The 281,368-nt window shown below is 49.5% G+C and overlaps 49 protein-coding genes across 49 annotated transcripts; 28 read left to right on the top strand and 21 right to left on the bottom strand.

The window, feature by feature from the left end:
* Positions 1 to 122,865: 122,865 nt before the first annotated feature.
* On the top strand, positions 122,866 to 124,091 carry CLAFUR5_01199 (Guanine nucleotide-binding protein alpha-2 subunit; the record flags this gene model as incomplete). Its single annotated transcript, XM_047900347.1, has 4 exons — positions 122,866 to 123,177; positions 123,229 to 123,386; positions 123,436 to 123,694; positions 123,744 to 124,091. 4 exons carry the CDS (start codon positions 122,866 to 122,868, stop codon positions 124,089 to 124,091), a joined length of 1,077 nt encoding a protein of 358 aa, XP_047755442.1.
* A 749-nt stretch (positions 124,092 to 124,840) lies between these two features.
* Positions 124,841 to 126,334, top strand: CLAFUR5_01198 (uncharacterized protein; the record flags this gene model as incomplete). Its single annotated transcript, XM_047900346.1, has 1 exon — positions 124,841 to 126,334. The coding sequence occupies one exon, from the start codon at positions 124,841 to 124,843 to the stop codon at positions 126,332 to 126,334; it is 1,494 nt and encodes a 497-aa protein (XP_047755443.1).
* Positions 126,335 to 127,210: 876 nt separating this feature from the next.
* On the top strand, positions 127,211 to 128,133 carry CLAFUR5_01197 (uncharacterized protein; the record flags this gene model as incomplete). The annotated part of the gene is made up of 3 exons (XM_047900345.1): positions 127,211 to 127,723; positions 127,773 to 127,894; positions 127,950 to 128,133. The coding sequence occupies 3 exons, from the start codon at positions 127,211 to 127,213 to the stop codon at positions 128,131 to 128,133; spliced, it is 819 nt and encodes a 272-aa protein (XP_047755434.1).
* A 219-nt stretch (positions 128,134 to 128,352) lies between these two features.
* Positions 128,353 to 129,669, bottom strand: CLAFUR5_01196 (Zinc transporter; the record flags this gene model as incomplete). The annotated part of the gene is made up of 2 exons (XM_047900344.1): positions 128,353 to 129,468; positions 129,529 to 129,669. 2 exons carry the CDS (start codon positions 129,667 to 129,669, stop codon positions 128,353 to 128,355), a joined length of 1,257 nt encoding a protein of 418 aa, XP_047755435.1.
* A 269-nt stretch (positions 129,670 to 129,938) lies between these two features.
* CLAFUR5_01195 (Nucleolar protein 16) lies at positions 129,939 to 130,670 on the top strand (the record flags this gene model as incomplete). Its single annotated transcript, XM_047900343.1, has 1 exon — positions 129,939 to 130,670. One exon carries the CDS (start codon positions 129,939 to 129,941, stop codon positions 130,668 to 130,670), a length of 732 nt encoding a protein of 243 aa, XP_047755436.1.
* A 334-nt stretch (positions 130,671 to 131,004) lies between these two features.
* Positions 131,005 to 134,709, bottom strand: CLAFUR5_01194 (uncharacterized protein; the record flags this gene model as incomplete). The annotated part of the gene is made up of 2 exons (XM_047900342.1): positions 131,005 to 134,371; positions 134,423 to 134,709. The coding sequence occupies 2 exons, from the start codon at positions 134,707 to 134,709 to the stop codon at positions 131,005 to 131,007; spliced, it is 3,654 nt and encodes a 1,217-aa protein (XP_047755437.1).
* Positions 134,710 to 135,805: 1,096 nt separating this feature from the next.
* CLAFUR5_01193 (uncharacterized protein) lies at positions 135,806 to 136,379 on the top strand (the record flags this gene model as incomplete). The annotated part of the gene is made up of 3 exons (XM_047900341.1): positions 135,806 to 135,856; positions 135,913 to 136,049; positions 136,109 to 136,379. 3 exons carry the CDS (start codon positions 135,806 to 135,808, stop codon positions 136,377 to 136,379), a joined length of 459 nt encoding a protein of 152 aa, XP_047755438.1.
* A 1,074-nt stretch (positions 136,380 to 137,453) lies between these two features.
* CLAFUR5_01192 (2-oxoisovalerate dehydrogenase subunit beta, mitochondrial) lies at positions 137,454 to 138,644 on the bottom strand (the record flags this gene model as incomplete). The annotated part of the gene is made up of 1 exon (XM_047900340.1): positions 137,454 to 138,644. One exon carries the CDS (start codon positions 138,642 to 138,644, stop codon positions 137,454 to 137,456), a length of 1,191 nt encoding a protein of 396 aa, XP_047755439.1.
* A 256-nt stretch (positions 138,645 to 138,900) lies between these two features.
* Positions 138,901 to 142,388, bottom strand: CLAFUR5_01191 (putative importin subunit beta-4; the record flags this gene model as incomplete). Its single annotated transcript, XM_047900339.1, has 2 exons — positions 138,901 to 139,813; positions 139,993 to 142,388. 2 exons carry the CDS (start codon positions 142,386 to 142,388, stop codon positions 138,901 to 138,903), a joined length of 3,309 nt encoding a protein of 1,102 aa, XP_047755440.1.
* A 240-nt stretch (positions 142,389 to 142,628) lies between these two features.
* Positions 142,629 to 144,641, bottom strand: CLAFUR5_01190 (Major facilitator superfamily multidrug transporter mfsB; the record flags this gene model as incomplete). The annotated part of the gene is made up of 1 exon (XM_047900338.1): positions 142,629 to 144,641. The coding sequence occupies one exon, from the start codon at positions 144,639 to 144,641 to the stop codon at positions 142,629 to 142,631; it is 2,013 nt and encodes a 670-aa protein (XP_047755441.1).
* A 559-nt stretch (positions 144,642 to 145,200) lies between these two features.
* On the bottom strand, positions 145,201 to 146,984 carry CLAFUR5_01189 (T-complex protein 1 subunit epsilon; the record flags this gene model as incomplete). The annotated part of the gene is made up of 3 exons (XM_047900337.1): positions 145,201 to 146,822; positions 146,891 to 146,908; positions 146,966 to 146,984. The coding sequence occupies 3 exons, from the start codon at positions 146,982 to 146,984 to the stop codon at positions 145,201 to 145,203; spliced, it is 1,659 nt and encodes a 552-aa protein (XP_047756634.1).
* A 506-nt stretch (positions 146,985 to 147,490) lies between these two features.
* On the top strand, positions 147,491 to 148,334 carry CLAFUR5_01188 (Chromobox 5; the record flags this gene model as incomplete). The annotated part of the gene is made up of 4 exons (XM_047900336.1): positions 147,491 to 147,497; positions 147,555 to 147,795; positions 147,850 to 148,230; positions 148,292 to 148,334. The coding sequence occupies 4 exons, from the start codon at positions 147,491 to 147,493 to the stop codon at positions 148,332 to 148,334; spliced, it is 672 nt and encodes a 223-aa protein (XP_047756633.1).
* A 2,561-nt stretch (positions 148,335 to 150,895) lies between these two features.
* On the top strand, positions 150,896 to 152,110 carry CLAFUR5_01187 (uncharacterized protein; the record flags this gene model as incomplete). Its single annotated transcript, XM_047900335.1, has 2 exons — positions 150,896 to 151,465; positions 151,520 to 152,110. 2 exons carry the CDS (start codon positions 150,896 to 150,898, stop codon positions 152,108 to 152,110), a joined length of 1,161 nt encoding a protein of 386 aa, XP_047756632.1.
* Positions 152,111 to 153,182: 1,072 nt separating this feature from the next.
* On the bottom strand, positions 153,183 to 154,868 carry CLAFUR5_01186 (uncharacterized protein; the record flags this gene model as incomplete). Its single annotated transcript, XM_047900334.1, has 1 exon — positions 153,183 to 154,868. The coding sequence occupies one exon, from the start codon at positions 154,866 to 154,868 to the stop codon at positions 153,183 to 153,185; it is 1,686 nt and encodes a 561-aa protein (XP_047756631.1).
* Positions 154,869 to 156,462: 1,594 nt separating this feature from the next.
* Positions 156,463 to 158,295, bottom strand: CLAFUR5_01185 (uncharacterized protein; the record flags this gene model as incomplete). The annotated part of the gene is made up of 4 exons (XM_047900333.1): positions 156,463 to 156,610; positions 156,667 to 156,864; positions 156,920 to 157,375; positions 157,457 to 158,295. 4 exons carry the CDS (start codon positions 158,293 to 158,295, stop codon positions 156,463 to 156,465), a joined length of 1,641 nt encoding a protein of 546 aa, XP_047756630.1.
* Positions 158,296 to 159,760: 1,465 nt separating this feature from the next.
* Positions 159,761 to 161,910, top strand: CLAFUR5_01184 (uncharacterized protein; the record flags this gene model as incomplete). Its single annotated transcript, XM_047900332.1, has 5 exons — positions 159,761 to 160,116; positions 160,342 to 160,765; positions 160,946 to 160,998; positions 161,055 to 161,191; positions 161,318 to 161,910. The coding sequence occupies 5 exons, from the start codon at positions 159,761 to 159,763 to the stop codon at positions 161,908 to 161,910; spliced, it is 1,563 nt and encodes a 520-aa protein (XP_047756629.1).
* Positions 161,911 to 163,003: 1,093 nt separating this feature from the next.
* Positions 163,004 to 163,540, top strand: CLAFUR5_01183 (uncharacterized protein; the record flags this gene model as incomplete). Its single annotated transcript, XM_047900331.1, has 1 exon — positions 163,004 to 163,540. The coding sequence occupies one exon, from the start codon at positions 163,004 to 163,006 to the stop codon at positions 163,538 to 163,540; it is 537 nt and encodes a 178-aa protein (XP_047756628.1).
* Positions 163,541 to 164,294: 754 nt separating this feature from the next.
* On the top strand, positions 164,295 to 166,395 carry CLAFUR5_01182 (uncharacterized protein; the record flags this gene model as incomplete). The annotated part of the gene is made up of 4 exons (XM_047900330.1): positions 164,295 to 165,409; positions 165,484 to 166,100; positions 166,155 to 166,224; positions 166,275 to 166,395. The coding sequence occupies 4 exons, from the start codon at positions 164,295 to 164,297 to the stop codon at positions 166,393 to 166,395; spliced, it is 1,923 nt and encodes a 640-aa protein (XP_047756627.1).
* A 2,311-nt stretch (positions 166,396 to 168,706) lies between these two features.
* CLAFUR5_01181 ([NU+] prion formation protein 1) lies at positions 168,707 to 172,096 on the bottom strand (the record flags this gene model as incomplete). The annotated part of the gene is made up of 1 exon (XM_047900329.1): positions 168,707 to 172,096. One exon carries the CDS (start codon positions 172,094 to 172,096, stop codon positions 168,707 to 168,709), a length of 3,390 nt encoding a protein of 1,129 aa, XP_047756626.1.
* Positions 172,097 to 174,807: 2,711 nt separating this feature from the next.
* CLAFUR5_01180 (Efflux pump terJ) lies at positions 174,808 to 176,521 on the top strand (the record flags this gene model as incomplete). The annotated part of the gene is made up of 6 exons (XM_047900328.1): positions 174,808 to 175,162; positions 175,211 to 175,305; positions 175,334 to 175,545; positions 175,579 to 175,842; positions 175,891 to 176,113; positions 176,162 to 176,521. The coding sequence occupies 6 exons, from the start codon at positions 174,808 to 174,810 to the stop codon at positions 176,519 to 176,521; spliced, it is 1,509 nt and encodes a 502-aa protein (XP_047756625.1).
* Positions 176,522 to 176,661: 140 nt separating this feature from the next.
* Positions 176,662 to 178,521, bottom strand: CLAFUR5_01179 (Transcription factor IIIA; the record flags this gene model as incomplete). Its single annotated transcript, XM_047900327.1, has 1 exon — positions 176,662 to 178,521. The coding sequence occupies one exon, from the start codon at positions 178,519 to 178,521 to the stop codon at positions 176,662 to 176,664; it is 1,860 nt and encodes a 619-aa protein (XP_047757208.1).
* A 333-nt stretch (positions 178,522 to 178,854) lies between these two features.
* Positions 178,855 to 179,550, top strand: CLAFUR5_01178 (DNA-directed RNA polymerases I, II, and III subunit RPABC2; the record flags this gene model as incomplete). Its single annotated transcript, XM_047900326.1, has 4 exons — positions 178,855 to 178,907; positions 178,976 to 179,040; positions 179,117 to 179,342; positions 179,397 to 179,550. The coding sequence occupies 4 exons, from the start codon at positions 178,855 to 178,857 to the stop codon at positions 179,548 to 179,550; spliced, it is 498 nt and encodes a 165-aa protein (XP_047757209.1).
* A 269-nt stretch (positions 179,551 to 179,819) lies between these two features.
* CLAFUR5_01177 (S-formylglutathione hydrolase) lies at positions 179,820 to 180,934 on the top strand (the record flags this gene model as incomplete). The annotated part of the gene is made up of 2 exons (XM_047900325.1): positions 179,820 to 180,092; positions 180,149 to 180,934. 2 exons carry the CDS (start codon positions 179,820 to 179,822, stop codon positions 180,932 to 180,934), a joined length of 1,059 nt encoding a protein of 352 aa, XP_047757212.1.
* A 402-nt stretch (positions 180,935 to 181,336) lies between these two features.
* CLAFUR5_01176 (putative tRNA-splicing endonuclease subunit tsp-1) lies at positions 181,337 to 181,927 on the top strand (the record flags this gene model as incomplete). Its single annotated transcript, XM_047900324.1, has 1 exon — positions 181,337 to 181,927. One exon carries the CDS (start codon positions 181,337 to 181,339, stop codon positions 181,925 to 181,927), a length of 591 nt encoding a protein of 196 aa, XP_047757213.1.
* A 243-nt stretch (positions 181,928 to 182,170) lies between these two features.
* On the bottom strand, positions 182,171 to 185,296 carry CLAFUR5_01175 (uncharacterized protein; the record flags this gene model as incomplete). The annotated part of the gene is made up of 1 exon (XM_047900323.1): positions 182,171 to 185,296. One exon carries the CDS (start codon positions 185,294 to 185,296, stop codon positions 182,171 to 182,173), a length of 3,126 nt encoding a protein of 1,041 aa, XP_047757210.1.
* Positions 185,297 to 186,648: 1,352 nt separating this feature from the next.
* CLAFUR5_01174 (Short-chain dehydrogenase/reductase VdtF) lies at positions 186,649 to 187,608 on the bottom strand (the record flags this gene model as incomplete). Its single annotated transcript, XM_047900322.1, has 2 exons — positions 186,649 to 187,457; positions 187,512 to 187,608. The coding sequence occupies 2 exons, from the start codon at positions 187,606 to 187,608 to the stop codon at positions 186,649 to 186,651; spliced, it is 906 nt and encodes a 301-aa protein (XP_047757211.1).
* A 582-nt stretch (positions 187,609 to 188,190) lies between these two features.
* Positions 188,191 to 193,493, top strand: CLAFUR5_01173 (Dolichyl-diphosphooligosaccharide--protein glycosyltransferase subunit stt3; the record flags this gene model as incomplete). Its single annotated transcript, XM_047900321.1, has 9 exons — positions 188,191 to 188,356; positions 188,416 to 188,496; positions 188,556 to 189,149; positions 189,200 to 190,629; positions 191,458 to 192,024; positions 192,088 to 192,210; positions 192,277 to 192,637; positions 192,750 to 192,796; positions 192,948 to 193,493. The coding sequence occupies 9 exons, from the start codon at positions 188,191 to 188,193 to the stop codon at positions 193,491 to 193,493; spliced, it is 3,915 nt and encodes a 1,304-aa protein (XP_047757216.1).
* A 313-nt stretch (positions 193,494 to 193,806) lies between these two features.
* On the top strand, positions 193,807 to 195,398 carry CLAFUR5_01172 (uncharacterized protein; the record flags this gene model as incomplete). The annotated part of the gene is made up of 3 exons (XM_047900320.1): positions 193,807 to 194,133; positions 194,243 to 194,272; positions 194,391 to 195,398. 3 exons carry the CDS (start codon positions 193,807 to 193,809, stop codon positions 195,396 to 195,398), a joined length of 1,365 nt encoding a protein of 454 aa, XP_047757217.1.
* A 1,920-nt stretch (positions 195,399 to 197,318) lies between these two features.
* Positions 197,319 to 198,415, top strand: CLAFUR5_01171 (Mitochondrial 2-oxodicarboxylate carrier 2; the record flags this gene model as incomplete). The annotated part of the gene is made up of 4 exons (XM_047900319.1): positions 197,319 to 197,428; positions 197,481 to 197,567; positions 197,642 to 197,862; positions 197,919 to 198,415. 4 exons carry the CDS (start codon positions 197,319 to 197,321, stop codon positions 198,413 to 198,415), a joined length of 915 nt encoding a protein of 304 aa, XP_047757214.1.
* Positions 198,416 to 198,771: 356 nt separating this feature from the next.
* CLAFUR5_01170 (Nitrogen permease regulator 3) lies at positions 198,772 to 200,721 on the top strand (the record flags this gene model as incomplete). The annotated part of the gene is made up of 1 exon (XM_047900318.1): positions 198,772 to 200,721. The coding sequence occupies one exon, from the start codon at positions 198,772 to 198,774 to the stop codon at positions 200,719 to 200,721; it is 1,950 nt and encodes a 649-aa protein (XP_047757215.1).
* Positions 200,722 to 201,097: 376 nt separating this feature from the next.
* CLAFUR5_01169 (uncharacterized protein) lies at positions 201,098 to 202,235 on the bottom strand (the record flags this gene model as incomplete). The annotated part of the gene is made up of 2 exons (XM_047900317.1): positions 201,098 to 201,180; positions 201,236 to 202,235. The coding sequence occupies 2 exons, from the start codon at positions 202,233 to 202,235 to the stop codon at positions 201,098 to 201,100; spliced, it is 1,083 nt and encodes a 360-aa protein (XP_047756058.1).
* A 2,139-nt stretch (positions 202,236 to 204,374) lies between these two features.
* CLAFUR5_01168 (Eukaryotic translation initiation factor 3 subunit D) lies at positions 204,375 to 206,189 on the top strand (the record flags this gene model as incomplete). Its single annotated transcript, XM_047900316.1, has 2 exons — positions 204,375 to 205,840; positions 205,892 to 206,189. 2 exons carry the CDS (start codon positions 204,375 to 204,377, stop codon positions 206,187 to 206,189), a joined length of 1,764 nt encoding a protein of 587 aa, XP_047756057.1.
* Positions 206,190 to 207,907: 1,718 nt separating this feature from the next.
* On the top strand, positions 207,908 to 208,678 carry CLAFUR5_01167 (uncharacterized protein; the record flags this gene model as incomplete). Its single annotated transcript, XM_047900315.1, has 1 exon — positions 207,908 to 208,678. The coding sequence occupies one exon, from the start codon at positions 207,908 to 207,910 to the stop codon at positions 208,676 to 208,678; it is 771 nt and encodes a 256-aa protein (XP_047756060.1).
* Positions 208,679 to 209,575: 897 nt separating this feature from the next.
* On the bottom strand, positions 209,576 to 211,564 carry CLAFUR5_01166 (putative HECT-type ubiquitin ligase-interacting protein creD; the record flags this gene model as incomplete). Its single annotated transcript, XM_047900314.1, has 1 exon — positions 209,576 to 211,564. The coding sequence occupies one exon, from the start codon at positions 211,562 to 211,564 to the stop codon at positions 209,576 to 209,578; it is 1,989 nt and encodes a 662-aa protein (XP_047756059.1).
* A 2,674-nt stretch (positions 211,565 to 214,238) lies between these two features.
* On the bottom strand, positions 214,239 to 216,203 carry CLAFUR5_01165 (putative catabolite repression protein creC; the record flags this gene model as incomplete). Its single annotated transcript, XM_047900313.1, has 2 exons — positions 214,239 to 214,282; positions 214,427 to 216,203. Coding segments are annotated over 2 exons (1,821 nt in total), but the record flags the coding sequence as incomplete, so codon positions are not given.
* A 676-nt stretch (positions 216,204 to 216,879) lies between these two features.
* Positions 216,880 to 218,842, top strand: CLAFUR5_01164 (Mitochondrial Rho GTPase 1; the record flags this gene model as incomplete). Its single annotated transcript, XM_047900312.1, has 2 exons — positions 216,880 to 216,889; positions 216,948 to 218,842. The coding sequence occupies 2 exons, from the start codon at positions 216,880 to 216,882 to the stop codon at positions 218,840 to 218,842; spliced, it is 1,905 nt and encodes a 634-aa protein (XP_047756061.1).
* A 153-nt stretch (positions 218,843 to 218,995) lies between these two features.
* On the bottom strand, positions 218,996 to 219,963 carry CLAFUR5_01163 (uncharacterized protein; the record flags this gene model as incomplete). The annotated part of the gene is made up of 3 exons (XM_047900311.1): positions 218,996 to 219,202; positions 219,256 to 219,644; positions 219,744 to 219,963. 3 exons carry the CDS (start codon positions 219,961 to 219,963, stop codon positions 218,996 to 218,998), a joined length of 816 nt encoding a protein of 271 aa, XP_047756063.1.
* A 1,339-nt stretch (positions 219,964 to 221,302) lies between these two features.
* Positions 221,303 to 233,384, top strand: CLAFUR5_01162 (E3 ubiquitin-protein ligase TOM1-like; the record flags this gene model as incomplete). Its single annotated transcript, XM_047900310.1, has 2 exons — positions 221,303 to 233,237; positions 233,290 to 233,384. 2 exons carry the CDS (start codon positions 221,303 to 221,305, stop codon positions 233,382 to 233,384), a joined length of 12,030 nt encoding a protein of 4,009 aa, XP_047756062.1.
* Positions 233,385 to 234,082: 698 nt separating this feature from the next.
* CLAFUR5_01161 (Phosphoinositide 3-phosphatase) lies at positions 234,083 to 237,016 on the top strand (the record flags this gene model as incomplete). Its single annotated transcript, XM_047900309.1, has 1 exon — positions 234,083 to 237,016. One exon carries the CDS (start codon positions 234,083 to 234,085, stop codon positions 237,014 to 237,016), a length of 2,934 nt encoding a protein of 977 aa, XP_047756065.1.
* Positions 237,017 to 237,137: 121 nt separating this feature from the next.
* On the bottom strand, positions 237,138 to 239,036 carry CLAFUR5_01160 (Rhomboid protein 1, mitochondrial; the record flags this gene model as incomplete). Its single annotated transcript, XM_047900308.1, has 1 exon — positions 237,138 to 239,036. One exon carries the CDS (start codon positions 239,034 to 239,036, stop codon positions 237,138 to 237,140), a length of 1,899 nt encoding a protein of 632 aa, XP_047756064.1.
* Positions 239,037 to 239,365: 329 nt separating this feature from the next.
* Positions 239,366 to 239,881, top strand: CLAFUR5_01159 (uncharacterized protein; the record flags this gene model as incomplete). Its single annotated transcript, XM_047900307.1, has 1 exon — positions 239,366 to 239,881. One exon carries the CDS (start codon positions 239,366 to 239,368, stop codon positions 239,879 to 239,881), a length of 516 nt encoding a protein of 171 aa, XP_047756476.1.
* Positions 239,882 to 241,670: 1,789 nt separating this feature from the next.
* On the top strand, positions 241,671 to 243,467 carry CLAFUR5_01158 (Ferric reductase transmembrane component 3; the record flags this gene model as incomplete). Its single annotated transcript, XM_047900306.1, has 1 exon — positions 241,671 to 243,467. The coding sequence occupies one exon, from the start codon at positions 241,671 to 241,673 to the stop codon at positions 243,465 to 243,467; it is 1,797 nt and encodes a 598-aa protein (XP_047757390.1).
* A 210-nt stretch (positions 243,468 to 243,677) lies between these two features.
* Positions 243,678 to 244,481, bottom strand: CLAFUR5_01157 (uncharacterized protein; the record flags this gene model as incomplete). Its single annotated transcript, XM_047900305.1, has 1 exon — positions 243,678 to 244,481. One exon carries the CDS (start codon positions 244,479 to 244,481, stop codon positions 243,678 to 243,680), a length of 804 nt encoding a protein of 267 aa, XP_047756489.1.
* Positions 244,482 to 247,392: 2,911 nt separating this feature from the next.
* CLAFUR5_01156 (Putative inorganic phosphate transporter) lies at positions 247,393 to 249,495 on the top strand (the record flags this gene model as incomplete). Its single annotated transcript, XM_047900304.1, has 3 exons — positions 247,393 to 247,733; positions 247,784 to 248,040; positions 248,096 to 249,495. The coding sequence occupies 3 exons, from the start codon at positions 247,393 to 247,395 to the stop codon at positions 249,493 to 249,495; spliced, it is 1,998 nt and encodes a 665-aa protein (XP_047756490.1).
* Positions 249,496 to 249,805: 310 nt separating this feature from the next.
* On the bottom strand, positions 249,806 to 250,426 carry CLAFUR5_01155 (J-type co-chaperone JAC1, mitochondrial; the record flags this gene model as incomplete). The annotated part of the gene is made up of 1 exon (XM_047900303.1): positions 249,806 to 250,426. One exon carries the CDS (start codon positions 250,424 to 250,426, stop codon positions 249,806 to 249,808), a length of 621 nt encoding a protein of 206 aa, XP_047757310.1.
* A 335-nt stretch (positions 250,427 to 250,761) lies between these two features.
* CLAFUR5_01154 (Cytidine deaminase) lies at positions 250,762 to 251,375 on the bottom strand (the record flags this gene model as incomplete). The annotated part of the gene is made up of 3 exons (XM_047900302.1): positions 250,762 to 250,896; positions 250,954 to 251,198; positions 251,255 to 251,375. The coding sequence occupies 3 exons, from the start codon at positions 251,373 to 251,375 to the stop codon at positions 250,762 to 250,764; spliced, it is 501 nt and encodes a 166-aa protein (XP_047756491.1).
* Positions 251,376 to 251,954: 579 nt separating this feature from the next.
* Positions 251,955 to 252,974, bottom strand: CLAFUR5_01153 (uncharacterized protein; the record flags this gene model as incomplete). Its single annotated transcript, XM_047900301.1, has 1 exon — positions 251,955 to 252,974. The coding sequence occupies one exon, from the start codon at positions 252,972 to 252,974 to the stop codon at positions 251,955 to 251,957; it is 1,020 nt and encodes a 339-aa protein (XP_047757304.1).
* A 754-nt stretch (positions 252,975 to 253,728) lies between these two features.
* CLAFUR5_01152 (60S ribosomal protein L14-A) lies at positions 253,729 to 254,314 on the top strand (the record flags this gene model as incomplete). Its single annotated transcript, XM_047900300.1, has 3 exons — positions 253,729 to 253,854; positions 253,922 to 254,185; positions 254,270 to 254,314. 3 exons carry the CDS (start codon positions 253,729 to 253,731, stop codon positions 254,312 to 254,314), a joined length of 435 nt encoding a protein of 144 aa, XP_047756488.1.
* Positions 254,315 to 254,865: 551 nt separating this feature from the next.
* Positions 254,866 to 255,544, top strand: CLAFUR5_01151 (Nascent polypeptide-associated complex subunit alpha; the record flags this gene model as incomplete). Its single annotated transcript, XM_047900299.1, has 2 exons — positions 254,866 to 255,155; positions 255,217 to 255,544. The coding sequence occupies 2 exons, from the start codon at positions 254,866 to 254,868 to the stop codon at positions 255,542 to 255,544; spliced, it is 618 nt and encodes a 205-aa protein (XP_047757306.1).
* Positions 255,545 to 281,368: the final 25,824 nt, after the last annotated feature.

Below are 281,368 nucleotides of genomic sequence, written 5' to 3'. Positions count from 1 at the left end.
GGTCCTACCTCTAAAACCGTAGTACGTCGATCCTAGTCGGCTAGTATAGAAGCCTATTTTAAGTAGTCTATACTAGAATCCCGTAAGGCTTAACGCTAGTACCTATTCTATTCCTCTTCTTTATAGCGACGCTACTCCTAGCCCTAGAATCCTAGAACACCGCTACGAGCGGCTTCGTAGACGATATAAACATCCTAGCGTAGTCTTCCTCGACTAAGGAGAACTATAGGCTACTAGAAGAGAAGTATAAGATCTACGAGGACTAGGCTAGGAGGCACGGGGCTCGGTTTGCCCTAGAAAAGTACAATCTGATACACTTTACGCGCCGGCTACGGTTCTACAATATACAAGCTTCTATCTAGATATAGGGGCATACGACTAACCCGGTAAATCAGCTTAGGATCCTCGGACTATAGGTAGACCCGGCGCTACGGTAGAGGAAGTACGTATAGGCAATATTACGGAAAGCTAAACAGAATATAGCATTATACTAGAGGCTCACTACGTCTATATAGGGGGCGGACTTCCGGTAGTTACGACTCCTATATACGGCTATTATACGGCTAGTCCTTACCTATAGTAGCTAAGTATAGTCCTTAGGCGAGAGGGCCTACCTATCGAAGGGACTCCTCGCGCCGCTAGCGAAGATCTAAAACTAATGCCTAAGGAAGGTCACCGGGGTATATAAGTCGATACTAACGAGGATACTTAAGTACGAGACCGCTATACCGCCGATCGACCTATATATCTAGGGACTACGGACCTCCTACTTAGGCAAGTCGGTATAGTACCTAGTATAGAAGGTTATCGCTAGTATAGTCGTAAGGGCCCGCGAATTAGTACTAGCGTATAGGGGCATTTGACCCGGAAACGAGCCGAACTACCGGGTAAGGGACGAATAGCTAGTAATATAATAGGAAGGTAAGAAATCGTTTGTAGAGCAACTATAGAAAGAGAGGTAGAATAACTAGGTTGTAGGGTATAGTAGACGCCCTTAGCTAGCGGGACAACCTAAGGAATAGTTAGCTATAAAATCCGCGGTCAAGTACCCCCCGAAGCTTATCTACTACCGCCTTACGAGGGTATAGAGTAGTATAGTAACCTAACTACGAAGCGAACACATCGGCCTCTAGGGGTACCTATTATAGAGGAAGGTTCTAGGATATATAAATACTAGCTACCCCTACGGCTATCGCTCCTAGAACGTACGGCACGTACTCCTCGTCTATCCGAGGTAGTCGCTAGGGAGGGGGGAGTAGATAGCAAAGGCGAGGAACCGGACGATTAGGGCACTTGTTAATAACGCTAAGGACCTACGGCGTATTACGAACTAGATACTAGAGAAGGGCTAGCTAGAATAGTACCGCCTAGTAGGAGTAGTATAGGAAGAGAGGATACGACGTAGCGCGACGAGACCGGCTAGGAGCGGGGGCTAACGGGGTAGTGATATAGACTACGTACGTTTAGAGGGAAAGCTAATCTAGATAAGGAGAAGTTAGGGGCGGGAAGGGTTTTCACCTATTCGGGTTTCCCTTTATATATAATAATAGATATATACCTATATAGGCCGGATAGGGTCCTAGAACAGGGGAATGACAAATCTATCTATTATCGAGATAATAGGAATAATGTGTCGCTCCTTAGTTAAGCGGTATATAACGGTTATAATGTTCTCGTACGTTTATCCGTCGACTACGCTTATTCCCTTCGGTAGTTTAACTACGAAGTTAATAGAGATATCCTCCTAAGCGCTAAATAGTACTAGTAGCGGTATTAATAGCCCTAGGTACTAGATATTAGTGTTCTTGTTCGTACGGTAAGCGCGGTAGGTACGTATATAGCTCTTAATAAATCGTACGATACCTAGCTAGGTATAGTTACGAGCTACTAATTTATACGTCTTCTCGTCCCCTAAGTAACTAGCTACTATATAGTCGTAGAAAGCCTACACGATACGAGTACGTACCGGGATTTCACCTTTATCTAGATTGTCTTCTAACTCCGGAGGAACGAATAGGCTATAACTACTAACGTACTTTACTACCGAGCGGGCTATACTACCGAGCGGGCTACTTTTACTAAGAACTATACCACTTCTATAGATATAGCTATACAACTACTATTATAGCGTATATTATCTTTAAACGAGGCCAAACTGACCTTAGCTATCTAGGCTACGAAACGCGACGCGATAATCACGAATCGACTTACTATAAAGGTATACGACGCGTCTCGAACTATACTAGGATATCGATTGAATAGACGACCTCCTCGGGGTGACTACGAGTCTGAATCGAAGAAGCTTATAGAGCTAGAAGAGAGGGTAATACTTGAGTATATACTCGAGCTAGATCTTAGAGGTTTCTCCCTATTAAAGGCTAGTATACGAGTAATAGCCGATTTATTACTATAAGAGAAGGGTCTTAAGCCCGCTAGTCTCAATTAGATAGATAGGTTTATTAGGCGGTATCGTGAGCTAAAGGTTTGTATAATACGTAGATACGATCGTTAGTAAGCCCTAATAGAAGATCTAGACGTTATTAAGAAGTAGTTCTTACTTATACGTAATATAAAGGAGAAGTATAGCATCCTTAACTAGGACACCTATAACTTCGACGAGATAGGGTTTATAATAGGTATCATTACGTCTTAGAGCGTCGTTACGGATTTAGAAAGGCGTAGTAAAAAGAGGAAGGTCGTTTAATAGGGCAATAAAGAATAGGTCATAGTAATTAAGACTATCTATATAGACGGAATAGCGCTCCTACCCTACGTTATCCTTATAGGTAAACAGCATATTAGTACCTAGTATTAAGACGGTAACTTAGGTCTAGACTAGACAATCGGGCTAATAGAGAACGGCTAGACTAATAATGAGTTTGGTATACGGTAGCTAGAGTATTTCTAGAAGTATACTATAGCTCGTACGACTAGGGTATAGAGACTACTTATTATCGATAGCTACGAGAGCTATAACTCGAAGGTATTCTAGAATCTATATAAGGAATATAAGATCTTGGCCCTATATATACTATCGTACGCCTCGTACTTACTCTAGCTATTAGATGTAGGTTACTATTCGCCTTTAAAGAAGGTATACGGTACTTAGCTCTCGGGCTTAGTACGCTAGCGTATTACTTATATCAATAAAGTAGAGTTCCTACGCGCCTTCCGGGCAGCCTATAACGCTATATTTAGACAGGAGAACATCCTATCGAGCTTTAGAGGCGCTAGTTTAGTTCTATTCAATCTATAGGTAGTGATAGATAAGCTTAATATTAAGCTACGTACGCTAACCCCTCTAGCTCCGGACTCTACCCCTTAGGAGTCGAAGACACTACGAACTACAAAAGAATTCGACTCTTAATTAACACTAGTAACAAACAAAATGCGTGCCCGGGTAGGTTTATCGCTAAACTCGTTATAGGAAGGGGTGTATTAGCTTATAAAAGGGAGTAGAGAGATAGCGTATTAGATAGCTCTTATACGAAGCGAGATTAGTAAGCTACGTAAGTCTAACGAGGCCCTTATATAGCGGAAAGTACGAAAGCGTAAGTATATTTAGTCTAGAGGGTCTCTAACCTTCGATAAGGCGTCGTAATTAATACCTCTAGAGGATACTAGGAGGTAGGAAGTGAGTAGAGAGTCGCTAGATAGTGTTCGGCTAGTACTAAGGCTACGATACTATAAGCGATATAGCGAGTCGGGGTATAACGTACGTACCTATTAAGTAGACTCGCTAGATAGCGAAGAATCTAAAGAGGGATTATCCTCCTAGTAACGATTCTATAGGATGTCGTCGTATTAAGATACCGTCGTAATTAAAGTAGAAGTAGTATAGTTCTTAGTAAAAGTAGCCCGCTCGGTAGTATAGCCCGCTCGGTAGTAAAGTACGTTAAACATATTCTTAATATATATTATGCCTCCGACTAGGACTATATACTAGTTATCGATACGGTAATTCCTTAGTAAGGTATATAGTTCATCTCGTTCTAGCTATTAAACGGCTTCCTTAGCCTCTAGTTACGTATAGAGTCCTCGAATAGCGGTCGTAAGCGGGGTTATAACGTTATTAGTATATACCGATAATACTCTAGTAGACAATAGGTTTAGGATACGATCTAGGCCTAGTAATACCTAATGCTACTATTAGTTTCGTAGGTTATCTAGGTCTCTAGGCTTCGGTAAGTCCTATAAACGTCGGGTTAAGCTATCTAGCTTAGTACCTTAAACTCCTAGCCTATAGACGATCTTAAAGAAGAACTACGAGAGAAACTCGGCCTAGCGAGCTTGTCTACGGTTTAATTACTTCGTACTTATAAACTATTCGAGGTTCTTATAATCGGAGTATATAAGCGTCGGCTTGTCCTTAGATTCCGGGTCTAGTAGATTCTTATAATCGTTAGTACCGTATTCGTTAATAGTTAGCTCCGGTCGCTATTCCTCGAAAGCTTATATAATAGCTAGGAGCTCCTTATCGTAGATGTCGTAGTTATATTACTAGGGACGTACGATATACCTTCTTTATATCCTTAGCCCTCGGTCTTATAAAGCCACTACGACTTCTCCCCTACGACTACCGCTCCGGCCCTCTCTAGGTCCGTAAGAACAAGATTAAGGGACATAATATATTCTATAACTAGTTATCGAGCTATTAACGAAGTCGCCTATTCTACTACTAAAGGTACCTATCTTCGAGGCTATATCCTACTATTAGGGTAGATAGCTTAAAGTTTTCTTCACCCTGTTTCTTTAGCTCTAAACGCCGCGGAGGTGCCTAGCTATATTAGGCAGCTCCTAGGTAATAGTAGCCTAGGCTACGGTACGGACGGCGCCTACGGCTCTATAGGCGAAGCTCCCCTAAGACAACTAGTAGCAACTTATAGAGGACGTAAAAAGTATAGAAACTAACGATCAGCTCCTATACCGGTCTCTATAGGTAATAATCACTTAGCTACGTACGGCGCTTATACTATCGTATTACCGAGGGTAATAAGAAATAAAGACGACGTCCTAGGCAATTAGTAAGGCCACCCGGAATTAACACCCCTATAGCTAGGTATCGGTCGCGGCTTCGAGACTAGGCCCCCGCCTAACGTACAATATAGTTACGATCCGTATTATAGTAAAGGAAGACTAGGCCGAAGTTACGAAGCTATCGAATAAGGAGCTCGCCTAACGAATTAAGTAACTAGGGGTAGTCGTAGTAAACTAATAGTCTAACGGTACTCTATAGATCTATACTAGCTCTACTACTACTAGGAGGCACCTAGAGGTATAGCTATAGTAGGTATCTAAGGTTACGGTATTAGCGAAGGTCTTAACGAAGTAATTTACGATCCTAGTCTACGATATACCTAAGGAGTTCGACCTAACTAACTAAGGTCACCTACGTACTCTCTAAGAGGACAACCCGGTCACTCTTAACTCTCTAATCTAGAAGGCGACTTGGCTCTATAGGAAATGGCTAGAAGGCAAGAAGGCCTCGGCGCTAATAGTATAGCTATAAGACGCGAAAGCGGCGGATCTAGCGATATAACAAGGCCTGATCTAGCAATATTGCCTTAAGATAGTAGAAAAGCACTTTTTACTCTTTCGTGTCCTCTAATACTTCAAATGCTAATAGTATAGATACTAAACCTATACGTGTATAAATAAGTAGGCCTACTCGAACTATATAGATAGATAGATTTGTTATTCCCCTGTTCTAGGACCCTATCCGGCCTATATAGGTATATATCTATTATTATATATAAAGGGAAACCCGAATAGGTGAAAACCCTTCCCGCCCCCGACTACTCCTTATCTAGTTTAGCTTTCCCTCTAAACGTACGTAGTCTATATCACTACCCCGTTAGCCCCCGCTCCTAGCCGGTCTCGTCGCGCTACGTCGTGTCCTCTCTTCCTATACTGCTCCTACTAGGCGGTACTATTCTAGCCAGCCCTTCTCTAGTATCTAGTTCGTAATACGCCGTAGGTCCTTAGCGTTATTAAGAAGTACCCTAATCGTCCGGTTCCTCGCCTTTACTATCCACTCCCCCCTTCCTAGCGACTACCTCGCATAGACGAGGAGTACGTACCGTACGTTCTAGGAGCGATAGCCGTAGGGGTAGCTAGTATTCGTGTATCCTAGAACCTTCCTCTATAATAGGTACCCCTAGAGGCCGATGTGTTCGCTTCGTAGTTAGGTTACTATACTACTCTATACCCTCGTAAGGCGGTAGTAGATAAGCTTCGGGGGGTACTTGACCGCGGATTTTGTAGCTAACTATTCCTTAGGTTGTCCCGCTAGCTAAGGGCGTCTACTATGCCCTACAACCTAGTTGTTCTACCTCTCTTTCTATAGTTACTCTATAAACGATTTCTTACCTTCCTATTATATTGCTAGCTATTCGTCCCTTACCCGGTAGTTCGGCTCGTTTCCGGGTCGAATGCCCCTATACGCTAGTACTAATTCGCGGGCCCTTACGACTATACTAGCGATAACCTTCTATACTAGGTACTGTGCCGACTTACCTAAGTAGGAGGTTCGTAGTCCCTAGATATATAGGTCGATCGGCGGAATAGCGGTCTCGTGCTTAAGCATCCTCGTTAGTGTCGACTTATATACCCCGGTGACCTTCCTTAGGCATTAGTTTTAGATCTTCGCTAGCGGCGCGACGAGTCCCTTCGATAGGCCGGCCCTCTCGCCTAAGGACTACACTTGGCTACTATAGGTAAGGACTGGCCGTATAATAGCCGTATATAGAAGTCGTGACTACCGGAAGTCCGCCCCCTATATAGACGTAGTAAGCCTCTAGTATAATGCTATATTCTGTTTAGCTTTCCGTAATATTACCTATACGTACTTCCTCTACCGTAGCGCCGGGTCTACCTATAGTCCGAGGATCCTAAGCTAATTTGCCGGGTTAGTCGTGTGCCCCTATATCTAGATAGAAGCTTACATATTATAGAACCGTAGCCGGCGCGTAAAGTGTATTAGATTGTACTTTTCTAGGGCAAACCGAGCCCCGTGCCTCCTAGCCTAGTCCTCGTAGATCTTATACTTCTCTTCTAGTAGCCTATAGTTCTCCTTAGTCGAGGAAGACTACGCTAGGATGTTTATATCGTCTACGAAGCCGCTCGTAGCGGTGTTCTAGGATTCTAGGGCTAGGAGTAGCGTCGCTATAAAGAAGAGGAATAGAATAGGTACTAGCGTTAAGCCTTACGGGATTCTAGTATAGACTACTTAAAATAGGCTTCTATACTAGCCGACTAGGATCGACGTGCTATAGTCTTAGAGGTAGGACCGTACGAAGTTAATAAGCTACTTAGGGAGTCCTTTCGACCTTAGGATATAGAGTAGCCGCGGGTATAACACGTAGTCGAAGGCTCCCGATATGTCTAGGCTAAGTAAGGAAGCCACCTTGTCCCTATTCTTATACTAGATGGCCTTTACCTAAGAGGTGATAAGTTCTATCGCGGATAGCGTCGATCGCTATAGGCGCGTACCTATCTAGGTGTCCGGGAGTAGGGAGTATTCCTCTACCGCCTCGGAGAGTCTCGTTATAACTAGCTTCTTAAGCGCCTTCCTAAGAGTGTTAAGGAGCGCAATTGGGCGGTACGACTTTACCTACGTATAGTCTTCCTTCTACGGCTTACGTAGGACTACTGTCGTCGATTGTTTAAAAGCTATCGGGTGGTACCCGGTCTGTAGGTAGGCGTTAAAGATCGCTATAACTGCTAGGGCTAGTTGATCTCTACACTTCTTTAGTAGCTCGTTTAGGATCCTATCCGGCCCCGGGGCTTTCTTCGCCGGCAACTTCCTTAGTATAGCGGCAACTTCTCCCTCGGACACCTCCTATTAGACCGCGATACTAGGGGCTAGGGGAGTAGAGCTATTTATGTCGCTTAGATTAGCCTCGACTAGGGGCGGGAAGAACTTACTAGCTAGTAGACGCGCCTTAGCCTCGGGGCCGCTAACCGGGCCACTAGGCGATTATAGCGCTAGGATAGAGAAGGAGGGGCCCTGTATAGGGTCCTATCGGGCCTATTTCGCTAGCTTCTACATCCTCTCTAGCTTGCCGGAGATTTCTTCTACTATAGCCCTCTAGCCGACTGCTTTCTCCCTTCGTATTATAGCTTTCTTCTATTAGTATGCCTCCCTATATACGTTCTAGGCCTCCTCGCTATAGCTGCTCGTCTATACCCGGCGGGCTCTCCTTACTTCTCTTACTACTATAGTACACTTCGGCGTCTAGTATAGTTTAGACTATATCGTTAGTTAGGTAAGGGGAACGTAAAGTAAGGTCGCTTTTCTTATTTCGTCTATTAACCCTTAGACTACCTCGTCTATCTCGTCTTTACTAATATATTACTACTACGCGATCTAGACTAGCCTCTCGGAGTCATCGAGGTACGCCTAGATATTAGCCTAGTAGGCCTTTCCCTAGTTTAGCTTAGGGGTTCTCGCTAGTATATATTATATCTATATCGTAATAGAGGTCCTGACTAGTATGTAGTCTAACGACGCCTCGAGTTTATGTTCGATCCTATAGTAGGTTACCGTATAGTAGTAGCTATCTAAGATCTAGGAGAGGTCGATCGTGCCTTAGAGTCCCCCTCTCTTCTAGGTGCCTAGGTCCTTCGGGGTATTAAGGGCAATTACGTTGCTCGCTATTAAGTCGAGTACTTCGTCGGCTATAGGGTACGGCTATATAAGGCTTTCCTAGGAAGGGTAGTATATATTAAAGTCTCCTACTACGATGTGGCACCCTTGTCTCTTAAGCGCACTATCTAGGTGTCTATAGACCTCTAGGTCGCGGCTAGACCTCGAGGCTAGCGGTTGTATATATAGGTTGTATATCTAGGTATTACCTACGTAGAGGGAGGTAATATCGCCCCCGCCTTCTTTATCTACGTAGTATACTACCTCCTAGTAGGATTCTAGTATATCCTTACTAATATAGAAGTACGTACGGGGTCTACCGTTGCCTCGTAGGTATATTGTATAGCCTAGTAACTTGTAGGTCGTTAGTCTCTTATAGTACGGGTTAATCTATAGCTCCTAGATTATAAGGACGTAGTAGACGTACGGGTCCGCCTCGTATAGGAAATAGTTCTAGACTATATCCTTACTATAGTTAACGTTATACTAGATAATACTAAGCGTATCGAGGCTAGTTATCGGCATCGACAATCATTTCCTCTATATCGTCCTATGTCCTACTGCCCTATACGTCCTAGTCTACGCCTATCGGCTATATACTAAAGGGGAGCCGGGCCTAGTTAGATTCCCTCGCCGTAGCTAGTAGGGCACGTGGCCTCCCGTACGCCCTAGGTTACGTATCCTTTATATCGTTCTCGGCCCTAGGGCGCTTATACCCGACCGCCGCTAGTTAGTTCCGGTATAGGCTAGCCTTACGGTCGCCGTAGAATCTTAGGGCGACGGTTCTGTTTGTGATTGCCTTGTTTTTCGCTAGTTTCCGCTATAGGCATTCCGTACTATACGATAGGTAGTGCCCCGGACAGTTCGCGTACCGTCTCGTAGTCGATATATAGTCCCTAGACATATAGTCTCCTATATAGTTCTAGTAGGCCTGCTTATTTATATACGTATAGGTTTGGTGTCTATACTGTTAGCATTTAAAGCATTAGAGGACACGAAAGGATAAGGAGTGCTTTTCTACTATCTTAAGGCTATATTGCTAGACTAGGCCTTGTTCTATCGCTAGATCCGCCGCCTTCGCGTCTTATAGCTATACTATTAGCGCCGAGGCCTTCTTACCTTCTAGCCATTTCCTATAGAGCCAAGTCGCCTTCTAGATTAGAGAGTTAAGAGTGACCGGGTTGTTCTCTTAGAGAGCGCGTAGGTGACCCTAGTTAGTTAGGTCAAACTCCTTAGGTATGTCGTAGACTAGGATCGTAAATTGTTTCGTTAAGACCTTCGCTAATGCCGTAACCTTAGATGCCTACTATAGCTATACCTCTAGGTGCCTCCTAGTAGTAGTAGAGCTAGTATAGATCTAAAGAGTGCCGTTAGACTATTAGTTCACTACGACCACCCCTAGTTAGTTAATTCGTTAGGCGAGCTCCTTGTTCGATAGCTTCGTAACTTCGGCCTAGTCTTCCTTTACTATAATACGGATCGTAACTATATCGTACGTTAGGCGGGGGCCTAGTATCGATGCCGCGACCGATACCTAGCTATAGGGGTGTTAATTCCGGGTGGCCTTACTAATCGCCTAGGACGTCGTCCTTATTTCTTATTGCCCTCGGTAATACGATAGTATAAGCGCCGTACGTAGCTAAGTGATTATTACCTATAGAGACCGGTAAGGGAGCTGATCGTTAGTTTCTATACTTTTTACGTCCTCTATAAGTTGCTACTAGTTGTCTTAGGGGGGCTTCGCCTATAGGGCCGTAGGCGCCGTTAGTACTATAGCCTAGGCTACTATTGCCTAGGAGTTACCTAATGTAGCTAGGTACCTCCGCGGCGTTTAGAGCTAAAGAAATAGGGTGAAGAGAGCTTCAAGCTATCTAGATTAAATGAGGTAGAACTCCCTTAGTCCTAGGGGCAGTGGCCTACTTTATATATCGTTAGAATAGCCTTAATAAGAGCTTTCGAATGTGTCTTGTTTTGGCGTAGAGATCGATAAGCGATCCAATCGAGTTAAGGTAGATATATAGTATAAGGTAAAATAGGCTAGATATTAGAACACTCGAACTATATAGGAGACTATATATCTAGGGACTATATATCGGCTACGAGACGGTACGCGAACTGTCCGGGGCACTACCTATCGTATAGCGCGGAATGCCTATAGCGGAAACTAGCGAAAAACAAGGCAATCATAAATAGAATCGTCGCCCTAAGATTCTACGGCGACCGTAAGGCTAGCCTATACCGGAACTAGCTAGCGGCGGTCGGGTATAAGCGCCCTAGGGCCGAGAACGATATAAAGGATACGTAACCTAGGGCGTACGGGAGGCCACGTGCCCTACTAGCTACGGCGAGGGAATCTAACTAGGCCCGGCTCCCCTTTAGTATATAGCCGATAGGCGTAGACTAGGACGTATAAGGTAGTAGGACATAGGACGCTATAGAGGAAATGATTGTCGATGCCGATAACTAGCCTCGATACGCTTAGTATTATCTAGTATAACGTTAACTATAGTAAGGATATAGTCTAGAACTATTTCCTATACGAGGCGGACCCGTACGTCTACTACGTCCTAGTAATCTAGGAGCTATAGATTAACCCGTACTATAAGAGACTAACGACCTATAAGTTACTAGGCTATACGATATACCTACGAGGCGATAGTAGACCCCGTACGTGCTTCAATATTAGCAAGGACATACTAGAATCCGACTAGGAGGTAGTATACTACGTAGACGAAGAAGGCGGGGGCGATATTACCTCCCTCTACGTAGGTAGTACCTAGATACACAACCTATATATATAACCGCTAGCCTCGAGGTCTAGCCGCGACCTAGGGGTCTATAGACACCTAGATAGTACGCTTAAGAGACAAGGTTACTATATCGTAGTAGGAGACTTTAACGTATACTACCCTTCCTAGGAAAGCCTTATATAGCCGTACCCTATAGCCGACGAAGTACTCGACTTGATAGCGAGCAACGTAATTGCCCTTAATACCCCGAAGGACCTAGATACCTAGAAGAGAGGGGGACTCTAAGGCACGATCGACCTCTCCTAGATCTTAGATAGCTACTACTATATAGTAACCTACTATAGGATCGAATATATACTCGAGGCGTCATTAGACTATATACTAGTTAGGACCTCTATTACGATATAGATATAACGTATACTAGCGAGAACCCCTAAGCTAAACTAGGGAAAGGCCTACTAGGCTAATATCTAGGCGTACCTCGATGACTCCGAGAGGCTAGTCTAGATCGCGTAGTAGTAATATATTAGTAAAGACGAGATAGACGAGGTAGTCTAAGGGTTAATAGACGAAATAAGAAAAGCGACCTTACTTTACGTTCCCCTTACCTAACTAACGATATAGTCTAAACTATACTAGACGCCGAAGTGTACTATAGTAGTAAGAGAAGTAAGGAGAGCCCGCCGGGTATAGACGAGTAGCTATAGCGAGGAGGCCTAGAACGTATATAGGGAGGTATACTAATAGAAGAAAGCTATAATACGGAGGGAGAAAGTAGTCGGCTAGAGAGCTATAGTAGAAGAAATCGCCGACAAGCTAGCGAGGATATAGAAGCTAGCGAAATAGGCCCGATAGGACCCTATATAGGGCCCCTCCTTCTCTATCCTAGCGCTATAATCGCCTAGTAGCCCGGTTAGCGACCCCGAGGCCAAGGCGCGTCTACTAGCTAGTAAGTTCTTCCCGCCTCTAGTCGAGGCTAATCTAAGCGACATAAACAGCTCTACTCCCCTAGCCCCTAGTATCGCGGTCTAATAGGAGGTGTCCGAGGGAGAAGTTGCCGCTATACTAAGGAAGTTACCGGCGAAGAAAGCCCCGGGGCCGGATAGGATCCTAAACGAGCTACTAAAGAAGTGTAGAGATCAACTAGCCCTAGTAGTTATAGCGATCTTTAACGCCTGCCTATAGACCGGATACTACCCGATAGCATTTAAACAATCGACGACAGTAGTCCTACGTAAGCCGTAGAAGGAAGACTATACGTAGGTAAAGTCGTACCGCCCAATTGCGCTCCTTAACACTCTTAGGAAGGCGCTTAAGAAGCTAGTTATAACGAGACTCTCCGAGGCGGTAGAGGAATACTCCCTACTCCCGGACACCTAGATAGGTACGCGCCTATAGCGATCGACGCTATCCGCGATTGAACTTATTACCTCTTAGGTAAAGGCTATCTAGTATAAGAATAGGGGCAAGGTGGCTTCCTTACTTAGCCTAGACATATCGGGAGCCTTCGACTACGTGTTATACCCGCGGCTACTCTATATCCTAAGGTCGAAAGGACTCCCTAAGTAGCTTATTAACTTCGTACGGTCCTACCTCTAAGACTATAGCACGTCGATCCTAGTCGGCTAGTATAGAAGCCTATTTTAAGTAGTCTATACTAGAATCCCGTAAGGCTTAACGCTAGTACCTATTCTATTCCTCTTCTTTATAGCGACGCTACTTCTAGCCCTAGAATCCTAGAACACCGCTACAAGCGGCTTCGTAGACGACACAAATATCCTAGCGTAGTCTTCCTCGACTAAGGAGAACTATAGGCTACTAGAAGAGAAGTATAAGATCTACGAAGACTAGGCTAGGAGGTACGGGGCTCAGTTTGCCCTAGAAAAGTACAATCTAATACACTTTACGCGCCGGCTACGGTTCTATAATATATAAGCTTCTATCTAGATATAGGGGTATATAACTAACCCGGTAGATTAGCTTAGGATCCTCGGACTATAGGTAGACCCGGCGCTACGGTAGAGGAAGTACGTATAGGTAACATTACGGAAAGCTAAATAGAATATAGCATTATACTAGAGGCTTACTACGTCTATATAGGGCGCGGACTTCCGGTAGTTACGACTCCTATATACGGCTATTATACGGCTAGTCCTTACCTATAGTAGCTAAGTATAGTCCTTAGGCGAGAGGGCCTACCTATCGAAGGGACTCCTCGCGCCGCTAGCGAAGATCTAAAACTAATGCCTAAGGAAGGTTACCGGGGTATACAAGTCGATACTAATAAGGATACTTAAGTACGAGACCGCTATACCGCCGATCGACCTATACGTCTAGGGACTACGGACCTCCTACTTAGGCAAGTCGGTATAGTACCTAGTATAGAAGGTTATTACTAGTATAGTCGTAAGGGCCCGCGAATTAGTACTAGCGTATAAGGGCATTCGACTCGGAAACGAGCCGAACTACCGGGGAAGAGACGAATAGCTAGTAATATAATAGGAAGGTAAGAAGTTGTTTATAGAGCAACTATAGAAAGAGAGGTGGAACAACTAGGTTATAGGGTATAGTAGACGCCCTTAGCTAGCGGGATAACCTAAGGAATAGTTAGCTACGAAATCCGCGGTCAAGTACCCCCCGAAGCTTATCTACTACCGCCTTATAAGGGTATAGAGTAGTATAGTAACCTAACTACGAAGCGAACACATCGGCCTCTAGGGGTACCTATTATAGAGGAGGGTTCTAGGATATACGAATACTAGCTACCCCTACGGCTATCGCTCCTAGAACGTACGGTACGTACTCCTCGTCTATCCGAGGTAGTCGCTAGGAAGGGGGGAGTAGATAGTAAAGGCGAGAAACCGGACGATTAGGGCACCTCTTAATAACGCTAAGGACCTACGGCGTATTACGAACTAGATACTAGAGAAGGGCTAGCTAGAACAGTACCGCCTAGTAGGAGTAGTATAGGAAGAGAGGGTACGACGTAGCGCGAGAAGACCGGCTAGGAGCGGGGGCTAACGGGGTAGTGATATAGACTACGTACGTTTAGGGGGAAAGCTAATCTAGATAAGGAGTAGTCGGGGGCGGGAAGGGTTTTCACCTATTCGGGTTTCCCTTTGTATATAATAATAGATATATACCTATATAGGCCGGATAGGGTCCTAGAATAGGGGATCAACAAATCTATCTATCTATCTATATTACTAGGGATCTCTCTTCTTAGATATATAAGCGATAGGATATAACATTCCTCGCTCGTTACGTTATAAGAGTACTACTACTATTACGTAATCTAAGGTATCTATCTCTAGAATAGTCTCTCGCCCTAGGTAGAAGTGTTTTAAGGTAGGCGTATCAATAAATACTTACTTTAATGCCTCGAACGCCTATTAATATACTAGAGACTAATTCTATAGGGCATTCTTCCTCGTAAGCTTCGTTATAGGTAAGTAGATCTTACTAAAATCCTTAATAAACCTACGGTAGAAGTTAGTAAACCCTATAAACAATAAGATATCGGTAATATTTACGGATATAGGCTAACTCTTAACGCATTTAATCTCAGCTAGGTCTATCTTAATGCCCTTATTTATAATAATAACACCTAGATACGTAGTCTCGTATCTAAAGAGCTCGTATTTGTTAATATCTAACTAGAGCCCGGCGGTATCTAGCTTTCGTAGAACCTTTAGGATATATTAGACATACTCTTCTCTTGTCTTACTAAAGATAAGTACGTTATTAAGGTAATATAACACGAAGTTATCTAGAAACTCCCTTAGTATATCGTTTATAAATAACTAAAACGTTCCTAGTATATTATATAGTCTAAAGGGTATAACTACGTACTTAAACTACCTATATCTAGTAGTAAAGGCCGTTTTCTACTCGTCTCCTACTATAATACGGATACGATTAAACGTAGCGATAACATCTAGCTTAGTAAACTATTACGCGCTAGTAATACGATCTAATGTCTCTTAAAATAGTGGAATCGAGTAGCGACTCTTCGTCGTAAGCGCGTTTAGAGCTCTATAGTCTACGTATACCCGTAGCCCTCTACCCGGCTTTTTAACTACTAGAATAGGTACTACTACTAGTAACACGCTTCTCTAAATAAAACCTTTCTTAAGTTAGTCGTCGATCTACTTCTTAATCACCTCGTTCTCTCGAATAGAGAAGGAGTATAGTCTTCGAAATAGCGGTGTCTAACTCTTCTTTAGCTTAATCTTATAGTCTACGCTAGGCCGACGCGGTAGGACCTTATCTACTTCCTTACGGCTAAATAGCCTAGCTATTTCCCTAAACTCTACTAGTAACAAAGGGATAGGATCCTAGTCTTTGTCCTTACCGTTTATAAAACGTTAATAGTCGTTAGCTAATATAGTAGAGGCGTTAAGTTACCGCTAGGTATAGTTACTATAGGGCTTCTCCTATCTATCTATATTTTCTTAAGTATTAGTATCTACTAACATCGCCGCGCTACCTCCTAGTACTAGCTTCGCTCTTATACCGAAAGCCTTTAGTATATACGCGGATAGCGGGTCTCGCGCGACTTACTTATTAAGATTTTCTTTCGGGTTAAATATCTATATTATATATACGATATATACGAAGGAGGTCTACGGCCATCTTCTATATTATAGCCTCATCTATATTACGTTCCAAGGTTCAGAGAGACACGATGATAGCGATCGCAGGAAACGACCAGGAGCAGGAGAGTAACGAGTGGAAGGAGGTCTGCAGGAAGGCAGAAACAATGGCAATGGCAGGAGATGGCGAGCACCCAGAAAGAGCACTTAAGGGGATGATTTTGGAGCTCCTTGGAGGGCTAAAGGCACTAAGGAGCCAAACAGGACAGATCATTAACAGGACAGTAGCAGCAGCAGCAAAGAAGAGGACACAGGAAGGCCAGAAACTAAGCCAACCAACCTGGGCAGCAGTTGCATCCCAAAACCCTCCCCCCCAGAAAACAGCTATCAAGGTCTACATTTCCGACCAGCAAGAGCAGAAAGAGATTGAGGGCCTGTCAGGCAAGGAGATCATACAGAAGATTGGGATACAAGGCATCATTGGAGCCAGGAAAGAGAAGGGAGGTGTCCTTAAGCTGTTCACAGCACAGGAGCAAGACAGGAAGAGGCTAGAGACACAGAAGGAGTGGACAGTCAAACTAGGCAAGACGGCTAAGGTCTCACACCAACAAAATATGGTTATTGCCCATGGGATGACCACAAAGTTTGACATTGAAGGAGACCTTAAGAGGCTGCAGGACCAGAACCAGGCTGTATGCCCAGGGCTACAGATCACAAAAGCAGCATGGGTCAACAGAAAGACAAAGGACACAAAGAGAGAGTCTTCTCTAGTACTCTGGATAGGCACTGTAGAACAGGCAAACACCGTGCTTGACAAGGGCATCTTCTGGGAATGCGAAAGAATGGACGCAGAAATCCATAGAAGCGCCCACAGACTACTGCAATGCTTCAAGTGCCAACAGTATGGTCATATCTCTACTAGATGCCCAAGCCAAAAGGACACTTGTTCCCACTGTGCTGGTAGCCACAAAGTACAGAATTGCACAGCCCCAAAGAGTGAAGCCAGATGTGCATGCTGTGGAAAGAAACACCCTTCCTGGTCCCAAGACTGCACAGCTAGGATTGAGGCAAAGAGGAGGGCAAGAGAAGCCAGGATCAACACCCCTATCAGATTCCAGACAGGGACAATCACCCAAGAACCCCTAAGGACTGTCTACAACCCTCTGAAAAGAGGCAGAACAGAAGAGACCACACAGGCCCAAGGCCACCCTGCTATGGGTAGACCAAAATCAATTGTGGTTGCAGGAAGAGACCCGTCACAAAGCAGGCTCAACCTTACCACAATCCCAAATAGCAGCCAGCAGCAGGAAGCACGAGAAGACCAGCAGGAGACCAGCATGGATGAGTCATGATTGAGACACCTAATCTTACCACTATCCAGTACAACGTCAACAAAAGCCAGCACAAGGTCCAGAGAAGCTTTCTCCAAGCACTGGACCCAAAGAAACACCTAGTTATTGCAGTCCAGGAACCTTGGATCAACAGCAAATCTAACAGACCATCTACTGCTAACGACCCAAGGTATCACACACTCCTAGCCAAACAAGGCACCCCTAGAACATGCATGTACATCAGCAAAGAGATGGCAACAGACAGCTGGGAACAAATCCAACAGGAAGGGGGAGACATCACCTCAGTCAGACTCAACACCAACCAAGGCAGCATCCACATCCACAGTGTATACAACCCACCCCCCAGCTCCAGAAGCAGCACCCAGCTGGGCACACTACAACAGCTGCCAGACATCCTGCAGAGTGACTCCCAACACATCGTGCTGGGAGACTTCAACTTGCACCATCCTACATGGGGATCAGACTTTGCACCTGCCCATCACTTCCTAGCTAACAGACTCCTCTCCACTACCCAAAGCAACAACATGCACCTAGTTACCCCAAAGGGCCTAACTACCTGGTCACAGAGAGCAAGCTCAAGCACCATTGACCTGTGCTTTGCATCACATGACCTGCAGCAGAAGGTCACCAGATGCTGGGTTAACCAGGACTTGGAGTCCTCATCAGATCACCTCCCAATTCAGGTGGAGTTTGAAACACAGACACAGCAGGAAGGAGACCTAGAACCTCAGCTGGCCTGGAAGGCAGCCAACTGGGAACAGATCAGACAAGACCTGGAACAGAAGCTAGCTGGACTAGAGACCAGGAGACTGGAAACAGCCTTAGACATAGACCAAGCAGTGGCAGAACTGGTTAGAACAATGCAGGAAACTGCGGCAGCCCACACCAGAGAAAAGAAACAGTCACTGTACCAGAAGCCATTCTGGACAAAGGAATGCTCAGAGAAGGTCAAGGCAGCCAGGCAGGCCAGGAGAGCCCTTACCCAGAGCCACTCCCAGGAAGCATGGGACAGATACAACCAGGCAACCAGAGACAAGAAGGCCCAGATCAAGAGGGACAAGATGCTGGAGTGGAGGTCAACAGTTGGATCCATTACCCAGAATCCTGAGAAGATGTGGAAACTAGCAAAGTGGGCAAGACAACCCACACAGGACAGAAACATGCTGCCCCAGTTTCCAAACATTGAAGACCAGGAAGGAGTAATCCAACACACTCTCCCAGGAAAGGCACAGGCATTGGGGAAACATTTCTTTGGCACACAGGTAGAAGCTGACCTGCAGGATCTGGAGGGCAGTGTGTATCCAACACCACTAGAGCAATCCTGCACAGTGGGAGAGGGAGAGATCAAGAGCATCATTAAGACACTCTCAGGAAACAAGGCCCCAGGACCAGATGGGATTCCAAACTTGTTCATTAAGACATGCAAGGACCAGATCTCCCCTGCACTGTCAAACATCTTTTCACAGTGCATGGCCCAAGGACACTGCCCTAAACACTTCAAGGAGTCACTGACTGTGGTCTTGAGAAAACCACAGAAAGAGGACTACACAAAGCTAAAGGCATACAGACCTATTGCCTTGCTCAACACACTAGGCAAACTCCTGGAAAAGATCATAGCAGAAAGGCTGACAAACCTAGCTGAAGAACATGGAATCCTCCCTGAAGAACAGATGGGAGGCAGGAAACAAAGATCAACACTAACAGCTGTGGAACTTATCACAGAGCAGATCAAGACCCTATGGCACTTTGGGAACAACAAAGCAGCCACACTCCTCTCACTAGACATATCAGGAGCCTTTGACAATGTCTCACACCAGAGGCTGATCCACATCCTAAAACAGAAGGCTATCCCTAACTGGACAGTCCAGTTCATCCAGTCCTTCCTTAGAGGCAGAACCACAAGACTAAGACTGGGCAGATACAAATCTGACAGCATGCCTACAGAGACAGGAATCCCACAGGGATCAACAATGTCTCCAATCCTGTTTCTCCTCTTTATGGCAGACCTGCCAGCAAAGCTAAACTCCAGAAACACATCAGCCTCAGGGTTTGTAGATGACACAAACATCCTAGCCTGGTCAGACAGCACAGAAGAGAACTGCAGAATCTTGCAGAAGAAACACAAGGAATGTGAGGAATGGGCCAGGAAACATGGAGCCAGATTCGCCCCAGAGAAGTATCAACTCGTCCACTTCAGTAGAGCCAGAAACAGACACAATATGCAAGCCCCAATCACTATTCAGGGACACACAACAGAACCCTCAAGTGAATTAAGGGTGCTAGGAATATGGATGGATCCAAAGCTCAGCTGGGGACCACAGGTCAAGAAAGCACAGGCAAGAGCAGACAACAACAGGCAATCAATTGACAGGCTTACAGCCTCCACATGGGGAGCCACATTTGCGAAAGCAAAGGTTATGTACAAGGCCATTGTGAAGCCAGCCATGCTATATGGAGCCCAGATCTGGTCAGCCCAAGACAAGATCCCAAAGAGAATTGCAGATCCCATCAGCAGAGCCCAAGCCTCCTGTCTGAAAAAGGTGCTTGGAGCATACAAGTCAACTCCAACAAGGGTGGTCGAAATGGAGTCTGGCTCCCCACCAGCCAAGCTCTACCTTCAAGGGTTGAGATACCAGTATGCAGGAAAGACGTCTGCATACCCAGCCCAGCTAGTAATCCAGAAGGCAGTCAACAAAATCAGGAGCCAGTGCACAAGAAGGCACAGACAAGCAAGACCCAATCCAGCCCCACAGAAGCAGCAGGACCTGCAGAAGTTCAAAGAACTAACAGAACAGCTGCACCTAGCCCAGCAGGAACAGGACAGAAGGGCTCAAGGGAGAGGATCAGCAGCCAGCCAAGGGAAGAAGCAACAGTCTCTAGCTGAAAGGATGGCAGGACTCCTCTGGAAGACTGAATGGACAAGAACCCCACAGAGGCCAGGAACCCCAAAGGCACTCCAACAGTTTGGTAGCCACAACTACCTACTGTACTCAGACCTGACCAGGTCAGAAGCAAGCATAGCAATACAAATCCGCTCTGAACACATCGGAGTCAGGGCATACCTGCATCAGAGAAAAGTCCCAGGTATCGAAGACAAGAGTTGCCCATGCGGCTACCTGTCCCAGAATGTCGAACATAGACTTCTGGTTTGCAAAGAATGGAGTACAGGGAGAGGTGAATGGAGGGCAAGGGCAAGGAACAGAAACTTCCAAGCCATGATCAGCAATAAGGGAGACCTCCAGAGAATTACAAGGTGGATCATCCACCAAGGATTTTTGGAGCAGTTCTCTCTTACTAGGGAAACAGAGAGATGGATTGAGGAGAGAAAGAAGGAGGAGGAGAGCAGGAAGAGGGGGACAACTCTAGGGTTGCAGACAAGGTAGTCAGAGGCTAACCACCATGACACTAGTGCACCCTAATGGAAGGAAAACTGAGAACTCATAGCAAGGAAGCTATTAGAGAAGGAGAGGAGGTTTTTACCTAGGAATAGGTTTCCTACCTTATGCAGTAACATATATAGACATAAACCCGCATGGGCCGGAGGGCACCACAACGGGTAAATGAATCATCTATCTATCTATATATACTTTATAGCCCTTCCTCCGGCTTATACGCCGAAGTGCTTCTATATTAATAGGCTTGATATCGATCTCCGGCTCAGTCTCGACCTTCAGTTCTTTCTTTATTCGACGCGCTAGGCGCTTAAGTGTTTTAACCCTATCGGCGGGTAGTAGCTAGCGGACGTAATAAGACGGTTTCGGTTTATCGTAGATATCGACGGTATATCGTATTACTACCTTCGTCGTATACGTCTCCTATACTACTATAGGTTTGTCTTTATCCTCTACGTAGGGTTAGACGTAATTAGATAGAGCTTAAGGTCGCGAACTCTCTAGTACTAGTATCTTGGTCTAAAGAACGCTTCTTAGTATAATACCCTTATCGTTAATAGACTATACGTATACTAGTTTAGTTCCGAGTATATAGTTCTATCGATAATATAGTAAGAATAGGGTTATAGTTCCTAGCGTATAGTAGAACGTAGGTTAATGCTCGTAGTACTAGGGACGGCCGAGGACTATATCGTATTCTAGTAATACGTAGTAGCTAGACCTAGTCTCTACGTAGTTACCGATCTAAATCTATACCGTTGTTCTATAAGTAATAAGGTTACTAGTAGGTCGGCTATCTACTAACATTAGCCCTAACGGATTAGGTAGCTATATTATATTAAGGTTGTTCTTATACGTAAAGTCGATATTAAAGTACGTAGAGTTAGTACTATTATTATAAAGGGTTTAAGTAGGGATCTTTCTATTTACTATATATAGTATAACTAGATAAGAAGCTATTACCGGATTATATTTATCTATAGAGTAGTTTATAGCTAGTAGGGAGTATACCGATATACTTAAAACCTTACCTTTCCTAGGAGGCCTATATTTATATTTATACTTTTTCTCGTTTTCTCGTAACTCTAACTCGTACGGTCTACTACGTATTACGCTTACGGAGTAGACTAGGCGTTTCCCGCGCCGCCGGTATTATTAGCGTTACTACTATTACTACCGTTACGGCGGTTATTACTTAGGTTATAGCCTAGCGTAAATAGGCGGTAGGCGACATCTCGAAGGGAGTACTAATCGGTATCGACACGGCGGTAACCTTCTTATTCGTACTTTAAGTACCGATTCTAATCAATATATTCCTAGGCGCGAGTAGTATCTAAAGGTTAGATATACTAAAATGCCTAAGGTCGATTAGCCTACTTAGTCTTAGCGTTCGGGTTAGTATTATTACCGCTACTACCCGAAGCCGTATTCTTCTTATCGTCGTTACCCTTAGTAGTCTTCTTATTACCTTAGGTCTTATTACTATTACCGGTCTTACCGTACTTAAGGTCGAACGCCTTAAACTTATCCTCGTAGTTATATAGCGTAGATACGACTTGCTTAAGGGTTATATTAACTATGTCCTCGTTTATAATACGGTTGTCGTAGCGCGAGTTTAACTTACGGAGTAGGAAGTCCTTCTCGAGTTTCTTTTCCTTCGCGCCGTTATTAAGGTTAACGATATCGGCGTTCTTACGGAAGGATAGGTAGAAGTTACTAAACTTCGCCTTATTACCCTACTATAGACTATTAAGCTTAGTTATAGCATTAGTATAGGCATTACGGGTACCGTAGCGCCGGGCTAGATCTTCTATTATCTTATCTATAGAAGCGTACTAAGTAGTCATACCTTCTATAGACTTAGTAAGACTAGGGATCTTTAAGTCGATATAGGTCTATATACCGTTCTTTAACTAGCTCTAGACGTTCTAAAGGGAGTCCTTTACGGTACGGTACTTAGAGGCTTAGAGCTTAGCTTCGGTAGTACGCTACTACTCTTAGAACTTAATATCGTCGCTCTTTAGATCGAACTTAGTAGGGGCCTTTAGCTCGTTAGAGGACTTAATACTAGTAGTTATATCGGTGTCGTAAGTCGTATATACGGAGATAGAGTTACTATCTAAGTCGGTACTCGGGCGATTCTTCCTACCCTTACGACTACCGTCCTTACGGCTATTCTTACGGCCCTTCTTACCGTCGTCCTCGTCGTCTAATAAGTCCGATAAATCCGGGTCCGACTTCTTCTTATTAGGCTTACCTCTATTTTACCGACGCTCTAGTAACTCTTTAGACTCGGTTCGCTAAGGTAGTAGGTCTTACTTTTCCTTAGACCGGCTACGGTCCTTCTCTTACTTCTTAAGCTTAGTAATACGCTTCTCGGCTACTACGAGCTTAGTCTCGGTCTCTACTAGCTTACTCTCCGCTACCCTATACTACGTACGATATACCTTCTTTATATCTTTAGCCCTCGTAAGCTCGTCTAGGTCGATAATGATAGTATTATCGCGCTTAGCAATCTCCTCCTTTAGTCGCGTAACCTCCTCTTCTAGGGACTGTCTAGTCGCCTATTCCGTGTCAATTATATCCTCGAGTCGGTCTATCTAGTCCTTAGTATCTTACGCCTTACGGAGGTTAATACGGTTAGCTATATCGAGCGTAGTATTAAGCTTATACGTACGTCGGTAATCGGACTCGATATTATAGAGGATCTTATAGATCTACTAGGGATAGTTATTAACCGTCTTCTTGAACTTGTCTATATTTAACCCGTTTAACGAGTCGAAGGCTTCCTAGAAGTTATTAATAGTAACCCTCCTCTTCCTTAGTACCTTAGTACCCTTATCTTCTGTCTTATCCTTAATAAACTCCGCCCTATATAGGTTAGCTAACTTTAGCTTTATCTCGACCTTCTCTTCCTTAATCGCCTTAAGTTAGTTAAATACCTTCTTATACTACTTACGGTACTAGTTATTCTCGTCGAGGAGCTTGTTTACGATATCCTTGTCATGGTCTCCCCACAGAGTGTACAGAAGGTGGGGACAGAAGAGCCTCAGAGTGCTCAGAAGTCGTCAAGAAGTGACAGTCCAGCTTGGTGTGTGAGCGCCAAGAATCACATGCCCGCAACATTCGCTACGGGACCCAGCCCTCCAAATTCACCCCTCTACCAAACCTTGACAGATTCACTTCGGCTCGTGACTGTGTGACTCACGGCACTCCCGCGAGCACCCGCGACTGCGCTGGACCCTGGAAGAAGCACGTGGAAGACTCGGAACGTAGGGCAGGTTGGAATAAGGTTTTGAGCAAAGCTGCTGAGCGCGGCTTCGCACGGGTTAGCCCTGTTGATGCGGGGACACGCACTCGCGAGGGTCGCGTATAAATATCTGGCCTTCCCCAGGCCTCTCTTGCTTTCTTCGTCTTTTGTTTTGTGTAGCAATCATACCATACCCTTTTGCATCTGCACTTCGCACCTGCATTCTCGCTTTCACCCTTGCATCTCACAGGCCAGGCTCTCGCCCTGACATCACAAAAGACCAACAAACCGTCAACCACTCGAGTCATCCTCATGGGTGACCACGCCACCGATGGAGGTGTCAACCTCGACAACCAAGACACTCCATTCCACTTCAGTGAGTGGACTGACATCCCCTTCTCGAACGCCGCTGCCTTCGGTGCCTGGGCAAACGCCAACCCCGACACCGCCTACGCTCTCATCAACCGCACCGTCTCCTCTTTCCGCGAGACCGCCCAGCAGGTCGAGCAAGCAAACAACCAAGCAACATACCTTCAAGGTATTGTGAACACCTTCCAGAACCTCGCCCCGCACGCCGACGACAACCGCCGCCAGCACTTCTCCAAGAAGGTCAACGACCCAGACGAGTTCGACGGCAACAAGAGCAAGTTTGAGGCATTTGAGACACAGCTCACCATCAAGCTGTTGGCTAATGCCGACCACTTTCCGCAAGAGAAGGACAAAGTCACGTACGTCTTCTCCCTCCTTCGGGGAGACGCCGCGGCTCAGGTACAACACTACATCGACAACGCCACGCAGACTATCGGCTGCCCGGACGTCCTCACCTTGATGCAGGACCTCCGTGCTGCCTTTGGTGATCCAGACCGTAGAGCCACCGCCCAGAACGCCATCCACAACCTCCTCCAGAAGAACAAGAGCTTCGCCGAGTACCTCGCGGCCTTCAACCGCGACATCGGGTTCACCGGCTACAACGAAGAGACCAAGAAGAGCACTCTCCGCCGTGGTTTGTCAGCAGAGCTTCTTCGAGCCCTCGAGGACAAGGACGTCGGTGCTATGAGCTTCCGTGAGCTCGTCGAGACCTGCCAGCGCCTCGACTCCAACATGAAACACACCGCCTCTCTCCTCGCTTCCCGTTCTCAAGGTCGTCAGCCTCGTGGTCCCGGAAGCCACTTCGCTGCTCCACTAGGCGCCGCCGCTCCTACGGCTCTCCCTCCCGTCTCTGTAGGTGACGCTATGGATCTCAGCGCTGGTGCCGCCGTCCCTCGAGTCCAGGGCCTCGTCAACGGTAAGCTCACTCCCGAAGAGAAGCTTCGCCGTCGCCAGGCCGGACTCTGCACCTACTGCGGCGGTCCAGGCCACATCGCAGCCAAGTGTCCGCAGCTCGCTGCCCGTAACGCCCGCAACCCGGTTCGCGGCGCTGTCGGCGCTATCGAGCCTGCTCCTGCTGCTCCCGCTGAGCAGGAAAAAGCCTAGGTCTTCCTCATCGACGCGATGAAGACCAAGAACAACGTTTACCGAAAGTGAAGAGAGGAAAGAAGTTGAGGATCAATACAGCACAGCTAGACCTGTACGACGAGACGGGCAAGGACCACGCTTGCAAACCGTTCGTCACGAATGTAAATATCGGCTCAAAGAAACTCTCTTCTTCCAATCTCACTCTCATGGACACTGGCGCACTAGGCGAGTCTTTTATGGACTATAAACTCGCGACCTCTCTCAACCTCGAACCCCAGGAACTGAAGTACCCTCGCACCCTTGAACTCTTTGACGGCACGGAGACTACCACTGGTAAGATTACTCATGTTGTACACACGTCAATCACCCTCGGAGGCAAGCGTATGTCGATCACCAGCTTCCTTACGTCCCTACCGCATCAGAAGTTTATCCTCGGCCTCCCCTGGTTCAGACGACACCGACCTATCATCGACTGGACTTCCCTTACTGTCAGCTTCCCTCCAGAAGTTCCTCCGGCACCTCCGCCTTCTCCGCCGCCTCAGCGCGGTCCTGAGTATACCAAGATCTTCCAGGTGAACGCCGCTGCCTTCACCACTGCTGCTAAGCAGCCCAAAGCTCAAGTCTTCGCCGCCTCTCTCCGCGATATCGACATCGCCCTCGAGAAGCTCGACAAGAAGCGTACACCTACCGACCCTGCTACGAAGGTCCCTCCTTGGGCACACCACATCCTCCACGTATTCGATGCTAAAGCCGCAGACGAGCTACCTCCTCATCGCCCTCACGACCACAAGATTGAGCTAGAAGAAGGTGCAGAGACACCGTTCGGACCGTTATATTCCATGTCCCGAGAAGAGCTTATCGTCCTCAAGAGATACCTCGAAGAGAACCTAAAGAAGGGGTTCATTCGAGCGAGCCGTTCCAGCGCTGGCAGTCCCGTCATGTTCGTCAAGAAGCCCGGCGGTGGTCTACGCTTCTGCGTAGACTACCGAGGCTTGAACGCTGTTACAAAGAAGAACCGCTACCCAATACCGTTGATTCAGGAGACGCTCGAGCGCCTCTCTAAGGCCAAGTACTTCACCAAGCTCGATGTCATCGCTGCGTTCAACAAGTTACGAATGGCAGAAGGACACGAGTATCTCACAGCCTTCCGTACTCGCTACGGGCTGTTCGAGTCGCTCGTTATGCCCTTCGGCGTTTGTAACGGGCCTAGTACCTTCCAGAACTTCATTAACGACATCCTTCAGGAGTTCCTCGATCAGTTCTGCACTGCCTACATCGACGACATCCTAGTCTACAGCGAGACCAAGGAGGAGCACCGCGAGCACGTCTGTAAGGTCCTTCAGAAGCTCGCAGACGCCGGCTTGCAGCTCGACATCGACAAGTGCGAGTTTGAGAAGACCGAAGTCAAGTTCCTTGGTTTGATCATTACCGCAGACGGCATCAAGATGGACCAAGAGAAGATCGACGCTATCGTCGAATGGGATGCTCCTACGAACGTCAAAGAGGTCCAGGGTTTCCTAGGCTTTGCCAACTTCTACCGCCGCTTCATCCACGCATTTTCGGGCGTGGTACGCCCTTTGACAAAGCTCACGCGCAAGGGTGAGAAGTTCGCCTGGACCGACGAATGCCAGGAGGCTTTTGACTTGCTCAAAGCGAAGTTTGTTGAGAACCCGCTTCTACGGCACTTCGATTTCGAACTGGAGACCCGTGTAGAGACCGACGCATCCGACGGCGTGGTGGGCGGTGTCCTGCTACAACGCCGCTCGCCTGAATCCCCCTGGTTACCTGTCGCCTTCCTCTCCAAGAAGATGACCGCCACGGAGTGTAACTACGAGATCTACGACAAGGAGCTTCTCGCCATCGTCAAAGCTTTCGAAGAGTGGCGCCCCGAGCTCGAAGGCTCTGCTATGCCCGTCCAAGTAAGCTCCGACCATAAGAACCTCGTCTACTTTATGAAGAGCAAGCTGCTCAATCGTCGCCAGGCCCGCTGGAGCGAATTCCTCTCCCGGTTCAACTTCGTGATCTCGTACACGCCCGGCAAGGCCAACTCGATGGCCGACGCCCTTACCCGCCGCCCTGGTGACTCTCCAGTTGATCGAAGAGGGGGCCGGCAAATCGCAGGGCAACAAGTCATCAAAGAGCACAACCTCTCTTCCGAGCTTCGAGAGTACCTATCGAATGGCCAGCCTACGCTCGCCGCTTCCTTTGCTACTCTCGTGCTCGCTCCTGCCTACCTTGACGAGAGTGACGATGAATCCGAGCCTGAAGAATACGCCTCGGACGCTGAGGACTTGAACGACGATGAAGAGGGCTCAGTAACGACCGACGGCTCATCCGAATCAGACTTTGAGGGGTTTGATAATGAGGAGCAGCCCGAAGGCATCATGGCACGAGTACGAACAGCGTACGATGCCGACATAGACGCCCAAGAGTTAGTTCAGGCCCTTGAATCTGGCGCGAGGACATTCCCGGGCTTCTCGCTGTCCGAGTGCGAGCTCCAGGAAGGTGTCGTCTACTTCCGTAAGAAGCTTTACGTACCGCAGCCCGAAGGCTCTAATATCCGAGCTGAGATTCTTCAAATCATCCACGACTCCGCCTCTGGGGGTCACCCAGGCGTAGCCAAGACCCACAAGCTCCTCGCTAGGTATTACTGGTGGCCGCATTCCTGGAAGGACGTCCGCCGCTACGTGCTGAACTGCGCTGCTTGCCGAAGAGCCAAAGCTAACCGCCACCGTCCCCACGGTCTCTTGCACCCTCTCCCGGCTCCTGATCGTCCGTGGAAGCACATCACTATGGACTTTATCACCGATCTTCCTCACGGCAAGACCTTCAGCGGCGTGAAAGCAAAGGCCCTTCTAGTGATCGTGGACCGTCACTCCAAGGACCGGTACATGATCCCGTGCTGGAGCATGACCGCAAAGGAGACTGCTCGCTTGTTCTACGAATTCGTCTGGCGCTTTCAAGGCCTCCCGGATAGCATCACCTCTGACAGAGGCACCCAGTTCATCTCGCACTTCTGGAAGCGTCTGTGTGCTATCCTGGGCATCAAGCATAACCTCTCGACCAGTTTTCAGCCACAGACCGACGGCCAGACCGAAATTACGAACGCTATCCTCGAGCAGGTCCTTCGTTGCTTCGTCGACTACCACCAGAAGGATTGGCCTCAGCATATCCCTGCGGTGGAGTTCGCTACTCGTAACTGGGACTCGGAGACTACTGGCTACTCTCCCTTCTATACTACGAGAGGTTACCACCCTCGTACAGGCATGGAACCAGAAGAACCTCTCCCGCCTACCGAAGACGCAAACGAGCAAGCAGCAGACGAGTTCGCTACTATGCTCTCACAGATCCATGAAGAAGTTCACGACGAGATGGTGTACGCACAAGCAATCTACGAGGATCAAGCCAATCGTCGTCGCCAGCCAGCTCCCGACTACCAAGTAGGCGATATGGTCTACCTCAACTCCAAGAACATCAAGACAGACCGCCCCTCCAAGAAGCTGAACTGGAAGAACCTAGGTCCTTTTGAGATCACCGAGCGTATCAGTTCACACGCCTACCGTCTAGCTCTTCCTGCGAACATAAAGATCCACGACGTCTTCCATCCCGTACGCCTTCGGCCGTCGGCTGAGGACCCATTCCCGAACCAAAACCAAGACATGCCAGGTCCTCCCGATGAAGTAGAAGTCGACGAGCCTGTTAACCTACCTTCTGACGACTATGCCGTCCGCAAGATCCGGGGAATCCGCGTAGAGCCCAACGACGTTGAAGGACTACCGCCGATCAAGTATGAAGTCGAATGGCAAGGTTGCCCTGAGTGGGATACCTCATGGGAACCTATCCAACATATCATCTTCAATCGTCAAGCAATCGAAGAATACCACGCCCGCGCAGACGGCCCAGAAGTCAACATCGGCAGGCTCTTCGAATCTGAGCTTTTCGACGGGGCTTACCAATGGTGTATCGACCATGACATCAGGCCTAGGCCTGGTACTGAAGCTGAACATCCTCGATATGTGGAACTACTACGGCTTCGTAGGAACTCAGCTTTGTTCGGGGGGGCTACTGTCATGGTCTCCCCACAGAGTGTACAGAAGGTGGGGACAGAAGAGCCTCAGAGTGCTCAGAAGTCGTCAAGAAGTGACAGTCCAGCTTGGTGTGTGAGCGCCAAGAATCACATGCCCGCAACATTCGCTACGGGACCCAGCCCTCCAAATTCACCCCTCTACCAAACCTTGACAGATTCACTTCGGCTCGTGACTGTGTGACTCACGGCACTCCCGCGAGCACCCGCGACTGCGCTGGACCCTGGAAGAAGCACGTGGAAGACTCGGAACGTAGGGCAGGTTGGAATAAGGTTTTGAGCAAAGCTGCTGAGCGCGGCTTCGCACGGGTTAGCCCTGTTGATGCGGGGACACGCACTCGCGAGGGTCGCGTATAAATATCTGGCCTTCCCCAGGCCTCTCTTGCTTTCTTCGTCTTTTGTTTTGTGTAGCAATCATACCATACCCTTTTGCATCTGCACTTCGCACCTGCATTCTCGCTTTCACCCTTGCATCTCACAGGCCAGGCTCTCGCCCTGACAATCCTCTTTACGTCCTTAAGTCTACGTCGCCGGGTTCGCGCTATCGTTATCGGGCGGATTAGGTAGTAGGGTAAAGGAGGATAATCTATTAAGGGACGCGCGATAAACGCGTCTATTAGTATTCTCTATACTTACGCCTAGTACGCCGGTACCGGTCTATCTCGCTATTATTACTATATTAGCTATAATCTACTTTAAGATACGACTTAGCGAGTACAATACCTAATCTTAGTACTTCCTCGTATACTATTCCGGTTTCTCGAGACGGAAGGCGAGAATTTCATTTATACTATTACTACGGATCGACGGTTTCTATTACGTCCTCGGACGGTTTCTATTACGTCCTCGGTTATTAAGGCCATTCTAACGATATATAAAGCAGGCCACTGCCCCTAGAATTAAGGGAGTTCTACCTTATTTAATCTAGATAGCTTGAAGTTCTCTTCACCCTATTTCTTTAGCTCTAAACGCCGCGGAGGTGCCTAGCTACATTAGGTAACTACTAGGTAATAGTAGCCTAGGCTATAGTACTACCGGCGCCTACGGCTCTATAGGCGAAGCTCCCCTAAGACAACTAATAGCAACTTATAGAGGACGTAAAAAGTATAGAGACTAACGATTAGCTCCTATACCGGTCTCTATAGGTAATAATTACTTAGCTACGTACGGCGCTAGTACTGTCGTATTACCGAGGGTAATAAGAAATAAGGACGACGTCTTAGGCGATTAATAAGGCCACCCGGAATTAACACCCCTATAGCTAGGTATCGGTCGCGGCATCGAGACTAGGCCCCCGCCTAACGTACAATATAGTTACGATCCGTATTATAGTAAAGGAAGACTAGGCCGAAGTTACGAAGCTATCGAATAAGGAGCTCGCCTAACGAATTAAGTAACTAGGGGTAGTCGTAGTAAACTAATAGTCTAACGGTACTCTATAGATCTATACTAGCTCTACTACTACTAGGAGGCACCTAGAGGTATAGCTATAGTAGGTATTTAAGGTTACGGTATTAGCGAAGGTCTTAACGAAGTAATTTACGATCCTAGTCTACGATATACCTAAGGAGTTCGACCTAACTAACTAAGGTCACCTACGTACTCTCTAAGAGGACAACCCGGTCACTCTTAACTCTCTAATCTAGAAGGCGACTTAGCTCTATAGGAAATGGCTAGAAGGTAAGAAGGCCTCGGCGCTAATAGTATAGCTATAAGACGCGAAAGCGGCGGATCTAGCGATAGAACAAGGCCTAATCTAGTAATATAGCCTTAAGACAGTAGAAAAGCACTCCTTATCCTTTCGTGTCCTCTAATACTTTAAATACTAATAGATAGACACTAAACCTATACGTGTATAAACAAGTAGGCCTACTCGAACTATATAGGAGACTATATATCTAGGGACCAGAGACTTACGCAGCTTGCCGAGGACAACCACGTACTCCCAGCAACACAGATGGGGGGAAGAAGCCAGCGATCGACACTAACAGCAATGGAGCTAATTACGGAGCAAATCCAGACCCTCTGGCACTACGGCAGGAACCGAGCGGCGTCCTTACTATCCCTCGACATCGCAGGGGCCTTCGACAACGTCTCACACCAAAGGCTAATACATATCCTACAGCAGAAAGGCATCCCCTAGTGGGCAACGTCGTTCGTCTTCTCCTTTCTCCAGGAACGGACGACATACCTAGTCCTAGGAAGGTACACGTCCGACCCGGTGAAGGCAGAGACTGGAATACCTCAGGGATCTACTCTCTCCCCTATCCTGTTTCTAATATTTATGTCGGATCTAATCCCCCTACTCACCTCTCCGCAAACCTCAGCATCGGGGTTCGTAGACGATACAAACATCCTAGCCTGGTCAGACTCGACAGAAGAGAACTGTCGCCTCCTTGAAGATAGGCACAAGAAATGCGAGGAGTGGGCAAAGAAGCATGGTGCCCGGTTCGCCCCTGAAAAGTACCAACTTATACACTTCAGTAAAGCGAGAACACACCATAATATGAAGGCGGCGGTAAGAATCCAAGGCTACGAGACCAAGCCATCAGCGGAGCTACGAGTACTAGGGATCTGGCTCGACCCGAAGCTAAGCTGGAATGTACAGATTAAGAAAGCCCAGAGTCGAGCGCAAGTCAATGAAGCCTCGATAAAGAGGCTTACGGCATCTATATAGGGAGCAACATTCGACAAGGCAAGAGTAATGTATAAGGCGATCGTCAGACCAGCTATGTTGTACGGGGCACAGATTTGGGGAACAGGAGGCGCAGGCAAGCCGATCCCGAAACGGATAGAGCAACCCCTAAACAGGACATAGGCAGGCAACCTACGTAGGGTACTAGGCGCATACAAGACAACGTCAATAAGCACGGTAGAAATGGAGACAGGAATACCACCAATCGGCCAGTACATCCGGGGAATGAGAATTCAATACGCGGCAAAGACGACAGGTTACCTAGCACAAACCACGATCCAGGAGGCAAAGAATAAGATAGAAAGCCGCTACCGGAGAGGGGCAGGATATAGGACAAGCCAAAAAGAGGATGACCTTACGACCTTTACGGCCGTACAGACAAGCACCGAATGGCTAGCACGAAAGGAGGAGGAGCGTAGGACTCGCCAGGCCGGCGGGAGCAAGGCTAAGACCCAAAACCTAGCGGAACAGATAGCGAGCTGCCTATGGGAGCAGGACTGGAAAAGGAAGCCCCCTAAGACAACAGGCCCGATAGCGCTCCGAGCCTTCCAGAGACACAATTACCAGCTATATAGGGACCTGACAAGGGCCGAAGCAAGCATAGCGATCCAAATCAGGTCCGAACACATTGGATTAAGGGCCTACCTGTTCAGAAGACGCGCACTAGACATATATAGCCCAGCCTGCCAGTGTGGCTACCCATCGCAAAACCCAGAACATATGCTACTACGATGCCCGCAGTGGGCGAGAGGCAGGGGAAATTGGAGGCACCAAGCGGGAAGGAGAGACTACAAGTCAATTATTAGGGACAAAGGCAACATTCGCCGAATCTCTCGGTAGATACTACAGTAGGGATACCTCCAGCAGTTTAGCCTCGCGAGCGAGACGGAGGAGTGGATAGACAAGAGGCGGAAGCGAGGGGGGTTGCAGATAGGGTAGTCATCAGGGCAGGCCCATGACACTAGCGTACCCCTAACAAGGGAAATTTAAGACGACAACGAGGAGGAAAAGACAGGCGGGAAGGAGGAGGGGTTTTCACCAACACGGTTTCCCCTCTATATATACAAAAACAAGATAGCATAGCTGCATAGGCCAAAGGGCACTACAACAGCTTAATGAAATATCTATCTATATATCTAGGGACTATATATCGGCTACGAGACGGTACGCGAACTGTCCGGGGCACTACTTATTATATAGCGCGGAATGCCTATAGCGGAAACTAGCGAAAAACAAGGTAATTATAAACAGAACCGTCGCCCTAAGATTCTACGGCGACCGTAAGGCTAGCCTATACCGGAACTAGCTAGCGGCGGTCGGGTATAAGCGCCCTAGGGCCGCGAATAATATAAAGGATACGTAACCTAGGGCGTACGGGAGGCTACGTACTCTACTAGCTACGGCGAGGGAATCTAACTAGGCCCCGCTCCCCTTTAGTATATAGCCGATAGGCGTAGACTAGGACGTATAAGGTAGTAGGACATAGGACGCTATAGAGGAAATGATTGTCGATACCGATAACTAGCCTCGATACGCTTAGTATTATCTAGTATAACGTTAACTATAGTAAGGACATAGTCTAGAACTATTTCCTATACGAGGCGGACCCGTACGTCTACTACGTCCTAGTAATCTAGGAGCTATAGATTAACCCGTACTATAAGAGACTAACGAGCTACAAGTTACTAGGCTATACGATATACCTACGAGGCGGTAGTAGACCCCGTACGTACTTCTATATTAGTAAGGATATACTAGAATCCGACTAGGAGGTAGTGGCTACGTAGACGAAGAAGGCCGGGGCGATATTACCTCCCTCTACGTAGGTAGTACCTAGATATATAACCTATATATACAACCGCTAGCCTCGAGGTCTAGCCGCGACCTAGGGGTCTATAGACACCTAGATAGTACGCTTAAGAGACAAGGTTACTATATCGTAGTAGGAGACTTTAACGTATACTACCCTTCCTAGGAAAGCCTTATATAGCCGTACCCTATAGCCGACGAAGTACTCGACTTGATAGCGAGCAACGTAATTGCCCTTAATACCCCGAAGGACCTAGATACCTAGAAGAGAGGGGGACTCTAAGGCACGATCGACCTCTCCTAGATCTTAGATAGCTACTACTATACGGTAACCTACTATAGGATCGAATATATACTCGAGGCGTCATTAGACTATATACTAGTTAGGACCTCTATTACGATATAGATATAACGTATACTAGCGAGAACCCCTAAGCTAAACTAGGGAAAGGCCTACTAGGCTAACATCTAGGCGTACCTCGATGACTCCGAGAGGCTAGTCTAGATTGCGTAGTAGCAATACATTAGTAAAGACGAGATAGACGAGGTAGTCTAAGGGTTAATAGACGAAATAAGAAAAGCGACCTTACTTTACGTTCCGCTTACCTAACTAACGATATAGTCTAAACTATACTAGACGCCGAAGTGTACTATAGTAGTAAGAGAAGTAAGGAGAGCCCGCCGGGTATAGACGAGCAGCTATAGCGAGGAGGCCTAGAACGTATATAGGGAGGTATACTAATAGAAGAAAGCTATAATACGAAGGGAGAAAGTAGTCGGCTAGAGGGCTATAGTAGAAGAAATCGCCGGCAAGCTAGCGAGGATATAGAAGCTAGCGAAATAGGCCCGACAGGACCCTATATAGGGCCCCTCCTTCTCTATCCTAGCGCTATAATCGCCTAGTAGCCCGGTTAGCGACCCCGAGGCTAAGGCGCGTCTACTAGCTAGGAAGTTCTTCCCGCCCCTAGTCGAGGCTAATCTAAGCGACATAAACAGCTCTACTCCCCTAGCCCCTAGTATCGCGGTCCGATAGGAGGTGTCCGAGGGAGAAGTTGCCGCTATACTAAGGAAGTTGCCGGCGAAGAAAGCCCCGGGGCCGGATAGGATCCTAAACGAGCTACTAAAGAAGTGTAGAGATCAACTAGCCCTAGTAGTTATAGCGATCTTTGACGCCTGCCTATAGACCGGATACTACCCGATAGCATTTAAACAATCGACGATAGTAGTCCTACGTAAGCCGTAAAAGGAAGACTATACGTAGGTAAAGTCGTACCGCCTAATTACGCTCCTTAATACTCTTAGGAAGGCGCTTAAGAAGCTAGTTAAAACGAGACTCTCCGAGGCGATAGAGGAGTACTCCCTACTCCCGGATACCTAGATAGGTACACGCCTATAGCGATCGACGCTATCCGCGATAGAACTTATTACCTCTTAGGTAAAGGCTATCTAGTATAGAAATAGGGACAAGGTAGTATTCTTACTTAGTCTAGATATATCGGGAGCCTTCGACTACGTGTTATATCCGCGGCTACTCTATATCCTAAGGTCGAAAGGACTCCCTAAGTAGCTTATTAACTTCGTACGGTCCTACCTCTAAAACCGTAGTACGTCGATCCTAGTCGGCTAGTATAGAAGCCTATCTTAAGTAGTCTATACTAGAATCCCGTAAGGCTTAACGCTAGTACCTATTCTATTCCTCTTCTTTATAGCGACGCTACTCCTAGCCCTAGAATCCTAGAACACCGCTACGAGCGGCTTCGTAGACGACACAAATATCCTAGCGTAGTCTTCCTCGACTAAGGAGAACTATAGGCTACTAGAAGAGAAGCACAAGATCTACGAAGACTAGGCTAGGAGGTACGGGGCTCAGTTTGCCCTAGAAAAGTACAATCTAATACACTTTACGCGCCGGCTACGGTTCTATAATATATAAGCTTCTATCTAGATATAGGGGTATATAACTAACCCGGTAGATTAGCTTAGGATCCTCGGACTATAGGTAGACCCGGCGCTACGGTAGAGGAAGTACGTATAGGTAATATTACGGAAAGCTAAACAGAATATAGCATTATACTAGAGGCTTACTACGTCTATATAGGGCGCGGACTTCCGGTAGTTACGACTCCTATATACGGCTATTATACGGCTAGTCCTTACCTATAGTAGCTAAGTATAGTCCTTAGGCGAGAGGGCCTACCTATCGAAGGGACTCGTCGCGCCGCTAGCGAAGATCTAAAACTAATGCCTAAGGAAGGTTACCGGGGTATATAAGTCGATACTAATAAGGATACTTAAGTACGAGACCGCTATACCGCCGATCGACCTATACGTCTAGGGACTACGGACCTCCTACTTAGGCAAGTCGGTATAGTACCTAGTATAGAAGGTCATCGCTAGTATAGTCGTAAGGGCCCGCGAATTAGTACTAGCGTATAAGGGTATTCGACCCGGAAACGAGCCGAACTACCGGGTAAGGAACGAATAGCTAGTAATACGGTAGGAAGGTAAGAAGTTGTTTATAGAGCAACTATAGAAAGAGAGGTAGAACAACTAGGGTGTAGGGTATAGTAGACGCCCTTAGCTAGCGGGACAACCTAAGGAATAGTTAGCTATAAAATCCGCAGTTAAGCACCCCCTAAAGCTTATCTACTACCGCCTTACGAGGGTATAGAGTAGTATAGTAACCTAACTACGAAGCGAACATATCGGCCTCTAGGGGTACCTATTATAGAGGAAGGTTCTAGGATATACGAATACTAGCTACCCCTACGGCTATCGCTCCTAGAACGTACGGTACGTACTCCTCGTCTATCCGAGGTAGTCGCTAGGAAGGGGGGAGTAGATAGTAAAGGCGAGGAACCGGACGATTAGGGCACTTCTTAATAATATTAAGGACCTACGGCGTATTACGAACTAGATACTAGAGAAGGGCTAGCTAGAATAGTACCGCCTAGTAGGAGCAGTATAGGAAGAGAGGATACGACGTAGCGCGACGAGACCGGCTAGGAGCGGGGGCTAACGGGGTAGTAATATAGACTACGTACGTTTAGAGAGAAAGCTAATATAGATAAGGAGTAGTCGGGGGCGGGAAGGGTTTTTACCTATTCGGGTTTCCCTTTATATATAATAATAGATATATACCTATATAGGAAGAGAGGATACGACGTAGCGCGACGAGACCGGCTAGGAGCGGGGGCTAACGGGGTAGTAATATAGACTACGTACGTTTAGAGAGAAAGCTAATATAGATAAGGAGTAGTCGGGGGCGGGAAGGGTTTTTACCTATTCGGGTTTCCCTTTATATATAATAATAGATATATACCTATATAGGCCGGATAGGGTCCTAGAATAGGGGAATAACAAATCTATCTATTACGGTTTCTCTATAATCTCCCGAATATAGCTTCTCGTGTCTCTCTATACGTTAGTAATAATCTATTCGAAGTATTATAAGTAGGTATAAGTACGTAGTCGGGTAAGGTACAAGTCGAATAGATATTCTATCTAAGAGAGGCGCGGAGGGCGCGAGAGTTTTATACGGGCGCTAAGCCGCTAGTCGGATTAGTTAGCGGGCGCGGGGTCTAGGTACGTACCTATAGGTTTAAGTAAATATACGCCGGTACGGTACTACTCTCGCCCGTAATAGTTAGTTACGCCTACCTACGAGTAGAGAGCTAACCTCTACGTACGATACTAAGACCGCCCGATATAGTACGATAGTACTAGACCGTATAATCAATTCGTAATAATAGAGAACGCCGACGAGGCCTCTCGACGCCCTTCCCTACGACCTTTAAGTATACGACCTACCGCCGCTACTTAGCGATAGTAACACCTTTATCGTATACCCTCTATCTTAGCCGAGTTACTAACCGGAGACCCTTAGAACCTAGAACTTTAGAACTAGCTTAACTCGATCCTTAGCGATAGTATATATCCGGACCGTATAAGTAGGATATAGTATAAGTAAGGAAATAGAATAGACAGGTCTACTCTCTCTTATCTTTATATACCTAATTCATAAATTCCTATAACTAATAATACGCCTTAGTCTTTAATACAATACGAGGGTAGTAGGGTAGAGGGTAAGAAGCTAGTACGACTAGATATTAAAGATACTCGTCTCTCGTCTTACGAGGACGATAGTAAAGATATCGACTTTATATAGTTTATTAATAGTATAGCGCCTCCTCGTATAGACTAGATCGACTTCGATAATATAGACTTCGAGTACAATCTAATAAACTATAAGATCGCCGATACCGAAGTATTTAAGAGGGTAGTTACCTTACGGCCTAACACTATATATCTTAAAGATAAGAGTACTATAGATAGGTACGCCTACTAGAAGGTTATACTCGACTACTCCCGAGCCTAGGTACGACGCTATCTCGAGGAACGCGATCAAGTCGATACTAAACTCGCGAGACTCTAGGAAGAATATAATGTCGTCTTCGAAGACTAATAGGATATAGTAACCGAGCGAGATAAGATATAAGCCGATACTATAATATATTAGATATCCTAGGAAGATACTAAGGCCCGTATCTAGATACTATAAATAGTCTTAGACGACGCCGTAACTAAGGAATACTATAAGAAGATTACCGATGAGCTAGTAGGCCGTATTAATACTACTAATAGCTATCTCGAGTAAGTAGAGGACGAAGTCGACTAACTTAAGGCTAAGATTATATAGATAGATAGATATTTCATTAAGCTGTTGTAGTGCCCTTTGGCCTATGTAGCTATGCTATCTTGTTTTTGTATATATAGAGGGGAAACCGTGTTGGTGAAAACCCCTCCTCCTTCCCGCCTGTCTTTTCCTCCTCGTTGTCGTCTTAAATTTCCCTTGTTAGGGGTACGCTAGTGTCATGGGCCTGCCCTGATGACTACCCTATCTGCAACCCCCCTCGCTTCCGCCTCTTGTCTATCCACTCCTCCGTCTCGCTCGCGAGGCTAAACTGCTGGAGGTATCCCTGCTGTAGTATCCACCGAGAGATTCGGCGAATGTTGCCTTTGTCCCTAATAATTGACTTGTAGTCTCTCCTTCCCGCTTGGTGCCTCCAATTTCCCCTGCCTCTCGCCCACTGCGGGCATCGTAGTAGCATATGTTCTGGGTTTTGCGATGGGTAGCCACACTGGCAGGCCGGGCTATAGATGTCTAGTGCGCGTCTTCTGAACAGGTAGGCCCTTAATCCAATGTGTTCGGACCTGATTTGGATCGCTATGCTTGCTTCGGCCCTTGTCAGGTCCCTATATAGCTGGTAATTGTGTCTCTGGAAGGCTCGGAGCGCTATCGGGCCTGTTGTCTTAGGGGGCTTCCTTTTCCAGTCCTGCTCCCATAGGCAGCTCGCTATCTGTTCCGCTAGGTTTTGGGTCTTAGCCTTGCTCCCGCCGGCCTGGCGAGTCCTACGCTCCTCCTCCTTTCGTGCTAGCCATTCGGTGCTTGCCTGTACGGCCGTAAAGGTCGTAAGGTCATCCTCTTTTTGGCTTGTCCTATATCCTGCTCCTCTCCGGTAGCGGCTTTCTATCTTATTCTTTGCCTCCTGGATCGTGGTTTGTGCTAGGTAACCTGTCGTCTTTGCCGCGTATTGAATTCTCATTCCCCGGATGTACTGGCCGATTGGTGGTATTCCTGTCTCCATTTCTACCGTGCTTGTTGACGTTGTCTTGTATGCGCCTAGTACCCTACGTAGGTTGCCTGCCTGTGTCCTGTTTAGGGGTTGCTCTATCCGTTTCGGGATCGGCTTGCCTGCGCCTCCTGTTCCCCAAATCTGTGCCCCGTACAACATAGCTGGTCTGACGATCGCCTTATACATTACTCTTGCCTTGTCGAATGTTGCTCCCCATGTAGATGCCGTAAGCCTCTTTATCGAGGCTTCATTGACTTGCGCTCGACTCTGGGCTTTCTTAATCTGTACATTCCAGCTTAGCTTCGGGTCGAGCCAGATCCCTAGTACTCGTAGCTCCGCTGATGGCTTGGTCTCGTAGCCTTGGATTCTTACCGCCGCCTTCATATTATGGTGTGTTCTCGCTTTACTGAAGTGTATAAGTTGGTACTTTTCAGGGGCGAACCGGGCACCATGCTTCTTTGCCCACTCCTCGCATTTCTTGTGCCTATCTTCAAGGAGGCGACAGTTCTCTTCTGTCGAGTCTGACCAGGCTAGGATGTTTGTATCGTCTACGAACCCCGATGCTGAGCAAGGAAGGAATCGTATTTAGCAAGCTAGCTACGAGATAAGGTGACAAGTCTTAACCGCGCTTTCCCACTCATCTAGCACCACCGTGTAGCCTCGTTTCGAGAGGTTAGCCCGGAGCAAAAGCTTCCCTCTACGCCCTCCCTCCCTGTTTGCTCCTTAAGCCAATATCCACCTCCATAGGCCTAAGCCCTTTAGTGCTCTCTATTGACCGACATGCGCATCCGTCCTCTCGGGCTGTATAGACAGTGTCAGCCGTCGCTGCCAGTGTACACCACGCCCCAGGTTTTGACGCCCTTCGCGTTACCGCAGCCTATCTCTAGAAAGCGGCCGTCCATGCCTCGCAGGTTTGCTCGGGGCACACACCACGCCGGGCAGCGTACTCCTTGCGTTTCCACCTACTAACCAATATGAAGTTCCTTATCACCCTGCCCTCGATCCTCCCCGATCACAGAACTAATCCACTTGCATTGTACGTCTTTTCCCCGTCCTAACAGCCGTCTTTTCCTTGCTCAGGCTATCGTCTTTTCCTCGTCGCAATCTACCATGTCAGACTAGGTGCGTTGTGTAGCGGGACAGGCAGTGCCTCAGGCAAAACCCTCGTTCCCATACCGGGTGTTCAACAGGCCCTTACAGGCTTCGTCGCGTGTCCACCTACCCACCGCATTGCCCGCTGGCAAACACCAGATTGTTTCGTAGTCCGCTCGACGCCGTTGCATAGTCCGCTCAGTTGTTGTTCTGTAGTCCGCTCGTCCAATGTTCGTCGCTCAGCCCGCTCGGTTTGCGGTCTCCGGAGGTGAAAATTCTGCACTCATACCAGAGGTGTCCTGTCGAGCGTATAGGCCACGGTTCCGCGCCCTTCTTACACGTAGAAAGAAGAGGGACTCGCTCCCGACACGAGTACACGCTCGTCGGATGGTTTTCATACCCGTTTTGCTGGTAGTCCTCTGTTCGCCGCGGCTTCGCCTACGTTGCGCGCCCGTCGCGCCCACGACGCTCCAGCGTGAGAATACTTGGCTCTCTCGTAGCTAGACGAGAGGTTCGTAGCCGACACCACGTACAGGTGATTCTCGTCGTCGACCGCTAAGATTATATAGTAGGATACTAAGATCTCGTAACTTAAGATATAAGCCCGGCTTACCGCCTTACTAAGCGAGCGAGACCGCCCGCTCACTTTCCCTAAGTAGTTACGACTCTAGTAATAGCCGTAGTAGTAGGAATAGTAGACTACTAGTCTAGAGGGATTCCTATAAGCCGGTACCCGTCGTTCTTAGACTCTAGTAGGTAGCGGCTATCGGGCCCGTACCTATAACCGTACTACCTACGCCGGTTCTCTCGTACGCTTAGTAGCCCGTACTAATAATACTATAATATTCGCCGCCTAAACCGACTAACGTTTCCCCTATCCTAAAGAGTTCGACAACTTAGGCGAGCTCTCCTATATCGACTAGAAAGAGAGCTATAAGGACTCTATCGCGGTACGATATACTATATAAACACCTTGCCTTAATATCTTTAACTACGTTAAGCGTTATACTCTCGGTACCCCTAGAGATATTATCCGTTCGGCTATCGAGAACGACGAATAGGTAAGCCTCGAGGATATATAGGACGAGTAAGACGATAACTTCGGTAAGAATCCTCGAGATATTAAGCTTAAGGCTAGACGCGACCTATACTAGCTAAAGTAGAAGTACGGCTAGGAGTTTAGTAAATATATCGTCGAATACCGCCGCCTTAGCGCTAAGGCCGGTAAGCCTATAGTGTCGTACGAGCTATAGATTAGCCTAAACGAGTTCTAGATAAAGAAGATAGAGGACTACTAGCTTATAGACCCCGTTAGCTAGTCTATTTGTATCGCTAAAGATAAGGAAGAGGTATATAATACCGTAAAGAGTATATATAGTAAGAGGGACAAGGATAAGGATACCTAGTAAGGCGGTAACGGGCGTCGTAGTAGTTAAGGATAAGGCTAATAGGGCTTTAGATAATAGCGCGCTAGTATAGTACTACGAGCCGCGCCGCCTACTATAAATAATACGCTTACGGTCTCTACGTATACCTAGAACGCTAGCCCGGCCGTACGCCTTATCCCCTAGTATTATACTATACTACCTAAACTTACCGACGAACTCTAGGACCGGCTACGCTAGTAAGGCCGCTACTTCCGCTATTATAAACCTAGATATACCGGCCTCGACCCCGTATATATTCTATATAACTCCCGCGGTAAGTAGCGTACCGGCGACGTTAACCGCGAGATACCTATCGCTCTTAACGCTATAATCGACGCGCTAGCCCTCTAGATCGAAGTACTACCCGTTTAGGGAAATGCCTAGCTCCTTAGTACCGTCGCGCTAAAGGAGTAATATACGAATCTACGAATTATAAACACGAAGAATAAGACTACGAGATATATACCTAAGAGGAAGAATACCTATATATAGTAATAGCTAAGGGTAACACCTATACGCCTATATATATATAACTAGCGTACAGAAAGTATATAGTATATACTAGTACTATAACTAGTATATTAGGTAGAAAAGCAAACGTACTCACCCTCTCTAATACTAGCGCCTCCTCTAAGTTTATTAACCTAAGATTCGTTTACGTAAACAAAGTCCCTACCTTTAAGCTAGAAAGGCTAAGACGCCTACGTATAGCTAACGGAGCGGCTATACGACTACTCGAAGTAGCACTAATAGACGTTACTATCGGTAGCTATACTAGTTAAGAGCTATACTACGTTACTAACCTCGATAAGTACGACCTAGTACTAGGTATCTCCTAGCTCGAAGAACACGACCCTTTGTATAGCTTTAAACATAAGACACTTAGCTTCGATAAGCCTATCTACTACTAACATTATTACTAGAACGGTATACCTTATACGGTTATAATAGAAGGTAGTAAGCCCGAGGCGCCGAAACTAGTACTACCCGAGCTAGAACCCGATATCTGTTTTATTAGCGCGGACGCCTATTATCGTATAGCAAAGTAAGCCTAGAAGCGATAAGACTAGCTAGACGCCGATAAGCTCTTCGTACTATAGCCGGAGGATTTTAACGACGAGGAGTACACCTCTACCTTTGCTATATCGCTAGATAATTTAGAAATCTTTATAAATAGGAATAAGGTATAGGACCCGAAGGCCAAGCTACCGCCTAAGCATTACGACCTAGCCGACGCCTTTAGGTATAAGAGCGAGTTTAAGCTGCCTAAGTACAGCCCGTCCGACTATATAATCAACTTAAAACTAGGATTAGAAGCGTAGCGACCCTATAAGAAGGCCTTTAGTATAAACCTATATTAGCTAGTAGTCGTTAAGAAATTCATTAATAATAGTATAGCTAACGGTACGGTCGAACTATCTAAATTAGACATATTGTCTCCCGTGTTAATTATTAAAAAGCTAGGAGGCGGGCTCCGCGTCTACGTCGACTACCGCGCCCTAAATACTATTATAGTTAAGGACCGATACCTAATACCTCTATTAAGGGAGACACTTAAGAGAGTTTCTAAGGCCAAGTAGTTTACTAAGCTTAACATCGTCGCCGTATTTAATAATATACGTATCTATAAGGGGGCGAATAGATAACCGCCTTTATTACTAGGTATAGATTATACTAGTTTAAGGTCCTTCCGTTCGGCCTCTATAATAGCCCTAGTAGTTAGTAGCGTAAGATTAACAACATCCTCCGAGAATTCCTAGACGACTTTACTATAGTATACCTCGATAACGTCCTAATTTATACGGACGGCCCCTTAGATAATTATAGAGCTTACGTACGAAAGGTTCTATATAGACTACGGGATATAGGGTTACTAGTAGACATCGACAAGTATAAATTCCACGTCAAATAGATCAAATACCTAGGCCTTATTATTATAACGGAGGGCGTTAAGATAGACCCTATAAAGATTAAAGCTATTATAAACTAGGAGGTGCCTCGTAACGTTTAGGACGTTCTTACGTTCCTTAGCTTTACTAGATTCTATAGGAAGTTTATCTACGCCTTCTCTAAAGTAACCGCGTACCTTATAGACCTTACGAAGATAGGTAAAAAGAGTAAAGTCGACGGTAAGGTAGTTAAGAAACTACCCTTCGTATAGACCTAATAGTACGATATAGCCTTTAAGGAACTTAAGTAGCGCTTTAGCTAAGTAGGTATACTAGCCTATTATTAACTAGGCGAGCAGATTTAGGTAGAAATAGACTCTAGCGACTAGGTTAATATAGGGGTACTATTATAGATAATTAACGGCGTCCTTAGACCCGTAGTATTCTACTCGAAGAAGCTTAGTCCGTAAGAATATAACTACGACATTTACGATAAAGAGCTACTAGCTATCGTTAAGGCGTTCGAGGAATAGTAACCGGAACTTATCGGCGCTATAGATAATAAACTAGTTCGGGTACTTACCGATCACCGTAATCTTAAGTACTTTATAACTACTAAGTAGCTTAACCGGCGCTAGGTACGCTAGGCTAAGTTCCTGTCCTAGTTTAACTTTAAGATTACCTATTACCCGGGCGCCTAGGAAACGAAACTAGATAGTCTTACCCGTCGCTCTTAGGACATACCGGCGGGGGTAGACGATACTAGAACGTAGTATTAATAATAGACTATTCTAAAACCCTATAACCTAGACATCGTTACTTAGTTCGCTATATAAGTATAGGACGACCTACTAATAAACTATTAAGTACTATTAATTTACGACTCGGACGATAAATAAGAAGACTACTATACTAGCGATATTACTACCCCCCGGCGATTAACCCGCCCCGCCTAGCGAGACGTAATATAGCCGTTACTCAAACTAAACGACGCCGAGGTACGTAGTAATGTCGACTCGGAACTAGATAATAGAGTCCTAGTCGAAGAGATACCTAGTAACGAGCAACCTATCGAAGGAAGTATAGAGCCGTTAGACGAACCTACGCTACTAGAGAAACGGGAGCAAACGGAGTTATATAAAGAAGAACTATATTTAGAAGTATATAATAGCCGGCCTATAACGATATATATACTTAAACTAAAATCCGATCTCTAGTAGAGGATCGCTAACGTATAGCTATAATAATAGATAGATAGATTTGTTATTCCCCTATTCTAGGACCCTATCCGGCCTATATAGGTATATATCTATTGTTATATATAAAGGGAAACCCGAATAGGTAAAAACCCTTCCCGCCCCTAACTTCTCCTTATCTAGATTAGCTTTCCCTCTGAACGTACGTAGTCTATGTCACTACCCCGTTAGCCCCCGCTCCTAGCCGGTCTCGTCGCGCTACGTCGTATCCTCTCTTCCTATACTGCTCCTACTAGGCGGTACTGTTCTAGCTAGCCCTTCTCTAGTATCTAGTTCGTAATACGCCGTAGGTCCTTAGCGTTATTAAGAAGTGCCCTAATCGTCCGGTTCCTCGCCTTTACTATCCACTCCCCCCTTCCTAGCGACCACCTCGGACAGACGAGGAGTACGTACCGTACGTTCTAGGAGCGATAGCCGTAGGGGTAGCTAGTATTCGTATATCCTAGAACCTTCCTCTATAATAGGTACCCCTAGAGGCCGATATGTTCGCGTCGTAGTTAGGTTGCTATACTACTCTATACCCTCGTAAGGCGGTAGTAGATAAGCTTCGGGGGGTGCTTGACCGCGGATTTTGTAGCTAACTATTCCTTAGGTTGTCCCGCTAGCTAAGGGCGTCCACTATGCCCTATAACCTAGTTGTTCTACCTCTCTTTCTATAGTTGCTCTATAAACGATTTCTTACCTTCCTATTATATTACTAGCTATTCGTCCCTTACCCGGTAGTTCGGCTCGTTTCCGGGTCGAATGCCCCTATACGCTAGTACTAATTCGCGGGCCCTTACGACTATACTAGCGATAACCTTCTATACTAGGTACTATACCGACTTGCCTAAGTAGGAGGTCCGTAGTCCCTAGACGTATAGGTCGATCGGCGGTATAGCGGTCTCGTACTTAAGTATCCTTATTAGTATCGACTTATATACCCCGGTAACCTTCCTTAGGCATTAGTTTTAGATCTTCGCTAGCGGCGCGACGAGTCCCTTCGATAGGTAGGCCCTCTCGCCTAAGGACTATACTTAGCTACTATAGGTAAGGACTAGCCGTATAATAGCCGTATATAGGAGTCGTAACTACCGGAAGTCCGCGCCCTATATAGACGTAGTAAGCCTCTAGTATAATGCTATATTCTGTTTAGCTTTCCGTAATATTACCTATACGTACTTCCTCTACCGTAGCGCCGGGTCTACCTATAGTCCGAGGATCCTAAGCTAATCTACCGGGTTAGTTATATACCCCTATATCTAGATAGAAGCTTACATATTATAGAACCGTGGCCGGCGCGTAAAGTATATTAGATTGTACTTTTCTAGGGCAAACCGAGCCCCGTGCCTCCTAGCCTAGTCCTCGTAGATCTTGTACTTCTCTTCTAGTAGCCTATAGTTCTCCTTAGTCGAGGAAGAATACGCTAGGATATTCGTATCGTCTACAAAGCCGCTCGTAGCGGTATTCTAGGATTCTAGGGCTAGGAGTAGGGTCGCTATAAAGAAGAGGAATAGAATAGGTACTAGCGTAAAGCCTTACGGGATTCTAGTATAGACTACTTAAAATAGGCTTTTATACTAGCCGACTAGGATCGACGTGCTATAGTCTTAGAGGTAGGACCGTACGAAGTTAATAAGCTACTTAGGGAGTCCTTTCGACCTTAGGATATAGAGTAGCCGCGGGTATAACACGTAGTCGAAGGCTCCCGAAGAAGCCGCCGGTAAGCTAGAGAGGATATAGAAGCTAGCGAAATAGGCCCGATAGGACCCTATATAGGGCCCCTCCTTCTCTATCCTAGCGCTATAATCGCCTAGTAGCCCGGTTAGCGACCCCGAGGCTAAGGCGCGTCTACTAGCTAGTAAGTTCTTCCCGCCCCTAGTCGAGGCTAATCTAAGCGATATTAATAGCTCTACTCCCCTAGCCCCTAGTATAGCGGTCTAATAGAATATATCCGAGGGAGATATTACCGCTATACTTAGGAAGTTACCGGCGAAGAAAGCCCCGGGGCCGGATAGGATCCTAAACGAACTACTAAAGAAGTATAGAGATCGACTAGCCCTAGTAGTCGTAGCGATCTTTAACGCCTACCTATTATAACAGTTTATAATCGTGTTAATACAAAGTAGCTAGGTACGTAGGAAAGAGGAGCGCGAGGTGCGCCGAGGCTATATATAAGCCGAGGTGCTACGCTAGTACGCGCGGTCACGTGACCCACGTACTAGCTAGACATTCGCTAGGCCTAGGGCCGTGACACTACCCCCCCTTCAAAATCGCGCTTAGTCCCTTAAGCTCGTAGTATAGCCGCTATAAACGCGGCGTCATCCTCTATATTATCCTCTATACCGTATTAACGTATATCCGGTACTTACCTACTAACGGTCATCTTTCTTAAAGTAGCCGCCTACGGGCTATTATAAGTACTAGTGCTAGGTTCGTAATACGTAACTGCCGGAAGAGCTATAGGCACCTACGCGAATAACTTACGTAGCCTACCTATAGTTACCGGGTTAGGCGTAACTATTAACGAAGCGTTTACGGCTAAAGCGTTTATTACTTCGCCGATCATAACGTCTTCGGGTGTATCCTTATTAGGAATCCACCCTAGTAGCGGCGTGAAGTTAGCTAGCCTATCCTTCGTAGGGTAGTTGTAGTGGAAGTCCGCGATAGAGGCGGTAGTAGTATCCCTTAACTCCTTAGCGGGCTCCTAGGTAGGCTCGCTATGACCTACCTATTATATAAGGTATTTATACCTTCGTTCCTTCCTCCTACCGCGTAGCGCTAGGCCTAGCGGCAATGTGCTCTTCACGTTAAGTACTGTATCTAGAAGCTAATACGTGTTTATGTCTCCGTTGTTATCTTCTACCTCGATCGGGGCCGGAGGTAGCTACACTTGTCCTAGTATTAGTGCGTATATAGGCATTAGCAAGTTGGCGTAAAAGCCGTTATAGAGGTTGCTTAGGGATTAAGGGAGGTCTAGACGGTACGTGTCGTGTAGCAGCACCTTAGTAACTACGTATAGTCTAGTATAGCGGTAATTAAGCTTCTTTAATAGGCGCTTAGTGCGCTAGTTACGTATACTAAGGTGTACTAGGTCTCCGACTTCGTACCGTAGTACAATCGTTCTATGCTTATTAGTATAGTCAGCTTACGATGCTTATGCCATTGCTATAGAGTCTCGTAGCTTATACCTAAGGTCTGTTATACGTTGTACGAATACATTTATAGACTCTACGTCTAATCGCTATTTATACGGAAGTAGTTATATAGGGAGATTGAGTTTAGTATCTATATAACGTAGGTTCTTACTAATGTTCGCTATAAAAGGACTTACGCTAGTCGTTTCGGAGACGTAGTCGTTTGTAGTAAACTCTATAAGTAGGAGCCAATCTGGCTAGTTATCCTAAGCGTAACTAGTGAACGTACGTAGGTACTGTTCTATTATCTTATTAGTATTCTCGCTTTGACTATCAGTCTTAGGGTAATAGCCGGTTAAGATCTTGCGCTTGATTTGTAGTAACTCGTAGAGGCGTCCCTAGAAGGCTAATACCTATTAAGGACTACGATCCGACGTAATTGTCTTTAGTAGACTATATCGGGAGAAGATGTACTTTACGTAGATGTATACGATATACTCCGCTGTCATTTCTAACACTAGAATATAATGCCGCTCCTTACCTAAACGGTCTATAACTATAAGTACGTTCTTATAGTACTGACTATCTGCTATACACTTGGCCCTTAGTAGTTCGATAACGAAGTCTAAGGCAATGTCGTCCTACGTGTCGAATAGGACTAGTAGTAGAGCAAGTAGTCTATATTAAGGTTCGTTAATACTACGGCTATTACGGTATATACGGTATGCTCGCACGAAAGATCTAATAAACCGTGTTATTCGTAGCTATATGTAGTAACGTGACACTAACCGGCTCGTAGTTATCTTGCCGGGGTGTCCTATAGTAGGTGCATCGTAGAAGGCCTTAACGATACGTATACGTATAGTGTTTCCCTTATCTTCGGTAGGTAGGATAAAGAGACTATAACCGCTATGTCTATTCTTAATATAGATCATCCTATCGACTAGTATCGCGTGCTTGTCGTCAATCTTGTTCCTTCGTAGCAGTTTAATAGGTTCGCCTACTACTAACTAGGTCGTAGCTTCGATTATATCGTCCTGTTCGTATAGCTTACTAATGTCGGCTAATAGCGCTTCGTCTATTACTACTCCTTCGACTTCGGATACGCTTAGCCGTAGGATTTAGCTAGCGCTAACAGATAAGAAGTGTTCTAGTTTAAGCAGTATACGATCCTACTATACGTACCGCGGATCTGCTTTGTTATATAGAATCGCGTCCTATAAACGTCTAGTAAGGCTATCTAGTTTGGCTCCTTAAACACCTAGACGATACACAATCTTAAAGAAGAATTGTAAGAGGAACTCGGCCTATCTTGCTTGTCGTCTATTTAGTTGCTTAGAGGTTATAAAGTATTCGAGGTTCTTGTAGTCGCTATATACTAGTACTAGGTGGCCGCTTAGATTAGTAAAGTTCTTAAAGTCTAGTTCGTCGATATCGCTAGCTATAAGTTCGGGCTTCTACTCTTTAAATGCTTTAACGATAACAAGCAGTTCCTTGTTATAAATGTCGTAATTGTACTCCTACGGGCTCATCTTCTTAGACAGGTATACGATTGGCCTTAGGATATTGTCCTTATCGTATTACGATAGGACCGTAGCCGTGACAAAGTCACTAGTATCCGTTTTAAGCACTGTTCTACGTCCTAGGACAAACATCGCTAATATAGTGCCTTTAGTATCGGTGAAGTTCGCGCTATCGTTATCGGGCGGATTAGTTAGTAGGGTAAAGGAGGATAATCTATTAAGGGACGCGCGATAAACGCGTCTATTAGTATTCTCTATACTTACGCCTAGTACGCCGGTACCGGTCTATCTCGCTATTATTACTATATTAGCTATAATCTACTTTAAGATACGACTTAGCGAGTATAATACCTAATCTTAGTACTTCCTCGTATACTATTCCGGTTTCTCGAGACGGAAGGCGAGAATTTCATTTATACTATTACTACGGATCGACGGTTTCTATTACGTCCTCGGACGGTTTCTATTACGTCCTCGGTTATTAAGGCCATTCTAACGATATATAAAGCAGGCCACTGCCCCTAGAATTAAGGGAGTTCTACCTTATTTAATCTAGATAGCTTGAAGTTCTCTTCACCCTATTTCTTTAGCTCTAAACGCCGCGGAGGTGCCTAGCTACATTAGGTAACTACTAGGTAATAGTAGCCTAGGCTATAGTACTACCGGCGCCTACGGCTCTATAGGCGAAGCTCCCCTAAGACAACTAATAGCAACTTATAGAGGACGTAAAAAGTATAGAGACTAACGATTAGCTCCTATACCGGTCTCTATAGGCAATAATTACTTAGCTACGTACGGCGCTAGTACTGTCGTATTACCGAGGGTAATAAGAAATAAGGACGACGTCTTAGGCGATTAATAAGGCCACCCGGAATCAACACCCCTATAGCTAGGTATCGGTCGCGGCTTCGAGACTAGGCCCCCGCCTAACGTACGATATAGTTACGATCCGCATTATAGTAAAGGAAGACTAGGCCGAAGTTACGAAGCTATCGAATAAGGAGCTCGCCTAACGAATTAACTAACTAGGGGTGGTCGTAGTAAACTAATAGTCTAACGGTACTCTATAGATCTATACTAGCTCTACTACTACTAGGAGGCACCTAGAGGCATAGCTATAGTGGGCATCTAAGGTTACGGTATTAGCGAAGGTCTTAACGAAGCAATTTACGATCCTAGTCTACGATATACCTAAGGAGTTCGACCTAACTAACTAAGGTCACCTACGTACTCTCTAAGAGGACAACCCGGTCACTCTTAACTCTCTAATCTAGAAGGCGACTTAGCTCTATAGGAAATGGCTAGAAGGTAAGAAGGCCTCGGCGCTAATAGTATAGCTATAAGACGCGAAAGCGGCGGATCTAGCGATAGAACAAGGCCTAATCTAGTAATATAGCCTTAAGACAGTAGAAAAGCACTCCTTATCCTTTCGTGTCCTCTAATACTTTAAATACTAATAGTATAGACACTAAACCTACACGTGTATAAACAAGTAGGCCTACTCGAACTATATAGGAGACTATATATCTAGGGACTATATATCGGCTACGAGACGGTACGCGAACTGTCCGGGGCACTACTTATTATATAGCGCGGAATGCCTATAGCGGAAACTAGCGAAAAACAAGGTAATTATAAACAGAACCGTCGCCCTAAGATTCTACGGCGACCGTAAGGCTAGCCTATACCGGAACTAGCTAGCGGCGGTCGGGTATAAGCGCCCTAGGGCCGCGAATAATATAAAGGATACGTAACCTAGGGCGTACGGGAGGCTACGTACTCTACTAGCTACGGCGAGGGAATCTAACTAGGCCCCGCTCCCCTTTAGTATATAGCCGATAGGCGTAGACTAGGACGTATAAGGTAGTAGGACATAGGACGCTATAGAGGAAATGATTGTCGATGCCGATAACTAGCCTCGATACGCTTAGTATTATCTAGTATAACGTTAACTATAGTAAGGATATAGTCTAGAACTATTTCCTATACGAGGCGGACCCGTACGTCTACTACGTCCTAGCAATCTAGGAGCTATAGATTAACCCGTACTATAAGAGACTAACGACCTATAAGTTACTAGGCTATACGATATACCTACGAGGTAACGGTAGACCCCGTACGTACTTCTATATTAGTAAGGATATACTAGAATCCGACTAGGAGGTAGTATACTACGTAGATAAAGAAGGCGGGGGCGATATTACCTCCCTCTACGTAGGTAATACCTAGATATACAACCTATATATATAACCGCTAGCCTCGAGGTCTAGCCGCGACCTTAGGGTATATAGACACCTCGATAGTACGCTTAAGAGACAAGGGTACTATATCGTAGTAGGAGACTTCTATTACGAGGCTATAGTAGGCGAGTATAGTAGTAGTTTATTAACAAAGTCGATAGCTAAAGAGAGAAGGTAGTTCTAAGAGAGAGAGGGCTTCTTAAGGGAAGCGGAGGTCGCGCTCGGGCCGAGCTTAGTCATCAATGTCACGTGATTACAAGTTACGTAACTCGATTCGAATCCTCTACTTACGGAGCTACCGTAACACTACCCCTCTTAAGACACGTTCGTCTCGAAGCGTATATCCTTAAACCTTCCTTAATACGTACGTAAAGGCTTTATTATCCTCTATATCTATCGTACCCTCTAGTAGCTTAACTATATAAGCCTACGTCGTTAAATTAACTCTCCGCGGTTAGCGCCGTTAGCCTATCCCTTACTATAGCTTATATAGCCGGTACGAGTATATAAAGGTATAGCCGAGCTAGTATTCTCGCTTAGATAATTACTATAAGTAGGTACTAGTATAACCCCCCTATTATAGCCTATAGTAATATTATAAGGCGTATAGTTAGTCGGAGGTAGAGCTATATCGCCGGTACTACGAAGTAGTCGTACGAATAAAGTTACCTAAGATACTAGATCTATAGCGTATATATCTACTTCGGCTAAGTGTCTATTAAGGTCGCGTAGCGTCTCGTTTAGTACCTAGTCCTATAGCGGATAGAAGTTGACTAGTATAGACTTGTCTTAGTTATTATACTTAAAATCTACGACTACCTTCGGTATATCCTTATATATTACGCTCCCGGGCTCCTATATCGGCTTACGATATCCTTACTATTTTACTAGTATAGTAATACCTCTACCCTTAGGCTTTAAATCTAGAATACGCTCTACTATCTAGGCCTAGAAAGTATTTCTAGTATTATCGGTAACCTCGATCGGCGGGGGTAGCGTATTATCTTCCGGGTCTACTAGGCGAAGTAGGTTCGAGTAGAACGAGTTATATACGCGGATAGTGTCTAGTAACGTAATACGGTAAGCGTTCTTACCTAATATAGCTATAATAGTTACTAGGCCGAACTACTTAACGTCTAGCTTCTTCGCGGGTCTAGAGGACTTCTAGGTCTTAGTATTAATATAGACGCGGTCGCCTACCTAGTATCGCGGAGGGACTATACGGTATTCTATACCGCTAGCTACTTAACCCCGCCCTTTATTATCTATTATTATAGGTAGCCCGCGACCCCTTACTATAGCTACGTCGGCCCGGGTAAACCGCGGACCTTCTATATCGGGTTAGCGCGGCTTAACTTTACTTTATAACTTCGCCGCGCCTCGCGCTCCTCTTTCGTAGCTTCGTAGAATAATAACTCTCTTATTCGGACCCTATAGTACGCGCGTCCTTATAGTTTGTTCTACTACTCTACCTAGATCGCGGCTCTAGGTAAGGGACGCGTAATAATAGGAATAGATAGAACTATAGAACTCGAAGAACGCGTAGCGTCGTATTAGAATATAGAATACGGTAAGGCGTATAGCGCATAAATACCTAGAGAACGTAACGCGGCGACATTATTAGTAGGTAGTTACGCGCTCGTAGACAGTTAGGAAATAGGCATCGTTACGCCTCCCCCGAACCTAGACAATATAACTTTATAGACAAACGGCGGTATACTACCGCTACTAAAGCCTAAGGGTAAAGGTAAGTAGCGTATACCTCTTTTCCCCGACCTCTCCTCTTTTCCTCGGAGTTAGATATAGGACGATAACCGGCGGGTTATAGTAGATACCGGTATCGCGCTATAATAGGAAATTAATAAAGCTTACTAGAAAGACTTCGAGCGAGAAGAAGGTAGTAAGATTGACTTTATAGAACTGTTCGAGTTTAAGCTCGAAGAGAACCTAGGCGGCGACCTAGACGAGGTGTACCTATTACTCGATAAGGTAGAGTATATTCTCGTATCCGAATACTAGAATATTATACTTATTATAAGACTATAGTACGAGAGTATAAGGGTATAGTATTAACGAAGTCGATAGCTAAAGAGAGAAGAGAGTCTTAGAACGAGGCCTATACTTAAAGGCCAAGGTGTCGGGCGTCGGTATCGGACCGAGCTTAGTTATCCGGGTCACGTGATCCGGGGTCACGTAATTAGATTCGAGTCCTTTACTTACGGAGCGGCCGTAATACTACCCCCCCTCTAAAACACCTTCGTCTCGAAGCGTATATCCTTAAATCTTTCTTAGCGTAAATATAAAAGCTTTATTATCCTCTATATCGTTCGTTTCGTCTATTAGCTCTAATATCTTACTAGAAGTAGGCACTAAAACCCTTTTAATATAGCTATCGTTAGTATTAGGCGTATAGTTATCCTTAGCTAGAGCTATAGGGCTATTACCTTTACGTAGAGGCTATACCGTTACGGTAAACTAAGGTACTAGATCTATTACGTTCGCGTCCGGCCTTATATCGACTAAGGTCTTATTCGGAATCTAATCTTCTAGCGGATAAAAGTTAATCGGTATATCAACTAAGGTCTTATTCGGAATCTAATCTTCTAGCGGATAAAAGTTAATCGGTATAGACTTAGTTAGGTTATTATACTTAAAGTCTACGACTACCTTTAGTATATCCTTATATACTACGCTCGCGGGCTCCTAGGTAGACTTACTATCTAAATAGCCCTTCTATTTCACTAGTATAGTAATACCTCAACCCTTCGGCTAAGAATCTAGGACGCGTTTAACCTCCTAGGTCTTGAACGTATTACTAGTTTTATTAGTAACCTCGATCGGCGGCGGTCGTTCGTTATCTTCTAGATCTACCGGTCGGAGAAGATTTAAAAAGAAGGAGTTATATACGCGGATCGTCTCTAGTAGGGCAATACTATACGTATTCTTACCGAGCGCGGTAGTGATTATTACCGGTCTAAACTATTTGATATTAAGCTTCTTAGCTAGGCGTAATGACTTCTAGTTCTTAGTATTAATATAGATACGGTCGCCTAGGCTATATCGCGGTAGTATAGTACGGTATATAGATAGATAGATATTTCATTAAGCTGTTGTAGTGCCCTTTGGCCTATGCAGCTATGCTATCTTGTTTTTGTATATATAGAGGGGAAACCGTGTTGGTGAAAACCCCTCCTCCTTCCCGCCTGTCTTTTCCTCCTCGTTGTCGTCTTAAATTTCCCTTGTTAGGGGTACGCTAGTGTCATGGGCCTGCCCTGATGACTACCCTATCTGCAACCCCCCTCGCTTCCGCCTCTTGTCTATCCACTCCTCCGTCTCGCTCGCGAGGCTAAACTGCTGGAGGTATCCCTGCTGTAGTATCCACCGAGAGATTCGGCGAATGTTGCCTTTGTCCCTAATAATTGACTTGTAGTCTCTCCTTCCCGCTTGGTGCCTCCAATTTCCCCTGCCTCTCGCCCACTGCGGGCATCGTAGTAGCATATGTTCTGGGTTTTGCGATGGGTAGCCACACTGGCAGGCCGGGCTATAGATGTCTAGTGCGCGTCTTCTGAACAGGTAGGCCCTTAATCCAATGTGTTCGGACCTGATTTGGATCGCTATGCTTGCTTCGGCCCTTGTCAGGTCCCTATATAGCTGGTAATTGTGTCTCTGGAAGGCTCGGAGCGCTATCGGGCCTGTTGTCTTAGGGGGCTTCCTTTTCCAGTCCTGCTCCCATAGGCAGCTCGCTATCTGTTCCGCTAGGTTTTGGGTCTTAGCCTTGCTCCCGCCGGCCTGGCGAGTCCTACGCTCCTCCTCCTTTCGTGCTAGCCATTCGGTGCTTGCCTGTACGGCCGTAAAGGTCGTAAGGTCATCCTCTTTTTGGCTTGTCCTATATCCTGCTCCTCTCCGGTAGCGGCTTTCTATCTTATTCTTTGCCTCCTGGATCGTGGTTTGTGCTAGGTAACCTGTCGTCTTTGCCGCGTATTGAATTCTCATTCCCCGGATGTACTGGCCGATTGGTGGTATTCCTGTCTCCATTTCTACCGTGCTTGTTGACGTTGTCTTGTATGCGCCTAGTACCCTACGTAGGTTGCCTGCCTGTGTCCTGTTTAGGGGTTGCTCTATCCGTTTCGGGATCGGCTTGCCTGCGCCTCCTGTTCCCCAAATCTGTGCCCCGTACAACATAGCTGGTCTGACGATCGCCTTATACATTACTCTTGCCTTGTCGAATGTTGCTCCCCATGTAGATGCCGTAAGCCTCTTTATCGAGGCTTCATTGACTTGCGCTCGACTCTGGGCTTTCTTAATCTGTACATTCCAGCTTAGCTTCGGGTCGAGCCAGATCCCTAGTACTCGTAGCTCCGCTGATGGCTTGGTCTCGTAGCCTTGGATTCTTACCGCCGCCTTCATATTATGGTGTGTTCTCGCTTTACTGAAGTGTATAAGTTGGTACTTTTCAGGGGCGAACCGGGCACCATGCTTCTTTGCCCACTCCTCGCATTTCTTGTGCCTATCTTCAAGGAGGCGACAGTTCTCTTCTGTCGAGTCTGACCAGGCTAGGATGTTTGTATCGTCTACGAACCCCGATGCTGAGGTTTGCGGAGAGGTGAGTAGGGGGATTAGATCCGACATAAATATTAGAAACAGGATAGGGGAGAGAGTAGATCCCTGAGGTATTCCAGTCTCTGCCTTCACCGGGTCGGACGTGTACCTTCCTAGGACTAGGTATGTCGTCCGTTCCTGGAGAAAGGAGAAGACGAACGACGTTGCCCACTGGGGGATGCCTTTCTGCTGTAGGATATGTATTAGCCTTTGGTGTGAGACGTTGTCGAAGGCCCCTGCGATGTCGAGGGATAGTAAGGACGCCGCTCGGTTCCTGCCGTAGTGCCAGAGGGTCTGGATTTGCTCCGTAATTAGCTCCATTGCTGTTAGTGTCGATCGCTGGCTTCTTCCCCCCATCTGTGTTGCTGGGAGTACGTGGTTGTCCTCGGCAAGCTGCGTAAGTCTCTGGGCTACTATCTTTTCTAGGACCTTCCCTATCGTATTTAGAAGTGCTATTGGTCTGTACGACTTGGGCTGAGTATAGTCTTCCTTCTGTGGCTTGCGTAGCACTACTGTCATAGACTCTCTGTACGGCTTCGGGTGATACCCTAGCCGTAGGCACGCGGTAAATAGGTTTGCAAGGCTCGGCGCGATCTCTTCTCTACACTCTTTTAGCAGTACGTTTGGTATCCTGTCTGGGCCTGGGGCTTTTCGTCCCTTTAGCTTACTTATGACTCCTGTTACTGTGTTAGGGCTAACCGCCCAATCCATGTCCAGGGGTTCCGGGTATGTGCTCGGGTCGATGTCCGTAAGCAAGGAAGGAATCGTATTTAGCAAGCTAGCTACGAGATAAGGTGACAAGTCTTAACCGCGCTTTCCCACTCATCTAGCACCACCGTGTAGCCTTGTTTCGAGAGGTTAGCCCGGAGCAAAAGCTTCCCTCTACGCCCTCCCTCCCTGTTTGCTCCTTAAGCCAATATCCACCTCCATAGGCCTAAGCCCTTTAGTGCTCTCTATTGACCGACATGCGCATCCGTCCTCTCGGGCTGTACAGACAGTGTCAGCCGTCGCTGCCAGTGTACACCACGCCCCAGGTTTTGACGCCCTTCGCGTTACCGCAGCCTATCTCTAGAAAGCGGCCGTCCATGCCTCGCAGGTTTGCTCGGGGCACACACCACGCCGGGCAGCGTACTCCTTGCGTTTCCACCTACTAACCAATATGAAGTTCCTTATCACCCTGCCCTCGATCCTCCCCGATCACAGAACTAATCCACTTGCATTGTACGTCTTTTCCCCGTCCTAACAGCCGTCTTTTCCTTGCTTAGGCTATCGTCTTTTCCTCGTCGCAATCTACTATGTCAGACTAGGTGCGTTGTGTAGCGGGACAGGCAGTGCCTCAGGCAAAACCCTCGTTCCCATACCGGGTGTTCAACAGGCCCTTACAGGCTTCGTCGCGTGTCCACCTACCCACCGCATTGCCCGCTGGCAAACACCAGATTGTTTCGTAGTCCGCTCGACGCCGTTGCATAGTCCGCTCAGTTGTTGTTCTGTAGTCCGCTCGTCCAATGTTCGTCGCTTAGCCCGCTCGGTTTGCGGTCTCCGGAGGTGAAAATTCTGCACTCATACCAGAGGTGTCCTGTCGAGCGTATAGGCCACGGTTCCGCGCCCTTCTTACACGTAGAAAGAAGAGGGACTCGCTCCCGACACGAGTACACGCTCGTCGGATGGTTTTCATACCCGTTTTGCTGGTAGTCCTCTGTTCGCCGCGGCTTCGCCTACGCTACGCGCCCGTCGCGCCCACGACGCTCCAGCGTGAGAATACTTGGCTCTCTCGTAGCTAGACGAGAGGTTCGTAGCCGACACCACGTACAGGTGATTCTCGTCGTCGACCAGTACGGTATATATTAGCGTTATCTACTTATAGGGCTTAATCGTACCGTAAGTATTTGTATAGGTACGTATAGAAGTCTTTTATCTATTAAGTTAAACGCTATACCTTTCTAGCGGATAGGCATTACTTAGTAGGTATTAGACGCTTAGGGAGGCTATCTCTATTAAAGTTACTAGTACGAGGATTACGACCTCGTTCGGTAAAGAATAGCGACACGCCTATTACTTCTATAATATAGTTGTTCTTTACAAATTCCGCTAGCGGAAGCCACTATACCTAATCTCCTTATACGTAGTCGATAAAGACACGGAGGTACTTCTCTATCTCCTTATTTATATTCTTAGACTATCTATTAGTCTTAGGATAGAAGGCTATAGACAAATTGTAGACTATCCCTACTAGTTCGTAGAAGCGTTACTAAAAAAGCTAATAGCTACTAACTACCTCGATCTATAACAATAGATAGAGGGGCACTATATAAGCGGTAGTAGTCCCGGACGAAGACCTCGGCGATATATTCGGCCGTTATCTCCTATACTAGGATTATATAGTATCCCTTACCCGTACGGTTAGTAATCGTAAGGGTATTAGTATATATAACGCTATTATAATTAGTACTCTTCGGTAGTCCTACTACGAAATCTATAGCAATTTCGTCCTATAGTTTAAACGGGATTAGTAGGGGTTTTAGTAGCCCTAGGTATTACGTCTACGAGGGTTTTAACAAGCGGTATTCGTAGTACTTAAAGATCTTATTACGTATATACTACGAAAGACCGGGCTAGACGAAGTCGCGAGTAATAAGCTCGTAGGTCTTTATACGACCTAGGTAACTAGTAGAGGGGGTGCTATATTAAACTTAGAAGACCTTAAAGCGTAAACCCGGTACGTCTAGTATAAAGACGTTATAGCCGCCGTATCTATTCTTAATATAGATAAGGCCGCCTATAGCTACCGCCTCGCTATTATCTATACGGTACTAGCGTAGTAGTATATAAGGCTCTCCTACGTCTAACTAGCGTAACGCTTACTATAGCTCTGCTTCTCCGTATATAACGCGGATCTTAGTTATAAGTTTATTGTCCTATCGGCCTAGACGGATCCCTATCGGCGAGATATTAAGGAATTGGTACTTAGGTAGTAACGTCTGTTCTTAATACTATCTTCGTAGGTCGTTATCGTTTATAGGGACGTCCTATAGCCGCCGTATTAGAGTGTCCGGTTTAATATTCGTCTTACTAGGGCTATAGATAATCTTAAAGTAGAACTACGATAAGAACTCGGACTACGTACCTAGTGTCTATTTAGGACCTTAGTACTCGTAAACTATTTAAGGTTCTTATAATCGGAGTATACTAGGATTAGCTTACCGCTTTCGTCGATAAGGTTTTCGAAGTCGGCCTTGTCTCGATTAATGTCTCTAGACATAAGCTCTAGCTTCTATTCCTTAAAGGCTTTTACGATAGCGAGTAGTTCCTTATTATAGATATCGTAGTTATATTCTTACGGCAATATCTTCTTAGACATAAAAGCTACTAGGCGCTATATACCGTCTTCTCCTCGCTACGACATTACTATAGTAGTAACGAAGTCTAACGTATCCGTTTCGAGCTTCGTTTCTCGCCCGGGTACGAAATGTACGAGTATAATATCGTCCTTAGTAAACGCTTATTTTATACGTTCGAAAGCGTCCTAATATTCGTTACCCTATACCTATAGCACGTCTTTCTTAGTAAGCTATATTATCGGGTAGGCGATACCTAGGTAGTTACGAATAAACCGTCTATAGAAGTTATAAAAGCTAAGGAAGGATAGAATATCTATTAGGTTACGAGGGGTCTCCTATTCTTAGATTACGGCGATCTTATCCTTATCTATCTTAATACCGTCCGCGCCTATAACTAAGCTAAGGTACTTTGTCTCTTAGACCTAAAACTCGTACTTATCGATATCGAGTTAAAGTCCTACCTCCTATAGCTTCGCTATAACCTTCTCGATATAAACGATATACTCCTCTAGGGTGTCGCTAAATATAAGTACGTTATCGAGGTACGCGGAGGTAAAATTGTCTAGGTACTCTCGGAGCGCGTTATTAATATATAACTCGAAGGTACCGGGTATATTATAGAGACTAAAGGGCATTACTAGACATTCGAATTGACCGTAGCGCGTAGTAAATACCGTTTTCTACTCGTCCCCTTCCGTAATACGTAAACGATTAAAGGTAGCGATTATATCGAGCTTATTAAAGTACTTCTTACTACTAATCCGGTTAAGGGTATCTTAAATAAGTAGGATAGGGTATCTCGATTTTATAGTAATAGCGTGTAGGGCGCGATAGTCGATATAGACGCGTAGTCTACTACCTAGTTTACGTACGATAATTACCGGTAATACTATAGGTAAGTTACTACGTTAGATATTACCTTTCTAAAGTTAGTTATCTATCTAAGCTTTTACTACTTCTAACTCTCTATTCGAAATTAGATAGGGCCGCTTAAACGGTAGCCGAGTATTCTTCTTTAGCTTAATCTAAAAATCTAGGCTAGGGCGATAAGGTAGTAGCTTATCTAACTCTAACTTCGAGAATAGAGCTTACCGATAATAGTATATAGCCGGTAGCTTACCGAGTACGTCGGGGTCCTTCTACTTCCGGTTCAGCTTTTCTATAAACACGTTATAATTAGTTACGTTTATCGCGTAGGCCTCTACCTAGTACTCCTATCGATAACGGAGCGTCCTATAGTAGCTGTCTTTAATATATATAGCGTACGCGAATATAGCGTTATAGCCTATAACCTTTCGTACTATTATAGTAGAAAGCCCTAACGCTTATACTATAACTAGATCGGCCGCGCTCTTAGCCGTATATACTTCGCGTAGGTTAATCTATATAGTATATACTTCTATACCTCTCGTACGATAGAGTCTCCGGAGTTCGTATAAGTTGATCCGCTTAATATCGTCTCTATACCTAGCCCTAACTCTTTTAGCGCCGACTTCGAGGGGCTAAGGGACCGGTATATCGCGGATATTAGGTCGCTTAAGGCTATCGTAGTCGGGTACCGGCGTTAGTAGTAACTCGGGGATAGGTAACGTTACTAGTAGGCTAACGTTCTTATAGAGAGAGTGATTCGAATAGTTAACGTCGTTAAAGGTAAGTACGCTTCGCTTCTAGTCTTTATAAGGGCTATACTTCGCGTACTATCTAATACTAAGGACTATATCGTAGTAGGTATTAGTAACTAGGTATTTGACCGTCTCGATATAGCCTTAAAGGTTCAGTTCAATGTTTATAGCTTTAGTAATGATTATTAGTACTTAGGAGCTATTACCTAGGCCTAGCGTAAAGGGCTTAATATCGTAGAGCGGGAATTTGTGTTTTTACGTAAAGGAAGTATTTACGAGCTTAGAGTTAGTACTATTATTAAGGAAGGTATATATATATATTCTATTTACCCTACCCTCTACTATAAAGTAATACGAGACTTCGGGGTCTTTATCTACTTCTATAGAAGAGGGCGTGCTCGCTCGGGCTTATAAGGAAAACGCCTATACGGTACGGGTATATTTATAAGGTTTATAAGGGTATTAGTTCTAGTATAAGACATCCTAAGGCGGACTATTATCTATTACGGTCAAATAATAGCTTAGGCATTTCCCGCCGGTACTTTAGTAACCGTAAGGCCGTTATTATTAGCCTTCTTCTTAGGACGCTCGTATAGGTCAAGTAGGTAGCCGGCGGCGCCTAAGATATAGCCGGTACCCCGGTAGCGTAGGTAGCTACCGCTAGCGATAATCTAAGTACGCTAATCTTAAGTAAGTTATATAAGGTTCTTATACTAATTAGGGCGGTCCTTCTACGGAAGGAGCGGCTAATTAGTATAAGGAGAGCGGCCGAGAGGTATACCGTTATCTAAAGGTAGTACCGGTAGTATAATCCGCCCTACTATAGGAGGTACCGATACCGTACCGTTACCCTTAGATATAGTCGTCTTCTTATCCTTCCTCTCGTTGTTCTTAGTACGTAGTAGGTCGTGTTTAAGTTAAGCTAGCTCGCTCTCTAGGCGGTAATTACCGAGTAAGCTCCTTAACCGACTTCGCGTTAGATAGTACGACTAGTCGACTACGGTACTTAAAGCTTAGCTTCTTCTTAAGCTCGATAACCTCGTACTTACGGCTCGCGCCTTATAGGAGCTAGGCGCGCTTACGTTAGAACTTAGTATAGAACTCGGAGAACTTGTTATTCTCTACTATCTTAAGCGCGTCTATATTATTACGCGCGGTACCCTCGGGATTATAGTCGCCGAAGTTCTTATCTAGGAAACGTAGGTATTTCTTTACGCTCTTAAATAGCCGGCTCGCGGAGGGAACCTTAGAGAAGACGATCTTCTAGGGAATATAGTTACGGAGTATAGAGTATACTAACCCTATAGTAGTTTCTTATACGAAACGTAGGGCGGATAGTACGTCCTTAAAGATAGAAGCGGCAAGCTTATTACCGAGTTAAGTAGTCTACTTATTAAGTATCGGCGAGTCTTTACTACCTATATTCTCTCCTAAGAATTTAGGCTTAGGTACTTCGATACGGGAACTTATCTTAAAGTCTTCTACTATAGTTAGGTCATAGCGTACGATATCTACGCTACTGTCTATAATCTCGAAGTCGTTATTGTCGACGATAACGGTCTCTTATCTGTTTCTCGATCTCTTGTCCTTACCCTTACTCTTACGGCGCGGACGCTCTTCGAAATCGGAATTAGAGTCTAAGGACGAGTCGGAGGAATTAGGGTCGGAGGAGTTATTAGCGAATCGCTCCTTACGTTATTTCCGCGTAGGCTTCGTAGCGGGTTATTCGGCGGGCTTTTTTAGCTAGTCTATCGCCGCGTCGACGTCGTAACTCGGAGAGGGAGCGGGCGCTACGCTCCTTAGGTTTCTCGGTAGTACGGCTACGCTTAGATTCCTCGAGATCCTGTTTAAGCGTAGCGATAGTCTACTATAGCCCTACTACGTCGGTAGCCGTAGGGGTAGAGTCGTCCGGTACGAGTATTTCTAGTTTAGCGACTTTAACCTTAAATATATCGACCTCCTTTTCGGCTCTCTTAGTAGAGCTATACTAGTTATTAGCCTACTTCCTATACTTAGTAACGTCCTAGTTAGCCTTTATAAGGTCCTTATTAGCTTGTTCTAGGTCCTACTTATATTCCTACTTATACTTTTCCGTATATTATAGTTCGGTATATACTTCCTTACTAGGTCTATATATATTCCAATTGGAAAAACGGCGTGACACGATGATAGCGATCGCAGGAAACGACCAGGAGCAGGAGAGTAACGAGTGGAAGGAGGTCTGCAGGAAGGCAGAAACAATGGCAATGGCAGGAGATGGCGAGCACCCAGAAAGAGCACTTAAGGGGATGATTTTGGAGCTCCTTGGAGGGCTAAAGGCACTAAGGAGCCAAACAGGACAGATCATTAACAGGACAGTAGCAGCAGCAGCAAAGAAGAGGACACAGGAAGGCCAGCAACTAAGCCAACCAACCTGGGCAGCAGTTGCATCCCAAACCCCTCCCCCCCAGAAAACAGCTATCAAGGTCTACATTTCCGACCAGCAAGAGCAGAAAGAGATTGAGGGCCTGTCAGGCAAGGAGATCATACATAAGATTGGGATACAAGGCATCATTGGAGCCAGGAAAGAGAAGGGAGGTGTCCTTAAGCTGTTCACAGCACAGGAGCAAGACAGGAAGAGGCTAGAGACACAGAAGGAGTGGACAGTCAAACTAGGCAAGACGGCTAAGGTCTCACACCAACAAAATATGGTTATTGCCCATGGGATGACCACAAAGTTTGACATTGAAGGAGACCTTAAGAGGCTGCAGGACCAGAACCAGGCTGTATGCCCAGGGCTACAGATCACAAAAGCAGCATGGGTCAACAGAAAGACAAAGGACACAAAGAGAGAGTCTTCTCTAGTGCTCTGGATAGGCACTGTAGAACAGGCAAACACCGTGCTTGACAAGGGCATCTTCTGGGAATGCGAAAGAATGGACACAGAAATCCATAGAAGCACCCACAGACTACTGCAATGCTTCAAGTGCCAACAGTATGGTCATATCTCTACTAGATGCCCAAGCCAAAAGGACACTTGTTCCCACTGTGCTGGTAGCCACAAAGTACAGAATTGCACAGCCCCAAAGAGTGAAGCCAGATGTGCATGCTGTGGAAAGAAACACCCTTCCTGGTCCCAAGACTGCACAGCTAGGATTGAGGCAAAGAGGAGGGCAAGAGAAGCCAGGATCAACACCCCTATCAGATTCCAGACAGGGACAATCACCCAAGAACCCCTAAGGACTGTCTACAACCCTCTGAAAAGAGGCAGAACAGAAGAGACCACACAGGCCCAAGGCCACCCTGCTATGGGTAGACCAAAATCAATTGTGGTTGCAGGAAGAGACCCGTCACAAAGCAGGCTCAACCTTACCACAATCCCAAATAGCAGCCAGCAGCAGGAAGCACGAGAAGACCAGCAGGAGACCAGCATGGATGAGTCATGATTGAGACACCTAATCTTACCACTATCCAGTACAACGTCAACAAAAGCCAGCACAAGGTCCAGAGAAGCTTTCTCCAAGCACTGGACCCAAAGAAACACCTAGTTATTGCAGTCCAGGAACCTTGGATCAGCAGCAAATCTAACAGACCATCTACTGCTAACGACCCAAGGTATCACACACTCCTAGCCAAACAAGGCACCCCTAGAACATGCATGTACATCAGCAAAGAGATGGCAACAGACAGCTGGGAACAAATCCAACAGGAAGGGGGAGACATCACCTCAGTCAGACTCAACACCAACCAAGGCAGCATCCACATCCACAGTGTATACAACCCACCCCCCAGCTCCAGAAGCAGCACCCAGCTGGGCACACTACAACAGCTGCCAGACATCTTGCAGAGTGACTCCCAACACATCGTGCTGGGAGACTTCAACTTGCACCATCCTACATGGGGATCAGACTTTGCACCTGCCCATCACTTCCTAGCTAACAGACTCCTCTCCACTACCCAAAGCAACAACATGCACCTAGTTACCCCAAAGGGCCTAACTACCTGGTCACAGAGAGCAAGCTCAAGCACCATTGACCTGTGCTTTGCATCACATGACCTGCAGCAGAAGGTCACCAGATGCTGGGTTAACCAGGACTTGGAGTCCTCATCAGATCACCTCCCAATTCAGGTGGAGTTTGAAACACAGACACAGCAGGAAGGAGACCTAGAACCTCAGCTGGCCTGGAAGGCAGCCAACTGGGAACAGATCAGACAAGACCTGGAACAGAAGCTAGCTGGACTAGAGACCAGGAGACTGGAAACAGCCTTAGACATAGACCAAGCAGTGGCAGAACTGGTTAGAACAATGCAGGAAACTGCGGCAGCCCACACCAGAGAAAAGAAACAGTCACTGTACCAGAAGCCATTCTGGACAAAGGAATGCTCAGAGAAGGTCAAGGCAGCCAGGCAGGCCAGGAGAGCCCTTACCCAGAGCCACTCCCAGGAAGCATGGGACAGATACAACCAGGCAACCAGAGACAAGAAGGCCCAGATCAAGAGGGACAAGATGCTGGAGTGGAGGTCAACAGTTGGATCCATTACCCAGAATCCTGAGAAGATGTGGAAACTAGCAAAGTGGGCAAGACAACCCACACAGGACAGAAACATGCTGCCCCAGTTTCCAAACATTGAAGACCAGGAAGGAGTAATCCAACACACTCTCCCAGGAAAGGCACAGGCATTGGGGAAACATTTCTTTGGCACACAGGTAGAAGCTGACCTGCAGGATCTGGAGGGCAGTGTGTATCCAACACCACTAGAGCAACCCTGCACAGTGGGAGAGGGAGAGATCAAGAGCATCATTAAGACACTCTCAGGAAACAAGGCCCCGGGACCAGATGGGATTCCAAACTTGTTCATCAAGACATGCAAGGACCAGATCTCCCCTGCACTGTCAAACATCTTTTCACAGTGCATGGCCCAAGGACACTGCCCTAAACACTTCAAGGAGTCACTGACTGTGGTCTTGAGAAAACCACAGAAAGAGGACTACACAAAGCTAAAGGCATACAGACCTATTGCCTTGCTCAACACACTAGGCAAACTCCTGGAAAAGATCATAGCAGAAAGGCTGACAAACCTAGCTGAAGAACATGGAATCCTTCCTGAAGAACAGATGGGAGGCAGGAAACAAAGATCAACACTAACAGCTGTGGAACTTATCACAGAGCAGATCAAGACCCTATGGCACTTTGGGAACAACAAAGCAGCCACACTCCTCTCACTAGACATATCAGGAGCCTTTGACAATGTCTCACACCAGAGGCTGATCCACATCCTGAAACAGAAGGCTATCCCCAACTGGACAGTCCAGTTTATCCAGTCCTTCCTCAGAGGCAGAACCACAAGACTAAGACTGGGCAGATACAAATCTGACAGCATGCCTACAGAGACAGGAATCCCACAGGGATCAACAATGTCTCCAATCCTGTTTCTCCTCTTTATGGCAGACCTGCCAGCAAAGCTAAACTCCAGAAACACATCAGCCTCAGGGTTTGTAGATGACACAAACATCCTAGCCTGGTCAGACAGCACAGAAGAGAACTGCAGAATCTTGCAGAAGAAACACAAGGAATGTGAGGAATGGGCCAGGAAACATGGAGCCAGATTCGCCCCAGAGAAGTATCAACTCATCCACTTCAGTAGAGCCAGAAACAGACACAATATGCAAGCCCCAATCACTATTCAGGGACACACAACAGAACCCTCAAGTGAATTAAGGGTGCTAGGAATATGGATGGATCCAAAGCTCAGCTGGGGACCACAGGTCAAGAAAGCACAGGCAAGAGCAGACAACAACAGGCAATCAATTGACAGGCTTACAGCCTCCACATGGGGAGCCACATTTGCGAAAGCAAAGGTTATGTACAAGGCCATTGTGAAGCCAGCCATGCTATATGGAGCCCAGATCTGGTCAGCCCAAGACAAGATCCCAAAGAGAATTGCAGATCCCATCAGCAGAGCCCAAGCCTCCTGTCTGAAAAAGGTGCTTGGAGCATACAAGTCAACTCCAACAAGGGTGGTCGAAATGGAGTCTGGCTCCCCACCAGCCAAGCTCTACCTTCAAGGGTTGAGATACCAGTATGCAGGAAAGACGTCTGCATACCCAGCCCAGCTAGTAATCCAGAAGGCAGTCAACAAAATCAGGAGCCAGTGCACAAGAAGGCACAGACAAGCAAGACCCAATCCAGCCCCACAGAAGCAGCAGGACCTGCAGAAGTTCAAAGAACTAACAGAACAGCTGCACCTAGCCCAGCAGGAACAGGACAGAAGGGCTCAAGGGAGAGGATCAGCAGCCAGCCAAGGGAAGAAGCAACAGTCTCTAGCTGAAAGGATGGCAGGACTCCTCTGGAAGACTGAATGGACAAGAACCCCACAGAGGCCAGGAACCCCAAAGGCACTCCAACAGTTTGGTAGCCACAACTACCTACTGTACTCAGACCTGACCAGGTCAGAAGCAAGCATAGCAATACAAATCCGCTCTGAACACATCGGAGTCAGGGCATACCTGCATTAGAGAAAAGTCCCAGGTATCGAAGACAAGAGTTGCCCATGCGGCTACCTGTCCCAGAATGTCGAACATAGACTTCTGGTTTGCAAAGAATGGAGTACAGGGAGAGGTGAATGGAGGGCAAGGGCAAGGAACAGAAACTTCCAAGCCATGATCAGCAATAAGGGAGACCTCCAGAGAATTACAAGGTGGATCATCCACCAAGGATTTTTGGAGCAGTTCTCTCTTACTAGGGAAACAGAGAGATGGATTGAGGAGAGAAAGAAGGAGGAGGAGAGCAGGAAGAGGGGGACAACTCTAGGGTTGCAGACAAGGTAGTCAGAGGCTAACCACCATGACACTAGTGCACCCTAATAGAAGGAAAACTGAGAACTCATGGCAAGGAAGCTATTAGAGAAGGAGAGGAGGTTTTTACCTAGGAATAGGTTTCCTACCTTATGCAGTAACATATATAGACATAAACCCGCATAGGCCGGAGGGCACTATAACGGGTAAATGAATTATCTATCTATCTATCTATATACTTCCTTAAACTTCTTCTTATGTAGCTCGTTAGCTTAATATAGCGCCGCCCTATCTAGGATAGCTTAGCGGTGATCAGCCTCGAGTTTACGAAGGGCGTAGGTAATTACGTCTAGTTAGTTCTAGACGTAGTCGTAAAACTAAGTCGCGTTAAGTAACCGTAGTTAGTCGAGTAGGATACGGTATATCCCGGTACGACCGCGGTCGTCTATATAGTTAATAGTAAAGTCCTTACAAGTATTATCGGTTAACCTATTCTTGTCGAGGTGGTCTATAATATCGCTCTCGTAGAGTAATACTACGAGGTTAAAAGTGTCTATAATTTCGGGTTAGGTATCCTCTCCTTCCTCCTCTTCTAGGAGCCTATTAAGAACCGCGCGCTCCTTATTAGGGTACTTAGTAAAGGGATCTAGTAGGACGGTATCGTCGGACTAGGTATACTAATCGGATCGCGTAAAAAGTTCTAAGTTTCGAGTTAGTCGCGCCGCCGCCGCCGCTAGGGCTACCGATGTCCTATAGCCTAGCTATAATATAGTAATGCGCCTTCTTAGCGTCTTGATCTAGGGAGAAAGAGAGAGTACTACGCTACTTTTACGCTAGTACGAGTCGGGGATTTCGAGGAGTCGTAATATCGCGATTTCTAGAGTCTTAAGCGGCGCTAAATATAGTAGCGTCCTTAATATAAGCTATTAAAGTATTACGAGACTATAGTACGAGAGTATAAGGGTATAGTATTAACGAAGTCGATAGCTAAAGAGAGAAGAGAGTCTAAGAACGAGGCCTATACTTAAAGGCCGAGGTGTCGGGCGTCGGTATCGGGCCGAGCTTAGTCATCCGGGTCACGTGATCCGGGATCACGTAATTAGATTCGAATCCTTTACTTACGGAGCGGCCGTAACAATACTAGACAAACTTACGACCCTCGTATCCTAGTACCCGAAGACTACCTACGACTTTATACTATAGGTAGTAAATATAGTAATTACTAAAGGTAGATAACTCAATATAATAGAGCGAGCTAATAATCTCTAGAACACCTAGTATACTACGATATATACCGAGTATAACCGTATCTATAAGATACTACAAAGCGAGGGGGCTATAATATAGAAGATAGCCGTAGACCTAAAGAGTAAGAAGGATTATATCCTAGTAAAGTTATAAGAGGTAGAGAAGAAGTATAGGGAGGCTAATAACCTATATAAGTAATTTAGCGAGATTTACGAAAAGGAGAAGAAGAAGGTATAGGATGCTAAAGCTAAGGACTAGGCTCTATAGAAGGAGGTTAACGATCTAAAGACTCGACTTTAAGCTACTAAAGACACTATATAGAATAGAGGTAGGGGCCGCTCTAGTCGCCGACCCTCCTATTTACCTCCGCGCGAGACTTTACTCGAGTAGCTAATACGTAAGTATCGTAAAGCTACTAGTAGAGGCGGCGGCGGAGGCGGTAGTAACGATAATAATAACGGTAATAGTAATAACGACCGAGGACGTAATAGAAACCGTCTACGACCTAATAATAATAACGGTTACGACTCTCGAGGACGTAATACCCGTATATAGACTCTTCTAACCGAACTTTTAGAACGCCTTTTTACTATTAACCGTACTCTAATACGCGGTATCGAGGTTAGTAAGGGCGTGCCTAACCCGAAGTACTTTAAGAACGATAACGACCCTAACTTCGATAGTTAGTATAGTAGCGTACTTCTTAAGCTAGCTATAACTACTTTCCGCTCTAAGGTAGACGGCCTACGTTTTATATATAGATAGACATAGGGTGACCCTTAGAGAAGTATTAAGCCGAGGATCCCCGTACCTAGATAACAATTATTTAACGAGTTTAAGACTAGTAAAGAACTACTAGATTAGATAACGCGCTAGTACGGTACCCGTAACAAAGGAACTAAGGCTATAGTTAATATTGCTACCTATAAGTAGGAGTAGGGCGAGACCTTTATTACCTTCTACGCTTACTACTCGAAGCTACGTACTTAGATAGAGTAGACCGACGAGACTAAGCTAATGCTATTTCGTAGCCGCCTAAACCGTAAGTACTTTATTAAGACTTTCGGTAATAGGGAAGTAGATAGACGCTTATACGACATATAGGATATTATTAAGGAATATACGGTATTAGATAAGAGCTTCTACGAGACCGACCGACTATATCTATAGAAGGAGCGCCTACGTAGTAACCCTGATTCGAACAATAACGGCGTATAGGGCGGTAGTAATACCGTAGGCGCCGTAGCTACTAGTACGACCGCTATAATCGTCTAGCGACTACTATAATACGTAAGTATAAAGAAGAAGAAGGACCTACCGGTTTACTTTATAGAACCTACCTTTATTAAACCGTAAGTAGCGGGAGGACCTTAAGAAGTAGGGTAAGTACTACCGCTACCGTATAGGCTCGTACGTATTAACGAAACCCGGATACCCGATATATAGTTACGATAGCGACTACCGCCCTCTACGCCTATAAAATAACGCGAACGCTAACCCGAACCTTAGCTCCCTTACTACTAACCTATAGTAATAGAGAAATAGTACGACCGCTACCTAAGCGTAGTAGATAGCGGTTAGTAACTAAACTTTCTAAGACAGAAAGAGTATAAGATTAAGAGATATAGAATATAAGAGACGGACTATAGTTAGGAGCTTAAGATATCGGTATATATACTAGATAAATAATAACTAGCTATACACCCTTATATAGATAGACAGATTTGCTATTCCCCTGTTCTAGGACCCTATCCGGCCTATATAGGTATATATCTATTGTTATATATAAAGGGAAACCTAAATAGGTGAAAACCCTTCCCGCCCCCGACTACTCCTTATCTAGTTTAGCTTTCCCTCTAAACGTACGTAGTCTATGTCACTACCCCGTTAGCCCCCGCTCCTAGCCGGTCTCGTCGCGCTACGTCGTGTCCTCTCTTCCTATACTACTCCTACTAGGCGGTACTGTTCTAGCTAGCCCTTCTCTAGTATCTAGTTCGTAATACGCCGTAGGTCCTTAGCGTTATTAAGAAGTGCCCTAATCGTCCGGTTCCTCGCCTTTACTATCTACTCCCCCCTTCCTAGCGACTACCTCGGATAGACGAGGAGTACGTACCGTACGTTCTAGGAGCGATAGCCGTAGGGGTAGCTAGTATTCGTATATCCTAGAACCTTCCTCTATAATAGGTACCCCTAGAGGCCGATATGTTCGCTTCGTAGTTAGGTTACTATACTACTCTATACCCTCGTAAGGCGGTAGTAGATAAGCTTCGGGGGGTGCTTAACCGCGGATTTTGTAGCTAACTATTCCTTAGGTTGTCCCGCTAGCTAAGGGCGTCTACTATACCCTACACCCTAGTTGTTCTACCTCTCTTTCTATAGTTGCTCTATAAACAACTTCTTACCTTCCTACCGTATTACTAGCTATTCGTTCCTTACCCGGTAGTTCGGCTCGTTTCCGGGTCGAATACCCTTATACGCTAGTACTAATTCGCGGGCCCTTACGACTATACTAGCGATGACCTTCTATACTAGGTACTATACCGACTTGCCTAAGTAGGAGGTCCGTAGTCCCTAGACGTATAGGTCGATCGGCGGTATAGCGGTCTCGTACTTAAGTATCCTTATTAGTATCGACTTATATACCCCGGTAACCTTCCTTAGGCATTAGTTTTAGATCTTCGCTAGCGGCGCGACGAGTCCCTTCGATAGGTAGGCCCTCTCGCCTAAGGACTATACTTAGCTACTATAGGTAAGGACTAGCCGTATAATAGCCGTATATAGGAGTCGTAACTACCGGAAGTCCGCCCCCTATATAGACGTAGTAAGCCTCTAGTATAATGCTATATTCTGTTTAGCTTTCCGTAATATTACCTATACGTACTTCCTCTACCGTAGCGCCGGGTCTACCTATAGTCCGAGGATCCTAAGCTAATCTACCGGGTTAGTTATATACCCCTATATCTAGATAGAAGCTTATATATTATAGAACCGTAGCCGGCGCGTAAAGTGTATTAGATTGTACTTTTCTAGGGCAAACTGAGCCCCGTACCTCCTAGCCTAGTCTTCGTAGATCTTGTGCTTCTCTTCTAGTAGCCTATAGTTCTCCTTAGTCGAGGAATACTACGCTAGGATATTTGTGTCGTCTACGAAGCCGCTCGTAGCGGTGTTCTAGGATTCTAGGGCTAGGAGTAGCGTCGCTATAAAGAAGAGGAATAGAATAGGTACTAGCGTTAAGCCTTACGGGATTCTAGTATAGACTACTTAAGATAGGCTTCTATACTAGCCGACTAGGATCGACGTACTACGGTTTTAGAGGTAGGACCGTACGAAGTTAATAAGCTACTTAGGGAGTCCTTTCGACCTTAGGATATAGAGTAGCCGCGGGTATAATACGTAGTCGAAGGCTCCCGATATATCTAGTAAGGAAGGAATCGTATTTAGTAAGCTAGCTACGAGATAAGGTAATAAGTCTTAACCGCGCTTTCCTACTTATCTAGCACTACCGTATAGCCTCGTTTCGAGAGGTTAGCCCGGAGTAAAAGCTTCCCTCTACGCCCTCCCTCCCTATTTACTCCTTAAGCTAATATCTACCTCTATAGGCCTAAGCCCTTTAGTGCTCTCTATTAACCGATATACGTATCCGTCCTCTCGGGCTATATAGATAGTGTTAGCCGTCGCTACTAGTGTATACTACGCCCTAGGTTTTGACGCCCTTCGCGTTACCGTAGCCTATCTCTAGAAAGCGGCCGTCTATACCTCGTAGGTTTGCTCGGGGTATACACTACGCCGGGTAGCGTACTCCTTACGTTTCTACCTACTAACTAATATAAAGTTCCTTATTACCCTACCCTCGATCCTCCCCGATTACAGAACTAATCTACTTATATTATACGTCTTTTCCCCGTCCTAATAGCCGTCTTTTCCTTACTTAGGCTATCGTCTTTTCCTCGTCGTAATCTACTATATTAGACTAGGTACGTTATATAGCGGGACAGGTAGTACCTTAGGCAAAACCCTCGTTCCTATACCGGGTATTTAATAGGCCCTTATAGGCTTCGTCGCGTGTCTACCTACCTACCGTATTGCCCGCTAGTAAACACTAGATTGTTTCGTCGTCCGCTCGACGCTATTATATAGTCCGCTTAGTTGTTGTTCTATAGTCCGCTCCTCTAATGTTCGTCGCTTAGCCCGCTCGGTTTACGGTCTCCGGAGGTGAAAATTCTATACTTATACTAGAGGTGTCCTATCGAGCGTATAGGCCACGGTTCCGCGCCCTTCTTATACGTAGAAAGAAGAGGAACTCGCTCCCGATACGAGTACACGCTCGTCGGATAGTTTTTATACCCGTTTTGCTAGTAGTCCTCTATTCGCTACGGCTTCGCCTACGTTACGCGCCCGTTACGCCTACGACGCTCTAGCGTAAGAATCCTTGGCTCTCTCGTAGCTAGACGAGAGGTTCGTAGCCGACACTACGTATAGGTGATTCTCGTCGTCGACCTACACCCTTATATAGTATTAACCGTGATAATATAATATAAAAAGGCTCGCGGCCTTATAGATTCTATCTCTACCTCTCTCTTTCTTAATTAGAAATTTATACGAAAATATATAATCCCCTTAAGCCCTTTAATAAAGAACAGACGATTAATACTAGGAGATAGATTGGCTATAGCGCGTTAAATTATATATATAGCCCTTATAGACGTAGTTATCGGCGGTTATTACGAGCTAATACTACACTACGTTACCGACCTCGAATACGACATCGTCTTTAGACTACCGTAGCTCTCCGCGTATAACCTGAACATCTTCTAGAAAACTAGCGAGGTAGCGTTTAGATCTAACTACTACTTCGGTTACTATCTATATAATAAGACATTGATAATAGTACAATCTCTAAACTATATCGGTAGAACCTAGTAAATAAAATATAGACTAAAGCCCTTTACTAGCGAATTAGTAGGATTTATAGCCGGAGGGGCGGAGCTAGATATATCCGCTCTAGAGGTAGATAAAGAGGTGGATTACTAGGAAGTCTCGTAGCGCGTATAGGAGATATACGCGTACCGGCCTAGGGCCGAGTACTTCTATATTATACCTACGGAGCGCGAGGATAATAATAATAACGATAATAGCCTTAAACTAAGCGCGATAGTAGCTAATAACCTAGATTAATTCTTAAACAAGCAGTTTAACTACAATCCTAAAGAGAAGCTCCCGCCTATATACTACGATATTATAGATACTTTCTTAGTAAAGGACTACGAGAGACTCCTACCTTAACGACTAGGCATCGACTACGGAATTTATATCAAACCCGGTAGACCTTAAGAACTACTATATCGAAAGCTATACGGACTAGCCGAGAAGGAGAATAAAGCCGTTAAGAAAAAGTTACTCGAATAGACTTTAGAAGGTAAGGTACGTAAGGCCGGTTAGAAAATAAGCTAGCCACCGGCACCGGTATTAGTAGTAAGAAAGCCTAGAGGAGGGCTACGAGTATATATTAACTACCGTAGGCTAAACGCTATTACTATTAAGAATCGCTATCCTATTCTATTAATATAGGGAACGCTTAACCGTATATACGGAAAGAAGTACTTTACAAAACTAGATATTATAGTAGCCTTTAATAAGTTACGTATCGCGGAAGGGCACGAGTAGCTAATAGCTTTCGTAATACGCTACGGTATATACGAATACCTCGTATTACCGTTCGGCCTCTATAACGGACCCGTAACCTTTTAGTTATATATTAATAAGGTTCTATAGGAATATCTAGATAACTTTATATTAGTATATCTAGATAACGTCCTTATCTTTAGTGACACTCTAGAGGAACACGTCGAACACGTATAAAAGGTATTAATTAAGCTACGAGATACCGGGCTTACTATTAATATCGATAAGTCCAAGTTCTACTAGGAACGTATAAAATATCTAGGCCTTATTATTATACCCTAGGGTATCGAGATAGACCCGGAGAAATTGGAAAGTATATAAACCTAGGAAGTACTAACTAATCTTAAGGATATCTAAGCCTTCCTAGGATTCGCGAACTTCTACCGTAGGTTTATTAAGGCCTTCTCTTATATTACATCCCTATTAACTAACCTAACGAAGTTAGATAGGCCTAGTAATCATAAGAATCGTAGAATCAACTAGACTAATAATTGCTAGAGGGCATTCGAGGCGTTAAAAGTAGCGTTTAGTAAGGCGGGTATACTAGTATACTATATACCGGGTAGTTAGACCGTCGTCGAGACTAACTTCTTAGACTTTATTAATATAGGTATACTCTTATAATACGACGAGTAGGGAGTGTTATATCCTATAGCTTTCTATTCGAAGAAGCTAAGCCCCTAGGAGTATAATTACGAGATCTACGATAAGGAACTCCTCGCAATTATTAAAGCATTTAAAGAGTAGCGCCCGGAGCTTACTTATAAAGTAGACGAGGACGGCGATCTAGTCAAAGTGTTTATAGACTATAAGAACCTCGAATATTTTTTGACTACTATTAAGAATATATAGGTTATAGAGTTAATATTAGGTGCTTAGGGGGATTAGTAATTAGGGCTTACTAGTCAAGTCCTAAGTATAGCTATCCCTCCTAAAATACCTATACTAATACTAGCGATACTATATATAGATATACGCTATCCTATTAGGTCCTTCTTCGTCTTTTGTATAATCCGCCGTCTTCTACTACTACGTAACTTGTACCTATTTAATAACTACGAAGTAGCTAAATTGCCGATAAGCGCGATAGGTAGAATTTCTATTACAATTTAACTTCTAGATTACATACCGCCTAGGTATATAAGGAACGAAGCTAGATAGCCTAACGAGACGTAGCTAGGACCTTCCGTAGGGGGTAGACGATCCGAGAAATTAGTACTAGTATTAGACATTACTTCCGCTAGAGCGATTCCTTAAGATCGACTCTATACGAGCTACTATTAAAGATACGCCCGAAGAAGAAGAGACGACTCCCCTAAATCCTTAAGCAATCGAGTATATTCTAGAACTAGAATAGGTACTATAAACATAGCTAGTACTAGCTTAGGAAGTATAGACTACGAATAAGGCCGAAGTCGAAGCTAAACTCGAGTACCGTATAACGACTACTTACGCCCTAGATTAAGAACTTAAGGCGGTAATTAAGATACTACAGAAAGATAGTACTATCCCTCTACTCTTATAGAAGGCGAAGATATACCCTACGTACTATAAGGTAGATAGTAATATATTATATATACGAAACTAGTACGATAGTTAGAGCCTATAGGTACCCGATAACTAGGCCCTACGGACTCGGCTTATTAGAATAAATTATAACGCTCTAGTAGTAGGATATCTAGGACGAGCTCGAACCTATAAACTCGTAGTACAAGAATTCTATTAGCTATTAGGGCGAGAGCCTGGCCTATAAGATGTAAGGGTAAAAGCAAGAATATAGGTACGAAGTGTAGATATAAAGGGTGTAGTATAATTGCTATATAAAACGAAAGACAAAGAAAGCAAGAGAGGCCTAGGGAAGGCTAGATATTTATACGCGACCCTCGCGAGTACGTGTCCCCGTATTAATAGGGCTAACCTATATAAAGCCGCGCTTAGTAGCTTTGCTAAAAACCTTACTCTAACCTACCCTACGTTCCGAGTCTTCTACGTACTTCTTCTAGGGTCTAGCGTAGTCGCGGGTACTCGCGGGAGTGCCGTAAGTTATATAGTTACGAGCCGAAGTGAATCTATTAAGGCTTAGTAGAGGGGTGAATTTAGAGGGCTAGGTCCCGTAGTAAATGTTACGGGGTATATAATTCTTAGCGCTTATATACTAAGCTAGACTATTACTTCTTAACGACTTCTAAGCACTCTAAGGCTCTTCTATCCCCCCCTTCTATACACTCTATAGGGAGACTATAATAGTAGCCCCCCTAAACAAAGCTAAGTTCCTACGAAGCCGTAGTAGTTCTATATATCGAGAATGTTTAGCTTTAGTACTAGGCCTAGGCCTAATATTATAGTCGATACACTATTAGTAAGCCCCGTCGAAGAGCTTAGATTCGAAGAGCCTACCGATAGTGACTTCTAGGCCGTCTACGCGGGCGTAGTATACTTCGATTGCTTAATAATTAAAGATAATATGTTAGATAGGTTCCTATAAGGTATCCTACTTAGGGCAACCTTACTATTCGACTTTATACTTAATCGGCGGTAGTCCTTTAACGTCGTTAGGCTCTACGCGGGTTCCCCGGATCTTACGGACGGCATAGTCGTTAGAAGGTAGGTTAATAGGCTCGTCGACTTCTACTTTATCGGGAGGACCTAGTATGTCTTAGTTTTAGTTCGGGAATAGGTCCTTAGCCGACGGCCGAAGGCGTACGGGATAGAAGACGTCGTGGATCTTTATGTTCGTAGGAAGAGCTAGACGGTAGGCGTATAAACTAATACGCTCGGTAATCTCAAAAGGACCTAGGTTCTTCTAGTTCAGCTTCTTAGAGGGGCGGTCCGTCTTAATATTCTTAGAGTTAAGGTAGACTATATCGCCTACTTAGTAGTCGGGAGCTAGCTAGCGACGACGATTAGCTTGATCCTCGTAGATTACTTATACGTATACCGTCTCGTCGTGAACTTCTTTATAGATCTATAAGAGTATAGTAGCGAACTCGTCTACTACTTACTCGTTTACGTCTTCGGTAGGCGGGAGAGGTTCTTCTAGTTCTATACCTATACGAGGGTAGTAACCTCTCGTAGTATAGAAGGGAGAGTAGCTAGTAGTCTCCGAGTCCTAGTTACGAGTAGCGAACTCTACCGTAGGGATATACTAAGGCCAATCCTTCTAGTAGTAGTCGACGAAGTAACGAAGGACCTACTCGAGGATAGCGTTCGTAATTTCGGTCTAGCCGTCGGTCTGTAGCTAAAAACTAGTCGAGAGGTTATACTTAATACCTAGGATAGTACATAGACGCTTCTAGAAGTACGAGATGAACTAGGTGCCTCTATTAGAGGTAATGCTATCCGGGAGGCCTTAAAAGCGCTAGACGAATTCGTAGAACAAGCGAGTAGTCTCCTTTACGGTTATACTCTAGTACGGGATTATATACCGGTCCTTAGAGTAACGGTCTACGATTACTAGAAGGGCCTTTACTTTTACGCCGCTAAAGGTCTTACCGTAAGGAAGATCGGTAATAAAGTCTATCGTAATGTGCTTCTACGGACGATTAGGAGCCGGGAGAGGGTATAAGAGACCGTAGGGGCGGTAGCGGTTAGCTTTAGCTCTTCGGTAAGTAGCGTAGTTTAGTACGTAGCGGCGGACGTCCTTCTAGGAATACGGCCACTAGTAATACCTAGCGAGGAGCTTATAGGTCTTAGCTACGCCTAGGTGACCCCTAGAGGCGGAGTCGTAGACGATTTAAAGAATCTTAGCTCGGATATTAGAGCCTTCGGGCTACGGTACGTAAAGCTTCTTACGGAAGTAGACGACACCTTCCTAGAGCTCGTACTCGGATAGCGAGAAGCCCGGGAATGTCCTCGCGCTAGATTTAAGGGCCTAAACTAACTCTTAGGCGTCTAGGTCGGTATCGTACGCTATTCGTACTCGTACTATAATGCCTTCGGGCTACTCCTTATTATTAAACCCCTTAAAGTCTAATTCGGATAAGCCGTCGGTCGTTACTAAGCCCTCTTTATCGTCGTTTAAGTCCTTAGCGTCCGAGGCGTATTCTTTAGGCTCGGATTTATCGTTACTCTCGTTAAGGTAGGTAGGAGCGAGTACGAGAGTAGTAAAGGAAGCGGCGAGCGTAGGCTAGCCGTTCGATAGGTACTCTCGAAGCTCGGAAGAGAGGTTATGCTCTTTAATAACTTGTTGCTCTACGATTTGCCGGCCCCCTCTTCGATCAACTAGAGAGTTACTAGGGCGGCGGGTAAGGGCGTCGGCTATCGAGTTGGCCTTACCGGGCGTATACGAGATTATAAAGTTGAACCGGGAGAGGAACTCGCTCTAGCGGGCCTAGCGACGATTAAGTAGCTTGCTCTTTATAAAGTAGACGAGGTTCTTATAGTCGGAGCTTACTTAGACGGGTATAGTAGAGCCTTCGAGCTCGGGGCGCTACTCTTCGAAAGCTTTAACAATAGCGAGAAGCTCCTTATCGTAGATCTCGTAGTTATACTCCGTAGCGGTCATCTTCTTAGAGAGGAAGGCGATAGGTAACTAGGGGGATTTAGGCGAGCGGCGTTATAGCAGGACACCGCCTACTACGCCGTCGGATACGTCGGTCTCTATACGGGTCTCTAGTTCGAAATCGAAGTACTATAGAAGCGGGTTCTTAATAAACTTCGCTTTAAGTAAGTCAAAAGCCACCTAGTATTCGTCGGTCTAGGCGAACTTCTTACCCTTACGCGTAAGCTTCGTTAAAGGGCGTACTACGCCCGAGAATACGTAGATAAAGCGGCGGTAGAAGTTAGTAAAGCCTAGGAAACCCTAGACCTCTTTAACGTTCGTAGGAGCATCCTATTCGACGATAGCGTCGATCTTCTCTTAGTCTATCTTAATGCCGTCTACGGTGATGATCAAACTAAGGAACTTGACTTCGGTCTTCTTAAACTCGTACTTATCGATGTCGAGCTATAAGCCGGCGTCTACGAGCTTCTAAAGGACCTTATAGACGTGCTCGCGGTGCTCCTCCTTAGTCTCGCTATAGACTAGGATGTCGTCGATATAGGTAGTATAGAACTGATTGAGGAACTCTTAAAGGATGTCGTTAATAAAGTTCTAGAAGGTACTAGGCCCGTTATAAACGCCGAAGGGCATAACGAGCGACTCGAACAGCCCGTAGCGAGTACGGAAGGCTATAAGATACTCGTGTCCTTCTACTATTTGTAACTTGTTAAACGTAGCGATAACATCGAGCTTAGTGAAGTACTTAGCCTTAGAGAGGCGCTCGAGCGTCTCCTAAATTAACGGTATTAGGTAGCGGTTCTTCTTTATAATAGCGTTTAAGCCTCGGTAGTCTATATAGAAGCGTAGGCTACCGCCGGGCTTCTTAACGAATATAACGGGACTACTAGCGCTAGAACGGCTCGCTCGAATAAACCCCTTCTTTAGGTTCTCTTCGAGGTATCTCTTAAGGACGATAAGCTCTTCTCGGGACATAGAATATAGCGGTCCGAACGGTATCTCTATACCTTCTTCTAGCTTAATCTTATAGTCGTAAGGGCGATAAGGAGGCAGCTCGTCTACGGCTTTAGTATCGAATACGTAGAGGATGTAGTATGCCTAAGGAGGGACCTTCGTAGTAGGGTCGGTAGGTATACGCTTCTCGTCGAGCTTCTCGAGGGCGATGTCGATATCGCGGAGAGAGGCGGCGAAGACTTAAGCTTTAGGCTACTTAGTAGTAGTAGTAAAGGTAGCGGCGTTTACCTAGAAGATCTTAGTATACTTAGGACCGCGCTAAGGCGGCGGAGAAGGCGGAGGTACCGGAGGAACTTCTAGAGGGAAGCTAATAGTAAGGGAAGTCTAGTCGATAATAGGTCGGTATCGTCTAAACTAGGGGAGGCCGAGGATAAACTTCTAATACGGTAGGGACGTAAGGAAGCTAGTAATCGACATAAGCTTGCCTCCGAGGGTAATTAACGTGTATATAACATAAGTAATCTTACTAGTAGTAGTCTCCGTACCGTTAAAGAGTTCAAGGGTACGAGGGTACTTTAGTTCCTAGGGTTCGAGGTTAAGAGAGGTCGCGAGTTTATAGTCTATAAAAGACTCGCCTAGTACGCTAGTGTCTATAAGAGTAAGATTAGAAGAAGAGAGTTTCTTTAAGCCGATATTTACATTCGTAACGAACGGTTTATAAGCGTAGTCCTTACCCGTCTCGTCGTATAGGTCTAGCTATACTATATTAATCCTTAACTTCTTTCCTCTCTTTACTTTCGGTAAACGTTATTCTTAGTCTTTATCGCGTCGATAAGGAAGACCTAGGCTTTTTCCTCCTTAGCGGGAGTAGTAGGAGTAGGCTCGATAGCGCCGATAGCGCCGCGAACCGGGTTACGGGCGTTACGGGTAGCGAGCTACGGATAGTTAGCTACGATATAGCCTAGACCGCCGTAGTAGGTATAGAGTCCGGCCTAGCGACGGCGAAGCTTCTCTTCGGGAGTAAGCTTACCGTTAACGAGGCCCTAGACTCGAGGGACGGCGGTACTAGCGCTAAGATCTATAGCGTCACCTATAGAGACGGGAGGGAGAGCCGTAGGAGCGGCGGCGCCTAGTAGAGTAGCGAAGTGGCTTCCGGGACTACGAGGCTAACGACCTTAAGAACGGGAAGCGAGGAGAGAGGCGGTATGTTTTATATTAGAGTCGAGGCGCTAGTAGGTCTCGACGAGCTTACGGAAGCTTATAGTACCGACGTCCTTGTCCTCGAGGGCTCGAAGAAGCTCTACTAACAAACTACGGCGGAGAGTGCTCTTCTTAGTCTCTTCGTTATAGCCGGTAAACCCGATGTCGCGGTTAAAGGCCGCGAGGTACTCGGCGAAGCTCTTATTCTTCTAGAGGAGGTTATAGATAGCGTTCTAGGCGGTAGCTCTACGGTCTAGATTACTAAAGGTAGTACGGAGGTCCTATATTAAGGTGAGGACGTCCGGGCAGCCGATAGTCTACGTAGCGTTATCGATATAGTATTATACCTAAGCCGCGGCGTCTCCCCGAAGGAGGGAGAAGACGTACGTAACTTTGTCCTTCTCTTACGGAAAGTGGTCGGCATTAGCTAATAGCTTGATAGTAAGCTATGTCTTAAATGCCTTAAACTTACTCTTATTACCGTCGAACTCGTCTAGGTCGTTAACCTTCTTAGAGAAGTACTAGCGGCGGTTATCGTCGGCGTACGGGGCGAGGTTCTAGAAGGTGTTTATAATACCTTAAAGGTATATTACTTAGTTGTTTGCTTGCTCGACCTACTAGGCGGTCTCGCGGAAAGAGGAGACGGTACGGTTAATAAGAGCGTAGGCGGTATCGGGGTTAGCGTTTACCTAGGTACCGAAGGTAGCGGCGTTTAAGAAGGGGATGTTAGTCTACTCGCTAAAGTAGAATAGAGTGTCCTAGTTGTCGAGGTTAACACCTCTATCGGTAGCGTAGTCACCTATAAGGATAACTCGAGTAGTTAACGGTTTATTAGTCTTTCGTAATATTAGGGCGAGAGCCTAGCCTATAAGATATAAGGGTAAAAGCGAGAATATAGGTACGAAGTATAGATACAAAGGGTATAGTATAATTACTATACAAAACAAAAGACGAAGAAAGTAAGAGAGGCCTAGAGAAGGCTAGATATTTATACGCGACCCTCGCGAGTACGTGTCCCCGTATTAATAGGGCTAACCCGTACGAAGCCGCGCTTAGTAGCTTTACTTAAAACCTTATTCCAACCTGCCCTACGTTCCGAGTCTTCTACGTGCTTCTTCTAGGGTCTAGCGTAGTCGCGGATACTCGCGGGAGTGCCGTAAGTTATATAGTTACGAGCCGAAGTAAATCTATTAAGGTTTAGTAGAGGGGTGAATTTGGAGGGCTAGGTCCCGTAGTGAATATTACGGGGCATATGATTCTTAGCGCTTATATACTAAGCTGGACTGTCACTTCTTAACGACTTCTAAGTACTCTAAGGCTCTTCTGTCCCTACCTTCTATATACTCTATAGGGAGACTATAATAGGCCACTTGCCTATCGAGCTCTATAATCGCGCGAACGCCTAATCATCCTCTAGTACCCTATCGTTAGCCGATAACATCGTATTCGCTCTATTAAGACTATCCTCGACCGGCTTCCTTCGAGAAACATATTGCCTAGTTAGCTAGCTTACCCTAGACCTAAGTCTGTCTTCGGCTAGTACTCGCGTATAATCCTTATAACCAAAGTTAGGTATTATTATAGGCTCTATAGGCTCTACTCGAGTATCGAATATATACGGAGTAGATTCTATTAGAGGTAAGGCTCGAGGCGACTTATTCGTAACGGTGTCTTTCGGAATGACCCTAATCGTATTAAGCCCGAGCACCTTAGTAGCTAGTAGGGACTAGTTAGATAGAGCTACGAAGCCTATAGGCGTAGACAACTCCGGCTAGTTATAGTGAAAGTCTATAATAGCGGCGGCTACGTATTCAAGTATATCCTCTATAGGTTACTAGGTCTTACTATCCTCCTCGTTCTAATATCTAGCCTATTTCACCTTATACTATATATCTACCTTACGCTTATACCCCTTCTTCACCTTGCCTACCCCTTACGGGTGTATATATTAAGGATCTTTCCTACCTCGTATATATACGTAGGTGCTACTACTATATCGGCTACTATATTAGCCTCGGTAGTATTAGGTTCGATAGTTATCGGTAGTAGCGGCGCTAGATACTACCCTTTAAGTAGTACGAAATCGGGGTGGTCGGCTCGTTATAGTAGTAAGGTATAGAAGCAGTTATTAAGTCCTACTAGAGCGTCTAATAGTTTTAGTCGATAAGAGAGTCTAGCCGGTATAACTTCCGTAATCTAGTAAGGGCCGGCATATTTCCTATCTAGCTTCTTAGATAGTCGAGTCGTACGGATATTCTTAGTACTAAGATATACCTAATTACCTACCTTATAGTCTAGAGGAATGCTTCGGTAGCGGTTTAGTACTTCTACTTAGAGAGCTTATAACATTCGTATATTCTCTTAAAGGTGCTTATAAAGCTCGTAAATTCGACGTATAAAGGTTTCTACTGATCGCGTATCTAGTCGCTAGAGAGTAGTTAGTCCTCCCTCCTTTCTAGCGTTTAGGTCAACTCGCTCTATAAACTTAGGGTTATAGCCTAAGGTAGCGTAGAACGGCGATATACTAGTAGTCTCGGATAGGTAATTATTGATCGCGAACTAAGCAAGGTATAGCTATTCTACCTAGTTATCCTATACCTTATTAGTGAATATACGAAGATACTGTTCTATCGCCTAGTTAGTACGTTCTGACTGTCTATTAGTTTCTAGGTAATACGAAGAACTTAGCTTACGATTTGTACGGAGTATCTTATAGTGTTTCTTCTAGAAGGTAGCAACCTACTACTTACTACGGTCTAATATAATAGTGTTAGGAAACCCGCGCCGACAGAACATATATTTAAGGAAAAGCCTTGCCGTATTCTATACTGTTATTACGCTAATAGGAATCAGCTCGACTTCCTTAGTAAGCCTATTAGTAACGGTTATAATGTTATTATAGACTATACCGTTAAGAGTACTATCTAGGAGTCCGATAACGAAGTCGACTACAATATGTTTCTAAGGCCGATCTAGAACAGGAAGTGGCTATAATAATCCTAGTGGCTAGGAGTATAGAGATTTTGTTATACGGTAGGTACGGCAATTCGCGGTATATCTACGTACGGATCTCGCTAATCTAGGCTAGTAGAATTTACGTACTACGAGTTTATAAGTACGAGCTCGTCCTAGATAGCCTACTACTAGAGCGTTATAGTTTATCTTAATTATCCTAGTCTATAAGGCTTAGTCATTTAGTACCTATAAGCTCTAGCCGTCGTATTAATTTCGAATATATAGTAGGTCGCTATCTACTTTATAGTATACTAGGTGAATCTTCGCTCTCTATAGTAGTATAGGAGTACGGTCTTTCTATAGGTCCTTAATCGCGGTCTTAAGCTCGTTATCGGTTACGTACGCCGTCTATATTCAATACTCGAGTTCGGCTTCCCGTTAACTTTTACGCGTCGCCGGTTGTTTAGTAGGCGTATCTCGTTCTATAGGCATGAACTCTTTAGCTTTAGGGTTGAGCTATACTAGTTCCTCTTCTTCCGGCGTATCTTCTACTATTGCCTATAGTAAGGCGATCTTAAGGAATCGCTTAGGAGGTAGTAATGTCTAATACTAATGCTAGTTCCGAGGGTCGTTTACCCCCTACGGAAGGTCCTAGCTACGTCTCGTTAGGCTGTCTAGCTTTGTACCTTAAAGTCCTAGACGGTATATTATCTTAAAGTTGAACTACAATAAGAACTTAGCCTAACGCGCTTGTCGCCGATTCAGCTACTTTGTCTTTATAAAGTATTCTAGGTTCTTATAGTCGGTATAAATCTTGACTAGCTATAAGTCCTTATTATCTACTTCGTAAGCGAGCTCGGGTCTCTATTCCTTAAAAGCCTTGATAATAGCTAACAGTTCCTTGTTATAGATTTCATAATTACACTCCTATATACTCAACTTCTTCGAGTAGAAGGCTATAGGATATAGTATACTATTCTCGTTATACTACGAAAGTACGCCGGCGTTTATAAAATCTAAAGAATCTGTCTCTACTACCGTTTCCCTACCTAGTATATAATGTACGAGTATACCGGCTTTACTAAACGTAGCTTTCAAATTGTCAAAGGCTCGTTAGTAATCTAGTGACTATTAAATCCTTCAGTTCTTATAATTACTTAGTCCGTCCGACTTAGTCAGGTTTATAAGAGGAGTAGCTATACGCGAAAATGCTTCGATAAACCGCCTATAGAAGTTGGCAAATCTAAGGAAGGCCTAGACATCCTTTAGGTTCTTAGGAGCTTCCTATATCTAAATACATTCGAGTTTCTCGGGGTCTATCTCGATACCGTTAGGGGTTATAATTAGCCTAAGATACTTCACCTTCTATTAGTAGAATTCGCTTTTGTCGATGTCTACTATAAGTCCTATATCGCGTAGCTTAGTAAGAACCTTCCGTACGTGTTTAATGTACTCCTCTAAGGTGTCACTAAAGATAAGTACGTCATCTAGGTAGGCCGATATAAAGTCGTCTAGGTGTTCTTATAAGACCTTATTAATATATAATTAGAACGATACTAGTCCGTTATATAAGCCGAATAGTAGTACTAGACACTCGTAGATACCGTATCGTATCGTAAACGCCGTTAACTACTCGTGCCCTTTAGCTATCCGTAACTTGTTAAAGGCTACTATAATGTCTAGCTTCGTAAAGTACTTCTTGCCGTATATACGGTTAAGCGTCTCTTATATTAAGGGAATCGGATACCGGTTCTTAATAGTGATCGTATTTAATCCTCTATAGTCGATACAAACACGTAGCCTACCTCTAGGCTTACGTACTACTAGTACTAGTGTAGGAGACTAGCTTGTCTTTTACCCTACTTTCCGTACCTTCCCTTTAGATGTTTACTCGTCTAGCTATTTCTTAACTACCTCGTTCTCCTTCTTAGCTAGGCCGTAGGGCTTGCGCTATAGTGGCTCTTATAGACTATTAGGCTTAATGTGAATCTCATAATCTACGCCTAGTCGGTAAGATAGGAGTCCTTTATAATCCTTAGCTAAGAAAGCGTCCTTAATATCGTAGTATATCGGCGGTAACTTCTCCTTTAGGTTATAATTGAACTGCTTGTTCAAGAATTGGTCTAGATTATTAGTAGCTATTATACTTAGCTTAAGCTCTCCGTCGTCGCTCTTACGCCTAGTAGGTATAATATAGAAGCACTTAGCCCTAGGCCGGTACGCGTATATTCCCTACGCGCGACAAGAAACGCCCTAGTAGTCCACTTCTTCATCTTCTATGTCTTCTAGGTCATATAATAAGACGTTTAGCTCCGCCCCTCCTACTATAAAGCTCGCTACTTCTCTAGTAAAGGGCTCTAGTCCGTACCGTACTAGTGCCTACTTCTTCTTCTCGTAATAGTTTAGGGATTATACTATTATCGATGTCTTATTCTATAGATAGTGACCAAAGTAGTAATCCGATCTAAATGCCACCTCGCCTGTTTCCTAGAAGATGTTTAGGTTATGCGCTATAAGCTACGGTAGGCTAAAGACGATGTTATATTCGAGGTCGGTGACGTAGTATAACATTTGATCGTAATAATCGCCGATAACTACGTCTATAAGGGCCGCGTATATAATCTACCGTATAGTAGCCGTTCTATCTCCTAGTATTAGTCGTCGGCTTTACGTCAAAGGGATTAGGGGTATTATGTATTTACGTATAAATTTCTAGTTAAGAAAGAGAGAGGTAGAAGTAGAATCTATAAGGCCTCGAGCCTTTCTATATTATATCATTACGGGTAACACTATATAAGGGTATATAGCTAGCTGTTATTTATCTAGTACGTATACCGATATCTTAAGCTCCTTACTATAGTCTATTACCGTCTCTTACATTCCGTGTCTCTTAATCTTATACTCTTTCTATCCTAGGAAGTTCGGGTGACCGCTATCTACTACGCTTAGGTAGCGGTCGTACTATTTCCCTACTACGGATCGGCGGCTAGGAAACTAAGGTTCGCGTTCGGATTCGGCGTAGTATTACGTAGACGCGGTAGGCGATAGTCGCTATCGTATCTATATATTAGGCATTTAGGGTTAGTCGATACGTAAGAACCTATACGGTAGCGGTAGTACTTACCCTACTTCTTAAGGTCTTCGCGCTACTTACGGTTAAGCGTAGGTAGGTTCTATAGATATATCGGTAGATCCTCCTTCTTCTTAGTACTAGCGTACTATAGTAGGCGCTATACTAAGGCACCTACTATACCGGTAGCGGTACTAGTAACTACGTTACCGTTATTCTAGTTATTCTAGCCGCTATTACCGTTCGAGTTACTATTGCTACGGGGGCGCTCCTTCTACGGGTATCGCGCTCCTCTTACGGGTATAGTCGATCTGTCTCGTAGAAGCTCTCGTCTAGTACGGTATACTCCTCGATAACGTCTTATATACTATCTAGGCGGCGGTCGACTTCGCGGTCGCCGAAGGTCTTAATAAAGTACTTACGGTTTAGTCGGTTACGGAATAGTATAAGCTCGGTCTTATCGGTCTATAATATCTAGGCGCGTAACTTCGAGTAGCGTATATAGAAGGCTATAAAGGTTTCGCCTTGTTCTTACTTATAGGTAGTAATATTAACTATAGCTATAGTTCCTTTATTAGGTGTACTATATTAGCGTGTTATCTAATCTAATAACTCTTCTCTAGTCTTGAACTCGTTAAAGGACTACTATCTAGGCATAGGGATCCTCGGCTTAATACTTCGCTAAGGATCACCTTACGTCTACCTATATACGAAGCGTAGACTATCTACCTTAGTACGGAAGGTTACTATAGTTAGCTTTAGGAGAACACTACTATACTAGCTATCGAAATTAGGGTTATTATCGTTCTTAAAGTACTTAGAGTTAGGCATACCCTTACCGATCTCTCTACCGCGAGTAAGGATACGGTTAATAGTAAAGAGACGTTCTAGAAGGTTAACTAGTAGTGTCTAGGTACGGGTATTACGTATTCTCGAGTCACGACTATTGTTAGGTTCTAGTCGCGGACGGTCGTTATTACGTCCTCGGCTATTATTACTACGGTTATAGTCGTCTCTATCGTTATTACTACTACCGCTACCGCCACCTCTACTAGTAGCTTCGCGATACCTACGTAATAGCTACTCGAGTAAGGTCTCGCGTAGGCGGGAACGAGAGGGTCGGCGGCCTAAGCGGGCCCTACCTCCGTTCTATATAGTATCTCCTACCTTAAGCGGAGCCTTTAGGTTATCGACTTCTTGTTATAGGGCCTAGTTCTTCGCCTTAGCATCTTGTGCCTTCTTCTTCTCCTTCTCGTAGATCTCGCTAAACTGCTTATATAGGTTATTAGCTTCCTTATATTTCTTCTCTAGCTCTTATAACTTAGCTAGGTCGTAATCCTTCTTACTCTTAAGATCTACTACTATTTTCTATATAACAAGCTCTTCACTTCGTAGCATCTTATAGATGCGGTCGTATTCGGTATATAGCGTAGTATACTAGTTGTTCTAGAGGTCGTTAGCTCGCTCTATTATATCGAGTTGTCTACCCTTAGTAATCGCCGTATTAACTACTTATAGTACGAAGTCGTAGGTAGTCTTCGGGTGTTAGGATATAAGGGTCGTAAGGTTGTCTAGGGTGGCATTCTAATATTCGGATGCGAGAATATGTTCTACCTCGTCGAGTAATAGATACACCTCGTCTAGGTCGCCGCCTAGGTTCTCTACGAGCTTGAACTCGAACAGTTCTATAAAGTCAATCTTACTACCTTCTTCTCGCTCGAAGGCCTTCTAGTAAGCTTTATTAATCTCTTGTTATAGCGCGACACCGGTATCTACTATAACCCGCCGGTTATCGTCCTATATCTAACTCTAAGGGAAAGAGGAGAGGTCGGGGAAAAGAGATATACGCTACTTACTTTTGCCCTTAGGCTTAGGTAGCGGTAGTATGCCGCCGTTCGCTATTTATAAAGTTATATTGTCTAGGTTCGGGGGAGGCGTAACGGTGCCTATACCCTAACTGTCTACGAGCGCGCGACTACCTACTAATAATATCGCTACGTTACGTTCTCTAGGTATCTACGCGCTATACGCCTTACCGTGTTCTATATTCTAATACGACTCTACGCGTTCTCGAGTTCTACGGTTCTATCTATTCCTATTATTACGCGTCCCTTACCTAGATCCGCGATCTAGGTAGGGTAGTAGAATAAACTATAAGCGCGCGCGTATTATAGGGTACGAACGAGATAGTTATTATTCTACGAAGCTACGAAAGAGGAGCGCGAGGCGCGGCGAAGTTATAAAGTATAGCTAAGCCGCGCTAACCCGATACGGAAGGTCCGCGGTTTAGCCGGGCCGATATAGCTATAGTAGGGGGTCGCGGGCTGCCCGTAATACCTAGTCTACGATATACCTAAGGAGTTCGACCTAACTAACTAAGGTCACCTACGTACTCTCTAAGAGGACAACCCGGTCACTCTTAACTCTCTAATCTAGAAGGCGACTTAGCTCTATAGGAAATGGCTAGAAGGCAAGAAGGCCTCGGCGCTAATAGTTAGCTATAAGACGCGAAAGCGGCGGATCTAGCGATAGAATAAGGCCTAATCTAGTAATATAGCCTTAAGACAGTAGAAAAGCACTCCTTATCCTTTCGTGTCCTCTAATACTTTAAATGCTAATAGTATAGACACTAAACCTATACGTATATAAATAAGTAGGCCTACTCGAACTATATAGGAGACTATATATCTAGGGACTATATATCGGCTACGAGACGGTATACGAACTATCCGGGGTACTACCTATCGTATAGCGCGGAATGCCTATAGCGGAAACTAGCGAAAAACAAGGTAATTATAAATAGAACCGTCGCCCTAAGATTCTACGGCGACCGTAAGGCTAGCCTATACCGGAACTAGCTAGCGGCGGTCGGGTATAAGCGCCCTAGGGCCGCGAATAATATAAAGGATACGTAACCTAGGGCGTACGGGAGGCTACGTACTCTACTAGCTACGGCGAGGGAATCTAACTAGGCCCGGCTCCCCTTTAGTATATAGCCGATAGGCGTAGACTAGGACGTATAAGGTAGTAGGATATAGGACGCTATAGAGGAAATAATTATCGATACCGATAACTAGCCTCGAAACGCTTAGTATTATCTAGTATAACGTTAACTATAGTAAGGATATAGTCTATAACCATTTCCTATACGAGGCGGACCCGTACGTCTACTACGTCCTAGTAATCTAGGAGCTATAGATTAACCCGTACTATAAGAGACTAACGACCTACAAGTTACTAGGCTATACGATATACCTACGAGGCGATAGTAGACCCCCTACGTACTTCTATATTAGCAAGGATATACTAGAATCCGACTAGGAGGTAGTGGCTACGTAGACGAAGAAGGCCGGGGCGATATTACCTCCCTCTACGTAGGTAGTACCTAGATATATAACCTATATATATAACCGCTAGCCTCGAGGTCTAGCCGCGACCTAGGGGTCTATAGACACCTAGATAGTACGCTTAAGAGACAAGGTTACTATATCGTAGTAGGAGACTTTAACGTATACTACCCTTCCTAGGAAAGCCTTATATAGCCGTACCCTATAGCCGACGAAGTACTCGACTTAATAGCGAGTAACGTAATTACCCTTAATACCCCGAAGGACCTAGGTACCTAGAAGAGAGGGGGACTCTAAGGCACGATCGACATCTCCTAGATCTTAGATAGCTACTACTATATTATAACCTACTATAGGATCGAACATAAACTCGAGGCGTCGTTAGACTATATACTAGTTAGGACCTCTATTACGATATAGATATAACGTATACTAGCGAGAACCCCTAAGCTAAACTAGGAAAAGGCCTACTAGGCCAATATCTAGGCGTACCTCGATAACTCCGAGAGGCTAGTCTAGATTACGTAGTAGTAATATAATAGTAAAGACGAGATAGACGAGGTAGTCTAAGGGTTAATAGACAAAATAAAAAAAGCGACCTTACTTTACGTTCCGCTTACCTAACTAACGACATAGTCTAAACTATACTAGACGCCGAAGTATACTATAGTAGTAAGAGAAGTAAGGAGAGCCCGCCGGGTATAGACGAGTAGCTAAAGCGAGGAGGCCTAGAACGTATATAGGGAGGTATACTAATAGAAGAAAGCTATAATACGGAGGGAGAAAGTAGTCGGCTAGAGGGCTATAGTAGAAGAAATCGCTAGCGCGCTAGCGAGGATGTAGAAGCTAGCGAAATAGGCCCGATAGGTAAAAACCCTTCCCGCCCCCGACTTCTCCTTATCTAGATTAGCTTTCCCTCTAAACGTACGTAGTCTATATTACTACCCCGTTAGCCCCCGCTCCTAGCCGGTCTCGTCGCGCTACGTCGTATCCTCTCTTCCTATACTACTCCTACTAGGCGGTACTATTCTAGCTAGCCCTTCTCTAGTATCTAGTTCGTAATACGCCGTAGGTCCTTAACGTTATTAAGAAGTGCCCTAATCGTCCGGTTCCTTGCCTTCGCTATCTACTCCCCCCTTCCTAGCGACTATCTCGGACAGACGAGGAGTACGTACCGTACGTTCTAGTAGTAATAGCCGTAGGGGTAGCTAGTATTCGTATATCCTAGAACCTTCCTCTACGATAGGTACCCCTAGAGGCCGATATGTTCGCTTCGTAGTTAGGTTACTATACTACTCTATATCCTCGTAAGGCGGTAGTAGATAAGCTTTAGGGGGTACTTGACCGCGGGCTTTGTAGCTAACTATTCCTTAGGTTGTCCCGCTAGCTAAGGGCGTCTACTATACCCTATAACCTAGTTGTTCTACCTCTCTTTCTATAGTTGCTCTATAAACGATTTCTTACCTTCCTATTATATTGCTAGCTATTCGTCCCTTACCCGGTAGTTCGGCTCGTTTCCGGGTCGAATGCCCCTATACGCTAGTACTAATTCGCGGGCCCTTACGACTATACTAGCGATAACCTTCTATACTAGGTACTGTGCCGACTTACCTAAGTAGGAGGTTCGTAGTCCCTAGATGTATAGGTCGATCGGCGGAATAGCGGTCTCGTGCTTAAGTATCCTCGTTAGTATCGACTTATATACCCCGGTGACCTTCCTTAGGCATTAGTTTTAGATCTTCGCTAACGGCGCGACGAGTCCCTTTAAAAGGTAGGCCCTCTTGCCTAAGGACTATACTTAGCTACTATAGATAAGGACTAGCCGTATAATAGCCGTATATAGAAGTCGTAACTACCGAAAGTCCGCCCCCTATATAGACGTAGTAAGCCTCTAGTATAATACTATATTCTGTTTAGCTTTCCGTAATATTACCTATACGTACTTCCTCTACCGTAGCGCCGGGTCTACCTATAGTCCGAGGATCCTAAGCTAATTTACCGGGTTAGTTATATACCCCTATATCTAGATAGAAGCTTATATATTATAGAACCGTAGCCGGCGCGTAAAGTGTATTAGATTATACTTTTCTAGGGCAAACCGAGCCCCGTACCTCCTAGCCTAGTCCTCGTAGATCTTGTACTTCTCTTCTAGTAGCCTATAGTTCTCCTTAGTCGAGGAAGAATACGCTAGGATATTCGTATCGTCTACAAAGCCGCTCGTAGCGGTATTCTAGGATTCTAGGGCTAGGAGTAGGGTCGCTATAAAGAAGAGGAATAGAATAGGTACTAGCGTAAAGCCTTACGGGATTCTAGTATAGACTACTTAAAATAGGCTTTTATACTAACCGACTAGGATCGACGTGCTATAGTTTTAGAGGTAGGACCGTACGAAGTTAATAAGCTACTTAGGGAGTCCTTTCGACCTTAGGATATAGAGTAGCCGCGGGTATAATACGTAGTCGAAGGCTCCCGAAGAAGCCGCCGGTAAGCTAGAGAGGATATAGAAGCTAGCGAAATAGGCCCGATAGGACCCTATATAGGGCCCCTCCTTCTCTATCCTAGCGCTATAATCGCCTAGTAGCCCGGTTAGCGACCCCGAGGCTAAGGCGCGTCTACTAGCTAGTAAGTTCTTCCCGCCCCTAGTCGAGGCTAATCTAAGCGACATTAATAGCTCTACTCCCCTAGCCCCTAGTATAGCGGTCTAATAGAATATATCCGAGGGAGATATTACCGCTATACTTAGGAAGTTACCGGCGAAGAAAGCCCCGGGGCCGGATAGGATCCTAAACGAGCTACTAAAGAAGTATAGAGATCAACTAGCCCTAGTAGTCGTAGCGATCTTTAACGCCTACCTATAGACCGGATACTACCCGATAGCTTTTAAACAATCGACGATAGTAGTCCTACGTAAGCCGTAGAAGGAAGACTATACGTAGGTAAAGTCGTACCGCCTAATTACGCTCCTTAACACTCTTAGGAAGGCGCTTAAGAAGCTAGTTATAACGAGACTCTCCGAGGCGTAGAGGAGTACTCCCTACTCCCGGACACCTAGATAGGTACGCGCCTATAGCGATCGACGCGATCCGTAATAGAATTTATTACCTCTTAGGTAAAGGCTATCTAGTATAAGAATAGGGACAAGGTAGCATCCTTACTTAGTCTAGATATATTAGGAGCCTTTGACTACGTATTATACCCGCGGCTACTCTATATCCTAAGGTCGAAAGGACTCCCTAAGTAGCTTATTAACTTCGTACGGTCCTACCTCTAAAACCGTAGTACGTCGATCCTAGTCGGCTAGTATAGAAGCCTATCTTAAGTAGTCTATACTAGAATCCCGTAAGGCTTAACGCTAGTACCTATTCTATTCCTCTTCTTTATAGCGACGCTACTCCTAGCCCTAGAATCCTAGAACACCGCTACGAGCGGCTTTGTAGACGATACGAATATCCTAGAGTATTCTTCCTCGACTAAGGAGAACTATAGGCTACTAGAAGAGAAGTACAAGATCTACGAGGACTAGGCTAGGAGGTACGGGGCTCGGTTTGCCCTAGAAAAGTACAATCTAATACACTTTACGCGCCGGCTACGGTTCTATAATATATAAGCTTCTATCTAGATATAGGGGTATATAACTAACCCGGTAAATTAGCTTAGGATCCTCGGACTATAGGTAGACCCGGCGCTACGGTAGAGGAAGTACGTATAGGCAATACTACGGAAAGCTAAATAGAATATAGTATTATACTAGAGGCTTACTACGTCTATATAGGGGGCGGGATATACCTTTATACGTTAAGGAGATCTTATCGACGAGGACTATTTAATCGACAGCTCTTATTAAGACGAGCAATCTACTTAAGTAGTAGCGACCCGCCTACGCTAGCGGCGGCGTAATCGTAGTACAAAAAACCCTAAAACTAAGGTCCCTTTCCCCTAAAGGCAGACCCTAGAGTTACGGAGTTACGGAGGATAACTACCTAATTAGGAAGCGCGACCCCGAACAGTAGCGAAGGATAGTAACTAACGAGAGCTATAGCCTTACGAACATTATATACTAAGAGTCAAACCGGCGAAAAAACTAAGAAAAAACCTAGGATATAAGCTAAGGCCTACTATATAGAAAGTAGAGGCTAACGACAAACAATATAGCGTAGACGACCCTATATACGGAGGCGGAAAACTTGCTAGGGGATAACAAATACCTAGCCCGGATATATAAGAACACTATAGCATAGCTACTAGGAGCGCTAAAAGCGCTATTATACTAAATAAATCCCGAAGACAATCTAATAAGCAACACAGAAGGCAGCCTAGAGACTAACTATATAGGTAATAGTAGTAGTAGGTAAGAGTCAACCCCCTCCGAAGGTAAGTAAGGCGGTACGCCTATACATTACTAATCCGGCGGAGAAACAAGAAATCGTAGCCCTAATAAGCAAGGAGATTATCGATAGAATCGGCCAAAAGGAGGTAGTTAGAGCGAGGGTAGAGGCAATAGGCGTAGTAAGACTCTTTACCGTATAAGAGTCTAATAGACGAAAGCTAGAGACCTATAAGGAGTGGACTACTAAAGTCGCGAAGTCGGTACGAGTCTCCTACTAATAGTATACCGTTATCGCCTACGGGGTCCCTAGGACATTTAAGGTCGAAGACCTTCCCTACCTCTAAGTATAGAACTAGAACACCTCCCTAGGAGTACGACTAACGAAGGCGGCATAGCTATATAAGATAGTAGACCGAGAAAAGACGTATTTATCGCTTATTATTTAGGTAGAGATAGCGGAACAAGCTAACTAGATACTAGATAATAGGCTATTCTAGAACTACGAGAGAATAGACACGGAGATCTATTAGAGTAGCTATAGGGTACTATAATGCTTCTAATGCTAACAGTACGGTTATATAGCTATAAAATACGGGGAGAAGACCCTAAGGTGTCCTTACTACGTAGGCCTATACTAGGGAAGGGAATGCCTAAAAAAGGAGAGTAGGTATATATACTACGGTAGAAGGCACCTAGCGTATTCAAGCTAATGCCTAGCTAGAATAGTAGTATAAGAACGAGCGAGATAAGTAAGGATCTCTATACTAGCTAGGTACCCCTAACGATAGTAGGAGGGACCTACCGTATATAAGGGCTTCGAGCCGAGTAAAAGGAAGAGGGTAGAAGAGACGAATAAGGGAACCTAACCGTAAACGTATCTACCTCCCGGTAGGCCTCGACACCTTAATCGGGCCGCTAACAAACTAGGCTAAATACGAATCTTTAGGGCGCCCTAGCGGCCCTAGGACTAGCCGGATAGCGAGATATAGGCTTAGGAGACATAGTATGTTAGTACGGAAATAGACCTTACGGATAACGAATAATACTATACGACGACATTACTATCGTATAGTATAACGTAAACAAAAGTAGGGACAAGGTCTAGCGCTACTTTCTATAAGAGCTAGACCCGCTACGGTACTACGTTATTACGGTATAGGAACTATAGATCAACCCCTACGTAGGACTCCTAGCTACTTATAATAACCGGAGATACTATACCGTAATCGCGGGCTAACGAGGCGTTATCCCGAGGATATATATATACGTAAGTAAGACTATAGACCTTAAGTCGTAGAAGGTTATACTACCGTAGTAGGGTAACCTAGGAGACATAATATCAATCTAGATCGACACGACACAAGGCCCTATCTAGATCTATAACGTTTATAACCCGCTACCGCGGGGTCGGACGAGTAGGGAACTAGGAACCCTCGCCTACCTAGAGCGGACCCTAAGCTAAGATATAAAGTAAGTACTCCTCGGCGACTTTAACCTCTACTACCTATAGTAGGGACTCGAATTTACTCCCCCGTACGCGTTTCTAGGGGGAAAGCTACTAGACATAACCGTACGCTACGGAATGGCCTTAGTAATACTAAAGGGAATAGAGACGTAGAAGGCCCGTATAAGTATAAGTACGCTCGACCTATACTTTCTATTACGAGAACTTAAAGAGAGACTAGTCTAATGCCGACCGAACTACGCGCTAGAAGCCTCCTTAGACTATATCCCTATTTAAACGACGCTAGGGGTGAAGGCGATAGAGGAGCTAGTAAGCGAACTACGCCGTAACTAGAAGAAGGTACGCTAGGACGATATAAGAGGCTTCCTAATAGCGAACCTACTATAGTATAGAGAACTCGAGACGATAGCTTAGCTAGATCAAGTAGCGGAACATATTACCTCGGTTATATAGTAAGTAGCGGAACAATATACGCCGTTACTCCGGCCCTTAACGTAGTAGAAGGCCTTCTAGACCCCTAAATACTCTACGAAGGTAAGGGAGGCTAGAAGGGCAAGGCGACAGTAGACGAAGGAGTATACCTAAGAGACGTAGGAGCAATACTATCGCGCGATATAAGAGAAGAAGGCATAGATAAGACGCGATAAGCTATAGGACTAGAGAGCGACGATTGGGCTCGTTATAGAAAACCCGGAATAGATATAGAGACTTACTAAATAGGCACGACTACCTAAAGAGCAACAAACCCCTTACTCCCCCTAATCGTAGACCGCGAAGGGATTGCCTAGGCTACGCCCCGGGGCAAGGCAAAAGTATTAGCCGACTATTTCTTTTCGACGTAAGTAGAGGTAGACCTTATAGATATCGACCCGAGTATATACCCGGAACCCCTAGACATAGATTAGGCGGTTGGCTCTAATATAGTAATAGGAGTTATAAGTAAGCTAAAAGGACGAAAAGCCCTAGGCCTAGATAGGATACTAAATATACTACTAAAAGAGTATAGAGAAGAGATCGCGCCGAGCCTTATAAACCTATTTACCGCGTACCTACGGCTAGGGTATTATTCGAAGCTGTATAGAGAGTCTATAATAGTAGTGCTACGTAAGCTATAGAAGGAGGACTATACTTAGCCTAAGTCGTAGAGACTAATCGTACTTCTAAACACAATAGGGAAGGTCCTAGAAAAGATAGTAGCCTAGAGACTTACGTAGCTAGCCGAGGACAACTACGTACTCCTAGTAATATAGATAGGGGGAAGAAGCTAGCGATCGATACTAATAGTAATAGAGCTAATTACGGAGCAAATTCAGACCCTCTAGTACTACGGTAGGAACCGAGCGGAGTCCTTACTATCCCTCGATATCGTAGGAGCCTTCGATAACGTCTTATACTAAAGGCCAATACATATCCTATAGTAGAAAGGCATCCCCTAGTAGGTAACGACGTTCGTCTACTCCTTTCTCTAGGAACGGGCGACATACCTAGTCCTAGGAAGGTATACGTCCGACCCGGTAAAGGTAGAGGCTAGAATACCTTAGGGATCTACTCTCTCCCCTATCCTATTTCTAATATTTATGTCTGATCTAATCCCCCTACTCACCTCTCCGTAAACCTTAGTATCGGAGTTCGTAGACGATATAAACATCCTAGCCTAGTCAGACTCGATAGAAGAGAACTGTCGCCTCCTTAAAGGTAGGTATAAGAAATACAAGGAGTAGGTAAAGAAGTATAGTGCCCGGTTCGCCCCTAAAAAGTACTAACTTATACACTTTAGTAAAGCGAGAATATACTATAATATAAAGGCGGCGGTAAGAGTCTAAGGCTACGAGACTAAGCTATTAGCGGAGCTACGAGTACTAGGGATCTAGCTCGACCCGAAGCTAAGCTAGAATGTATAGATTAAGAAAGCCTAGAGTCGAGCGCAAGTTAATAAAGCCTCGATAAAGAGGCTTACGGTATCTATATAGGGAGTAACATTCGACAAGGTAAGAGTAATATATAAAGCGATCGTTAGACTAGCTATATTATACGGGGTATAGATTTGGGGAATAGGAGGCGTAGGCAAGCCGATCCCGAAACGGATAGAGCAACCCCTAAATAGGACATAGGTAGGTAACCTATATAGGGTACTAGGCGTATATAAGACAACGTTAATAAGTACGGTAGAAATAGAGATAGGAACACTACTAATCGGCTAGTATATCCGGGGAATAAGAATTCAATACGCGGCAAAGACGACAGGTTACCTAGTATAAACTACGATCTAGGAGGCAAAGAATAAGATAGAAAGCCGCTACCGGAGAGGGGTCGGACATAGGACAAGCTAAATGCCGTATTCTATATAGTTATCGCTCCGATCGGAATCAGCTCGACTTCCTTCGTTAGCCTATCTATTACGGTTATAATATTATTATAGGTTATACTATCGAGGGTGCTATTAGGAAGTCCGACTATAAAGTCTACCGCGGTATACCTCTAAGGTCGGTCCGGTACTAAAAGTAGGTATAATAATCTAGGTAGCTAGGAGTATAGAGATTTCGTCGTACGGTATATACGGTAAATCGCGGTATATCTACGTACTAATCTTACTAAGCTAGGCCAATGTTATAGTCTCCCTATAGAGTATATAGAAGGTAGGGACAGAAGAGCCTTAGAGTGCTTAGAAGTCGTTAAGAAGTAACAGTCTAGCTTAGTATATAAGCGCTAAGAATTATATGCCCCGTAATATTTACTACGGGACCTAGCCCTCTAAATTCACCCCTCTACTAAACCTTAACAGATTCACTTCGGCTCGTAACTATATAACTTACGGGGTCGACGACGAGAATCACCTATACGTAGTGTCGGCTACGAACCTCTCGTCTAGCTACGAGAGAGCTAAGTATTCTTACGCTAGAGCGTCGTAGGCGCGGCGGGCGCGTAGCGTAGGCGAAGCCGCGGCGAATAGAGGACTACTAGCAAAACGGGTATAAAAACCATCCGACGAGCGTGTACTCGTGTCGGGAGCGAGTCCCTCTTCTTTCTACGTATAAGAAGGGCGCGGAACCGTAGCCTATACGCTCGACAGGACACCTCTAGTATAAGTACAGAATTTTTACCTCCGGAGACCGTAAACCGAGCGGGCTAAGCGACGAACATTAGACGAGCGGACTATAGAACAACAACTGAGCGGACTATATAACGGCGTCGAGCGGACTACGAAACAATCTAGTGTTTGCTAGCGGGCAATACGGTAGGTAGGTGGACACGCGACGAAGCCTATAAGGGCCTATTAAACACCCGGTATAGGAAGGAGGGTTTTGCCTAAGGTACTGCCTATCCCGCTACATAACGTACCTAGTCTAATATAGTAGATTGCGACGAGGAAAAGACGATAGCCTAAGCAAGGAAAAGACGGCTATTAGGACGGGGAAAAGACGTATAATACAAGTAGATTAGTTCTATAATCGGGGAGGATCGAGGGTAGGGTAATAAGGACCTTTATATTAGTTAGTAGGTAGAAACGTAAGGAGTACGCTGCCCGGCGTAGTGTGTACCCCGAGCAAACCTACGAGGTATAGACGGCCGCTTTCTAGAGATAGGCTACGGTAACGCGAAGGGCGTCAAAACCTAGGGCGTAGTATATACTAGTAGCGACGGCTAACACTGTCTATATAGCCCGAGAGGACGGATACGTATATCGGTCAATAGAGAGCACTAAAGGGCTCAGGCCTATAGAGGTAGATATTGGCTTAAGGAGCAAATAGGGAGGGAGGGCGTAGAGGGAAGCTTTTGCTCCGGGCTAACCTCTCGAAACGAGGCTATACGGTAGTACTAGATAAGTAGGAAAGCGCGGTTAAGACTTATTACCTTATCTCGTAGCTAGCTTACTAAATACGATTCCTTCCTTACTAGACATATCGGGAGCCTTCGACTACGTGTTATACCCGCGGCTTCTCTATATCCTAAGGTCGAAAGGACTCCCTAAGTGGCTTGTTAACTTCGTACGGTCCTACCTCTAAAACCGTAGTACGTCGATCCTAGTCGGCTAGTACAGAAGCCTATTTTAAGTAGTCTATACTAGAATCCCGTAAGGCTTAACGCTAGTACCTATTCTGTTCCTCTTCTTTATAGCGACGCTACCCCTAGCCCTAGAATCCTAGAACACCGCTACGAGCGGCTTCGTAGACGATATAAACATCCTAGCGTAGTCTTCCTCGACTAAGGAGAACTGTAGGCTACTAGAAGAGAAGCACAAGATCTGCGAGGACTAGGCTAGGAGGCACGGGGCTCGGTTTGCCCTAGAAAAGTACAATCTAATACACTTTACGCGCCGGCTACGGTTCTATAATATATAAGCTTCTATCTAGATATAGGGGTATATAACTAACCCGGTAGATTAGCTTAGGATCCTCGGACTATAGGTAGACCCGGCGCTACGGTAGAGGAAGTACGTATAGGTAATATTACGGAAAGCTAAACAGAATATAGCATTATACTAGAGGCTCACTACGTCTATATAGGGGGCGGACTTCCGGTAGTTACGACTTCTATATACGGCTATTATACGGCCAGTCCTTACCTATAGTAGCCAAGTGTAGTCCTTAGGCGAGAGGGCCTACCTATCGAAGGGACTCGTCGCGCCGCTAGCGAAGATCTAAAACTAATGCCTAAGGAAGGTTACCGGGGTATATAAGTCGATACTAACGAGGATGCTTAAGTACGAGACCGCTATACCGCCGATCGACCTATATATCTAGGGACTACGGACCTCCTATATAGGTAAGTCGGCACAGTACCTAGTATAGAAGGTCATCGCTAGTATAGTCGTAAGGGCCCGCGAATCAGTACTAGCGTATAAGGGTATTCGACCCGGAAACGAGCCGAACTACCGGGTAAGGGACGAATAGCTAGTAATATAATAGGAAGGTGAGAAATCGTTTATAGAGTAACTATAGAAAGAGAGGTAGAACAACTAGGTTATAGGGTATAGTAGACGCCCTTAGCTAGCGGGATAACCTAAGGAATAGTTAGCTACAAAATCCGCGGTCAAGTACCCCCCGAAGCTTATCTACTACCGCCTTACGAGGGTATAGAGTAGTATAGCAACCTAACTACGAAGCGAATACATCGGCCTCTAGGGGTACCTATTATAGAGGAAGGTTCTAGGATACACGAATACTAGCTACCCCTACGGCTATCGCTCCTAGAACGTACGGTACGTACTCCTCGTCTATCCGAGGTAGTCGCTAGGAAGGGGGGAGTAGATAGTAAAGGCGAGGAACCGGACGATTAGGGCACTTCTTAATAACGCTAAAGACCTACGGCGTATTACGAACTAGATACTAGAGAAGGGCTGGCTAGAATAGTACCGCCTAGTAGGAGTAGTATAGGAAGAGAGGACACGACGTAGCGCGACGAGACCGGCTAGGAGCGGGGGCTAACGGGGTAGTGACATAGACTACGTACGTTCAGAGGGAAAGCTAATCTAGATAAGGAGTAGTCGGGGGCGGGAAGGGTTTTCACCTATTCGGGTTTCCCTTTATACATAATAATAGATATATACCTATATAGGCCGGATAGGGTCCTAGAATAGTGGAATGACAAATCTATCTATCTATATAACTTACGGCACTCCCGCGAGCACCCGCGACTACGCTAGACCCTAGAAGAAGCACGTAGAAGACTCGGAACGTAGGGTAGGTTAGAATAAGGTTTTGAGCAAAGCTACTAAGCGCGGCTTCGTACGGGTTAGCCCTATTAATACGGGGACACGTACTCGCGAGGGTCGCGTATAAATATCTAGCCTTCTCTAGGCCTCTCTTACTTTCTTCGTCTTTCGTTTTGTATAGCAATTATACTATACCCTTTGTATCTATACTTCGTACCTATATTCTCGCTTTTACCCTTATATCTTATAGGCTAGGCTCTCGCCCTAATATTACGAAAGACTAACAAACCGTTAACTACTCGAGTTATCCTTATAGGTGACTACGCTACCGATAGAGGTGTTAACCTCGACAACTAGGACACTCTATTCTACTTTAGCGAGTAGACTAACATCCCCTTCTCGAACGCCGCTACCTTCGGTACCTAGGTAAACGCTAACCCCGATACCGCCTACGCTCTTATTAACCGTACCGTCTCCTCTTTCCGCGAGACCGCCTAGTAGGTCGAGCAAGCAAACAACTAAGTAATATACCTTTAAGGTATTATAAACACCTTCTAGAACCTCGCCCCGTACGCCGACGATAACCGCCGCTAGTACTTCTCTAAGAAGGTTAACGACCTAGACGAGTTCGACGGTAATAAGAGTAAGTTTAAGGCATTTAAGACATAGCTTACTATTAAGCTATTAGCTAATGCCGACCACTTTCCGTAAGAGAAGGACAAAGTTACGTACGTCTTCTCCCTCCTTCGGGGAGACGCCGCGGCTTAGGTATAATACTATATCGATAACGCTACGTAGACTATCGGCTACCCGGACGTCCTTACCTTAATATAGGACCTCCGTGCTACCTTTAGTAATCTAGACCGTAGAGCTACCGCCTAGAACGCTATCTATAACCTCCTCTAGAAGAATAAGAGCTTCGCCGAGTACCTCGCGGCCTTTAACCGCGATATCGGGTTTACCGGCTATAACGAAGAGACTAAGAAGAGCACTCTCCGCCGTAGTTTGTTAGTAGAGCTTCTTCGAGCCCTCGAGGACAAGGACGTCGGTACTATAAGCTTCCGTAAGCTCGTCGAGACCTACTAGCGCCTCGACTCTAATATAAAACACACCGCCTCTCTCCTCGCTTTCCGTTCTTAAGGTCGTTAGCCTCGTAGTCCCGGAAGCCACTTCGCTACTCTACTAGGCGCCGCCGCTCCTACGGCTCTCCCTCCCGTCTCTATAGGTGACGCTATAGATCTTAGCGCTAGTACCGCCGTCCCTCGAGTCTAGGGCCTCGTTAACGGTAAGCTTACTCCCGAAGAGAAGCTTCGCCGTCGCTAGGCCGGACTCTATACCTACTACGGCGGTCTAGGCTATATCGTAGCTAACTATCCGTAGCTCGCTACCCGTAACGCCCGTAACCCGGTTCGCGGCGCTATCGGCGCTATCGAGCCTACTCCTACTACTCCCGCTAAGGAGGAAAAAGCCTAGGTCTTCCTTATCGACGCGATAAAGACTAAGAATAACGTTTACCGAAAGTAAAGAGAGGAAAGAAGTTAAGGATTAATATAGTATAGCTAGACCTATACGACGAGACGGGTAAGGACTACGCTTATAAACCGTTCGTTACGAATGTAAATATCGGCTTAAAGAAACTCTCTTCTTCTAATCTTACTCTTATAGACACTAGCGTACTAGGCGAGTCTTTTATAGACTATAAACTCGCGACCTCTCTTAACCTCGAACCCTAGGAACTAAAGTACCCTCGTACCCTTAAACTCTTTAACGGTACGGAGACTACTACTAGTAAGATTACTTATGTTATATACACGTTAATTACCCTCGGAGGCAAGCTTATGTCGATTACTAGCTTCCTTACGTCCCTACCGTATTAGAAGTTTATCCTCGGCCTCCCCTAGTTTAGACGATACCGACCTATTATCGACTAGACTTCCCTTACTATTAGCTTCCCTCTAGAAGTTCCTCCGGTACCTCCGCCTTCTCCGCCGCCTTAGCGCGGTCCTAAGTATACTAAGATCTTCTAGGTAAACGCCGCTACCTTCACTACTACTACTAAGTAGCCTAAAGCTTAAGTCTTCGCCGCCTCTCTCCGCGATATCGACATCGCCCTCGAGAAGCTCGACGAGAAGCGTATACCTACCGACCCTACTACGAAGGTCCCTCCTTAGGCATACTACATCCTCTACGTATTCGATACTAAAGCCGTAGACGAGCTGCCTCCTTATCGCCCTTACGACTATAAGATTAAGCTAGAAGAAGGTATAGAGACGCCGTTCGGACCGCTATATTCTATGTCCCGAGAAGAGCTTATCGTCCTTAAGAGATACCTCGAAGAGAACCTAAAGAAGGGGTTTATTCGAGCGAGCCGTTCTAGCGCTAGTAGTCCCGTTATATTCGTTAAGAAGCCCGGCGGTAGCCTACGCTTCTACGTAGACTACCGAGGCTTAAACGCTATTATAAAGAAGAACCGCTACCTAATACCGTTAATTTAGGAGACGCTCGAGCGCCTCTCTAAGGCTAAGTACTTCACTAAGCTCGATGTTATCGCTACGTTTAATAAGTTACAAATAGTAGAAGGACACGAGTATCTTATAGCCTTCCGTACTCGCTACGGGCTGTTCGAGTCGCTCGTTATGCCCTTCGGCGTTTATAACGGGCCTAGTACCTTCTAGAACTTTATTAACGACATCCTTTAAGAGTTCCTCGATCAGTTCTATACTACCTATATCGACGACATCCTAGTCTATAGCGAGACTAAGGAGGAGCACCGCGAGCACGTCTATAAGGTCCTTTAGAAGCTCGTAGACGCCGGCTTATAGCTCGACATCGATAAGTACGAGTTTAAGAAGACCGAAGTCAAGTTCCTTAGTTTGATCATCACCGTAGACGGCATTAAGATAGACTAAGAGAAGATCGACGCTATCGTCGAATAGGATGCTCCTACGAACGTTAAAGAGGTCTAGGGTTTCCTAGGCTTTACTAACTTCTACCGCCGCTTTATCTACGTATTCTCGGGCGTAGTACGCCCTTTAACGAAGCTTACGCGTAAGGGTAAGAAGTTCGCCTAGACCGACGAATACTAGGTGGCTTTTGACTTACTTAAAGCGAAGTTTATTAAGAACCCGCTTCTATAGTACTTCGATTTCGAACTAGAGACCCGTATAGAGACCGACGTATCCGACGGCGTAGTAGGCGGTGTCCTGCTATAACGCCGCTCGCCTAAATCCCCCTAGTTACCTATCGCCTTCCTCTCTAAGAAGATGACCGCTACGGAGTATAACTACGAGATCTACGATAAGGAGCTTCTCGCTATTGTTAAAGCTTTCGAAGAGTAGCGCCCCGAGCTCGAAGGCTCTACTATACCCGTCTAAGTAAGCTCCGACTATAAGAACCTCGTCTACTTTATAAAGAGCAAGCTACTTAATCGTCGCTAGGCCCGCTAGAGCGAGTTCCTCTCCCGGTTCAACTTTATAATCTCGTATACGCCCGGTAAGGCCAACTCGATAGCCGACGCCCTTACCCGCCGCCCTAGTAACTCTCTAGTTGATCGAAGAGGGGGCCGGCAAATCGTAGAGCAACAAGTTATTAAAGAGCATAACCTCTCTTCCGAGCTTCGAGAGTACCTATCGAACGGCTAGCCTACGCTCGCCGCTTCCTTTACTACTCTCGTACTCGCTCCTACCTACCTTAACGAGAGTAACGATAAATCCGAGCCTAAAGAATACGCCTCGGACGCTAAGGACTTAAACGACGATAAAGAGGGCTTAGTAACGACCGACGGCTTATCCGAATTAGACTTTAAGGGGTTTAATAATAAGGAGTAGCCCGAAGGCATTATAGTACGAGTACGAATAGCGTACGATACCGACCTAGACGCCTAAGAGTTAGTTTAGGCCCTTAAATCTAGCGCGAGGACATTCCCGGGCTTCTCGCTATCCGAGTACGAGCTCTAGGAAGGTGTCGTCTACTTCCGTAAGAAGCTTTACGTACCGTAGCCCGAAGGCTCTAATATCCGAGCTAAGATTCTTTAAATCGTCTACGACTCCGCCTCTAGGGGTCACCTAGGCGTAGCTAAGACCTATAAGCTCCTCGCTAGGTATTACTAGTGGCCGTATTCCTAGAAGGACGTCCGCCGCTACGTACTAAACTACGCTACTTACCGAAGAGCTAAAGCTAACCGCTACCGCCCCTACGGTCTCTTATACCCTCTCCCGGCTCCTAATCGTCCGTAGAAGCACATTACGATAGACTTTATTACCGATCTTCCTTACGGTAAGACCTTTAGCGGCGTAAAAGTAAAGGCCCTTCTAGTAATCGTAGACCGTTACTCTAAGGACCGGTATATAATCCCGTACTAGAGTATAACCGTAAAGGAGACTACTCGCTTGTTCTACGAATTCGTCTAGCGCTTTTAAGGCCTCCCGGATAGCATTACCTCTAATAGAGGCACCTAGTTCATCTCGTACTTCTAGAAGCGTCTATGTACTATCCTAGGTATTAAGTATAACCTCTCGACTAGTTTTTAGCTACAGACCGACGGCTAGACCGAAATTACGAACGCTATCCTCGAGTAGGTCCTTCGTTACTTCGTCGACTACTACTAGAAGGATTGGCCTTAGTATATCCCTACGGTAGAGTTCGCTACTCGTAACTAGGACTCGGAGACTACTAGCTACTCTCCCTTCTATACTACGAGAGGTTACTACCCTCGTATAGGTATAGAACTAGAAGAACCTCTCCCGCCTACCGAAGACGTAAACGAGTAAGTAGTAGACGAGTTCGCTACTATACTCTTATAGATCTATAAAGAAGTTCACGACGAGACGGTATACGTATAAGTAATCTACGAGGATCAAGCTAATCGTCGTCGCTAGCTAGCTCCCGACTACTAAGTAGGCGATATAGTCTACCTTAACTCTAAGAATATTAAGACGGACCGCCCCTCTAAGAAGCTGAACTAGAAGAACCTAGGTCCTTTTGAGATTACCGAGCGTATTAGTTTATACGCCTACCGTCTAGCTCTTCCTACGAACATAAAGATCCACGACGTCTTCTATCCCGTACGCCTTCGGCCGTCGGCTAAGGACCTATTCCCGAACTAAAACTAAGACATACTAGGTCCTCCCGATAAAGTAGAAGTCGACGAGCCTATTAACCTACCTTCTAACGACTATGCCGTCCGTAAGATCCGGGGAACCCGCGTAGAGCCTAACGACGTTAAAGGACTACCGCCGATTAAGTATAAAGTCGAATAGTAAGGTTGCCCTAAGTAGGATACCTTATAGGAACCTATCTAACATATTATCTTTAATTATTAAGCAATCGAAGTATACTACGCCCGCGTAGACGGCCTAGAAGTCACTATCGGTAGGCTCTTCGAATCTAAGCTCTTCGACGGGGCTTACTAATAGTGTATCGACTATAATATTAGGCCTAGGCCTAGTACTAAAGCTGAACATCCTCGATATATAGAACTACTACGGCTTCGTAGGAACTTAGCTTTGTTTAGGGGGGCTACTATTATAGTCTCCCTATAGAGTGTATAGAAGGGGGGGATAGAAGAGCCTTAGAGTGCTTAGAAGTCGTTAAGAAGTAATAGTCTAGCTTAGTATATAAGCGCTAAGAATTATATACCCCGTAACATTTACTACGGGACCTAGCCCTCTAAATTCACCCCTCTACTAAGCCTTAATAGATTCACTTCGGCTCGTAACTATATAACTTACGGCACTCCCGCGAGTACCCGCGACTACGCTAGACCCTAGAAGAAGTACGTAGAAGACTCGGAACGTAGGGTAGGTTAGAATAAGGTTTTAAGTAAAGCTACTAAGCGCGGCTTCGTACGGGTTAGCCCTATTAATACGGAGACACGTACTCGCGAGGGTCGCGTATAAATATCTAGCCTTCCCTAGGCCTCTCTTACTTTCTTCGTCTTTCGTTTTATATAGCAATTATACTATACCCTTTATATCTATACTTCGTATCTATATTCTCGCTTTCACCCTTATATCTTATAGGCTAGGCTCTCGCCCTAACAGTATATCTATATAGAGTATCGCTAGTATTAGTATAGATAGATACTAGGTGTCCGGATGTTTACTAGCCTATAGGCTAGCAAACCCTAGTCACGTGATCTAGTTATATAATATACCTACACCTATATACTTGTCCTACGGCCTATATATTCTTAATAGGATCGAATATAAACTCGAGGCGTCGTTAGACTATATACTAGTTAGGACCTCTATTACGATATAGATATAACGTATACTAGCGAGAACCCCTAAGCTAAACTAGGGAAAGGCCTACTAGGCTAATATCTAGGCGTACCTCGATAACTCCGAGAGGCTAGTCTAGATCGCGTAGTAGTAATATAATAGTAAAGACGAGATAGACGAGGTAGTCTAAGGGTTAATAGACGAAATAAGAAAAGCGGCCTTACTTTACGTTCCGCTTACCTAACTAACGATATAGTCTAAACTATACTAGACGCCGAAGTATACTACGATAGTAAGAGAAGTAAGGAAAGCCCGCCGGGTATAGACAAGTAGCTATAGTAAGGAGGCCTAGAACGTATATAGGGAGGTATACTAATAGAAGAAAGCTATAATACGGAGGGAGAAAGTAGTCGGCTAGAGAGCTATAGTAGAAGAAATCGCCGACAAGCTAGCGAGGATATAGAAGCTAGCGAAATAGGCCCGATAGGACCCTATATAGGGCCCCTCCTTCTCTATCCTAGCGCTATAATCGCCTAGTAGCCCGGTTAGCGACCCCGAGGCTAAGGCGCGTCTACTAGCTAGTAAGTTCTTCCCGCCCCTAGTCGAGGCTAATCTAAGCGATATTAATAGCTCTACTCCCCTAGCCCCTAGTATAGCGGTCTAATAGAATATATCCGAGGGAGATATTACCGCTATACTTAGGAAGTTACCGGCGAAGAAAGCCCCGGGCCGGATAGGATCCTAAACGAACTACTAAAGAAGTATAGAGATCGACTAGCCCTAGTAGTCGTAGCGATCTTTAACGCCTACCTATTATAACAGTTTATAATCGTGTTGATACAAAGTAGCTAGGTACGTAGGAAAGAGGAGCGCGAGGTGCGCCGAGGCTATATATAAGCCGAGGTGCCACGCTAGTGCGCGCGGTCACGTGACCTACGTGCCAGCTAGACATTCGCTAGGCCTGGGGCCGTGACACTACCCCCCCTTCAAAATCGCGCTCAGTCCCTTGAGCTCGTAGTATAGCCGCTACAAACGCGGCGTCATCCTCTATATCATCCTCTATACCGTATTGACGTATATCCGGTGCTTGCCTACTAACGGTCATCTTTCTTGAAGCAGCCGCCTGCGGGCTATCACAAGTACTAGTGCTAGGTTCGTAATACGCAACTGCCGGAAGAGCTACAGGCACCTACGCGAATAACTTACGTAGCCTACCTACAGTTACCGGGTTGGGCGTGACTATTAACGAAGCGTTCACGGCTGAAGCGTTCATTGCTTCGCCGATCATAACGTCTTCGGGTGTATCCTCATTAGGAATCCACCCTAGTGGCGGCGTGAAGTTGGCTGGCCTGTCCTTCGTAGGGTAGTTGTGGTGGAAGTCCGCGATAGAGGCGGTAGCAGTATCCCTTAACTCCTTAGCGGGCTCCTAGGTAGGCTCGCTATGACCTACCTATTGTACAAGGTATTTATACCTTCGTTCCTTCCTCCTACCGCGTAGCGCTAGGCCTAGCGGCAATGTGCTCTTCACGTTAAGCACTGTATCTAGAAGCTAATACGTGTTTATGTCTCCGTTGTTATCTTCCACCTCGATCGGGGCCGGAGGTGGCTGCACTTGTCCTAGCATTGGTGCGTATGTAGGCATTAGCAAGTTGGCGTGAAAGCCGTTATAGAGGTTGCTTAGGGATTGAGGGAGGTCCAGACGGTACGTGTCGTGTAGCAGCACCTTAGTGACTGCGTATGGTCTAGTATAGCGGTAATCAAGCTTCTTTAATAGGCGCTTGGTGCGCTAGTTACGTGTGCTAAGGTGTACCAGGTCTCCGACTTCGTACCGTGGTACAATCGTTCTATGCTCATTAGTATAGTCAGCTTGCGATGCTTGTGCCATTGCTATAGAGTCTCGTAGCTTATGCCTAAGGTCTGTTATGCGTTGTACGAATGCATTTATAGACTCTGCGTCCAATCGCTGTTTGTGCGGAAGCAGTTGTATAGGGAGATTGAGTTCAGTATCTGCATAACGTGGGTTCTTGCCAATGTTCGCTATAAAAGGACTCACGCCAGTCGTTTCGGAGACGTGGTCGTTTATAGTGAACTCTACAAGTGGGAGCCAATCTGGCCAGTCATCCTGAGCGTAACTAGTGAACGTACGCAGGTACTGTTCTATCATCTTGTTAGTATTCTCGCTTTGACCATCAGTCTCAGGGTGATAGCCGGTTGAGATCTTGCGCTTGATTTGTAGCAACTCGTAGAGGCGTCCCCAGAAGGCTGATACCTATTAAGGACCACGATCCGACGTAATTGTCTTTGGCAGACCATGTCGGGAGAAGATGTACTTCACGTAGATGTATGCGATATACTCCGCTGTCATTTCTAACACTGGAATGCAATGCCGCTCCTTACCTAAACGGTCTGTGACTGTAAGTGCGTTCTTATAGTACTGACTATCTGCTGTGCACTTGGCCCTTAGTAGTTCGACAACGAAGTCTAAGGCAACGTCGTCCCACGTGTCGAATGGGACTGGTAGTGGAGCAAGCAGTCCATGTTGAGGTTCGTTGATGCTACGGCTGTTGCGGTATGTACGGTATGCTCGCACGAAAGATCTGATAAACCGTGTTATTCGTGGCCACATGTAGTAACGTGACACTAACCGGCTCGTAGTTGTCTTGCCGGGGTGTCCTGTAGCAGGTGCATCGTAGAAGGCCTTGACGATGCGTGTGCGTATAGTGTTTCCCTCATCTTCGGTAGGTGGGATGAAGAGACTATAACCGCTATGTCTGTTCTTGATGTAGATCATCCCATCGACTAGCATCGCGTGCTTGTCGTCAATCTTGTTCCTTCGTAGCAGTTTGACAGGTTCGCCTGCTACTAACTAGGTCGTAGCTTCGATTGCATCGTCCTGTTCGTACAGCTTGCTAATGTCGGCTAATAGCGCTTCGTCTATCACTGCTCCTTCGACTTCGGATACGCTTAGCCGCAGGATTTGGCTAGCGCTAACAGATAAGAAGTGTTCTGGTTTGAGCAGTACACGATCCTGCTGTGCGTACCGCGGATCTGCTTTGTCATGTAGAATCGCGTCCTGTGAACGTCTAGTAAGGCTGTCTGGTTTGGCTCCTTGAACACCTGGACGATACACAATCTTGAAGAAGAATTGTGAGAGGAACTCGGCCCATCTTGCTTGTCGTCTGTTCAGTTGCTTGGAGGTCATGAAGTATTCGAGGTTCTTGTGGTCGCTGTACACTAGTACTGGGTGGCCGCTTGGATCAGTGAAGTTCTCAAAGTCTGGTTCGTCGATATCGCCAGCCATGAGTTCGGGCTTCTACTCTTCAAATGCTTTGACGATAACAAGCAGTTCCTTGTCATAAATGTCGTAATTGCACTCCTACGGGCTCATCTTCTTGGACAGGTATGCGATTGGCCTTAGGATGTTGTCCTCATCGTATTGCGATAGGACCGCAGCCGTGACAAAGTCACTGGCATCCGTTTCAAGCACTGTTCTACGTCCTAGGACAAACATCGCTAACACAGTGCCTTCAGCATCGGTGAAAGCTTGCTTCAGCCCGTCGAATGCCTTCTGACATTCCTCTGTCCATTGCCAAGGGCAGTCCTTCTTGGTCAGCTTCACTATAGGTAATACTATCTTGCTGTAGTCCTTAATAAAGCGCCGATAGAACCCGGAGAACCCATTGAACGCAAGGACATCTTTCACGTTTGCTAGTGTTCCCTATTCCCTTATAGCTTGTACCTTAGCTGGGTCCATTAAGACTCCGTCCTTGCCGATAATAAGGCCCAGTTATTTGGTAGATTGGGTGTGAAACTCACATTTAGTGATGTCGAGTTGTAGGCCGGCTTCACCACATTTGCGAAGTACCTTCTTGACATGCTCTATATGCTCCTTAAGAGTGTCGCTGAAGATGAGTATATCATCTAGGTATGCCGACGCAAAGTCGTCAAGGAACTCTCGTAGTGTGTCGTTAATATAAGACTGGAAAGTACCAGGGGCATTGCACAACCCGAATGGCATCACTAGGCATTCAAACTGTCCATATCGTGTTGTGAATGCGGTCAGCCATTCGGAGCCCTCTGCTATTCTGATACGATTGAAAGCGGCAATGACATCTAGCTTAGTAAAGTACTTCTTGCTAGCAATGCGATTGAGTGTGTCTTGCATCAAGGGTATAGGATACCTGGACTTGATCGTGCGTTCGTTGACTTGTCTGTAGTCAATACAGACTCTCAATCCACCTCCTGGTTTCTTGACAATAAGCACGGGTGATGAAGCATCTGCTCTGCCTTCGTATCTACGAATGCCCTTCTGGGCCAGCTGTTCTTGGACCCAGTGCGCGATGACTTCGTCCTCCTGGTTTGACATCCGGTAGGGCCTACTGAAAGGCGGTGTAGTTCCTGGCTTCAGCTTGATCTCGTGGTCAATACTAGGCCTGTGTGGTGGAAGCTCCTTCGCATCTTGTTTGGAGAAGCAATATGCGAATTCGTGATATATAGGGAGAAGGTGGTCCTTTGGGACGATAGTCTCCTCCTTCTTGCGCATAAATTTGTCCACATCGGCTTGTGCATGCATCTTGTAGGCAGAGAGAGTCGGACCAACGCGTTGCGCTGCTGGTACGAACGCCGCTACACGTGCATCAAGTCGCTCGATAGTCTTGTCATCAGAAAGCATCCTACAGCCGGTATTAGGCGAGTATGTCGCCACATTGCGCATGTTGCGGGCGCTTATAGCGCAGGCAGTGAGTAGGTCTGTAGCACGTATATCGCTAGGTTGCTGTGGCTCGTTCCTGTCAAAGATGAACATCATGTATGCCTCTGCTCCTTTCCGCCTTGCCATCTTCTCAATTGCCTCCGCGCTGACTTCCTAGATGTCGACATCCGGCAGTGTCGGCGCAGCTAGTTTCTTTTCGAATGATAGTTTAGCGGTTCGCGGGCGTTCCTTCATGATTGTGTCAGAGGTTATAGTCTAGACAAAATCTCTATCGTTGTCTTCTTCGACAGTGGCTTAATACGCTGGTCGGGTCTTTAGGGCAGGTTCGAAGGTCTGCTTAGTAATTACCGGTTCCTGCTTGTCGTTGACACTCTGTACCCAGACTGGCTCGCTATCCTATAGGCAATACTCCTTGCAGTGCTCCGAGTCGAGGGTCATAGTGCCTGACGCAAAGTGGATACCTGGCTGGTGTTCATCATGCCAGGGCCTGCCTAGCACGATGTCATACTCCAGATGTGTGACCTAGAAGGTTCTGGTCTCCTTGTGACCATTGCCGAGTGTAAGTTCCAGACTCACACGGTATTCTATCATTTCCGCGGCTGTCGAGCCGTTTGCCAACCCAAGGGCTAGTGGGTTGTTAAGCTTGATCAAGGGCAGATTGTGTTTTTGCGTATAGGAGAAGTCGACATACTCAGAATTGGCACCGTCATTAAGGAAAGTAAATGCATTTTGCCCATTAGCTATCCCTGGCATTACGAGGTGGGAGCCGATAACAGGGTTGTGTTCTATTTCTACCATTCTGAGAACATGTGATGACAGCTTAAGCCCTTCGGGTGGCTTTGCTAGTGGTGCCTCTTCGTTGTGTCTTATATTCTCCTTTTCATGTCCACTGGTTGTTACGCTCAAGCAGTGGACTAGGCATTTTCCGCCGGTAGTGTGACGGTAGTGCCGCTGGCGTTAGCACCTAGACGTGCTGGCATCTCGTACTCGAACAGCTCGCAAGTGCGCTACTATAGGCGGTGACCGGGCTTACGGCACTTCTTGCAGAGGCTCTCGCGCATACAGCGAGTGTTCTCGGCTTCGTCCAAGGTCTCACCGAGACTGCTCTTAAAGGGCTCAGGACGGGTCGACCAGGCCTTGCGAGGTGGCTTGCCGGGAGCTGCGCCTGCTGGCTTATCGTCCTTGTCCTTGCCGTCCTTCTTATCATTCTTGGGCTTCTCATTGCGGGGGTGGAGGCTGTCCAAGATCTTGAAGTCTTTATCGGCTTGATAAAGGTTGTCGATCATGTCGCGAAGAGAGGTTGGCCGATGCGTTAGATGCTTGTTAAGTTAGCGGACTGTCAGCTTGCGTTGCAGGTGGTCCATCGCGTCTTCACCCTTTAGGCCTAGGATGTTTGCGTTCTGGCGCCACTTCGGGTAGAAGGACTAGAAGGTGTCCTTGCCGTCCATCTTCAGAGAGTGCATGCGCTCGCGGGCTCGGCCGACAGGGTTGCGGTCACTATAGCGATCAGCGAGCTCTTAAATTAGGTCGTTGATGCCCTTGTATAACTTCTTGTTGCTCGTGAGGACGCCAGAGATGGTGGGAATCTTGGGTCCGACTAACTCCTACGCGTCGCTAGGAGAAGCAAGGAGGTCATAGACGAACTTCAACACTGCCTTCTTGTTACGGAAGACCGTGTAGTCGACGATAGTCTCCAACTCTAAGAGGAACTTCTCAAGGGAGGGTCCTGATAGCTTGCTATCGACAGCACCGATAAACTTCTCGGGCTTATTAACACCGCGCTAAGTCTTGAAGGGCTGGCCAAGTTCGGCATCGTACTTGACTAGAGACTCAAAGTCGTACACCTGCTTCTTCTTCTTAGAAGAGCGGCGATAAGCACGGGCATCGCTGTCCGACTCCGAGTCTTCCTCTGACTCTAAACCTTCGGATGACGGGTCCGAGTCGTCATTATCTGTCTTGCGAGAGTGTTTCTTACCCTTCTTGGTTACTCGTCTGCCTTCCGCCTTATCATCCTTACCTCTTGAAGAGTCACGACCGTTCTGTAGTGCGCGGCGTTATGACATTGCGCGAGATAGCAACGAGCGCACCCTAGACCTGCCACGATCCTCGAGTTGCTTCTTGAGCTCGTCGACCTGGTTTTGCTAGGATTGATTTAGCTCCTAGATGTCGTTCTGGTGGGTTTGAGCCTCTGTCTTGTATGTGTCGAGGTCCAATTCAAGTGCCCTGATCTTAGAGTCGTTGTCGTTAAGCCATTATAGGGCTTCCTTGGCTTGCTTCTTTAGAGACTTGTTTTGTGCTGCGAGTGCGGCGCTAGAGGAGGGTTCAGGTTGAGCCTTTAGGTTGTCGAGTTCCTGCTAGACCGTAACAAGCTGCTACTTAGCCTGATTCATCTCTACTCGTGCTGTGCCTAAGTCCTTCTAATATGTATCACGGTGCTTGGTAGCTTCCTCCTTCTTAGTCTTCTATATGTCGCGGTGCTTAACCAACACGTTATACTCGTTACGTATCTGCTGTTCGTAGCTCCTCCATTTCCCGAGTTCCTGCCCTGCCTTGCCCAGTTGTTCGTAAAGGATGGTGGCCATCTGTATCATATTCCTATACTCTTACTCGGCGCGGCGTAGGATAAAGTGAATAGCCGCTGCTATCTCGGGATCTTGCATTAGCTTAACGAGCTGGTTAGCGTCGAGTTAGAGGAAGTTATTGACTAGGATACGGAGGGTTTTCGCGACTTGTTGTGTTTCTTCTCCTTCGCCTTCCTCGGTCGCGCCGTCGTCAGCGTAGTCGACTACCGCTATAGCTACACCGTTGACTTCTTGAATCTCGTCGTCGGTAAGGAGGTCGCATAAGTTGAACTTGGTAGGTGGGTAGGTAACTAGGCGCTGTAAGTTCTCGAGTCTCTACTAGATAGCGTCGTCGGTAGCCTGCTACTGTTCTTAAGTTTGTCCTTAAGTCTATATATTAAATATAGACTCGCGCCGCACTGCTAGGCGTATAGCTAGTAGCGAGCCTCGCTGTCCTTAGGGTCGTACTATGTTGGGTGCTACTTAGCCTAAGGTGGTCTCTTGCACCACGTCGCACTCTTCTGTCGTGCGCCGCGGTTTCTTATCGCGGTTGTTAATGATCTGCGCTCTTATAGATCCCGTCGTAGCTCTTCTACGGATGTAGAGACCTAGCTAAGTGTGACGGTTCATAATCGTGTTGATACAAAGTAGCTAGGTACGTAGGAAAGAGGAGCGCGAGGTGCGCCGAGGCTATATACAAGCCGAGGTGCCACGCTAGTGCGCGCGGTCACGTGACCCACGTGCCAGCTAGACATTCGCTAGGCCTGGGGCCGTGACACCTATAGACCGGATACTACCTAACGGCATTTAAACAATCGACGATAATAGTCCTAGGTAAGCCGTAAAAGGAAGACTATACGTAGGTAAAGTCGTACCGCCTAATTACGCTCCTTAACACGCTTAGGAAGGCGCTTAAGAAGCTAGTTATAACGAGACTCTCCGAGGCGGTAGAGGAATACTCCCTACTCCCGGACACCTAGATAGGTACGCGCCTATAGCGATCGACGCTATCCGCGATAGAACTTATTACCTCTTAGGTAAAGGCTATCTAGTATAGGAATAGGGACAAGGTAGCATCCTTACTTAGTCTAGACATATCGGGAGCCTTTGACTACGTGTTATACCCGCGGCTACTCTATATCCTAAGGTCAAAAGGACTCCCTAAGTAGCTTATTAACTTCGTACGGTCCTACCTCTAAAACTATAGCACGTCGATCCTAGTCGGTTAGTATAAAAGCCTATTTTAAGTAGTCTATACTAGAATCCCGTAAGGCTTAACGCTAGTATCTATTCTGTTCCTCTTCTTTATAGCGACCCTACTCCTAGCCCTAGAATCCTAGAATACCGCTACGAGCGGCTTCGTAGACGATACGAATATCCTAGCGTAGTCTTCCTCGACTAAGGAGAACTATAGGCTACTAGAAGAGAAGTATAAGATCTACGAGGACTAGGCTAGGAGGTACGGGGCTTAGTTTGCCCTAGAAAAGTACAATCTAATACACTTTACGCGCCGGCTACGGTTCTATAATATATAAGCTTCTATCTAGATATAGGGGTATACGACTAACCCGGTAAATTAGCTTAGGATCCTCGGACTATAGGTAGACCCGGCGCTACGGTAGAGGAAGTACGTATAGGCAATATTACGGAAAGCTAAACAGAATATAGTATTATACTAGAGGCTTACTATATCTACGTAGGGAGCGGACTTTCGGTAGTTACGACTTCTATATATAGCTATTATACGGCTAGTCCTTACCTATAGTAGCTAAGTATAGTCCTTAGGCGAGAGGGCCTACCTATTAAAGGGACTCGTCGCGCCGTTAGCGAAGATCTAAAACTAATGCCTAAGGAAGGTTACCGGGGTATATAAGTCGATACTAATAAGGATACTTAAGTACGAGACCGCTATACCGCCGATCGACCTATATATCTAGGGACTACGGACCTCCTACTTAGGCAAGTCGGTATAGTACCTAGTATAGAAGGTTATCGCTAGTATAGTTATAAGGGCCCGCAAATTAGTACTAGCGTATAAGGGCATTCGACCCGGAAACGAGCCGAACTACTAGGTAAGGGACGAATAGCTAGTAATATAATAGGAGGGTAAGAAATCGTTAATAGAGTAACTATAGAGAGAGAGGTAGAACAACTAGAGTGTAGGGTATAGTAGACGCCCTTAGCTAGGGGGATAACCTAAGGAATAGTTAGCTACGGAATCCGCGGTTAAGCACCCCCCGAAGCTTATCTACTACCGCCTTATAAGGGTATAGAGTAGTATAGTAACCTAACTACAAAGCGAACATATCGGCCTCTAGGGGTACCTATTATAGAGGAAGGTTCTAGAATATACGAATACTAGCTACCCCTACGGCTATTACTCCTAGAATATACGGTACGTACTCCTCGTCTATCCGAGGTAGTCGCTAGGAAGGGGGGAGTAGATAGTAAAGGCGAGGAACCGGACGGTTAGGGCACTTCTTAATAACGTTAAGGACCTACGGCGTATTACGAACTAGATACTAGAGAAGGGCTAGCTAGAACAGTACCGCCTAGTAGGAGTAGTATAGGAAGAGAGGATATAGCGTAGCGCGACGAGACCGGCTAGGAGCGGGGGCTAACGGGGTAGTAATATAGACTACGTACGTTTAGAGGGAAAGCTAATCTAGATAAGGAGGAGTCGGGGGCGGGAAGGGTTTTTACCTATTCGGGTTTCCCTTTATATATAACAATAGATATATATCTATATAGGCCGAATAGGGTCCTAGAACAGGGGAATAACAAATCTATCTATCTATTTATAGCTAGGGGAGGTTATTTTCGACCTTAAAGGTTCTAGGGACTCCGTAGGCTATTACTATAAATTATTAGTAGGAGACCTTCGCTAACTTTACTACTTTAGTTATCTATTCCTTATACGTCTCGAGTCTTTATCGGTCTGTCTCCTATACGGTAAAAAGCCTTACTACCCCCCTTAGCTCTACCTTCGCTCCTACGATCTCCTTCCGGCCAATTCTATCTACGAGCTCCTTACTCGTAAGGCCCTTAAGTTCCCTTTTCTCCTCCGGGTTAGTAACGTAGACTCGGATCGCGTTATTAGTCCTCTAGAGCTAGGCCGGGTAGTGTCCTACGGCGATTATAGCCTACGTAGGGTTCTTCTATTATATTACGTGCTATATAGTCTAGTAGATCGTTCTTAGGGTCTAGTATTCTAGTACCTTAAGTATATTAAGGAGCTACGTAATTATATTCTTATATACTTAGGCTAGGTGTTCGTCTTCGTCTAGTATTACCTAGGCTTCTTTATATAGTTCTGTCTACGCGGAGGGGCCGGGGGCGGCTAGGGTTTGTTATACCTTTCCTAGGCCCTTAGTATATTATCGTTAGCTATTATCTTACTATTACTTAGTTAGTTATTAGCTTAGCTATTAAAGGGTTAGTTACTACTAGCTAGGTTCCTATGTCGCATCCCCGTTTATAGAGATTTAGGTGTCCCTCGCGAGCTGCTTGATGCTCGCGAGTTGGGCTTAGGATCTAATCTCCATGTCGCTGCACTTCAGCTACGGCTGAGGTTAGAAGTTGCCTAAATAGGCAATTCACCTCCGCGGCTCCGCAATTTCAGGGTCCAGTCGCACAGGAGGTGGATTCCTGTTTTCTGGTCGCTTTCCGCGGCAATTGCGCGGCCGCCAGCGCAGGCGCGCTGCTCTTGTTCTCGTTAGGTGATAGCCTTAATAGGCGCTTTCGAATGGTGCGTCGTGCGTGTCTCCGATCGATGGAAAAGCTGTGTTGAGTACTTGAGTGATAGTAGTAGTGTGTATCTGGATACACATCCTCAACCCAGTCCTTCACAACGGGCAATATCTGGCTGCAGTAGATGTCTTGATTCATCTTGCCGTTGCTGTTCGAGGGAACCTCATATTGAATCAATGGGGACATGTTGTTGTACCATATGGCTCCCCATAGATGGACACGCTTCTGATTCTTATCCATGTCGTCGTAGGTCTCTCTCACTTGAATACAATCAGGCTTACGTCTCTCTGCGTTGCCACGCTTTGGAATGATATAGGCCTTGCCTTCAGGGCCCCATCCAAAGTGGACCTCATCACTCCATCTCACATGCCTCCAGTCTTCCGGTCTTGGATAAGTCATAAGCATGCGAAGAGCCCATCGCACCCTTGAGCGTGCCAGTGAGGTGGATATCCATTCCTTGCTCTCAGCAATGTAGGTTGAATAGCCTCTGTTCCTCATATTCCTTCGCAGTGTCTCAGCTAAGCAAGAATCAATGTCAGCTCTCCAGAGCAGATTGCCCCATGACACATGATGGCCTTCATAGTGGTAGTTCTCAAGCAGCCGTTCACACCGGTCCAAGTCCTCCTTGGATAAGAGCTGATCTGGTCCGGAAGGTGGAGGTTCTGGAAGGTGATATGGCTGTCTTGAGCCTGCAGTGTCCAGAGCATTGCGCACCTGATGCCTTGTGGGTGCGAAGAGCGGTTTGAAGGTCTTAACAAGGTCTCTTTGCGAGCACTTGATGCCCTTAAGTCTGCAGTAGTGATAGGCTCCTACTATCTGATTCTTTTGAGGTGTTGAAAGGTGTTTGGTCATCTTGCAGTAGCTTCTCCAATCCAAGAAACAGGTGAAAAGTTTGCGACGGTAGCATGCGACAACAACACCACATATAGCCAATCCAAGCACGACAATTTGTTCAGTGATGTATCCAGATACGTATATAAATTTGCTGGTTGTAATGGGCCTGATATTGGATAAAGAAAACACGATTGAAGATGTGGTGTTGTTTTTTGGTGGAGGTGGGCGCTTTGGTCCGTATGACGCGTGCTATTGTACAGCAGGATCAAGAAGGTCGAGAAAGGCAGTTGAATCTTGCTCGGAAGTGGGACGAGGCGGGCCGTCGGCAACTAGAAGCACATGTGCCGAGGCCCGAAGGCATTCACACGTGGTTTGGAAGGGATCAGTGTGGATCAACGAAATCGGGCTTCACGCTGATAAAACCGATCCTGGTCGTCGAGGTGGCGGCGATATAAGACCCTACATCGCCTACTGAAACGAACACCTGTTTGTCGGTAATAGCGCAAGGAGGTTCACAGAAAATGTTCTTCCTGCCGACTTGGCGATTGCGACATCTGAGACACGTGGGTTCAGCGTGATTGCTGCTCCTCATCGCGTGTCACTGAACGTGAGAACGTACATGACCTTTGTGCTCGCTGAGGATGCTGTAGTCTCTAATGGTGCGCCACTGATGAAGAGATTGATGTGCCGTCGCGTATAACATCTTTCCGAGTCTCTGAGCATCCGACTTAGTCCTTGCAGATGTTAGATGAATCAAGCGAACATGCCTTGGAAGCTTGGGCACAGTTCCTAGCCAGTGCATTGCCTCGGCTCGGGCATGGGTAAGCTGGCAGTATCGTAATGACTTTGTGCGTTTCTTCACCAGGAGAAGCTGGAAAAGGTCGAGGGTGGTTCATCAGGCAACTCAGCAGTGGCCAGGAAGGAAGTTGCAGCGATGAAAGCAACGGCGACATTGTTGTTTCCGCCCGCATAATAAGTACCTGTAGCATTGTGTGCTTGTGCAGATGGTAGCAGGTCCGCCAAAGGCCCCCTTGCAACGTCGTGCAGGCTTCGGGCGCCTCATCTCGATGGTGGAGCCCTCCCGTGCTAGATAATAGTAGACTCGAATGGTCCCGCTGTGACGCTGTCACCGTACTTCGTTGAAGCGTGGCCGTGGCTGCGATTGTTCTCCGTCGGCATTCTTCACGCCTGCCCTGCTCCTTGGAAGCTTCGCCCGCGAATTGAGTTCGGTATTCACGGGAGCGTGCCGGAGTCGCGATTGGAGGAGCTCTCTGCTTAAGGTTTACTTTCAGCGCACCCATACATCCCATACCCATTCTCCCTCCACCAGGACAGCCCGGAGTCGTTTCAATTGAGTTGCACACGTCGCCCGTGCATCTATACCAATCCCACTCGATCGAAATCCCCGCTCGACACGACGCCGCTCCCACGCCTTGTCAAGATACACGCGCAACGTAGGCACAAACACCAGATCAACCAGCATCATCATCTGCTTCGCCAGCTGCCCTACTAGCTAGCCAGCGTTGGGATCGCACCGCCGTGGACCTTGGCGTAGCACCGACGTCTACTTGGCGTCTCTCCCAGTCTCACACAGCACGATACTCCGCCCCTTCTGCCTTGCTCCGAGGAATCACGACGACTCAGCGTCGAAAGAGTGTCGCACCGCATCTTGATCGCATCACCATACGGCTCCCAGCCTCCCTGGCTTCGTACGAGCAACACAGCCAGCATCAAGCGGCATTGGGCGCGACAGCCTATTCCACGTTTGCAGCAGCGACGGCGACAGAATACCACTGCTCGAGCTGCCGTTCGGCCGTGTGATCCACCTCTAAGCGTACAAGCGGTGGATGGTCATCATGTGTTTCGGAAGCAGCAGCAAGGAGGACCCGGAGGCGAAGAAGAGCAAGGCGATTGAGAAGCAGCTGCGCGAGGACCAGAAGCGGATGGCGAAGGAAGTGAAACTGTTGCTACTTGGTGCCGGCGAGTCAGGAAAATCGACGGTGCTCAAGCAGATGCGATTGATCCACACCAAGGGCTTTTCGACACAAGAACGAAAACAATGGAAGGTCACCATCTTTCAGAACCTCCTGCACGCGTTCCAAGTCGTGTTTGGCGCCATGGAGGAGCAGGAGGTAGATTTTGCTGACAACGACAACATCGTAAGTGTTCCCGGCATGCGCTGGAACGCCCCGCAGTTGACCACGAAGCAGCGATTCGCAGAGATAGTCGCGGCCGACCCTGACATCGGAGTGGACGAGCCCATGCCACTTGACTGCCTCAACGCATTCAGAAGTCTATGGGAGGACCAGGGGGTCCAAGCTGCGATCAAGAAAGGCAACGAATACGCGCTACATGACAACCTGACATAGTGAGTGGCTCGGTTGCCGACCAAACTGCCAGGACTGACCATTCTCCAGCTACTTTTCCGAAATCGAAAGGCTGTTCGCCAAAGACTACCTGCCAACCGATCAAGACATCCTACGAGCACGATTGCGGACGACCGGCATCAGCGAAACCATCTTCGAAACCGGCAACCTGACGTACCGCATGTTCGATGTTGGTGGACAAAGATCAGAGCGGAAGAAGTGGATTCACGTTTTCGACAACGTCCAAGTGGTACTTTTCTTGGTTGCAATCAGCGGCTTTGACCATGTCTTGGTCGAAGACCGCAATGGCGTAAGTCAGTTCACCGGCTATGAGTGTGGCACAAGCTGATCCACTGCAGAACCAAATGCACGAAGCATTGATGCTATTTGAGAGCATCGCCAACTCGAAGTATTTCGAGAAGTCCGCTCTCATCCTCTTTCTGAACAAGATCGACCTCTTCAACGAGAAGGTCGAGACTGGCGCAGCACGAATCGCGGATCACTTTCCCGACTACACAGGCAACGACAGGGACACCGAGGCAGGCGCTCAGTTCTTCGCAAAGAAGTTCCGCAACCTTGTACGAGATCCTGACAAGGATGCCTACGTGCACTTCACCAACGCTACCGACACGAATCTGCTGGATAAGACGATGAAGAGTGTGCAGGACATGATTGTGCAGCGGAACTTGCATAACCTGATGCTGTAAGATGCCGTTCTACTGCTCGCACACTGTATACCGCTATCATGAATTTTCAACGTCACAACAGCCCTATTTTTGCCACATGCCTTCAAGCACGGAGAAGCAGCGCATTCTGACTCGACCCTGTAGTACCTAGCACGATCACGAAGCGGGCGAATAACCGGAGTCGACTGGTACGAGCGAAAGAACGCGAACTGCACTGATAGCGATGAGAGACACCTTTGAGACCATTGCTCCGGAGTATCTTTTTGTGAAGGGGGTCGTTTATGATCATCTGGATGCTATATCTGCTTGTGGAAATGAGGGAGGAGCTGCATCTAGGAAATGCTTTCTGCAGGCAGCGGCGACACGCACCACCCAATGGTGCAGACTTTGCACCTGGGCGTTCTGTTCTGACCGGCTTTTCAGATGAGCATATAGATGGTCGGCCTCACTGGCGCACTCTTGGGAGGTTTGTGAATGCATCACGGAATTCTAATCATGCTGTGAGATTGTGCCCCGTCCTTGTTGCATGTGAGATCGTGAGTGTCACCTCACGACAGACGGATAAGCAGGAAGTGAGACATGTGAAGCAAGTTAGAGGTCCATGCGTTAGCTGAATCTATTACAAGAGCGCTGCTATTTTTCACATGACAGCGGTTCGGCACCTGCCACATCCCTGTATCCAGTACCAGCGTACAAATATTCTTGGCCCGGACTCCTGCTTCCAGCAACACAAACACAACATCCATAACGTACACGGGGCACTTCTCGGCATGGACCAGCCATTCGATGCTAGTAATTGGGTACCTGCTCGCCCATGGCGGCCCGGCGACGAGCAGCATTCCGAAGCACAGGTGAATGGCTTGATTAAGTCATTGAACAAGCAGACGGAGATCATTAAACAATTTCCCTACGATCCAAGATCTTGGTGTGAACGAAGCGAAATCCTGGCCCGTTTGCGTTATCCCGAGCTAGCCGCTGGTGACGGCTTCAAAGCCGTGACACTTGCGAGGAAACTGCTGGTAGATCTCGAACAGCGACCTGGCTTTCGTCTTGGACAACGAATGGGCTTTTGGATGGAGGATGCCGAGCCTGTCGATGCTGTGTATGTGGAGATGGAACGCGATGATCAGGAGATCCATCTGGCAAGCGTACAGAGAGCCGCAGACAAGGTGGTCACGGACAATCTGTATTACTTTCCCAACAGCCACAAAGGTAGGATGATTGCCAAGGAATATCCGTGGATGAAAGAGGAACACAGGATGAGAAGCGATGAGCTGCTGCGGACCATCAACCTGGAGCTTGCCGTTTCTAAGGACGACAGAGTGGATGAGAAGTTCGAGAGTGCGCCGATTCACTCCCCTTGTCCAATCGACTCTCCTTGCATCGTCCAGCGATACGCGTTCGGTCATGGCGTGGGTGCGCGAGAAGGCGCCGACTTACTAGGAGTCTTCGCAGCACGAGACATTCGAAGAGGCGAGACGATCCTAGTTGATACTACACGTACATGGGGCTGCAACGGCCCTGGCAGCGACGGCACCCTGGCTAATCTCTACGTTGGACTTGGCTGTCTCGACGAATTACATCCCAACTCGGCGAATGATAGCACCGACCACGACATGCGTTGGATACGCGACCGCTGCGGGAAGAGTTCTGCGGAGATCATTACAAGGTGCAAATTCTTCTTTGCCTCTATCATCGATGGTGCTGAACATCCTCTGGACCACACACTAGCCGTCCGACTGACTCCGAATTATGGAGAGGTGTCCGCGGATTTCTCGCTGGAGGACGACATTGCGGTGATCAACGACTTCCTCCAACAGATGGGTATCGACATTTTCGCGAATCCCAATTACGATACTTGGACGTACTTCACGATCAAAGCACGAGTCGACAATAACTTTTGTAGCGATCCCAACACCGCAGCAGTGCACCAGCTCTTCTCCCTCTTCAACCACAGCTGCGAGCCTAACGTTTCGTGGTTCAGGAGGGATGAAGATCACACGACAATGCACATGGTCACAACCCAAGACGTATCAAAGGGCGAACAGCTCTTCGTCTGCTATGATGGTTTCATGGACGAGAAGCCTCTGAACGAGAGGAGAGATCGATTCTGGCAATGGATTAACGGACCATGTCAATGCACGAGATGCGTGCGAGAGGAAGCTGCCGCACAAGATCATCCCGGGCGATCGTTCGATTCGAGCTCGACTGGATCTACTGGAGACTGGGTAGGAGAACAACATCTGGATGCCAAGAGAGATTGACCGAACCATTCGCTGACTGCAACCGCGACCACAGGACAATGAGGAGAGACCTTGGTTTCCTGAGGATGACTACATGAACCCATACGGCGGGTCAAGCGAGCACGACTAGCAACGCGGACAAGCAGCGGCGGAGGATATGTCTGGGAGGAGAGACTGTGCTGGCCTGAAGAGTGACATCCGGCGATATGCGAGTCATGATTTGAGGCACACTTGCTATATAGCTCGAGATCACAATGCTTCTGCGTTCGGTCACACACACGCGTGTACCATTAGCACGTTTGGAGAATGCTAAATGCCTTCTGGGCACATAGCAATTTCACATTGTATTGACTGTGACCGAGAAGTGTGTCTATCGAGATGTGATCACAAGAGCGCTGCTGTCGTCACATCGCAGTGTTCGATACGGGTTCACCTAAAGCCCGTATGCTCCAAGACATGCCGCAACGTGTTAGATGTTCTGCCCAGTGCTCCAGTATCATGGTACCTCCTTGGAGGGCACGATAGCATTCACTTCCCTTCGAAGTGGCTGCCTGACATGTGATATCGTGCTCCAATGGCACAGCTTACGGCTACCACGGGTGAGCTTGCTCTGTGTGCTTCCTCAGAGATACTGCGAGAGCTTCGTTTCACTTTAGTGAAGTGTCTGTGTGGTGCGCCCGAATCCTTGTAGCTGCATAGTACGCTAGCAAGGGTTTTCGCTGCACAGGTGAAATCGCTTGGCATATAACGGCCGGCCACTCTTGAGCTTTCCCTTCAAAACACCACACATCCAGTAGCTCGCACCACCTGTTCTCACCTACCATCCTCGCTTGCTACCTCGGCCACCTCCAGCATACGTTACAGCTTCCATCATACACTCACAGCATCGCCATCAGCATGAAGAGATTCGGCATTGCTTCACGTGAGACCGGCCATGGCTCTACCGCATCCTCTCCATTCGACAGTGATCGTCCACGCTCAGTAGCCGCCACTCACGATCTCAACAATGCCACCGGTCTCAGCCGCATCTCCAACGCCTTCGTTCCACGCAGTACTCTCCGCCGCAGCGACACTTCCCCAGTCCAACGCCAGAACTCTTTTGCTACGCGCCTCGCCAGCTTCCGCCGGCGCTACGGACCCAATGGCATCCGCTCAGACTCCCCATCGATCAGCCAGCCAACTGATGTGAGGCTCGTTCAGGGTGGCTCACCTGTCAACTACATCACCTCCAAGGGATCGTCGCCCCAGACAGCAGCCACCTCGCCAAACTACTTCGTCCCTGGCCGCTCTAGCTCACTTGGCTTCACACGCTTCGATGACTTGCCTCCAAGTCCGCTTGCTAGCCACCCAGTCACTGCCGAGGACTTCCATTCTGTGACTTCGCGCAATGCTGATGAGAAGCACTTCCGCGTGAGTTTAGCCATTTGTGATCCGGTGGTATCACACTGACACGTCGCAGTGCACCATCCACGTTTACGATGGCAACAGCTACCGCGATACGGAGCTGAAACTCAAGGGCATGGTCGCGGAGGCTGGAGGGAAGATGCTTGACACGACTCATCGCTGGCCAGGAGGATTCTTGTAAGCGCTTCATGCATCATCGCATCTCGCTGTTGTGTTGCTAACTTCCATATAGCTACAGCATGGAGGGTGCGCTTGGTGACAACCCGCTGGAGGATGGAACTGAGTGCCCAGGCGGTGGACGCATCGGCGTCATCCCATTCGACCTTTCTGAGCCGGTGTCATTCAAAGGTACCCGTAGCGGCATGATGCGCGCCAAGGTGGTGGAGATTCCACCACGCGCTGAATCGCGCGTCTAAGGTAGGCCTTTCCAGCGATCAGGGCGGACCGCAGCGGCGGGATGGACAGCAGAGCAGAGCAGCAGCAGCAGCAGCAGCAGATTTGTGGAAAAGGCGCGAGGGGCTACCACAGCATGGAGCGCTGTCTCTACCCGAACGGAAGATACTGACCCACAGTTTGAGCACTTGCACGAAGAAGGAGCCTGGATAGATTCGGAGTAACGCGGCTCGACCGCAGAGCTACTCCCAGGAGATGACCAGCATGATGGCCGCACCAGCAGCCATAGCAGCGAACTGCGTCGCAGTATTTCGAAGCTCCTTCCACCTGTTCGGTCCGGTCTCCAGCATCTCGGGTATCACACCAACAGTGCCTACGTACAAGAAGGTGCCAGCAGTGAAAGGTAATAGCATGTCACCGCATTGTAGACTCGTCCCGAAGATGCCGACGTTGCCAGCGCCGATTACAGCCTCCACGCCTGCGGCGTTACCGCCCAGCTCCTGAACAGCGATGCCGATGAAGGTACCCAAAAGGGCACCAAGCGCAGTAACGAACTGGAGACCCATCGCCATCCGCTTGTTCATGCCTCCCTGTATCAGCAGAGCAAAGTCTCCAACTTCATGAGGGATCTCGTGACAGAAGACGGCCAAAGTGGTGGTAGCACCGATCGTCGGGCTAGCATAAAACGACGAAGACATTGCTAGTCCATCTGTGATGTTGTGCGTGAAGTCGGCGATGATGTTCAGATAGGCAGAAAGCTTGACCTCCTTCTTCGGCTCCTCTTGGATGCCTGCAGGCACAACATCCTTCTCGTTGGTCTGGTCCTGCTTGCGCTGCCTCACAGAGACAGCTCCTGCGCTCGCAGAAGCGCCAGTCGAAGAGGCCTGCGCTCCGACATGCCCGTTGGGTTTGTCACGGCTTGCTCCGTGGGCATGCGTATGTCCCGCTCCACCAGTTGCAATCCTGAGTCCCTTGTCCATTGCCACAAACGTGACGAAGCCGACCATGATAGCGAGACCAAGCAGCAGATTCTTATTCGGCTCCACTAGCACAGCTCTGGCCTCACCTTCCGGCACGTCACCCAGAAAGATCTCAGGCAGGAGGTGGAAGAGTGTGTCACGCAACAGTCCTCCGACGGCAAAGGCGACCATGGTGTTCAAGCTGCTGGGATCGATGTTGGTAGGGCATAGTGCGAGGAGGAAGTTTGGCGGGCCACTGATGTAGAGGGTGGCCATGAGTGCGTTCCATGCCGGCGACGTGAAAGGGAAGAGGGTCGCGAAGCTGCGTTGAAGGACGGAGAGTTCATGCTTCTCGTGGATGGCTTTGCGAGCGACGAGGGACTCTATGATGGGACATTGCTTGAGGGTGTGTTTGTTAGCTTGGCAAGGTTGATGTACGCTTGACTGGGGATGCTGTACCTGGAGCTGCGCCTCGATCTCCTGGGTGCTCGGCAACCCGGCATTGGGTGTGTCGACGACTCTGGGCCTGAGCTCGGCGTAGGCAAGACAGAGCAGAGCTGCTGCCGCGAACACGGCGAGTGTGTAGTTTCTTGGGGACATTGGCAACAAAGTGTATACTGTATGCGTCTTGTCAAGTTCAAGGGCTCGAGGCAGTGGCCACTGGCCAGGAGTGTGCCCAAGCACGCACGGCTGTCATCTACATCATCTAATCTGATACGGTGAGTGGGTGATACCTAGTTCTATCGGCAGCGCATTGTCCGACCACCGAGCCGAGCACTTTGCGGCTTCCAGACAATTCTGGATTCTCATCGCAGCCTTGATGATGATGAACATTAATTAATTCCAACACACACCACCGCAATCACGTCATGGGCCGCGAACTGCAAAAGAAGAAGAACCGCTCGGGCATCAACAAAGTCCGCCAAAAGCCCAAGAGCAAGAAGAAGATCCTGACCAACCCCATCATCGCCGAGAACTGGGACAAGTCGCAATCTTTGGCGCAAAACTACACACGACTCGGCCTGACCGCAAAGCTCAACAAAAACACTGGCGGCGTAGAGAGGAAAGTGTCAGACGTCCTCGACGAGACCGCGCGAGCAGGTGATGCCTTGCACATTGCGAATGCCTCGAAACGGAAAGAACAACTCGACGTCTCGGAAGCGAAGATCGAGCGCGATCCAGAAACTGGCAAGATCCTCCGAGTCCTCGACGACGGCCGCAACACTGTCCGCTCGAATCCCTTGAACGACCCCCTCAACCATCTCGACTCCGACGACTCCGAAGACGAAGTTCTCAATCACCGGAACCAGCACGCGACAGACGGATTTGGCGGTGCAGCAGGAGACGACGAGGAAAGCAAGACAGAGACCGTACGAAGGTTAGAAGAGGCGGCGAACCGACCTGCGAAGAAGTTCAAGAGGAGGATGCCGGATGGCGAGGTAGAGTTTGTGGAGGAGCTGGTGAGGAAGTACGGGGACGACTACGGGAAGATGGCGAGAGATCATAGGATCAATTACATGCAACGGAGTGAGGGCGACATCAAGAAGAGGATCAAAAAGTGGAGGGAGAATGGTGGAACGCTTGAGTTAGCAAGGGCCTAGAAGAGCCTCATCCACGAAAATGACAGGTCAAGCCAGTGAGCACGAAGGCTTCTTCCTCTACCAAGCCCACCATGTCCTCTCGAAGTATCTTGCACTTCTCGTTGTGCTATTGGCACATTCGAGAGGCTGGACACGAAGGACAGGCTGTGATCAAGATTCCATTTCCTTTCTATAGACGGCTCGTATATCTCCTTCCTGTCTTGTCCCCATCAGATCATATTTTGCACAGTAGACGCCTGTCACAAACTCCAAATGCTGCCATTAATTCGTAAATCCAGGTCCCGTCAGCTCCATCAACGCTCCTTCATCTTCTCCCCCTGTAGTCGCCCAGCGACTAGTAGGGACCTCGTCCGCTTCCTTGGCCACCGCCACCAAACGAAGGTGGTCCAAAAGTGTTCACATTGTTGCCGTATCCACCACCGGGCACACAGTTCGAGTAACAGCCATATGCAGTCTCGGTCACGAAGATCGTGGTTGTGCCCAGGATGCTGGTCACACAGCTTGTCGCCGCTGTTGGGTAGGGCGGGAATGTCGTTGCTGGGGATGAGGCGGGAGCGGTGCCGCTGGGTGTTGAGCGGGTACCAGACCGGCTGTTGATGGAGTTGGTGAAAGGCACGCCGCTCGAAGGTGAGCTTGGTGCTGTGCTTAGAGGGACACTTCCTGTGGGTACTGAGCCTGTCGATGGTGGCGCGGACCCTGAAGCTGGTACAGAACCTGTACCTATGGGGAGGCTTGCGGTTGATGGGGCAGTACCGGATGGAGGGAGCGATCCCGATCGAGAGTTGAGAGAGTTTGTGAATGGGACACCCGAAGAGCCTGTTCCGGGAAGACTCTCTGGTGGTCCATAGTTGCTTGGCACCGAGTATACGATGAACTGAGTGAACTCTTCGGGTGGTGCGGAGAGCGTTGAGCCAGTGACATATGGTGCGGTGAAGCCAGTCGAGAAGAAGCTTGAGCCAGTACCCCAGCTAGAAGATGGGCCAAACCCGGTTCCAGATGGTGCGCTTGATGGCGCAAGAGAGCCCGATCGAGAGTTCAAGGAGTTGGTGAAGGGCACGCCACTGGAGGGAGAGCTGGTGGGCACAAGTCCGGACGCAGGGGGAAACGTGCCAGATGTGGAGTTGTTAGAGTTTGTGAACGATGCGCTGCTTGGGTACGAAGAAGGACCTGTGCTCAATGGAATGCTTCCAGTAGGTGGCACTCCTGATGACGGTGGTATAGTGCCACTCCTAGAATTGATCGAATTGGTGAAGGGTGCGCTGCTCGGATACGAGGTTGGACCAGTGCCTAGTGCGACACTTCCAGGCGATGGCAGTCCTGATGATGGTGGCAGACTACCCGATCGGGAGTCGATTGAGTTGGTGAATGGAGAACCTGACGATGGGGATGCACCAGAGGCTTCAGTCGAGCTAGCTCCGCTTGTGCCAGAAGATGTCACCGCCGAAGAGATTGGGGATGGTCCAGTGCCGGACGGAAGCGATCCAGTACTGCCGATCGTGCCTAAAGATGGTACGACACCCGAAGCGAGTGTGGAGCTGGCACCGCTGGTGCCTGTTGAAAATATGCTGGACGAGTAGGGTGAAGGAGGTGTCAGACCAGAAGACGGTGCGAAGCCCGAGCTAGGAATACTGCCCTGACCGCCAGTGGAGCTGACGCCACCGGTTCCAGTCGAGAAAACGGTTGATGATATTGGTGTGAGAGCTGACACTGTTGAGGGAGGCAGGGTGCCGGATCGTGAGTTGATCGAGTTGGAGAACGGTGGAATGGACCCCGAGCCTTCAGTCGAGCTTTCACCGCTGATTCCGGTAGACCCAATGGTCGACGAGATCGGAGTCATTGGTGCGCTTGATACAGCACCCGAAAGAGCTGTCCCGCTTTCTCCTGATGTTGCTCCAGATACAATGGTCGAAGAGATTGGGGTTAATGGCGCGCTTGATACAACGCCCGAAAGAGCAGTCCCACTTTCTCCCGAGGTCGCTCCAGACACGACAGTTGAGGAGATGGGCGTAGGTGATGCATTTCCAGACGCTCCGGTGCCATTAGCACCGCCTGCACCACCTCCAGAGCCCTGTCCGTTGATGCCCGACACGATGTAGCCAGAGCTCCCTGCGGTACCATAGGTGTTGGTGATGACCAATGGCTGCGGTGTGACAGGTGCAGGCGTCTGTTGAGTAATGCCGGAGCCGCCGCCATAGGTGATGAACTGAGTCTCGCCATTGATGACAACGATGCTGACACCGGATGACAGCGAAGTGGACGTTGAGGCCGGAAATGTGGAAGTAATAACGCCAGCACCGCTGCCAACATTGCCCCCGCCACTCCCGCCTCCGGCGCCGCCTGTCTCAAACGTGAAGTAGTATGTGGTTGCGGTAGATGAGATTTGAGTATTGTTAGCATCGTAAGTTGCGTTGCCGATGATCTCAGTGACGTTATAGCCTCCTGGGTAATGATAGGTCGTATTGGTGGTGCTGATAACATAGTACTCCCCATTGTTGCCGGTCTCGATAGTTGTGCCAACGTTGGTAGAGTTGCTAATCGCCGTGCTGGTTTCTGAGCTAGCGTATACCGTCGTGGCCGAAGTCCACGCCTGACTGAAGGAGGTATAGAAAGTGTAATACCACGAACCATTCGTGCTCTGGTATGTGGAATAGGCTGTGGCGGTGCTGAAGGTCGACCCGCCCGATACATACGTGGAGTAGTACGTGGCACCAGCAGCCGCCGGCAGACGACCGCTCAGCACTAGCGAAGGACCAGGAGTGATCACGGCAATAGACGTTGAGCTATTGGAGAGTATCGAGGCAAGAGAGGAGCTGAGCTCGGAAGCTGGTATTGTTGCACTTTCCAGGAAGGGGGGTTTTTCTGTGGTGACACCATCAGGGTTGGACTCAGAAATGCCTTGGGCGACTGCTTGCAGGAGACCACTATCGACACCTGGAGCTGGTACAGTGCTACCAGTAGTATTTTTCAAGAAACAGTTGTTGCTTTCCCGTGCGTCGTAGAACACGAAGCCTTCGCAGATGGGCTGACCAAGGGCCGTGTCACCCACAGAACAGGCGGCAGCGCATTCCGGATAAGTACCGTACGATAGCTGATCGTAGACGTCGCCACCAGTGAGATCGGTATCGCAAAGAATCAGGTAGTCGTAGCGGAGCGAGCCGACCAGCTGGTTGACAATACTCTTATCGTCCTCGGGACAGCTGAAGGCAGGCGCAGTTGGATCAGCAGGTTCAGCTGCAGAAGTTGGAGAACCGCCAGTCGAGGGAGCATCAGCGGGCTCCGCGCTTGCGGCCGGCTCCTCGTTGACGGGTGGTGATTGCGCTGCCGGTACTGTCATGTACACTGTACTGGTTGGCTCAGTAATAGTGGTGGCGACTGTCGTGGTCGTCCGGTCAAACGCGGAGACTGTCTCTACCAGAGGCTCGAGAGTCCTTGTAGACCTGACGGTAGAGCCAGCGTATGACTGGCAGCCGCAAGCGCTGACGAAAGCCGCTGACATGACAGCATCTCCTGGAACAGGATTACCGTCTGCTTCTGCCGCTTGTCTATAAGCTAGAAAGCCATTGCCGACGAGACCGTCTGGTACAATGTCGCGTTTGGATACAGGACTTGCAAGAGCGGTGACTGTGACCGTAACAACAGGTCTTGTACGGATGGTCGTGCGTTGGACCCCTGACTGAATGGAGAATACTGTGGTGACGGTGCTTTGAGTAAGGTCAGCTATCCGCAGCGATTCGACGGCCGCTCGTACTTACGTGACTGGTTGAAAGTCCTCAACAACGGTAACATTCGGGTAGTCTATCAAAGCTCGGCAGAAGTTGCCGCCGAAGGTCGAGTTGTAGACGAAGTGGTAGTAAGAGTCGACAACACATCTGTCGAGAGCCGCACGCTGTTCGATGTCCTTCTTGAAGAGACGACTAATCCAGCCGACAAGGCCAGTGTTAGGTTGCTCTTCAAGTTCCTGCACTGGTCCGGTGGTAGCGCGAGCTGTGGAAAGGTCAAAGAGGGCAAGGCCCAAGGCCAGCGCTGATAGTGAGCGCATTCTGGAGGCGCCGCCGCTAAACAATGGGCAGCAAGCGCTCAAGTCTAGATCTAGCACAAGCGAGTGGCCTTTGGGTGTTTGGTGAGTGCGTTAAGAGATTCGACCGGAGTAGAGGGTGTAATGTCTTTATACTGAAAAGCGAGTCCAGCACATTGCAGATCAGCCTCAGGCTGACCACCAGGAACTTGGATCGCGTTCTTGCCTTGCAGAGGCTGGCAGACGAAGATGTTCTGCTGCAGGTAACCATGAAGGAGGTGTGCAACGACGCTCCAAATGACTACGCCGACCTTGCGCACGGTCGAGTGGTTGACCTGCCATAAGGCAGGGCACAAGTATGGACTTACCTGACGTTGGGGACCTCCATTCCAAGGGAGCGGGTTGGTCTGCAAATGAGCGAAGATCTCCGATCTCCCTTACTGGAGTCAAGCCTCAAGAGTTGGTAGCACGAGCCTTGCAGAACGTCACTCGCAGTCACGTTGTGAAGTCCTTCGAGAGGTCGTGCCGAGGAATGTCGAGTCCCGCGACGCGTCTTGAGACAGTGTTGCATCTTGTGGGGAGTAGACATGCATAGTGCTGTAAGATGCTTGCTGGCGGCGTGCAAAAGATGGGTCTGCTCCTGGTAGAAAGGTACCATATCTCGGTCAGCGCCGAATGTGTTGAGGATGAGGTTGTGATGTGCTATGTCAGGTAGAACTACAGCACACATATATCACTACATCGTCTACATGCATGTGCCGAGTCGAGCTAATACGTGCCATTGGGGACAAGGCTGCAGTCGTCGGCGAAGTCCAGGCCGTTGCTGGTGCATGAAGTGGAGAGAGCGGTGTTGGTGTTTCAGGGTGGTCGGGAGTGTTCATGCGGACGGCACGCTGAGACTGCGACTGCGACTGCGACTGCGGACTGCGACTGCGACTGCGACTGCGGACTGCGACTGCGACTGCGACTGCGGACTGCGACTGCGACTGCGACGTTCTCTGCGACTGCGACTGCGACGTTCTCTGCGACTGCGACTGCGACGTTCTCTGCGACTGCGACGTTCTCTGCGACTGCGACGTTCTCTGTCGTCACATTCTTTGTCGCACTCAATCTCGATGGGATGGGCATCTGTGCATCGTGTCTTGGCCGTGACCGGCATTCCTCGCAGCAGGTGAGTGAAACAGACACTCTTCACTGTCCACTGCAGCTGACCCTCGCCTGCTCAAGGCCGACCTCGACCGCATCCTCGACTCCGAACAGCCGTCCTATGGCGCCATCGACGACAGCCACTACGCACAGCCTGATGAGCAAGAGCTGAGCAGAGAGCGGGAGGCGCTGGAGCGCATCACCGCACACGCGGCAGAGTGAGTGCTACTGCTACTGCTATGCTCCGACTATACCACACCTTGCTCATGTGACAAAGCCAAATGATCGATATCCAACATCCGAGCTATGCCGAGCTACATCCTCAGCATCACAGATCCAACAACGCGGACCCAGCCGATGCAGCACGCGACAGAGGGAACGACCATGGCGGTGTCGATGTCGACCAAGAGGCCGAGGAAGCCGCCTGGCTAGAGAGTGTTCAGGCGGCTGGTCTGGAGCAAGTCCATCTGCCTCAGGAACCACTGTCTACACCCATCAGCGTGCTTCGTGAACCTGCACAGTCTGGAAAGGCGGATTTGGGGCGTTGAAAGACTACGGGAAGGTGTTATGACGGCGGGCTGTGTTTGATGTGTGGTTACAGGCTACTAATGATACCCATTATAGTTGGCGCAAAGCTTTGTGATTGCCCGGAGCACATCTTGTCATGTTGAGAAATGTCTGGTGTCAGTGCCTGCAGGAAGCGGAGTACACCACACCACGGCGCGCTGGCCTGCTGGAACTCTATCTGATCTCAATGCTTCAGTTGGGAGAAGCCATAGTCTTGCGAATGGTTATGGAAGGGATGCAACCCGTGGCTCGTTCCAACAGTCCAATGCTCGATGGTTCTAGCCATCTTCTCGTGGTGCAATGCCTCAGCCTGCAACGTACAGCTTTACGGACATCAATTCTCGAGGCCGTATCGCTCCAGCATGTTCTGCTCTGCTCGGTCCCTGCGGCTTTCTGATCCATCACCGATCCAATCCGCTTCTGCTTCTTACAGTAGCATCCTAAATCACCTGAACATGGTTCGCACAGTCCTGTTGTGGCCACAGGACTACCGGCTGCTCAAGAGGAATTCTGCGTCATATTACCAGTCGCAATGCCAGAAACTCTTGCGTTCGCAGAGGACGATGAGGTCAAGGTACTTGGAGGACGCCGGGAGAAGGACTCTGGCGTTGGTGGAGGAGAATCAGCATTGCAGTATTAATGTCAGGAACGGCATACCTAGCATTTGCCTGCGAAGGCCATACAGTCTGATATGGTCGTCCAATACTCTGTGAGCTGATAGGTGCTCCTGTAGCGGAAAGGATCACTACTTGGTGTTGAGATACTGATCCGTGCCTAGGTCATGTCTAGGAGGCATGATGTTGGTACTATTTCAGGAAGGTCGATGGATCTGATGGTAGAGGGCGGTAAGACGGGCATGCGCTACAAAGATGGCTTCGACGAATGAAGTGAAACTGCTGTTATGATGGCCCACACGATCCGTTCAATTCATTCTTTTCAATGAAGAAAGAGAACATAGATATGCACGCTACAATTCGGCGCAGCAGGACCGCCTGATGAGAAGATAGGCACGACCACCAGCTGTTGAGTTTTCCATCGGCGAGACTACTGCTGCCTCAGTAGTCCAATACATTCTTGATGCTATTGTATATTCTGGTAACGTCGGGGAAGTTGAAGGCTTCGTATGCTAGCCCATTATGTGTCGACCAACCCGCCACTCGCTGAACTGGAGCCTCCAGTCTCAGGAAGCACTTCTCCTGTATCGTTGCTGCAACCTCCGCACCAATGCCAGCGTTCACCATGCTCTCATGCACGACAATCACGCGTCCGGTCTTGTTCACAGAGTTCGTGACAGTTTCCTTATCCCATGGGTAGATCGTCCTCAGATCGATCAGCTCCACTTCGCACTTCAGATCCTTCTCCGCTGCTGCCAACGCCGCCTGGCACCTATAGAGCGGCGTGCCGTAGGATATGATGGTCACATCTTTTCCCTTCTTCAAGACCTCTGCCTTGCTCAATGGTAATGTGTAAGCCTCAGCCGGCACATGCTCCACTGCAGCCCTATACAAGATCTTCGGTTCCAAGAAGATGACGGGATCTGGACTCTCAATCGCCGCCAACAACAGCCCCTTCGCCTGGGTCGGACTCCTTGGCACCACCACTCTCAACCCCGGGACATGCGTGAACAGACTCTCTGGACTCTGACTATGGTAGAGCGCCCCGTGCCCTACCCCACCACTCGGCATCCTAATCGTCAATCCGCCACAATCCATTCCCTCATTACTTCCAGCCCTGTACCGTATCTTCGCAGCCTCATTCACAATCTGGTCAAAGGCCGGGAAAACATAATCCGCAAACTGCACTTCCGCCACAGGTCTCATGCCCTCGCATGCAGCGCCAATTGCGAAACCCACGAGACCTTGCTCGCTCAGTGGAGTGTTGAAGACACGGTCTTCGCCGAACTCGCTGGCGAGATTCATACTGCACCTAAACACGCCGCCGAAAGCGACGTCCTCGCCGAAGAGCAAGACTCTAGGGTCGTTCCGTAAAGCGTGCGAGAGAGCGCCATTGATGGCTTGGAAAAGATTCTTCCTATCTGTAGTGCCGTTTCGTGCCTCTTGGGGAAGTTCTTGGTTGGCGAGGGCGGATTTGGAGGTGTGGTGGAGGAGCGGAGTAGTGCCATAGTCTGTGGGGATGTTTAGCCGGGCTTTGGGCGGGTGTGATGCGTATCTTCTTCGTGGTGCATGTGGTAGTGATTGTGATATACGCGTGGCAGCTCGAACGCCACTGTTTAGAGGCTTGCTCATGTTTGTTGCAGAATCAGTGTGAAGTCGTGCAACACCGGGCAACTTGCTTGAGATGTAGTACTCGCTTAAAGTCGGCATTCCTCGAACCAAACCGTAAAGCCGGGCAACGCCTTGGCACAGAAGATCAAAAACGGCTCGTGACAAACAGCGGGAATGAGATCCATCGTTTTATCATCTGATCGTTCTTCATTCATCTAAGCACAGTATTTCTAAGGGTATCATTGTGAACGCCACGCTATGCTAGCTCGTCTCGCCATTAGCCTCTCAAGTGCTGCACAAGTTGGGCAAGCTTGTTCCTGGTCTCCTCACTGAGCTGCTCCTCAGGTGGACCGATCACCTTTTCCAAAATCGGCAAGAGTTGGCTTGACAAGTTCATGATAGTCTGGTCCTGTGCCTGGTATCGACCGATGATCATGTCGAATACAGGTTCGTTCTCACGGAAGTCCTCCTTCAAGGGCAGAAGCTCAACGAGACGGGGCAGAACATCCTCCAAGGGAACGTTCGATGGTGCCTTCTTGATCATGCGGCTGACACAGCCAGCGGCATTGTCAAGTAGACGGGCTTCTGTGTCATCTGGGTTGCTCTGATTTTGCAGCAGCGGCTCGAGCAGGCCGAGGATGGTGTTGTAGTTGGACAAGATCGTCTTGGCGTCGGTGCTGTTCAGGCAAAGAAGGCCCATACCGAATGCCGCGTTGCTCTTTACTTCCTTGTCTTCGTCTCTCAGGCGCTTCAGTAGGAGCTGCATGATCTTGCTAGTGTACGGCGTGCAAGCCGGGCCCATGGCCTCGACGCAGTCAGCGAGGGTACCAACTGCCGAAGAGCGTTCGAAGCGCTCTTGGGAGGAGCAGAACTTCATGATCGGTCCCTCGAAAATCTTGAAAAGCTCTGCGAATTGTTCGCCAAGGACCGTGCCGAGAGCGCCGATCACCTCTAGAGCCGTCTCAACGACCAGCCAGTCATACTCGGCGGATTCGCCGTCAGTGGGCGCTGGCTCGTCGAAGTCGTCTTCGTCCTTTTGGCAAGGGTGCTCGCGCTGGAGAATGAGCAGGAGGGCGGCGGTAGCCTGCTCGATGGGAGTGGCGCTGTCGTTTCCACTTGGGGCGAGCACAGCTGGACCGCACAGCTTCAAAGTGGCAGCCAGGTTGCGGTTGACCTCAGTCACTGTCGCCCTATGAAGCTGTTAGCGGATGTACATTGGCAGGATGGTCAACGTCAAAACAGTGAGTCCGCAAAAATATCAGAAACAGCCTCTATGGTTAGCAGCATATGCCGTAGCATCTGAGTGAGCTGGGTAGCAATAGTGCTCTCATCATGTAAATCGTAAAAGTAAGGAATGGTGTGAACTAACCGATCCATTTCCTCTTCCCATAGAGCGAGGGTGCCCTTCATGACGAGGTCGCCCAGTTTCTGGAGGTCAGAGGTTGGCTGAACCTTTAGCGGAAGACCGGGCTGCCACTTCTGCATGCCATTATCCTCAGCTAGGCCCCACATGCAGGCGTATGCGCGCCAAAGAGTACTGATTGCGCTCTTGCGTACACCTTCGAAGATGTGTTCGAGAAGCGGCAATGTGGTCGCAATTGTCTTCTCCATGTATGGCAGGAACTTGCCCTTGGCGTGTGTCAGAACATCACCGAGTACTTCGACAGCGATCTCCTTCTCCATTGCGACGGCTGTCACAGCACCGAGGTCATCCCAGTCGTCGTCATCGTCGTCCTCGGTTTCCATGAGAGCCTTGACGATGTCTTCCTCGGCAATGTCGCCTTCGTTGACACCTCCAGCACCAGCAACCTTGATCTTCTTGCCGGCGATGGTGATTTCTTGACCAATGAGATCTGAAGCTTCCTCGCCGAGCTGAACTTCGCCGTCGGTCTCCTCTTGATCAAGGCAGGCGAACAGAGACTGTACCACACCATTGAGGAATGGCTCAAAGTTCTCCTCGTATACTCTGGCAAGAGTACTCCACAGGATGAAGCTCGTCTCCTTTAGACGCTGGTGATCGAGGTGCAAGCCCTCTTCGCTAGCGTTCATGAGCGGGCGAACGTAAGGCTGGAAGGCTTCTGCGCCGACAGCGCTGGCAATCTTGCCAAGCGAATCGATGACCATGCTTCTGAGTTCGAGCTGTTCCTCGCTATCCTTGATCTCGATGTAGCGGGACAAGCTCTGCATAATCTGCTGAAAGTGCGGCTGGAAGGCACTCTCAGCAGCGCTCGCAACACTACCGAGAGCGCTGACAGCAGCCATTTGCACCTTATGATCTGGGTGCTCGATGAGCGAACTGAAACGTGGGACCAGCTGATTCACATATTGTGCAGCGTCTTCCGCGTCGAGGCCCTCGATAAGGGAGTCGACAGCAACGGCACTGGCCTTGACAATGTGGGTGTTGAGTTCGTGCTCGTCCGATCCCTCTTGTGCCTGCTGCATGCCCTGTACGGCCTTGTCAAAGTTGTCGATAAGGGCCGGGATGAGCTTAGCGTGTTCCTTGCCCATGTCTTCGGCAAGGTCATCGGCCAGGCGAGAGACGCCGTTCAGTGCTGCGCTCCGGACGCTGGTGGCAGGGTCGTGCAGTAAGCTAAGTACGAGTGGGAGGATCTCGTTGAGCTGTGTGGCAATGAAGTCCGGCGCCCCTTCTACGCACATGCCGAGGGCGAGGATGCCGGCTCTTCTGTATTCGGGCTGGTTGTGCTGAACGTACGGGCCGATAGCCTTGAGAAGCGGTACAGCGACCTGACTGGGAGGCAAGCTCTCGCTCAAGATGTCCAGGAGACCCAGCGCGGATCGTGCGGGCGAGATGTCGTCCTCGTCTGAAGGTAACTCGTCGAGCTCGGTTGCGATTTGCAGGCACATTTTGGTCATGTGCTCGCCGACCTTCAGGCTCTGGATCTTGAATTTGCGATAACGAACGGCCTGCATCAAGAAGCTGATCGCCTGCGAGCGCACCTCATCGTCGATCTCGGTCTTGGAGGAGACCTGCATAAAGAACTGGATGAGGTCGCCGAAGTGTGCGTTGAGGAAGGCACTTTCGTAGCTCAGCAGCTTGTTGAACACGTCGAAGGCCTGCATGGTATGCTCCTCGTCGTCTTCCTGAATGGTCGCCTGCAGGACCTTGACCATGTGTGGGATTGTGCTCTGGAAAGCCTTCAGGCTCTTGGTGTCCTCCTCCGTATCCAGCACCATGGCAAGCTCCGAGAGAGCAAGCATTGTGTTCACCCTGACCTCGACTGACTCCGGATCTTGGATGGTGCGGTTGAAGAGAGTGAGCATTAAGCCCATGTTCTCCTGGAAGACGTCGGGCATCGTCTCAAGGAGGGTGTAGATGATGTAGACGCCGACCTCGCGGTGCCGGGCCGTTTCGCTGGTCGCGGCCTGCTGCAGAATGCCCGGCAGTTCGCTCCATTCGCCATCTTCGAGATCGATCTTGGCGATTGCGGCGATGACTCGGGCTTTGGTGTGTCGGGGCAGCTGCTGCTCCTCGTTGATGGTGCTCTGCAGGAGTTGCTCCCGCAGCTGTGGCTTCTGGTCGGCAGGGACTTGCACCCAGTGCTTCGAGACGAGCTTGCGTGCCTCGACACCCGCCAATTGCCGCAGGGACGCCTCGGGGTGGTTGATGAGGATCTGTAGGAGCGCCGTCACCGACTGCGGTGATTTGTAGTATTTCTGATTGAGCTGGCTGGTGGCCGCCTTCACCTTCTCCGTATCGGGCGCCAACAAGGCCGACAACAAGCTCACAAACTCTGACTCGTCCATATTGGAAGACGAACAGTGGGCTATCTCTGAGAAGGAGCGACAGAAATGTGCAGAGGAAAGAGGAGCAAAACAAAACACAGATATTTTTTGGAAGACGCTAACAACTAGCATCGTCAGGGTCCTCGATCCCTGCATCATTGTGCTTGGCGTTACTGCCTGAGGTTGGACTTTGACACAGACTACGAGAACTTCACGTCGGATGTGGTCTGCTGGACTTGACGACGCATATTACCGCAGCGTTCAACCTATGTCTTCGTCTTCCCTTTCGCCGGGCAACCAGATCTCGTGGCCGTCACCCTCTTGCACGAACCTTCCAGCTATCAAGGCGAGTAACGCCACCCCTGCCATGCACCACCATGCCAGACCAACTACACCCCTGTTAAGGCCAACACCGTATATCCATCCAGCTAGCACAGGTCCAATGGTTCTCGTCGCCGAGCTCACACTCTGCGCAATGCCATGGATCGTTCCCAGCACACTCGGGTGCGGCGACGCATTGTTCACCAGAATCGCAGTCGGAGGTAAGGCAAAAGTTCTTGCTACAACCTGGATGAGCAGCACTATAGTGAGGCCACTCCAGACAAGAATGCCAGAGGCTTGGTGTGGTGGTGCCAGGGTCGATGGGATGATCGCCAGGAAAGGGGCGAGAGTATACGATATTGGGAAGAAGAAAGCCGACAAGCGATAGGATGTGACCGTCCCAAGGGAGAATGAAAGGCGTGGGTAAAGTACGAGCTGCAACGTAATCCCGATGACGCCCATAATGGCAAGTGCTGTCCCAATGGCTGGGGGCGGTAACGCGAGACCGCCTGTGAATGTGAAGGGCAGATGCGGTTTGTAGTCCTTGGGAAGCTTGAGAGTGTCGCCACTAGTAGAGCCGTGCTGTCCTGCAGGTTGGAATCGCGGTGTGGAGAGGAAGACGAACCAGATATTACTGAATGTTCCGACATGCATCGCAAGAAGGCCATGGGCGAGCAATACACACAGCACATTCTTGGTCCAGATCCGGCGCAGAGGCAGCTTCTGACGAGGCGGGGGCTTCTCTTTCTTGTCCACACAGTCCATCTCCAGGTCGCTGGAATTAGCATGTTCGTCAACGAGATGATAGTCCTGCTTCGTCCTTGTCTTGAACAAGACTCCTGCAATCCATTTCGAGAAACGTAGTCCATAATCCGACTTTCCTCTCAGCCCTTCAAGTGTCTCTTCCAGCCCCAGCATGACACCCAAGGCACTCAGACATAGGAATACCGCATTGACAATGTTTGGCAAAGCATAAGGCCACTCCATGAACAATCTCACGCCGCGTTCGCCTCCCAAAGTACTCCCAGGTTCGAAAAGCTGCGGATAACTCCCAGCTGGATCCGCGAGCAATCCTCCTAGAAGCGGTCCCACGATGACTCCAATATTGAAAGTCATAGGCAAGAGTAGAAATGCCCTGCTTTGAAACCTCTTCTCCTTTACAATCTCGCTGATCATCGTCCTCATCACCCCCATATTGCCATTGAGCATGCCGCCCACGGCTCGCCAGAAGATAGCGACAGGGAAAGAACCACTGAATCCGAAGCCGAGACTCCCAATGGCGGTGCCCAACAGTCCGATCAAGATGACCCGCTTCCGTCCCAAACCTTCCCAATCTGCAAGCCGTCCCCACATGATAGCGGTCAAGAACTGCGCCCCGGTAAAGGCAGCAGCCAGGAGACCAGCTTGTCTTGCTACGATACTATCGGAGGGAGCAGTACCATCAGGTAAAGTGAATGACTTCAGCTGGTAGAACATATAGGCCTGTAGGCTAGTTTGAGTAAGAGGCTCGCTCAGTCGGGCAAGCGTGAGAATGGCCAGTTGCTTTTTTTCAGGCAAGCTGGACCAGGACACCGGCTGTGATTTCGCGTTGGCATCGCGAGCTTGCGAAGGTGGTGGCGGTTCGTCATTATCAGGAAGTGTGTGTGCCGCGCGCGCCGAAGGTTGGTTCAATGCGACAGTGTCGTGAGCAACGAGGTGTCCGTGTTTGTTTGTGGTTGTCGACGCTGCGTCGTAGCTGTCAGGTTCATGGTCGCTGTCAAGACTCTGCCTTCGCTTGCGGATATTGTCCTCAAGCCGATGTAGCTCTATATCTGTGTACAAACGAGCCTCTTCGAAACTGTGCCCCTTCGAGGTAGTCGGGCTGACAAGCAAGGTGGTGGCTGCGCTGTCTAGCTCGTGCACAGAAGAGGAGGAGGATGCTGGCCTGTGACTGGCTTCATTGTCGATGTTCATTCAGAGCAATGGGCGAGGGTTAGCCTAGATTAGCTGACGCTTTACTAGGAGCCTGGAATATACAGATCTGCCAAACAGATCTACGTGGGGTGGTGGCGCAAATGCTGCGATGTCGGAGTTGGGCTTTTTTGGCAGCTGCTTCGACTTTGTTTGCCACGACGTGGAAACGGAGAGTGCAATCTAAATGCTATACGTGAACATCAGGTGTTGTAGGGACGGATTATGAAAGTCAGCGGGTAGCTTATTTTTTTCGCCCTTTTTAACACCGAGCGGCATCTTTTGGCAGCTTTTCTGCAGACGGTATCGGTCACCTGCAGGCACAATCGTGCCGTGCTTTCCGATCTTCGTATGCTGCTCGGCCGATCTAAGGCTTGTCTGTGGGTGTGGTTCACACGCCGGCCCTATCATAGCAGCAGCGTACTCCTGTTGAAACCGTCTGGTCACCATGTACAGGCTCTATATGATGTACATACCTAGGGTAGACCTGGTAGGCTGGGCGCACCATCGCTATGCATGAGAGCAAGCCAATGCGTCATTCGTAAGCCCTCATATCAATCATCTAGAAGTCGTTGTCATCGCTACCAGCGACAATTACATTGTTGATCTTGAGTACCATGCGGCATAGCTGGGTCGCCAGAAGAAGTTGTTGTCTCTTGGAGATCAAGGGGTCGATCACAAAGTGCTGCTTCATGTCGTTGGAACCGGTCTGCATGCAGTCGACACCAAGACGGCCTCGACCCTCGCCCTTCGCTTGTCGCGCTTTGAGCTCCGATAATGTCTCGATAGGACTGAGACCGCTGTTCTCTGCGAGTGCCATGGGTACAGCATCCAACGCATCGGCGAAGGCACGCATACTGTACTGCTCCAGACCAGGTGTCTGTGACGCTTCCTTCTCGACAGCTAAAGAGCATGCGATCTCGGCAGAGCCGCCACCATATACAATTCGGTTGTCCTTAACCAAGTTGCGAACGACACAAAGTGCGTCGTGTAGTGATCGCTTGGCCTCGTCGATGATCATCTTGTTGCTGCCACGGATGAAGGCAGTAACCGCTCGCGAGTTGGCGCACTCTTCAATGACCAGCATCTTTTCTCTTGTTGTGCCAAAGGACATCTCGCGCACCACGCCGGCCTTGCCAAGTTTTTGTGCACTTAGGTCCTCAAATCGAGGCACAATGCGACCGTTTGTGGCAATGGCGATGAGCTCAATTTCTGGACCTCCAACCCATCGCACAGCAGGTAGCTCGTTGGTGAGGAGTAAGTGATTTGCTTCGTCGTCAAACCCCCACTGGCAGATGACGACGTTGGCACCGGTATCCTTGATCTGCTGGATCATCTCGGTGAACTTGGCCTGCTCGTACTTTTGTAGCTCCTTGAACTCTGCGACGCTGGTGATGTCGAGCTTGTGCTTGGTCTTTGGCTTCGGTGGCTCAAATGCGCAAGTCAAGATGGCAAGCTTTGCGTCGCGTACCTCAGAAGGCATTTGAGGGTGTGAGAAGTCCTTGTCAACTATGACACCCTTGACCAGTAACGAGTCTTCCAGAGCACCTCCGACCTTGCCGTCGACCTTGATCAACTCAAAGTCCACATCCTTCCTCTCCAGATCGGCGACGGAAAGTACAGCATCCACTGCCATCTGCGCGAACTGGTCATGTGTCTTCGAGACGATCTTGCTTCCCAGTGATGTCTTGGCCACCTTGAAGAGGTTCTCTGTCTTCTCCTTGGTGAAGTCAATAACGTCTGCGATCTGGTCGAGCTCCCGCACTGCGACATCGCATGCCGCATCGTAGCCGTCTGCAATCCGGATCGGGTGAATGCCCTTGTCAATGAGTTCTGAGGCTTGTTCAAGAAGCGCGCCGGCCAGAACGACGACACCTGTTGTACCGTCTCCGATCTCCGCATCTTGTGACTGCGAGAGTGACACCAGGAGTTTTGCAATGTGATCCTTGATCTCCATCTGTCCGAGAATGGTCGCTCCATCGTTCGTCACTGTGATGTCGCCATCGGGTGATATGAGGATTTTGTCGAGACCTCGTGGGCCCAGCGAGCTCTTGACGATCGAAGTGATGGTTCGTGCGGCTTGGATGTGCTGCTTCACAGCATCCGTCCCATGCGTCCGCTGCTTCTTGCCTTGGTCACGGACGATAATGAAGGGTCTGCCGGACTCGTCTTGGGTGATCTGAGCTGTGTGAAGGTGTCAGTGAAGCTTCCGTATGGGAGCACGTGCTGTGCTGTGCTGTGTATGCGCATACCGTTGCTCAGATCGAGCTCTGTAAATCTGTCAGTGTCACTTCACTTGCAATGTCACGGTCATGTGCTCAACTCACGCATAGGACCTGCAGCCATCCTCTCCTTCGCCTTGTCTCTTCGACAGAAAAGCCCGCCAGGCAGCTCACTGCAAACACCTCGTCTTCCACCAAGTCCGGACAGTGACTAGCACCGGCTTCGATATGCTCCGACAGTATCTTCGTTCGGCGGGCAAGAATGCGTTCCAAGGGGGCAAGGGGGGGCAAAGAAAGTCAGGTATGTGCTTCTGGTGGATGTTTCGACGTCTGCTGCAGCCAGCTCCACCAGCTTGACTTGAACGACATTGAACTTTTTGGCGCAGACGCGATCCCCACCGGGAACAGCCGCACCTCGCGTCTTGGCGTCTTGTCTTGCGCAGCTCCTCTCGCGATCAGCTCACGCTCCAGCCACTCCGTCCATTGAGCACAAACCTCACATCCACCTCGCGCATCGCATAGAGTCACCTCGTCGCGATACACACAGGCACGAGCTAACCAATATCCACTGGCAGTGAACAAGCCAAGCGCGCACCACCTCAACTCACGACGCGACAGAGCTCCTTTACAATGCCTTGTGAGTCGCAATCAGTCTCATTACTCCGCTGGCACCGTTAGACTGATGTGGATACAGCTGCTGTTTCCGATGACGAGTCCGACATCGATATTCCAGATGCCATACCAGCGAAGAAGACAACCAAGGCCGACCCAGTGGCAGAGGAGGAGGATGATGATGCTGAAGAAGAGGGCGAGGACGAATATGTCGTTGAGAAGATCCTCAAGCACAAGTTCGTGAGAGGTCAAACACACTACCAAGTCAAGTGGTTCGGCTACGACAACGATGAGGATCTCACATGGGAGCCCAAGGAAAACCTGTAAGCACGGGACGCGACCGATCAAGCATGATCTGTACACTGATGCCACTACAGCGAGACTGCGCCAGAGATCTTAGAGGCGTATCACCAGAAAGTTGGCGGCACCCCCGAGCCTCCGAACAAGAAAGGAGGACCAGCAGGCAAGAGAAAGTCTGAAGCATTGGACTCGCCTGCACCGAAGAAGGGTCGGAAAAGTCAGACCAACGGCTCCGCAGAATGGGAACCGCCACTTGGTTCATGGGAAGACCACGTTACGCGTGTTGCTGCAATCGTCGAAGATGACGTTGAGCCCGGCGTGATCAAAAAAGGCAAAACCGAGCCCAAGGACTTGAGCGGTCTCCTGGAGTGGGACAATGGTCGCAAAACTCAGCACAATATGCAGCTCTTGAGGACAAAATGCCCTCAACGACTGCTCGATTACTACGAGTCTCATCTGTAAGTTGTCTTGCTCCCAGGTTGGGTCACTCTGACGGAAGACTGAATAGCACTTTTATAGACTAGAGCCCAAGCTGGAGCAATTGGCTGACTTGGATTTTTAGGTAAGTACTAAAAAAGGGTGGAAGGCATCGTCTGTCTCAGACCTGCCTGGCACCATCTGCCAAAGACATTACCACGTGGTCCTCGAGTATAGCTAACATCATTCTGTTTGGCAGAGTGTTCAAGGGACAAGACCGGTAAGCAAACTGAAGGGTGCTAGGCATCTTGCTGAGACATCTACTGACCTTGTACCCTTTGCTTTTAGGTATGTGGACTGAGTCCGAGTAAGTCGCGAAGATGCTGCGAACATGACAGGCCAACCAGATTTCTGGACAATGATTAGGATTCTCGTCCAAAGCATAACAACATCGCTGAATATTAGAAAAAATGGTGGGCAGCGGTGGTCGGTAAATAAAAGCTCGCATGGCGACGTAAGAGGAGTTTACCCGCGTGAGAGGAGTGATGCCTAGCGAAGCGGCTTGCTATTAGTTTCCCTTCCACATGAGACGACTGGAACTGTACTTTATCTTCCAAAACTGGAAAGCTGTTGTTGCGAAGATAATCCGATGACGAAGACTTTAGATTCTATGAACGTGCGATCCCATCAGATAATCACCACTGATCAGCAACAGATGAAAGGACTCAAGGTCAGAACGGAGTGGGGAACAAAGGCGCACTTCATCAAACCTACATCTGTTGAAGGCCGCTGAGAATCTCAAGCCACTGGACCCGAGCGATGTGTGTCATCACCTCCCAGGAACAACCATCATAAAGCACGTGTAATGACTACACAGAGGCGGAAGCCGACAGGACCACCATACACGAGCGCGGCGTTGGCCATGGCCACCGCCATATTTCAAAACCTCCCCGTGCACCGTCAAGCCATGCTGTCCGACAAGTCCGTATGGCTTTGACCTGCGGTACCGGGGAAATGAAGTGCATTGACGAGAGGCAAGTGTCGGCTGCCATCCACTGATGAGCGGGCCAGCGAGTGGCACAGCGCTTCGGATTCTGTGCCGTATGAATGTCCGCCCGTGTGCATCTGTCAAGAGCCAGGAATCGGTGCCTGTCAGGCTCATGACCGCTCCTTCATATGAGAAGGAAGAACTGGGAGAGGAATGGATATGTATGTATGTGTTGTCCAGCGACTTTCGCCTTTGAGGAATATGCACAAATCAATCTGGCGCGTTAACTGCAGAAGTTCGAGATGCGGTTCCAGACAGTTGGATGCACATTATTACCTTGTCTCCACCGTGGCCCAGGCTCGCGTAAACATTCCCTCTGTTTCACCGGCGAAGGCTCCTGCGACAGGGTTGCTCGGAGCCGCAGATTTGTGGCTTGCTTGCCGAGTCTGCAAAGGAAAGGAGCCAGCAAGAAGATGACGGGATGAAAGGCCAGCAGCAGGAAGTTGCTCTCAGCTCGGCAAGTACATGTCTGGTACTTTGAACTGTGCGGGGGCAAGGCGCGTGAAATGACATGCATATGTTGCTGCAGTGAGGTGCCTTGGTGCATGCCTTCGGGTGGTTGTGGCTGTCGGGTGTCTTTATTGGCTGCGGGCGGCGGAAGTTGACAATGTTCGCGGCTGCCAATGAATTTGCCGACACTTCGTCTTCGCTTTGACATGCTCATCAGCTGTGCCACTGGCTCGCTGCATCAATATTGCATTCTGCCGTTGATCAATGCCTGCAGGCGATGTGACGAGTCGAGACGACTGTGACCGGGAGGCGGGAGGCATGACCACTCTCCCACCTGTACGGCTCTCCGGCATTGCGCGAAGGTGGACGAGAAGCTGCTGATGACTGGATGTGTGTGTGCGTGTGTGTGTGTGTGTGTGTGTGTGTGTGTGTGTGTGTGTGTGTGTGTGTGTGTGTGTGTGTGTGTGTGTGTGTGTGCTGGCTGGCAGAAACGGTGCACCAGCACACCCTCTCTGCCTAGCGCTCTGCGACCCACCAGATGTGTCTATGTAACCAACAACAAGCACATATCTTGTGCAGAAGCAATGTGTGGCCGCGTGGGATCCCGGCCAAGTCCGTTTAATGTCCGTCCACAGCGCCCCACTAACGAATCGGTGGTGCAATACTGTAATTCGATAGAGCCAGCTACCGTTTATGGCGTGTGGATATATTCATGTATGTACGTTCATGCATGCCGTTGGCCTAACACCCGTTCGACGACTGGCCCGTCCGGCGCGTGTCTCTTGCTCTTATCTACCTACGCTCGCCGCTCATCTTCATTTCCACCCTGTCCCGCTGCCCATCTTCCGCCTGTTCTACGCTGCAACAGGATCTACGTTCGAAACGGCACCACGAGGGAACACGTCCCGGGTTGCTGCGATCAACATCCCGGACCGCTTCCGGGAGGACTCGTGCCTCACTGCCACGGTGCTGCAAGGGACCCCATCACTCGTCGATCCTGCTTCTAGACTCTGAGTCGATTCGGACCCGTGATCTTTGTTTTTATGAGCCCGTCTCAGCGGTGACTTTTCTTTGAAAGACACAAGCCGACGCAAGGCTTTGACCGCTGCAGCAACACCTATCTTCCCGGCGTCCATATCTGTCGACAAAGGACGCTGGGAGCCGCATCTGGACATGCTTTGGCGACACAGCGCAGGAGAGGACGCGCGATGACAACGGCCATTTCGTCCTGCAGCTCAACACGCACCGCGCGAGCTGCTGTACAGCCATGGCTTTGTTATCGACAGCGCTGGAATGAGCCCACCTCTTCGTTGTGCCACACACGTCGGCCACCACCGGCCCGAACAATCTCAAAACAAATTGACGGATCAATAAGCCGAGCATCGAATCTGGCGCTGGTCTTTCTGCTCTGTCTGCTAGCCTTCTGTCAAGGCGCGAAGGCCGATGTGCTGTATGGCTTTGGGGATATATCGCCACCGGAGCTGTTGTTCGACCGAAGTGAGCCACCACCTCTTCCACGAATGCTGCTAGAACCGAGGCAAGATGACTCCCTGTCGAGTCTGCCTTCTACCACCACACGACCGACAGGATCATCGACTCCCACTACCCCCGGATCTGGCATACAGACGGCAAGCGAGACTGCATCATTCGACCTTCCGAGACCATTCGATACCAGCATTGGGAACAACTTCACAACGACAACATGTCCGACGTTCTTTCAGAACTTCCTAAGCAATCAGACTCTTCGTGATTGCTTGCCATTTTCCTTACTTTTGCAGGTACTTCAGACCCAGTCACCCGTCTACGAAGAATCGCAACTGACCATGCCTCAGACTTCCAACAGCTTCTTCACAGCTTCACGCTCACCTCTGCGGCTCGCTCAGACGTTGAACGCAACATGCAGTGTCGACTTCAACACCTGCTCTACCCTCATGTCGCAATACGCCCAGCAGATCCAACAAAACTCCCATTGTGGCGCGGACCTCGAAATGCAGAACCCGATGGTCACCCAAGCCTACAATGGCTTCGTGTCGTACCCGACCCTGTACCACGCTGGCTGCCTCACCGACACAGACGGCAACTACTGCTTCAGCAACGCCGTCACCAACACATCTTCCCCGAGTAGTAGCTACATCTACTACCTCCCGCTGGGAGTGAAGCTTCCTGGCGGAGCACGACCGGCTTGCAACACTTGTCTTCAGAACACCATGGCAATCTTCGCTGAGACTGCCGGCAATGCTAGCCAGCCGCTCAGCCAAGACTACGGTACTGCTGCCGAACAAGTCCAGATGATTTGTGGTCCGCAGTTCGTGGACTCATCCATTATGACGTCTGCGGCGACTACCTCTCTACCTCCTCACACCCCATCCATGGGCCTCGCTGGTGTTGCCATATCCTTAGCCCTACTCTGGAATCTGTTATGAGCGACTACTTTGTTTTGTATAGAGAAGATCAAGTGTTGGCCTCAGAGATCGAAAGTCCGCTAGGACGCGACTGGAAAATGTTTGTTTGGGCTTTTGAAGTTCATCCTGTATCTTCTGAATTTTTAGCGTTGGCGTCTTGGTTTGGGTTAGACAGAGACCTTTAGCCTCGGGATCACGGCGTTCTGGAAGAGCGAAGCACAGAGAGGACTCCTTGTTTGGACTGCGACTGCACAGCATTCGGCGGCCACGATTGTTGCAACGAGGGAACCGAGTGGCTCTGAGGCACAACCACTGTATAGATAGACCTTAATCCGTAACCAGCACCATAGAACATCGAGTCATGATTGAGAGATCGCCACATGGACATGTCTTGATCCCGTTGGTTCGACATTTCAAGTATACAGTGTGCTCTTGAATCGAGCAACAGGTGAGGTCCGGAATAGGATATGGCAAAGTTGCGGATGAAAGTTCTGGCAATCATCGGAAAGGCTGGGATGTCACCAAGACTTGGTCCCTTGACCGCTGCTGCTGACGCCGCGATCGTTCTTCTCCCCAGCATTATTGATGTTTTCCATGCGATGACGGTTGCTGCTTGCTTCCCTTCCCTTCCCTTCGCTCTATCTTTGAAACATGTGATCTGATGGATGTGAGGGACAGGCAGGTGGCGGCAGGCCAGGTTTTCCGCATGACCAAGGAGATTGAATTTTACGAAGAAATGCGGCGGTGAGCTGCTCCAGATTACTAACAATGCGCATTCCTTGACTGTACATGTTCGTGATGCTATAGAGGTATCTCAAAGTCAAAGTAGCTGTGGCGACTTGCCAGTTCGTAAAGCCATAAAGTGCCAACGAAGCCCTTGATGCACCGGCATCCCAGGCGATGGTCCGTCGAACTGCAGCGACAGTCAAAATGGACGGACGTTCATAAGCGCCAGTGCTAATACTTCCTCTTGGGCGAAGGCTCCGAGACCGAGACATAGGAAAGATGCTGAGGTCGTGTTATGCTGTGCTGATTGGCACGTCATCATTTGGTGTCATTCATTATCGTCGTTGATGCATTAGTGGTTGGGTCTTCAAAAACAGAAGACGACGCCGTGCATCTCTTGGGCAAGCTGCTGAGTCGCTTGCCCCTTAGGTTCTGCTGGAAACGTGTTGTGCTCTCCTTTGTTGGTGGTGGTGGTAACGGACATGACTTTCGTGAGCTGCAGGCCGTCCAGGCAGTGATCAACTTGATTGATCTGGTCGTCATCTCCTGCCAGTATCGAGCCCGATGAAAGTTGGCCGGCGTTGCTCACTGATCCGTTCGAGGAACGATGGGAGCTCGATCTTGCGAGGCCTGCCTCCTTTTCAAATTCGTGTGCTTTATACGACGGAGGCTGTAGTTCCCATTCTTCGAGCATCTCCATGCGCCAGTTGATTCGTAGGCGCTTGCCATTCGCAATGATGATATCGTTTGCGCGTTGCGAGTCTCCAAGCAGCACAGGCATGCATCTCTTGATGTAGCGTTGAATCTGAGCTGCTGAGCGGTGGTGAGGAGGCAGCCATTTTCCATCTTCGTTGAAGTTTGTTGCAGGCGACGCGTACATCATGTCCTCAGAGAAGGTCGATTTCACGGTGGTGCTGGTCGTCTGACGGTTGTTGCTAGGTCGAATTGGTCGGGCTTGTGATGCAGACTGTATAGCGGTCTCGCTGGCCTCTTCGCGCATTGTGGATAGGTCAATTTCCTCTTCTTCCCGTGTGGGTGTTTGAGGCGTATCCGCCACATCGGGCATGACACCTTGGCGATTCACGTCCTGCTCTGTGTTGTTGGCGTTGGCAAAGCGCGGAGCCACTTGGCTGAGGATTCGCTCCTGTTCAGCGATCAAGGCAGGATCTGTGAGATCGGCGCCGTTAAACTGTGTTCGTTGCTGTCTCCTGCGCCGCCGCGGTACGGTACACTGTCGAGGCATATTGCGTTCATCGATCGGCTGCGAAAGATCTATCGCGGCAGCAAGGGCGTATACAAAGGCGTGTATGCGTTCCTCCTCCGAATCGGCAAGTATGATTTGATCAGTCTCGACGCGTAAACGCATGATGGTCTGGCGGACTGCCTTGAACAGATCTGGGTCTTTCTGCCATGCCTTCCGCCGTGCGCTGTGTGGGATGAGATGGGCTAGTCGAGATTGTGGCACAAGAATGGTGTGCTGTGCATCTGGCGCCAGGCCCACCTCGGCATGTTGCAGAGTGTAGGTCCGCAGCAGCTTGCCGACACCTCCATCCTTGGGTTTGTGGATGTTGAGGAGGGTGCCTCTGAGCACGACGTACACCTCCCTCCACTCGCCTTCGCCAATGGGGGACAGTGGATTGATCGACTCGAGGTTGAGGAGCAGCTTGGCTTCCGCCGCGACCGTGCAGGAATAGCCCGGGAGCGGTTCAGCGCCCTCGGTCAGAGATGTGGCAATGGTCGGCCTCGCTGCAGATGCGTATGTAGGTGGTGTGTCGGTCGAGGGTGTGCAGGAAGTCTGGAAGACGCTGTAGTGGCTCGTCACTCGATGTCTTGTCGGCCTCGAGGTCTGCTGGTGCTGGTGCTGGTGCTGGTGCTGGTGCTGGTGCTGGTGTTGGTGTTGGTGGGTCGAGGTATGCGCTTGCGCTACTGCTACTGCTGCCGGGATATGCTGGATCGCTTCCGGCGCTGCGACATTCTGGGCTTCCGACCGGTCGATTTGCCTTCGTCGCTGGCGGCTTTCTGCGCCCAGCAGGTTCAGAGTGAAGGGCGGCATTGTCGTGTGCGAGCTGCGCTGCTTGAGGCAAGACAAGCTACAGACGAAGGTGACTATGAGTTGCTGCGCCCTTTGCTGCCCTCGGTCGCACCCGCCGGATGTCTGCCCACAGCTCATGAGACCAAAGACTGCGCTCCGGTGCGGTGGTCCGGCTTAGCCGACAAGCATTGGTTGACGGTGATGACGCTCTCATGGAACCACTCTCGCTCGATAGGCTTCGATCAGTGTCGCTATGGTCGGTCGATGTCGTGCGCTTGCTGAGGTCGAGTGTGGTAGAAATGCGGCGGGTCGTGTGATGATGGAGCGGAGTACAAAGAAGCTCTGTCCTTTGTGCACGGGAAGAGGTTCCTGGTCAAAGCAGGGAGCAGAGCGGAGAGAAAGGCGGACGAGGTACGAGGGTAGGTAGTGTGTGCACGTTCCCTGGTCAAGGACAAGGCAATCGCTGGCGGCTGCGTGACTGCTTCCGATACAATCACTCACCAGACAACGGCTCGAGGCTTGGTGTGGGTATGTGCAGGTAGCAAGTGAATGAGTAGCTAGGTAGCACCGATAGGGTAGATGACGAGACCGTCGACATTGCCACGCGAGCAGCGAGGATCTGGCACGCTTTTGAACTTCGCACATGGATGCAGCTCGTCTGACCCACAAGTTGCAAGCAGACCGCGTGGCTGCTGCTCCAACGGCGCTCTGCTGCTGGCTCGGCCGCCGTAGCGTTGCATCGCCAAAGTCTCTCCCACAACGGCAACGAGTCTAGAACAGCAGTTGCCCACAACGGCGACGCAGACGAAGCGAGCCGCTTGGCACCCCAATAATCCTCACGCCCCAGCACTCCCAGCAGATGACATGCACCACAGCGCGGCATTATTGGGCGCACGCCGCCAGGGTCCAGAGGTCAGAGAAGGATTCTTCGGCACGCCTCTCAATCGATAGCACGTCAAAGGTACCACCGGAGCTGGAGTGATTCGTCTTCTGTTCATGTGGGACGAACAGATGCATCACTCACGTGCAGCTTTGACATCAGGGCAGCGTGGGTGAAGGTGCTCACATCATACATGCTGCCAGTGCCATGCTCCAGCTGAGACTTGACAGGCATGCCACGCTTTTGCTGAACCCACCCGTAAGGTTTGGCCAGCCCTGCAGGCTGCGGCCACATGATACATCCTGCGCAGCCCCGCGGCACCTCAGAGTCAAGCAAGCGCCATGGCAGTTCTGGGCCAAAGCCGCAATGGATGTGGTGGTACAGTATTGTGTGAATCGTCCATGGCTGCGATAGACTCTTCAGACTCCCTATGCTAATCCGAGTGCTCTCTACAAATGGCCAAAGTCTATACTACACCGCACAGCGCATGGTATATTGTCGTCATCTCGTAGCACATTCAATGCCTCTTGGCTTCAGCCATATCTCATAAGTTATAACAGATAGCTCTCCCTTTATCCGTCGTGCACGGTGGCGTCCCAGACGCCATGCCTTGTTCCCGTCGCATCTTCACAAAGACCATGCGAGGCACACCACTCGTGCCTCTAAAGCTGAACCTTTCGTCGAGCTTCATCAGCCAACCATTCGTCATGCTTCATCGTTGCAGGACGCACACGCTCACGGACGGGCATCAGGTGTGTCTTCTTCTGATCCTTGCGTCCGTCTCCGACGCTGCTTCTGTACAGCACCCTGCGATCGCTGAGCTAATACCGCACGCAATGCCGGATCATCGCGATCCTTGTCGACATGATGAACGCGAACATGTCTGTGTGTCACCGGATCAGTACACGGGGGATTCTGTTGCTGCACGCGGATACACACCTCTGCAAATTGTCTGGCCTAGGATATCGATGCTCGCGATCTGGGCAGAATGGGCAAACATAACCCGGAGAATTGTGCACTAAACCATGCCGTATCATCTCATTCTTACGTTTGAACCCTTTGCCACCTTCACTGCGGGGGCATTCTCTCACTGGACAATAGTGAGGTCGATTCTGACTGTGCACATTCCTATGCGAACTTCATTTCATGTCAGTATGACTTGTATCAGCGCCGCGCAATTGCTGGGACATACCTCAATAAGTATTGGGTTTGAAAGGGAATTGCATTACATCCCGGGTAATCGCATTTGAATCCACCAACTGGGATGAGCGGCATTCCTGGCGGCGGTGGAAGGATTCTCGCGATGCCGTCTGGAGGAGGAGGTCCTGGCTCGATAGGCGTGGTGTGTGAAGTACTGTAGCCATCCGTGCTTGAGCTTGCTTGCGTACCATGACTTTCGGTAGATGACCCCAATGGCAGTGAAGGCACGGGAGGCGGGAAGCCGGGGGTCCCGACTGTCGCGTTGGACGATCGGCGATCAAGATAGTACTTTGGGGGAGCAAATAGTGTCGGCGAGCCGTATAGGACCTCGCCAACGGAACCTGTAGGCGACCTCGCGGACGTGCTGAAGCCGGCAGGGGATGTTTGCGCGCTGTGCGGGTATGCTGGCGGAAAGTATGGAATCATGGGCGACTGTGAGGTGATGGAGCTGGGTGAAGGTAAATTTGATCAGCATTCAATTGAGCATGCCTTGTCTGGATTCAACAAAGGTTGCAATGTTACCACTTACCTGATGGAATGGCTGTGCTGACGCGCAGGTATAGGCGGTCTTGCTTCTGAAGCCGTGGACTGTTGTGATGCTATATCCGCAAGGTCGGCTAGTTGCTGGAATGATGGCAGGCTCTCCTTCCTCTGGCTGGTGATTGCAGTATCTGCTGCGGAAGAGGCAGCATGCACGACTGGTAGAGTGTGAACAGGGCTCTCTCCGACCTGGATGACATGTTTCCGTAGAGTGGGCGACTGAGCGATCGAGTCTTGAGCATCAGCACCAGCAGGTGGCTGCCCCATCGTTTGCATAGTCAACGGCGAAGTCCTTTCATCACCGCCTGTCGCATCCTGCTTCGATACCTGGGGAACGCTGTCCAGACTTTCCTGGGCTGAGTCCACCCGATGGGCTGGCCTCGATGCTAACTCAACGGTATCGCTCGGTGAACGTGGTTTCGTATCACTTTGTTGTATAGCTAGAGCAGCAGTGGTTTGGAGCTGAATGCGACTTCCGCTACCACTGGACTCGGGCACGCTGGCAGCGATTGAACCCTGATCAAGATTGGCATGTTGAACGAGTGTCTCGCATGGCGTTTTTAAAGTGACTGGAACTGTCATCGTCTCGGGTTCGAGCTCCAGCAAGCCGTGGCTTGAGGATGACGAACCTGAACGTGACGGACCTAAGCCAAAGCCTAGGACCTCAAGACCAGGGTCGTGTCTGGAAGTAGTGCAAGGAGTACTAAGTTCCGGCGACTGAATAATCTCAATACTATGATCCTCAGGATCTATCCTTTGCAGCGGTAGATGATCTGCGTGCACTATAGGCGCTTCTTCGTCGATGTAGTACTCATCTGTCGAGACCATCCAGACACTCTTGGGCTAGTGAGCTATCCGTGGTAAGGTTGTGCCTCAGATTCGCAAGCCGGCGCAACAACGGATCGTGGGATATTGAACTATCTACAAAGACGTTCCGTCGACGTGTCGTCCGACGTCGAATGTCGTTAGAAGAAATGGTCGATTTATCTTTCAGCGTATGGTGTCCAGATATGATAAGTGGTGGAGAAAGTCGTGTTTGGGCGCGGAAATTGCCTAGGTTGCATGTCAGCTCCATGTCGAGCATGCTGTCTTGAAGGTCAAGTCGAGCGGCGCATGCATGCATGGTGTCAAGACCTTGAAAGCTCGAGGCGATGAGAGGCAATCTACGCGTGTAGCTGGACGGCTGCGGGGGCCAAGGCGAAGCACAACTGTGTCGTGTAGAAATGACGACGGCGCTGCAGAGGCATTGTCGCAAAGCGGCCCTCGCGATACTGATACTGCTTCTCAGAGTGCAACAGGTAGCTGGGTAACATACCGAATCATGTTCAGCAGAGCCTCTTGGAGAATGACGTCGAGCCACGCGTGGGGCGTGAATCGTGATGTGATGCAAAGTAGACTACAAGCTCGCGGGATCGTGTGGTCCGAGTGCGTGATGGTGTGTTGAGGCTCTGCGGTGTTTGCAGAAGAGCTCTGGCGATTGGCGTGTGGTCGCGATCCAGACCAGCCTTTCGCAGATCCAAAGCAGAGTTGCGGCTCGAGTGTGCAAGCTGTCTCGCGAGCGTGCCCGGTGTGGTGTGTCGATGGCAACGCAGTGCAGTGTCAGTGCAGTGCTGTGCTGTGCCGTGCTGTGCTGTGCCGTGCTGTGCTGTGCCGTGCTGTGCTGTGCCGTGCTGTGCTGATGCGTGAGGGCTACCGACGATGACAAGGTCAATGCGACTAGACTCGTCGGCAGACATGGAGGGATGGGATGCGTGAAAGCCAGCAGTGAGATGGCGGCGCCGGCACGCGCACCTTTGCAACGCAAAAATCAGCTATGTCGGGTACAGCGTACACCTCATGTACATAGTCAGATAACAGTAGTAACAATAACCATAATCATCATCTCTCGTCTCGACACTCCGCAATGGACCGACCTTGGACACCTTGGACTGGAGCTGGAGCTCTCCGAGCGGCTGAAATAGGGAGTGCCGCCTGCAGCAGAACGAATGACTGGCCAGCGTCGCAGATACCTACAACACCTGATGCTGATGCTGATGCTGATGCTCGCAGCTGCTGCGCCCGGGGAGTGGTCATGTCGCTTGTGACGGAGCGTTGTGCGTCGCAATGTATATAGAACTATATTATCTAACCCACGGTGTAACCTGCACCTGCACCTGCACCGCTCGAGCAGAAGAAATGTCGAGGCACGCACGTGATCATCTCGGGAGATATCGAGTTTGTTCGACCGATGTCACGGCGTGTCTGCAAGTCCTCGAGTAGAACTAGAATATGCACCTGTACTGATATCAATTGAATGGGCCACATCCGTCCCTCCTGCTGCAACATCTGCACTCCCGCTGTGCTTCGCATTCGCCACATCGGGACAGCGACAGCTGGAGGTCACATGCGATTGACCACGCTGCTGTCCCATCATCTGCAATCGAGGCAGCGACGCCCGGCCCCCCACCGCTGCACAGCCATACGACAAGTGGCCAACATGACTGCCACGAAGCGCAAGATTCCGATGAGCTCGGCCAAGCCGGTGAAGAAGGCCAAGGTTGAGGTGCTCGACTACCATCTCACACCTTCCGTCAAGGACGCAGACGCTGAGACTCAATGGCCGGCGCCCAAAGCTGCCATCAAGAGAGCCCGAGAAATCATTGTCGAGTGGTACGTGATGAGCCTCCCCTGCGCCTTCCTCAGCTGCAAAGCGTTGTGACCCGAAAGGAGCTCCCAAAAGCATCATGTGTATGCACTTCCCGGTGCTCCACCAGAACTGCAGCTTCCGAGTCTTGCGAGCGCATGACGTGTCGGGGGCTTTGATCCAACACCACGTGCAGTGCCTTACATGTACTCATATACCATCCATAGGCGCCCGCACTGACACAACCACAGTGCAAACTCTCGCAAGACCACCGTGATTGTACCCGACAAAGATGCAGATGGTCTTTCTGCCGGTGCCATACTGAGGCATACTTTATTGCTGCTAGGCTTGCCGAAAGATTCCATCCACGTGCATCTGCTCGCCAAGGGTAACAATGTGCACTCCGATCATGAGCGCTCCAATATTGCCGCGCTGTCTCCCAGCTACATATTCCTAGTCGATCTGGGGAGCCGCGCTGCGCCGCCAATCATCCCAACCGAGCATGTCGGTTTGGTAATCGACCATCATCATGCGACTGAGCAGGACTTTCCGCAAAACTCGGAGCATATCACGGCCTGCCACTCTCCTCCTGTAGCGACGTCGTCGCTACTGACTTATCATCTTTGCGAAGCTCTTCATTCAGAAGTGGCCTCCAAATGTGACTGGCTCTGCATTGTGAGTGATCTTCACCGGATATGTGCAGCGGTGACTGAGCTAGCAATCTACCAACCGCCGCTTCACCTTACTGGGGGTACAGAATGCATTCTGCACGGGCGAGGCAGCCTGCTAGCTCCGTCACTACGATTCAGTCTTTACCTCTCGGTCATATCCATGTACTGATCTGATGCATCGCAGGTGGGCACACATGGCGACCTCGGGAACACTCTGAAGTGGGAACATCCCTTTCCGTACGTTGGGAGCTCGTTACTTACCATGTAAAGTTGAGATGCTAATGCTGTGGCAGTGACATGAGAGCGACTTTCAACAAGTACACCAAGAAGACACTGAATGATGTCGTCTCACTGGTGAATGCGCCGCGACGAACCGCAACTTACGATGTCAAGAGCGCGTGGGACAGCCTTGCTGAGACGGCTGAACCAGGTCAGTAATGAAGTGCAAAAGGCATGGTCTCGGAAGATGCGGCCTCCTTTTGCACGCTTGCACCAGCCGCTACGGTATCATCGCCCCGTCTATCTTGATTGTGGCTAACGCAACTGTGCTTTCTAGCCTCTGTCTTGAGAAGCCATCGACTTCTTGCCGCTCGCGCTGAGGTCAATGCCGAAGTCGAGCGTTGTACACATACAGCACCGCAGTTCTCGCCGGACGGAAAGATCGCAGTCTTCAAGATCGCCAGCGAAAGCCAGGTTCATCCGGTCATCGCAACGAGGTGGTCTGGTCACCTGCAGAGCAAAGCGCTCGAAATCGTCCTTTGTGCGAACAGTGGCTATATACCTGGCAAGGTGAACTTCAGCTGCCGGGTACCCCGTTGTGCACGAGGCCGTGACCCTCCTGTTGACATTATCCAAAGTTTGCGAGCGTATGCCAGCCTACCGGACCCAAGCTTGCAGCAAGATGGTCAGGACACAACAACAGCGGAGACATTGCCATTACTAGAACGGCTGGGTGACGATTTCGCGCGGGGCCACGTTCAAGCTTCAGGGGGCATTGTATCCTCGCACCAATTCGATGAACTTATGCGAATCATGCAGATAGGCGTCAAACGACCTAAAGACAAAGACAGCGGACCCAGCCAGCCAAAACAAAAGCAGATCGACCCTGGCCAGAAGAACACGCTCGCCACTTACTTCAACAAAAGCTGATGAGAACACGACAGATCACGATGAGGAGGGATACAGAACTTCCGTAGAAGCGCCACTTGATTAAGCGTAGCGACCGACGAGCGCTAGCCACACTGTAGCGACGTGTGAGCTTGCGAACACTCGAGCGTAGGTAGTGGCGTCAGCGAGGAGGGAGTGGAGCTCTATCACCAGCCTTCAACTAGCCTTGGCGCCGCCTCTTATTGGTCCGTTTTCAAAAGGTACCCTACTAAGCAATCAAGTTTTGGTGTTACGTGCTAGCCGCGCTATGCCTGTTAGCGAACTCGCAGTTAATACTACGTATTAATATCGTTCGCAGCCGGAGTAGCAGGTTACCGACAATCGAACGTGTAGCGTGCATCGCACGCCTTCGCGACAAGCTAGCAGATGCCAGATAGAGCTCCACACCGCTGCGCTTATTCTTGGAGGTTCACAACCGCCAACAGCACATTTTCACTGCGCAGGCTTGGTCAGCTAAGATGTTGATCGATGGGGGTTGTCTACAGTCGTGTGCTCTTAGACTTGGTGGCTCTAAGACCAGTGAGCGTCGCTGCGACTCGGCCTCGCATGTAACAGGATGCAATGCTTCACTGGGTGCAATGGCTCCCGATGACAGACACATCCGTTGCAAGCAAGCATGAGATCCTCGCCTAGTAAGGAAATGGCGCAAGAGACGACACGTCTTGAAGGCATCAGATTGAGTTCAAATTCTATCACGACACCAGTTTGTGCAGAAAGTAGAAGTGTACAAACAAGCTCGTACCTGATGGCCACCTTCTGAGTACACCAAGCACAAAGCACGTCGTCTCAGCCCGGATGGTCCGGCTGGAGACGAACCGTTGGAGATGCACTAACTTCTAACGCTCAAGCGCAGATATGCATACCGCTGTCATTTGTTGCTCGCAGCTTGTGGAGTTCAAGCTTCGCACAGCTCCTTGATGTCGTTCTTCGGCCACAACTGCGAGAATTTGAGCATCTGTCAAACTCATCGATATGTCCACAGGGGTCAAGTGCACGACAGCGTGACAGACTCACAACCAGCGGCGGCAGTTCCCACGAGCCTCATTGGCCACTCCGGCCCAACCGCCTCGAAGTCATGGCAGGGCAGAACTCATCAAACACTGCCGAGGCAAAGTCTGGTAACAACAACAACGCGACTGTGGCCGATGGTGATAATCTACAAGCTGGCGTCGAGCAGAGCTCCGATGTCTCTCCCAGGGAACCGACCATCATCCAGCGAATCTGGACGAAGACTGGACTGGATGCACCGACACTGATGCTCATGTTCAAAGGCTCGTTGCCACCAACCATTGCAATAGCGATGTATCACGCGCGGGACGTCGCCTCGGTTTACGCGACAGTGGGCTACCTGGTTGCAATCATTTCGATCCTGGGCATGTGTATAATGCCGCGCGGCATGTTCTTGCAGAGCGTGCTCCTCAACGTTCTCGCCACTTGTGTAGCATGCGCAATGTGTCTACTGTCGCTCTACTACGCGACTCAGGCGAGGCTGCACACGACAACACCAGGCTCACCACCGAATGAATACGACTCTTCCGCCTCAGCTGTGCTGGCCATTTGGCTCATCTTTCAGACATACTTGACCAACGCTTTGAGAGCGGCACTGCCATAATTCCAATTCCCGGTCATCATCTACTCAATCTTCTTGATCATCTCGACAACATATGGCGTGCGATTGCCAAACATGACAACTGCGATAGGCTTCGTCAAGAGGTTGCTCTAAGCTTTCTTGACTGGGTTTGCGCTTGCTACTGGAGTGAATCTGTTTATCTTTCCTATCAGTTCCCGGAAAGTCGTTTACAAGGAGTTTGCTGGCTATTTGGGCCTACTCGGTGGTATGCTGCACACTCAGGCGGCCTATCTGCAAAGTCTCGAGACATACGATCCGGAGGCTGCGAGGTCGAAAGCCGACGAGCAGACGTTGAAGAAGATATCAAACTCAAAGGACGCTGCGAAGCCGCTGCTAGCAAATGCCGAAAGTGCTAAGCTCCAAGGCATGCTGGAAAAGCTGTATGGGCTTCACACGAAGCTCCCAGCGGACATCAAGTTTGCGAAGCGAGAGGTGGCGATTGGAAAGTTGTCGTCGAAAGACATTACAGAAGTTTGGAAAAGGATGAAGCTCATCATGATCCCAATCACTGGACTCAATACCATCATCGACGTACTGCAACGAAGGGCTGAATCGGGCGGATGGAATAACAGTAGTCCTTCCGGGCAAGATCTTCGGGTGCGCGCCAAACAGGTTGAGAACCTGCATGGCCTCATGCAAGCGCTGGCACGTATCAAGCTGTGGCATGTACTTGAGAAATCTGCTTCGCGACCCTCGCTAACAAATGTTCGTCTCGAAGCATGAACCATTTTCGAGCATGAGTTCAACGATTAATGGAGCTTTTAAGCATGTTCTTATTACGCTTGAGATCGAGAAGCCTTCAAAGAAAGTCCAAGACGAAGAGAGCACAGGCAGTGCTGCTACGCCAGGTGCGACCGGCTTTGCAGAAGCTTATAAGAAACAGCTGGACGATTTCTACGAGTCCAAGCAGAGATCTCTCCGAGAGTGGTGTCATGCTCATTCCATCGAGCTGCCCGAGGATTTTTTCGAATCTTCATTCCTTCGTCCCGAGAGCATACACATTGAATCAGAGCATGTTCGAGAGACCACGCAAAGGCAGCTCTTCTTTGCACTGTATGTCGAATACCTGCTTTGGCGGGCGGGACTGGCTGCGCTCGAACTCGTGCTCTACGTGGACAAGCGCAAACAACAAGGGGCGATGTCTAAAACGATGTTGATCTTTCCTGGAGCCAAGACGCTGAGAAAATGGGCTGTTGCCATGGTCGGTCGCGAAGACACATCCGACGAGGACCGCCTCACGTCTGATCTCGACAGCGCAGGGACCAACAATCTCTACCTTGGCGAATCGTATTCTAGGCGTAAAGATCCCGAGCACCTACCTCCGCGAAATAGGTGGGAGAGAATCGGTGATTTCATACGTCTACTTCCACAGGCTTTAAGGAGCGACGCTTCGGCATTCGGCTTCAGAGTGGTGTGTGCAACGATGAGCATTGGCATCATATGTTATCTTGAAGTAAGCCAGACATTCTGTTTGGAGAATCGCCTGTTGTGGGCTATGATCATGGTCCCGCTGTCGATGACACGCACAGCTAGTCAAAGCACTTGGAGCTTTGCTCTGCGGATCCTTGGAACAGCCATAGCTATGACGGCGTCGTACGCTATCTGGTATGTCGTGGACGGTATGACACCCGGGGTGATCGTCTTCCTCTGGCTTTGGATATTCCTGGCCTTCTATGTCGTCCTGAAGTTCCCAAAGTTCGTCATCGTTGGCATCCTCTCCATTGTGACCTCAATCCTTATCATCGGGTACGAATTGCAGGTGCGAGAGATCGGTATTGCGGCATCGACTTCGAATGGTCAACCGGCTTATCCAATCTACTTGCTTGCACCGTATCGTCTGGCCACTGTCTGGTGAGTATAATGAAGGGTGCTAGACGTCTTCGCGTATCTGAGACATCTGCTGACCCTGTACTCTTTACTTTTAGCGCTGGCCTCTTTATCGCATATTTCTGGACCATCTTTCCCTATCCAGTATCTGAAAGCACTGAGCTGCGAAAAGACATGGGAGCAGCGCTGTACCTCATGGCCAACATGTATTCTGTTGTCCATGAAACGGTCAAATCACGAATCCAAAAGACCGACGGTGATCAGAATTTCAAGGGAAGTAGAGCGTACCATTTAGAAAAGGCCAGGCAGCAGGTCTTCACTAAGCTGATCGGTCTCCTTACGGCGCTACAGCAGAATTCCGCCTTCTCGAAGGTTCAAATACGAATTGGCGGAAAATTCCCTCATGAAGAATACGACGACCTCATCAAGTGCCTGCGAAGGGTGTTGCAGTATACTGCTATGATAGCCTACGCCTCCAACACCTTCTCCACAAGCTCTGCAGAGTCACAGTGGTCGCAGGACTTTCGGAAGCTGTTGTCTTCGATCAATGCGACTTCTCATGGCCTTACACACTTACTCGCCCTGCTCTCGAGCAGTATGATACACGCTAGACCTCTTCCACCGTACCTGGAGGTACCGCAACATGGGAAGTACATCAAGACCCTGGAAGCAATAGATGTAGACATACTGAGCGTCAGGCACATTGTTGAGCCAGGTAAGCCTAGGCAGAATTGCCCTCACCGGAAGCCGTACTAAGCCCTCTTCACAGAGTATTCTGCTTTCGCGGTGACAAGCATCTGCGCGCAGTGTATCAACGACGATATCGTTAAGATCACCAAGTAAGTGTAGCATCTGCTCATCAGCCCCGCAGACAATTGACATGCAGCAGACACGTGAAGACGCTGGTGGGCGAGATCGACTTCTCCTTCCATGTAATCAGTACCACCGAAGAGAATTCCGATGAGTCGTCGCTGAGCTCGAGCGAAGAGAAGAAGGCGAAGGAAATCTGATCGGACTGTACATGGACTGTTGGCAAAGTCGGTCCACGTCTTCACCCCCTAGAGCCTCATCAACTGCAGTTGTATAGGACGACGACTTGCCTCTAACAGTCATTATCCCAGGCAGCTGTTTGCACAATGCCGCAAAGTAGGCTGAAATAAGCAGCACTAAGCATGCATGCTCGATCTTTCGTTTCCTCGCAACAGAGCCTGTGGTGGCAGAGCACAGCTGGCAAGGCATCAGAAGATGCAAAGCCGTGACACTAGTTGCAATGCATGTTTGTGTGTCCGTATCTCTGCAAGCCGCGCTTCGAACATGGCACATGGATTCAGTCGATTGCAGCCACGAGACAGCAAGGTTTCCATGCTGCTGGTGCCTGGTGGCAGGTGCTCATCAGAGGGCCTACCTACTAACTAACGCCTCTGAGGAAGATCTGCAGCGCCACCTCCACCTCCACCGCCACCTCCACAACTGACAGCTTCCCCAGTGCCATGGATCGCCGGCGCCCAATGCACCATACAGTACACACATGCATCTGATGGTGGCCTCTGGTTCTGCGAGATGTTGGCAAACAAGATCGGTCGCCTCAATGCTACAGACAGGACCTTCAAGGAATATCCATTGCCTTTGTCGCTCGCCACTCCGTCAGTCATGCGCGCCGAGACAGAGGGCCGTTACTTGTGGTTTACCGCTATTGCAACCAACGCCATCGGCCGTATCGACATGCAGACTGGCGAGACGAAGACTTTTACCGACCCAAGACTTCTCGCCACGCCACTTGAGGATACTGTAGATTCCCAGGGAAACATCTGGTATTCCACCTTGACACGAAACACCTACCTCTTAAAAAATGTGCTGTTGGCGGTTGTGAACCTCCAAAGGTAAGCGTAGCGGAGTGGAGCTCTCTACCAACCCTTCTAGACTGCAAAGTAGCGTACGATCTACGCTACCGCTACCCGACGTACAGTGCTTATTATACGACGACATAGGCGTTAGCGACGAGTATATGTTTGCAAGTTCGCCAACAGGCACAGTGCGGTAGGTCACGTGACCCTGAAACTTGAAAGTTGACCAATCAGAGCGGGCGCCAAGGCTAGTTGAGGGCTGGTATAGAGCTTCACTCCCTCGCTGACGCCTCACCTACGTACTCGCAAGCTCGTACTCCAGTGTGGCTAGCGCTCGGTCGCTACGCTTAATCAGACCGCTGCTGCACTCGGTGATGGTGTTGAAGTGAAGCCACCAATCCGGCTCCGCCAAGAAACTTGTTGACGCCTGAGGCACGAAGGGTCCACCAAGCTTCACATCAAGGAGCCGTCTGATTTAGGAGGTAGCGAAACACGCTCAATTACATCACGCTTTCGATTCTTCCAGGATTGCTGCCGGATATTCCGCCAGCCGGTGACGTTGCAATGCATTATGAACTAACTGACAGTACGACATGGTTCACGGAGCTTGTCAATAACAGAATCGGAAGATACCAAATTTAGGGATAACTAGGCGAATCAAGTTCATTACAGGCTCAACGAACCTACAGTACGGTCCTTCATGCAACATTGAGATACCGCACGTGCTCCACGGTGTGTCCGTCCCGGGGGCTCGTGGTTCACGATCTTGTGGGAGTGTGGCAGATGTTGTCCAAAGCATGGCGCGTTCGTACAGGGCGACATGCTCTCCGTACATGAAGTAGCGGCCTCGAAGAGTCGCTGCAGTCCCGGTCTCGGTGCATGCCTCCAGCAGACCTGGGTCCAGAGCTGGTCTAAGAGAACAGTCTGCAAGTGCTTACGGACGTAGACGTCTTCGTCCTGTGGCCGCAGCCAAGATGTGTCGTGTTGCAGATGTGAGGTGACGACCTGGTGTTGCATGCTAATTCTGCAGCGCCCCATTCTATTACATGGGATGGGTATGCCGGCGACCATGGTCCGAAGTTCCTAGAGCATGTTGCTGCCTTCGTGTACGTTCTTGATAGATCATTCAGACTTTGGCTTCATCAGCTTCGGAGGTTACGTGGAGATGACTTCGTTCTCACGGAATGAGTGTGCCGATGACGGGGCTGAAGACGGATAACACCTTGTCATTCTAGATCATGTAGTCTCGCTCTATCCCTCTATAACGATTCAACTTACTGGTTGAACGCCGTCTGATGCAGTCTCAACACATCCCATGATAAAGTCAGAAGAACAACACACAAATGCAAAGTCGCCAACGCCTCCTAGACTATTGCCGCCATTGTTCAAAAGGCCTGCAGTCTCCTCGCCAAACGCCTTGCATGTTGAAACAGAACATTATCGATCCAAAACTTTTCGCCCTTGATGACAGCCACCCTTATTCTTCTTCTGCGTCGCTGTCTACCGGGTGAGGTGTGCCCTTCGGTGAGTTGAGCCACTCGATGTGCCTCAGACGTCTTCTCACCTCTTGCTCCTTCTTGTCCTTCTTCGTCATCTTCTTCTTCTTCCTCGATCTGAACTTCATATCGTCTTTGCCGCCCTCGGTTTCTGACTGTGCGCCACTTCCCGATGGCGTAGCGGCCGCACTTGACACTACTGAACTGGCGACTGTGCTCGGCGCGGCAGAGGAGTTGAGCGAAGAGCCGGGTCGAGAGTCCTCGAAGCGGTCCATGCTGATCGCGAGATGTCCCTTCTGTGTGAGCTGACCATCATTGACATGCCACTGTTCAGGGCACAAAGCGCCAACAAACTCTTCGTTGTGAGAAATCATGACAACACCACCCTTCCAGTCGCGAATAGCGACAGCAAGACCACCTAGAGAGTCCCGGTCCAGGAAGTTGGTAGGCTCGTCGAGAACGAGCAGATGAGGGTTATTCCACATGGCACCTGCCAAGACAACCTTGACCTTCTGCCCTCCAGAAAGACCACTGATCTCGTTGTGGTCAGCAATCTCAGGGTCGAGACCGACGTCCTCAAAGTGCTTCGAGATGACCTTTGGCTCCAATGTGCGGAAACCGAGACCTTCTCTGCTTGCTTCGTGATCATCAAACTCTTGGATTAGCTTCTGGTAGCCTTGCTCCATCAGGGTTTCGCGCGAGATCATAGTGTTGTGCTTGGGCAGCCAGCCAACCCACTTGACTTCGTACTGGAAACTCTTCTTGTACTTCTGACGACCAATCAAAGCCTCGACCTGTCGCGCGCCTTTGCCATCGCCGATGTTGATGAACTTCTCCATTTGTGCCTTGTCTTCTGCAGTGAGCACACGAGTCTGCTTCATGAGCACCTCTCGGTCGTCACCATTGGCATAACGCCACTGAAGGTATTGATTAGGGGTCTTCTCGAGATGCATCTCCACGTGTTCGAGGGCGTGCTGCTTGATGTAGCCAATACGCAGGTTAGGATGTTTCTCCACCTTGCCTTCCTGCGGGATGACCTCGCCAGTCAACACCTTAATCAAAGTCGACTTGCCGGCTCCATTGGGTCCGATGATGGCTACCCTGCTGCTCAAGCTCAGCTGAGCGCTAACGTTCTTCAAGTTTGGCTTCGATGCTCCTGGGTATGTATAGTTGCAGTTCGTCATTCGTAGGATCGAACGAGTGTTCGACTTGACACTGGTCAAAATACCGGGTGGTGGGAATTTGAACTGAACCTGCGACGCGCTCAGGGTGTAGTATGCCTTTGCCTCTGGACGGACCTTGACCAGGTCTGCGAGGTTACCCTTGTAGTGTACCAGTCGCTTGTTTTCGTAATTGTAAACGTCTGTGCACACCTCGTCAAGGAATCCAGAGTCGTGAGAGACAATCAGAGAAGTGATCTCGGTGTGCGACTTCAAATACTCTTGCAGCCACTTCACGTTGCCAACATCCAGGTGGTTAGTCGGCTCGTCCAGCAAGAAGACATCTGCGCGCATCAACATGGCTCTAGCCAATGCTAGCTTCATCTTCCATCCTCCTGACAGACTACCCACTTTCTGTGACTGTCTACCTTCTGGACCGGCCGTAAAGCCGACCTCTTCCAGGACAGCCGAAATGCGCTCCTGGCCTTCGCCCTGGAGCTGTGGATCCTTGAGACAGTACTCCAAGATAGTGATGTCGGCGTCTTCACCCTGGTTGTGCTCAACGAAGCATGTCTTGACCACGTCCTGAGGTGGGAAACCATCGAGCTTATCGTTTGCGATGGAACGCATCAGTGTAGACTTGCCGCAACCATTACGGCCGCAGAGGCCGTATCTGTGACCCTTGAGCAGACGGAGGTTAGTACGCGAAAGCAATAGCATGCCACCATATCCGAGCGAGAAGTTGGCGTTGACGATCTCAATTTCGCCATCGTCTTCCTTCGGAGGAGCTCCATACTTGCGCTCATCTTCTGCTACAAAGTGCTTATGAACACCTTCTGCAACGGATTGTGCTTTGCCATCATCAAGTAGAGGTTGCAAATATGGGACAATGTTCTTCTCGACACGCTGGAGTAGTCGTTGACCGCAAACCTCTGCGACCATCTCTGAAACATACGGCTTGGCGTGCGTCCAGACGTCGGAGTCGCCAGGGTAGTCCAGTAATCCACCATTCTGCTTGATCTCACGGTCGATGACAGTCGAGACCTCCTCCGCCGACGTGCGGGCGATAGCCTCCTTCGTCTTTGCATCGCCGTTGGTCATTTCACCCATAGCTTTGAGCATGACATCCAGTGCTCTCTGGCCAATGTCACGCACTTCTGGCAGCGAGGCACGATCACGAATGGCCTTGATACCTGGCTGCAACTTTGGCAAGAACGCACGAGCCTCGATGGGGTCCTGCACCAGCTTGGTCAAGTTCTCGACCACGACAGCGGTCTGTCGCAGTACTTCCTGAGTGGTTGTAGGCGAGTTCAATACTCGCTCCAGGATCGGAGTCAGCATAGCAAGCACCGGGGCGGTGACTTCAGTGACGAACGTAGTCTGGCTGAGTGCGTGTATGGCTTTTCTTTGTGCCTCTGTGCTGGGGTCCTCTATGCTCTTTACCAACAGTGGCAACCGCGGTGCCACGTCGTCGTTCTGTAGCAGCTCGGTCAAGCTATTCATGGCCTTGATGGCCTGCTTGGTAACCTCTGACTTCAAATCGTGCATGCCAGCCTCGACTATCGGGATGAGCGCGGAAAGCTTCCTGCCCATGGCTTCACGAAGGACGTCCTTGTTCTGCTCGACCTCGACGCTTTCCATGCCCATCTTCGCATCGTCGGCCATGCGGCCAATGAGCTCGAATGCACCGACTGCACCCTGCCATTTGCCAGTGTTCTTGCGAATGTATTGCTGCAGTAGCGGCAAAAGACCAGACACCTTGGCTTCGGGGGAGAGATGTCCGTACAAGGCGTCCAAGGCATATCGCGCACCCTCCTTCACAGAGGACTGACGATCTGCGAGTGCATCCAGGGCCACCTTCACCAAGTCCGTCTCTTGCACCAAGAATATTGCCTCACTCAGTCTCGCCTTCGGTGGGAAGCGCTCGAAAATGGCGCCGAGCGCGAACATGGCGCCCTCCCTCTTCTCAGTCTTTTTCTTGTCGGCGGCAGCCTTTACGATGCCAGGCAGAATGCCATATGCTGTCAGACCCCGGAAGCCCACGCTGTTCAGAAGCAGGTCGGTGAGCGCATACGCGGCGTCGAGAGACTCTTGCGACGTCTTTGAGGTATATATCGTGTTGGTGATGTGGGCGACGTCGTCAGGAGACGGAGCGGCGGTCTTGCTGGCCACCATAATGGGCGGCAGCGGAGGCGACTCGTGGTGCGGCATGTCGCCGGTGTATGCAGAGTGCTGGTTACCTGGTGCTGTTAGAGTGTTGCGGAGTAATGTATGCGCTGAAAAAATGTCTGAATAAGCAAGACCAGCAGCTGAAAGGCGACGCCGGACTGAAAGCGGTGAGTGGCTGTGCCTCTACTGCGTATCGCGCGCCTTGGATGCGAGTCGTACTCTCGCGGCGACGCTGCTGTAGTTCTGCAGCAGAAAGGAGTGGAGAGATCGTGAGAGTGAGAGCGGAAAGGGCAAGGAGATTAATTCACACCCCAACAAGTCCTCATCTTTTCTGTCCGCCGACAGTGCAACCTTATCTGTGCCCCACCATTCGATAGCAGCCACCTGCCACATTGCATACAGTACCACATTCTGCTTTACATTCTGCTTTCATGCATCGATACTGTTCGCCATCGACATCCCATGCTGAGGCATTCATAGATCCGACCTCCAATTATATCCTACATCATCATCATCATCATTGGCAGCATTTGGACCAGCAAACATGCCTTGTCGTTTGCATCGCCACTCGCAACAACGAACATAATGCGTATGAGCTTGGGATGCTTACTTTGCCATGTCTCGTGTTTGTTCATTGTCGTGTGCAGTTAGAGTATGTCAGTGAAATATCTCGCTCGCTCAGCAACTCTCTTCACGAGCCGCTTTCACATTCACTTCTGTCTGCTGCTCGCCAGCACCACTGAAAAGATCGCACCTGGACGCGTGCTAATGTCATGCTGTAAATGCATTGCTAGGACTAACATCTGCTGAAAACCTCTCCTTGGTATATTGAACATAGTCACTCCGGCCAGAAGCATACGACAACCAGCACAACAGCACTCAGCACACACTCAACTCGACATTCTCAAATGGTATTATTTAGCAACGGCAACACAAATCAGCGATACAATGGACAGAGCCACGTCGGCGTCGACGCCTTCATTGAATGCCAGTGGCTCACATGCATCATCGTCGCGGCGGTCAATGGCAGAGATCATGGTCAGCGAACTTCACTGCAATGAAACGGCAAGCCAACGCTGACCCGCATAGTCCTCATCGACCGCGTCACTGCCCGCGAGGCGCATACTGACATATCAAGAAGCAAAGCTCCAACCACCAGAAGACCACGCCCAGCGACTCGAGCGCATGCTATCATCACAATCCCTGTGCAGCCTGGAGGAGGCCATCAAGCGATGCCGACAGCTCCCAGGACGACTCGACGCAGCATCTCTCGAAATCCTCGAACGCGCCACCACCAGGCTCGAGGTACGATCGGTAGAGACAGAGTCGTGCAGAAGGCTCGCCGGGCGAACAGGTGGAGCTTACAGTCCGAGGCGCCTAGCCAGCAATGGTCTACGATTCACACAGCAAGGCTCGATGCTTGCACGACTCGACGATGCTGCCACGGTAGATCCTGAAGGGACTGCGGTGCAGACGCAGCTCGAGATTCAACTTGCAGAGGCAGCGGAAGAACGGCCGGTGACACGGCGAGGACGTCGATCGCGGCGGCTTTCGACGCCATGTCCTAGAGATGCGAGCGAAGAGTGGGTTGACGTGGGAGCCGAGCTGCGAGAGGTCTTCTCGTGTACCGTAGACATGGCCGTGAAGATCGCGGCTGACGCTCGCGTGGTGTGTGGCGGCACATTGGAGAAGTCAAACCGAGTTCTGAGTCATGAGAGGATATGGCCGTGTGCACGAGATAGCAAAAGCCAGTCAGCGTTTGCAAATCGGTACCTTCGTGACCGATTCACCACCTGTACATTGCCGGCTTGCTCCTGAACGACGCAACATAGCCAATGGTTTCCAGAGTAGCTGTAGCATTCATCTCACAAGCACGAAGAATAGCACTCTCCGCGATTGGTAAGGAAAGGTGACTGCAAGTTTCTCGACCAAGCCGGGAACGGAAGGAGACCCATGGCAAACGAATTGCAGAATAACCCTCAGCAAGCCGCCGAAGCGGAGCTTGGATGAGTATATGACGATAGTCAATACTCCTACTGATGGTTTGTGAGAAGAGGTTCCAAAGGGAGCAGAAATTCTTATGCTCGCTGTGCGGATGCTAGCCGGCGCTAACAGCTGGCAGTGGAAAGTGGTGAGATTGGGGACAGAATGGGGCCTGAGGTGAGCCAAATTTTGGCTGCAGTCACCACGCATTTTGGCCGCCCTACTGGCCAACCTCTTGCTCCAACTTACTACTGTCGGCCGCACAGCAGCCCCGTGACCCAGCGCCCATGCAATGAGGAAGTAGCACTAACCCATTCCACTCGCCTCACCCGACTCCACGTCGTGCCTAGAACCATGACCTGAAAGAAAGGAAGAGGTGTTCGAATACGACGTATTCCATGACCCCATACCCATACCACACCAGCCGTCACAAGCCAAGCCAAGACCTGCACCCCGATCGCTGTATCCTTCCTATTGCCCTCATGCCGATACACGGCCGCCGGAGTCTCTACGATGTGCAAGACTATTGGTACATGGATTCACCTCATGACGACCCGGCGTGGAACAACCTCTCCCGCGCCGTCAGTGGACACATGCGCCGTCGTTGTACACGAGCGTCCACGACAATGCTTCGGCAGCTTAGCAGTGCGTTGAAGGGCGTGTAAGATGAGTGCGCCATATATATAGTAGTACAAGTTGGCATTACTTTGATTCCGCATCTTCCAGGGCTACGACACCAGATACTTCATCTCTCACCAGCTGCACTCACGATGACTTCAGCAGCAGACATCCCAGCCTCCAAAAGCGATGACAGCGACACGGGCGCTCGCCACCTTGCTCCCCAAGCAGGTTCCTATGATCATGAAGGCGACTCCGAAGAAGCACAACTCGGAAGACTGGGCCGCCAACGACCTCCTCAGCTTGGCTCCTTGTGGAAAGAAATCGCCTTCGTCTTTGCCATTACAGTATCGCAGCTGCAAAACGAGTACTTTGTATCGGGCTTCACGATTCTACTCCCTACCGTGGCACAAGCTCTGGACATTCCGGCGGCGTCGCAGACGTGGCCGGCTAGCGCTTTCTCCCTTGCCGTTGCATCGTTTCTGTTACCATTCGGGCGTTTAGGAGGTATGTGACTGACCGGCACGCTGCTTGACTTCCGCTGACTCTTGAAAGATATGTACGGCGGCTACCCAATGTACATCGGCGGTTGCACCTGGTACCTTGTCTGGTCTATCATCGCAGGCTTCGCGCGCAGTGAGCTCATGTTGGTAATGTGTCGAGCCATCCAAGGTCTAGGTCCAGCAGCCTATCTACCAGCGGGACTTCAGATGCTGGGAGCGATGTATCGTCCCGGGCCTCGCAAGAATATGGTCTTTTCGATTCTTTTCCGCTGGCGTGGCGGGCGAGTATGCGACGTGGAGATGGTACTTCTGGATTGGTGCCATGCTGATTGCTCTCACCACTCTGGCAGCGTTTTACTCCATCCCGTCGGACATCGAGGAGCACAAGTGCAGAACTGTGAAGATGGACTAGCCGGGCAGTGTGACGATTGTTGGCGGCTTGGTGCTTGTCGTCTTCGCGATCACCGACTCTGCGCACAGCAGCTGGGCCTCACCGTTGATTTTGACGACTTTTCTGATCGGAATTGCCTTGCTGGGAATCGCCGTCTACGTTGAAGGCTGGGTCGTTGAGGAGCCGCGTCTACCCTTCGACCTCTTCCAGCATAGATACTTGCGACCGCTAATCCTGGGACTTCTGTTCATGTACGGAACGCTGGGGATCTACCTGCTCTACGTAACACTTTAGTACGACCTCTACACGATGATAATGACCTTCGTGCTGACGGGCTGCAGCTCCATGAATGTCCTCAACACCAGTCCAATGCAACTCGTTGCATGGTACGTCCCCCATGGGACTATCGAAATCCTCTTAGCAATCTTTGGCGGCATGGTACTCCACACCCTCTCGCCCCGAATTCTGATGTTTGTTACCGGAGTCGCCATCATGATCGAGTCGCTTCTCTTCGCTCTGGCGCCAGTTGATGCTAGCTACTGGCGCTGGATCTTCATACCCATGGTATGCTTGCCGAAGCTGAACAACGGCTATAGCACTAACGATGACTAGATACTATCAACGGTCGCAGTCGACTTCATCTTCAATGTCTTCAATATCTACTTCTCGACCCAGCTACCAGCCCGCCAACAAGGTTTGGCAGGCTCACTCAGCAACGCTACAATGCAGCTCGGTATTGCGCTTATGCTGGGCTTCGCGGCGATTATCACTACGGGAACAGCGCACCAGGGTCTGAGGAAAAGCTATCAGAATGTTTTCTGGTTCAACTTGGCTTGCGGTGCCACAGCGCTGGCCATCTTCATGGCATTTGTGAGAACGATCGTGCCAAGAGTGATCTCACTGCGGATGAGAAGGAGGAACTCGAGAGGGCGACTGCTGACGACCGATAGCAGTTTCCGCGGATTTGCCTGATTGTGAAGCAGACAGAAGTGAAGCATAGCTATGTTGGGTATAGAACAAACACAAAACGCCAACACCAGATCTACTCTTCGTACCATAAACACAACATGGACATGCTGGTGGCTGCCCTACAATCCATCTGCATGTACACTCTATGCAACCATACCCTCACCGAGCTGTGGGTCGATCATTGCCTCGGTCGTAGCATCCGTAGACGTTGGCATGCTCATTGCCGCGCCAAGATCACCTTCAAGCCTACGTCCGAAAGCATTGTCGTCTCCTCCAGGGCGAGTGTGACCTCGCTCGATAGCCTCGTTGATGTCGTCGACGTTCCAGCCATGGGTGAGCTCCATGTGGGTACACAATTGGTGTTCGTTGGGGAACCTCCCTTGGCAGCCACGCCAGCCACCCTCCAGAAGACAAGCGTACGGACGTATCTCGTCGTATCCGTAACCGGTGAGAGCAGCGAGGGCTCTGCTTGGAGGAGAGGCTGGCGAGTCTTCTGTATCCATCGCCATTGCAGAGTCCTTATCCTCTTCATCATCTTGCTGCTGGAATTTGACCTTCCTCTTCCGGTCTTTATCCTTCAGGCCTGTGCGCTTCCCAACCTCAGCCGCGAGACCCATGTGCTGCGTACGGACATGGCCAATGAGGGCTTGCTTCGTCCCAAGAGCTTGACCACAGCCATACCCATTCCACCCTTGCACCTTTTTGGCGCCCTTGAGGTCGAACTGCCCGCAGATGAACTCCTTGATTTTTGTGTGTGAACCTTTGATGTGAACCTCCATGTTGCCCTTCTTCGAGAAGCCATTGCCAGGTTCGGCTCGACTGCAGCCCTCGTACGGACACAAAAACTTCTTCTCCACAGCAGGCCTAGCCGGACCATCATGCTCGATTTCCATGTGGGCAGTGAGGTCTTTCTGGCTCCTGCGGACCTTGCCACACTGGTTACAAGTCGGCGGATGCACAGCCTTGAGATGGCGTTGGAGATCGTGGTAGGTAGGAAAAGCGACGACAGCTCCTGGGTGATTCATGCTGGCTGGGGCTGTTTCCGCAAGAGATAGACTGCCAATGATGTTCGAGTCGAAGTCGTCTCCGGCTTGCTGCAGATCCTCAGCGGTCGGCAGAAAGGCAGCATCGAGCTCCTCAGCACCGGGTGATAGATCTTCGACCGGCAACACCATGGCGTTGGTGCAAAGCTCGCAGACATACTTTGGTACGTCGTGCTCCCGTAGGTGATGGCTCTTCAGCTGACTAACTGTCGCAAAACACTGTCCGCAAGCTTCGCCATCTGCAGACTCGCGGCTGCACATGAAGGAGTCCTCCCCCAGGTGAACCGATTTGATGTGTCTCTGTAAGGTTTCCTGCTTCCGAAACACCTTTCCGCAGCCCTCCCAACTGCAGGTCGTGTCCTCTTTTTGCTCGTGCACGGCTCTGTGGCGTTTGAGCTTGGTCGACGACTCAAAGACTTTGTCACACGGTCCGAGGGTGCCAATGTCATCTCGGTGGACTTGATAGTCACAAACGAAGCTCTGGTCACTGTGCTTTTCCTTCATGTGGCGATTGAGGTGCTCCGGCTTAACGAAACTCTTGTCACAGCCATCTTCGGAACATAGGTGAGGCCGAGTACCGGTGTGTGAGTTGATGTGCGACTGCAGGCGGATGGGACGGTCGAATGCCTTGTCACAGTCCGCGAACGTGCATTTGTACTTCTTTTCCCGCGGCTTACTCCTGCTGCGGGTGCTGGTGGCGTCGGTGTGTGGTGTCTCCGTGTCGGCCACAGTGGTGGTGTTGACGTCGGTGTCGGCGATGGATGCTGCCGTGGACAAGGCGTAGTCGTAGTCGGACTGGTCATCGGCCATGGAGCGGAATCGAGGCTTCTTCGTCTTCCTGGACGGCGTGCCCCATGCTTGCGTCGACTCGATCTCCAGCGAGTCGTCCAGATCGACGTCTGGAGCGGGTCGTTTCTTGTTGACACCGCTGTCCACCATCTCGGGCATTGCAGCGGCCATCGCGTGTGTTGATGAGAGACGGAGGTGAACGAAGCACGAAAAGATATCACGTACCAAAATCAAAGTCCCAGGCCCAAACGGCAGGTGCGGCCAGCGTGCTAGCCTCCGCGCTTACTTTTCGCGCGTCCCGGGGAAGAAAATGGCGGCGGCTGCACCCGCGTGATCCTTGCTTGTGAGAATGCAGCTTTTTGTCCCAAACCGGCACGACGCGACTGACATACGACACATTCAAACACCACCTCTTGCGGCTCACTCCTCACCCATCCACCAACATCGCTACACTACACATCTTCGCAAAACAGCCCACGCGAGCCCGCCCCACTACCAGCCAAGATGTCCGACTACGGAGGCGGCGACGATGACATGCGGGACTTTGGAGACGTCGAGTATGTGGCAGTCATATGCTCGCGCATGCCTGACATGCAGTGGAGTACATGCTGATGCGTCTGGCTAGGGAGTTCGACGACAATCTCCTCGAGGAACAAGATGCGGTAGAGAACTACGATGTGGAGGCGAATGGTATGGACACACACTACTTTGGAGCAGACGAATGCTTGAGAGTCCATCACATGAGGTGCATGCTAATATCTGCTAGGCGATATGGAGGTCGACCCGAGCGATGCCAACCAGAACGCACAACTGAACAGCACCGACTACACCGATCCGAACAACGTAGTGACCTCTGGCGACCCATCCGCGAATCCAAACACAGTGAAGAGTGTCAAGAGCAAGAAGATCGCGCAAGAAAACAGGACCACAACGCCATACATGACCAAGTATGAGCGTGCAAGAGTGCTGGGCACACGAGCACTTCAGATCAGGTAGGTTGAGCTGTAAGCGTGTCCACAGCGGTATAGTGAGCTGACAAGTCTCAGTATGGGAGCCCCCGTCCTGGTCGATGTAGAGTCGGAGACAGACCCGTTGCAGATCGCGCTGAAAGAGCTCCGTGAGAAGAAAATCCCCCTGGTCGTACGGAGGTATCTGCCGGACGGATTCTACGAGGACTGGACTTGCGAGGAACTGCTATAGTAGGCATCCTTGCTTGTCACCTTGGTGGCATCCCGGGCTGTTCCGAACCACAGCATACAGTATGAGCATTGCACAAGTTTCGAGTCAAATCACAGCGACGGCGTTGGGGGGAAATGAATGCTGAGGATCAGCAAAATTCTAAGGAGACCGGACTATGAATAGAAGACGCAGCTGTGTCATCTCTCCACCAAGCAGAATCGCAGCACAGGATCAATTCTGACTCCGATGGGCACTACGGGAAGTCTTGCCTGAATCTGCAGCTCTGTCCAATGCAGGGAAGAACGTTCACGTCACTGCCCCGCGTGCATGGGGCGAGCCTCAAAGTTCCCCTCCATGAGTACAGAATTTCGCCCAACTGTACAGCTTGCATGCCACTGCTCGTCAGAAGTCTTCTCTGTGCACTGCCTCGCACTTGCCTCACTACTACACGCTGGTCTACTTTGTACAGCATTCGTGGAGCTCACCAAATCGCCAACATGTCTTTCGAAACGACAGGAACGATCAATAGCTTTGGCGGCAAGCTGCTGAAGCTTGCGCACAAGGTGCGCATACATGTAGGAAATGATGTCTGGGAAACACTGCTGATGAAGGTGTGCAGTCTAAAGTCAACAATTGCGAAATGAAGTTGAACCTCTACCTACCGCCCCAAGCAAGCACGTCGAAACCGGTCCCAGTCCTCTTCTACTTGGCTGGCCTGACATGTACCGGTGACAATGGCGCAGAAAAGGGTTTCCTGCAGCACAAGGCTTCGGAAAAGGGCATTGCGGTTGTGTACCCAGACACGAGTCCACGTGGCCTCCAGATCCAGGGCGAGGATGACAGCTACGACTTCGGCAGTGGAGCAGGTTTCTACGTCGATGCCACCAAGGAGCCATGGGCGAAGGGATACAACATGTACAGCTACATCACTCAAGAACTCCCCGAACAACTCTTTGCCAGCTGCAAGGAGCTAGACGGCAAGCGCGTGTCTATTACAGGACACAGCATGGGAGGCCATGGTGCTCTGACTCTGTTCCTGAAGAACCCAGGCAAATATCGATCCGTCTCGGCCTTCGCGCCAATGACGAATCCATCAAACTGTCCTTGGGGCGAGAAGGCGTTTGGTGGCTACTTTGGAGACGACAAGTCTAAGTGGGCTGAGCACGATGCTACAGAGCTCTTGCCCAAGTACCCCCACGACACCGACATCCTCATTGACGTTGGCACTAGCGACAACTTCTACAAGCAAGGACAGTTGCTTCCAGAGAAACTTGAAGAGGCTGCGAAGAAGGCGGGTAAGAAGGTCAATGTGCGCTACCAGGACGGCTACGACCACAGCTACTTCTTCATCAGCACTTTCTCGGCCGACCACGTTGAGCACGCGGCGAAGTACCTGCTTGCGTAAGCATATCACTGTACAGCATGAAAACTGGTACGCGGCTCTGACGAGCTTCAGAAGGAATACGAAGCAGAAGCTGTGAAGATTGTAGAGATCCAATGGTATGAGAAGATCCGTACATGCATACAATGCTTTCGCTGTTCCGCACATATCATAATCTTCACGCAACGGAATTCCGTGAGTATGGCCAAATCCTGCGCTTGCTTCACTACAAGTAGGTGTGACTCTACGTGAGGACTGCTCGGACAACTTAAGTATGACTCTACACATGTGTATTATTCTGTCTGTGGAGCGCGCGGCAGATCTGCCGGAGTGAACCGACCTTGAAACCTTGATGTCCATCTCGACAATTCCACCTGCGGCCACAGCTACAATTCATCTTTTTGCACTCAACAGCTCGTAACAAGCATGACAATCCAACAAGCGCCACAACCGCCCTCAGAGCTTCAGAAGCTCCTGAACAGCCATCCCATGTCTCCATCCTCCACCCAAGACTCCGACCTCCACAATCTCGCCCTCCAAATCGCCCACAACCTCCGCTATCAACACCTCTGGACCGACGTACGCCTGCACACAAACAAGCCCGAGACCTCGCAGCCTCTCTCACGTCCCATCCTCTCCGGCATCCCACCTCGCCGACTCTACGTCCACCCGGACGAACAAATCGAGCTTCTCCAGCAGCAAAAAGACCAAGGCAAGACTGGCATGCCCGAGCTCGAGCCACAGCGCGAGTGGGTGCTACCCAGCCATTTACGGGAGAAGTGGACGCTGAGGAGATTTGGAGCGACGTTTGACGCGATGGGAACGGAGCAGGGCGAGGGTGAGGGGAAAGGGGAGCTGTTGTTTGATGCAGAGGAGCGAGCTGTGGAGGACGAGAATAAGGGCAGTAAGTGGAGGAGCAATCTGCCCAAGAGACTACTACTTGCCACGTTGGAGGACGATAGTACGGTTGTGTACTATATTGTGCATGATGGGATCGTGAAGCCGAGACAAAACTGAAGAGGTAAGAGCAGGAAAGCCTGTGAAGAGGAGAGGGGGAAGATGTACACCCGGGTCGGATCGGCCTTCGCGGACACAGCAGCAAGATCGACCAGATTGAGAGTGGCATGGGAATCGTGGATCCTTCTCGAGACTATATCTACAGGTCGGACTTCCCAAAAAGATGCACTATACAAGGAGACTGTCTGTACAACCCAGCCAACATCCAACCCGGGGGAGCTCATGATTCATCCTGGACAATGCTCATTGCATATGATCCATTCCATCCATCCCAACATCCTGGACAGTCACAACATCGCTGGTCGGCTGTGGCGTCAAGCCCGTAGGCGGCATTCCCACCATATCTCCGAACCCAGCAAAATTGTTCGACCAATCGAAGTTCCCTGTAAAGAGATTGTTATCATCGCTCACGGTTGGAGGATCCATATTAAAAGGCATGAACCATGTTGTCGACGGATCGCCCCAAAAGCCATTATTATTACTCTGGCTGTTGCTGCTATTGGCGAATGCGTTCCAATCGAAGTCGTCGAGGTTGGTGCCGGCGCTGTCGAGGATCGAGCCATTCATGTTCGCCAGGTTCTGATTCGAGCTGGCATAGGAGTTAAGAACCATTTGCCGATCTAGCTGCGACATGAACTGCTGAGGTGGTGTCATGAGCAGTGGATTATGAGGCGGCTGGAAAGCCGGCGGGAAGGCTGTAGGTTGTTGGGTGAAGTTATCCATGTTACTTTGGAATGCTCGCGTAGCTGCTAGATCGTGGTTGATCGGCTGCTGATGTGGTTGCTGCTGGGCGATGTGGCTATTGTTTTGGTCTGGCTGCTGTGGTCGGCTAGTCACAGGCTGGTTAGTCTTGCTTCCCGCCGAGGTAGAGTGCCGCTTCTTCGCCGCCTTTCTGGTCGGCTGCTGCTGCGGCACTTGGGTTCTGCTTGGAGGACTGAGCTTCGAGAAGAACTCCTCCACAGTTTGCAGGTCACTCTTCTGGCCGAGGACTGCGTCGGATCCTGGCTCCTTCTTCACTTCTGCGCTTGGCTCTTCGTAGTCCGTCCCGCTAACGCCATGCGGATATCGATCGAACCAGTCGCCATACTGAAAGATGGCTTGCTCACCTTCTTTACCAGTCTTACCGCCTGATCGAGCAGCATCTGCATGACGGCGGTACAGATCTCGCAGATTCTCGGTCACGAAGTGAAACATGCCCCAGTACTTCTTCATCTTGGTCAGATACTTGACGTTCCAGGCCAAATTCTGTTTGCTCGAAGCCTCCAGAGCCGAATTTTTGGAGAAGGCACCGTGGATGTGCACAGTGCTACTGAAGAATGCAGTATAACCTGCAAAAGGTGCCACTACCAGATGATCGCCTGCTTCATGGATCAACGCAGATATTTGGTTGGCGGCCTCCAGAGCTGTTTTGGCAGCCTCAGCCGTGAAGTCCTCTGGCATATCCTTTGGCAATATCGGTCGTGATCCCGGCACAGGTAAGGCAAAGCGATTCATGAAAAGCAAGATCTGATTGTACACAATGTGCAGGAAGATGAACTGATTTGCAATCTTCTCAGAAGCATGAATTTGCAGATTCTCGCTTGAATATTGTAGAGATGATGGTAACGCGTCTTTCCACTCGGCCGTGGCTCGTTTAAGACCTTGAAATCTCGATTCTTCGGCCCACATTGGATGCTCGTCTCGCTCTTTACCACCCAGGTTGAGATAAGCGATGAGTTTGCCCCATATCGAGACCAAGCGGACCAGGTGAGCTGCCACCCCCATATTGTCTTTCGCGTCCGCCATCTGGCCGGTGCCTGACTGGACCGGATTCGGAACGTTGCCTTCCAGATCTTCGGTGGGCCCGTTGATCTCCATCTGGTAGAAGCTTTCTTTGACGGGTAGTTGGGCTCGGATATACTGCTCACCGACGAAGATGGGTCTGTCGGTACCACTGGAGTTGAAGCGATCCATGAGGAAGCACGACCACATCGTCCTCCGTCTAATTTCTCGGTCGGTGAATGTGAGTTTGTGCTTCTCCTGTGTTCGCTCCTTCGGGTCATGATCGAGATCCTTGTGAAGCTGTAGCGCATAGGCCATCCTCTGTGCCATCCCTCCAAACATCCAGCTTCGGCCTCCCTGGCATGTCCCAAACTCATGTAGGCCAAGGATGAGATAACATATCAAAATTGTGATGTTCGGCGTGTCGTATCTTCGTAGCGCAATATCGCGTGCCGCGCTAGCCCATGTTTCTCCACGCAAGAACGCCGGCTCAGTCCTCACTGCAGGATGATTTGAAAAGCGTGCGGATATGGCGCAGACAGCGAGCATAAGCACGGGTGGAACTGTACCTTGAGCCAGCTTGCGCATGAAGCTGGGCTTGTGTAGTAGGTGGTAGCTCTGCCCATAGACATAGTCGAAGAAGACCTCAGCCAGGTGTTCCTGTATCTCTTTCGCAGGCAGCTTGTCCGCGCCTTCCAGTAGCAGGTTCTGCTCTTCGGACTCTTTGGTGGCGAGGGGCTCCTTCTCGATTGCATGTGGCTCTGGTGCATCGGTCTTCTTTGCGACGGGCTCTTGCTTACCGGAGGCCCATTCTTCTAGTTCGTTGCCAAATGCTTCTTCGGCTACTCGCTTCTTGGAAGTGCCAGCTTTCGGTGGTGGCGGTGGAAGCGGAGGCTTGACCACAGCACGTCCGGTGCTGCTGATGACACTTTGCTCTTCTTTCGGTATAACCTTGATGACCCGATCCTCCATTCGTTTTAATCGTTTGTCTAGCATTGCCATGTAGTCCGTTCGGGGCGCAGCTTTGCGAGTGGTGACTTTATAGACGCAGGGTATTCGTGAGCGAAGGCAGTGCTTACACGCTGGCTTCTCGCCAGAGCACCGTATCTTTTTGCGCCGGCATGCTATACATGCAAGTGGTAATCGTTTCCGTTCTTTGCCAGCTTTTGTCTTGAGTTCACTCCACGCGGGTGGCACACCGTTCTCTTGCTCCAATCTACCAGCCTCCCCAGTGGTCTGCTGCATCCCATCGCCAGTATCGCCCGAGCCCTCGCCAGCTGCATTGATCCTGCCTGTGGGGCTCGTGGTATTTGATCCGAGAAAGCTGGTAGGCCTTGCCATGCTGCCGAATGGATCATTACTACTGACGCTGAGGCGATGGTGGTGTCCAGCTATCGGCGACGGCCCATCCGAAAGGCGTTGTACGGGGGGAGACGGCACCATGCCAGTGAAAGCAGCGAAGTCTTGCACTGAATTCGGCAGACCGTTTGGCGTTGATCGATAGTTGGCCGCACTCTGAGTCCCGTTCCCGTTCGGAATACTCTGTGGTGTGTCGAAACCGTAGTCACTGCCCGTCTGGCTGCCAGTATACACCGATGTCGGGCCCATGTTGCATATGTCCAACCGTGGTGTGGCGGGCAACTTGCGCGGGTTGTTGGGTGCTACTCTTTCCACGTCCTGCTCGACCCTCCTCACATATGCATGGTACTCGGCTGTCGCAACGAACGCTGGTCCCAAGCCAAGTGTGAGATGTATTCAGGCTGTTCCGTGCGCTGCCACATCGGGAGCATGCCCCAATCTCAGACGTGAATCGAGGTCCAGGTAGACGTTGGTTGCAGATGATGGAGCGCGGGCGCCGCCGCTGCGAGGCCAAGGTCGTGTTCAGGCTGTCGTGATCAGCCAGTCGCCCGTGGAGGAGTTTCCAGTCGGAGGCGGAACGGCCATTGACGGGTGCCGATGGCGGGCACAGGGAAGAAACGTGATGGAGCAGGGTGCGAACGTGGCCTGCGGTGCAACAGTGGTGGTACAAGTGACAACAAGCCTTGTTGGGCCATGCACGAGCACTGACAGCGCCTGTTCGTCTGTCGTCTGTCATCTTCTCCAGGCGAACCCTGCACGCAGCCAGGCCCACTCATCAGCACAGAAGATGGAGAACATGAAGCTGGCAAGCTGCTCGGTGCAGATGATGCTCACTGGAGCACTGCACCCTGCATCCTCCACTCATGTCTCTCCCGATCCTTGGTAAGCTCCAACGATGAATGTACATAGTGCTCATCATCAAGCACATTCCAATGCGTACATCTGGCAGCACGCATGCTTTATTAGGAACATGCAATGCAAGGCTAATGCCACTTGGTCCAGACGGTGGCTTGACTTTCAGAACGAGAACGTGCGCTTGTCATCTTCTCGAAGCACCATCGAAGCCTGCAGGTGCTCTCCCCGCTGTCGGAGACCCGCGGAGTGCTCTTGGCTCTCGCTTGTGTTTCAATTTAGCGCTTACAACGTCGAATGAGCAGGAGATGCACATTCTCATTCTCCGCCAGATGTCGTTGCTGAATTGCGCGGGGTTTGTAGAAAACGTAAGACGCATCATGGAAAGATGGCTGATCATGCTCAATATGTGAAAAGCTCTACGACATCGCACGCTTCGGGAAACGAAGCAACATGTTCAGTCGGTTCAGATACTGCCATATGATATCCTTGTCCCTAATATGGATATACCTTACTTTACAGCAGGGTTGGTTGCCAAATTTCCTCCATCTGTTGAAAGAGGATCCTTTGAGCCTCAGGCAGCGAGATTAAGAGGGGCTAGTGGCGCTATCGGGGCTGCCGAAGTAAAGCCAGATTAGGGGTCCAATAGCGAAGCCTTTATGCAGAGGCTCGCTATCGTTTAGTGGACAGTCCATCAAAGGACAATTAGCAACTTAAGCCCAGTCGGTCCCTTCGAGGACTTGATCGAATTACCTTTCCAAACGTTCAACACCATCAGGGTAGAGGATCTGATCGTTATACCACACGCCGCCTCTGCCAGCCAAAAACAGAATCGTTGCCGCCATGTCACTGTCGTGGCCTTTCCTTCCAGCAGGGTTCTGACTGTTCATATCCATCTCAGATTTGTTGTCACTTCCACTGGATCCAGTCGTCATTTCGCTGGGGAAGACACCCCGGGCAATGACGTTCACACGGACTTTGACACCAGCGAAAGTTGTCGCCAGCATTCGCGATAGATGTGTCGAGGCTGCCTTCGAGGAGGCGTATCCAAACTGTCCCATGCTGCTATCCTTCATCGCGCCAGAAATCGAGCTGACGTATACGACAGATGATGAGTAGCCTGGTGTGTTAGTGGTGCCCTTGGCCAGCAGAGGCAAGAAAGCCATTGCCATATAATATTGTCCCATCACATTCGTCCGGTAAGTGTCCATGAACTGCTGCTCCTCCGTCTTGAGGAAATGCTCTGAGATCGCTTTGGGGTCCGACATCTCGGGTTGACCAGCGCTGGAGAACTTGGTATGGTCATCGCGCGCTATGCCAGCATTGTTGACTAGCAATTGTATGCCCTCTGGCTCTTTCTGCTCTATCTCTTTGGCAAGCCGGATAGCCTCATCTTTCTTGGACACGTCGGCAACGATGTGATGGAGGCTGCCTGGGCCTTGGCCGTACTTCTCGACTGTGTTCTCCAATACATCCTCCCTGCGACCAGTGATGTAGACTTTCGCGCCATTGCTGACGAGGGCTTGGGTAATCATCAACCCCATGCCTGTGCCTCCCCCTGATAGAACAATCTAAGTGACGGTCCCTAGTATTCATCTGCGATGCAACTCACCAGTGACCAGGGCGGTAACGTGGCTGACATCGAATAGGCCAGAAGCCTCCAAGTCTTCGTTATCGGCGCGACCTGATCCGCTCTGGTTAGAGGACATGGCAGAAGTGATGCTGGTCTATCCGTGCCTTGGACTGAGTATACTCTGTTCTGCACAGCTAAGAAAGCTGGCGTATGTATGTGCCATTGAGGAGCTTTCGGCACCGCAGCGAATCTAGCGGGCCTGGTGAAGAGACGAATTATGTTGATGCAACGAGAAGAGCTGTTCATGCCACAAAACCTGCATACTGCTATGAGCTATGAGTGCTGCTGGACTGCAGTACCCTTGATGACGTTGATGCACTGAGAGCGCAGGAATGGATGGCCTCGCACGCTGCTGCGGTCATGTGTCATGCCGGTGCGTGAGTGGTTGTGCGGTAGTGTAGTATCGCGGCAGTGCGCTCGACCTTGCATGTCCCCTGGCTGTTATAGTGGCATGTGGTTGTTGAGGACTGGGCCTGAGGATCGCCGGCTCGGAGGTGAGCGTGAACGCGTGGAGCTCTCCCGCTGACGGACCTTAAGCGCCCTGCTGCCAAGAGACAGCTGTACCTCAAGTCTTGCATTCGACAACATCGCAGCTCTCCCTTCCGATGTGCAGAGGCTGAACGTCCACCTCACCGCGCCTCCACCACCACCGCCGACAATGGCCGCCGACAACTCGCTCCCCGGCGGCGACTTCTTCTTCAAGGGCGAGACCGGCCGCAACACCAGAGGCCTGCTGCGGCTCGTGATCCTCTGCACCATCGCCGCAGCTGCTGTCTCCGCCCGACTCTTCTCTGTCATCCGCTTCGAGAGCATCATCCACGAATGTCAGTCCCACGGATGAGCTTGGGCAGGAACGGGCCATAGATACTGACAGCTGCAACAGTCGACCCGTGGTTCAACTTCCGAGCGACAAAGTACCTCGTCACACATGGCTTCTACAAATTCTGGGATTGGTTCGACGACAGTGAGAGATGCGCACACATACTACATGTTGATACAGACTGCTGACGGACCACTCTGCAGGAACATGGCATCCCCTGGGACGTGTCACTGGTGGTACTCTCTACCCGGGCCTCATGGTCACATCCGGCATCATCTACAAACTCCTCCGATTCCTGACTCTCCCCGTCGATATTCGCAACATTTGCGTGCTCCTCGCCCCAGCTTTCTCCGGCCTCACGGCTTTCGCAACCTATCTTTTGACCTCTGAAATGAGCGACAGTCCATCAGCGGGTCTGCTTGGAGCTATCTTCATGGGCATCGCGCCAGGATACATTAGCAGAAGCGTGGCAGGATCATACGACAACGAGGCTATCGCAATTTTCTTGCTGGTCTTCACTTTCTACCTCTGGATCAAAGCCGTAAAACTTGGTAGCATCATGTGGGGCGGTCTTTGCGCTCTATTCTATGGCTACATGGTCAGCGCTTGGGGTGGATACGTTTTCATCACGAATTTGCTGCCTCTGCACGTCTTTGTGTTGATCTGCATGGGACGTTATAGCCCACGGCTCTACGTCAGCTACACCACCTGGTACGCACTGGGCACGTTGGCTAGCATGCAGATTCCCTTCGTCGGCTTCTTGCCAATCAAGAGCAGCGACCACATGTCTGCGCTTGGTGAGTCAAGTATATCAATGTGGCGTACGACCGTTGCTGATGTGAAACAGGTGTCTTTGGCCTTATCCAGCTCGTGGGCTTCGCGGACTTCATGAAGAACCGCCTCCAGTCGAAGCAGTTCCAGACTCTTCTTTGGGCAGGTATCATCATTGTCTTCGGAGTCGCTTTCGGGGGCCTGGTGCTGCTTACCGTTACCGGAACCATCGCACCCTGGAGTGGTCGCTTCTACTCTCTATGGGATACTGGATACGCCAAGATCCACATTCCCATCATCGCCTCTGTCTCTGAGCATCAGCCAACCGCATGGCCAGCCTTCTTCTTTGACCTGAACATGCTGATCTGGCTGTTTCCAGCTGGTGTATACATGTGCTTCCGCAATCTCAAGGACGAGCAAGTATTCGTTGTCATCTACGCTGTTCTGGCCAGCTACTTTGCAGGTGTCATGGTTCGTCTGATGCTCACACTCACCCCGATCGTGTGTGTCGCAGCGGCCATCGCGCTCAGCCAAATCCTCGATACCTTCACAACTGCCACACAGCCGCAAGAGCCATCCACCGACGCGAAGAAGACCAATGGCACGGTCAATGGCTCCGCAGATGTGAAGGAAAAGATTCAAGCCGCCCTTCCAGAGTCTCTGCGCTCCGCCAAAGGACCAGTGGTTGGCATTTACAGTTACCTCTCCAAGTCACTCATGACTGGAGCTGTCACGACATACTTGCTCCTTTTTGTGCTCCACTGCACGTGGGTCACCTCGAACGCTTACTCATCTCCCTCAGTTGTCCTTGCTTCAAAGTTACCTGACGGCAGCCAGCACATCATCGATGACTACCGAGAGGCGTACTACTGGCTTCGCCAAAACACCGAGCAAACTGCCAAGGTCATGAGTTGGTGGGACTATGGATACCAAATTGGTGGTATGGCCGATAGGCCAACTCTCGTGGACAACAACACTTGGAACAACACGCACATCGCGACTGTTGGAAAGGCAATGTCCAGCCGCGAAGAAGTCTCGTACCCAATTATGAAGCAGCACGAGGTAGACTACGTTTTGGTGGTCTTCGGTGGTCTTCTTGGCTACTCCGGCGACGACATTAACAAGTTCTTGTGGATGGTCCGTATTGCCGAAGGCATCTGGCCAGATGAGGTCAAGGAACGTGACTTCTTCACCGCACGGGGAGAGTATCGTGTCGATGAAGAGGCCACCCCAACCATGAAGAACTCTCTCATGTACAAGATGAGCTACTACAAATACAACTCGCTGTTCCCAGCTGGACAGGCGACCGATCGTGTCCGTGGCTCAAAACTGCCAGCACAGGGCCCAGAGCTTTCCACCCTTGAGGAAGCCTTTACCAGCGAGAATTGGATCATCAGAATTTACAAGGTCAAGGATCACGATAATCTCGGCCGCTCGCATCAAGAAGCCACAGCATTTGAGAAAGGCAACAAGAGAAAGAAGGCTGGAAAGAGACGGGGGCCAAGAGTACTCCGAGTCGACTAAGCGCAATAGACCGCGCCAGCCGGCATGTAGCATATCAAGTAGAATATCAAAGTGTACTGACGACCAGAAAACCGTCGAGAGCGTGGCTCATGCATCGTAGATGGCGCAAAACCTGTGATGCGGGTTCGGTCGTCGAATCTCCCACATCAAGACAGTAGTGACAAGGTCCAGGGCTCTGGGACCAACAGTGCTCGACATGGCCCCATTCAGGTCCTCGTATAGCCTGCGAGCCAAGTGCCACCAAGCAATTGGACGGGTGACTGGCTGCCAGCTTCAAGTGACTTTTCATTCATCCTGAGGTGGTATGTGCCTGAGATGGGGATGGCTGACGGGAGCTATGTGTATCCGGAGGTCGAGACGATTGGCGCGATCGTAGCGTGCATGGCAGCATAGGACCTCAATGTAGCGGTGCTGCAGCAGAGATAGCAAAGTAGTACTGTATAGCAATACAGAACAGCGACGACTCGCAACAGACAGGAGACTCCAGGCATTGCCGCGCTTTCATTGGCGGAATGCCGCACGTCCGATGGCTGCGCCTCCCTTCGCTCCATCTTGGCTCGATGTCGTTGTCATCAATGCTTCCACCTCAAGTTTCTGCTTCGCTTGCAACATGCTGTCCAGCTGGTCCGAATGGCTTCCCAAAAACGAGGAAGAGCGTGCATAGCTTGCGCATCGATAAAAATCAAGTGTGCCCTCGGATCAGACACACGACTTCAGCCGCCTTGTGAAAGGTGCCTTCGCCTGAACAAAGAATGCGTGCTTTCAACACCGCGACGACAGAAAGACCGTGTAGCTGAACTCGAGGCCCAGGTCGCGACTCTTACCAGATTGTTGCGAGCCCAAGGAATACAGGAGCCTGTCATTGCCGACGATGGCATCAACACTGCCTCCGCTTCGCCTGCCAGCACATCCCAAGGCGGAGTTTTCACAAAAAAGCGTCGCCTCGAAAGCTCCTCGTCTTCAAGCCTAGTGGGAGCCACTCCGGAAAGCGATGGAAGCGTGCGCCCCAGAGACAAGGACAGCACCGACCCCTTCAAGCTTGACCAGGTCGTATCGCCGGAGGAACAGGAGCTCGTACTGCAGAGGTACCTGACTGAGATTGCTCCCATCTTTCCATTGGTTCCGCTATCTGGTGACTGTTCACTAGCTGTCTTGAAAGCACAGAAGCCAACCTTACTGCAAGCCGTTATGTACGCTGGCAGTACCGGGATGCTCTCCCTCGAAAAGCAGGAAGATATCGCGAGACCACTCCTTAATCATTTATCCAGCAGCGTCTTCACCGACGTCGAGAAGAGCCTCGAACTTATCCAAGCCATACAAGTCACTTGCTTGTGGTATCGATCACCCAGGCATCATCGGCACATAGCGGTATACCAGGTAGGCAATGCAGAAAGCCCTTTTTTCCCAGCACATGTTGACATATCGTCTTCTCATCTGTAGATGATCCAGCTTGCAGAGAACATGGCGCTCGAGATCGGCATTGGCGGGCAGCCGCTCACGTCCCCGACGGCTGAGATCGCCGTCAAATGTGCTGATGTAGAGTCTGGTGATGCACTCAGGGCAGTAAGTTTAAGGCCGGACACCTGGACACGACGCCTATTTGGCTCCATGCTGATCTGTTCTGCATAGTGGCTCGTTTGTTACATACTTTCTAGCGTCATGAGCCTTCTCATGCGTCAGACTAACACTGCTGAGTGGACCAAACACCATGAAGAAAGCCTCCTCTTCTTGGAATACGCTCCAAACTCACCGGCTAGTGATGGATGGCTAGGCCAATATTTTCGCGCCGAGAAGTTGTGTGCTGCGGTCGCTAAGGAAATGCAATTCGACGATTTTGCTTCATGTCTGGAAGTCTCTGACCCAGTCATGAAGCGTAAGGTCCAGAGCTGTCGCCATCAGATTCTGAATTGGCGCATTTTGATCCCGCAGTCGATGCGATCCAGTGCCCCTCTTCTATTTTGGGACCATGTTGCCACCGCGTACATGCACGGTGAGTAAGGTCAGGTACAGAAGCCTTGATGAGACTCCCGAGACACTTATGCGTTCATGGCTTCTGCCGCCCGTTCTCTGAGACACTAAGGCTAACATACTCTACCTTCCAGAGGCAGTCTTGCACACCGCCACGAATAAGCAATCTTTCTCAGCCCCAGTAAGTACAACATGCATTCGATGGCTTGCACAGTCTGTGTTCGTGTCTTGCAAGGCATCCACCCGTCAGATCGTTATCCTGATTGGCAATTGGTCGCTAGATCATACGGCACATATCGGGAAAGATATCGCTAACACTATTTTGCTGCTAGTTCGTTGCCGAGAACCTCTCATCCGCAGACTTCCCGTGTCCCGTGATTAGTCAAGATCACATTACAGCGATATACGAGCTCGTTACAGCTGTGCAAGCCGTAATCGACATCTACGTATCTTTGGACATCACTACATTGATGGCTCTACCAGGGTTGTTGTACACCAGTCGAGCGGCATATGCGAATTACATCCTTGCGAAGCTGCACATCGCAGTGACAGCGGCTGGAAACACTTTCAGCTCGATCATAGAAGCCCCATTACTCCAAATGGAGTTCTACACTGAGAAGCTGGTCGCATTGTGCGAGAGAATTCACGCCGTCGACCGCGATTGTGCTGCGGCTAGAATTCTTCGAGCATCGAAGCGTATGCTAGAGTGGTATGAGCTGTACACAGCCAGCGTGATACACGATCCGGGCACTTCGATGTCCATGGCACAGCCAGATGTCTGGACAATGCAAGGAATGGACAGCGCCGCTGACTTTGGCCTCGACATACTCTTCACGGTGGACGAATTCGCCGTCTCTGCTTTGCACTACCCCGTCTGATCGCATGGGTCTACGGGCCCACCATGGCGCTAAGCGGCCGCCGGCAACTGTGTTACTCGATTTGATCGAGTCACCCGCGGACCTATCTCCACCATTTGCCAAGCCTGAGACTCGAAGATAGCATGCGACGTAACTCTGCTATCTCTCACCAACAGTATTGCAACATACCTGACTGCGGCATCTGCTACCGGCATGATCAGCCCGATTGATGCACCACTCGTGCATCAAAAGGAAAATCTCTGCTTCCTGACCATGGCCGCCCAGATTGTTGTGGACTCTTGGGTCTTGTTGTCAAAAGGACCTGCTGCCGCCCATGAGGCTCGAAGGATTACAACAAGAACCACGCGACACACATTCATCCGGCCCACTGTACACTGAACAACGTACTCCTACCGGCCTTGCTTCATCATCCGAACGCACGCCATTGCTATCACAAGATCAGATCGCGAGAGGACGTCGCCATACTTTGGGCAAGATGGGAAAAGTAAGGCAGTCGAAAGTTGCTAAGTTCCTAGACAAGATTGCAGTCGAAAGCGAACCTGGTCTTACAAACGCTCAGTTGATGCTGGTCAATGAAGATCTGAAACCAGTAGAGCCGGAACGACGACTGTGGGGATCACGCAATTTTGTGGCATTCTGGGTATGTACTGAAGGGTAGAAGGCATCATCTGTCTCAGACGAGTCTAGCACCATCTGCTGAGACATTGCCAGTGGTTCTCGACCATAGCTAACAACATGTTGTTTGGTAGGTGTCAGACAGCTTCAATATCAACACCTGGGTATGTTTGTAGAGTATACCCAACGCTTCGCAGGACATAGCCATGGCATGTGACATGATGACGTGCTGGTTACCTGCCCCCTGGTGACTTTCATCGGTATATACTAACACGAGAGTAGATGATCAGCAGCTCAAACATCCTCGACGGACTCAGCTGGTGGCAAAGTTGGCTGTGCGTCTGGATTGGATACTCGATCGCAGCTGGGTTCGTCTGCTTGACTGGCCGAATCGGTGCCAAATACCACATCTCCTTTCCTGTTGTATGCCGTTCTTCGTTTGGCATCTGGGGAAGTCTCTGGCCTGTTCTAAACCGTGCTGGCATGGCTGCTGTCTGGTACGGTGTACAAGGCTGGATAGGAGGGACCTGCGTATACCTCATGATCAGAGCAATATGGCCTAGCTGGGACTCTTATGGCTCGAATGGAAACAACAATTCAATGCCGACTTCGTCAGGAACGAACACTCGGGACTTTGTCAGCTTCTTCCTCTTCTGGGCAGGATCTTTGCCTTTTCTTTGGTTTCCAGTACACCAGATACGACATCTCTTTACGGTCAAGGCTTACTTCGTCCCGACAGCCGGTATTGCCTTCTTCATCTGGGCGATTGTCCGCGCAGACGGCTTGGGGCCAATTGTCAAACAGGGATCCACTCTTACTGGCAGTAAGCTGGGCTGGGCCATTGTCAAGGGCATCATGTCAGCAATTGCGAACTTCGCCACTCTGATTGTGAACGACCCAGACTTCGCACGGTTTGCCAGGAAACCGCGGGACGCCCTGTGGGCACAGCTTCTTACCATCCCCGTAGGCTTCGCTATCACGAGCTTCATCGGCATCATTGTGGCATCTTCGTCGAACGTCATCTTTGGCGAGCCTGTCTGGTCACCTTTGACACTTCTGCAAAAAATTCCTGGAAGAGCCAGGTGTTACTGGCGGAACACGCTTCGGGGTTTTCGTGATCGGGGCGGCTTTCACACTGGCTCAGTTAGGGACCAACATTGCAGCGAACTCAATCAGTTGTGGTACCGATATGACAGCTTTGCTGCCCCGATGGATCAACATTCGAAGAGGATCGTATATCTGCGCCATCGTCGGCCTAGTGATGTGTCCGTGGAATCTTTTGGAGGATAGTAACAGCTTCACCACCTATCTTTCAGCATACTCAGTCTTCCTCAGCAGCATAGCGGGGGTTATGTGCTGTGACTACTACTGCGTCAGGAAAGGGTTCTTGCAGTCGTCAGACCTTTACAGGTAAGCACTGAAGGGTAGGAGGCATCGTCTGTCTCAGACATGCCTGTCACCATCCGCTCAGACATTACCACGTGAGTCTCGAGCATAGCTAACACCCTTCTGTTTGGCAGTACACTCAAGACTGGACCATACTACTTCCACTTCGGTGTCAGTTGGCGGGCATACACGGCGTACATTGCCGGTATCCTCATCAATGTTGTCGGATTTGCTGGAGCAGTTGGCACGCCCGTGCCCGTTGGTGCAACTTATATCTACAATCTCAACTTCTTTTGCGGATTCTTGGTTGCCGATGGGGTCTATTATCTGCTGTGCCGAACATGGTCGATTCCAGCTTGCAGCGATGTCTGGATGGAGGTCGATGACGAGGACGAGAATAGAGATGGCAGCTTTGTGTACGGCGTCGATGCAGACGAAGAGACACAGTCTTACGAGAACTACAGTAAGAAGATAGATCTGCCGAAGGGTGTGGCGTAGCAGCACCGCTGCTGCATACATTGCTTCGGCCAGCATTACATTATCAGCCAGGCATTATCTCGCGCTCGCCTCCTATCTGACCTGCTTCAGCTTTAATTCAACTACACTCGCGGTGCTCAAGACGTGCAGCCTTGGTCTCCGCAATTCGCCGTCACGCCTGTGCTCTGACTGTATGGACAGTGGATTCAGACCTTGGGACCAGATTGGTGCTCTCTCTCGAACAGTGCCGACCTTGTCGAACGCCATCTATGGGCATGGAGAGGCACGATGCTTTGAAACCTACCCTGAGCAAGAAATCGGACTGGCGGAAGAATGGTTCCTGCACCGAGGAACCTTCAAAGCTGATCTCGATGGTTTGCTGATCATAACCCCACTGCCATCTCCTGGGATCAATGAGGCCTACCACAAGGAAACGAATCAGCTGTCGTGGAGATGTCGAGCCACTACTGAAGAGTGGAAACGTGGTCCAAGACCGAGCAATGAGTGTGAGTGTACAGCGGATATGCAGGCACCGCCTGTTTCCCGCTAAGCAACTGGCAGATGTGTGGGAGCTACCTGCCTTGCAGCATGCAGCAGCTCGAGGTCGAAAAGCTCCCACTCCGGCAGGTAAAGTACTTGTGACCTCACATAAAATGTGCTGTTGGCGGTTGTGAACCTCCAAAGGTAAGCGTAGCGGAGTGGAGCTCTCTACCAACCCTGCTAGACTGCAAAGTAGCGTGCGATCCACGCTACCGCTACCCGACGTACAGTGCTTATTATACAACGACATAGGCGTTAGCGACGAGTATATGTTTGCGAGTTCGCCAACAGGCACAGTGCGGTAGATCACGTGACCTTAAAACTTGAAAGTTGACCAATCAGAGCGGGCGCCAAGGCTAGTTGAGGGCTGGTATAGAGCTTCACTCCCTCGCTGACGCCTCACCTACGCGTACTCGCAAGCTCGTACTCCGGTGTGGCTAGCGCTCGGTCGCTACGCCTAATCACGTTGTCAATTGGAGCTTGCTTGATGTGAAAGGTGAAAAGCGATCTCGAGACTTCCCGTGTCTGTGCAGGGGTGCTGTGCAAGGGTGGTGGCCGCTGTGGAGACTGAGTTTCAGCCTCCCACGTGCCCGGTGCAGCTCATGGAACATGTCCGGATGAACTTCTTCGGACACCGACACCGACGACTTTACGCGCTCCCACCACTCGACGCATTGTTATCAGCAGCGGCAGCGGCAGCGCCATTGGCATTGACAACTTCGCGCGCCCTATGACGACGGCGACGACGACGACCACAGCCTACATCACCCTCTCTCCCCACCGTCCACCACCGTCCACGCCGCCGCCATGTCGATCGAAAAGCCCCTGCCCTTCATATACCAGTTCGCTGCTGGTGCGGTAGCTGGTGTGTCGGAGATCTTGGTCATGTACCCGCTGGACGTGGTAAAGACAAGAGTGTAAGAGCATTGAGTAGGACTGCGACCTTGTGCCATAGTAATGTTACCGCAGGCAGATTCAAGGCAAAGTTCCCATCCCGGGACAGGATCACTACACCAGCATGATGGACTGTTTCAGGAAGATCATTGCCAACGAAGGGTAAGGCTACAACAGAGGCGATGCTATGGAAAGCATGGTAGCTGGCGAGAATCATGCGGCTGATGAACGATCAGCGCATCACGACTCTACCGTGGAATCAGCGCTCCCATCCTCATGGAGGCCCCCAAGCGTGCTACCAAATTCGCCGCCAACGATGAGTGGGGCAAGGTCTACAGGAATCTCTTTGGTGTCGCCAAGATGAACCAGTCTCTCTCGATCCTCACCGGCGCTTCTGCTGGAGCCACAGAGTCGTTCGTGGTAGTGCCCTTCGAGCTGGTCAAGATCCGTCTGCAAGGTTCGTCCAAGCTCGTACTCGGCGTCCATAAAAGCTAGCTGACACAGTGCGAATAGACAAGGCCCAAGCTGCCAAGTACAATGGCATGATCGACTGCGTGCAGAAGATCATTCGTCAAGAAGGCGTCCTCACACTGTACCAGGGCCTTGAGTCCACCATGTGGCGTCACATCCTCTGGAACAGTGGATACTTTGGCTGCATCTTCCAAGTACGCGCTCTTCTTCCAGCGAATCCGACCAAGGACAAGTCAATACAGATGCGAAACGACATCATATCTGGTACCGTCGGCGGAACAGTTGGCACCATCCTCAACACACCCATGGATGTCGTCAAGAGCAGGATACAAAACTCTCCAAAGGTTGCGGGTGGCGTGCCCAAGTATGGCTGGGCATGGCCGTCTTTGGGTTTGATCATGAAGGAAGAGGGTTTTGGTGCGCTCTACAAGGGCTTCCTCCCAAAGGTGCTTAGATTGGGTCCGGGAGGTGGCATTTTGCTTGTGGTGTTCACTGGAGTCATGGATTTCTTCAGAAACATGCGTGACCAGGCGGTTTAGAGGACCAATGCTGTCAGATCCATGATTCATGGGCATGGCAAGCGATACAGCGCACATGCATGCGAAACGTCAGTCTACTGCATCAGAGCGAGGCGTTCAAGCGACGATCCGGTGTGCCAGATTCAATGTGTGTCAATAAGAGCCGCGAATACATTAGAGCATTCTGTCATCGTTCCATTACGGTGGTGTTCCTGACTCCCTGCCCTGTCAATGTGTCTTGGCGTCAAGCAGCGACCTCCACCTGGACACCTCTGACGCCAGCATTCTCCATGCAACATGAACATTTCTTCCCACGCCATGTCTCGTCCGGTGGTCCAAACAAATGAGACCGACTGTTGACTCTGCAACGATGTCCAATGGCACATAGCGACGCGACGAATGCCATCGGCCTCGTCGCAGTCCTCCTACTGATACGGTCCCGTTCTGGACCTAGGCTTGTCTTCCATCATCCAGAGGAGGCACAGCCGACCTTCCCAGCCCGACAAGCACAGCGCTCCGACACAGATGACTCGAGCTCAGAGACTGACGATGACAATGATGCTTCCGACAGAAAAGCTGCCCGGACCTCTGCAAAAGTTGATGGCAACGAAGACGGTCATGCCAACGGACGCCTCGGCTCCGAAAGTGTATTTGGTCACTCTATCGACAGCTTAGAGAAGCTACTGTCCCCGGGAAGGTGGTGTGATAGGAAGAAATTCGAGATCAGGATTAATCGTCTTACCTTTGTCGGCCACCCTGTATACTCGCTGGAAGATGGCGCCTGGACAGCCAAGGATAAATCAGCTAAAGATGCCCGCAAAGCCAAAGAGACCACGAACCGAGAATACGCAGACTACCATATGTACTTGAATCCGGAAAGCCTGGCGAATACACCGCCCCACCTGGGCCCGATGCGAGATGCAGAACGAGACTTTACGCACATGCCCGACAGCTTTGACTCGCAAACCATTGACAAGCTCGGGACCTCAGCAGACAGCCATGCTACAGTATCCAGTGGGGGTCAAGCGGCGGAGCAGTTATCCTTGTTCCACGTTGTTTTTGTGTTATCTTCGCATGACCATGAACGTCAGCAACGCGCGAATGCAGTGTACAACGATCTGGCGAAAGTTCTTAGCAGAGCCCTTCACTACTGTCAAAAGCAGGCAAACTACGTGTCTAACGAAAGCCGTCGGCTGTTGGCACTCCGAGCGAAGGCGAAGCAGAACCATTGGCCTTTACCCGAGCTACGGAAGCAATTGATCGAGACAAGTGAGCTCGCGTGGGCGCTTAAAGAAATCTTCGAGCATGTCTCAACAGGCGCTATAGCTGCCGTCAGGCTAAATGGCATGGAAATGTCCCTGCATGTCGATGGAAGCAACGATGCGAGAACTGATGGCAGCAACGATGACCTTGATTCGCTTTGTGCTCTGCTTCTTCTCGAAAGGAAAGAGACTCTTCTCCAAGAACTTTCGCATCCCGATGCAGCACCGCTAGCCCATTTCGTCAGAGAGCACATGGCGACCAAGAGCCTGCAGAAGAATGCCAATAGACTCGGCGTTCCCATCAAGGATGTTCTGTTTCTTGCCCAACATCTCCTGAAATGGCGCAAGGCTCGACTTATCACACCTTTGCATCAGCGCAATACTTACGTCGTCAGTCCCAGTGCACCTCTCAATCAGCTTTCAAGGCTGGGCGAAGAATATGCAAAAGCTTACCCTACGTTGCCGAGCCTGCCAAATATGCTAAAGATTTTGAGTGGCAAGCCTATTAAGTATGGCCTGTTGATTCCATCACGAGATCACCGCGTGGCATACATGGACATTCTGTCATTCCTCGCTCGCCACAGGCTAGTTGTCCAGCTCAAGACATGCGGCTGGCTACGCATACCCAAAGATTTGGCTAAGCAGACACGACTGTCGGGCATTGACCCAAACAGAAGACCTGTTTCAGTACGTAGTCTGCTATCGCCACATCTTCGACCGATGGAGGACGATTTGGAGAGTGTCAGCTCAGACAGGACAGCAATCGCACTTTCCACAAATAAGAACATGAAGAGACCTGGTCAAGGCACTGCTACAACTTCTGTACTCATCACGGATCCAGCTTATCCAACCGAAGAGCAAGCTCGTTTGCTGGAGGCGCTACAAGATAGACTGGACCATGAGCTGGCAGAACACTTCTCGTCATTCCTGCATCTTCTTGATGGCGAGCACGCGTTCGAAGACATTGCAGCTAGGATAGGGGTCAAGCGAGTCAAAGTGGAAGAATGGCTGGCAGATTTCGAGACGCGAGGATGGTTGATGAGTGTGAGGTATATATGCGCTTGAAAGACTGACCCGATGGCTCGGATGAGGCAGCTTCACGTTGAGAACAAGCTTCTGAACGTTCGACTTGACGACACAGCATTTGGCGTCTTCGACATCCTCCTGGTTGATGCGAGCTGCAGCACTTAAGATATCTGATTAGAGGTAGCCACGTGGCGTATGCAAGGAGTCAACCGGGTCGTGAAGCAGCTCAGCGGTCTGCAATCATCTGCCAAGAGCTCACAAAACGGTGCAGTCTCGAGCATTGTGTCCCAAAGCAAGCATGCCGAGGTCACTCGCGCTGTCGTGCAGACATTCCACCTGTTCTCAGGAGACCATAGGCCAGGAACAGTCCCTCGATCAGTGTCTTGATTCCTTGACTCGTAAATGGCAGAGCTTTTCAATGATACAGCTTCGGCGGAGGTCTCGAGTCCCTCCAGCCAACATTGCCCGGCAGCGGACTCAGATTGATCGGATTAGGCTCTGCGTCAATGAGTGTCTTCAACTGACTGGCAGTGTGGACAGCAACTTTGCTCACCATCAATCTCCTGCGAGTGATTGTGTTCCGTTGCACAATGTCGTTCCCAACCCGCAGTGGTCTGCGACACATACCCGCATCCAGTGTGCACACAGCATCTCGTCTGGCAATTGAGATCTAAGCTTGCTTCTTGCATAACCAGTCTTCGGTGACAGGAGAGACGCCGACAGTAGAAGTTCCGCATGGGATGGTCTTCTTGATTAGCGCCTGTTCGCTCATATTGTAATCGCCTCTCTGGCACTCTCAGCTGTTGTCGCATTTGTTCGTTCTGGATTTCCTCCCAATGAAGATCTGCAGGAACCCAATCTCGCTGCATCGTCCTGGTCACTGGAGGCGCTGTAGCTGCCTCTGTCAGCTGTGCGCTAAGTTGCTTCAATCGGTCTACAGCTGCAGACTGTGATGTCTCCCATGTTGACTCCATGTCGGGCAGGGCCATTGAAACTTTCTCGCGCTGGTCGACAGTAGCGCTCTCCAAGTTTCGTCTGCTCCACTCGTGGTGGATCGGTATGCGTTCTGGACCTGACGAGGCGTAATACTCTGTCTGCGTTTGTCCCCAACTCAAGCCACGCATGATTGACTCTGGCGAACTGCCACATAACACTTCGTGGCTCTTGGCCACTTGTTGTCTCCTGGAGAAATCGCAGACCAACACAGCTTTACGAGCAGGCTTAGTCTCGATTCGTGCAGACTTTCGAGGGGCAACGACAATGCTATCTGTCCTTCGAGCAAACGCTTCGAAGTCGGGATCGAGGTCGACATCCTTGGTAAAGTCTCCTCGAAACCCTTCTGATAGCCTAGGCGTAGCCCTTCGTGTAGTGGTGAAATCACGATTGACATCTTGTCCGGAGGATTGTGGTGCCGCGAATATTTTGATGTTGTTAAGAGGATCCCGAAGCTCGGCTTCAATTTCAGAATCGCCGAATAAAGTCGAACATGCTAATCCTTTGGCTGAGCCCACGATTCTTTGCCCTAGACCTGGCTGTTGCTGGGCAGTGGCCATATTTCCCCTGGCGTGTGATTCTTAACTCCTTCGCTCGTTGCAATTGTAGGGTCTTTGTCGTGTGCTCGTAAGAAGAACTTCGGGGAAAAAGATGCACGTTCGGGAGGATAATCCGTAGTTGACTTGCGGGCCGCTGCCGGGATCGCGTGTGGCGTGGAGTAGGAACGGCCAACTGGATTGGGTAAGTCACTCCCTCATCAGCTCTTTATCTCGAGGCTCCTGTCGACATCACTTCATCAGCTTCAAGTATCAGTCTGGTGTACCAGACGTGGATCGCGTGGATGGTTGGCGAGTGAAGGGGAGGTGAGGTGAGGTGCGGTAGAGATGATGCTTCGGCGGCTCGCGAAATGTAGGAGCGTACCTCCAGGGCTTCTCCTCACTGCAAGGATTCGACAAGGTACATGGCATGATACTCGTTCGGCAAGCACCAAGTCTCCATCAAGCCGAGGGTCTCGACGACTGACTTATTTTCTGCCTGTTCTCCTGGACACAATCAAGTCTTCGACCAAAAGCGTCGTTGCAATATTATTTGAAAACCCGCGGTCATCCTTTCGAGCCTCGGTGTTGAAGCGCGAAGAGACGGCCTCACCAACGGTGTGAGCATAGAATCCTAGACACAAGGCTGAGGCCTGGGACGAGCGCCATGCTCTATTATCAGCATAGAATGATCTTTCTTGACCGTCGTTTCCGGCCGTTCTGCAGAAATAACACACTCGTCGCGGTATAATACCGCTATGCCGCCGCCAGGATGCTGTTCAAATGGCTGACAAGAAGTTCAGCCAGCCTTCTGCCCCCTTCGACGCTGGGTTCTACTCTTGCCACGTAGTGGTCTTCCGACTTGCCGTTCATAGCCTCATACAGTGCACACGGAATCACCTTCGTTCCTTCAATTTCGAGCTTCGCAGTGGCCTGCTCGTACATCTGTCTGATCGCTGCTTGTAACTGGCCAGGGCTGCGATTGTAGCCTAGCATCAGTAGCTGAGTTTCTGCCCAGCCTGGTTGTTGTCCTTCAAGCGGAAATTAGATCATGCACACGATGACTGCGTGCGGCTTCTGCTTATCGGTCAATCGATCAACATACTTCTTTGTCTTGTCTCTGAAGAGTTGATTGAAGTGCTTCAAGGACGAAGCCGTGCCGTTCTCGATAGAGCTCCTGGAAGTAAGCCAGGCAAGCTGTGCCATATACCGTGGACCCCGTTGGAGACAATGAGATATCGTTGGCGCCAACTGAGACGATGAGAATGTCGCCAGGCTGGATATTGTCCCGTATGAATTGGTCGTGAGCCAGCAATCCTTCATCGCGATGTCGGAGTAAAGAGGCCTCTTACTGCGGAGTTGAGGCAGGTCGCATCTATGCCTACAAGGTGATTGATCCAGAACGCGATATCGGGCTTCGGAGTGGGAGGTTCAATCGATTGGTGATACACTGCTGGTACGTTTACCGGCAGTGGTTCTCCCCCAGGCCCAGTCGACGGTATCCATGCTTTATTGTCAAGCGATGAATCTCCAGCTAGGAAAACAACAGGTCGACCCGCTCTCGCCTCGCGTATGAGTTGCACCGCTCGCTCGAGATCCGAGACTGGATGTCCGGCCCATTCGTGAAAGAATGGCAGTGCCCTAACCTTACTCGAGAGTGCCATGGCGTCGAGAGCTGTGGATGGCGGTAGAAAACATGTATTCAAAGCAGGCTGTGATCAGAGCCATTCGCAGGAAGATAGACACATGAGTGCACATGAGGTAAACAGGCAGCTAGGCCCGAAGCAGCGGTCACTCCATGGCCACGTAAACAGTCCCTGGCGTGAAGCAGGTGCTGATGAAGTGCCAGTCACAGCGAGCAATCAGAAGTTTGCTTTAGTGTAATGCCATTGGGATGGCCGTGATCCTTCGTACCCATGCACGCCGTGACTGATCGCAGGCGCAGAGCGTGGTGTACTGTGTGTGTGTACATGTGGTGAACATTTGCAGCCAGAAGTGAACGTCAGGCGCGGGCATGGCCACAGGGGTGGGGTTGTCGCGGGGACCCACTTACACTTGCCAAGATTTGGGAACAATTTCTAAAGGAAGGCGCGACCAAGGGACATCAGAGAAACAGCATCTCTCCGCCACGAACCCCAGCACACAAACGTCCAAATCACGACCATGGCGCCCATTGCATTGCAGGACCTGCAAGATGTCATCAACGCTCTGCCCCCCGCCAGCGACACCTGGGGCCCACCGACCACCACCGAGACGACGCTAAATGGCGTCCCATACGCACCCTTCTCCAAGGGCGACAAGCTGGGACGCATGGCGGACTGGACATCTGAGGGCAAGGAGCGGGAAGGCCGCGGCGGCCGACAGCAGTTCAACAACCGGTACCGCGATCAGATCTATGGCGCAGGCCCAGGTGGTCTGCAGACGGTCTTCAACATCGAGGGACAGAACGAGGAAAGCTCTTTCAGCCTGGTAGACCGTTCGCAAACATCGGCTCGATCGCGTGGCTTTGGAGGCCGAGGTAGCGCAGTATTCCGTGGCCGCGGCGGACAGCGTGGTGGTGTGCAGAACCAGAGAGGAGGGCGTGGCACATTCCAGCGTGTTGGCGGCGGACGAGGCGGACAGCAGGGCTTCAACGATCGTGGTCGTGGTGGTCGACGAGGCGGCAGATTCGGCTGGAAAGACTGGGACAAGCCACAGCGCAACCGAGAGGCCTCCGTGCAGCCAAAGGACTCGTGGCGGTTACTCGACGAGATCGACTTCAATCGACTCTCGAAGCTCAACCTCGATACCGGCGAAGGCGAGGATCTCGACGACTATGGCTTCCTCTACTACTATGATCGCAACTTCGACAAGCAGCCAGGCGCACCCACGTCGACGCGAAAGCTTACTGTCCTCGATCGTGCCGCCTACAACGTCACAACATCTTCGGATCCAGTCATTCAGGAGTTGGCCGATAAGGACGAGGCCACCATCTTCGCCACTGACAATATCCTCTCGATGCTCATGTGTGCCCCTCGTAGCGTGTACAGCTGGGATATCGTGCTGCTGAAGCAGGGTAACAAGATCTACGTGGATAAGCGCGAGGGGAGCAGTCTCGACATGGTTACAGTCAATGAGAACGCGGCAGACGCACCACTGGAGATGAGCGAAGGCAACAAAGACCAGATTAACAGCCCTGGCGCCCTCAAAGAGGAGGCTACGCACATCAACAATGTGTTCCCTCTCCAGGTTGTGCAAGAGTCTGAGACTATGAAGCGGGACATGAACAACGAGCACCCCTTCTACAACGCGAACGAAGAGACGGATCCTCCTGCTTCCAAGGCCTACAAATACCGACGATTCGACCTGTCTCTCGAAGCTGACACCGAGCCACTTCATCTTGTGGTCCGTTCCGAGCTGGATGCTGTCGTGAAGAACAACATCAGCGGCGAGGACCAGTTCCTGACCATTCACGCATTGAACGAGTTCGACAACAAGGCGCAAGGCGCGGGAGGTGCTCTGGACTGGAGGTCGAAGCTTGCCTCACAGCGAGGTGCCGTGGTCGCCACAGAAATGAAGAACAACTCCTGCAAACTCGCACGCTGGACTGTGCAGTCCATCCTGGCAAAGGCGGATCTCATGAAGCTAGGGTACGTTTGCTTCCTTGACTTGCTATTTTACATGTACTGACCATTCAATAGATTCGTCTCTCGAGCCAACCCCAAGTCCACCAACGAGCATGTCATTCTCGGTGTGCTCGGCTACAAGCCTCGGGAGTTTGCCAACCAGATGAACTTGAACCTCAACAACGGTTGGGCCATCGTTCGCACATTCATCGATCTGGTCATGAAAGAGCCAGGTGACGGCAAATTTGTCCTCGTCAAAGACCCCAACAAGCCAGTCATGCGCCTTTACAACGTTCCTCCGAACACTTTCGAGGAGGACGAGGATGCTGGTGAGGCATTCTCAACAGTGCCTGAGGAAGGAGCAGATGAGTAGACACTTGATCTAGGCTGTCAGACCAACCCCGTGCGTATTGAGGGCACCAACATGGCGATGATAGTTCCTGGTAGCGAGAAATAGTGGAGACAAGCGTCAACGATAGAAGACACATGTGAGAGCATCTGACTTCTTACATTTCGGGCCCGAGGCTCATGTCGAGTTCACGGCAGTCAAAGTCGAGCGTGCAGGCGTACAGTATTTCTCGCAGTGCCTTAGTCTAGCGAACTAACACACTGTTTACAAATGGCGATGCCGGACACGTGGAAATGTGTAAGGCCAGGCCATGGAATCGGTCAACAGCAAGATTCGAATATTGTGTGACAGCAGCCTCGGGGTTATACAATCGCCGATAGGGCAGGCACAATAGCTGCAGCTGTGTGGCTGAGCATTGTCATGGCTTCGTGCCCTGCCTTCCTCCGACACGATTCGATGCTCTAGTCTCTTTCGCGTCGTATGCAACACTGCTGCCACTGAGGCCGCCCACTATGTTCCGTTATGCTTGTCGGGTCTTGATGGTCATCGCGTATTCACACGGAGCTAGGAGGTATGCCGACGGATACGTGCAGCTTGACTCACTCCAGACTGTGACTCGAGCGAGCTCGAAGCTCGAGATGATGACTCTAAAGTGCAGAGACGGATGGGGCAGCTCTGCCGACTACACTCGGCACATCGACTCATTGACGGCAACCAGACGCGCGACGTTGGCGTTGGCATTGGAGACATGCACGTGGTCAGCGGTTCACCTCTCAACAATCTTGCACAACACTATACATGTAGTCAACAAGTCAACAACAAGGAAGAACGATGGCTGCGCCTCACGCTTGATTGAACAGCTCCCCATGCAATGATGCAAGCAAGTCTTGCGTGCATGGCCGTGTCACGTGGGGCGCTACACTGTCCTGTACGGTCACTACGTCCAAGGAGGTACGGTGTCGTTCATGCAGACGACCGGTCAATGCGTGGCGCACGCGGTATCGCTAGTTCTAACGGGCAGCTGGTACTGGTAGCTGGTATCCACTGCAAACTGCTGCCGGCCTCTGCTCGACGGCGCCAGAATGTGAGAGGTGGAGCGTGGCCGGCAGTGCTGCCTGTGGCCTCAGGGCACGATTCCGGAATCCTGCTGGCCTGAGCCAATCGCAGGCACATCACTGTGAGTCTGTGCCACACCAGGCAACCCTCGTCTCCCTCTCATCACAGCTCTGACTGTTTCGCCCTCGCCCTGCCGCACACGCACACGCACACGCACAGCCCGTCAACCCCGTTTTGACTCTGCTTCAGCCTTCAGCCTTCACCCACTGCTAACTGCCACCTGGGAGCTTGCTTAGCGCCACCGCTGTCCGAACTCTCGAGCGCAAGCTGTCTGCTGGTGAGTCGCAGCGTGGAAGCCTTGCTGCCTTGATACCTCGACCCTGGTCACACACGGCCTTCGTTGCCTTGCAGGCAGCGCCCTCTCACGCCTCAGCATGCAGCCTTGATATATCTTCCTCCTGCCTTCTTCTCCATCTGACTCTTCCACTCCTCCAATCCCATCACTGCCGCCAGCTGCTAAGCACACCATTTGTTGCCTTGCAACGACTTGCGCCATATCCAGTCCACGCTACTACTCGCCATTGACCAACGACATCGTCGCCGTGCAGTACCTCGACCATCAATCGCCCGTTCCAGTCTGGTCGCCGTCGATCCCTTTAGTCAGCTGCAGAACACCTCCAACCACCATGTCATCTTCTCGACGACACTCCGTGAGGCCGGTCATCGTCGAGGTCAAACCTGACAATGCACCGACCTCCAACATCGCACCATCCAGCCCATCATTACGAAAGGCAGTGCGCTTTGCGCCTAGGTCAGAAGACCGCGCGTCGCGACCGTTGACATCGACTGAAGCTTGGTCGTTGTATCATTTCGAAAGCCATGCGCGCCACTGTCCAGCCTGCTACTGCCCGCTGGAAGTCTACCGCCGGGGAGAACAATTGTGCCCTATAGGACATGGCCTGGCACAAGACGTAGCTCTGCATTGTTACCATCTGAACGGAGAAGTCTACAGCACCACCAAGGACTCGAACTCCAACAAGCTCGTTCGCGTGGAGGTGCCGCATGGGTACTCACAATTGCGATCGCTGCTTCGCTCTATGGAACACAGACTGCGATCGCACAGAGCAACACCACTCGTCAGCTACGACCGCTCTTACCCAATCTCAGCCCGCAAGTCTTGGACACCAGAGACTGAGCCCGAGAATGTCATTCTGGAGACCGGAACATCATCACGACGACGTTCAACTCATCGACCAGTCCGCTATTCAACAGTCGTCGTCGTCGACAACGCCATCGAAGACGTCTCAGCAACCACATCTACCAAGGAAAGGCGCGGCACTCTTTATGAAAAGGAAATGCAGAGGAAGCCTAAAGACTATCGCGTGGAGATCCGAGAGCCTTCCGAGTCGAGAAAGGAGAGGAGGCGGCATCGAGATAGCGGTGTGTCTTTCTTTTAATGCTTGGAATCATCCCAAATACGTTTCCATCTCTCCTGCCTTTCGCCGGGATCGAGATGTTGTTTTTGTGGGAACGTTGTCAAGTTAGCGCTTCGATTTGGTGAAGCAAGAGAGATACCCAGATGCCAGTCGCGCAAGCTAGATAGGCTCCTGTTTGTGATAACATAATTGATGAGATTTGACAAAAATCTCAACGCCAAAGAAGTAATTCTTTCCCCGGCCCTCTTAGCGATCTGAGGACGATCGTAATCGTCTTATGAGAACCGATATACTGGCCCTTAGAACACCTCGTAGTCCAAGTTTCCTCCTTTCCACTTGCATAAGCTGCCGTGTATCTCCAATCTTGCTCTATACTGTACAAATGTGCCGTCCAATAGAGAGCTGCGAGTGCCGTGAAACGCCATCCAATTATCACCACGCCCGATGATCGCCGGAATCTTCAGTGCTTCAGCCCACATGACTCCACGTAAACAACCAGCTTTCTATACCCCAGAACCCTAATTGCACGCAGCTGTAGCCCGGCAACCAGAAGCTGAGTCGCTGCCCAACCTGGTTGCGTCTCTATGATTGAGGTTGGCGGGGGGTGATAAGGGGCCAGCCGCACCTAGACGTGCCTTTCTTTCTATAATCGTCGTCGTCGTCGTCATGGTCATGTGTCGTTCGTTCCGTGTTGCTCTATCACATCTAGCCGCGAGATACCGGTAATATCATGATAACGGGCTGCCCAATAATGCCCAAACTTAGTGAGACGCCCTAGAGAGTAACAAGACAACCGTAAAAGGAAGCAGCTCGTAATGTTCATGCCGACTTCTGCTGATCGTCCTCGCGGTCTCCAGCACAAGCCATGCAGCTCAGTTTCCAAAAATTGCAATGAAGTGCATCTCGCATTTGTGGCTTCTAGCTCCGAGCGCGCAGCATTCTAAGCCGCGAGTCATCGTCGTGCGCGGAGTGTGCTGATTCCGGTGCGCGTTGCGCACTGTTCCCGTTGCTGACGTTGTTATTCAGGTTTAATGCCGCCATCGGCGTTGTCAAGGTCTGCTGACTGCTATGACCAGTCGGGGTACTGGCGCCAGTACCGTTCGCGGTTCTGACAGGCGCCTGGCCTGGTCTCTGGATCACAGGACTTAAGCTGCCTGGACTGGGCGGTCGAGACGTGGCAAACTCGTAGCTCGGTGGAACTTCTGTGAAAGGCGTGACGGCTCCAGGAGTGCGCAACGCAGCGCCATAGGACGGCACTCGCACCAGGTCATCCATGTTGTAGTCCTGCGTATGCACAATTTCTGGGTGCACTTCATCGGAGGTCCGACGCGACATGGGTGCGCTGGCATTTGGAGAATGGCCATATGATGCAGACGGCGATCCGACCGGAAAGTACGAGCCTGCACTTCGCGTTGCCGAGCCCGAGGCTTGGTGGATGCTATGTTCTGGTGAATGGCCATTTGCGCTCCCGGAGAGCCCGTTGGCAGGAGTGCTACCACCCGAGGGGCTGTGGTTTCGTGAGACACCGTTCGAAGTCGACGCACTATTGCTCGAGCCATTCATATCTTGAAGGTTCGCTAGTCGAGAATGCAGCAGATGTGGCATGGCGCTGCCGTGATGAGCCGATGGGTCGTCATTAGCAATGCCATTCATGGACAGCACATTCTCGTGCGAGCCTCGTCTGCTCTGCGCCATCAGTCCAGCTGGTGTTCCTGGACCACTCCCTGCTCTGCTCATGAAGCCGCTTGGGTCAATGCCGCTATAGATCTGGTCCAATTGGTGGCGTCCGTACTCTGGTGGGGCGACTACAGCGGTCTCACTGCTGTTGAGTTGTTCATCAGAAACACCGTTGATGGTGCCCGTCACCTCGTTGCTCTCGTCCACTGGCAGGTTGGGAGAGATGAAGAGCTTCACGGGAAGTCGACAGACCAGCTGCGAGATGTGGCCCTCCGGATTGTGGATGTTGACCATCAGTTTGAAGCGATGAGTGATGTTGATACTGTGTGAGTCCACATCCTGCCGGCAGATGTTCAGTGACTTGGGCAAGGGTAGTGTCGCCTTGAACTTGTACATCTCGTCGGCCATCATGGGATCTTCCGTGGTCTCTTCTTCGTATGTGATGCGGGACTGCTCCGAAAACTCCATGTCAGTCTTCGCGACCTCAGTCTCTTCGGTCTTTGACCGGTCTCCACGGATGTCAGGCACCTCGGCAACCTGTATCCGCTTCACGACTGTCTCCGTGAGGCGAAGCTCGATCTTGCCTAACCGCAGACCCTTCTTGATCGGCGACAGTTCGACATCTGCCGTGATCGAGGTCCCGAACACTACAGCATCCGTTGGTATGGAAATGCTGTAGGAAATCTTGTTGGCCCAGATGTCGGCGTTCACGCGCGAACGCGTCATCTCCATACTATCTTGACCCAGCGTCCGCACGATGCGTATGTGCTCCTGCGCCATGAGGTCCTTGGCGTTCCACCCCGGCCGTGAGACGCTCGCATGGATGTGGTAGGCGATGTATGTTTCTCGGAGACCTTCGACACTTTCTGGCATGGAAGGGTCCAGCTCGAATTCGAAGGGCCATTCGATCGTGCCTGCCTTGACCTTGTGTGCACTCTCAATGCCGAGTCGCTGCTCCTGGTTCCAAAACAGCCTCTTGTCCGTGACCTCGCCAGCCGACATGCCGCCCATGTACCACCAGCTGATCTTCCGCTTGCCCTCTAAGCGCACTTTCGGCTTTAGAATGCTCATGGCTTCGGGACAATGCAATCGCACGCGACCCGTGAGCTTGACTGTCTGCGCCTCATGTTCGGTGCCGTGGAAGACAATGAAGCGATCGTCGGGCACGATCTCGAGCGAGGGTTTCTGGTGTCGAAGGCCGTGTGCGTATGTTCGGGGCGTGGGCACCATGCTGCTGGTGCGTCCCGCAGAGAAGCTGGACCAGCTCAAGGCGGGAGGATAGGCAGTTCCGTGTGAGCCAGCCAGATGTGCGATGGGATCTTGATGGGGGTAAGAGTGGAGGGTGCAATGTTTGCTACTCGTCTCCAATGGTCGGCAGTGCAGGGAGGGCTCTTTGCTCTTTGCTCTTTGTTCGGGGCAGAGTGGCTGCTGGTGACTGTGACTGTGACTGCAGCAGTAGCAGGACAGACACGAGCTGGAGCGTGACGGGCTGTTGCAGAACGAACTACCTCCTACATGCACATGTACTGCGCAGCAAGTCTGAGCGCGCGCCCGAGAGGTCATCCAACGCATGCGCCGTCCGTGCTATCTCGTGCAAACCACGGCGTAATAAATTAATAATGCTCATCCAATGACTCTCAGCTACGAGCAGCCGGCACGATAAAGAATGGGCCCTGGCACTACAGACGGGCCGTATCGATCGTCGGTGGGAAGTGTTGCGCGGCAGGCAAGGAAGTGTGAAAAGCAGTGACCGCGGTAGTACCGTGTGTAGCGTGTGGCAGTGAGTGGTGACGGTGGTGCAGGTGGCAGGTGCAGCTGGTGGCCACTGCCGCTAGATTATCTCTGCACGTTCAAGACGAGAGAAGTGGAACTACACGTAGATGACAATGATGATGAGGTGAGACTTCTCAGGCGAGCGCAGCACGCAACTGAAGCCGCCCAGCAGCATCAGCATCAGCGATACATCATACGTGGATGACTGGTGCGACGTGCAGTACCGATAACGGCACGCTGCCATCTTGCTTGTCGAGCGCCGTACAGCTTCATCACGCACGTGGAATCGCGAAAGCAGAAAAGGGCACAAAACTTTCCAGCAGTGACGCCACGAGCAATCGGCGAGAAGGGAGCAACCCTGTCGCACGCCATGCTGTCGATCCTACAGCGACCCACAGCCTACACTCCTAGGCATAGTTTTTACAACCCCTGTATTTACGCTAACCCCTTCCGGCTATCCATGTCCATCTCAGAAGACCTTCAATCTCATTATCCACACACTCACACACGCGCTATCTATCGCCACCATGCCGAAGAGACGCGTCTTTACCGAATTCGAGAAGGGCGAGATGTGGTCTCTTTACAAACACGCCTACTGGCCGCTGTAGCAGATTGCAGACGCCCTTCACACTAACAAAGGCTCTATCTCTTCAGTAATCTCACGGCTTGAAAGAGTGCCACCTTCCACACCGAAGAAGAGAGGCCCACCACCTGTAATCAACACCTCTAAGCGTCAGCGACTTGTCTATCGAGCCACCACTAATGCTAACAGCCGCCGCCTGCGATACGAACAGATTGCCGCGATAGAGGGCATCTTCAGCGACGTCTAGACAGTAAGAGCTACGTTTAAGAAGGAGGGCTTCTTACGATATGTCGCAACACGCAAGCCGTTATTAACTGAGAAACATAAGGAGGCACGGCTTCGATAGGCAAGGGCTCATATTAAATGGATAGTGGAACAGTGGGCTCAGGTCCTTTGGACAGATGAAGCTTCATTCAGGTGTGGAATATTCGGACAGGTCTATGTGACACGTAGGGCAGATGAGGCTTATCACGAACACTGTCTTACAGCACGCTTCCGCAAGTTCTCAGCCTGTATGATATGGGGCAGTATCTCTGCAGATGGACCTGTGGAAGTCTATATATTCGAGAAGGGCTCTGTCGACGGTGAGGTGTATCGCAGCCAGATTGTCCCTCTTATCCACACGGCAATTGAGAAGCAGCGAGTGTCAACAGGCTCGTAGGACTACATTGTTATGCAAGACAACGCCTCAATCCACAAGGCAAAGGCAACGGTGAGTCTATTTAAGGAGAAGGGCCTACACCTTATCGAATGGCCAGCCAATTCACCAGATCTCAACCCTATTAAGAATCTATGGGCTCTTCTTAAGCATAGGGTAGGTGCTCATTTTCCTACAACACGAGATGAGGTAATAGCTGCTATCAAGATTGAATAGGCCAAGCTCACACCTGAGGACATACAACGTATATACAAGAGTATGCGAGAACGCTGCGAGGCAGTAATAGCCAACAATGGAGGACACACCAGGTGGTGAGCTACGCCAAGCAGTGGATACATCCTTCCGAATAAGGAAAGGTGAAAGAACAGGGGTTGTAAAAACTATGCCCAGGACTGTACACGCGCGAATCGAGCCTTAAACTCTGCTTGTGCTCGGCCACTGACGGACCTCGCGTTGGGAGCGCGCCCACTCCGGCGTTGAGAGACATCGACTGTCTTTTGCTCGGTTGAGAAATTGCTGGCAGAGTTTTGCTGCTCATCAAAGTGCTGCACCCTCTCTAGTAGTAGGTGATAGTATGTATGTACAACGGCCTCGGTCAAGGCTTCCTGTCTTGGCCATGCTTGAACACAATCCCACGTGTTGGTAGGCATGCATTCCCGTCCGCGGTGCAATGCACACCGAGCCGATAGAATGTCAGCTTCACATCCCGCGCACCGCTTGCGGCCATGTTACATAGAGCTCAGTTCGTCAAGCTCAGCGATCCAACGATCCAGCGCCAACAGCACCGATGCATGTGTGAAGCTTCCCAGCTCGCCGGGTTTCGTCTATCTCGCGGCACTTCTGGGTCACATGCGAGCGCTGATGATAAGCTGCGACATGCCCCGAACGTGCTATGCTCCATTCTCGGTAGGACGATCCCATTCGCGCACATGCCCTACCATAACAATCAGCACAGAACTCACACCACAACAGCATGTCGTGTCGGCCAGCGGGCGGGATACGGTGCGACAATGCAGTGGGTCTGACCGTCCCAACCAAACCACGAAAGAAAACGACACGGAAGCATCGCAGCACATACCATCTTTGCAACTTGTAAGGATGCAACTTTCTTCGAATCCAAGCCAGCACAACGGGTGTTCGTCAATGCCTTTGTTCATTACAGGCGGAAGCACAGGCACTGTTGCCTTTGCATCGACTGCATGCGCGACGTCTTCTCCCCCTCCCTCGGTCTCTCCAGTCTGGGTCTGTGTAAGGTTCGAATCACTTCTGAATCGATTGACTGTCGTAATGCTTTGCTTTCTCCCGTCGGGCGGGAAGGCCGATGACATGCTGCCTCTGGCACGCATAGCTTTTGGACGTCCTAGCATGCCAACAGAGAAGTCCCAAAGCAGTAAGCGACAATCATCCCCAACGCTGCCAAAGCGATAGTTACGCTCGTCACAGCGCCATGGGTCAAACTTGACATCAGTCACCCAGGAGTGATGGCCAACACAGCGCGCAACCAAAGCGTGATCTGCTAACGACCAGATACTGATAAGATCGTCCTGTCCTCCCGTGAGTACATATCGGCCATCTGGTGACCACGTAACGCAAAGCATCGCACCATAATATGAGCGAAAGACGTCCAGGACACGCTCTTGGATGTAATCCAGGATGGTTAAAGATCCATCGTCACTGACCACGGCTAGAAGTTGGCCATCGGGCGAAAATGACATGTCGTTAAGCTTCATGTTCGAGACTCTCCAAGATGCCACGGGATTGGACTTCTGATTCTGCGACTGCACAGACTTCTGGACCCGGAAATTGGTCTGCGCGGCAACTCCATTGCCACCATCCGTGTGGCCATTTCCGTTCTCTACGGGTGAGCTCTCCTCGGGGACAAAATCCACATCTTCTTTCTCCTTGTCGTACACCACAAGTGAGCCATCCATATGCGCTGCGATGAACAAGTTCTCCTTGTTCGGCATCCAGGCTATCGAAGATACGGCAGATGAGTTGATCATGCCATTCTTGTTGAGACGAGCATACTTCTGCGACATTGGTTCGTACCATATGATGTCTGAAGTGTTCAAGCCTAGTACGAGATCGAGATGATTACTGGATTTGGTCACAGGGTTCAGGTCATGGCACAATGCATGAGCTTTGGTGAACAGCACTTTCGTCAGATTCTCTGTCTTGATGTCAGACGACAAATCCAGCCACACAAATGCACGGTTGACATTGGCGAAAGCAAGCAGTCCTTCCGCCGATCGATCGTTGAGCCGTTTCTGTAGTGCTTCGTGCGGTATCACTCGGCTGACGTACGACGAGTTCGACTTTATGATGTTGTTCTTAGGCTTTGCTCTCTGATCTTTCTTGTTGCCTTTGGTGGGAAGAGGTGCCAACGCGGGATTGCTGTCTCCAAAGGACGAGCTGTGACTGTAGTATCCTGCAGAGCCAAAGCCGTTCGCGGTGGAGCCAGCGTCACTCTTGGGACTTTGCGCCTCTTCTGCTATGCTTGGCGGGATATTTGATCGCCTGCTCTGTTTCGTCGCCGCACGGAAGAGATTCTGCGATGGCGGGTTCCGGGGCGCAAGCACCGCGACGGACAGCTTCACGCCGGCGGTAGGAGGGCCGATGGTGGTTGCGAGAGGGTTGTTGTTTGGTTGAGGCGCATCGCTGGGATGTGGCGGTGGAGTCGCAAGATGCAGGTCGTCCTTCAAGGTGTATGTGCCCTCTCCCAGCACGAGCTGGTAATCGGGACCAGTAGGATGTTCGAGGGTGTTGTTCGTTTCCAACAGTGGGCCTGAGCCAGGCATTCCCGTGTATAGATTGCCATTGGGATAGCGCGGCGGGGGAGGTAGAACACAATAAGGCTGTCAGTGTACAGGTACCTGGTTGTGGCAGCAGGTCCTGTGTTGCTGATAGCACAGATGCAGGGTTGCGGATTGGCTTACAACATGGTGCAGGTTGCGCTGGCTTGTGACTGGGAGCGTCGAAGCTCAGTCGGACGGCGGTGTTCTGCTGATCATCCGGCTGGGCTCACACGTGCGATGTAGGAAGCAATAAGACGCATGTGATGGTCAGGGAGACTGAGAGTGAGCAGGCTCGGCCGATCATGGTTCGCCCTCTTCACTAGCCACGTGCACTTATCGTGTGGGGAGTCTTAGCGATAGCGGAGGATGCCAGGTGAGGAGGATACAGTACATATCGGATTGGTGGATAATCAGACAATACGGGTGGTGGGTTCTTCTTATGTGATACGTGCCTCTTCGCACAGCACAGACCCATCGTCTTGACTGCTGTGAGCTGTGAGCGCGTTTCCAGCACTGCATTGCATTGCAGTCGGGCGTTGCGTAGAGGATCAGGTCGAGGCAGCACCGCCGTGTAATACATGCCAGCACTCGACTAGACGCTAGCACAGTAGGTGAAGTGCTCCCGTCCTCCTACTGCACAGCTACATATGTACCCGCAACGTAACGGTACCCACGCGCATTGACTTCCATTTCACTACTGTGACGACGTGCAGTTTCGTTCAGCAGCGCATGCAGAATGGCCACCGGTAGGCGCTCTTTGCTCGTATACTTTCGAACCACGGCTGATGTTGTGATGATTCCTAGTACGCATCTGCATCTGCGGTGATGAAGCGGTCGGAAAGTCGTCGCTGTTGACATCCCTCGTCAAGGACACATTCGTCACTGCAAAAATCCAGGCCGTCCTACCACCCATCTCCCTGCCTCCCAGCTTGGGGACGCCCGAGAATGTCACGACAACCATCGTCGATACGTCTGCGCTGCCGCAAGATCGGGATGCGCTGCGCAAAGAGCTGCGGAAATGCAACGTCATACTGCTGGTGTACAGCGACCACTACAGCTACGAGCGCGTCGCGCTATTCTGGATGCCATACTTTCGCTCGCTCGGTGTGAATGTGCCCGTGGTTCTGTGCGCAAACAAGAGCGACCTGACTGCCACCACGAGCACGAGCGCTGTTGTTGAAGAGGAGATGCTGCCGGTGATGGCCGAGTTCAAGGAGATTGATTCATGCATTAGAACCAGCGCGAGGGAACACCACAATGTCAATGAAGTCTTCTTTCTCTGTCAGAAAGCAGTGACACACCCGATAGCTCCCATCTACGATGCCAAGGAAGGAAACTTGAAGCCGGCTGCAGTCGAAGCTCTGAAGCGTGTCTTCTACCTCTGTGACAGAGATCAAGACGGAGTGCTAAACGACAAAGAGGTCCACGAATTTCAGCTCAAGTGCTTCGACAAGCCCTTGTCTGATGGCGATCTGCTCAACATCAAGCGATCCATAAGAAGGCCCGTGGATTCGGGAGACGGCATACTGGAAGTGGACGATCTACAATGCGGGATTGATATCGATGGCTTCATACAACTCAACAGAATGTTTGCCGAGAAAGGAAGGCACGAGACGATCTGGATCATTCTGCGCAAGTTTCATTACTCTGACAGTCTTTCGCTCAAGGATCACTTCCTGCATCCGAAATTTGACGTGCCTGCATTCGCGTCGGCAGAGCTGTCGCCCGCTGGCTATAGATTCTTTGTCGACCTCTTCCTCCTCCACGACAAGGACAACGACGGTGGCTTGAATGATAAAGAGCTAGCTGCACTGTTCGCGCCAACCCCTGGTCTCCCGGCCTCGTGGACTCAAAGCTCATTTCCAAGCTGCACAGTTCGCAATGAGGCTGGCTATGTCACGCTGCAAGGGTGGCTTGCACAGTGGAGCATGACAACTTTTGAGGAGCCAAAGACAACGTTGGAATATCTGGCACACCTCGGCTTCGAGGCCGATGGGAAAGGCACCACGCCTGCATTGAAGCTGACGAAAGCACGAAAACGCCGCATCAAACCTGGCCGAGTAGAGCGCAACGTCTTTCTATGCTATGTGCTTGGAGCACCTGGTAGTGGCAAGTCTGCGCTTCTCAATGCATTCCTGAATCGTCCTTTCAGCAGCACCTATCATCCAACCATCAAAGCGCAAACCGCTGTCAACAGCGTGGAGTTGCAGGGTGGCAAACAATGCTATCTCATACTCGAAGAGCTGGGCGAGCTCGAGCCAGCGATCCTGGTGAATCAAGTGAAACTCGACGCTTGTGACCTCGTCTGCTTCACCTACGACAGCAGTGACCCCGACAGCTTCGCACGCATCCTGGACCTGCGACAGAAATATCCGGCTCTTAATGCGCTGCCGTCTGTGTACGCTGCGATGAAAGCAGACCAAGATCGCGCCGTCCAACGTACAGAGATACAGCCCGACGTCTACTGCGACCAGCTGAAGATGGCGAAGCCTTTGCACATCTCGGCAAAGTGGGCGAGCATTGCAGAATTCTTCGTGCATCTGGCCGAAAGTGCAGAGCATCCGAGTCAAGCTTTCCCGAAAGGTGATGAAGAAGCTGTGGACAGAACGGCGTTGTATATTGGTATCACTGCGACTATTGCTGTGGGCGCAGCTTTTGCGTGGGTCTGGAAGCGGAATATGCTTTCGGCCAATTCGTGAAGATATTGGCTTGACGCTAGAGTTGCTTGGCTGGCTGTGAGATTATGATACCCCACTCAGGTTTATAGACACGTTTACTGTATGATGAGCGATTCGAGAGCGTGTATGTCTTTCTCAATGTCTGTGGCGTGATTGTGAAGTGCAACGTGCGCTTCACGAATCCTTCCGGGCGATCTCCTGCTCCCCAGCCTTGGTATCACGCACTTCCTGAAGCGGTTGCATATCAGTCGGAGAGTCCGCACGCGTCTCCATTGTAGTCGCCGCTTCTTCGTGGGCCTTGTGATCAACGATAAGCTGATCGTCGTCGGTGGTCCATACTTCAGCCTCCTCGGTAGCATGGTATAGCTGTTTTCCACCGAACTGGCAGAGGCATTAGCTGTGTCCAAGCAATCTCATTGACATTAATGATATACCTCAGATAACTGCTCCATATAGATCTCGAGCTGCAGTTGTAGCAGATTCACATTCTCGAGACCATGGCCTTCGATTTTGAGGTTTATAGCCTGGATAAGGATGGTGGTCTTGCTTAGATCCAGGACCAGCATTGGCAGTTTCGTAATAACCTCTTCGTACTCGTGTCTTTTGTTGAATCGCTTAATTACGGCACCTTCAGTGTCCAGAAACGCAGCGAGGTAGGTCTCTTCCACACCCCAGTCTGAGGCCATTGCCACTAAGGCGCCTGCCAGCGCTGACTCGGCTATGACGATACGGCTGGAGTTGTGCTCGGACCTTGTGAGGAGATTGTTGTCGGAGTCATGTTCGGTGCGGAAGGCCTTTACTTGTTTGATCTTGTTTGTGAGAGCTGTGAAAGGCATGCAATGTCAGTTTATGCTCAAGGGCTGTCGCAATGGCGTGGCAGAGGCCACGGCAGCGAGGGCACAATGCTCATGTAAGATCTTACCTTTATCCAACCGCTTTGGTTGTGGTTCTCGCTTAGGGCCGACATCAGGAGTAGCACCCTTGGTCTTCTTCGTTTGGCGAGGAGCTGCTGTTGCCTTCTTTGCTGGGCTGGCCACGCTACCATCTGTCCTGCGCTTCTTTACCTGCCGTTCCTGACCCTCTTCCGTCTGCGAAGCAGCTGATGTCGACCTGGAGGCGTCTTCTGCTGTGCGCTTGGCCATTATTTGCGGTGGTAAATCTTGCTAAATATTGTATCAGTGGTTGGCACGGCTGAACAAAGAGCTGTCGAATGCGGAAAGTGATAAAGGAATGTCAACAAGAACAAGATGCTTGATCGGGAAAGACATCAAGCTCTTAGGTGTGCGATCACTGAAATTGTTGTTCGTCGCAATAGCAAAGATCTCAAGCGTTGATGGACTCAATAGGGAGGCAAAGCATTGATGCACAACGGCCACATGCGAAAGCATGGCAGTCCGACCGAGAAGCACATGTCAAGCACGACAAATTTAGTCCTACATGTGTGGCATACTATTGTATGGTAAGCATTGTACAGATGCAACAGCAGACAAGTAGAGAGTGTAGAGTCGAGGCATGCCAAGACAAGGATGGGGACGAACGATATACAACTCGGTCCCGCATGCCGACAGTCATGTCGTCTTCCAACACGGCGCTGGATCTTACAATCATGTGTGGTTCCTGAACATACAGCGGGCATGCTCGTTGCAGGCTCGGAGGACGCTACGAGGAGCGTGCATGCGCCAAAAAAGACCTGTGAATGTGGCCAGATTGTGGGAAGGCTGATCAATGTATCGCAATAGTCGTGCAGTCGTTCACTAAAGATTGATGTCAGCACGGTGGTGTTCCATGTTATCGTTGTGCTGGATCGAGGATGTTCTCAGGCAGCTACATATGTACATGTACATGTGGGCGGAAAGAACGTCACCGGCGCGTTCGCGTTTTCTTGGCGGCGAAGCTGTCTCTGGAAGCTTTACTTGAAGTTTAGAGCAAGAGCACATGCGATTCATCACTCGACACCCACCTGCACATACACACCTCTCACACACCCGGCAGCTACATGCACGCGATTGACATTTAGACGTACTAGCCTGCACCTCGACGGAGTCCGCGCCTGCACCGCGCCACTCTGCGACTGCGACTGCGACTGCGACTGAGCTGCAAGCACGACCGACTCCCAAGCAAGCAAGCAAGCAAGCAAGCAAGTCAGCAGGCAAGCCAGCCAGCCGATCTTCCACCAGCATCACCGACACATCGTGCAAACAGCCACACACCTCTCCCGTTTACTCCAGCAACCTGCATGTGGCCCAGCAGTCATCGTTGCACGTGACGGAGTTCTGCCCCATCTTGCCTTCACTGTCTGGCAAACGCATTCGACCACCGCCGTCTCGTCATTACCCAGACTCCATCGAACCGACATCCACCGACCATCGACCTGCACCCTGCAACTGCAACTGCCAAAACCGATTGCAGTAAGACGAGAGGCGACTCGCTCAGGATAAGGACACAACACACGGGACCGCGCTGCTCGCGGCGCAGGGCGTTATGGGGAGGATCAAGAAAGCCGCCACAGAGCGGCATACATCAACACTCTCGCCGTTCGTCAGAGACTTCGTGCAGCGAGCAATAGAGACCCCGCTCCATCAGCTACCTGCACACTTGAGCACCTTTCCGCAGCAGTGGCCTCTGCCGCGTGGCGATCTCTACCACTGGATACCACTGCTGGACCGATTCGACCATGTGCTGGAGCTATTCAACAGCGAGTACGCCCTCACTGAGGGACCACAGACACAGCCATTCGAGCGACGGCTGCTGCACAAAGGCGATGGCGAGGAGGGCATGCCTTATCCATCAATAGGTGCTAAAGATGAAGAGCTGGATGCGGCAGCATTTTCGGGCGAGGGTGATCGCGAGCTGATCGAGACGGTATTGCATTTCACGAGGGTGCTCCTTGAGCACTGTGGCAACCGCAGCTTGTACGCCAGCAGTACTCATGTCAACGACTTGCTTCATACAACATCCTTGACGCTGCTACAGCAGTGCCTCAAGCTGAGCCTGCGCCTTGCACAGCGCTACCAAGTCGCCCGATACAAGAATCACCATCCAAGTGCTCAGGCAGTGCTTCTTGCGAATCACTACAACCTCAACATCGATAACTTGCATAAGATTGCGATGCCGTTTCCAAAGCCTTACATGTCGGGCCCTGTCCCAGGAACAACACCTGGTAAGGGCAGAGAGAAGGCGTCACAGACCGCAGTCTTCAATCCCTCGGACTTGGTCTCCATTGCAAAGGATTCGATCGCACCTTCGACAAGAAACAACATGTCGAGCGTTGCCCTCACCTACTACGAGTCGGCGCCGCCCTCGCATCCGGCGCCATCATACCAGGCCACCGAGGCTTCGCCCGCCACCCCAACGCCTGCGAGGAGAACCTCAAATCTTGGTCCGTCGAGAGAACGTCCTTCACCTGGCGATAGGAGTGTCAGCGCGAACGATGTCTCCGCCACTCCAAGCAAGTCGCGCGAAGTCGATGGTTCAGCATTAAATGCACATAAACTATTCCACATATCGGCCAGCAGAGTGGGCGCTTTGCCTGCTTGGGAATTGCTCAAGGATGCTTTACCGGCTGTGCCAACGGATATGCGTTACGAGCTTCTCGCTCGCGTCAGGATAGCCAAGGCATTTGCATCACAAGAGGTCACTCCGCAGCAACTCCTGGAGCTACGGCTGCTTGCTATTGCAAATCTGGCGTATGCTCTTACAGATTCCAAGTTTCAAGAACGTGTTGGTACACCAGATGCTGAAGAGCCACGGCGCTTCCACTTGGCATCGCAACTATGTGACCTTCTGCAACCTGCGACCGCCAAGCAAACAGCGCTCACGTTGCAATCCAAGACTGCGGTGCTCATCACACTTGAAGCATTGACCAAGACCCGACAAAAGGCCTCCGAAGTGGCAGATGCCCTCGCAATCACTGTGAACCATGGAGTCCTGTACTATGAAATCCGCAAGCTCATTTCAAGCCTCGGTATGAACGAGCATTCCGACGACCGGGCAGAACTACAGGAGGTAGAATGGCGAGACACCATCTTCGATCTTATCAGCAGTTTACTGCAGTCCAACGCGCAAGCGAGGTATGGTGAGAAGATGGTGCAAGCCGGCATCATTGGCATACTCATTGAAGCTCTAACCCTTCGCACCGGTCGAGCAGAAAAGTTCCATGAGCGCGTGCTTCAGTTCTTCGACACCTTCACCAACCAGATACCTAACGCTTTTCAGACTCTAGCTCAGGTCAAGGGTCTGGACATCATTGCCGATCTGACATCGTACGAGGTGGATGCATCGCTCGAGAACGCTCGCAATGGCAAGGGTCTGCCATCAGAGTTCAAGTCAAAGGTCGTTGATTACGAAATCCCCTTCTATCAACAGTCCACCTTGCGACAAGCTCTCAAGAACACCGCGCATATGTTTGAGAACAACACAGGCACTCACGACCGGTTGCTCAGGAATCTTATCGACACGCCGCAGATCTTGGGCGCGCTTCGAAATGTTATCGAACACGCCAAGGTCTTCGGCTCGAACGTGTGGTGGTCGGCGGTAATGATCATCAGCCACTTCATCCATAATGAGCCCACAAGCTACCAGGTCATTGGCGAGGCAGGCCTCAGCAAGAGTCTGCTCGAATCCGTCACGGGCCAGAAAGTGCCGGATGAGCTACCTGCCACCGCTGACATCAAACCGGTCAGTGCCACGCAAGGCCTTGAAGTCGAAGCCAGTGGAGAGCCCCTTTATCCCCAAATCGACGGTGTTCTCCCGGTGGGCGATGTGATGACTGCCTTGCCAAATGCGTTTGGCGCCATCTGCTTGAACGAGGCCGGCATGCGGCTTTTCCTCGCGTCTGGCGCCATCGTCAAGTACTTTGATCTTTTCCTATCTCCAGCACATGTGCGTGCCATGGAAGATGAAGGCCAGCACGCCGCCAATATTGGTCAAGCCTTCGACGAGCTCTCTCGACATCACCCAAGCCTCAAGCCACACATCAATGCTGCGGTCTTCAATATGCTACGGCGTCTGAAAGATCTTTGTAACATCATGGCAAAGCACATGCACCACGGCACGAAGCTGTGGGAGAGGGTAGACGGCAAGCTTCGTGTCGCCGGAGGCCAAGGAGCTATGCAAGGCGCACCTCATGCGGACTTTGACAAGGCTCTTTCTGGATCTTACGAATTCCGGCCTGGAAAGGATTCTGCGCCCATTGACGATGACGGAACAGAAGACGAGCGCGAGTACGCACCCGCCATTCCCTTCATGAGCGCTTGCTTCAAGTTCTTGGATGCTTATTTCCACAATAGCGCCATGTGCAGCGCCTTTTGCGATGACGCTGGAGTCGAAATACTGCTGGATGTCGCGATGTGCGCTGCTAACCCGTACGACTATGTGGCCCATCCGCTGTTCAACAAGATCGCGCAAGTCTTCAAAGCTTTATGCGAGGCTCGTCCACAAGCTGTACTGCCTAGCATCATCAGGCGCACACAATGGGCAACCACTGGGCTCAAAGAGCTACGTGACTGCCAGAGTCACAACAGCGCATTTGCCAGCTTCATCGAACTGTCCGGAACGACAGCTGCAGACTCTTCATCCCAGGATGGAGTTGATGCCACCTCGATGGCCAAAAGCCTCGTCAACACACATCTGTTCACCCATATTCTAGGCAGAGTCCTGGCACCCCCACCATATACTCTTCGGCACGGTAACCAGAACAATCATCTGTTCTCGAGTTTGAACTTCACAGAGATTTACGTCGAGCTCATTGACGGATTGAGCAGAGTTCATGCAACATGCGTCTGGGAACAGCTCCTTGTAACGTCAGGGCTATCTGATGAGCAGAAGCGGCGGACCGACCCTAAACCTTTCATCATGCGTCGTGTGGATGCCAACGGTAGGGTGGAAGTAGCCGCGGAGAAGCATGCCGATGGTTTACGGGCCTCTGCCTCAGAATCCAATGGTGACAGCACAAGTGCTCAGAGGAGTCGTGAAGATGTGCTCGCTGAGAAGAATCTGAGGGTCATCCGCTATCTCGTGAGTCAAGTCCCTATGGGCATCGAGTCGTTCTTCTCTTCGCTCGGGCAAGCAATTGTGACGAAGCGCATGGATGCGAACACCAAGCAACACGCAATGCTCGTTGCAGAGCACCTGGCGAAGGCGCTGATCTGGGAGCTTGGTTTCCGCCGACACGACCCAGAAGACAAGTCAATGGGTATCCGCTATCTTGCTCCCATGCTTGTCAAGTTCAGCAGAGTCGTCCTGCGCAACTCTCTCTCGATGGAACCGTATGGAACCAAAGAAGCACTTGCTCTAGTTCTTGCCAAGTTCTACACCAACGGTGGGTTTGACAAGCTGAACGATTATCTCGATCATTTGATGCAGCTTCTGGCACAACAGCAGGGACAGAACAACGTTGAGCCACATGTCAGGGATGCTGTGCACCAACTCTTGGGCTTCTACGGCCAAGTAGTGCGAACCAAATGCATCACAGAGACTACACAGACCGGTGCGATCACTGTGAGAGACCATAACCTTCCGGACTACTTTACACCTGCACAGTTTCTAGTCGAGCTACGGCACGCAATCATCCCGGCCATCAGCAAGATCTGGCACTCGGAAAACATCGAGCAGCTCGAAGACCGTGACATGCGAGCCGTCGTGGACATCTTGCGCATCATATTAAAAGCCGATGGCGAAGAGAGGGCGCTGCGTCGAAATCAGCGTGCCAGTCGACGGGTGCCTGCGAACAAAGTCGAATTCAAGCTTCACAGCAAGGATGGCCTCGACAGACTTGTCAACGCCTTGGGTATCAGCAATGAGCTCAGCCGCGAGGCGCTCTACAGATGCAGCAGCAGCGGACCTGCCTCTGAAGCATATGCACGACTTCGTAATGATCACGAAGAAGTTCCTCGTTTCCCTATTCCGGATGATCCTGCGCCCGCAGACCCAAGCGGTGCATCCGGTCTACGCCAAGCCGCTGATGGTGACAGCAGACCTGACGTGGAGATGTCCGGCGCATCTAATGCGGACAGTGGACATCAGCCTTCTGCACTGGATTCAACCAACAGTCATGTGATGGCACAAGAAGCACCAGGCGGAGAACCACCGCTTTCCATGGATGCAAACGGCAATGCACATCTTACGCTGTCGTCGGACAACGACCTCATATCAGATGAAGAAGATGCCAACCAGGGCTCCCTCGGTCACCTCCCACCAGGACTGACCGAGGATGATCTGAGCTCCATGATAGACTCATCTGTTCTGGCGTCATTCAAACTTCGTGCTCAAGACACAAAGGAACTGTATGTCACAGCCGATGACTTGGAAGACAGGCGTATAGAGGTTCGTGACGACCTTGTCGATCGCTGCCTGGATGTGCTGAGCACTCAGCCAGCCCTGACGTTTGAGCTGTCGGACTTGATACAAGCAGCAGTCGCAAAGACTGGAGAGGGTGCAAATCCGCGACAAGAGATCGGCGTTACTCTCGTATCCTCACTGATGTCTCTGCAAGCAGAAGAGCCCAGCAAGGAAGCTGGCCGTAAGATCCACGCCTATGCACACTTGGTGGCTTTGATATTGCAAGACCGTGACTTCTTCGATTCCACCTTGGACGAGTTGAAGGAGTATTTCGACAATCTGGTCAGCTGGGTCCGACTCGAGCCGGATCAAAAGGTCGAAGATGCACCTTGGATTGAGATGATTTTGCTCATCATCGAGAATGTGCTGGCAGAAGACGAGCAGCCCATCGAGATCGAATGGGAAGCGCCGCCTGCAGATGATCCACTGAAGCCAATGCCTGTGCCACCACTCCCTGAGCCAGTCGTGGCTCAAAACCTCCGCTCCGAGCTATTTGATTCCATGATCGATATACTGCCGAAGATTGGCAAGAATGTCACGCTAGCACTTTCTGTATCTCGCGTCTTAGTCGTCCTTACGCGGAAGCGAGACCTGGCGGAGCGCCTCAGCGACAAGCAACCTATGAGCAGGTTGTTCCTAATGATCAGGCAGCTTGCTGGACACGTTGACGAGAAGCTTCAAGCATCACTTTTGCTCCTTTTGCGACATATGATCGAAGACGATGACATGATACGACAAATCATGCGCACGGAGATCAGGGTCACGCTCGAGAATCATCGCACAGGCCGCGCGCTCGAGACCGGCAGCTATTGTCGCTCACTGAGTCACCTGGTGCATCGTAACTCACGGATCTTCGTGGAAGTAACTCAAGAAATGTTGGAGATCGTACGCTTCGATGGCCAGACTCATCGGCCACAAGGCCTTGTCCTGAAGAAAGAACGCGAGTCTGGCTCCGATGCGCAGCCCACACGCGGGCCTGGCGATGATACCTCAGCCGAGGCTCAACCGGACGAAAATGGAGGCTCTTCTGCGCAGAAGCCGTCTGAGCCTAAGGCACCCAGCGTGGAGACAACAGATGGTGTGGTGAATTTTCTGTTGCGGGAGCTCACCAACTACAAGGATGTCGAGGACAAGCCTCCGCAAAGCTCAAAAGACAGCACCAAGGAGACGCTTGTTGGCGACGCTGCAGTCTCAGATATCGAGATGACAGATGCCACCCCATCAGGCAGTACCAGCGCCAGCTCCACAACGCCGTCAGCAGAGCCAGGCGACAAGTCTGGCAAGCCGGTGAGCTTCAAAGCCGAAGAACATGCAATCTACGTCTACCGATGCTTCATCTTGCAGTGTCTTGCAGAACTTGTTAGTTCCTACAACAGGACGAAAGTTGAATTCATCAACTTCTCTCGGAAGATGGATAGTCAGCCGTTGACCCCATCAAAGCCGCGAGCCGGCACGATTCATTACCTGCTGCAAACGCTCCTGCCGGTCGGCACTTTAGAGCATAGGGACGACGTGGCTCATCGCAAGAAAGTCGCAACTTCAAATGCGGCGACACAACTCTTGGTGGCCCTATGCGCCAAGACACCTGAACAGCTGACGAAGAATGCCCGCATGATTGAGTTGGGTTCGACTGGGTTTGCAGAACAAGAGACAGAGCTGACTTTTGTTCGGAAATTCGTACTTGACCACGCTCTGCGTGTCTTCAACGAGGTCACGAAAGACCAGCGCGAGTCGCTTGATCACCGATATTCACGGTTGCTGTCGTTGGGCGAGCTCTTCAATCGAATGCTGAATGACAAGGCCGACCTGCAAAGATCAAATACCGTCGCTCAAGGCTATTATGGTGCCCAGCAGCAGATGGCGAGGCTCATGATCGAGAAGAACTTCATCGCCACGCTCACGCAAGCACTTGCCGAACTCGATCTGAACTTTCCGAATGCCAAGCGAGCTGTGAAGTACATACTGTCTCCGCTCAAGCAACTCACGGAGAGAGGCGTCACCTTGAGTCAAACTTCCGAATTATCTTCCACCGAAGGGACTGGGACAAGTGCCGATGAGGACGATGTCTCCAGCTCCGAAACAGACCAGACCGACGATGACGACGAGCGTGAGCAGACTCCAGATCTCTTTCGAGGCTCGTCGCTAGGCATGTTTGAAGCTCGGCAGCACGATGACGATGAAGACGACGATGAGTCTTCGGATTCCGACGATGAAGAAGAGGACTATGATATGGACGACTACGAAGAGGGTTACGACGAGGAAGAAATCCCAGACCATGGCGAAGTCGTCAGCGATGAAGACGAAGACGATGAGCTTGGTGACATGGGTGAGATCGAAGGTATGCCTGGTGACATTGAGATCGAAGTTGACATGGGCGATGATGGGGAAGATGAGTCTGGTAACGACGACGACGAGATGTCTGACGATGATGAGGACGGTGGTGATACGGATCCCGATGGCGAAGCAGACTTCGGCGACCAAATGGACGAGATAACTGGTGACGACGACAACGCCAGCATTGGCGAGCATGAGATGCTTGCTGAGGACGAGGCCGACTGGGAAGATGATGGTATGGACTTCGGAGAACCTGGTGACGGCGGCTCACCTCACGGAGGACCGTTGGAACACATCGCACAAGTCCTTGGCGGTGAAGACCCATCAGACCACGGGGATCTTGACGGGATCGTGAGAATCGACATAGGTGGCGGCAACGAAGAAGAGTTCTTCGAGGACGAACTAGCCCCAGAAGATGACGAGGACGAGGAGGACGAGGTTGACTTTGCCGAGGACATCGTGTACGAGCCAGAGATAGAGGACGAGGAAGAAGATGACCAGGAAGGCGGGTGGGCATGGGATGGCCATCCTCCTGCAGCGATGATCCGAGGAGCGCATCACCACCACCACCGTCACCACCACGATCTAAACCACATGCTCGGCATGATTGGTGGCGGCGGCGAGTTCAGGCCTACCGGGGCTATGCGCTCGCATCGCGCAACGCCAAACGCCCGCGATGAGGATGGCATCAACCCACTGCTCCAGCGTGACGGCGGCGTAGGAAGAAATGTCCAACGCGACCGTGACGCAGGAGATATGCCTGCTCGTTTTACTGCTCGTCGCGCCTTTGGAATGCCTCGTGGCGACAATGGTCTGCCCGAGATCTTATCTCACATCGGCCACGCAGGGCCCGGAGGTGTGATCAACATCAATGTCGACCCAGGCGCGATGCATGGCTTGGCTGCCTTGCCGCCGGTGTTCGGCATCCAAGCAGGCGGGCGTGGAGCTCCTCGCGGCATGATTGATATCGACCCTACTCGACCTTGGCGAGATCAGCTTCTCGGGACGTGGCCTCAAGTACTTCCGGGCAGTCGCATCAATGAACGAGGAACAACACACAACGAGGAAGCTCAGGCTGTCGACTTCCGCCCCAGCTCGACTGTCAACCGCTGGCACGAAGAAGCGCGTATGCTCTTCCCAGGAGGCAAAGCCGCGGAGAAGGCTGGACGGATAATCTCTGCCGTCCTTCGTGCATTGGTACCTGCCGCCATGGAGGCAAAGCGTATTCAAGAGCGAGAAGAGGCCGAACGCAAGGCTGCCGCCGAAAAGGCTGCGGAAGAAGCACGTAAGAAAGAGGAAGCCGAGAAAGCGGAACGTGAGGCTCAGGAGAAGAAAGAACGTGAAGCGCAGGAGGCTAAAGAGCGCGAGGAAGAAGAAATTCGTGCTCGCGAGGAAGCGGAGCAAGCCACCGAGCACGCACAAGAAGAGGTGCCTAAGCAGATGGAAGGTGTAGAGCAACAGTCATTGGCCGCGCCTGCCAGTGAGGCACCCGCAGAGAGCGCACCCGCCAACGAGTCTTCCGCTGAGCGAGTCACCATTACGATCAGAGGTCGCGAAATGGACATTACCAACCTCGGCATTGATCGCGAATACATCGAGGCCCTACCGGAGGAGATGAGGGAAGAAGTCGTCATGTCGCAATTTCAACTACAGAGGTCCCAGCAGATACAGTCTGGCGAGAACCCAAGTGAGATCAGCCGTGAGTTCTTGGAAGCTTTGCCAAGAGACATCCAGCAAGAGCTGCTGCGCTCAGAGCAGGCAGAGCGCCGACGGAGAGAGCGCGATGAAGCGCGTCGCCGTGAGCGAGACCAAGGTGCACAGGCGCAGCCAGAAGATATGAACAATGCCGACTTCATGGCAATGCTTGAGCCAGCTCTTCGTCAGGCCGTATTGATGGAAGCCGACGATTCTGTCCTCGCCGCATTGCCAGATGATCTTCAAGCTGAAGCTCGCGCGTTGTTTGGTGATCGACGCATTCCACGTGCAGACCGGCGAGGGCTAGAAAGCGCAGGCGCTCGAGTTCTGAACGGTCCTGCTGCAGCACGCGCGGACGCTGCGGAACGCGAGCCCAGCAGACAACGACGTCCAGTTGCACAACTTTTGAGCAAGTCGGGCGTGGCCACGCTGCTGCGACTGATGTTCGTGTCATTGAACAACAAGTCGAAAACCAACCTCCACAGCATCCTGTCCGAGGTCAGCAAGAACACGACGAATCGTGCGGAGGTCATCAGTATCCTGCTCTCAATTCTTCAGGATGGCACTGCCGACGTCAATGCTGTCGAGCGTAGCTTTGCGCAGCTGTCGTTACGTGCGAAGCAGCCAGCTGAAGACAAGAAGCCATCTGTAACTCCTCTAAAGCGCACGAACACGGGTCAGGCAGGCGTGATAGCGCCGAGCACCGAGCTGTCACCCTTGAACATTGTTCAGCAATGTCTCGGAACACTCAACGCTCTTGCTACCGACAATGAACGTGTAAAGTCATTCTTCTTGAACGAGCATGAGACTACCACCAGCCAGAAGATCAAGACCGCCAAGAAGGGCAAGGGGCGCGAGAGCAAGGCTGCTAGGTACCCCATCAATGCTCTCCTTGCATTGCTTGATCGCAAACTCATCACCGAGAACATCACGGTGATGGAAACTCTGGCGTCCTTGCTCGTGCAGGTCACCAAGCCGCTGCAGCTTTTGGTCAAGCGCGCCAAGGAAGCCCAGGACGAGTTGGAGAAGGCCCAGACCGGTGACAACACCGCCACCGAGAGCGCTGAGCGACCTCAGACAAGCACTTCCGACGTGCTGATGCAGGAGACTACAACAGACGTCGTGCCAAGTGCGGGCCAGGCTCCCGCTGCTTCTGCTGAGGCGCAGACTGACGAAGGGCAAGCGAAGGCTGAGCTAGAAGCGGAGCCAAAGAAGAAGAAGACACCTCTTCCGCCCGATGTTCCCGAAGAGAACATTCGACTAGTGGTCAACATCTTGGCTGCTCGTGAATGCCCAAGCAAGACTTTCAGCGATACCCTGGATATCATTAAGAACCTTTCAGCGGTCCCTGGCGCAAAAGAGGTCTTTGGCAAGGAACTCATCCGACAAGCACAAGAGTTGAGCCAAGATCTTCTTGCAGATCTAGAGGAGCTGTCCAAGCAGATCGACTCTGCACAGACCGGCACAGACCTTCAAGGCATGGCTTTGGCGAGCTTCTCGTCTGCCGGCTCGAAGCAAAGGAAGCTTCTACGTGTGTTGGTTGCATTGGACCACCTCTTTGATCCCAAACGAACTCCTACCGCACAGACATCGATTTCACCAGGGCCTGAAATCGACCAAAAGCTCAAGGACGACATACTGGCCACATTTTACGAGAGTGCTACTTTCGACAAGCTTTGGCATAGCCTCAGTGTCTGTCTCACTGCTATCCGTGAACGTGGCAACATGGTCAACGTTGCGACTATCCTGCTGCCTCTTATCGAAGCTCTGATGGTTGTGTGCCGCAACAGTGCTCTCAAAGAAACCTCGCAAACGCTGACGACACCACTCGATACGACCGTCAGTACACCACCGCCAGAAGCACGGATGGAGGGTCTGTTCTTCAATTTCACCGAGGACCATCGCAAGGTTCTCAACGAGCTCATCCGCAACAACCCGAAGCTCATGAACGGCAACTTGTCCGTTCTTGCCAAGAATTCCAAAGTTCTGGAGTTTGACAACAAGCGCAACTACTTCAGTCGCAAGCTTCACGATCGGCGAGCTGAAGTGCGAGTCTCGCATCCATCTCTGCAACTCAGTGTGCGGCGTGATCAGGTCTTCCTTGACTCATTCAAGTCCTTGTACTACAAGACAGGTAATGAGATCAAGTACGGCAAGCTGAACATCCGCTTCCACGGTGAAGAGGGTATCGATGCTGGCGGTGTCTCACGCGAATGGTTCGCCGCCATGGCTCGTCAAATGTTCAACGCCGACTACGCATTGTTCAACCCCGTTGCGTCTGACCGCACGACCTTTCACCCAAATAACCTCAGTGAGGTCAATCCCGAGCACTTGTTGTTCTTCAAGTTCATTGGTCGCATCATCGGAAAGGCGCTCTACGAGAACCGTGTGCTGGATTGTCACTTCAGCAGGGCTGTCTACAGAAAGATGCTGGGCAAGAATGTATCTCTGAAGGACATGGAGACCTTGGACCTCGACTACTACAAGTCACTGGTGTGGATCCTGGAGAACGACATTACCGACGTTGCTTTTGAGACCTTTTCCGTTGACGTGGACAAATTTGGCGTCACTGAGACGATCGATTTGGTGCCCGGTGGCCGCGACATTTCCGTGACGGAAGACAACAAGCAAGACTACGTCCGTCTGGTGGTGGAGCACCGTCTCATCAAGTCTGTACAGCAGCAGATCGACCACTTCCTCGAAGGCTTCCACGAGATCATCCCTGCTGAGCTGATCTCTATCTTCAATGAGCAGGAGCTAGAACTGCTCATTTCCGGTCTGCCTGACATTGACGTTGACGACTGGAAGAACAACACGGACTACACCAACTATCAGCCGACATCGCCGCAAATCCAATGGTTCTGGCGAGCAGTCCGCAGCTTTGACAAGGAAGAGAAGGCGAAGCTGCTGCAATTCGTCACAGGCACCAGCAAAGTGCCTCTGAACGGGTTCAAGGAACTTGAGGGTATGAATGGGTTTGCCAAGTTCAACATCCACCGCGACTACAGCAACAAGGAGAAGTTGCCATCAAGTCACACTTGCTTCAATCGTAAGTTGACTCCCACGACGCAGTACAGAATTGATACTGACCTCTTTTACAGAGCTTGATCTCCCCGAGTACGAAAGCTACGAACACCTCAGACAGCAGCTATACACTGCTATTACCGCTGGAAGCGAATACTTTGGTTTTGCTTAGATGTAATCTAGCGCATATGGGTTAGGAGTTAGAGCGACCATGGCGTTGTTTGGGGATGTCCAGCATTTGGAAGGGCGTTACGAGCGGTAGCTTAGCAGGCGCATCGATCATTTCATGAGGCAATGAAGTTCAGCCAGCTCTGCGACACGGAAGTGCAGGTCCTGTCGAGACAGTGTGGCTTGTCGATGTATGACCACGATAGCTCGTAGATACAGTTCTGACGTGTATTTAACATTCGAACCGAGTCTGCTTCGTTTCTCCTCACCTCGCGGTGAACACCTCGGACCCACGCTTTCTGAGCACCTGGAGGATGAAGTCGAGACTCTCGCAGGCGCTGGATCACATGCGTGGCCGTGCCACATGATTGCCGCGACTTGTGTCCGCCCGGTCACTCGAACATGAATTCCGCTTCGGAGCAGCAACCTCAGAGCTGCGATTGCGGTGCTGCTGCGGACGGCCGACGACGACCTTCTCCGACACATGCTATATTCCATGTGCTGTTGCAATCATCTGCTCTCGACACGCTTGCTTGATGTTCACGTTGACCACGTGCCGTGTGCAGCGTCAGAGTCTGCCATTCGCCACACGCGTCACTGTCGCCCCAGGGAGGCACCACCCATGCACCGTGGGGGCAATTTACATACATTCCATTCTTGCAAGCGTGACCGACATTGATACGATACCACTTCTTTGCAAGAATGGGCGAGACACCCAAGTCTGCCAAGGACTTGAAGGTGCGCAATGTCAGCCTGCACAGCAGGGGAAAGACGGAGAAGGGCACGCTGTATCTGGCCAGACATCATCTCATCTTCAGCTACCTGCCGAATACCGCGCCCGGCACATCAGCTTCGCAACATGTCGGCGGCAGAGGCTCGTCGAGCCAAGGCACATCAAGTCCCGCGCCGAGCGTCCGGCAGACTACATCGCTGGACGACACCGGCTCGCGCAGAGAGTCGCGTGCAGCGACGGGGGCGACGACGGTGCCAGCCCCGCCGAAAGCGCGTCCCAAGGAGGTCTGGATACCGTACCCTATGATCAACCACTGTCTGCTCCGGCCCAGCCACGCACAAGGCAGAATCTACACCCACGAGGCCTCTCCTGAACAAAGCACCGACTTTGATGATTCGGCATTCCCCCCCGTCTTCGGCACGAATGCATATGCTCGGCCATCCACGGACTCGGCGCATCTTGCGCCGTATTCATCACCCCAGAGGCCCGCTTCGCCTGCCAATAATGCCAGTGGAACATACTCAAATGACCGTGGCAGGGCACCTGCTATTCGCATCCGGAAAAGAGACTTTCAAATGATGGCTTTTCACATTCACCCTTCGGCTTCGGACAATTCGCCAGATGACACTGCACGAGAGGTCTTCTATTGCTTACGGGCTCGCTGTTGCATCGATAATGTTCGGGACATGCACGCCTTCCATTTCACGGCGCCGCAGCAAGAGGCCGTCATTGGCACACCTCGATTTGATGTCAGGCGAGAGTTCTCGCGAATGGGCATTGGCGGCAAGGCAGCAGAAGGACCTGGAAGCGCGTGGCGCATCACCGATATCAACAATGACTATGAATACTCGCCGACATACCCTAATGTGCTATGTGTGCCTCGCACAGTCAGTGACAACATCCTGAAGTACGGTGGCTCCTATCGCTCGAAATGCCGAATACCTGCTCTGACATATCTCCACCCAAACGGCGGGAGTATTACTCGATCCTCTCAGCCCATGTGCGGTATACAGAGCAAACGCAATGCACAAGACGAGCGATTAGTCTCGGCGATCTTTTCCAGCCACTCACCTCCGCTTCTACCTTCTACAGAAATAGCGACGCAGGCTCCCACAGCTACATCATCCGCGACCGCGTCCCAGGATGCGGACGCCACGTTCCAACAGTCCCGAGACATGGACGGCCAATACGACGAGCTTGGGCTTGATGAGTTTACTGCTGATGAACGGGAAAGCTCTCGACCAAAAGTATACGGGAGCACGAGGAGCAACCTGATAGTTGACGCTCGACCGAGAATGAACGCACTTGCAAATCGGGCTACGGGCGGCGGTATCGAGGATGTGGCTAATTACAGTGGACCACCCGGCACTGTGGTCGAGCGAGTATTTCTGCACATTGCCAACATACATGCCATGCGAAAGTCGCTAGATAAGATCATAGAGAGCTTCGCGAACTCCGACTACCTGGACATGCGGCCGAATCAAGAGCTGCTGCGAAATTCGGGCTGGCTTGCACATATCGCGAATATGCTGGCTGGCGCTGAAATGGTGGCGAAAAGAGTCGGTCTGGGTGGGAGTCACGTCTTAGTGCACTGTTCGGATGGCTGGGACCGGACCCCACAGATCGCTGCACTGGCAGAACTGATGCTAGATCCATACTATCGTTCCCTACAGGGATTCGTTACTCTCATACAGAAAGACTTTCTGTCATTCGGACACAAGTTCAACCACCGGCACGGTATTCAAGGCACCGAGAAATGGTTCGACATTGAAAATGAGAGAGTCGCACCTTCCCGGACCAAGGATGCAGGCAGTGCTGATTCGAAAGGCTTGAATGCTATTGGCACCAAAGCGTTGTCTGGAGCCAAGAACTGGTTTGATAAGAACAGAGGCAGCCTGTTCGGCCCGCAACTAGATGGCAAGAGTGATACTGGATCAAGACCGCCCTCACCGCCACCTAACACAATACTCCATTCTACGCCTACTGCCACCACGGAAAGGGACCGGGAGCACAGAACTGACACGAAGGAGATTGCGCCAATTTTCCACCAATTCCTGGACGCCGTCTTCCAATTACAGTATCAGTTTCCCGCAGCTTTCGAGTTCAATGAACGCTTCTTGAAGAGACTTTTCTACCAAGCGCATTCCGGTCAATACGGTGAATTCTTGTTCAACAACGAAAAGGAGAGAGCGGAACACGAAGAGCAGTTCCCCTCTGTGTGGGCACATTTTCTCTCAAGAAGAGCGGAGTTCGTAAATTCTGATTACGTTCCGAAGACAGACGATCCACTCCTCTTTCCTCGGCGACAAGCTGACGAGATAGAAGTGAGATGGTGGTCGGGGCTCTTTAGCCGCAAAGACGAAGAGATGAACACACCGCGCGCTCTTGCTCCGCCTGACATTGATGCCAACAACGGCATCTCTCCACTCAGCTTGCAGCCGTCTACAGCATCTCTCGATGACGGCACTACTACTGAATCGGCGAAGCTTGTACCTCCAGTCGAGAGCGGAAGTGCTATCAATGAGGCGAAAAGCGTACCAAGTTTTGATTCCATGAGGGACGGCCTCAAGTCTGCTTTTGCCTCCTTCCAGACGGGGTCCGATGACCGAGGAGAAGAACATGCTGCTGTGGCGCCCATCACAAGCTCGAACGAGAAAGCAGTGCGGCCAAGTCTTGAGCCGCGTGATACAGACGTGACTGTCCTGGCCAAGTATGCCGCCATATCAGATTCTTCTGCAGCATCAACGACTGGCAGCTCGCATGTCGCGCGCAAAGATCAGATGGATGTCGAGGATGGTGATCCGCTGGGCGTGTCTGCGGGCAACAAGATGCGAGAGAGCTCCAGTAGCAAGCTGGACCCCGGGACATTCGCTCGACAGAGCGCATACAGCGACAGTCGATAGCACCACTGTGTGCTTTGCTGGAAACAATGCAAAGTAAAGATCATTCTTTGTATTTACATGGGTATCTCAGTTTCAGTAGTACAGCGTACACAATGGTGCGCTCCTGTACATAGTTTCCCTCTCATTGAGGTGCAGCAGTGGGCTGGCGGGCTTCTTCCGACGGTGTGGCTACCATTTGCTCCCTCCGCACTTTCTGCCTCATCCAAAGCCCTGCGCCAAAACCAGTCACCATGCCGCCCAAATGACCAACATGGTCAATGGCAGTCGGCAATCTTCTGACAATGGCAATCGCTTCAAGGGAACCAAATAGTGCAAGGAAGACCCATGCTGCGATTGGTACATCGTAACCAAACACGCTAATCGTGCTGTTCGGTCTAAGAGTGCATAGCGCGGCAAATACGCCCAGTACGGAGCCAGAGCAGCCAAATATGTAGGCCGTCCATTGCTGTCGAAGGACGTTGACTGCGAGGGAAGCGAATGCACCTGCCGTGCCCGTGGCTAGGAAGATTGCTAAGAAGGTGCCTCGGCCAACATTTTCGTGAAGTGAAAGACCTATGAACCAGAGCGTCAACAGATTCCACCCCAAATGCGCAACTGTGTCATGACGGAATATTGCTCCAATGACGCTGAGCGAGTTGGGATATGCGGTGACCAACGTCATGTACTTGCTGTACGCACGCCACAAAGGCGGCATGCGGCCCATGATGAAACCTGCTACGAGGACGCCGGTAACAGCCCATAGTGTTGCCGCAGAAGGTGCTGTATCTGGCCAGACGCGCGCGGATTTGGGAGGTGGTGTGTAGTTCTCGCTGAGATAGTAGCAGCCGGCGAGGACAAGGAGGGTCACTAGAAATGGGCCTCCTAGGCGTTGGAGGAGGCTGAGTTGGGGAACGGAGAGGCCTTTGATGACTTCAGCTTGTTCTTCGTAGTATTTTACCCATGGCTTTCGCTTGACAGGCTGCAGCCAGGCCTTGGGGGCCGGTGGGCGGATGTTGACGCCGCCTGCTGGAGCTCGGATGATGTCGACTTGTTTGGTTGCCATGTTGGTACGGGCTTGTATGGTCGGTTGCACACCTGCGCCGAGCTCGAGAGGACCCCGATTGGAGTGGAGGGCGGCGGCTCTGCTATGATCTTGTTGTACAGCACGCCGCTCTTGCTCTTTCTCCCAGGCAGCTTCCTTCTCTTCCCTCATCCTCTGAAGCTGACTTGGCGCGTAAGGAGAGTCTTCTTGCGCCTGCTCCTGCTCCTGCTCCTCCTCTGGGGCGGCCTTGTAGATGCCTAGCTTGACGGCGCGTGCCTGGATCTCTTCCTGCAGCCGTTGTGATTCCTCTTCTGCCCAGCTTTGACCAGCCGCAGACTCATCCACGTCGGGTACTATCACTCGAACGTATTGCAGACCTTTTAATGCCCAGTCTCGATGCACACCACTGTCGTTAGGAAAGTCCAGGCCAACATCGATCAATGCCCCCGACATTCGGCGCCAATGCATTACCGAGAGAATGTAGTTGCCGGTATCAGCATCGACCTCTTCGCCGTTGAAGACGGCGTTGATTTCTGGCTGGCTCAGCTCACCATTCGGCAATGGCATCCCGCCTGCAGGGTCGTAGTCTCGCCATGTCAAAGCTTCTTCTTCTTCTTCTTCTTCTTCTCCTCCGGCGGGCACTCCTTCCGTATGCGAAGCCACTGTCGGCGCGGCCTGGAGCCTGGCGTCGTTCCGCGCTTCTGCCGTGCGAGACGCGATCTTAGGATTCGACTTGGGTGCTGATGGCGTGCGGTTGTTCCTTGACTTGGCTGCTACCGCAGATGTCGCTGTGAAAGAGCGATCTTGCTTCACAGCACACGCCATCTCCTTCGTGACCCATCTCGACCGAGCTCGTGCGCACGATGGTATGGCGAGCGTCAGAGACGAGTGCTGCTTTGCATAGCTGTGGAAGAGATGCAGCAGAGGCGTGCCTCGCGTGTTCGATCGTACGGCGGCGCATGGCGTTCGGAGTGCTATCGTCGTCCACACATTATTCATCCTTGCTGTCCACGCTACAGTCGCCACGCCAACATGCTATACGAAGACATTCAATGTCTTGATGATACTCCTTGACGACACCTCAATGGAGACATGAACAGTCCTTCGATGACCTCGAGTCGATGTTTTTGGCTGCACCGCGGAACGGACGCCGCACGCCCCACCCTTGCGAGATCGCTCGAGCATGTGAAGGACAAGTTGGAACCTGCGGATTATCTGATCACACATCTTGTGTCCTCTACAAGTCTTTGGTCGGGAACACAGTACTCGCATCACATACTCTTTTCTTCAGAACCACCACAAATCCAGCAGGACCACCGCAAAACACGATGAATTGGCAACCAACAGACAACCCAAATCTCCCCGCCGATGCATTCCAAGTCTCCCCAGCCTCGCAACCAATCTCACCAGCACTCTTCGCCGAAGCCATCCAAGAACTCCCACTAGACACTCTCTACGCCAAGGCCGCCGAGCTGCAGAACAGCATATCCCACTTGCTGGACTCCAACATCCAAATGAAACCATTCGCGGACGAAGGCGACTCGGACTGCAAAGAAGCAATAGAGGAGAACGATGTGGTGATCAAGAGGTTCGAGGAGCGCATGGAGCTGTGTAAGAAGGAGGCTCAGGAGAGAGGCTTGGGCTGGAGCGCTCACGGAAGTAACACGGAGGAGGCGCCGAAGGCTAATGGACATGCTGATGGGCAGGTCAATGGCAGTGCGAGTGCTGCGGAGAGGGATGCGACGCGGACGAGGCAGACAAGCGGGAGATTGACAGACGAGGAGATACGGCGGCAGATGGATGCGTTGGTAGGGGAGGATGAGGAAGATGGGGTGCATCTGTGAGGTGTCAGATTCGAGAAGACAAGAAGTTGCAAAGATAAGGGCTGGCACGTGAAGAGTGTGCGCTGCAACGAGTCGAACACAGGACACAGTGGGTGAGCTTGAAAGCCCTTGACGGATGTCACGCTCAGAAATGCTGTGGCTCGACCGGCCAGACAGCAAGTCGTACGTCGGAACGATTTGACATGGGATGCACGGCGTTCTCGAAACGAGCGTGGGCGTAGGTCGATGGTGTCTAGACTTCCAGACATGTGCTGCTTCATCTTCGAGCTTAGCACGAACAGGAGATTGCAGGAATCAAGCCAGCAGGTCTATGCTGTGAGATAGAAGAGTGAAGCAGAAGCATATTGAGGGCGACATGGTGGCGTTGCTTTGCATGAAACTGCCAATTCTTCCATGCCTCAGCTTTCGAGTGCGTGGGATGTGGTCGTAGAGTGGCAAGTGGAAACGCTGTGTCTCAATGCACGTTGCTTCCTGCAACACGCTTCACGCGGGGCCAAGTTGTGTAGCACATGTATTTCTCCATTGCTCGCACGAGGTTGAAGGAGGAAGCGGTGATTTCGGGGAGGGGGGGTGGGTGATGCCTGCTACGTGATGTCCTTGCGGCGCCTGCTCTCACGCAAACGATACTGTCGACGTTGTGCACTACTGTGTATGATTTGGGAACGAGGGTCACGAGAAGACGCGGCAGGCACACAACAGAAAGTGGCGTTCTGCTGTGATTGGACGATGGGGCGCTGCTGTTCGGTGTTCCTGAATCCTGACGCTTGCTGGGCAGGCGCGCAAGCGAGAACCTTGTAACACACTAACACGACCATGCTCCTCGCCCCACCAGACAGACAGCTCTGCCAGGTGCCTGCGTCTCCTGAAGACGACGCTCCCGCGCTCTGTAGTTTCATCAGCCGCACTGCCTGCACAGCGAGCAATCGCAATTGCAATTGCAAGAGCGTTGACGACACGCTGCGTGGCCGTCTCTGCAGCCAGCGTCACAGTCGAACGTCTGGTGGAAGGCGGCCAGATTCGAGGAATTAAATGTACCAAGGTACAGCAGGAGCAGTGTCGTCGGTAGCGTGCCATCTGGCAGTGCGTGGAGCATTGCGTGGGCGTCTCCATCTCGAAACGATCATCGACATGACACAGACGCTTGGCCTCGCATGGATAAGCAACGGTAGAACGGTGGTATCCACATCGCAATCTCTGTCGCTTCATTCTCCATCAACATCAATCAACCTGGCACCAGCAGTGCACGCCACCTTTACACCTCACCCTCCACCCTCCACACCCTCCACACCCTCCACACCCTTCACACCCTTCACACCCGACATGTCGACCATCCTTCACGCCTGATCCCCCGACTTCCACCACGGCATCGCTCCCTCACGCTCTTTCACCGCGCCCGTGAGCAGGAAGATCGAGGCGACGCAAAGCACTGGCAGGCTTCCAAGCACCACGACACGGCACCACACCACACCACACCACACTCATTCACTGTTTGGCGACACCCTCCTGCACAAACGACGCTGCCTGATTCACACACGACACGGCGACAACAACACCAACCACCGTCCTCACCTAACACTCGAGTCTACTGGCTAGACTCACCACATTCGCTATACCATACACTGCATTGCAACTTTCTACGGCATACTGCAACTCGTGCCGGCACGACCCAGGCATAACCTTCTTCGACAGCTCACGTCAACAAACTCTGCGCGACACGTCTCGACAGAGCAGATCATCAGCGTCCCGAGCTTGGACTGCGACCATTCACACATTACCTCCCGCAATCACAATGCATTCGTGGACATGGGTGCTGCTGGCGGCAGCAATGCCATATGCCAGAGCAGAAAGGGACGATACTGCGGAGAAGGCAGCCGCACTCCTCAATGACAAGACGGTCAAATACATCGGCTGGACATGGGGCATGATCATCGCCATCGTACTCATCTACCGCTGGACCCTACACCTGCTGCAACACATTCGCAAGCTGGCCAACTTGTACCACGGAACCAGCAGCGATGGCAGACAACGCTACTTCAGCATACCGGACGACCGATGGGCCAAGTTCAAGCGTCACTGGCTATCTGCACCGCTCCTCAGTAAGCGTCACAACCGCGAGTTCAAGCTTTCGGCCGCCATGAACGTTGGTACCCTCCCAGGCCGTATGCAAACCTTCTTCCTGCTTGGATACTTCGCCTTGAACGTCGTCTTCACCGTTTGGAAGATCGATTGGACTTCCAAGGGCTTCATGTCCGCCGGACTGAGCCGGACTGGTATCTTGGCCACCATCAACATGGTGCCACTCTTCCTCCTCGCCGGACGAAACAACCCTCTCATTTCCTTGCTGGGCATCAGCTTCAACGACTTCAACATGATCCACCGATGGATCGGTCGAATCGTTGTTTTCGAAGCCGTCGCTCATGCTTCGTTCTGGTTCTGTGGCAAGGTCGCCAAGTTGGGATCAGAGAAGGGTCTTCAGGCGATTGCGAACTCCATGGCTAACAGTACATTCATCCTGTCCGGAACCATTGGGTTCTGCACTTTCTGCGCCCTGCTGCTACAGTCTCCCTCCATCATCCGCCATGCATTCTACGAGACATTCTTGCACCTACACATCGCGCTTGCTATCACTGCAGTCGTTGCTGTATGGATGCATCTCGATGGTATGCCCGCGCAGCTTATGCTCTTCGGTGCTCTCGTCTGCTGGATCTTCGAGCGTCTGGTCCGTGTCTGGCTCATCGTGACCAACAACTTCGGCCGCAAAGGCCGCACCAAGGCTGAAGTCGAGGCGCTGCCTGGCGACTCTATGCGTGTCACTTTGCGACCCTCGAAGACCTGGAAGTTCAGACCTGGACAGCATGTCTACTTGTACATCCCCAGCATTGGCATGTGGACCAGTCATCCATTCTCCCTGGCTTGGAGCGAGGATGGGACAGATCTTGCCAACGAAAAGGCACTGCCCATGGCACGGCAAGATATTCTTGCAGCCAAGGCCACCTCCATATCTCTAATTATCCGTCGTCGAACCGGCTTCACGGACACCTTGTACAAGAAAGCCGAACAATGCAAGTCTGGACCCCTTACCACAACCGCGTACGTCGAGGGCCCTTACGGACACGAGAGCTTCCAGTCATATGGCACCGTGATGCTCTTCGCTGCTGGAGTCGGAATCACGCACCAAGTTCCTCACGTGCGCGACCTTGTCGCTGCTTACAACAAGGGAACAGGTGCAACTCGCAAAGTCGTCCTGGTCTGGGTCATTCAGTCACCTGAGCACCTCGAGTGGATCAGACCATGGATGACACAAATCCTCGGCATGGAGAAGCGTCGCGACATTCTCAAGATCCTGCTGTTCGTTACACGACCTCGTAGCACCAAGGAGATTCAGTCTCCTAGCGCGTCCGTGCAAATGTTCCCTGGAAAGCCAGACGTCGGTGCTCTCATCGGCAAGGAACAAGAGAAGCAAGTCGGCGCGATGGCTATCAGTGTGTGTGGTACGGGCAGTCTGAGCGACGATGTTCGAAGAGGCATGCGCGATCGCTGTGAACAAACGGAGATTGACTTCTTCGAGGAGGCATTCTCATGGTAGTCACATGTACAGGCTATGGCGTTACGAGTCTCACGAGTACACGGAGTAGGAGCTTTTCGGTGCTGGGCGCTATGTAGCGATCATCGGGCAACCCTCGTTTCTTTTTCCTTCGTGTATAGGATAAACATATAGCATGTAGGCTCGGCTATGAAGCCGCCGAACAACAAAAGGCGCAACGAGGGCTGTTGTGATCCATGCCTGATGATAGCATCAAGGGCTCTTTTTCTGGCCTACCACGACGTGCATCTGAGTAAAGTCGCCACCCTCGCACCTGCCCAACGTTTCTGCAACATTCTCCTTCAATCCGGATATGGCCTCAGCACTCTTGCCCTTCGAGCAGAACCTCTCCAGCAGGTCTTGATGTGCCTTGATCGTTTGCTGCAGATCTGTACCAGCTTCATCAACGACGGGACCTCTCAGCGGAATCCTGTACACAACATCCCTCACACCCTCCAATCCAGCCTCTTTGAACAGCCCCGCAAGCCTCTCGCCACATCTCACATCTATTCCCATTCCCTTGGCACCCTTCTCTGCCTCCGTCAACCACATCCAACCCTCACTCAGACTACTCCCCTCCTCGATCCCGTCCCTCCCCTGTCCCGCAAACACCTCCAACCCCAACTCTTGCATTTCAACCATACCGCCCTCCCCAAGCAACCCTACCACCATTCTAATATGCTCCTCCCACCCTTCCACCGAACACATCCCGCCCCGCTGGAAAATGTAATCAAACGTCCCCGGCCAGAAGAGCATATCCTCCCGTTCCACGAGTTCCTCCAGCGTGGCTTTGATGTACATGAGATTGGACAGTCGACCGTGACGGGAGGCATCCACGGATTTGGGGGAGATGCCGATTACCTGAGCGGCTGTAAATTTTTTGGCGAGCTGGTGGGTTAGATCGCCTGTACCGCAGGATATGTGGAGAACCTTTTGGGGAGAGGGAGGAGTTGCGTGGAAGGAGCTTGGAATGTGCTTGCTGAGGAAGAGGTTGGCGTCGGGTGCGAGGTGGTTCATGGTGATGTGTAGCGATACTGGTGGGCTGGTGATTTTCAGTGAATTCAGTCAATGTTGTCCGATACTGTGAGGTGTCCCAAATTTAATCTACCCCGCTCGAGGTGGAATTGCCTGGTCGCCTAGACTTTTTGTGTTGTTGGCTGATGCAGCTCCGGGTTTTTCTGGGGGCCAGAAGTGAGGATACGAAATTTTCCCTTTGGTTTGATATGTCTGTCAAAAAGTTGCTATCATGCGACCATAACATTGACACGCAAGAGTGGATTGAGCTGTTGAAACCTGGTTGCAAGATATCAGAGCCGTCTAATCGACTGCTATCTTCGTGTAACGGCTCCTCACTACGTGCTCATGGAGAAGTGGTGTTGGCGGAGCCTGAAATCTCCGTCAGTTTTAACTCAGCTCATTCAATGTTAACGCGACGGTGACCTTTAGGGCGCGGCGGTCTTGTTCTACATCGACGATTACCGCTTCGATATGAGTCGAAACTCGTATCCTTGTGTGCGTGCTTGTCTGAGAGATACAATCTTGGTCGTGAACCGCTCTCAATTGATGTCCGCAGTGACCAATAGGCTCCGTGGTCTCCATGTCCCACTAGTGTGTGCTTTGCACAGCGGGGCACTCTCTGAGCTGGCAGAGAGGTGCGGTAGCGGGTCCAATGGACGGCAGACCTGATCAGACCAAGGAGACTTGATACAATGAGGACGATGGTGTGATTGGAGAGCAGTGTAAACGCCTTCCGCCGACTGTTGTGATGGGCGTATGCGGCGAAGGATGGCTTGCATTGTCTTTCCTGAGGGCAACAGAGGTTCATGCTTGGGTATTCAGCTGTTTTATTGGCGAAGGTGAGATCCAGTGAAGCATGTCATGATGTCTGGTATTGGGATCAGCTACGTGTAGTCACCCACAGGCTGCCAGAAGCAGGCAATAGGTTGTGGCTAAGCCGTAGCTCCGACACGACTCGTGCAGAAACATACACGTGCACGTGGGCCGTTAGGACCCTGCGCGTGGTTGTTGAAAGTGGACACTGCGAACACGAGCGGACTTCTGAGCAGGTTGCCATCAGCTTACTCTGTCGAGCCCGAGGCATTGCGGCAGGGGCAGCAACCAGCCGGGCGGGCTGTAATCGAGCTCAGATCTGAGCTCGACCATGTTGGGGATAGTTCTCACTGTGTCGCTTCATTTCGTGTGACGAGTCTTACCCTCAGAATTCCGTCAGTCAGACGTGTCCAGAGTTTTCCCCCAGGTGGCCGGCCCACACTGCCCGCAAGATGGAGAGTGGGTCGCCGGACAGTGCCCTGTTGAGCGTGGGCTCTTCAGGCCTCGGGATGGGAGTTCCATGTTGCTGGTCTTCAGACGTGCCTCTCGCACACACGACACGGCGTGCTATGGAGGTCTGAATAGACGTGACTGATGGGCTCCAAGCTTCCCAAGCTTCGCATAAGAGATGCATCGAGCAGGGCTATGTCGGCCAAGCGAGCAGACGAAAGCTTGTGTGCGCAGAGATGTCGCGCCACGTGAGCCTTGTCGCTGGCTTGTGGTACATACAGTATTGTCTCACACCCGAACATGCCGCGCGCGGAGGAAGCGGTGATGGTTGCTGAGGGTGAGAGCGGTGGGAGGTGGCCTTCGAAGATGATGCCCTTCAGGACGTTGATTGGTAACGTGCGCGGCGGCATGTGTCGGCGGATGAGATGAAGTCTGCTGGCGCAGAAGCAACCGAGGAAGGCACAGAGTTCCGACACCAAGCTGCAAGGCGAGCAAGGGTGGTGAAGGCAAGGGAAGATGAGAGAAGGGAAGGATGCTGGCGTGCAGTAGAACTAGTGGGTGGCGGGCCGACTCGATCGCCGCCGCTACGCTGCTACGACAGCCAACTCCTCCAGCACGTTTCCTCGCACTGCTGTTTGATTCGCTGCGCTGGACCTCATTCGCCCATTCTCGTGAGGCTCGTCTTTGGCCGTCGTTCGCTTGCGCCACGCTGCGAGCACACGTCTGTATCCCGGGATCTGCAGGAGCAGTTGCGTGGGCGCGGCGCAATCGCAGCGCATAGCGTCATGGCTAGCATTTCCATCTCCGTGCGATGGAACCGTTGCTGTGTCTTCGGGGCCACCGGCAAATGGAAGCATGTGGGCACTGGGCACTGGGCACTACTGCTGGAGCGAGGCAGCCAACGGCAACGAGCTGAACGCTGCTGTCGCGTGGCCATCATTTGCCAGCAGCTAGTAATGGTAGTGGGAGGGCTACTGTAAGAGTTTTCCCCAGCGCTCAACGCGCGCTGAGAATCCACTCCACATACATATCATACCCTTGGCCTTGGGACCATTGTTCTGGAGAGCCCCCCCCCCCCGCGCAGGCCCTTATAAGGCAGCTGAAGAAAACTCTAAGTCTTTGCTCTTGCCAGCTTCCCTGGTCCAACACATCCAGCAACGGCAGCCACAGCCACTTCTTCTTGCTTCGCGCGACTTCATCATCAGCTCAACGACGCTGCAGCGGTGGCTACATGTACATCGTCAGAGCATACCACACCACACCACAGAACCGTGTTGCATCCATACGGAGCCCGCAATATTAGCCACGAGCATCAAGCTCTTTCCGCTGCATCCGACTACCAGCCCGGCGTGCGTACAGCACCGACACCCAACGTGCTGTGCCGTACACACTCAGCCATTCAACGCTTGCTTGCGCACAACGTGCTGGCTCGCTAACGGCTGAGCACTCCGGGTGCAGCGACACCTACGCACCAGGATTTGACCTGCATCTTAGATCGATCGGGTGTTGCTTCCATCTCGCTAAATAACGCCGAACACCTCTGGGCGCTGTCGTGCTTTAAAGCTTGTCACGCCCAGCTGCTCGACGCCTTGCTTCGGTTGACTACGTAACTATCAACACCTACATCACGACATCGAACGGGGTCACCATGGGAGACTCATCGATGCGTGACTACGGCTTGGCCGCACCTCATGGACCCAACACAACTGGCCACCATGTCGCGACCGCAGACCTTGGCGACATGAACAACGACGAGGCGTCCGTCTTCCGATCGCTGCTCTTGCCTGACGACAGCTACGACGAGGACGGTACCTACTGGGCCGACATGAAGCTCGGCAAGCGCATCAACTTCATCCGCAAGGTTGACAACGAAGAGGCCAAGAAGGAGCTCAAGTCGATTGGCCGCATGATCAAGGCCGATCCTCTTTCCCCCGTCAGCTTCTACTTCAGGAATATGGTCATCCCTGGTATGGGTCTGCTTCTCGAAGGGTACGATGCATCAGCTCTTTTTCCTGACGACTTTGCTAACAAAGCTCCAGTTATGTTCTCTTCTCCATCGGTAACGTCAAGCCACTCTTCCAAAGCGCTTTCCCAGACTGTTGGGACAACCACACTGTTTGTAACAAGACCTGGATTCAAGCCGTCGACTACCTCGAGATTTGTGGAATTATCGTCGGCCAAATCCTCGTCGGTGTTATCGGAGACTGGCTTGGACGTCGATGGGGTTTGATCCAGGATGCTGTCATTATGTTCTTGGGTCTCGTTATGCTGACTGCCTCGTGGGGCGTCACATTGAGTAGGTCGATGACACCAATTGCTGCAGTCGCGTGAGCTAACGTTCTTCTTCACAGACGGCTGGGTCATCTGCTACGTTTGGTCTCTGTTCTTCTACGGTGTCGGTGTCGGGGGTGAATACCCCATGACTGCCACCTCTGGAATGGAGAACGCCGTTGGCTCTAGCAAGATCTCAACCCGCGAGGACCGTTTGCACCGTGGTCGCAAGGTCACCTCGGCTTTCCTTATGCAAGGCTGGGGTCAGTGGTTCAACCAAGTTATCCTCATCCTTTTGCTCCTCATCTTCCACGGCGGTTCTTCAAGCGCACCATACGGCAAGACACTCGCACAGTGGACTTACCGTGTCTCGTTTGCCATTCCAGCAGTCGGTACTCTCTGGCTTGTCTACTACCGTACCTACAAGATGCGATCCGCTTCGAAGCAACTCCAGGCGGCCAAAAAGAAGTCTTCCGTTACTGGCTACGATGTCAAATCCTTAAAAATGACCTTCCAGTTCTTCGGCGGTCGTGTCCTTGCGACTGCAGGAGCCTGGTACGCGAACGACATCTTCTTCTACGGTAACAAGCTCTTCCAGAGCGAGTTCATCTCGACCATATCTGGGGACGACGCCTCGATCATGGTCAACTGGCTCTGGAATTTGCTCAACATTGGTGTCTCGCTTGTCGGATACTACCTCGCATCGTTCTTAATCGACCACAAGCTTTACGGCCGCAAATGGATGCAAATTGTTGGATTCTTGGGCGATTTCATCTGCTTCATCATTCCAGCATTCAACTATTCATACTACGCCGAGGGCGCTGGTGTCCACAAGTTCATGGCCATGTACTTCTTGTCATCCTTCTTCAACCAGTTCGGGCCCAACTCTGTCACCTTCTTGGTTGCCGCAGAGGTGTTCCCCACACCTGTACGTGCGTCTGCACACGGATTTTCCGCTGCTTGGGGTAAGCTCGGTGCTCTCACCGCGGCTGTGCTGTACAATTACATCGACATCCCGATGCGTTTCCTGGTCGTGCCATGGTTTGGTCTCGCTGGCGCCATCCTCACCTGGGTCTTCCTTCCAGATACCACTGGTCTCGACCTGAAGGAGCAAGAACGCAGATGGGCATACATTCGCGCTGGACGCGACGAGGAGTACTGCGGTGTCGCCGTCCACCCACAACATCTGTCTCTCTGGGAACGCATGTGGGGTCTCGGCAAGCGGTACAACGCTGAAAAGGATTACGAGCAGAGAGTCGAGGAAATGCGCGCTGATTGGGAAGCAGCTATGGCCGCCAGGGCTGAGAAGGAAGAGGCTGTTGCCGATGATGACTGGAGCGATGAAGTGAGCACATTCTTCGAGCGAACTCGCGGTAAGAAAGGTGTCTCAACGTTCAAGCCAGGCGATGGCGACATAAGTGGGCCATCTAGTGGCTCGATTGAAGAAGAGAAGGCATCGGAGAAGATCAATGGTCAATAGCACGCGTGTAATCACTAGAGTGTACGACAGATAATTGGCACAGCATAGAGACGGCCAAGCTCGTATCTTACCAACTCTGCAGTTCGTGCTCTCCAATCTCGAGACCTAATTGCGCACTACGTCTCGCGTTGGAGCCGCAGACAACCGGACGATATACAAGAGTACACGTTGACAAGCAGACTGCCGCAGAAGGGCCACCAGGCGGTATCATGCATACTGCCATAGTCTCGACATTCTCACGTATCTGCATCTGGCAAGCAGACTCGACAACGCAACTAGCGGCCTGACAACATGTCATATGCTCTCTACCTCAATGATGGATTATGCCGCCGCCCTTTCCTTTCTCCCACCCTTGTATACTCTCCTCTATATTCATCCAATACCGCAGCTTTATCGCTTCTCTCGCCGCCTTGTCCATTTCCTCCTGCGCAAAAGCCTCGGATAGTATCGCTACACTCTTGTCTATCCGCTCGCTGTTCTCTGCACGGATGTCTATCAGATCTTCCTCGTTCTCTGCCTCTTCGACAGCCTCCCGCGCTTCCATGACCTCCATCAACAGTTCGCTCTCAGATAGCTTTGCGCTCTCGTCATCAACATCAATCCCGTGCTGTGAAAGGAGGTACTGCGCTCGTTTGAGAGGATCCTGTAACGTTTTGTATGCTTCGTTTATGCGTGCGCTCAAGGCTTCGGCGTGTCGTTTCTGCGATGCTGGGGCCAGGTCGGGATGTGCTTTTGCTTGGAGTTGGAGGAACTCTTTGCGCAGTTGCTTGAGGTCTGGTGTGAAGGTCGCGTGGGGTGGAGGGCCTTGAGGGTATGTCTGCGGGAAGAAGTCGAAGTGCGATTGCGGAACTTCTTGCTGCCGGGCTGTTCGAGAGGTGATGAATGTTCTGCGAGACAATGAGCCAATAGCTCGTGCTACAGGTCTGCTCATGTTGGAGGCTGTGTGTTGTTGCGTGGTGAGCTTTGTGAGCTACATACACCTCGAAGTGCATGTGTTTCGCCTTCAATTGAGCCGAAGTCGAGTTCGGCGTGACATCAGACATCACCGAGGCTCAAGACATCAAATGGCTTCTTCCGATACATGTACTAAATGTCGGTATGTACTGTAGAGGGACACACCTTGATGATACCTTGGTGGAAGACTAGCAGTATACGCGTAAGCAATACATTCTTCGATTCTGTCCAGCCCTTTGATCCTGTCATCCTCTCAATCCCGTCTCATCGCCCGCATCGGTCTACACATTTTGTTCTCGCCATCCAATCGGGCTATCGTGAAACACCATTGGAAAGCTCTTCAGTGCTCAACAACTTCTCTGGGCCGAATGACATCGGAAGTAGTTGCTCCAAAGTCATGACTACCGACTTGCCGTCCTTGTCGTACATTAGGATCGGGGTGTGTTGCTGGACAAATGATAAGCATCACATTTCTACCAGCTAGGCAGCGTGGACAATGCCTACCTCGCAGAATTCCCTGATGAACTGCCGACACATCCCACAAGGGGATGCGGGAGGACTGATATCAGTCGCAACGGCTATCGCCCGGATGTCGCCTTTCTTTGCTCCCTGGCAGACCGCGGTGGCAATGGTTACTCGCTCGGCACATGTGCCTACGGGATATGCTGCATTTTCAACGTTGGCCCCTTGTACGACAACGCCGTTCGTCAGCAGCAGTGAGCATCCGACTCGAAAGTGCGAGTATGGGCCTTGTGCTTGTTGTCAGGCCGCTGTTTTGCTCTAGAAGGTCCAGCCCGATGCTCACAGTATGCCCTTGCTTTAGCCTCAATACATGTCTCCGAGAGCTTTTGGACTTCTGTAGAGGATAGTCCGTGAATCAGAGCGGTGTCGTGGCGAGCATGTCCTGGTTTGAAGTCGTCTGACATCGTGGGAGGAAACAGAAGGAAGCAGTGGTGGATGTTGGGTTCCAGGTTGAGAGGAGGTGCTGGCAGCGTACATTTGAGACTGACTTGCATGCATCGCTGTCACGGCGACGAGCTCCTCTGTTTGGCATGCTTGCATTTGTATGCACTGGTCATGCCTAAACTCCATCTCGCCTGCCGTGCCTGGCCGGGGGAAGGGAAGGCAAATTGACAAGGTGAATCTCCTCGGGCCACCAATATATCAGAATCCACGTCACATCCGAGGTGCATTGCAAGTCACCAGATCTCATCCATCGAGACAACTCGCAATACTCTTACAACAGCAGGCTATGCATACACATGCTTTGAAGCGCGCACTTAATCCACGGCTATACCTCAGGGTAGCATGACGGAACTACACACTCGTCCAGGGTTCTCCCAACCTCCAGCCGCATCAATTGCTGCCGGCCGATCCGTCAAGAACTTGCGATTCTGGAGTCTTGACGCAGTCCGTGAGCGTTGCTCTCGAACGACATTGTGCTTGGATCATTGGAGAGGAAATCACGTGCAGTTGGTCATTGTATACTACGAACTGATATGTATTCACGACAATACTTCCACTGAAGGCTCGGCAGCAGTCTTGCGCTGTTGTCTTGCGCGCAGCAGATCAATCAGCCAACGCCCCTTATCGTTCCCGTCCTTACAAGCCTTCTCGGCCCATGCCCATAACGACGGGTCAAGCAGATTGATCTCTTCATGAGTGCGCCAAGATGCACCTGCCTGCGGTATGCGTTCGAGAAGCATGAGCACAACATGGCTATCACAGCCTCCATCTATGACAGCAACTCGTAGCAGCTCGGTACTCACGGGAACACCCATGCGCAGCATCACGGCAACAACGTCGCGTCGGCATTCAGCAACAGCACACTGAAGTCCTTGCAATGCGAAATCGCCGTATACAGGGTCAACGGTGGCGATGACAGGCCACTCCTGGGCGAGTACCGACAGAAAGTTGGACTTGGCTTCTGTGAAGGGTGGCGATAAGAGCTTCCTCGGGGGAAGCAAAGTTGATGAGGGCTGGAGCGCCGTCCACATTGCACGCCAATCTGTGTCAGCATGCTCGATATTAGGCTTGTGGAGGTGTCCTGCTGGATTGTGGACCTGTAGCCATGACTTGAAGAAGTTGAAAGTCATAAAGCGACTGTTCAGCAGTCGTGTTGCAGCGGCGAGTTGCGCCGCACCAGGATCATCATTGCTCAGGCGACGAAGTACAGGTGATAGTATAGTCTCCGTCAGCTGGAGCTCCAAGTGTGTGCTCTTCGATAATTTTGCGGCAAGATGTCGCGAGACCAGCGGCAGATTCACATTGGCGGAGTACTCGAAGATATGGTGAATGACCTCGGCGGGAAGCATCTCGAGCGGCGAGTCATCTTCACCTTCCACTCGACGGCGTTTCCGCGGTTCGGTCGAAAGTGGAACGGAGGAGGTTGCGGTGCTCAGGTGAGATCGCTTTTGTAGTGCAGGCTTTCGCCTCTTCCCGGTGTACCATTTCTCAGCTGGAGTGCAGTGTCGTTTACCACGCACCTTGACAGGCGTGAAGTCCGAGACCGTGGATGGAGCCATGAGTCCACGAGACTTGTGACGGACTAGGGGATTTGTGAAGGCTCGTCCTGGGTCGTGTACCTAGCACAACCTCCAAGTCAGTTCATGCCACATTGATCGTTGCCGAGAGTAGTAAGTCCAGGAAACTGTCCTCAGTGATCTTGGTGTAAAAGCGATCATCCCACGTGGGTCAATTACTATCTAGTGCGTAGTGTTGTAATCATAGGAGAAGAGAGGAAGAAGTGAGGTCACGTACCTTGATGCCACACCTTCAATCCGCAGATGTGCAAGGTGGCCCAGGGCGGCTCGGACTTGCCTGCACGGAGAGTCAGCAACAGTTACTGTGCATCGGTCTGTGAAGTGGTGTTGCAGTGATCGCCGGTCATAATATGTAAGATATTGAATATCAGGTTGACCGCCCGGTCTTGAGAAACAGGCGAGTGACTCCCGGTACGGACATCAATCGCAAATTGGTATAATCCTGTGGAGGTGAAGGAGTAGGGAGGTCTAAACGTACCTTGAATGAGTATACAGCGCACATTGGTGCCTGTGATGGTGGCGTGCTGTTCGCACGATGAAAAGCGTGTCAGGAAGGTGTGAAGAAGACGGCGAAAAAGTTCGAGGCGAATAGCGATTGCCGCTAGCTCCGGCTACTTCCGCAGCAGCTGCCAAGACGCATAATTCTGCGGAAGTCACGACGCCTGCAATTCTCGCCTCTAATTCGAAGGAAATTGCGTCGACACCGAACGACATCCCCATTCCCAACACCGACAAAATGGGCGACGCAGAGGTTACCGCCAGCAGCTGGAGACAGGTGGAGCAGGGACGCATCGCGTTCTTCGCCAACGGCCCTTTCATCAACCGAGTCGCCGCCATCGTCCAGATCATTGACCACAAGCGCGTACGTGATCACCGTGCAGGAGTGGGAGACATGAAGATCTGGGCACCATGGACTTACATTTCCACAGGTCCTTGTCGAGGGTCCGTCCGATGAGCCAAAGCTCGCCGTTCCACGTCACGCCGCCGCACTCAAGGACCTCTCTCTAACCGGCATCGTGATTGAGAAGCTCCCACTCGCAACCGGCTCCGGCTCTCTCAAGAAGAGATGGGCAGAGGCAAAGATTGACGAGAAGTGGACAAACAGCGGCTATGCGAAGAGGCTGCAAAAGGAGGCGCGGAGGAAGAACTTGAACGACTTCGAGCGCTTCAAGGTTATGCGATTGAGGAAGCAGGTGTGTACATCTTTGTCATGGCCTTCTCGTGGAATGAAATTGTGAGGGATTAGCAGGTCGAGGCGGAATGCTAACACCCAACAGGCTCGCTTCGAGGTCCGCAAGGCCATTGCTTCCGCTAAGGCATAGGCTGGGTGAAGATGCCACTTACCCAAATGCATCACACTAATCTGATGCACCTTCGACGTCTCACAGCATTCACGATGGACTCAGGGCGACCATCAGGCGAAAAGGACAGGCTAAATGAGGGATGAAATGGCTGTGTTAGGCTTTTGATAGCGCTTCAATGCATCGCCGTCTTGCGGCTCTCCAATGTGACTGTATGAAATGTTCGGGCTCATCTCCACGTTCCAACTGTCCAGTACTACCGTGTCTCTGCCTGCTCACGCTGTCATCTCCGTCTCATGTGTGCGGGACCGTCCGCACCTTCCAATTATGTGGGCGGCCTGGCTTGGCGAAACTGAACTTGAGGAAAGAGCCACTTCTTCGTCATTAGACAATACAGCAGGAGGACGTCGAACCAACCACGCTGATTGGAATTGACTGCTGGAGTGAGTCGTAGCTATCCATGCAGACCAAGTGCATACGACTTCATGCGAGGATCTGCATCTTTGCACATTGACAAACACATTGACTGACATATCTTTTGCGCAGCTTCTTGCACCTCCATTACCGCAAACATGGCCAACCCACGCGTCGAAGAAATTGTTGACGAGCCCGAGAAGAAGGTCGACGAGGTTGAGGACGAGTCTTCCGACTCTGACGAGGAAGGAGGAGATGCCAATATCCCAGCAGGCGCTCAGGTCGCCGTGCACAGCAGAAACGAGAAGAAGGCGCGCAAGGCCATTGCCAAGCTTGGTCTGAAGCACGTCGAGGGCATCACCCGTGTCACTCTCAGGCGACCAAAGAACATCCTCTTCGTCATTAGCCAGCCAGATGTCTACAAGTCCCCTTCGAGCAACACCTGGATGTAAGAGATGATCAAGGCGCGAGCACATGCGAGATTTGCAAAGACTGATACAATGATATAGCATCTTCGGTGAGGCTAAGATCGAGGACCTGAACTCCCAAGCTCAGGCATCCGCTGCCCAGCAGCTTGCCGCACAGTCTGCCAACGAGCACGCCGGCCACGACCACTCGGCCGAGGGTGCCGACAAGGGCAAGGCAATCGAAGGCGATGCTGGTAAGAAGGCCGAGGAGGAAGAGGACGATGGCGAGGAGGTTGACGATACTGGTCTTGAGGCGAAGGACATTGAGCTCGTCATGGCTCAAGCCAGCGTCAGCCGGAAGAAGGCTGTCAAGGCGCTCAAGGAGAACGACAACGACATTGTCAACAGTATCATGGCATTGAGCATATAGTCCTACCAGGATGCTGGCGTCAGTCAAGTCATGGCTATGTCGGGCCTTGACGAGATCGAAAGAGTCCTGTATCTACACCGGACCACGCCCTCTGAGATGTCCTCAAAACGAGTCCTCAAAATGAGAGATAGCTTAAGATTAGAAGTATTTCTAAACTTATAGTTATTAGGCTTATATCGAGAGTATAGTAGCCGGTACTCGTCCTCGTCTCTCTAGATTATAATATCGCGTAGTACCGCCTATCTAAGATCGTAGAGTTCGGTATCTCTTACGATTATACCTACTCCCTTATTATACGTAATACGATCCGTTCAGTTACGGTCTACTAAGGCGTCGCGTTATTTCTCTATTAAGGTATACTTCGCTTTCGGTCTTAGCCGCTCCTTCTATCGCTACTCCGGTATTACGTCCTACTAAACGTAGTTTAGCTACCGCCGAGCGTATTCTATATATTAAGGATATCGTCCTTTCGAGAGCGCCTTCCCGCGGCGGACGACGTAAGTACCTTCTTACGAAGGGAAATTAAGTCTCTCGAACCGTAGGGCTAGAAGGGTCGTCGATCTCCTTATCTAACTCTCTCTCTCTCGGATTTATACTTCTATATACGACGAAGTAAAGCGATACCTATTCCTACGACCTATAACAACGCGATAATAACTCCGAGAATATAAAGATATAAACGAGGTATAACGTACTTTACTACCGAGCGGGCTATACTACCGAGCGGGCTACTTTTACTAAGAACTATACCACTTCTATAGATATAGCTATATAACTACTATTATAGCGTATATTGTCTTTAAACGAGGCCAAACTGACCTTAGCTATCTAGGCCACGAAACGCGACGCGATAATCAGATTGACTTACTATAAAGGTATACGACGCGTCTCGAACTATACTAGAGTATCAATTAAATAGACGACCTCCTCGGAGTGACTACGAGCCTAATTCGAAGAAGCTTATAGAGCTAGAAGAGAGGGTGATACTTAAGTATATAGATAGATATTTCATTTAAGCTATTATAGTACGCTTTAGCCTATATAGCTATACTATCTTGTTTTTGTATATATAGAGGGGAAACCGTATTAGTAAAACCCCTCCTCCTTCCCGCCTATCTTTTCCTACTCGTTATTGTCTTAGATTTCCCTTATTAGGGGTACGCTAGTATTATAGGCCTACCCTAATAACTACCCTATCTATACCCCCCCTAGCTTCCGCCTATTGTCTATCTACTCCTCCGTCTCGCTAGCGAGGCTAAACTACTAGAGGTATCCCTACTATAGTATCTACCGAGCGATTCGGCGAATATTACCTTTATCCCTAATAATTAACTTATAGTCTCTCCTTCCCGTATAACGGTTTATAGTTATATTAATATAAAGTAGCTAGGTACGTAGAAAGAGGAGCGCGAGGTACGCCGAGGCTATATATAAGCCGAGGTACTACGCTAGTACGCGCGGTCACGTGACCTACGTACTAGCTAGACATTTACTAGGCCTAGGGCCGTAATACTACCCCCCCCCTTTAAAATTGCGCTTAGTCCCTTAAGCTCGTAGTATAGCCGCTATAAACGCGGCGTTATCCTCTATATTATCCTCTATACCGTCTATCTTATCTATTATCGTTAGTCTAGTATCGTATTTGTTAATCTTAGTATTATCGTATCCTCTACGGTAGCTAACCTAGCCTATACGAGTCGTAATTTCGTTTCTATCGTAGCGATATATAAACTCCGCGAAGGAGTCCGTTATAGTAGCTATTACTTAAGTCGAGGAAGAGCTATAGTACCTATTACTAGCTTAAGCTAGCGGTATATCCGTAGTTACCGAGTTAAGAGAAGTATACTACTTATATTAACGTATATCCGGTACTTACCTACTAACGGTTATCTTTCTTAAAGTAGCCGCCTACGGGCTATTATAAGTACTAGTATTAGGTTCGTAATACGTAACTACCGGAAGAGTTATAGGTACCTACGCGAATAACTTACGTAGCCTACCTATAGTTACCGGGTTAGACGTAACTATTAACGAAGCGTTCGCGGCTAAAGCGTTTATTACTTCGCCGATTATAACGTCTTCGGGTATATCCTTATTAGGAATCTACCCTAGTAGCGGCGTAAAGCTAGCTAGCCTATCCTTCGTAGGATAGTTATAGTAGAAGTCCGCGATAGAGGCGGTAGTATTACGGGTAGCCCGCGACCCCTTACTATAGCTACGTCGGCCCGGCTAAACCGCGGACCTTCTATATCGGGTTAGCGCGGCTTAGCTTTGCTTTATAACTTCGCCGCGCCTCGCGCTCCTCTTTCGTAGCTTCGTAGAACAATAACTATCTTATTCGGACCCTATAGTACGCGCGCCCTTATAGTTTGTTCTACCTTACTACCTAGATCGCGGATCTAGGTAAGGGACGCGTAATAATAGGAATAGACAGAACCGTAGAACTCGAGAACGCGTAGAGCCGCATTAGAATACAGAACACGGTAAGGTATATAGCGCGTAGATACCTAGAGAACGTAACGCGGCGACAATATTAGTAGGTAGTCGCGCGCTCGTAGACAGTTAGGATATAGGTACCGTTACGCCTCCCCCGAACCTAGATAACATAACTTTATAAATAGCGAACGGCGGTATGCTACCGCTACCTAAGCCTAAGGGCAAAAGTAAGTAGCGTATATCTCTTTTCCCCGACCTCTCCTCTTTTCCTTAGAGTTAGATATAGGACGATAACCGGCGGGTTATAGTAGACACCGGTGTCGCGCTATAACAAGAGATTAATAAAGCTTACTAGAAGGCCTTCGAGCGAGAAGAAGGTAGTAAGATTGACTTTATAGAACTGTTCGAGTTCAAGCTCGAAGAGAACCTAGGCGGCGACCTAGACGAGGTGTATCTATTACTCGACGAGGTAGAACACATTCTCGTATCCGAATACTAGAATGTCACCCTAGACAACCTTACGACCCTTATATCCTAACACCCGAAGACCACCTACGACTTCGTACTATAAGTAGTTAACACGGCAATTACTAAGGGTAGACAACTCGATATAATAGAGCGAGCTAACGACCTCTAGAACACCTAGTATACTACGCTATACACCGAATACGACCGTATCTATAAGATGCTACGAAGTGAAGAGCTTATTATATAGAAAATGGTAGTAGATCTTAAGAGCAAGAAGGATTACGACCTAGCTAAGTTATAAGAGCTAGGGAAGAAATATAAGGAAGCTAATAACCTATATAAGCAGTTTAGCGAGATCTATAAGAAGGAGAAGAAGAAGGCACAAGATGCTAAGGCGAAGAACTAGGCCCTATAACAAGAAGTCGATGACCTAAAGGCTCGGCTTAAGGTAGGAGACACTATATAGAACGGAGGTAGGGGCCGCTTAGGCCGCCGACCCTCTCGTTCCCGCCTACGTAAGACCTTACTCGAGTAGCTATTACGTAGGTATCGCGAAGCTACTAGTAGAGGGGGCGGTAGCGGTAGTAGTAATAACGATAACGATAGAGACGACGATAACCGTAGCGATAATAGCCGAGGACGTAATAACGACCGTCCGCGACTAGGATCTAATAATAGTCGTAACTCGAGAATACGTAATACCCGTACCTAGACACTACTAGTTAACCTTCTAGAACGTCTCTTTACTATTAACCGCACCCTTACTCGCGGTATAGAGATCGGTAAGGGTATGCCCGACCCTAAGTACTTTAAGAACGATGACGACCCCAATTTCGATAGCTAGTATAGTAGTGTTCTCCTAAAGCTAACTATAGTAACCTTCCGTACTAAGGTAGATAGTCTACGCTTCGTATATAGGTAGACATAAGGTGATCCTTAGCGAAGCATTAAGCCGAGGATCCCTATACCTAGACAGTAGTCCTTTAACGAGTTTAAGACTAGAGAAGAGTTGTTAGACTAGATAATACGCTAATATAGTATACGTAATAAGGGAACTAAGGCTATAGTTAACATTGCTACCTATAAGTAAGAATAAGGCGAAACCTTTATAGCCTTCTATACCCGCTACTCGAAGTTACGCGCCTAGATGTTATAGACCGATAAGACCGAGCTTATACTATTCCGTAACCGACTAAACCGTAAGTACCTTATTAAGACCTTCGGCGACCGCGAAGTCGACCGCCGCCTAGATAGTATATAAGACGTTATCGAGGAGTATACCGTACTAGACGAGAGTTTCTACGAGACAGATCGACTATACCCGTAGAAGGAGCGCCCCCGGGGTAATAGTAACTCGAATAGTAATAGCGGCTAGAACAACTAGAATAACGGTAACGTAGTTACTAGTACCGCTACCGGTATAGTAGGTGCCTTAGTATAGCGCCTACTACAGTACGCTAGTACTAAGAAGAAAGAGGATCTACCGACACATCTATAGAACCTACCTACGCTTAACCGTAAGTAGCGCAAAGACCTTAAGAAGTAGGGTAAGTACTACCGCTACCGTATAGGTTCTTACGTATCGATTAACCCTAAATGCCTAATATATAGGTACGATAGCGACTATCGCCTACCGCGTCTACGTAATACTACGCCGAATCCGAACGCGAACCTCAGTTCCCTAGCCGCCGATCCGCGGTAGGGAAATAGCACGACCGCTACCTAAGTATAGTAGATAGCGGTCACCCGAACTTCCTAGGACAGAAAGAGTATAAGATTGAGAGACACGGAACGTAAGAGACGGTAATAGACTATAGTAAGGAGCTTAAGATATCGGTATACGTACTAGATAAGTAACAGCTAGCTATATACCCTTATATAGTATTACCCGTAATAATATAATAGAGAAAGGCTCGAGGCCTTATAGATTCTGCTTCTACCTCTCTCTTTCTTAACTAGAAATTTATACGTAAATAGATAGATAGATAGATTTGTCATTCCCCTGTTCTAGGACCCTATCCGGCCTATATAGGTATATATCTATTGTTATGTACAAAGGGAAACCCGAATAGGTAAAAACCCTTCCCGCCCCCGACTACTCCTTGTCTAGATTAGCTTTCCCTCTAAACGTACGTAGTCTATGTCACTACCCCGTTAGCCCCCGCCCCTAGCCGGTCTCGTCGCGCTACGTCGTGTCCTCTCTTCCTATACTACTCCTACTAGGCGGTACTGTTCTAGCTAGCCCTTCTCTAGTATCTAGTTCGTAATACGCCGTAGGTCTTTAGCGTTGTTAAGAAGTGCCCTAATCGTCCGGTTCCTCGCCTTTACTATCTACTCCCCCCTTCCTAGCGACTACCTCGGATAGACGAGGAGTGCGTGCCGTACGTTCTAGGAGCGATAGCCGTAGGGGTAGCTAGTATTCGTGTATCCTAGAACCTTCCTCTATAATAGGTACCCCTAGAGGCCGATGTGTTCGCTTCGTAGTTAGGTTACTATACTACTCTATGCCCTCGTAAGGCGGTAGTAGATAAGCTTCGGGGGGTGCTTGACCGCGGATTTCGTAGCTAACTATTCCTTAGGTTATCCCGCTAGCTAAGGGCGTCTACTATACCCTACAACCTAGTTGTTCTACCTCTCTTTCTATAGTTGCTCTATAAACGATTTCTTACCTTCCTATTATATTACTAGCTATTCGTCCCTTGCCCGGTAGTTCGGCTCGTTTCCGGGTCGAATACCCTTATACGCTAGTACTGATTCGCGGGCCCTTACGACTACACTAGCGATAACCTTCTATACTAGGTACTATGCCGACTTACCTAAGTAGGAGGTCCGTAGTCCCTAGATGTATAGGTCGATCGGCGGTATAGCGGTCTCGTGCTTAAGTATCCTCGTTAGTATCGACTTATATACCCCGGTGACCTTCCTTAGGCATTGGTTTTAGATCTTCGCTAGCGGCGCGACGAGTCCCTTCGATAGGCAGGCCCTCTCGCCTAAAGACTACACTTAGCTACTATAGGTAAGGACTAGCCGTATAATAGCCGTATATAGAAGTCGTAACTACCGGAAGTCCGCCCCCTATATAGACGTAGTAAGCCTCTAGTATAATGCTATATTCTGTTTAGCTTTCCGTAATATTACCTATACGTACTTCCTCTACCGTAGCGCCGGGTCCACCTATAGTCCGAGGATCCTAAGCTAATTTGCCGGGTTAGTCGTATGCCCCTGTATCTAGATAGAAGCTTACATATTATAGAACCGTAGCCGGCGCGTAAAGTGTATCAGATTGTACTTTTCTAGGTTAAACCGAGCCCCGTACCTCCTAGCCTAGTCCTCGTAGATCTTATGCTTCTCTTCTAGTAGCCTATAGTTCTCCTTAGTCGAGGAAGACTACGCTAGGATATTTGTGTCGTCTACGAAGCCGCTCGTAGCGGTGTTCTAGGATTCTAGGGCTAGGAGTAGCATCGCTATAAAGAAGAGGAACAGAATAGGTACTAGCGTTAAGCCTTACGGGATTCTAGTATAGACTGCTTAAAATAGGCTTCTATACTAGCCGACTAGGATCGACGTACTACGGTTTTAGAGGTAGGACCGTACGAAGTTGACAAGCTACTTAGGGAGTCCTTTCGACCTTAGGATATAGAGAAGCCGCGGGTATAACACGTAGTCGAAGGCTCCTGATATGTCTAGGCTAAGTAAGGAAGCCACCTTGTCCCTATTCTTATACCAGATGGCCTTTACCTAAGAGGTAATAAGTTCTATCGCGGATAGCGTCGATCGCTATAGGCGCGTACCTATCTAGGTGTCCGGGAGTAGGGAGTGTTCCTCTACCGCCTCGGAGAGTCTCGTTATAACCAGCTTCTTAAGCGCCTTCCTAAGAGTGTTAAGGAGCGTAATTAGGCGGTACGACTTCACCTACGTATAGTCTTCCTTCTACGGCTTACGTAGGACTACTGTCGTCGATTGTTTAAAAGCTATCGGGTAGTATCCGGTCTATAGGTAGGCGTTAAAGATCGCTATAACTACTAGGGCTAGTTAATCTCTACACTTCTTTAGTAGCTCGTTTAGGATCCTATCCGGCCCCGGGGCTTTCTTCGCCGGTAACTTCCTTAGTATAGCGGTAACTTCTCCCTCGGACACCTCCTATTAGACCGCGATGCTAGGGGCTAGGGGAGTAGAGCTGTTTATATCGCTTAGATTAGCCTCGACTAGGGGTAGGAAGAACTTACTAGCTAGTAGACGCGCCTTGGCCTCGGGGTCGCTAACCGGGCCACTAGGCGATTGTAGCGCTAGGATAGAGAAGGAGGGGCCCTGTATAGGGTCCTGTCGGGCCCATTTCGCTAGCTTCTACATCCTCTCTAGCTTGCCGGCGATTTCTTCTACTATAGCCCTCTAGCCGACTGCTTTCTCCCTCCGTATTATAGCTTTCTTCTGTTAGTATACCTCCCTATATACGTTCTAGGCCTCCTCGCTATAGCTACTCGTCTATACCCGGCGGGCTCTCCTTGCTTCTCTTACTACCGTAGTGTACTCTAGCGTCTAGTATAGTTTAGACTATATCGTTAGTTAGGTAAGCGGAACGTGAAGTAAGGTCGCTTTTCTTATTTCGTCTATCAACCCCTAGACTGCTTCGTCTATCTCGTCTTTACTATTATATTGCTACTACGCGATCTGGACTAGCCTCTTAGAGTTATCGAGGTACGCCTAGATGTTAGCCTAGTAGGCCTTTCCCTAGTTTAGCTTAGGGGTTCTCGCTAGTATACGTTATATCTATGTCGTAATAGAGGTCCTAACTAGTATATAGTCTAACGACGCCTCGAGTTTATGTTCGATCCTATAGTAGGTTACCGTGTAGTAGTGGCTATCTAAGATCTAGGAGAGGTCGATCGTGCCTTAGAGTCCCCCTCTCTTCTAGGTGCCTAGGTCCTTCGGGGTATTAAGGGCAATTACGTTGCTCGCTATCAAGTCGAGTACTTCGTCGGCTATAGGGTACGGCTATATAAGGCTTTCCTAGGAAGGGTAGTGTATATTAAAGTCTCCTACTACGATGTGGCACCCTTGTCTCTTAAGCGCACTGTCTAGGTGTCTATAGACCCCTAGGTCGCGGCTAGACCTCGAGGCTAGCGGTTGTATATATAGGTTGTGTATCTAGGTGCTACCTACGTAGAGGGAGGTAATATCGCCCCCGCCTTCTTCGTCTACGTAGTACACTACCTCCTAGTCGGATTCTAGTATGTCCTTACTGATATAGAAGTACGTACGGGGTCTGCCGTCGCCTCGTAGGCATGTCGTATAGCCTAGTAACTTATAGGTCGTTAGTCTCTTATAGTGCGGGTTAATCTATAGCTCCTAGATTATAAGGACGTAGTAGACGCGCGGGTCCGCCTCGTATAGGAAATGGTTCTAGACTATATCCTTGCTATAGTTAACGTTATACTAGATAATACTAAGCGTGTCGAGGCTAGTTATCGGCATCGATAATTATTTCCTCTATATCGTCCTATGTCCTACTACCCTATACGTCCTAGTCTACGCCTATCGGCTATATACTAAAGAGGAGCCGGGCCTAGTTAGATTCCCTCGCCGTAGCTAGCAGAGCACGTGGCCTCCCGTACGCCCTAGGCTACGTATCCTTTATATCGTTCTCGGCCCTAGGGCGCTTATACCCGACCGCCGCTAGTTAGTTCCGGTATAGGCTAGCCTTACGGTCGCCGTAGAATCTTAGGGCGACGGTTCTGTTTATAATTGCCTTGTTTTTCGCTAGTTTCCGCTATAGGCATTCCGTACTATACGATAGGTAGTGCCCCGGACAGTTCGCGTACCGTCTCGTAGTCAATGTATAGTCCCTAGATATATAGTCTCCTATATAGTTCGAGTAGGCCTACTTGTTTATGTACGTGTAGGTTTAGTATCTATACTGTTGGTATTTAAAGCATTAGAGGATACGAAAGGATAAGGAGTACTTTTCTACTATCTTGAGGCTATATTACTAGACTAGGCCTTGTTCTATCGCTAGATCCGCCGCTTTCGCGTCTTATAGCTATACTATTAGCGCCGAGGCCTTCTTGCCTTCTAGCCATTTCCTATAGAGCCAAGTCGCCTTCTAGATTAGAGAGTTAAGAGTGACCGGGTTGTCCTCTTAGAGAGCGCGTAGGTGACCCTAGTTAGTTAGGTCAAACTCCTTAGGTATGTCGTGGACTAGGATCGTGAATTGTTTCGTTAAGACCTTCGCTAATACCGTAACCTTAGATACCTACTATAGCTATGCCTCTAGGTGCCTCCTAGCAGTAGCAGAGCTAGTATAGATCTATAGAGTGCCGTTAGACTGTTAGTTCACTACGACCACCCCTAGTTAATTAATTCGTTAGGCGAGCTCCTTATTCGATAGCTTCGCAACTTCGGCCTAGTCTTCCTTTGCTACAATGCGGATCGTAACTACATCGTACGTTAGGCGGGGGCCTAGTATCGATACCGCGACCGATGCCTAGCTATAGGGGTGTTGATTCCGGGTGGCCTTACTAATCGCCTAGGACGTCGTCCTTATTTCTTATTGCCCTCGGTAATACGATAGTATAAGCGCCGTACGTAGCTAAGTGATCATTACCTATAGAGACCGGTAAGGGAGCTAATCGTTAGTTTCTATACTTTTTACGTCCTCTATAAGTTGCTACTAGTTGTCTTAGGGGGGCTTCGCCTATAGGGCCGTAGGCGCCGTTAGTACCGTAGCCTAGGCTACTATTACCTAGGAGTTGCCTAATGTAGCTAGGCACCTCCGCGGCGTTTAGAGCTAAAGAAATAGGGTGAAGAGAGCTTTAAGCTATCTAGATTAAATAAGGTAGAACTCCCTTAGTCCTAGGGGCAGTGGCCTGCTTTTTATATCGTTAGAATAGCCTTAATAAGAGCTTTCGAATATGTCGTGTTTTAGCGTAGAGATCGATAATTCCGCTATAGTTATCGGGTACGGTTCTTATATATAAATATACAATACCCCTGATCCCTTTGACGTAAAGCCGACGACTAACACTAGGAGATAGAACGGCCACTACGCGGTAGATTATATACGCGGCCCCTATAGACGTAGTTATAGGCGATTATTACGAGTAAATGTTATACTACGTCACCGACCTCGAATACGACATTGTCTTTAGCCTACCGTAGCTTATAGCGTACAACCTAAACATCTTCTAGGAGATAGGCGAGGTGGCATTTAGGTCGGATTACTGCTTTGGTCACTATCTATAGAATAAGACACCGATAATAGTATAATCCCTAAACTACCGCGAGAAGAAGAAGTAGGCACTAGTACGGTACGGACTAGAGCCCTTTACTAGAGATGTAGCGAGCTTTATAGTAGGAGGGGCAGAGCTAAATGTCTTATTATATAACCTAGAAGACATAGACGATAAAGAAGTAGACTACTAGGGCGTTTCTTAACGCGCGTAGGGGATGTACGCGTACCGGCCTAGGGCTAAGTACTTCTATATTATACCTACTAGGCGTAAGAGCGACGGCGGAGAGCTTAAGCTAAGTGTAATAGCTACTAATGATCTAGACCAATTCTTGAATAAGTAGTTCAATTATAACCCGAAGGAGAAGTTACCGCTAATATACTACGATATTACGGACGCTTTCTTAGCTAAGGATTATAAAGGACTCCTACCTTACCGACTAGGCGTAGATTATAAGATTTATATTAAGCCTAATGGTCTATAAGAGCCACTATACCGCAAGCCCTACGGCCTAGCTAAGAAGGAGAACGAGGTAGTTAAGAAATAGCTAGACGAGTAAACATCTAAAGGGAAGGTACGGAAAGTAGGGCAAAAGACGAACTAGTCTCCTATACTAGTACTAGTAGTACGTAAGCCTAGAGGTAGGCTACGTGTTTATATCGACTATAGAGGATTAAATGCGATTACTATCAAGAACCGGTATCCGATTCCCTTGATATAAGAGACGCTTAACCGTATATACGGCAAGAAGTACTTCATAAAGCTAGACATTATAGCAGCCTTTAATAAGTTACGGACAGCTAAAGGGCACGAGTAGTTAACAGCATTTACGACACGATACGGTATCTACGAGTGTCTAGTGTTGCTATTCGGCTTATATAACGGACTAGCATCGTTCTAATTATATATTAATAAGGTCTTATAAGAACACCTAGACGACTTTGTGTCGGCCTACCTAGATGACGTCCTTATCTTTAGTAACACCTTAGAGGAGCACATTAAACACGTACGGAAGGTTCTTACTAAGCTACGCGATATAGGACTTATAGTAGACATCGACAAAAGCGAATTCTACTAATAGAAGGTGAAGTATCTTAGGCTAATTATAACCCCTAACGGTATCGAGATAGACCCCGAGAAACTCGAATGTATTTAGACATAGGAAGCTCCTAAGAACCTAAAGGATGTCTAGGCCTTCCTTAGATTCGCTAACTTCTATAGGCGGTTCATCGAAGCATTTTCGCGTATAGCTACTCCTCTTACAAACCTAACTAAGTCGGACGGACTAAGCAATTATAAGAACAGAAGGATTCAATAGTCACTAGATTACTAACGAGCCTTTAACAATTTGAAAGCTACGTTTAGCAAAGCCGGTATACTCGCACATTACGTACTAGGTAGGGAAATAGTAATAGAGACAGATTCTTTAGATTTTGTAAACGCCGGCGTGCTTTCGTAGTATGACGAGAATAGTGTACTATATCCTATAGCCTTCTACTCGAAGAAGTTAAGTCTATAGGAGTATAATTATGAAATCTATAATAAGGAACTGTTAGCTATTATTAAGGCTTTTGAGGAATAGAGACCCGAGCTCGCCTACGAGGCAGATAATAAGGACTTATAGCTAGTCAAGATTTATACCGACTATAAGAACCTAGAATACTTTATGATAACAAAGTAGCTAAATCGGCGACAAGCGCGTTAGGCTAAGTTCTTGTTATAGTTCAACTTTAAGATAATATACCGTCTAGGACTTTAAGGTATAAAGCTAGACAGCCTAACGAGACGTAGCTAGGACCTTCCGTAGGGGGTAGACGACCCTCGGAACTAGTATTAGCATTAGATATTACTACCTCCTAAGCGATTCCTTAAGATCGCCTTACTATAGGTAATAGTAGAAGATACGCCGGAAGAAGAGGAACTAGTACCGCTAAACCCTAAAGCTAAAGAGTTTATGCCTATAGAACAAGATGCGCCTACTAAACAACCGGCGACGCGTAAAAGTTAGCGGGAAGCCGAACTCGAGTATCGAATGTCGACGGCGTACGTAACCGATAACGAGCTTAAGACCGCGATTAAGGACCTATAGAAAGACCGTACTCCTACACTACTATAGAGAGCGAAGATTCACCTAGTATACTATAAAGTAGATAGCGACCTGCTATATATTCGAAACTAATACGACGGCTAGAGCTTATAGGTACTAAATGACTAAGCTTTATAGACTAGGATAATTAAGATAAACTATAACGCTCTAGTAGTAGGCTATCTAGGACGAGCTCGTACTTATAAACTCGTAGTACGTGAATTCTACTAGCCTAGATTAGCGAGATCCGTACGTAGATACACCGCGAATTGCCGTACCTACCGTATAACAAAATCTCTATACTCCTAGCTACTAGGATTACTATAGCTACTTCCTGTTTTAGATCGGCCTTAGAAACACATTGTAGTCGACTTCGTTATCGGACTCCTAGACAGTACTCTTAACGGTATAGTCTATAACAACATTATGACCGTTACTAATAGGCTTACTAAGGAAGTCGAGCTGATCCCTATTAGCGTAATGATGGTATAGAATACGGCAAGGCTTTTCCTTAAACATATGTTCTGTCGGCGCGGGTTTCCTAATACTATTATATTAGACCGTAGTAAGTAGTAGGTTGCTACCTTCTAGAAGAAACTCTATAAGATGCTCCGTATAAATCGTAAGCTAAGTTCTTCGTATTACCTAGAAACTAATAGATAGTCAGAACGTACTAACTAGGCGATAGAACAGTATCTCCGTATATTTACTAACGAGGCACAGGATGACTAGGCAGAATAGCTATGCCTTACTTAGTTTACGATCAACAATCACCTATCTAAGACTACTAGTGTGTCGCCGTTCTACGCTACCTTAGGATACAACCCTAAGTTTATAGAGCGAGTTGACCTAAACGCTAGAAAGGAGGGAGGACTAACCACTCTCTAGCGACTAGATGCGCGATTAGTAGAAACCTTTATACGTCGAATTTACGAGCTTTATAAACACCTTTAAGAGAATATACGAATATTATAAGCTCTCTAAGTAGAGGTAGCAAACCGCTACCGAAGCATTCCTCGAGACTATAAGGTAGGTAATTAGGTATATCTTAGTACTAAGAATATCCGTACGACTCGACTATCTAAGAAGCTAGATAGGAGATATACCGGCCCTTACTAGATTACGGAAGTTATGCCGGCTAGACTCTCTTATCGACTGAAACTATTAGACGCTCTAGTAGGACTTAATAACTGCTTCTACACCTCACTACTATAACGAGCCGACCACCCCGATTTCCTACTACTAGAAGGGTAGTATCTAGCGCCGCTACTACCGATAACTATCGAACCTAACACTACCGAGGCTAATATAGTAGCCGATATAGTAGTAGCACCTACGTATATATACGAGGTGGAAAAGATCCTTAATATATATACCCGTAAGCGGGTAGGCAAGGTGAAGAAGGGGCATAAGCGCAAAGTAGATATATAGTACAAGGTGAAATAGGCTAGATATTAGAACGAGGAGGATAGTAAGACCTAGTAACCTATAGAGGACATACTTGAATACGTAGCCGCCGCTATTATAGACTTTTACTATAACCGGCCGGAGTTGTCTACGCCTATAGGCTTCGTAGCTCTATCTAACTAGTCCCTACTAGCTACTAAGATACTCGGGCTCAACTCGATTAGGGTTATTCCGAAAGACACCGCTACGAATAAGTCGCCTCGAGCCTTACCTCTAATAGAATCTACTCCCTATATATTCGATACTCGAGTAGAGCCTATAGAGCCTATAATAATACCTAACTTTGGTCATAAGGATTATACGCGAGTACGAGCCGAAGATAGACTTAGATCTAGGGCAAGCTAGCTAACTAGGCAATATGTTTCTCGAAGGAAGCCGGTCGAGGATAGTCTTAATAGAGCGAATACGATGTTATCGGATGACGACAGGGTACTAGAGGATAATTAGGCGTTCGCGCGATTATAGAGCTCGATAGGCAAGTAGCCTTATAAGGTGAATAACGCTTAGAGGACTAAGGCGTGTTTTAGGAGGGGGGGTACTATTACGGGCAGCCCGCGACCCCTTACTATAGCTACGTCGGCCCGGCTAAACCGCGGACCTTCTATATCGGGTTAGCGCGGCTTAGCTTTACTTTATAACTTCGCCGCGCCTCGCGCTCCTCTTTCGTAGCTTCGTAGAATAATAACTATCTTATTCGGACCCTATAGTACGCGCGCCCTTATAACGTCTTAGGCGATTAGTAAGGCCACCCGGAATTAACACCCCTATAGCTAGGCATTGGTCGCGGTATCGATACTAGGCCCCCGCCTAATGTACGATATAGTTACGATCCGTATTATAGTAAAGGAAGACTAGGCCGAAGTTACGAAGCTACCGAATAAGGAGCTCGCCTAACGAATTAACTAACTAGGGGTAGTCGTAGTGAACTAATAGTCTAACGGTACTCTATAGATCTATACTAGCTCTACTACTACTAGGAGGCACCTAGAGGTATAGCTATAGTAGGTATCTAACGTTACGGCATTAGCGAGGGTCTTAACGAAGTAATTTACGATCCTAGTCTACGATATACCTAAGGAGTTCGACCTAACTAACTAAGGTCACCTACGTACTCTCTAAGAGGACAACCCGATCACTCTTAACTCTCTAATCTAGAAGGCGACTTAGCTCTATAGGAAATGGCTAGAAGGTAAGAAGGCCTCGGCGCTAATAGTATAGCTATAAGACGCGAAAGCGGCGGATCTAGCGATAGAACAAGGCCTAATCTAGTAATATAGCCTTAAGATAGTAGAAAAGTACTCCTTATCCTTTCGTGTCCTCTAACGCTTTAAATGCTAATAGTATAGACACTAGACCTATACGTATATAAATAAGTAGGCCTACTTAAACTATATAGGAGACTATATATCTAGAGACTATATATTAGCTACGAGACGGTACGCGAACTGTCCGGGGCACTACCTATCGTGTAGCGCGGAATGCCTATAGCGGAAACTAGCAAAAAACAAGGTAATTACAAATAGAACCGTCGCCCTAAGATTCTACGGCGACCGTAAGACTAGCCTATACCGGAACTAGCTAGCGGCGGTCGGGTATAAGCGCCCTAGAGCCGAGAATAATATAAAGGATACGTAACCTAGGGCGTACGGGAGGCTACGTACTCTATAGGTTACGGCGAGGGAATCTAACTAGGCCCGGCTCCCCTTTAGTATATAGCCGATAGGCGTAGACTAGGACGTATAAGGTAGTAGGATATAGGACGCTATAGAGGAAATAATTGTCGATACTAATAACTAGCCTCGATACGCTTAGTATTATCTAGTATAACGTTAACTATAATAAGGATATAGTCTAGAACCATTTCCTATACGAGGTAGACCCGTACGTCTACTACGTCCTAGTAGTCTAAGAGCTATAGATTAATCCGTACTATAAGAGACTAATAACCTATAAGTTACTAGGCTATACGATATACCTACGAGGTAACGGTAGACCCCGTACGTACTTCTATATTAGTAAGGACATACTAGAATCCGACTAGGAGGTAGTATACTACGTAGATAAAGAAGGCGGGGGCGATATTACCTCCCTCTACGTAGGTAGTACCTAGATACACAACCTATATATATAACCGCTAGCCTCGAGGTCTAGCCGCGACCTAGGGGTCTATAGACACCTAGACAGTGCGCTTAAGAGACAAGGGTGCTACATCGTAGTAGGAGACTTCAACATACACTACCCTTCCTAGGAAAGCCTTATATAGCCGCACCCTATAGCCGACGAAGTACTCGACTTGATAGCGAGTAACGTAATTGCCCTTAATACCCCGAAGGACCTAGGCACCTAGAAGAGAGGGGGACTCTAAGGCACGATCGACCTCTCCTAGATCTTAGATAGCTACTACTATATTATAACCTACTATAGGATCGAACATAAACTCGAGGCGTCGTTAGACTATATACTAGTTAGGACCTCTATTACGATATAGATATAACGTATACTAGCGAGAACCCCTAAGCTAAACTAGGGAAAGGCCTACTAGGCTAACATCTAGGCGTACCTCGATAACTCTAAGAGGCTAGTCTAGATCGCGTAGTAGTAATATAACAGTAAAGACGAGATAGACGAAGTAGTCTAGGGGTTAATAGACGAAATAAGAAAAGCGACCTTACTTTACGTTCCGCTTACCTAACTAACGACATAGTCTAAACTATACTAGACGCCGGAGTACACTACGGTAGTAAGAGAAGTAAGGAGAGCCCGCCGGGTGTAGACGAGTAGCTATAGCGAGGAGGCCTAGAACGTATATAGGGAGGTATACTAATAGAAGAAAGCTATAATACGGAGGGAGAAAGTAGTCGGCTAGAGGGCTATAGTAGAAGAAATCGCCGGTAAGCTAGCGAGGATATAGAAGCTAGCGAAATAGGCCCGATAGGACCCTATATAGAGCCCCTCCTTCTCTATCCTAGCGCTATAATCGCCTAGTAGCCCGGTTAGCGACCCCGAGGCTAAGGCGCGTCTACTAGCTAGCAAGTTCTTCCCGCCCCTAGTCGAGGCTAATCTAAGCGATATAAACAGCTCTACTCCTCTAGCCCCTAGTATCGCGGTCTTATAGGAGGTGTCCGAGGGAGAAGTTGCCGCTATACTAAGGAAGTTACCGGCGAAGAAAGCCCCGGGGCCGGATAGGATCCTAAACGAGCTACTAAAGAAGTGTAGAGATTAACTAGCCCTAGTAGTTATAGCGATCTTTAACGCCTACCTACAGACCGGATACTACCCGATAGCTTTTAAACAATCGACGATAGTAGTCCTACGTAAGCCGTAAAAGGAAGACTATACGTAGGTGAAGTCGTACCGCCTAATTACGCTCCTTAATACTCTTAGGAAGGCGCTTAAGAAGCTAGTTATAACGAGACTCTCCGAGGCGGTAGAGGAACACTCCCTACTCCCGGACACCTAAAAAGGTGCGCGCCTATAGCGATCGACGCTATCCGCGATAGAACTTATTACCTCTTAGGTAAAGGCTATCTAGTATAAGAATAGGGACAAGGTAGCTTCCTTACTTAGCCTAGACATATCGGGAGCCTTCGACTACGTGTTATACCCGCGGCTACTCTATATCCTAAGGTCGAAAGGACTCCCTAAGTGGCTTATTAACTTCGTACGGTCCTACCTCTAAAACCGTAGCACGTCGATCCTAGTCGGCTAGTATAGAAGCCTATTTTAAGTAGTCTATACTAGAATCCCGTAAGGCTTAACGCTAGTACCTATTCTGTTCCTCTTCTTTATAGCGACGCTACTCCTAGCCCTAGAATCCTAGAACACCGCTACGAGCGGCTTCGTAGACGACATAAACATCCTAGCGTAGTCTTCCTCGACTAAGAAGAACTATAGGCTACTAGAAGAGAAGCACAAGATCTATAAGGACTAGGCTAGGAGGTACGGGGCTCGGTTTACCCTAGAAAAGTATAATCTAATATACTTTACGCGCCGGCTACGGTTCTATAATATATAAGCTTCTATCTAGATATAGGGGTATACGACTAACCTAGTAAATTAGCTTAGGATCCTCGGACTATAGGTAGACCCGGCGCTACGGTAGAGGAAGTACGTATAGGTAATATTACGGAAAGCTAAACAGAATATAGTATTATACTAGAGGCTTACTAAGTCTATATAGGGGGCGGACTTCCGGTAGTTACGACCTCTATATACGGCTATTATACGGCCAGTCCTTACCTATAGTAGCTAAGTATAGTCCTTAGGCGAGAGGGCCTACCTATCGAAGGGACTCGTCGCGCCGCTAGCGAAGATCTAAAACTAATGCCTAAGGAAGGTCACCGGGGTATATAAGTCGATACTAACGAGGATACTTAAGTACGAGACCGCTATACCGCCGATCGACCTATATATCTAGGGACTACGGACCTCCTACTTAGGCAAGTCGGTATAGTACCTAGTATAGAAGGTCATCGCTAGTATAGTCGTAAGGGCCCGCGAATTAGTACTAGCGTATAAGGGTATTCGACCCGGAAACGAGCCGAACTACCGGGTAAGGGACGAATAGCTAGTAATACGATAGGAAGGTAAGAAATTGTTTATAGAGTAACTATAGAAAGAGAGGTAGAACAACTAGGGTGTAGGGTATAGTAGACGCCCTTAGCTAGCGGGATAACCTAAGGAATAGTTAGCTACGAAATTCGCGGTTAAGTACCCTCCGAAGCTTATCTACTACCGCCTTACGAGGGTATAGAGTAGTATAGTAACCTAACTACAAAGCGAACATATCGGCCTCTAGGGGTACCTATTATAGAGGAAGGTTCTAGAATATACGAATACTAGCTACCCCTACGGCTATTACTCCTAGAACGTACGGTAAGTACTCCTCGTCTATCCGAGGTAGTTACTAGGAAGGGGGGAGTAGATAGTAAAGGCGAGGAACCGGACGATTAGGGCACTTCTTAACAACGTTAAGGACCTACGGCGTATTACGAACTAGATACTAGAGAAGGGCTAGCTAGAATAGTACCGCCTAGTATGAGTAGTATAGGAAGAGAGGATACGGCGTAGCGCGACGAGACTAACTAGGAGCGGAGGCTAACGGGGTAGTGACATAGACTACGTACGTTTAGAGGGAAAGCTAATCTAGATAAGGAGTAGTCGGGGGCGGGAAGGGCTTTTACCTATTCGGGTTTCCCTTTATATATAATAATAGATATATACCTATATAGGCCGAATAGGGTCCTAGACTAGGGGAATAACAAATCTATCTATTTGTATAGACGTAGTGAGCCTCTAGTATAAAGCTATATTCTGTTTAGCTTTCCGTAATATTGCCTATATATACTCCTCGATACTTCCGTTCCCCCTAGATCGCCGCCTTCCCCCTAGTAATACTTATACTTTAGATATAGCTATATAGGCTCCTATATTAAATGGCATTCAATATCGCATCAATTCAAGCTAATGTTATCGCGACTAATCGCGTTATTAGGTTATTATAGGCTCGTAGCGGTACTAGGAGGTAATCTCGAAATCTGCCCTTCTAGGACCTTATTTTTCGTACTTTCTTAAGCCTAATCTTATCTATTATAACACTACCACCTTAATAGCGATATAGACGATTACGAGACGGTGTTATTAGCATTATAGCTACCTACTATCGACCTTACCGCCGCCGCTAAACCGCCTATACTACTAGAAATACCTTGTTTTGACCGCTCCGACTTAGATACGCGTAGGCGTCGAAGAACGCGGTCTATTACCTCTTACACCTTTATACGACCTTAATATTCGATACGCTCTATATCACTACGGCCTTAGAAGTACGCGTTCATTATAAAGCCGGTACTAGATAGTCCTATACCGCGAGAAGACACGTTCTCTAGCGAGAAGGAATTGACCGATTACTACTACGCGTTTAGAAAAGAGGAGGGCTTCGAATATAGACTAGATCCGAAGCGCTCTAAGGATTATAACCGTACTAGATAGCGGTATCGCTATAAGGTAGTATATTGCTATACTAGCTTTACTAAGACCGATAAGAACAAGGCGAAGAAGAAGTCTAAGCGATATAGTTGCCCTTTCTACTTCTACGCTATTACTACTATACTAGACGAGCCTAAAGGGGAGTAGGAGATACGGCATTCGAACAAGCCTAAATACTATCGATATAATTATAAGCCGGACGATATAATAGCGCTTATTATATACCGCTAACGTTTAAGGACTACTACGTTCTTAGAGGAGCTTAAACGCCTTTAGAAAACACGTATATCGATAGTAAAGATTATAGCCTATTTTAGGGGGCGTGTATTACTAAAGCCTTACGACATTTATAATATTGCTTAGGCTCGTAATATTAACGCTCGGCGTAAGTATAATTAAGTAGAGAGGATAGTCAATCTACTTAATAGTAAGTCTATATATTATGACATCTATACGGACTCCGAGATAGGCTTAATTCGAAGTATAATAGCCCTTTATTCGAAGAGCCTCAAAGCCTTTAAGAATACGCCGTATATAATCTATATTAACTTAACCTATAGCACAAACCTATATAATATAGAGCTTATTAACATTATATCTACTAGTCCTATAAACGATATAATCGAGCTAGGCGTTAGCTTAATTCGACCTAAGCCTAACAAGTTATACTTTATCGAATTACTTCGCTCTCTTCGTAAGGGCCTTAAACAGACTAGTTGTCTAATGCCTACGGTCTTCGGTACTAACCGTAAAGGGGAACTTATATTCGCCGCCGACGAGGTCTTTCTAGAAAGTACGAATATTATATACGATTAGTATCTATAGTAAGACATCCTTATACGTATACGGAAGGAGAGAGGTGAATTCGGATAGGTTAGGCAAGACGGCTATTAGACGGACAGTCTATCTACTACTTAATTCTTAAAGCTATTTACTTATACCGTACGGAGTTAGTCTAAAGGCGAGTTTAATAGTAACGTTATAAAGCTCGATATAGTATATCTAATGTTTAAGTAGTACTTATACGTTAACTAGTAGCACTTTAAGATACGTATTGTCTATTACTAGACAAACGAGATCAAGTACTTTAGCGAGAAGATAATATTACGAGTTAAAGTATATTACGGCCGTATTAAGGAGTAGCTTAACTATAGTAGCCGCTACGATATCTTTATACTCTTCGAGTCGTTACTAAATTAGTAGAACTAAGGCTACGACCGTCGACGTAGTAAACTCGCTAATAAGCGTAAGCGTTATTATAAAGTATTAACCGGTTACTTCTAGTAGAGCGTAACTCGCTATATTAGTAACTACGTACTACTCGAAGTACTTAAGCTTTATAAGCGCGTAGAAGTATTGCTCTATAATAACTATAGGGTTGACGATGCTAGTAATAAGATTAAGTACCCTACGTATAGCTACGGCTATAAGTAGTATTAGTATAACGACTATACTACTAAGACTCTAGGCTAGCTATACGTTTGTAATATTATAAAGCTTCTAAAGGTAAATAGACGACGATCTACGAAGCTACTACTATAGCGCTTCGACCTCTATTAGTTCGTTAAGTTCGATAAGATAAGGCTACTTAAGAAGGTGTAGCTACTACCTCGAATACGAGAGCCTATATAAGGGCGCGCGTACTATAGGGTCCGGGAGAGATAGTTATTATTCTACGAAGCTACGAAAGAGGAGCGCGAGGCGCGGCGAAGTTATAAAGCAAAGCTAAGCCGCGCTAACCCGATACGGAAGGTCCGCGGTTTAGCCGGGCCGACGTAGCTATAGTAGGGGGTCGCGGGCTACCCGTAATAGTACCCCCCTTCCTAAAACACGCCTTAGTCCTCTAAGCGTTATCTACCTTATAAGGCCACTTACCTATCGAGCTCTATAATTACGCGAACACCTAATTATCCTCTAGTGCCCTATCGTTATCCGATAACATCGTATTTGCTCTATTAAGACTATCCTCGACCGGCTTCCTTCGAGAAACATATTGCCTAGTTAGCTAGCTTACTCTAGACCTAAGTCTGTCTTTAGCTAGTACTCGCGTATAATCCTTATAACCAAAGTTAGGTATTATTATAGGCTCTATAGGCTCTACTCGAGTATCGAATATATACGGAGTAGATTCTATTAGAGGTAAGGCTCGAGTCGACTTATTCGGAACGGTGTCTCTATTAATCCTAATCGTGTTAAGTCCGAGCACCTTAGCGTCTAGCGGTAACTAGTTAGATAGAGCTACGAAACTTATAGGCGTAGACAACTCCGGCCGGTTATAGTAAAAGTCTATAATAGCGGCGGCTACCCTCGTAAACAGGTCCTTAGTAGGTTACTAAGTTTTACTATCCTCTATATCCTAATATCCGACCTATCGCACCTTATACTATATATCGACGTTACGCTTATACCCCTTCTTTACCTTCGTAGTACGCTTCCTCGTATATATATCTAAGATCTTGTCTACCTCGTACTCGATCGCCGCGGGTACTACTATAATATCGGCCTCGGTATTAGCTTCCGTCGTATTAGGAACTATAAATACGGGTAGCGGCGGTATAAGGTACTATCCCTCTAGCGGCGGTAGGTTAGTATCGTCGGCGCGCTATAATAGCGACGTATAGAAACAGTTATTAAGTCTAGCTAACGTATCGGAGAGCTTTAGCTTATAGGAGAGCTTCGAGGGTATGACTTCTACGATCTAGTATAGTCTAGTATATCGTCGATCTAGTTTCTTAGAAGGGCGTATCGTACGGATATTCTTCGTACTAAGGAATACCTAATCGCCTACCTTATAGTCGAGCGAGATACGGCGATGTCGGTTAGCGGCCTTAGCTTATAAGGCTTAGGACATTCTTATGTTCTCTTAGAGGAACTGATATAGCTCGTAAAGGCGTCGGGCGAATACTTCGGCGGATTTACTATCGAGTCGCTAAAGAGTCGTTATCTAGCGGCAATCCCCGCCTATCTACAAGTCGATACGTTCCGTAAACTCGGGGTTATATCTAAGGTTTACTTAGAAAGGTAAGACACCGGTAGTCTCTAATACGTAGTTATTAATAGTAAACTAAGCTAGGTATAGCTATTTAGCCTAGTCGCTCTATACCTTATTAACGTAGGCGCGTAAGTACTATTCTATATTCTAATTAGTACGCTCAGACTGACCGTCCGTCTCGGGGTGATATAATGAACTTAGCTTACGTTAAATCTATAGTATCTTATATAGCTACTTCTAGAAATTTACGATAAACTGTTTCCCTCTATTAGAGGTGATCGTATCCGGGAGCCTACGTCGACTAAATACGTACTTTAAGAATAGGCGCGCTACATTCTTCGCCGTTATAGCTCTAATAGGAATAAGTTCTACTTCTTTCGTTAGGCGGTCCGTAACGGTTATAATGTTATTATAAGTCATACCGTCGAGTTCGCTATCTAGTAAGTCTACTACAAAGTCGACTAATATATAGCGCTAAGGTCGTTCTAGTATAGAAAGTAGATATAATAATCTAGGTAGCTAGGTATATAGAGATTTCGTCGTACGGTATACTCGGTAGTTTACGGTATATCTAGGTACTAACCTTACTAAGCTAGGCTAGTAAAATTCACGTACTACGAGCTTATATATACGGGCTCTACTAGGATAGCCTACTACTAGTACGTCGTAGTTTATCTTTACTATTCGAGTCCGTAGCTTCTAGTTATCCGGTACCTATAAGCTCTAGTCGCCGTACTAATTACGGACGTAGAGTATATCTCCTTCTACCTCGTAGTATACTAGGTGTACCTTTGCCTTTTAAAGAAGTAGCGGGATTACGTTACCTTTCTATAGCATCTTAATTGCTACCTTAAGCTCCTAGTCTACGGCGTACGCTATTACTATTCGATACTCGAGTTTAGCCTCGTAATTAGCCTCTGTCGTAGGCTTCGATACGGTAGTAGCTTCTACTAGTATAGCGGCTTCGGCTAGTATAAATTCTGTTACTTCTAGGTTTAGCGGAGTTTCCGTCTCTTTAGTAACATCTTCTACGGTTACGCGTATAGAGTCGATCTTAAGGAATCGCTTAGGCGGTAGTAACGTCTAGTACTAATACTAATTACGCGGATCGTCTACCCCCTACGAAAGGTCCTAGCTACGTCTCGTTAGACTATCTAGCTTTATACCTTAAATACCGGGCCTATAGACAATACGGAAGTTGAACTAAGAGAGGAACTTAGCCTACCTTACTTAACGTCGATTAAACTACTTCGTCGTTATAAAGTACTCTAGGTTCTTATAATCTATAAACACTTTGACCGGTTCGATAGTATTATTATCTACTTCGTAGGTCAATTTAGGCCTCTACTCTTTAAACGCCTTAATAATAGCTAATAGCTCCTTGTCGTAGATCTTATAGTTATAGTCTTATAGACTTAACTTCTTAGAGTAAAACGCTACCGGGTATAGGACGCCTTCTTCGTTATATTAGGAGAGGACGCTAGTATTAACGAAATCCGAGGAGTCCGTCTTAACGACTATCTACCTACCCGGTACGTAATATACTCCTATGCCCGCTTTACTAAATACTACCTTTAATACGTTAAACGCCTTCTAGTACCCTAGTGTCTAATCGATTCTTCTGTTCTTATAGTTACTAGGGCTATCGGACTTGGTCAAGTTAGTTAGCGGCGATACGAGTCGCGAGAACGCTTCGATAAACCGTCTATAGAAGTTAGCGAAGCCTAGGAACGCTTATATATCCTTTAGGTTAGTTAGAGCCTCCTAGCTTTAGATACATTCTAGCTTATTAGGGTCTATTTTAATGCCTTCTAGCGTGATAATTAGGCCTAGGTATTTGACTCTCTACTAATAGAATTCGTATTTATTAATATCTACGGTCAACCCGGTGTCGCGTAGTTTTATTAAAATCTTCGTTACGTACTCGATATACTCTTCGAGTATATCGCTAAAAATCAGTATATTATCTAGGTATACTAACACGAAGTCGTTAAGGTGTTCCTATAACATACTGTTAATGTACGACTAAAACGATACCGGGCCGTTATATAGACTAAACGGTAAGACTAGACATTCGTATACTCCGTACCGCGTAGCGAACGCTATTAGCTATTTATGCCCTTCGGTAATACGAAGCTTATTAAAGGCTACGACAATGTCTAGCTTCGTAAAGTACCTCTTACTATACATCCTATTAAGGGTTTCCTAGATCAAAGGTATAGGGTACCTGTTCTTAATAGTTATTATATTTAGCCCTCGATAGTTAATATATACTCGGAGTCCTCCTCCTAGCTTACGTACTACTAGAATAGGAGCTAGGGACTAGCTTGTCTTCTAACTAGCCTTACGGACTTTCCCTTCGCTCTCCTACTTAGTAACCTATTTCTTGACTACTTTATTCTCTTACGGTATAAGCCTATAGGGTTTGCGGTAAGGAGGCTCTTATAGGCCGTCGGGCTTAATATAGATTTTATAGTTAATGCCCGGCCTATAAGGCGGGAGCCCTTTATAGTCTTTAGCTAAGAACGCGTCCGTAATATAATAGTACTCGGGCGGAAGCTTCTCCTTCGGGTTATAGTTAAATTGCTTGTTTAGGAACTAATTAAGATCGTTAGCTAATATTGCGCTTAGCTTTAACTCGCCGTTACTATCCGTTTTACTAGACTCGTTACTAGTAGGTAGAATATAGAAGTACTCGGCCCTAGGCCGGTACGTATATATCTCCTAAGCGTAACGACTAACGCCTTAATAGTCCACTTTCTTATCATCGTCTATATATAAGGACGAGACGTTCAACTCCGCTCCTCCTACCGTAAATCCTAGCGACTCCCCGGTAAAGGGCTCTAGTCCGTATTTCGTATATTACCGGTATTAGTAGTTTAGGGACTGAACTGTTATCGAAGTCTTCCTACGAAGATAGTGACTAAAGTAGTAGTCTAATCTAAGGGCCACTTCGCCGGTTTCCTAGAAGATATTAGGGTTATACTAGCTTAACTAAGGTAGGCCGAGGACGATCTCGTATTCGAGGTCGGTTACGTAGTATATTATTTGCTCGTAATAATAACCGCCGATAACAACCTCGACTAAGGCTACGTATATAATACGTCTAGTACTCGCCTTCCTATTGCCTAGTATTAAGTTCTTGCTCTAAACTAGGGGTA

The sequence above is a fragment of the Fulvia fulva genome, chromosome 1 (assembly GCF_020509005.1).
Source record: "Fulvia fulva chromosome 1, complete sequence".
Taxonomy (NCBI): Eukaryota; Fungi; Ascomycota; class Dothideomycetes; order Mycosphaerellales; family Mycosphaerellaceae; genus Fulvia; species Fulvia fulva.
This window is presented reverse-complemented; position numbering and strand designations above follow the sequence as displayed.